We start from the raw sequence: 224,482 nt of genomic DNA, 5'->3' as shown, positions 1-224,482 counted from the left end.
ATGAATGATAAACGGCACTACAAGTCCCAGCATGGGAAAAATCATACCACTGGTACAGGAACCTGGCATTCAGGTCTAGAGTAGCGGTGCCTGCGGAAGGAGATCTAGGCTGGTGATCCCTTCAGATAGCACGATAGTAGAAAATCCACAGCACTCCAATTTGTGCAAAAAATACCCTTTTTAAAAAAAATTACATCAGCATCTTGTGATGTTTTGACTTAAACAAGTCTTTATTAAGCAATGCCACATTAAATCCATAAGGGTGCTAGTCTTTATTTTTTGCACAAATTGGAGAGTACTGCGGACTTTCTACTATTGTGTCGACTGTGTAATGGAGAAGTTTTCTACACTGTAAAGACTACATTAAAAAAAATGATTATTACTTGATGTACACTTCAAAAAATGTTTTTTGTTAGGAAATGTTGCCAATGTTCAACCTCTTCATCATTCCCATGATTAGGAGAATGGAGTATGTGTAGATTCTGTCACTTTTCCCTAATTTCCTATTATTATATTTATGTATAATAAAAAAAAAACTGAACTAACCATAAAATAATTTTTAACCTTGCTTGACCGAACAATGGCATGTCAGTTCTCTTAGCTTACCGGAGCAGGCAGAATCGGAAGCCCGCTGCGCTCAGCTGATCCTGGCATAGTACCCATGTGCTATGCATACCAAGAGTTAGTAATCGTCCAGGGAGTATGGGCAGGAGCAACAATGTGCGCTCCTGCCCGTACTTACAGTGCTGCTGCCCATTGATAAAATGTACTCCGTACAGCGGTGTACAGAAAACAGAGTTCTAAGCGCACAGTGAATGGTGCACTTTAGGTAGGAAAAAGTCAAAATAGAAAATGTATTATTAAAGTATATTAGAGAGAGTTTTATTTGGGAGAACATGTTAAAAGTTTTATATAAAGGTTTAGTTACTCTTTAACAAAAACACCATTACAAAAAAATATGTAGCTGGTGTTTTTTACAGCAAAAATCACCACTAAAAACTTATATGTGAAAGCAGCTTAAATGTGCAGAAGCCCCAGGATCTGGTGAACGTCCTGTGTAATGTTAGAGCACACAGGCTAGTGAGCTAAAGTGGCAGCGGCTGCTTTGGGGCCCATCCAGGAGGAGGACTAAAAGATTTTATTTTCGGGACCCCCTCAACAATATTATACAGTGACATTATATACAGTGACAGTCTAGGCCAGCCACAGGAGTGGGGGTTGCAGGGGGAAGGGCCCTGTTCAGATATTTGCTGTGGAGCCCGGGTCATTTCTAGTTACGCCACTGTAATGTCGATATATACCAGTATAGTACTGTAAAGCAAACATTCTGTGGGATTATCATGCAACATGAGAATATAGAGTTCCAGAAATGCTGAATATGAGAGGATAGATACCCAAATCATAAGATAAAAATAAGTCTGCTATCTATACTACCCTGAAGAGTGAGGGAGATGAGCGAACCAGATCGTCCGGCATCTGAACCAGGTTCGTTCCGGACAAATCCAGTAAAACCGCATGCAGCGTCCTTTTATTGCACATATCCAGAAAAAGCATTAGGGAAGAAGAAAAAGAATGCTCACATAATCCTGAGAGGAAGGGGGGGGGGGGGCTTGCCCTGATTATTGGCTCACAGGCTGACAGACAGCCTGGATGAGCAAATCAGTGCTGCAGCAGCTGTCAGCCAGGGAGTGAGGAGCTGAGGCTGGGTGTGCCTGACAGTACTTTTTAGATGTGATTACTGCCGTTATTATTTAATTTTTTAACAGAAATACAGGGGTTTTTTTTTGTTGAGGGAAATAAGCTCAAAACTGTGCAACACATGTTTTACCATCCAGAGGATAAATATAGCATAAATATCTCCAATACAATGCAATACAGTCTCCTTGTCATCATCATCATTCCCTTCTCCTGCTCAGACTCCTCCTTGTCCCCTGCTTCATCATGAGACATCTATAACGGAATGTTTGGCCAAAATAATTTGTTTTTCTGCTGCCACATTCCTAGAACAATCAAAAATCACAGAAAGAGATAAAAAAAAAACATCCTGCACGATGTAATAAATGAATATGCGGATGTGCATGGCAACATTTATAAAATAAAAATTACAGCGGGTGACGCTAGGGAGGCTTGTTCCCGTCGCAGCCTGCTATTGGCTTGTGCTAGTGCCCACCGCTGTTCCGCTCCCCTAGACGGGGCTCAACAAGACCTACCCCGCTAATTCTGTCCCGGCAGTCTGGAACTGCTTGCCCTCCACTGCCCACCAGCAGATTTGACCGTCGGCATCCCACGTGTCTACTGTAGGCTGTGGCCTGTGCTCCTCTGTCAGGTCTCCCAGGCCTGTCTCTAGGAAGCATTCATGTGCTCCCCGGCTCTGAAACGGCCAGCGCGTATATACCTTAGGGTACTTTCACACTTGCGGCAGGACGGATCCGACATGTTGTTCACTATGTCGGATCCGTCCTGCGGCTATTTCGCCGGACCGCCGCTCCGTCCCCATTGACTATAATGGGGGCGGTGCACGGCGAAAGGCCGCCGGACTAAAATTACTGCATGTCAGGCTTTTTAGTCCGGCGGCTTTCGCCGTGCTGCGCCAGAGCTCCGCCCCCATCCCCATTATAGTCAATGGGGATGGAGCGGCGGCACGGCGAAATAGCCGCAGGACGGATCCGACATGGTGAACAGCATGTCGGATCCGTCCTGCCGCAAGTGTGAAAGTAGCCTTAGTCTCCTCTAGCCAATGGCTAGTCACCTCAGGGCATTTAAGGCACCTTTAAACTAGACAACTTAAAGCTCAAGAAGAAGGTGCTTGAGCTTTAAGTTGTCTAGCTTGCTAGCTCCCTGTGAAGGTGTGCTGTTCTGTTTCCCTGTGTACCCACCTCTGCCCATTTATTGATTTTGACTGTCCGCTGCCTGTATACCGTAGTGACCCTTTGTTGCCTGACTTGACCTCAGACTAGTTTAAAAAATTCGCACTTACTCTATCTGCCCTGACCTTTGCCTGTTTTCTGACTATGAGTATTGCCTGATCCCTTCTTCCTTTGCACCAGTGTCTCTGACCCCTGTCGATTAGCAGCTTACTACACTGGGACTATTTCAAGAGGTAGAGGCCTGGTGGCTCTCCGGCTACAAAGGCCATATTCCTCTATAGGGGTTAAATGGTGAAAACCAGGAAACTGCCAGGATAACAATCCTTAGGACTAGCCATAAGTCAAATTGTTTGGTTGCCGCAGTGGTTCCACACCCACTGTCCATGACACTCTAAAGCAATACTAATATCACAGCTCTACACTGCGTGCAGAATTATTAGGCAAATGAGTATTTTGACCACATCATCCTCTTTATGCATGTTGTCTTACTCCAAGCTGTATAGGCTCGAAAGCCTACTACCAATTAAGCATATTAGGTGATGTGCATCTCTGTAATGAGAAGGGGTGTGGTCTAATGACATCAACACCCTATATTAGGTGTGCATAATTATTAGGCAACTTCCTTTCCTTTGGCAAAATGGGTCAAAAGAAGGACTTGACAAGCTCAGAAAAGTCAAAAATAGTGAGATATCTTGCAAAGGGATGCAGCACTCTTAAAATTGCAAAGCTTCTGAAGCGTGATCATCGAACAATCAAGCGTTTCATTCAAAATAGTCAACAGGGTCGCAAGAAGCGTGTGGAAAAACCAAGGCGCAAAATAACTGCCCATGAACTGAGAAAAGTCAAGCGTGCAGCTGCCAAGATGCCACTTGCCACCAGTTTGGCCATATTTCAGAGCTGCAACATCACTGGAGTGCCCAAAAGCACAAGGTGTGCAATACTCAGAGACATGGCCAAGGTAAGAAAGGCTGAAAGACGACCACCACTGAACAAGACACACAATCTGAAACATCAAGACTGGGCCAAGAAATATCTCAAGACTGATTTTTCTAAGGTTTTATGGACTGATGAAATGAGAGTGAGTCTTGATGGGCCAGATGGATGGGCCCGTGGCTGGATTGGTAAAGGGCAGAGAGCTCCAGTCCGACTCAGACGCCAGCAAGGTGGAGGTGGAGTACTGGTTTGGGCTGGTATCATCAAAGATGAGCTTGTGGGGCCTTTTCGGGTTGAGGATGGAGTCAAGCTCAACTCCCAGTCCTACTGCCAGTTTCTGGAAGACACCTTCTTCAAGCAGTGGTACAGGAAGAAGTCTGCATCCTTCAAGAAAAACATGATTTTCATGCAGGACAATGCTCCATCACACGCGTCCAAGTACTCCACAGCGTGGCTGGCAAGAAAGGGTATAAAAGAAGAAAATCTAATGACATGGCCTCCTTGTTCACCTGATCTGAACCCCATTGAGAACCTGTGGTCCATCATCAAATGTGAGATTTACAAGGAGGGAAAACAGTACACCTCTCTGAACAGTGTCTGGGAGGCTGTGGTTGCTGCTGCACGCAATGTTGATGGTGAACAGATCAAAACACTGACAGAATCCATGGATGGCAGGCTTTTGAGTGTCCTTGCAAAGAAAGGTGGCTATATTGGTCACTGATTTGTTTTTGTTTTGTTTTTGAATGTCAGAAATGTATATTTGTGAATGTTGAGATGTTATATTGGTTTCACTGGTAAAAATAAATAATTGAAATGGGTATATATTTGTTTTTTGTTAAGTTGCCTAATAATTATGCACAGTAATAGTCACCTGCACACACAGATATCCCCCTAAAATAGATAAAACTAAAAACAAACTAAAAACTACTTCCAAAAATATTCAGCTTTGATATTAATGAGTTTTTTGGGTTCATTGAGAACATGGTTGTTGTTCAATAATAAAATTAATCCTCAAAAATACAACTTGCCTAATAATTCTGCACTCCCTGTACCTGCAGTCCAAGAAAGAGCACTTAGAAGCGGCTCTCGTCTGCAGCCCTAACACAGTTAGTTTAAAATTAGTTTTTTTTTGTAATTATACATATTAAAGGGGTTGTCCAGTTTAAGGACAAAACTGGACAACCGTCAGGATTAGCCTGCAATAAAGAACTGGTAAGTACTTAAAGGGAACCTGTCATGTGGATATTTGATTATAATCTAACTAATTATATACAATCATTAACTACTAAAAAGTACCTTAGATGTATTCACTTACTGGTGTGACAGATGGTTACCTCATAATATACACACAAAGATGCTGCATGCTAATGAGCTGATTTGAGTCCAGTGTGATGTCATTGAGTCCAGCGTTTATTTAATTAACAGCTATAGCCACTCCCCTGCCCACCTGCTGCTGATTCATATGGAAAATAACTGTCAATCAGCAGCAGGTAGGCGGGAAGAGTCAGGAGCTCATGAATATTCAGGACTCATCATTATAAGCTAGAGCTTTTCAATACAAGATGTTGGCAGATTGACTGGGTCAATTAAAGAAAGTGACCCAGCATTTTGCTAAGAGAATCAGTCACTTATTTATGTTGCCCTTAGTTAGGACACCATAAAACTGGTGACAGGTTCCCTTTAACTGACAGATTCCATGCCACCACTTTGGTTCTCCCAGTGAGGTACTACTTACCTGGCTGCAGCAGTAAGATCACCAATTACTGACCTCAGTGGTGCTCCCGACAAGGCCAGCGATCAGCTGCAGCAGTCACATGCTGATGACATGATGTCACTCCAGCTGCGGGACAAACAGAGCACGGCTGGGAAAGCCAGAACGCCGACGTGGGATCTGTCAGGTAAGTACTTATCAGATCTTTACAGCAAGTGGATCCTGAGGGTTGTTTCCTCCAGAATCCGAACAAGCCCTTTATCCCTTAACGCGGGGTCTTTAAAGATGGCGCCCGCTGCAGAGCGCTGCAGGCGCCATAGTCGCGGGTGGCCGCCTGCTTCTTATAGCAGACACCCGTGGCTCATGTGCACTTCCGGTGATGCTCCGGCACCCCCGTGTGTCGATCGGAGGAGCTGGAGCTTGTGTGCAGCAGCCCCTGTCTTTGTGAATGACAGGAGGTTGCTGCATAGTATTTCCTATGGAGCCCTTGCCTGTAATAGGGCTCCATAGGAAAGTAGTAAAATCATCATAGATCTGAACTTTTCATTGATACCATTCTGGGGTGTGTATGACTTTTTGATCACTTATTAAATTTTTTTGTAGAAAATGAAGCGACCAAAAACGGCGAATCAGCCATTTGGATGCTTTTTTCCGTTTTGCTGTTTGCCGTATGGGGAATATATTTTTATACTATGGGCGTTTTCGCATTTTTGAAAATTTTTTTAGTTCACTTGAATGGGTCCGCAAATCCGGAGATGCGGAATCGTGCAGAATGGAACCCTACAGAAGCACTACGGAGTGCATCCGTGGGGTTTCGTCTCGTACTTCCGTTACGCAAAAAGATAGAACATGTTCTATCTTTTTGCAGATCACGGACCCATTAAAGTGAATGGGTCCGCGTTCCACTGGGGCTGCCCCACGGTTGGCGTTCTTGCATTGCGACCCGCAGCACGGCGACGGGGTGCACACATTCGTGTGCAAGAGGCCTTAATGATATAGTCCACCCCCTTTTTTTTTATTGGCATTTATATGTACACTTCAGTGCTAATGTATGTATCAATGGTTTACCATAGCACATACAGAAATTGAAATGATCTGTAAAATTTATTTTTTACACTTTTATTACATTTTTATGCTTATTTGTACAGTGATTTATTTGCATATGGATTGATCACGTGGTGAGTTTTTCTGGGCATATAAATTTTGCTTTTTGCACTGGGTGATTTTCAAAAATTTTATTCGGCTGCTTCACCAAATTTATCCATGAAATTCACTTTATTACAAATTAATTTGTGTTAAATCAGGTCTATCCCGGTCTGCAGTTAAACTTTAGGGAGAATGTATCTTGGTGTATCACTGTACATTGCAGCAACATGCATAGCTAGTCCTTTCTGGTAGCGAAACAGTTCCTGTCCATCAGAATAACAGGCAGGTCTCATATATGGATGTGTGCATCATCGTGCAGGCCACCAACAGTTCTAGCTAAACCAAAAGAAAAACATACAGCAGCCTTCAGTAAAGCAAAAAACTAAAAGCTGCACACCCTTGCAGGAGCTGTGTCCCAATGACTCTTTAGTGGAAAAAATAAGGACATGGAGGCAGCGCCAATAAAGTAGTGGATTAAAAAAGGTTCTTGTAATCCATGTTGTGGCAGTGCAGACACATGCCTTAGAATAACTTCTGTTAGCTGTAGAATGACTGTGTGTCAGTATTAGGCCTCTTGCACACGACCGTATGTCTTTTTCAGTATTTTGCGATCCGCAAAAAATACGGATGATGTCCGTGTGCATTCCGTTTTTTGCAAAACAGAACAGCTGGCCCCTGATAGAACAGTACTATCCTTGTCCGTTATGTGGACAATGTTCTATCTTTGAACGGAAATACGGAAACGGAAGGTATATGGAGTACCTTCCGTATTTTTTTGCGGATTCATTGAAATTAATGGTTCCATATACGGAACGCAAAAAACGGAACAGAAACGGGGAAAAAAAACCTTAGTGTGCAAGAGGCCTTAGGCTTAGTTCGCACTTCACTTATTTGGTCAGTTATCCTCATCAGTTATTGTCAGCCCAAAGCAGGTGCGGGTCAAAACCACAGAACAGGTGCAGATCTATTTATGATACCTGATCTGAGAGTAGGCTTGGCTCCTGAATTTGGCTCACAATAAGTGATGGAAATAACTTTTTTTAATTTAAAACTTTTTATTTAGGAAACAAAGTTAAAACAAATGCATAGTAAATCAATAGCATTATAATTCTTGTCCCTCATTTTTTCTCTATTCCCAACACCCACTCAGCCCAAACTTAACCTCCCTCTCTTGTGATGCGTCTCTAAAGAAGAAGAAAAAAAACTAAAGAAATGGATATGGAAGGTGGGGGGGGGGGACAATAGAAAAAGAGCTACCACTTCCAACCTCCCCATATCCTAGACCATTTTCGTTCAGAATTTCTTTGGTTATATAAAACATTCTCGTATCTCTTGACCTTATTAACCAAATATAGCCACTCATTGAGCTTTGGAGTATTTCGTGAGATCCAGACTCGAATAATCAACAGTCTGGATAGAAACATAATTCTAATCAAAAGAATCTTTTTGTACTTATGGCAGTTTACCTTAGCTAGTATCAAGCACTCAGGTGTAAACGGAATTACTACGCTCAGTTTTTGGGTGATAGAATTCTGAATTGAACCCCAGTAAACTTTAAGATCTGGACACAACCAAAGCATGTGCAAAAAATCCACCCGCTGTGGATCACACCATGGGCAATTCAAAGTTTCTCTTAAACCACATTTATTAAGCCAACTCAGCGTGATATACACTCTGTGTAAAATATTAAACTGTACCAATATGTGATTCGAATTATGCGATACTAATCTTAAATAAAAAAATATATTTCCCCATTCCTGTAACGTAACCATTGGACAATCAATTCCCCAAGCCCTCTGACCCGGGAGACAGCCTTATTAAATAGTGCCTTAACTAATAATTTATATGACCCCTTAATGCCTTTTGTCGTACATTTCGCCGGGCTGATCGGGCGGTGCAGGAGCTACGCCCGCCCGATCAGTCACTGATAGCCGGACCCCTGCTGTATGCGCGGCATTGGTGAAAACACAGATGCCGGCACATTAATCCTTGATGTGCTGTGGTCAGCTCTGACCGCGGCACGTGCGATGTCCTTGCGGGGATCGGAGTAGCCATCTGGTCCCCGCTCTGCTGTGAGCGGGACCTGATGGCTGGGAAGGCAGCCCGATGCCTTCCTTAGGCATCGTGGCTACCTTCCGTGACAGCCTGTGAGATCCAGCCCCCTGGATCTTACAGGCAAGCAGGCTGAAGTGTATTACATTCAGTAATACACTTACAGCCAATGCTTTACAATACAGAAGTATTGTAAAGCATTGTAAAGAGGATCAGACCCCCAAAAGTTGAAGTCCCAGAGTGGGACAAAGAATAAAGTGAAAAAATGACTAAAAAAAAGTAAAAAAAAAAAAAAAAAGTTTCAAGTAAAAAAAAAAAAAAAAAACGTCCTTTTCCCAAAATAAATAAAAATATAGGGAAGAAAAGTTGACATATTAGGTATCCCTCATCCTTATCGACCGGCTCTATAAAAAATATCACATGACCTAACCCCTCAGGTGAACACCGTAAAAAAATAAAAACTGTGCTAAAAAAAAAACTTTTTTTTTTGCAAGCAGCGTTTTGGTGTCCGCCTCCAGAGCGGAACGGAGGCAAACTGATGCATTCTGAACGGATCCTTATCCATTCAGAATGCATTAGGGCAGGGCTCCAGATGGCGACCAAAATGGTTGCCAATGCGACTTAGAATTTACAAATGGCGACAAGACTTTTTAGTCTTGTCGCCATTTGCGACTAGACCCGCCGCCGCAGCTCTGCAGTTGAATACAGCGGCGGGCACAGGAGATGATAGTTCTCTGCCCCGCCGCCGATGTTCTTCTCAGCAGCGCAGTGGAGAAGGAGTCTCCCTCCCCCTGTGCTGCTGCCGCCACCAATAAGAAGAGACGGGAGGAGGAGGAGGGGCTGTGGCCACTGCGCCACCAATGAAGATAACTGTCTGACTGTTTATCCATTATTGCTGCCATTTGTGTTTGCCCGCTGTCTCACCCTAAGCTACTTTACCTGCCGCGGCTCTATCAGAATCATCTGTGGAGTCACTCTGAATATACAGCTGCGGGGTTTCGCCCTAGGCGCTACACTAGTTATACTAGTCTACACCAGTGCTGCCTCTGTTCTGTTGCTGGATGTTGAACTGTCCTGTTTGAACATTGAATATTGAATACTGTCTTGTCACTTTTTTTTCTGAGCCCCGGACCTATGAGCCCCAGGTAGCTGCTTGGGTCCATTATCCTGTGAGTGTGCGAAGGCTGCTAAACAACATATGCGTGAGTAATGACTGCTGAATAACGTAGGCGGATTGCGCCGAAGACACCGGGAGAATCCCACCCTGAAGCTATCCGCTACCCAGGACACCAGGGACTCAAGAAATAAGGAGATCGAGGATATGTAAGACTCTCTGATTACTTTTTTGCGTTAAAGGATTTCTACGACACTTCATTTAGAAATATAGAGTTTTTTGGATAATAGTAAAGGGGAAGGAGGGGGGAGGAGAAAGGAAAAAAAAAGGCGACCAAAACTACCTAATAGAAAGTCGATCGGAACATCCTCTCCTAAAGGGGGCACTGTAAGGACACAATTAGATAAATATCTCAAATCCCCTCCTCCGTTAACTAAGACAAGGAGTAATCAGAAACAAACACCACAAATGGAGGAGTATGAAGGGAACGAAAACCCTATAAATAGGGCAGGAGAAAGCCGGGCATCAGAAGTAGATAGCCAGATGAGCAATATTGATTGCAAATTAGCGGGTATACTGGAGGCAGTCAGAACAACTAATCAATCTTTAAGCACCTTGACAACGACAGTAGCTGCAGTGCAGACCGACATCTCGGTAATCCAAAACGACTTAAATAAAATGAGGCAACGTGTCAGAGTACGTAACCCTGACTACAGAATTGCAAAAAGAATCCAGTCAGATTAAAAAAAGGATTGAAACAGTAGAAAGGGATAATAAGACACTAAAGGAAAAAATGGCAGATTTGGAGGACAGATCCCGGAGAGACAATCTTAAATTAGTGGGTTTCCCGGAAGGAGCAGAAAAAGATGACCCCACAGGTTTTGTTCAAAAATGGCTGTCAAATAATGTAACAACTGCAGAGGCAGCGGCAACACTCTGTCACTACCAGAGCTTTGAGACGTTCTCACAGCTCTGTTTTGTATACATTCCACCCCCCTTCACGACAACGGTACTAGGTAGATTGATGGATTATATCTCAGCGCGAGAGGAGTGCCTGGTGCTGGTGATGGGCGATTTCAACTCGGTCATGGATATTAAAAAAGATAGGATCTCTACTATAACCAATTATGATTCTTACCTTGGGTCAAGTACCCTACTATCCAGAATGTGTAAAGAAATGGCTTTGGTTGATATATGGCGAACGCTTTATGGAAATAAGCAAGTATATTCATGCTTTAGTAAGACATACAGATCCATGTCGCGAGTTGATCTGGCCCTCGCCAGCCCCGGGCTTGTGAATAGGGTTAAAAAAATGAATTATGAACGTCATGGTGTTTCCGATCACAGCTCGGTCATGGTAATATTAGATAGCTACACTAAACCAAACCCAAATAGGATTTTTAAACTTAATCCCCATTGGATGACATTAATAGGGGACGTGGATAAGATTAATGATGAAATAAAGCTCTTTTGGAGCAAGAACGTCAACTCAACACACATCCACATGGTCTGGGACTCGCTTAAGGCATACCTTCGGGGTATATATTCACATCGAATTAGGAAACAGAAAAACGTTTTCGCCCAAACCCAAAAAGAAATAGAAGGTTTACTCGGTCAGATAATGAACGAGATTATCTATGCAAATACCCCAGAAAAACAACTTCAACTTAAAAAAGTGCAAGCTGAATATAAACAATATCTATATAAAAAAGCTCAGACTAAAATGTTATTTTCAGGGTTGAGAACTTTTAGCGAGTCCGGTAAACCAAGTAGACTGTTATCTATGATAGTAAAAAATCAAAGGGGGAGCAATAATATAGCTGGAATCAGGACAGAGGCAGGAAACATTCTACGGGACCCTGATGATATCCTAAGGGAATTTACCCGATACTTTTCGACGCTATACCAAGCTGGGACTAAAAATCAGGGAGGAAAAATAGATCAATATCTCGACAATATTAAGATCCCTGAATTTGACCAACAAGACATTGACTGGTTGAATAGACCTATCCAACTGACCGAGCTCCAAAACACGTTGCACTCTATTAAAGGTAACACATCCCCAGGGGTGGATGGGTTTCCATTCGAACTATACCGAAAACATGGGGGAATCATTCTCCCCCTAATGTTGGAGGTACTAAACCATTCATGGATAAAAGGTTCCCTACCCCCCTCATGTATGGAAGCAACCATCACATTGATCCCCAAAAAACGGCAAGACCCGTTGTCGGTCACATCCTATCGCCCCGTCTCCCTGTTGAACACAGATTACAAAATTCTCGCTAAACTGTTAGCCAATAGATTAAAAACAGTTATCCATAAAGTCGTCCATGCAGACCAAACCGGGTTTATTCCCAAAAGGAATATACAGGATAACGTAAGGAGAGCTTTTTTGAATATCCAGATGGGGGATGGGGGGACTGCTCCATCCTGTCCTTGGACGGCGCTAAGGCCTTCGACAGGGTGGAGTGGCCCTTCCTTTGGAGAGTAATGTCTCGGGTTAAAATGGGTGAATACTTTTCCAGATGGGTCCGTATTCTGTATCAAAGCCCGGTATCCAGGGTCCGAATTAACAGTGAATATTCAGTTCCCTTCCCTGTGACCCGAGGAACACGCCAGGGATGCCCCCTCTCCCCCTTGCTCTTCTCGCTGTTCTTGGAGCCAATGGCATGTAAAATTAGAGCAGATAGGGAGATAGCCGGTTTTGGGTGCGAGGGAGAGGCGGACAAAATAAGTCTCTATGCGGACGACATGCTACTGTTCCTGGGGAGAGGATATATGAATTTGCCTAGGGTTATGGACAGCCTGGATGAATTTGGATCCCTATCGGGATATGAGATAAACTGGAAAAAATCAAAATTTCTCCCATTAAGACGTCCGGTCCCTCCCGAGCATAAATTTCAGGTTAGTATACTGACCCCAGTAGATTCCTTATTATATTTAGGTATTCAGATCGGGACCAAACTGGAGCATTATACGAAACTAAATATACTCCCAATAATAGATAGAGTTAAGGGAAAGATTAGAACATGGCTAAAACTCCCCTTATCACAAATCAACCGTATAGCACTTATAAAAATGTCGCTATTACCAATGTTATTATATATACTCAATGCCAGTCCAATAACGATAGAAGACAAATTCTTCAATAAGTTAGAGACCCTCTTTAATGAATTAATATGGGGGCGCAAACGGGTTAGAATTAAGATACAATATTTGTATAAAGAAGAGGGTGGAGTTTCTATCCCTTTTCTTAAAGGATATTATATAGCTGCCCAACTGAGATGGTGTGTGAGAAATCGAAAGAATAAATGCATTTGGCCTATCTTTGGAGAGTACTGTAGACCCTGGGAGGATCTTTTTCACATTCTTGAAGCCGGTATCATGGAGAAGAGAATAATAATGAATCCGTTCGGTAGAATGCTTGGGCACATTTGGAAACAAGTCAAATTTATGGTTGGAGTACACCAAGCAGTCCAGTATACCCCATTATGGGGGAATGTACACCTTCCACAAATTATGCAACTGGGTGACGTGGAACATTGGGAAAAATATGGGATATATCTAATTTCACAGGTTTTCCACAAAGGACAGATTAAACCCCTTAATGAAATCCTACCAGATAATACATTAGGGTTTATGGATAAATTTCGATATGAACAATTACGACACGCTATACAATACACGGAGAATAGGAGTTATTTAAATATTGTGCGTAACACTTTTTTAGATTCTTGTCAAGAAATGACTTTCAACACTTCTATATCACACATATATGCAAAGTTAAAAGATGAATATACTAAAACAATCACATTTAGAGGTGAGGTTAAATGGGAAAGGGAATTGCAAAAGGGGGAACCTATTTCGTGGAATATCGTTTATAGAAATATCAAAAGATCGACGGTCTCTCCCGCTCATGCATGGATTCTTTTGAAAATCATACACCATCTCTACTACTCCAGCATTATTGCATACCATCTACAAGGACAGGAAACAGAACTGTTATAAATGCGGTAAAGACAGAGGAGATTATAAACACTTGTTGTGGGAATGCCTAGGGATAAAGGACTAGGGATTAAAATATTCCGGAAACTACAGGATAGTTCCCCTATGGAATATGAAGCTTGTATTGAATATGTTATCCTGGGCACTCTCCCAGAGATAGACAAAAATAAAACTGAGCAGACACTTTGGTTTCGGGGCATCACCCTGGCCAAAATAATAATTGTTAAATACTGGGGCACCACGGAATATCCCAGTTATCACGAGTGGAGGGAGCGGATGAACAGGGTTAAGCAATATGAACACATCCTCGCCCAAACAGCGGGGAAGAAGGCAGCCTGGCTGCGGATATGGGGCAATTGGAAATAACAACACTAGGTGTAACGACAATGTAACGACAGTAGCTCCGTGGAAAAAAAAGGGGGTTGGAGGGGGGGACGGGGGTAAAAAATAAGAGGGAAATTTAATACTAGATGAGATGATGTATCACTGTTTTGTAATATTGAAATGGAAGATTGTACTTTTTCACACTCTGAAAATAAAAAGATTAAAATAAAAATAAAATAAAAAATGAAGATAACTGTTAGTACAAATACAGGAGGCGGGTGCTGGAATCAAATAGCCGGCACCCGACCTCTATGACAGGGTACTGCACCTGAGGGGTTAACTGCAGCGGATCGCAGCTTACTGTCATAGAGGTCGGGTGCAGCTTCTTTGATTCCGGTGTTCTGAGATATTTTCCTACCTCAGATATTTTCCTACCCGCGAACTGAGCATGCTCAGTACAAGTGAAGTCCCCACTCCCCACCCATTAGATTTTTCTACTGCTTCTGTTCCAGGTCTGCTGGATTCATTGTGTCTCCTGCTGCCACATGTAAGTTCCTACTGGTTTTAAATTGTTGAATGTGACAGCAGGAGACACAATGAATCCAGCAGACCTGGAACAGAAGCAGTAGGAAAATCTAATGGGTGGGGAGAATGGGTGGGAACTTTACATGTGGGTGGGGACTTCACTTGTACTGAGCATGCTCAGTTCGCGGGTAGGAAAATATCTCAGAATACCGGCACCCGCCTCCTGTATTAGTATTAACAGGTCAATTATCTTCATTGGTGGCGCAGTGCGCCCCCCCAGTATAATAAACATTGGTGGCTCAGTGCGCCCCCCCCCAACACCCCAGTATAATAAACATTGGTAGCACAGAGCGCCCCCCCAGTATTATAAACGTTGGTGGCTCAGTGCGCCCCCCCCAACACCCCAGTATAATAAACATTGGTGGCTCAGTGCGCCCCCCCAACACCCCAGTATTATAAACATTGGTGGCGCAGTGTGCCCCCCCAACATAATAAACATTGGTGGCGCAGTGGGCAGTGCCAATGAGGGTTAAAAAATTTTTTCAATATTAACTCACCTCCTCCAATTGATCGCGTAGCTGCTGGTCTCCTGTTCTTTCTTCAGGACCTGTGGTGACGTCACTGAGCTCCATCACATGGTCCATTACCATGGTGATGGATCATGTGATATATCATGTGATGAGCACAGTGATGTCACCATAGTTCCTTTGACAGGTCCTGAAGAAAGAACAGGAGACTGGATGCTATGCGATCAATTGGAGAAGGTGAGTTAATTTTTTTTAACCCTCATTGGCACTGCCCACTGCGCCACCAATGTTTATTATACTGGGGTGTTGGGGGGGCGCACTGCGCCACCAATGTTTATTATACTGGGGTGTTGGGGGGGTGCACTGCGCCACCAATGTTTATTATAATGTGGTGTTGGGGGGGGGGGCGCTGCGCCACCAATGTTTATTATACTGGGGTGTTGGGGGGGGGGGGAGGCGCACTGCGCCACCAATGTTTATTATACTGGGGTGTATATAATGTTTATTATATTGACCTTCTACTAAGCATTCTGTATTAAAGAATGCTATTATTTTTCCTAATAACCATGTTATAAGGGAAAATAATACAGTGAATAGACTTTCATCCTAGCAACCATGCGTGAAAATCGCACCGCATCCGCACTTGCTTGCGATTTTCACGCAGCCCCATTAACTTCTATAGGGCCTGCATTGCGTGAAAAACGCACAACATAGAGCATGCTGCGATTTTCACGCAACGCACAAGTGATGCGTGAAAATCACCTCTCATGTACACAGCCCCATAGAAGTGAATGGGTCCGGATTCAGCGCGGGTGCAATGCGTTCACCTCACGCATTGCACCCGCACAGAAATCTCGCCCATGTGAAAGGGGCCTAAGGGTGAATAGGACAAGGGTTCCAGCCCCTAAGGGGGCTAATAGTAAGTAAAAAAAAAACACAAACACTAAGGCTACTTTCCCACTTGCAGCAGTGTGATCCAGCAAGCAGTTCCGCCAATCTGGATGTGACTGAAAGCATTTGCAAGAACGAATCCATCTCTCCGCTTGTCATGCGGACAGACGGATCCGTCTTGTATCTTTTTACACATTTTTACCGAGGATGGATCCGGCACTAATACATTCCTATGGGGAAAAATGCATCTGCATCCTGAACGAATTACTCTCCATTCAGAATGCATGGGGATATACCTGATCAGTTCTCAAGCCCTGGCTGCCATAGTCGGCTCCCTGCTGCTGCGTGCACTATGCACAGGGCAGCAGGAAGAGTGTGAAGTCCTATTCACCCTAATAGAGCTCTATCAGGGTGAATAGGACAAGGAATTAAAAGAACCCGGTTCTAGCCCCTAAGGAGGCTAAAAGTTATTAAATAAAAAGTTTAACCCCCCCGAAATGTAGAATATATCGCATAACGCACATGCTTAAAATTATATCGCAATATAGATTTTAGGCCATATCGCCCACCCCTAGTTCACATCACTATTTATTTTTACGTTCTTCTGATCCTTCCCTTATTTGCTGCTTCGGAAGACAACACCTGGGGTCCAGCCGTATCCAGGAAGGAGCACCGTGACACTCACTTACACTAGAAGGGACATTGTAGGCCACCCTATACCACTCGCCCATTCCTACACCTGGGTACCAACACCATTTCTTGAAGGAACTCTGTCCCGTTGTTGCTTCACGGCAACTGGCATTACAAATATTTCTTAAAGGAACCCTTTGCCGCTGTCGGACATTGCACATCCCTCTGGTGTAGTTTTTGTCCCTATTTATCTTTTTTGAGCTGTACATAGTTTACTTGATCATTTCACGTCAACAATGATTACTTTTATTCCTGCACAAGACGTTTAAATTTCAGTAGAAGAGGACATATCACAGTATACAACACATGCCTTTCAAGGTGTATGTTTGTGCTAGTTTGTTACATCATTATTGCGACAGTATCATTTTATTATTTTAACGTATAGTAAATCTACCACATGTCTAGAATGAAAAGATTTATTGAGGGCTTTTCATACATCATCATTTAAAAAAAATTCTAATCCAAATGTCCTGATTTCACAAAGGTTCAATGCTCTCCCTCGTAGTTTAATGATCTTCTTCATAGCAGCAGTGAAGAAAAGATTCCAATGGAAGGCAATATACACGGCTTGTGAGTTATGAGTTGATCACTCCATTATAACCTGTTACAAAAACAAAATCAGCTATTTTATTGGCAGTTACTGAAATAATGTTACATTTATAGAATTAGAATTCAGAAAATTATTCATGGCAAACAATTTCTTCTGATTCAGATTTGGATATCTACGAGGAACACCACATAGGAAACATTTATTAATATGCTTTACAGAGCCCTTTGGAGTAATTCAATGATTCATTGATTAAAGGGGTTTTCTGAGTTTATGATATTGATGAGTTATCCTCTGTATAGGTCCTCAATATCTGATCCGTTGGAGTCTGACACCCAGCTCCCCATGATCATTTGTTGCCTGCAGCCTCTGTTGCCAGAAGTACAGCACAATGTAGTGTGTGACTATGTTTCTCCGTGCCACATTACTAACATTTTCATGCTCTTACTAATAGAATTATTTGAATTGCTTGAGGTGTAACTTGAAGTTCCTGGGCCCCAGTGAAAAATCAGTAATGTCCCCCCATTTTTCATGTGCTATACTAGTGTTTCTTATGTGGATAAGGAGCTTTTGAGCCTCCTCAGATACTAGGGCCTGGGTGCAACTGTACCTTCAAGCCCTATGTGCTGCTGAGCTGCAGTATCCCGGCAATGCTACTACAATTTGGAAGCAGTTGTTCTGATGCTGGAGGCTGCAGAGAACAGTAGGGGTGCTGGGTGTCTGAACCTCCGCTATCAATATTAGGAGCCCAGAAACTCCCTTTATGAAGACTAGTGCAAATCATGTTGGTTATTTTAGAAAAGTCTACCAGCTATTAAATGCTGGCAATGCACTTTTTAATGACTAAATGATTGAAAGCTATTCCTTCTGGCCCCCCATACACATGCACGTTCAGTTCAACCAAGTGTGCATGTGTTCTTAATAGGGAGCGGTGAGAAAGTTGCTGCCAGACTCCTCTGCCAAAGGTTAATGTTCCCTAGGAGCAAAAGGATCAGCATGTTAACATCTAACTGTGCAATCTTTCTCCAGTATCTGCCATCTGAGGAAAAATGAGAAATTTCCATACTTATTTGATGGACAGGTGGTCCCACCAAAATTTTGCAGGTTCCGCCGAGACACTAATGTTATGGCCAGTGTAAGGTATATCTGTTGTTTCAGAGGATTTTCAGAATAAGCTGCCGTGTGTGTACATGAGGATTAACACTACATCTGGCCATGAACTGATTTCTATCTAGCAGTTTCAACTCTGCAGTCTCTATCTCTAATTTCTTGAGGAGATAGTGGATGGAGACCAGCTTCTGCGATGTCTGCCCATACACAGGACATGGTGAAACAGGAGGTTCTGCTCCTTATCTCTCTGCATCACATCTTCTGAAGCAGCGATGGAGGACATTATACAGCTGTACTGACCAGTTTATTGTGAAACGAGACAGCAGCACTACCTCTGTGTCAGTCTCTCTGCCTATCTCCAGCAACCACTGCCTTCTTCTCCTCCTCTCACGCTCTCTAAAGACTTCTGTTCAGTCTGATCCTTTAGTGAGCAGTTATTCATCTTCAAACAATATATAATAATAAATGGCTTTTGTGCTCCTACACCGCAAATTAGACAGCGCTGCCGTAACACAGCAGTACCGTTCCTGCTGCCACTGATAGTCACTAACACAAATCAACCTACTTATACCGCGCTAGCTGTCTCTCTACTCTCCACCATCTCTGTTCCTGTTATTCGATAAGCAATCTCTCCAGCCATAGGTCAGTATCCCATCGCACACCTGTATTGCATATGAATCACTCCTACCTCTACTACGCTTTTGCTTGAATTCACAGGATGCAGGTGGCGTGCATCCTTATTACTCTGTACACTTGGATCTTATGCAGTGAAGCGTGTTCTTGACCGTAGTGTTCCCCGGCCAGCAGCACAGCTCCTTATACTTCGTATCCTCGTCAGAGCGCTCAGTGACATCACTGTTATTGGATGTATGGATACCTTTGCAGACCAAAAGACTGATCCTACGTGTTTCGGAAAGGATCGCTTTCCTTCATCTTAGCAACCATGTCCTAGTGGTCGTCTTTTATACACTGTCCTGCTGACCTCCAGGTGCATAGAGTCCTCCTACATTTAACTCCTTCCCTTCTTAATAAACTTCGTTCACTTATTCAAATGCAAAAAAAATCAACTGTTTAGCTCTGCTGGGATCAATGTATTTAAATAAAAAATCCACTTTGTCTCCGATCTCGACATCACATTGATATCTCCTTTCTACTTCACAAATGTAAGAGCCTTTAATCTGTCCCCTATGTAATGTTTTGATAATGGATGTCCATATGTCCATCATATTTTTTCTTAATATTAGACATGTGTTCCCTTATTCTTTTCTGTAGTGGTCTCTTCGTTCGTCCCACGCACATTTCATTGCAAGGGCATGTTAATATATATATTACTCCTTCTGTTTAATAGGTAATATACTGCTGAATTGATCCACTATACCTTCCATCACTGCTTTTCACTTCAAATACTGCATTTTTTTTGTTTGAGTTCTCCTCACCATGTACATAGTTTACACAGGGGAAAAAACTTTTTCTGGCCTTTTCATTATTCTGTTTATCTTTTATCATCCTTATTCTTGTTTAACTCCTTTTATGTTGCATTTATTTGTGAGGGCCACTTTATTCCCAATGTTCTGCACATTTTTATATATAAATTTGGTTTCTCTGGAATATATTTTCCAACAACCTTATCCTGCTTCAATATATCCCAGTATTTATTGACTATGGCTCTCATCACATTAGCTTGGCCGTTATATTGGGTTATAATGGCTGTAATAATAATCTCCTGCTCTTCATTTTTACTTTTTACCCTTCTCTTATTAATGGACACCAATTCCTTCCTTTGCATATTACTCGCTTCTTTTTTCATTTCTATTTTTTTTCTGTATTGCATCTGCCTCTATCTGGCAATCTTCCTTTTTACTACAGTTTCTTCTTATATGTATAAATTCACTTGAGTACATGCTGAAGCCATCTAGGGAGGTGACAGCTTGATATAAAGCTATTAGAATCTGTTGGTGTGTTATGTTTTTATACATCAATACATTGATCCCAGCAGGGCTGAACAGTCAGGCAGAGTTGTTTGCATTTGAATAAGTGCATGCAGTTTATTAGGAAAGGAAGGAGTTAAATGTAGGATCAGTGACGTGAGTGGGCCCCACAGCAAATTTTTGAATGTGCTTCCCCCCCTGCAATTTTTTCACAATCCCATCCTCCCATGAAACCCTCACACCTGAAGCTAGTCAAGATTGCTCTCTCAGACAAGGCCCGGCAGCGTCTCCGTCCATTTCCTACAGTGTCTCTGTATATAATGTCATTTTATAATACTGTTGAGGCGGGCCCCTTCTGAGTTCGGGCCCCAAAGCAGCCACTTCGTTTGCATCTCATATAGCTAAGCACCTGTGTAGGAGGACTCTATACACAAGAAGGTCATCAGGAGAGTGTATAAAAGAAGACCACCCGGACATTATGGTATTTCTGTTGAAGGTAAGCCATCCTTACTGAAACGTGCAGGATCAGTCTTTTGGTCTGCAAAGGTATCCATGCTCAACAACAGCGACGTCACTGAGTGCTGTGCACGAGTATAAGGAGCTGTGCGGCCAGGCGGAGCACGTTCCGTTCAAAAACACGCTTTACTGCATAAGATAGACAGCGCACAAAGTAATAAGGATGGTCCTGTGAATTCAAGCAAAAGTCAACCACAAACATGTAGAGATGGGAATGATTCATATGCAATAACAGGTGTGCGATGTGATACTGACCTATCACGTATGTGAGTGCTGGAGAGATTGCTTACTGGAACGGAGATGGCGGAGGGTAGTGAGACAGCTAGCGCGGTAGCAAGTTGATTATTTGTCTTCAATGAAAAAGGATTTGATAAGTAAACTGAACAACAGTGAAGCGGGTGGACGGAGCAGGAGAAGAGTCTGAGGAGAGAGAGGCTTTTTTCTTCGATAAGATACATTACAGGTTTTTAGCATCTCTTGGATTGTGAAAAAAAATGAAACTGGTTACTCTTCAAAGTAAATTTGTCATCAGAAAATAACCTATTGTTTAAATCAAGTGTTTATCTTAAAAAGAAGTATTTTGGGGCATTTCTAATGTCACTATTAAAAAAATAAAAATCCTGCAGCTTTCAAACTGCCCACTAAGCATAACAATACCCTGACACTTCCTGTTCTATGGAGATCACTTTTCAATGCTCATTTGATTTTCATTACAGGCAGGTTTACAATGTCAGATATCACCCATATATAGATAACACACAGGGGCGGATTGGCCATAGACCTGACAGGGAAATTTCCCGGTGGGCCGATGCCGCCAAAGCCCTCCTCACGGCCGGCCAGTAGAAGTTTTTGGGGATGTATTTTGTGCTGCTGCTGGCAGTATTTTGTGATGGACTATGGTATTTGGCTCTGTTGGGGTGGTATAATGTGCCACAATATGGTATTGCTGGCCTTCCATCAGTTTGGACCCACTTTTAGTATTTTTTCCAGGTCCACTTTAAGTTCCCAGTCCTCCCCTGATAACACAGGATGACACCATTCACAATAGGTGATGGACACAGCTTATCTACTCCTACTCCCTGTACAATGACCTCTGCACAGGTCATACAGCATGTCTATAAAACTGTTCCATAAGCATCAATGAACATTTCCTATCTATTGTGCCTGTGGTCCATGTGGCTGTTGTAAGGCATTTCTCTAAATGCTGTTAGTGGCAGCTTAAGCAAGATGACTGACCCATAATCATGTACAAGAAATAAAATTAAAAAGTCTCCAATTAGAAAATGTACGTGTTAGAAAAAAAAAAATTGTTAAAAATGCTGGTCTGGATCTGAAACATTGCATTATACAGTATATTATACCATCATCATGGAATATACTAATGTAGAATAGGAAGTCACAGCTAAGACAATACCCCGTCAAAGGGGAAATAGACATGAATGGTATGTATAAATTGTGTAATCACAGGGTACCACCTGCATTAAAACGTAGCCTTTATTCTATAATACACATATAATAACTAACTCCCATAACAAAACACACAAAGAAAATAAAAATAAAAACAAAAATCAACACTTTGTCTGGACGTGTATCTGGTGCTCCAGGAGACTATTGGTGGTTAGTTAACAGGCAGTATGGTTCCTGCAGAGCAGTCGATTTGTAGGCAGGATAGCTGGGTCTGACCGCGGTCCCCTAGATGATGACCTAATCTGAGCACAAAAAAAAACAAGAAAGATATACAGGGAGTGCAGAATTATTAGGCAAGTTGTATTTTTGAGGATTCATTTTATTATTGAACAACAATCATGTTCTCAATGAACCCAAAAAACTCATTAATATCAAAGCTGAATATTTTTGGAAGTAGTTCTTAGTTTGTTTTTAGTTTTAGCTATTTTAGGGGGATATCTGTGTGTGCAGGTGACTATTACTGTGCATAATTATTAGGCAACTTAACAAAAAACAAATATATACCCATTTCAATTATTTATTTTTACCAGTGAAACCAATATAACATCTCAACATTCACAAATATACATTTCTGACATTCAAAAACAAAACAAAAACAAATCAGTGACCAATATAGCCACCTTTCTTTGCAAGGACACTCAAAAGCCTGCCATCCATGGATTCTGTCAGTGTTTTGATCTGTTCACCATCAACATTGCGTGCAGCAGCAACCACAGCCTCCCAGACACTGTTCAGAGAGGTGTACTGTTTTCCCTCCTTGTAAATCTCACATTTGATGATGGACCACAGGTTCTCAATGGGGTTCAGATCAGGTGAACAAGGAGGCCATGTCATTAGATTTTCTTCTTTTATACCCTTTCTTGCCAGCCACGCTGTGGAGTACTTGGACGCGTGTGATAGAGCATTGTCCTGCATGAAAATCATGTTTTTCTTGAAGGATGCAGACTTCTTCCTGTACCACTGCTTGAAGAAGGTGTCTTCCAGAAACTGGCAGTAGGACTGGGAGTTGAGCTTGACTCCATCCTCAACCCGAAAAGGCCCCACAAGCTCATCTTTGATGATACCAGCCCAAACCAGTACTCCACCTTGCTGGCGTCTGAGTCGGACTGGAGCTCTCTGCCCTTTACTAATCCAGCCACGGGCCCATCCATCTGGCCCATCAAGACTCACTCTCATTTCATCAGTCCATAAAACCTTAGAAAAATCAGTCTTGAGATATTTCTTGGCCCAGTCTTGATGTTTCAGCTTGTGTGTCTTGTTCAGTGGTGGTCGTCTTTCAGCCTTTCTTACCTTGGCCATGTCTCTGAGTATTGCACACCTTGTGCTTTTGGGCACTCCAGTGATGTTGCAGCTCTGAAATATGGCCAAACTGGTGGCAAGTGGCATCTTGGCAGCTGCACGCTTGACTTTTCTCAGTTCATGGGCAGTTATTTTGCGCCTTGGTTTTTCCACACGCTTCTTGCGACCCTGTTGACTATTTTGAATGAAACGCTTGATTGTTCGATGATCACGCTTCAGAAGCTTTGCAATTTTAAGAGTGCTGCATCCCTCTGCAAGATATCTCACTATTTTTGACTTTTCTGAGCCTGTCAAGTCCTTCTTTTGACCCATTTTGCCAAAGGAAAGGAAGTTGCCTAATAATTATGCACACCTGATATAGGGTGTGGATGTCATTAGACCACACCCCTTCTCATTACAGAGATGCACATCACCTAATATGCTTAATTGGTAGTAGGCTTTCGAGCCTATACAGCTTGGAGTAAGACAACATGCATAAAGAGGATGATGTGGTCAAAATACTCATTTGCCTAATAATTCTGCACTCCCTGTATTCACAGATATATGCACCATATGTGTGTATACTAAATCCACTGTGTCGTAAAAATAAGAGAAAAAAGAGAGGTATTCTTATGATAACTTCACGGTTGCTGCTTGATGTTCGTATTAGTGCACTCCTGCAGCGCAGCCGTGTATTGCGATGCCAGTATGCAGTCTTGGTATAGATATATAATCCCAAAATGTACTCACATTGGATCCATTGGGGCACTGGCGCTGACCACCATTGGCCAAGCCGGACGATGGTGGGCTGTGGTCTATTTATCAGGACGCCAGCAACCACCACCTTCCAAGTCAGTCAGGATACGCAAGTACCATATTGATTACAATTGTCTCTGACATGGTGCACACTAATCAACTCGGCCGTACATAATTGGCAGGCACTACACAAGTGCTTAAATGGACATGGTGCAGTGTCCAAGTGTCTGTGGTTGAAAGGGGAGTATATGTATCCCCTAGGTCTATATAGGGCTTTGACCCTATCTATTGTTGTATTTTGGACTGTATTATCCAGAGTATTGATTGGTAGTGCATGGCTGTGATTATTGGCAGCCTGACACTGGTGACAATTTTACTGCAATGTCATCTATGATGAGGAAGATTGTATCCTATTCATATTAACACTGATGCCCATCAGGTTATTAAACTGATATATCCCCTGATGAGCCCAGGTCATTAAACACGTTACTACCCCTTTTTCTACACTTTTTCTGTCTATTTACGAGTAGTCTATTTTGGGGGGTGCCCTTGCACTTACCACAAGGGACCACCTTTTACTATCTTAAACTGATATATCCCCTGATGAGCCCAGGTCATTGGTACGGGCGAAAGGCGTAGGGATTATATATCTATATTTAGAGTACATCTTGGGATTATATATCTATACCAAGACTGCATACTGGCATCACAATACACGGCTGCACTGCAGGAGTGCACTAATACGAACATCAAGCAGCAACCGTGAAGTTATCATAAGAATACCTCTCTTTTTTCTCTTATTTTTACGACACAGTGGATTTAGTATACACACATATGGTGTATATATCTGTGAATATATCTTTATTGTTTTTTTTGTGCTCAGATTAGGTCATCATCTAGGGGACCGCGGTCAGACCCAGTCCAACTGTCATCAAACAGGGACAAACTAGGGTAAGACAGAAGGTTCCTGAACACTGGATCGCCCTTATCAGGGCGGCTATTCCGTTTTGTAGGCAGGGCTTAAATACCCTAGGGTCACACCTACTTACCCCTACTCTATAGCAGCTATCCTGCCTACAAATCGACTGCTCTGCAGGAACCATACTGCCTGTTAACTAACCACCAATAGTCTCCTGGAGCACCAGATACACGTCCAGACATAAAGTGTCGATTTTTGCTTTTCTTTTCTTTGTGTGTTTTGTTATGGGAGTTAGTTATTATAATGTAGAATAGGAGATAGCTCTAAAGTTTCTTGTTTCATAGCTGAAATCTTATCTGGAGGAAATTCTCATGTAAACATTCTTATTTCTAATAGGATAAAAAATAATTTGTGGCGGTGCTACCTGAAAGGTACGCAGGAGTGCTTTCTCCTGCCTGATTAACAGCAATGACTTGAAATGCACTGGTTGTGAATGGGACCTGACAGGAAAGTCCTGGTGTTGTGCAGATGATGCTTCCACTATCTATTGCCATCACCCGGTACTCATCTGCATATGGTGCCTCTTCCCATGAGATCAACATTTTTCCTTCCATGACTTCGAGTGGTTTCACTTTGGGACTGCAAGGAGCTAAAGCATAAAATGAACACAAGATGACTACAAGTAATGGATCCTTCACTGACATATACCATAAACAACATCTAGAATGTAGGGTGTTGATAAAAGGACATACAATTCTGTTGGTTTAGAAATCGAGACATTTAATAATTAGTAGTGTTGAGCAAATCGAAGTGTCCAAAGAGGATTTCAATCCAAATTTCAGAGAAAGTTCAATTTGCTGCGAAGCCGAATTTCCTCGTGTTTCGTGGTAACGAATCAAATTTACCTGAAATGTCAGTAACAAAAAAATCATACTCATCTCATCCGTTTGAGCTCAAAGAGCCTGCCGCTGCCATTTTGATTGAAGATCCCCCGCGAAATCTCGTGCACGGTGACATCATCACACGCCGCATGAGATCTTCAATCAAGATGGTGGAGGCGAGTGTGATATATTTATTTTTATTATAGACGTTCATATTTATTTGGATGCCACGATCGGTGATGAACTCAGCATCTGAGAAGTACAATGATGAGGAGCTGCGCAATCGCAGTCATTTCACCCACTACTTGCAAACAAATGCTCTTCGTGATAAAATAATTCATCACAAAGCAATTTTTTTCCCGTAAAATTCGGCCAAGCAGCCAAATCGAATTTTCAAGAGCTTTGCTCAGCTGTAATAATTAGTTTTTGGTTATTATTGAGATAATTATCATACAGCACATGCGATCATACAGTACATCTCCAGCCTATTCACAGATCATTGAGGCTGTTATCCCGTACATTTGGGGGCATTTTCATGTCTATTCTAGTGCACGGCTGTTTGCTGTATGCTGGATTACTAACATTTTTATACTCTTATTAATGGAATTCTTTGACTGACGCATTATTTGGGCCCCAATGCAAAGTGTATGAAATCTCCCCATTTTCATGTGCTATATCGGTGTTACTTATGTGAGCCTCCTCAGATACCAGGGCCTGGGTGCCACTGTGCCCTGTGCAAGTCCTATAGCTAGGACTCCTAATATAGTCTATGTTCTATGTCTTATATATGATTCAAGAAACGGGGGCACATCAGAATAGAGATAAGAGTGCCGGCACACGGTATAAAACACACTATGTAGTTCAAGAGAGAAAAGAATACTGAGATAATAGCCGCACATCTAAAAAAGTATCAAATTTATTATGGACAACAGACACAACAAGAAATAATTAAAAACATTGTATACAATGAATCTGGGCCATGTGCGCAAATCATATACACATGCCCTCCTGACTCACCACAACACCATGAACATTCCCCCACACATACAAATAGATAGAGAAGTAAAGTGCATGTAATCCATCAACAATAAAATTATTGGAGAGCTGTAATACTTATCATTAAGGATGACGTAGTGGGGGTATGCGTGGTGGTGGTCAGGAAACAATCCCAAAGCGTATCGCCCGGCTCTGCTGGCTTCCTCAGGGGTGCCTGTTCCTGAATGCCACAGTAGATCCTTATGTATGCACATAATAATTACAGCAGAATCTGACATGAGCCGTAAGAGAGCACTAGCCATAATTCACTGGTAACGGCCTGTATAGCGGCCGGAAATTATGCGCACCCATGTGCGCCGCCGAGCCGGCGCGTCCTGCGTTCCAAAACCCGGAAATAGCAGGGCGCGCATGCTCACAAGGCGCACACTGCGTGCCAAATGCCGGAATGGAAGAGGCCCCATGTGCGCCGCCGAACAGGCGCGCCCTGCGTTCCAATCCCCGGAAACAGCAGGGCGAGCATGCTCACAAGGCACACACTGCGTTCCAAATACCGGAAGTACTCCGGAACTGTTGGAATCAGCATAGGCGCATAAAAAGACAATAACAAAACAAAAATTGAATAATAAGAAAAGGGAAAGAGGGAAAAAGAGAGGAAATGAATAAATAAAAAAAGAGAAATTATAGGGGCCATTTTTTACAAACATGGAGCCCCTTTCCAATAATATTGTGACAGTCCACTGCTACATATCCATGCAATGGATGGATTTTTCATTAATTTCAGGTTAGATTTAGTAATATGGTGTTTTCTCTTCCTTTTTCTTCTTTCGTTTTTCTTCTTTTTCTCTTTTTTTATTTATTCATTTCCTCTCTTTTTCCCTCTTTCCCTTTTCTTATTATTCAATTTTTGTTTTGTTATTGTCTTTTTATTATAATTTTTTCCCCCTTACTTTGTTGCTATGTCACCTTGCCCGCGGGACCTCTTCCCTGTATGCACCTATGCTGATTCCAACAGTTCCGGAGTACTTCCGGTATTTTGCACGCAGTGTGTGCCTTGTGAGCATGCGCGCCCTGCTGTTTCCGGGGATTGGAGCGCAGGGCGCGCCTGCTCGGCGGCGCACATGGGGCCTCTTCCATTCCGGCATTTGGCACGCAGTGTGCGCCTTGTGAGCATGCGCGCCCTGCTATTTCCGGGTTTTGGAACGCGGGACGCGCCGGCTCGGCGGCGCACATGGGTGCGCATCATTTCCGGCTGCTATACAGGCCGTTACCAGTGAATTATGGCTAGTGCTCTCTTATGGCTCATGTCAAATTCTGCTGGGTTGCCCCTCTTCCGTTATCGTCTCCTCACCTTCTCCTCCCATGACCACCTACATGGAGGGTTGTCGCCCCCATGTCCCACTCTGCCGCCTAAAACACAGGTGATTTTGATTCCATTTGTAATTATTATGTGCATACATAAGGGTCTACTGTGGCATTCAGGAACAGGCACCCCTGAGGAAGCCAGCAGAGCCTGGCGATACGCGTTGGGCTTGTTTCCTGACAACCACCACGCATACCCCCACTACGTCATCCTTAATGATAAGTATTACAGCTCTCCAATAATTTTATTGTTGATGGATTACATGCACTTTACTTCTCTATCTATTTGTATGTGTGGGGGAATGTTCATGGTGTTGTGGTGAGTCAGGAGGGCATGTGTATATGATTTGCGCACATGGCCCAGATTCATTGTATACAATGTTTTTAATTATTTCTTGTTGTGTCTGTTGTCCATAATAAATTTGATACTTTTTTAGATGTGCGGCTATTATCTCGGTATTCTTTTCTCTCTTGAACTACATACTATGTCTTATATATGGCCTCAGAGCTTCTCACTGAATCAAGTATTGCAGAACAAATTGATGCCCATTAGCAACGACATATCTATTCCCTGTTCAAATGTCTTTTCGTTCATTTAGTCATATATTATATTAAAGAAGCTGTTCAGGAGTGTGATACTGATGGCCTGTCTCCATGATGGACCATGAATAACAGATTGCCTGACACACCTCTGCCGATCAGCTGCTACCTTTTAACTCCTGTGCCGGAAGTCCGTGCTGGAACTTCACAACTCCATATATTGTGTATGGAGCTGGTAACTGCAGCACTTCTGTAATTCACTTTAATAAAACGCTGTGGTGTCCAACCCCACTGCTCTGATATTCATGGACTATCCTGAAGATAGGCCATCAAAATCCTGGACAACACCTTCAAATAGGTTATCCAGTGATTGATAATGATGACCTATGCTCATTTTGAGATTGGTGGGGGTCCGAGTCCTGGCACCCCCGCCGATCAGCTGTTTCAGAGATCTGGGGAGTGCAGCCAGCTCCTCGCAGCTTTCCAAGCACAGCGCCATATATAGTATAGTGGCTGTGCTTAGTATTGAAGCTCAGCCCATTCACTTTAGTGGGGCCGAGCTGCAACTAGGCCATGTGACTGATGTATGGTGAAGTCACATGGCCTAGGAAGAGGCCGCAGCGCTCACGGAGCATCTGGCCTCTTCTAACAGCTGACCGGCAGGGGTTATAATTATTATTATTTATTTGAAAGCACCATTAATTCCATCAAGAGGGGGTTACAAATACATAATATAAAATACAATAAACTAAAAACTATGAACTATTATTGACTGTTACAGAGGGTGTTCCGGGTGTCGGACCCTCACCAATCTGATATTGATGACCTATCCTGAGCATAGGTCATTAATAATAATTACTGGATAACCCCTTTAAGAAAATGATCATATATCTGTTTATTCCACAAAGTGATAGACAAATATAACATGTAAGCTCATGTGTATCTTGCCATACAGACCTGTACGACCTGGTATGGGAATGCTTGGGTAACTGGGTCCTGCTTGGTTCCGAGCAGTTACTGTAACATTATAAATTGAGCTACATGGCACAGGGATGTAAAAATCCATGTATGATGTCCAGTAGGAATTCAAAACAAATGCAGATTCTAGATCGGTTCCAATTTGCCCCTGGATTGTGGCCATATAATCGGAGCCACAATTACTCCCATTCCAGGTTATCTCCACTTCCTGAGGTTTCACACTGCCATGGTAAATTAAAGTGTCCACTTCACTTGGAGGACAGGGCACTGTGGAAAAATAATCAGGAGAGAGGAAAATAAAAATGGACGCTTACGAATTACTACCATCAGTACTAAGTTAACCAATGTACAAATGCATTTAGCATAAAGGTAGATTAGATACTTTACCATAAGTAGACAATATATAGAATTGATCATTCAAATGTGAAGCTGTACCTTGTCTATAGCCAAAATGATCATAATTATTTGTTTTATGCCCTTACAGTCATGACCGTAAATGTTGGCACCCCTGATATTTTTCAAGAAAATGAAGTATTTCTCACAGAAAAGTATTGCAGTAACGCATGTTTTGCTATACATATGTTTATTCCCTTTGTGTGTATTGGAACAAAACCAAAAAAGGGAGGAAAAAAAGCAAATTGGACATAATGTCACACCAAACTCCAAAAATGGTCTGGACAAAATTATTGTCACCCTTTCAAAATTGTGGATAAATAAGATTGTTTCAAGCATACGATGCTCCTTTAAACTCACCTGGGGCAAGTAACAGGTGTGGGCAATATAAAAATCACACATGAAAGCAGATTAAAAGAAGAGAAGTTCACTTAGTGTGTGTCTGCGTGCGCCACACTAAGCATGGACAACAGAAAGAGGAGAAGAGAACTGTCTGAGGAATTGAGAACCAAAATTGTGGAAAAATATCAACAATCTCAAGGTTACAAGTCCATCTCCAGAGATCTAGATTTGCCTTTGTCCACAGTGCGCAACATTATCAAGAAGTTTGCAACCCATGGCACTGTAGCTAATCTCCCTGGGTGTGGACGGAAGAGAAAAATTGATGAAAAGTGTCAACGCAGGATAGTCCGGATGGTGGATAAGTAGCCCCAAACAAGTTCCAAAGATATCCAAGCTGTCCTGCAGGCTCAGGGAGCATCAGTGTCAGCGCGAACTATCCGTTCGACATTTAAATTAAATGAAACGCTATGGCAGGAGACCCAGGAGGACCCCACTGCTGACACAGACATAAAAAAGCAAGACTGCATTTTGCAAAAATGAACTTGAGTAAGCCAAAATCCTTCTGGGAAAACGTCTTGTAGACAGATGAGACCAAGATAGAGCTTTTTGGTAAAGCACATCATTCTGCTGTTTACGGAAAACGGAATGAGGCCTACAAAGAAAAGAACACAGTACCTACAGTAAAATATGGTGGAGGTTCATTGATGTTTTGGGGTTGTTTTGCTGCCTCTGGCACTGGGTGCCTTGAATGTGTGCAAGGCATCATGAAATCTGAGGATTACCAACAGATTTTGGGTCGCACTGTTATGCCCAGTGTCAGAGAGCTGGGTTTGCGTCCGAGATATTGGGTCTTCCAGCAGGACAATGACCCCAAACATATGTCAAAAAGCACCCGGAAATGGATGGCAACAAAGCGCTGGAGAGTTCTGAAGTGGCCAGCAATGAGTCCAGCTCTAAATCCCATTAAACACCTGTGGAGAGATCTTAAAATTGCTGTTGGGAAAAGGGGCCCTTCCAATAAGAGAGACCTGGAACAGTTTGCTAAGGAAGAGTGGTCCAAAATTCCGGGTGAGAGGTGTCAGAAGCTTATTGATGGTTATAGGAAGCGACTGATTTCAGTTATTTTTTCTAAAGGGTGTGCAACCAAATATTAAGTTAAGGGTGGCAATAATTTTGTCCAGCCCATTTTTGGAGTTTGGTGTGACATTATGTCCAATTTGCTTTTTTTCCCCTCCCTTTTTTGGTTTTGTCCCAATACACACAAAGGGAATAAACATGTGTATAGCAAAACATGTGTTTGTCACAGCCAGACAGCTGAGAAGCGCTCACAGGAGCTTCTCAGATCCTCCTCCTTGAATTTCTTTGTTTTGGTTTAGTTTCTCATCTCGTTAGTCTATCTCAGCTGTCATGCAGTTAGACTGATCGCTACCCTTTAAGTTCCTCCCCATAATGCAGTAGTGTGCGGCTGATACAACTTCCTGGAGTGTGTGTGCATGCTGTTCCCAGTTCCCTGTTCCCAGTCGTCATCCGTCTGCAAGATAAGTGCTGTTTATGTATTTATGATTTTGTCTTTTCTGGATCCAGGTGACCCTGACTCTCTCCGTGTCAGTGTAGGGAGCCGGTGGTCGTGTCCCTTCACTATAGTAGGGTCTTCAGGTAATAGATAGCCGAGGAACGTGGATATGCGGCCATCCACCTTTGGGGTGTTCGCATAGGCTGAGCAGTGAGGGAGAGCGGCAGGTCTATTGCAGGGGTCTCCCTTTGTTCCTTAGTTGTGGATCCAGAGAGACATTGTTTATATGGTATTGTCTTGTTTCCTGTACACCATCCGTGACATTATCAGCCGCCAAAACCGTCTCAAGCATGGATCCGGTTTCACTTTTGGCTGAACGCTTTCAGGGTCTTTCTTTGGAGGTAGCTGATCTCCGTAAGACTTTTTCTCAGTTTCAAGTGACCGGTTCAGCTTGCGTTCATGGAGTTTGTGCTGAGCCTAAGATCTCGCTCCCGGATACGTTCTCCGGGGGTAGTGAGAATTTTGTGCGTTTTAGAGAGGCTTGCAAACTCCATTTTCGCCTTCTTCCCCATTCTTCTGGTGATGAAGAACGGAGGGTGGGGATCATTATATCGCTGCTCAGGGGTAACGCTCAGTCCTGGGCCTTTTCGCTGCCGGAGGGGGCACGGCCCCTTCGTTCAGTGGATGAATTCTTTTTTGCCCTGGGTCAGATATATGATGATCCGGATCGTATTGCTCTGGCTGAGTCTAGACTACGTCTGTTATGCCAGGGTAAACAATCCGCAGAGATATACTGTTCAGAATTTCGGAGATGGGCAGCAGATACGGGTTGGAATGATGCTTCACTCCGAAGTCAATTTTGCTATGGTCTTTCAGAGGGATTGAAAGATGCATTTGCCTTTCATGAAAGACCTACCTCCTTGGATTCTGCTATGTCTCAGGCTGTTCGTATTGACAGGCGTCTTAGAGAGAGAGGAGAGATCTCTCCTTCCTGTCATACTCAGTCCCGGGACAGTGCAGCGGTCTCATTCTGTGCACAGGGGTCTCAGTCGCTGTCAGCCCCTTCTGAGCAGGAGTCCATGCAGCTGGGGTTGATTGCCTCTGACAATAGAAGATTCAGCCCGCAGGGGAGGGTTTGTTTTTGTTGTGGAGGTATAAATCATCTGGCAAATGTTTGTCCCTCTAGGAGATTCAGGCAGTTTTCTGGGAGTAATAAAGAGACAAAAAGGAAAAAATCTTTTAAAAATGTTCCGTCTGTTACTATTGGCAGGGTTGAGGCGGAAATTGAAGGTTTTCCGTTTGCTTGTAGTTCCCGTTTTGTCCTGCCTGCTAGGGTGGCGCTAGAGAGCAAGAGCATTTTTTGTGAGATTTTTGTGGATAGTGGAGCAGCTGTCAACCTCATTGATAATCAATTTGCAATAACTCATGGTTTCCAGGTATGCACTTTGGGAAAGGATATTCCTGTTTTTGCTATTGATTCAGCTCCACTTTCTCAGAAATCATTAAAGGGCATAGTTCACGATATCCGTTTAATTGTGAGTGATGCTCATGTTGAGGATGTGTCATGTTTCGTCCTTAGCGGTTTGCCTACTCCTCTAGTGTTGGGGCTACCCTGGCTCACTAAACATAACCCCACCATTGATTGGCAAGCGAGGCAAATAAATGGTTGGAGTAACTTTTGCAGAGAGAATTGCCTCATAACATCTGTTTCTGAGGTTTCTACTAAGACTGTACCACCTTTCCTCTCTGAATTTTTGGATGTCTTCTCTGAGAGTGGAGTTCAGGGTTTGCCTCCGCACAGGGAGTATGATTGCCCTATTAATCTCATCCCAGGCGCCAAGCTGCCTAAATCTCGTTTATACAATCTCTCCCAACCTGAGAGGGTCGCTATGCGGGCTTATATCTCTGAGAGTCTGAGAAAAGGACATATAAGACCCTCGAAGTCACCTGTTGCCGCTGGTTTTTTCTTTGTTAAGAAAAAAGATGGTTCTTTAAGACCTTGTCTGGATTTCAGGGAGCTGAACAGTATCACTATTCGTGATCCTTATCCGCTTCCTCTGATCCCAGACCTGTTTAACCAGGTTGTTGGGGCTAAAGTCTTTTCCAAATTAGACCTAAGAGGGGCATACAACCTGGTTAGGGTCAGAGAAGGAGACGAATGGAAGACGGCTTTCAATACCCCTGAGGGCCATTTTGAGAATTTGGTTATGCCTTTTGGTTTGATGAATGCCCCAGCCGTTTTTCAGCATTTCGTCAACAGCATTTTTTATCATTTAATGGGAAAATTTGTATTAGTGTATTTGGATGACATTTTGATTTTTTCTCCTGATTTCAAGACTCATAAGGAACACTTACGTCAGGTCTTGCTCATCCTGCGGGAGAATAAATTATACGCGAAACTGGAAAAATGTGTGTTTGCGGTTCCAGAAATCCAATTTCTGGGGTTTCTTGTCTCCGCTTCTGGTTTTCGCATGGACCCCGAGAAGGTCCGCGCTGTGCTTGAGTGGGAGCTTCCTGAGAATCAGAAGGCGCTGATGCGTTTTTTGGGCTTTGCCAATTATTACAGGAAATTTATTTTGAATTATTCCTCTGTTGTTAAACCACTCACTGATATGACCAGAAAGGGGGTAGATTTTTCTTCCTGGTCGGTAGAGGCGCGTAAGGCCTTTTCTAATATCAAGGAGAGTTTTGCTTCCGCTCCCATCCTAGTACAACCTGATATTTCGTTACCCTTCATAGTTGAGGTTGATGCTTCTGAGGTAGGGGTGGGTGCGGTCTTGTCTCAGGGTTCCTCTCCTGCCAAATGGCAACCGTGTGCCTTTTTCTCAAAGAAACTCTCCTCCGCAGAGAGAAATTATGATGTGGGAGATAGGGAATTGTTGGCCATCAAGTTGGCTTTTGAGGAATGGCGCCATTGGCTAGAGGGAGCCAGACACCCTATTACCGTGTTTACTGACCATAAAAATCTGGCCTACTTGGAGTGAGCCAAGCGTCTGAACCCGAGACAGGCCAGATGGTCTTTGTTCTTTTCAAGGTTTAATTTTGTTGTTACGTTCCGCCCTGGGGTTAAGAATGTGAAGGCAGATGCCCTGTCACGTTGTTTTCCGGGAGGTGGGAATTTTGAAGACCCGGGTCCCATTTTGGCTGAAGGTGTGGTGGTCTCTGCTCTTTTTCCTGAATTGGAGGCAGAGGTGCAGGCAGCCCAGTCAGAAGCTCCTGATCTTTGTCCTCCTGGGAGGTTGTTTGTGCCTCTCGCTTTGAGACACAAGATTTTTAAAAAACACCACGACACGGTCCTTGCTGGGCACCCGGGGGCAAGAGCCACACTGGATCTCATCGCTCGGAGATTCTGGTGGCCTGCGCTTCGTAAGTCGGTTGAGGGTTTTGTGGCAGCTTTCGAGACTTGCGCTCGTGCCAAGGTCCCTCATTCACGGCCATCAGGTCCTCTCCTTCCTTTGCCCATTCCTTCCCGTCCTTGGACACATCTGTCCATGGACTTCATAACGGACTTGCCTCGTTCCTCGGGGAAGTCTGTGATTCTGGTGGTGGTGGACCGTTTTAGCAAAATGGTGCATTTTATCCCTTTTCCTGGTTTGCCCAATGCTAAGACACTGGCGCAGGCATTTATTGACCACATTGTCAAATTGCATGGGATTCCTTCAGACATAGTCTCTGATAGGGGCACGCAGTTTGTTTCCAGATTCTGGAAGGCTTTCTGTTCTCGCTTGGGGGTTCGGTTGTCATTCTCTTCTGCTTTCCATCCGCAGTCGAATGGCCAGACAGAGCACGTCAATCAGAATCTGGAGACATATCTGCGCTGTTTTGTGGCGGAGAATCAGGAGGATTGGTGTTCTTTTTTGTCCCTTGCTGAGTTTGCTTTAAATAACCGTCGTCAGGAGTCCTCTGATAAGTCACCATTTTTTGGTGCATATGGGTTCCATCCGCAGTTTGGGACTCTCGGGAGAGGGCTCTTCTGGTTTGCCTGATGAGGACAGATTCTCCTCGTCTTTGTCATCTATTTGGCAAAAGATTCAGGATAATCTAAAGAGCATGAGTGGGAGATATAAGCGTGTGGCGGATAAGAGACGTGTGCCTGGTCCGGACCTGAATGTTGGTGATCTGGTGTGGTTGTCTACCAAGAATATCAAATTGAAGGTTCCCTCCTGGAAGTTGGGTCCTAGGTTTATTGGGCCTTACAAGATCCTGTCTGTCATCAATCCTGTTGCCTACCGTCTTGATCTTCCTCAGACTTGGAAGATCCATAATGTTTTTCATAAGTCCTTATTGAAACCTTATGTTCAACCTATTGTACCCTCGCCTTTGCCTCCTCCTCTGATTATGGTTGATGGAAATCTTGAATTTCAGGTCTCTAGGATTGTGGATTCTCGTCTTGTCCGCGGTTCCCTCCAGTACCTCGTTCATTGGGAGGGTTATGGTCCTGAGGAGAGGATGTGGGTCCCAGTGATGGACATTAAGGCCTCTCGTCTCATCAGGGCTTTCCATAGGTCCCATCCTGAGAAGGTGGGCCCTGAGTGTCCGGAGTCCACTCCTAGAGGGAGGGGTACTGTCACAGCCAGACAGCTGAGAAGCGCTCACAGGAGCTTCTCAGATCCTCCTCCTTGAATTTCTTTGTTTTGGTTTAGTTTCTCATCTTGTTAGTCTATCTCAGCTGTCATGCAGTTAGACTGATCGCTACCCTTTAAGTTCCTCCCCATAATGCAGTAGTGTGCGGCTGATACAACTTCCTGGAGTGTGTGTGCATGCTGTTCCCAGTTCCCTGTTCCCAGTCGTCATTCGTCTGCAAGATAAGTGCTGTTTATGTATTTATGATTTTGTCTTTTCTGGATCCAGGTGACCCTGACTCCCTCCGTGTCAGTGTAGGGAGCCGGTGGTCGTGTCCCTTCACTATAGTAGGGTCTTCAGGTAATAGATAGCCGAGGAACATGGATATGCGGCCATCCACCTTTGGGGTGTTCGCATAGGCTGAGCAGTGAGGGAGAGCGGCAGGTCTATTGCAGGGGTCTCCCTTTGTTCCTTAGTTGTGGATCCAGAGAGACATTGTTTATATGGTATTGTCTTGTTTCCTGTACACCATCCGTGACAGTGTTACTGCAATACTTTTCTGCAAGAAATACTTCATTTTCTTGAAAAATTTCAGGAGTGCCAACATTTACAGCCATGACTGTAAGGGCATAAAACAAATAATTATGATCATTTTAGCAAAAAACATGGACAGCACACTTTGTGCTATCCGCATCCATGTCTTTTTCTTCAGTCCAACAAAAAAAGATAGAACATGTCCTATTCTTGTCCGTCTTGCGGACAAGAATAGACATTGTTACAATGGGTCCGCAAAAAAACTGATGCAACATGGACATCACACAGACATTGTCCATATTTTTGGCAACTCCTCTATATTCTCAGCGCTAATAAACACTGGTAATATAGTGGAGGAGGTAAGTGTGCTGTGTTACTGTACACTTACTGTCATCACTAGGTAATGGCAGTCCCAATCCTCACTCTCTTCCCTGGCCTTACTAACTAAGACAGAAAGCAGGGAAGAGAACCAAACTAACAGAGCTGCCAGTGGTCTGTGACAGCAAAAAGTCAGATAGGCAGGGAGATGGACAGTGATATTAGGGCACAAGTACATGGTCAGGGACTGGGCAGTGACAAGAGGCAGCGGGGGGACTTTGTATGTTACACACAGGTGTCTTCAGTGCTCAGTAGAAGACTGAAGATGGACTCTCCTAATAATGCTGATTTAGAGCTTTGCTGAGAAGACTCTTTATGCAGCATCTTTTTCTAATAAAGTATATTAGAAAAATGTTTAACATCCCTGTCCCTGCACTATATTAAAAATAAAATGAAACAACAGTTACACTTTAAGATCTCCTGGCTTTATCTCATAACAACTAGAGGGACTTAGAGATATCACAGTATACCTAACAGTTCATAGACTGTGCCACTGGGACCCTCCCTGCCAACAACAGTCAGTGGCATCCCCTTCAGGTAACACAGTTATGGCACTAATTGGGACTCATCCATAAGATAAACTAAAGTAGGATTTTTAATGCAAATACTGCAATTAAAAAATATACTTAAAACTTACCTGCGCCAAAACCAATGGGCGTAGTATATGAACTGTTGCATTCTAGGAACTTTGCCAACACAGAGAAGGAATACGATGCTCCACAGGCTAGATCTGGGATGATACAGCTTGTATTTTCAGTGTCACAGATATACACCAAGTCTTCGTCATGTTTTACTATCGCATCATAGTTCAATGCACCTTTGCTTTCCTCCCAAGATAACATGGCGGAGTTGTTTTCACAGTTTATATGTACTGCAGCATTCTCTGGTAGACAAGGGGCTGTGACAAATATACATGTAAAATACATATACTATCATTAAAATCACTTCTTGTCAGAGCATTAAACCACAGACAATGGTTTTGTCACTAAGCAACACTATTCACAAACATCCCACACTGCATGTATAATACTACACTGCGTGTATAATACTACACGGCATGTATAATACTAGACTGCTTGTATAATACTAGACTGCTTGTATAATACTACACTGCGTGTATAATACTACACGGCATGTATAATACTACACTGCGTGTATAATACTACACGGCATGTATAATACTAGACTGCTTGTATAATACTAGACTGCTTGTATAATACTACACTGCGTGTATAATACTACACGGCATGTATAATACTACACGGCATGTATAATACTAGACTGCTTGTATAATACTACATTGCATGTATAATACTACACTCCTTGTATAATACTACACTGCATGTATAATACTAGACTGCTTGTATAATACTACATTGCATGTATAATACTACACTCCTTGTATAATACTACACTGCATGTATAATACTACACTGCTTGTATAATACTAGACTGCTTGTATAATACTACACTGCATGTATAATACTACACTCCTTGTATAATACTACACTGCATGTATAATACTACACGGCATGTATAATACTAGACTGCTTGTATAATACTACACTGCTTGTATAATACTACACTGCTTGTATAATACTACACTAAGTGTATAATACTACACGGCATGTATAATACTACACGGCATGTATAATACTACATTGCATGTATAATACTACACTCCTTGTATAATACTACACTGCATGTATAATACTAGACTGCTTGTATAATACTACATTGCATGTATAATACTACACTCCTTGTATAATACTACACTGCATGTATAATACTACACTGCATGTATAATACTACACTGCTTGTATAATACTACATTGCATGTATAATACTACACTGCATGTACAATACCACACTGCATGTACAATACCACACTGCATGTATAATACTACACTGAATGTATAATACTACATTGCTTGTATAATACCACACTGCATTCCTAATACTACACTGCTTGTATAATACTACACTGCGTGTATAATACTACACTGCATGTACAATACCACACTACATGTATAATACTACACTGCTTGTATAATACTAGACTGCGTGTATAATACTACATTGCTTGTATAATGCTACACTGCGTGTATAATACTACATTGCTTGTATAATACCACACTGCATGAATAATACCACACCGCATGCATAATACTACACCGCAAGTATAATACTACACTGCATGTATAATACTACACTGCTTGTAAAATACTAGACTGTGTGTACAATACTACACTGCATGTACAATACTACTCTGCTTGTATAATACCACACTGCATGCATAATACTACACTTTGTGTATAATACTACACTAAATGTATAATACTTCATTGCTTGTATAATACCACACTGCATGAATAATACTATACTGCATGTATAATACTACACTGCATGCATAATACTACACTGCATGTATAATACTACACTGCATGTACAATACTATACTACATGTATAATACTACACTGCTTGTATAATACTACATTGCTTGTATAATACCACACTGCATGGATAATACCACACTCTATGAATAATACCACACTGCATGCATAATACTACACTGCTTGTATAATACTACATTGCTTGTATAATACCACACTGCATGAATAATATCACACTGCATGCATAATACTACACTGCAGGTCTAATACTACGCTGCTTGTATAATAAAACAGTGGTAAAACATTTCTCACAACTTTATCTCTCCAAAGTAGTCCTAGAAGGACTGGAACAGACAGATCTGGATTGGATGGGTAAACTACTAAAACTCAAGTTAGACTACCACCAGGTTTTCCGAGACTTTTAGGCAAGGGCTACACTGTGACACTGCCCTTTTTGCACGGTATGCTAGGCCATGTGATGTCACATTCATCAGTCGTAAGGCCTAAGAGCACCACAGCCTCATTGAAGTGAATGGGACTTAGCTGTGATACCGGGCACAGCTGCGACACAATGGATGGCGCTGTGCTTGGTGAGCTGAGAGAAGGCCGCGGCACTACGCAAGCTTCGGTTCTTTCTCAAACAGCTGATCAGCAGGGTTCCCGGGTGCCAGACCCCCACCAATCAGATACAGAGGATAGGTCATCAATGTAAAAGTCTCAGAAAACTCCTTTAAAGGGAGTCTCTCACCAGTAAATTCACTGATAAACCAGACACAATACTTTGTAGGTCTAGTTCAGCTGCATGTAATGATACCTTTAACTTAGTGACCCATTGCTTCATTCTAAAGAAAAATAGCTTTTAATCCACATGCAAATGAGACATTAAGAGCACTGAGGGCGGGCCCAAGCCTTGCTCCTCCTCTCTTACCCCCCCCCCCCCCCAGTCTTGGCTGACAGGGACAGTTTTCTGCATAGTTATTTTGCCTTCTTGTCAATCAAGAAGGAGGAGCAAGAGTGTACAGAGTGGCTTGGGCCTCAGTGCACTTAACTGAGTACGGTATGCATCACTCCCTCCTTTTCTGTATTTTTAATACTATACCGATGGAGGTTCTAAGGCCCAGTGATTTCTTCCATGCAATGCCCTGGACAAGAGGTTCACACAGTTTACACATTAGAATACAATCATGGCGATATTGTGCTACTGTAGCACACCAGGAGTATTTTCGAGATACAACTCACACACCACAAGATTACGTATATTATTAGTAGGAGTATACTGATGTGTGGCGTAACCACCCCATGTTTGACCTGTGGCCAGGGGCGTAGCTATAGGGGGTTCCGGAGAAGCAGTCGCTACCTGTCCTAAGGGGGCCTAAAGAACCTTGTGCTGCACAAGAAGACACCGGTATTATAGAAAGTGCATGCTGGTCAAGTTACACCTCTGGCTGGAGGGAAGGGGTTAGGTCAAGAATTTGGCATGGGGGGTGCCATTTCAGTTTTTGTCTCAAGCAGCACAAAGGCTATGGTGCTTCCTGGCCACTGGCCATAAAGCACTGAGGGAAGGGGGGCCCAAGCTGACCTCTTGGACCAGGGCCCATGAGTCTTTAGCTATGCCTCTGCCTGTGGCCCATCACCAGGAGCGGTATTTTATGGTTGTTGCCATTCAAAGGTTCCTATTTCATCTCCATGGCTTATGGACACAATGCCAATCATTACTTGATAATTGTGCATTGATGTTCCTAATGCTCTCTGACTGATCACTAGGTTTACGTACGGTACAGCAGATTATTACTTCGTAGAGCTTACCTGTGATTAGAACTATGGAGGAGCTGGCATTACTTCGGCACCTCTGTCCTACAGCTTCCACTTTTACATCATAGAACATTCCACAGTTTAAGTCTGTTACCCAGCAGTTGGTATTGGTGCTATTACAATATGTCTCCGATCCTCCAGCCTCAGCGGCTGTTACGTTATACATAATTGCTCCCTCACTCGCTGACCATTCAATAGAAGCCATGGAAGTTGGACAAGGTGTGGTGTAGGTGACCAAGAGTGGAGCACATGGAGCTGGGAAACCAATGAATATCATTGAAATGGTTGAATAAGTCTCAATTATAGTTACATCAGCTTTTGTTATTGGATAGTAGTGTTTTTCATCTATTCCCTTTTAAATACAGTAACAGGGCAGAACCACGTCACACATTACAGCATACAGATTAATGCTTTGGGATTACTAATCTAATCCAATATCCACTGTACCTTAAAGGGAATGTCTCATCTGAAAATGACCTATTGCAGTTTTCTTTCCATGTTACTATCTATATTTAAATAATTGTTTAATCATTTATATAATTATATATATCATTTTCACACAAAATATGTTAAAAGGCATCTGTCAGCAGATTTGTACCTATGACACTGGCTGACCTGTCACATGTGCGCTTGGCAGCTGAAGGCATCTGTGTTGGTCCCATGTTCATATGTGCCCGCATTGCTGAGAAGAAGTATATTTTAATATATGTAAATGAGCATCTAGACGCAACGGAGGTGTCGCTATTACACCTAGAGGCTCAGCTCTCTCTGCAACTGCTGCTTCCTCTCCACTTTGATTGACAGGACAAGGCAGTGAAAACACCATCATGCCTGGCCCTGTCAAACAAAGTTCAGAGGGCGTGGCAGCTGCAGAGAGAGCAGAGCCTCTAAAAGTATCAGCAACACCCCCGTTGGGACCAACACAGATGCCTTCAGCTGCCAAGTGCACATGTAAAAGGTCAGCCAGTTTCATAGGTACAAATCTGCTGACAGATGCCTTTAAAGGGAACCTGTCAGGTTGAACATGGTGTCTGAGCTGCAGGCAGCATATTACAGGGCAGGAGGAGCTGAGCAGAATGGTATATAGTTTAATGGGAAAAGATTCAGTAATTCAGTATTTTACTGATTTAAATTCCTGCTCATTCTGGGCTTTGAAGTCATGGAGGCGGTCCTATCAGTGATTGATATTGACTGATAGCATTCCCTCCATGACTGTGTATGCAGAGATAGCTGTCAATCACTGATAGGACCACTTCCTGGAGTTCAGTCACTGATAAGACCGCCTCCTGGACTTCAGTCACTGATAAGACCGCCTCCTGGACTTTAGTCACTGATAGGACCGCCTCCTGGACTTTAGTCACTGATAGGACCGCCTCCTGGACTTCAGTCACTGATAAGACCGCCTCCTGGAGTTCAGTCACTGATAGGACCGCTTCCTGGACTTCAGTCACTGATAGGACCACCTCCTGGACTTTAGTCACTGATAGGACCGCCTCCTGGACTTCAGTCACTGATAGGACCGCCTCCTGGACTTCAGTCACTGATAGGACCGCCCTTTTGAACTTCAGTCACTGATAGGACCGCCTCCTGGACTTCAGTCACTGATAGGACTGCCTCCTGGACTTCAGTCACTGATAGGACCGCCTCCTGGACTTCAGTCACTGATAGGACCGCCTCCTGGACTTCAGTCACTGATAGGACTGCCTCCTGGACTTTAGTCACTGATAGGACCGCCTCCTGGACTTTAGTCACTGATAGGACCGCCTCTTGAACTTCAGTCACTGATAGGACCGCCTCCTGGACTTCAGTCACTGATAGGACTGACTACTTGACTTTAAAGCCCAGAATGAGCAGGTAATTAAATGTATAATTTACAAGTTTTACTGATTCTTTTCCCACAAAACTGTATATCAATCTGCTCAGCTCCTCCTGCTCTGTAACATGCTGCCTGCACCTTACATTGCATTTTCGTGGTGACAGATTCCCTTTAAGACTTCCTATCTTTTTTGAGAACAGCTGAATGGACCATAGGCACAATGGACAGGAGCTGACCCTATTGACTTCTATGGGAGGGTTTTTTGTAGGAATGCTCTGTGACCTGTGCAGAGGTCAGGAGGGAGCGGATAAGCTGTGATAGCACCTATTGCGAATGGTAGACCCTTTTCTTATCTATATAGAGGTGTTACTTGTCATCGTAATTCTACCTGTGATGATAATGGCTACTGAAAAGTTACCTGTACAAAATGGGAAATCATTACCTATTATTAGACCTAATGGCCATTGTAAAAATGGCAGGATTATATAATTATAATTTTTTAAATATAGTGACATTTAAAAAAATAAATAAAATAAAACCAAAAATAAAAGAAAAATATGTTTAATATAAAAATGTAATTTAAACAATAGGTCATTTTCTGCTGACGTTCCCTTTAAAGGGGGTCCCTTTAAGACAACTTATTCCCTATCCATAGTCATTATCATCTGATCTGTGGGGGTCCAACTGCTGGGGCCTCCTGCTGACCACGAGAACGAGGATCTGTGCTAACAATCAATTAAAGTGGCAGACAGGCATGTATGTTCTCCACTCCAACTCTATGGGACTGCGAGGTATAGCCAAGTACAAGTGCTACCAATGGCAGCCCCTAGAGCTGAATGGAGCTGTAGTGCGCCTATGTGACTGCTACGCCATTCAAACAAGGGAGCATGGATCACTATGTCTGTGATCATCAGGGGCCGCAGCCAGTCAGACTCCTACAGATCAGACACTTATGCCCTATCCTGAAGATAGGCGATAAGTTGTCTTACTTGGACAACCTTTTTAAACCCTTCTACCCCAGAGGTTTTTTTGCCTTTGCGTTTTAATTTTGCGCTCCCTGCCTTCCCAGAAGCATAATTTTTTATTTGCATAGAATGTAGTGGGAAATGGAAAAAAATTCCAAAAGTGGTAGAACTGGAAAAAAACAAAACACAATTTTGCCCCAGTTTTATGGCTTTTTTTTTTTTTACGGCATTCACTATGCGGTAAAACTGACTTGTGATCCTAATTCTCCAGGTCAGCATGAATCCGGTGATACTACATATGTATAGTTTTTCTTGTGTTTTGATACTGGGAAAAAAAAAAAAACTTGAAAAAATTTACTTTTTGATCGCTTTTTATTTCATTTTTTTTGTGGGAGGAGAAGAAAATATCAAATTGGACATTTTGACACGCTTTTTTAGTTTTTCCTTTTCCATATAGGATTAATACTTTTATATTTTGATAGTACGTGCGTTTTCGCACGCATGCTTATGCGATTTTTTTAACTTTTTTTTATCTCAATTGGGGAAATGTTGATTTGAATTTTTATATATTTTTAATTTTTAAAAACTTTATTTATTTATTTACACTTTTTTTTATAGTTCTCATAGGGAAATATAGCAAGCAATCATTACAGCAGGCACCCATAGCTAATGTCCACGACAGGTGGTAATGCCGACATGGACATTTAACCTCTTAGATGCCGTGGTCAAACCTGACCATGACATCGGAGTGCGATTATTACCAGAAGCGCGTTCTTCCGGTAATGCTTCAGCTCCCCGTGTGGTGATCGGAGGAGCCGGAGCTTGTGGGCAGCAGCCCCTGTCATAGGACCTATGTATGGGTTCAGAGCTGGATAACCCCTTTAAGTATATAGAGGAGAACTATTGTGTTTAGAATTTAAGTGTATTCTTTATGAAAGTTTTCCTGAGAGAGCCACATCCTGTGAATGGGAGTTTATGGAGAAATGTGTCAGTAGACTGCTGAAGTTTCCAGGAACATATAGAATTTTTACTTTCCTATAAATTTTACAAATACTTGTTTCATTTACAACTTGAGAACTTTATACCAAATAGATTTACAGGATACATACTGTGTATTGCTATTTACCTGTTCCCCATATCTAGAGATGAGTGAATCAAAGTTGACAAAGTGGAATTTGATCCGAACTTCAGAAAAAATTTGATTCGCACTGAATCTGAATTTCCTCACGCTTTGTGGTAATGAATCAAATTTTTTCCTAAAATGGCTGCTGCACGTGTTAGGACATGGAGCAAGGAACTCTGGGAATGAGGGATCACCCACAATGCCATGCATGCAGCCAATCAGCAGCCAGCCAGCCCTGTGATGTCACAGCCCTGTAAATACCCTCAGCCATCTTGGATTCAGCCATTTTCCAGTGTGCTTAGTGCAGGGAGAGACATCAGCAGGCGCCTGGGGCAGTGCTAGGAAAGCATAGAAGTGCAGGGAAAGAGCATTAGAACAGGGTTCAGTAGGGGAGGTTACAGCCTGGGTAATAGGAACAATCGTATTACGCCTTGCTGCACTGACTGGGGATCCAAATTGCCATTATACTGCTGATTTTAGGTTTGCACTAGATAATACCTCTGTAATTCCAGCAAGCCTTTCTTTTTATTGGTGTGCAAGTGCTGTGTGATAGTGATGAGCAGCATAGGCAATATTCGTTTTCGCGATATTTCTCTAATTTTTGGCCTAATATTTGCAATAAATTCTCCAGTCATTATTTTCTTGATTGCGAAAATCGGCAATGTAATATACGCGTATTGCGCACGCAATACAGGTATGGGTCACTTTTGCTACATTTTTCAAGCTGCTAGAAGTTTCCTGAAACTGGAGAAAATGCACAGTACAGTAATTCCTATCACACTACCTAACACCCTGCACTATATCACTATCTAACCTACACTGACTATCTCCCACTAACTATCTGTATTATATATACAGTATAGCAGCTAACTAACTAATGTAATGACATAGTAAAGCACAGAGCACAGCAATAACACTGCTGTCTCTCTCAGATCTGCAAAATACTGCATACAAGGGCTGCTGGGGAGATTCTTATATAGTAAGGGGGTAGGCAACTTTCCTATTGGTTGCTAGGGATGTTGCTAAGCTCAGGCAAAGATATTGCAGCCTTCTCATTGGCCCACAAGCAAGAAGCAGGAAGGTACTGATGAAAAGAAAATAATATTCGCAATTACGAAGATATAGCACTATATTCTACATCTTCGCGATATTTGCGACAAAAATTTGCAATTAAAATATTCGTTATCAACACTACTGTGTTTTAAACAGCCATTTTGGGGGTGTATTATTGGGGGAAAAAATGTATTATTTGCCATTCAGCGGTGCAGTTATATGTTCTAAAGCAGGGATGGCCAACCTGCGGCTCTCCAGCTGTTGCAAAACTACAACTCCCAGCATGTCCAGACAGCCTACAGCTATCAGCCTACAGCAGGGCATGGTGGGAATTGTAGTTTTACAACAGCTGGAGAGCCACAGGTTGGCCAGCCCTGTTCTAAAGCCTTTTTTGGAATGTATTAGTGGGGAGAAAAAAAGGGGCTTATTAGCGGTTGTGTGGTGAAGTGAGAAAATTGTATTAATTTCCTTTTTATTTATTTATAAGACGACTGAGGGGAGATCTAATTACTATGTATAAATATATCAGGGGTCAGTACAGAGATCTATCCCATCATCTATTTATCGCCAGGACTGTGACTGTGACGAGGGGACAACCTCTGCGTCTGGAGGAAAGAAGGTTTGTACACAAACATAGAAGAGGATTCTTTACGGTAAGAGCAGTGAGACTATGGAACTCTCTGCCTGAGGAGGTGGTGATGGTGAGTACAATAAAGGAATTCAAGAGGGGCCTGGATGTATTTCTGGAGTGTAATAATATTACAGGCTATGGCTACTAGAGAGGGGTCGTTGATCCAGGGAGTTATTCTGATTGCCTGATTGGAGTCGGGAAGGAATTTTTTATTCCCCTAAAATGAGGAAAATTGGCTTCTATCTCACAGGTTTTTTTTGCCTTCCTCTGGATCAACTTGCAGGATAACAGGCCGAACTGGATGGACAAATGTCTTTTTTCGGCCTTATGTACTATGTTACTATGTTATTTGATCTAACAGTTAGTGGCGTGCCCAGGGTGTTTGGCACCCGGGGCAGGTCTTTTCTCTGGCACCCCCCCTACCCAATACTTGACCATATACCTCTTACATCCAGGGACATCTCCTGTCATGTAGAACTTCTCTTATTTCAAAATTTTTCCATCAACCTCCCCATCCTGTTGTCCCCACAGTGTCATCGTGCTGCCACTCCCAATACTGTGCCCACTGTGCTCCCCAATGTCACAGGTACTATACTGCTGAAAAAATAGTGACCCTAATAGACATAATTAGGGTCATTTATCCAACTGGTGTAAAGTAGAACTGGATTTCCAAAAGAGCTGTCAAAAATGAAAGGTGGAATCTAATTGGCTGCTATGGGCAACTAAGCCAGTTCTACTTTACACCAGTTTGATAAATTACCCCAAATCTTCCTATAGTGTCTACAGCAGCTATAATGTCCCCTAGAGTGGCCCCAGTAATGATAACACCCTATATTGTGCTCCAGGTAATAATCCCTGTTTAGTGTCCCCAGAAATAATAGAATGGCCCCTACAGTGCCTCCCGAATAGCAACGTCCCCCACGCTGCCACCCACACAGTAATTTCCCTCACACCGCCCCCCACACAGTAGTGTCCTCCAGACTCCCACACAGTAGTGTCCACCACACAGTAGTGTCCCCCACACAGTAGTGTCCCCCACACTACCCCCCACACAGTAGTGCCCCCACACAATAGTATCCCCCACACTCCCCGCCACACAGTAGTGTCCCCCACACTGCCCCCTACAGTAGTGTCCCCCACACAGTAGTGTCCCCCACGCTACCCCCACACAGTAGTGTCCCCCACACTGCCCCCCACACAGTAGTGTCCCCCACATTGCCCATATAGTAATTTTCCCCCCACATAGTAATCCCTCCCATAATAATTTGCCCCCACACAGTACCCCACCATATCCCCCCCCCCCACGTCCTCCTGTGTGCACCCCCCTCATGTCCCCCAAAGTTGGCACATAAAAGAAAAAAAAAAGCTAAAAACTTACCTGCGCTTGCTCGCAGTCCCAGCACTGTGCTGCTAAGTCCCTGCACAGGCGCATGCAATGACGTCATAACGCGCGCCTGCGCCAGGATTTCACTACCGCATAGGCTTCAGGCCTACTAGGCCTGAAGCCTATGGCGGTGGGGCAGGGAACTATGCGCTCCGCTCCCTGCCCCGCAGCAGTATGTGGGTGTCAGCGCTTCAGCAATGTGAGAGCCGGCACCCTCTCCCCCCCCCCCCCCCCCCAGGCATGCCACTGCTAACAGTATGTCAGACAGAGAAGTGACAGGCCCTGCACAGGGGAGGGGCAGAGGCCTAAATGTTTCTGGTGCAGGCAAAGGTCGCAGCAGAGTAAGAGGGGGTGGCAGCAGGAGTCGCAGCGAGAGGTCGTGTCTTGACTAGCAACCCAGCAGTTCTTGAATGGTTGACTCGGTCATCCATTTCATCCCAAGTGACATCATACACCTCCAGCCAAGAGTCGGTGGGTTCGTCAGACACAACCCTTAGTTGGCATGGCCCGGGAGCAGGCCCAGTGCCCTCACCTGTCCTCAACCTGCCTCTGTCCTTTTCTGTTTCCTCAGCCAGAGATGTATAATATGCTGTGGGCTCAGCTCCACTCTATGCAGTGAGGACGAGCTACTAGAAGACAGTCAGCAGCTACTGGAGGAGACATCCGCCGCTTCCTCCGGTAGGTGGGCAAGTAGTGATGAGGAGAATGGCGTGGGAGCTGGTGTTGCTAGCGGTCAGGCTCCGGACCCAGAGACTGTTGAGGAGGACATCTGTGACATGCAGACAGTACTCGATGATGATGGCAGCTTGCGCGTGAGGCAGCAGCGGAGCCAGCAAGTCGGTAGTGTGGCCGGGAGTCATCAGGGTGGCAGCAGTGGGAGGTCAGGAGCCAAACGTGCCAGGGGAAGACCACCCACTTCGCAGGAGCCTACCTACCAGGAAAGTAGTGGTGCAGGGGTTCACAAAGGCAGCGGCGGTAGCAGTCAGTCAGTGTGGCGTGTTGGGGGTAAAATCACCTACTCGGCTGTGTGGCAGTTTCTTGTTAAGCCGCCAGAGGATGTGAACATGGCCAGTTGCCGAATCTGTGGGCAGAAGGTGAAGCGTGGCCTGGGTGCCAATGTTGGCACCACAGCCCTGCATCAACATATGTAGCGTCACCATAAAGTGGCCTGGGAGAACAGTGGCTCCAATGTGGTGGTCCAGCCTGCCGCAGCAACCACTGCATCACCCAGTGGCACGCACTTGATTTAAGGCAGTCAAGGCGCCAGCACCTCAGCCGAAGGGAGCTGTCCTTCTCATCATCTACTGGTCCTGATGCTCCTGCTTCTCGCCCTCCTACTCCTCGTCAATCATTCCATCAGCAATCGATCACCGAAGCGATTGCCAAGAGTAAACAGTATGCGTGCACTCATCCAACGGTGCAGAAGCTGAACGTGCTCCTGGCCAAGTTGCTGGTGCTGCAGTCCCTCCCTTTACAAGTGGTGGACTCTGCACCTTTCATAGAACTGATGGGTTGTGCCGAGCCGAGGTGGATAGTCTCAAGCCATCATTTCTTTGCCAAAAAGGCAGTACTAGCCCTGCACAAATATGTAGAACAGAAGGTGGGCCAGTCCTTGAGCCTGTCTGTGTCTGCCAGAGTGCATGGCAGCTCCAAGGTGTGGAGCTGTAAATAAGGTCAAGGACAATATATGTCCTTTACGGCCCACTGGGTAAATGTATGTCACGCTGTTCTACACCTCGTTTGCCTGTGCGGACGGAGTCACACAGGGGAGGAACTGCTCCGTGTCCTTCATCAAGAAAACAAATCCTGGCTTTCTCTGCGACAACTCAAAATCGGAACCATGGTAATCGACAATGGAACAAACATGGTGTCGGCGCTGCATCAAAGAGGGCTGAGACATGCGCCCTGCATGACACACGTGTTCAATCTGGTTGTCGAGCAGTTCTTGAAGTCTTCCACCCATCTGTAAGACATCCTAAAAATGGCCAGGAAACTTTGCATGCACTTCAGCCACTCGTACACGCCAAGCACACTCTCCTTCAGCTGCAGCGACAGAACGGCATCCCCCAACATAGGCTGATATGCAACGTTTCCACCATTTGGAATTCCACCGTCCCTATGTTGGACCGACTATACAAACAGAGAAAGGCAATAAATGATTTCTTGATGAGCCAAGCGGACAGGAGTACTCCCCTGTGTAACTTTGATGACAGCCAGTGGCAACTCATGCGTGACACCTGCCGTTTGCTCAGGCCCTTTGAGGATGCCACGTTATTTGTCAGTTGCCAGGACTACGGGATGGACAACGTCATTCCACTGCTTCATATCCTGGAACAGATGCTGGTAAATCTGTCTGGTTAGGGGACTGGAGACATAACGTAATGGGTGGTTTTTCTACACAGGTGACAGGAGAGGAGGAGCAGGAGCAGCCGGATGAGCAAGAGGAAGACAAGGAAGATAACCCAGGCACACCGTGGGAGTATGCAGTGGAGATGGAGGCAGGGAGTCCCTCCGAGTCACTTGCGCAAATGGCCCGCTGCATGCTCACTTGCTTGGGTAGTGACAGCCGAATTGTCACCATTCGGCAGGGGCATGACTTCTGGCTCTCCACCTTGTTGGACCCTCGCTAACGGTCCAAAATGGTGGCCTTTTTTTACACCCTCTGAGAGGGAGGACAAACTGAACTACTATAGAGACATCCTAATGTAGTCAGTTGGCCGCTGCCTATCTGCTCCATCGTCCATCCTCTCACAGATCTGACCGGGGGGCCCTCTCAGTCCACTGCCATGGCTGCTGTGGCAGGGGGGAGGGGGTAGGAGCAGTACCAGCTCCATCAGAAGTAGCTTAAGTCTATGATGAGCAGCTTCCTTAACTCGCCTAGTGACACTACTCACCAGCAACAGCAGCTAGACCTGGAGCAGAACCTGAACCAGCAGGTGGTGACATACTTGGACAGCGCCCTGCCACCCCACATTGAATATCCGCTGGACTACTGGGCAGCCAAACTGGATTTGTGGCCGCAACTGGCCGAGTTTGCCCTGGAAAAGCTGTCCTGACCGGCCAGTAGTGTGGCATCAGAGTTAGTGCAGCGGGGGGCCATAGTTACCCCAAGGAGAACTCGCCTGGTCACCCAAAATGTGGAGACTGACCTTTGTCAAGATGAATCAGGCATGGATCAGCTAGGATTTCCACAAACCAATGCCTGATGCATCAGATTAGATCATCCATGCTGCCTCACCCAAACCTTGACAAAACAGACCGGTTTCTTCTGGCTACCTGCCTCAGCTACTATTCTGATGCTGCCACCTGCCTGATGCCACACATCTGATGCCAAGTGCTCCTTCTTACACCCACCATCATCAGCGGGTACTGTTATTGCCACCCAACTCCCCACTCTGTCCCTGGGTCACTCTGTGGTCTCCTGATGCTGCTGCCACCTCACCACTCAGGTCTCCTCATGCTGCTGCCACCTCTACACTCTGTCATTGTGCCACTCTGTGGCCTCCTCATGCTGCTGCCACCTCCACACTGTCACCTTGCCAGTCTGTGGTCTCCTCCTGCTGCTGCCACCTCTACACTATGTCACTTTGCCAGTGTGTGGTCTCCTCATGCTTATGCCACTTCCACACTCTGTCTTTGTGCCACTCTGTGGCCTTCTCATGCTGCTACTGCTGCCACCTCCACACTATGTCACCTTGCCAGTCTGTGACCTCCTCATGCTGCTGCTGCCACCCCCATACTGTCATTGTGCCACTCTGTGGTCTCCTAAGGCTGCTGCCACCTCCACACTATGTCACTTTGCCACTCTGTGGTCTCCTCATGCTGCTAAAAAATCAACACTATGTCACTGGGCCACTCTGTACCATCTCCCCCTATGTCAACTTGCCACTCTGTGGTCTCCTCATGCTGCTGCTACATCAACACAATGTCACTGGACCACTCTGTGGCCTCCTCATGCTGCTTCTGCCACTTCCACACTATGTCACCTTGCCATTCTGTGGTCTCCTCATGCTCCTGCTAACTCAACACTATGTTACTGGGCCACTCTGTGGCTTCCTTATGCTGCTGCTGCTACCCCCTCCACACTATGTCACCTTGCCACTCTGTGGTCTCCTCATGCTGCTGCTGCTGTCACCTCCCCACTATGTCACTGGGCCACTCTGTGGTCTCCTCATGCTGCTGCCACCACCTCAACACTATGTAAATGGACCACTCTGTGTCTCCTCATACTGCTGCTGCTGCCACCTCCCCACTATGTCACTGGGACACTCTGTGGTCTCCTCATGCTGCTGCTACCTGAACACTATGTCACTGGGCCACTCTGTGGACTTCTCAAGCTGTTCTCCCAGCCTTCCCACGCCATGACTGGGACACTATTTTGCCTTTTTGGCCTGGTTGACATCATCATTTATTTGACCCTTCTTCTGATCTGTCAGAAGGAAGGAAAAATTAGACGCACAACAGATCCTGTCTGTGTAGTAGATTTGAGGCCTGTATGGTCCCATCAGAATTGGCTTATGATTTGGTAGCCAAAAGCAGGAGGGGGTACAAAACACAGAAGACATGCAAATATTCCATTCACGTGTCATCTCTGTTTTGGATCCACTCCTGTTTTTTTTGGGCTTTAACAATACTGATGGATTACTGACCAAATGCTGACCGAGTGAATGCGGATGCTCAACAAACAGGATCCATTTTTTGGGGGGTTATTGTTCTGATGGATCATAGGAAGGGCAAAATAATCAGTGACGTCAACACAAACTTACTGCTGACACCCTCTCCACTCTGTCAGGGGGGCTCTACTTGTATAAGAGTTTAATAGAACAGGTTCTGTAGAGATCTATGTGGAATCAGCTGACGACGATGTAAAAGGAGTGCGCTCTTTCACACTACAGTAGGATCTTGGGCCTCTGCACAGTTCTTTATACCTGGCGCTAATATCGACCTGTAAGGCTGAGTTCACACTTGAGTTATTTGGCCAGTTTTAGCCCGGTGACTGCCCTAATAAGTGAAGTGTGCAGTGATTCTAAGAGCGACGCCTGTTATCTGTGTGTCATACTGACTCACAGTATTATTTCACTACCACAGTAGACTCCCTATGCGTGTTACTGCAAGGCACAGTGTTCTACACCACTATACAGGCTCTCTGTAGCCAGGAAACAGCTGTTTTTTAACGCGATTCACTGTGAATAAATTCGGATCAAATTGAATCTTTTCGGACAATTCGGCGAACCGGCTGAATCAAATTTTGGAGAAATTCGCTCATCTCTACCCATATCACATACATAGGTGTTAATATCATTAAAGAAAATATAATGTTATATCTAATAAATATATATAATTTCATATAATAATCCTTCGAATAAAGACACTTATGGTATTCCTCCATGCACCTCGGTCTTTTGGATCACATCAGCACCTCTTTTCACCCCAACCACCACAGATACTATCTTGTGACAAGTGAATGAACGTCTTTTCTTCATTTAAAAAAATGAACAGCTTTAAATACACCAAGTTGATTTTTGACAAAAAACAGTGTAGAAAACTATTCCATACCTGATTTTTCATAAATGGTAAGACTCTTTGACCTGTTACATGTCCTACCAATTGCCACAACAGAAAACCCATAAGTCTGACCACAATCTAGTACATGTGAGCTAAAGGAGGTACTAGTTGTAGTATATGAAGATACTGCCCCGTTGATGTTTCTGATCATTACAGTATAAACCTGGGCTCCATCGCTCCTCTCCCAGAACATGGATGCGATTTGGCTGCTGCAGTCAAGATCAACGTTCAAACCTTGAGGCTGACATGGAGCTGGGAAAAAGCAAATTGTTAAAATATCGACAAACAATATGACCACAGTATGTCCACAGTAGATCTTCTAAATAATTGTTTTTACATAGTGACAGGATTTAATCTGCACCATGCTTATAGATTTACAGTTCAGTGGATTGGAAATACAATGACTAGTGTTGATCAAGCACCAAAGTGCTCGGGTGCTCGAGTAGAACACCTCGGAATGCTCGGGTGCTCTACCGTGCACCCGAGCACAATGAAAGTCAATGGGAGAACCCGAGCATTAAACCAGGCACCCCCTGCTCTGAAAGAGGGGAGGGTGTCTGGTTCACAGGAAAACGTCAGAAATTGATGGAAACACCACTGAAATGGTTCAGGAACAGCATGGGGAGGATGTCTGGATGCATCTTGGACTCCCAGGTTGCTGTTGGGAACGATGTTGTCCGAGTAGTACACCACTTTTACAGACTGACAATAATATGTACAAAACCGAAGATAAAATTTTAGAGGAAAAATTGTTAGGAAACATTCTTTCCTGTATATTTACTTGTATATAAAGTGCAAGTGCTGCCAAAAATTATAAGCAACATGTATATCACATAAAGGAGGGCCTCATTCACATTGTGGTACAATTGTTCAGGTAGTGGGACTCCTACACTCATAAAGTGAAAGGGCTGCCAAAAATTACAAGAAACCGGCACTCCAATACACCCTTTATTACACATAAAGGAGGGCGTCATACACACCCTTGAAAAACTATGATTGATGGCATGCTGGTGACCCTCTAAAACATTATGAGCAAGGGCCTGCTGGTGACCCTCTAAAACATTAGGGGCGAGGGTCTGCTGCTGATCTGACCTTCTAAAACATTAGGGGTGAGGGTCTGCTGCTGAGCTGACCATCTAAAAAATTAGGGGAGAGGGTCTGCTGCTGAGCTGACCATCTTAAAAATTAGGGGTGAGGGTCTGCTGCTGAGTTGACCATCTAAAAGAATTAGGGGTGACGGTCTGCTGCTGATCTGACCTTCTAAAACATTAGGGGTGAGGGCCTGCTGCTGATCTGACCATGGAAAAAATTATGGGCGAGGGCCTGCTGCTGAGCTGACCATCTAAAACATTAGGGGTGAGGGTCTGCTGCTGAGCTGACTCTCTAAAACATTAGGGGCGAGTGCCTTCTGCTGAGCTGACCATCGAAAAATTTATGGGCGAGGGCCTGCTGTAGAGCTGACCATCGAAAAAATTATGGTTGAGGGCCTGCTGCTGAGCTGACACTCTAAGGCCTAGTTCACACGAACGTATGGCTTTTATAGTTTTTTGCGGTCCGTTTTTTACGGATCCGTTGTTCCGTTTTTTAGTTCTGTTGTGTTTCCGTTTCTGTTCCGTTTTTCTGTTCCGTTTTTCCGTATGGCATATACAGTATACAGTAATTACCTAGAAAAAATTGGGCTGGGCATAACATTTTCAATAGATGGTTCAGCAAAAACGGAACAGATACGGAAGACATACGGATGCATTTCCGTATGTGTTCCTTTTTTTTGCGGACCCATTGACTTTAATGGAGCCACGGAACGTGATTTGCGGCCAAATATAGGACATGCTCTATCTTTCAACGGAACGGAAATACGGAAACGGAATGCATACGGAACACATTCAGTTTTTTTTGCGGAACCATTGAAATGAATGGTTCCGTATACGGACCGTATATGGAACACAAAAAAACGGCCCGTACACCCACAAAAAAGCGTTTGTGTGAACTAGGCCTAAAACATTAGGAGCAAGGGCAGCCTAATAAGCATGTTGATATGATGGAGGAGGAGAACGAGGACGAGAAAAGAAAGATTGAACCATATACCCTTTTTTGTGGTGGAAGGGGCGCATGGGAATACAGTGTATTCAATACACCATAAAAGCCACATTTAAAGTTCCTTTATGTTCAGCCGCTTTCCTTTGGTGGAGTAGAGAAGTCAGGGGCAATCCAGGCCTTGTTCATTTTGATAAGAGTCAACCGATCAGCATTTTCAGTTGACAGGCGGATGCGCTTTTCAGTTATTAGGCCCCCAGCAGCACTAAATACACTCTCTGACAAAACGCTGGCAGCAGGGCAGGCCAGCACCTCCAAGATGTAAAGCGCCAGTTCGTGCCATGTGTCCAGCTTGAACACCCAATACAGAGGGATCATTGAGGACGCAGACACAGTCTGCTAAGTACTCCTACACCATCTTCCAAAAATGTTCCCTCCTTGTGACAGTAGGCCATGCATCAGGGTGAGGGGGCTGACGGGGTCTCATGAAACTGTCCCAGGCCTTGGAAAGTGTTGCCCTGCCTCTGTTGGAACTGCTGTGTGTTCCCCTCGTCTCCCCTCCTCGGTTGCCCAAGGAACTATGTACTCTGCCGCCAATGTTGTCAGCAGGAAATTTTGGGAGCAATTTTTCCACAAGGACCTTCTGGTAATGCACCATTTTGCTAGTCCTCTTCACTACAGGAATGAAAGATGAGAAGTTCTCTTTGTAGTGAGGGTCAAGAAGGGTGAACAACCATTAATCTGTGTTTGCCAAAATGCATACAACGCGAGGGTCACGGGAAAAAGGCACCATAACATAAAGTCAGCCATGTGTGTCAGAGTCCCATCAGACAAGATTTTGCTGTTCTCATCAGGAGGATGACTCTCAATATCCTCATCCTCCTCTTCTGCCCATCCACACTGAACCGATGGAATAAACCTGCTATGGGTACTACACTCTGTAGCAGAGGCAACTGTCTCCTGCTCCTCCTCATCCAATTCTCACTGAGAAGATGAAATGAGGGTGGTCTGGCTATCACCCTGTGTACTGTCTTCCCCCATTTCCACCTCTCCCATATGCAAACCGTCCGCCTTCATTGTGAGCAGCGAGCGTGTCAGTAGACACAGAAGCGGGATGGTTACGCTGATAATAGCAGCATCGCCGCTCATCATCTGTGTTGATTCCTCAAAGTTGCGTAAAACCTCACAGAGGTCAGACTGCCATGCCCACTCGTCGCTTGTGAAGAGCGGCAGCTGACTGGAAAGGCGACGACCACGTTGCAGCTGGTATTCCACTACTGCCCTCTACTGCTCACAAAGCCTGGCCAACATGTGGAGCTGGCAATTGCAAGTGCTGCTGCAGCGCTGCCAGACCGGCGGCAGCTGTAGATGACTTTCGGAAATGGCCACACATGCGGCGCACCTTCACCAGTAGCTCAGGCAAATTGGGGTAGGTTTTGAGAAACACCTGAACCACTAAGTTGAACGCGTGGGCTAGGCATGGTATGTGTGTGAGCTTGCCAAGCTCCAAAGCTGCCACCAAGTTACGGCCATTATCAGACACAACCATAACAGGGTTGATGTTCCTGGAGGGATACACCAAATGGAAAAGGATTTAGGAAAACTAGAGGAATGGTCAAAAATCTGGCAACTAAAATTTAATGTTGATAAGTGCAAGATAATGCATCTGGGGCGTAAAAACCCAAGAGCAGAATATAAAATCAGTGATACAGTCCTAACCTCAGTATCTGAGAAAAGGGATTTAGGGGTCATTATTTCAGAAGACTTAAAGGTAGGCAGACAATGTCATAGAGCAGCAGGAAATGCTAGCAGAATGCTTGGGTGTATAGGGAGAGGCATTACCAGTAGAAAGAGGGAGGTGCTCATGCCGCTCTACAGAGCACTAGTGAGACCTCATTTGGAGTATTGTGCGCAGTACTGGAGACCATATCTCCAGAAGGATATTGATACTTTGAGAGAGTTCAGAGAGGAGCTACTAAACTAGTACATGGATTGCAGGATAAAACTTACCAGGAAAGATTAAAGGACCTTAACATGTATAGCTTGGAAGAAAGACGAGACAGAGGGGATATGATAGAAACTTTTAAATACATAAAGGGAATCAACAAGGTAAAAGAGGAGAGTATATTTAAAAGAAGAAAAACTGCTACAAGAGGACATAGTTTTAAATTAGAGGGGCAAGAGGTTTAAAAGTAATATCAGTAAGTATTACTTTACTGAGAGAGTAGTGGATGCATGGAATAGCCTTCCTGCAGAAGTGGTAGCTGCAAATACAGTGAAGGAGTTTAAGCATGCATGGGATAGGCATAAGGCCATCCTTCATATAAGATAGGGCCAGGGGCTATTCATAGTATTCAGTATATTGGGCAGACTAGATGGGCTTAATTGTTCTTATCTGCCGACGTTTCTATGTTTCTATAATCTACTGCAATCCAACTGACCACCTGGTCGCACTGGTGTGACGTCGAGAGTGGTGTCCTGCGCCGCCCTGCAAACTGGGACATGAATGGTATCGTGGATGAGTGTGTTTCTTGTGCTCTGGCAGCAGGCAAAGTTTCACCGCGCCCAGGGCCACGGCCTCTGCGTGCACCATCAGCAGCACAGCCACTTCCCCGTCCCTTACTGCTCGCCTTCCGCATATTAAAGGGTATATATGCTTGCAAGTATGTCACACGTACAGTAGAGCAGGTTTTGTAAGTGTATGCGCAAAAATAATTTGACTGAATATCACCAATATTTGATCAATATTTGAACTTTGAATCTGCGAAAATGCTTGTACATGCCCTCATCATCTCCCGCCTAGACTACTGCAACACTCTCCTCTGTGGCTTTATGCGGTACGCCAGACCTGCAGGGTAATGCGATTGTGAGGTCACGGTCAATGGCAAGCGAGGGTCACTCACAGCTATATATGGAAACCCCTGGGCAGGCATACAGCAGTGAAGGAGAGGCTGGCACAAAAGTCCTCTGGGGCACACTCTGTGTTTAGGGACCAGGCCTGGTGTTGGATGAGGTGCCCTGGATGTTGCAGGTGTTTTATGTGCCTGGGGCAAGGTCCCTTTAAAGTTTGTGACGCCAGTGCCAATTGGACGGTGGCACACCATATAATGATAGGTGGAATAATTGAGGAATCAGTAAGTAAACCAAACGTCTTTTTACTGGAAATTCACGGTGCAAGTTTTATACATACAGTTCAATTTATAGATGGTTATAATGCAGATCCACAGACAATTCTTTCACAAACAGGTAGACTTCAGATGACGGCAGGAAATAAACAGGCAAGATACTTGGAGGAACACAATGGTGATTGCTTACAGTGCAACCCTGCTTTATCCCCTTCAGCTATTCTAGCTGGCTGGATGCCAAGGCCCGGATGCCCAAATGCTGGCTTTTATCCTTGGTATATCGTTCCTTTCTCCAATATAGGTACTTGCTGTATTCTATATAACTCTGTCCATCATGGTACTTATCTGACCTGGTGTTGACTGGAATAGACGGGAGGATAACTGCTGGTTCTCCCCAGGAGGTGCCATCCTGCTACTGGGGAGTCTTCAGAGCTAACCTAGGCTCTCTTTATCCTCAGGTAGGCTAGGATCCCTCTACTAGCCCCCTGGTTACAACTAACAGCCTGGGCTGTCCAGCTGCATGTCAGGGGGAGGCTCTAGCTTGTCCTCCTCACTGGTCTCAGCAGACCCCTGACCTTGAACTCTCTGCACTCGAACTCACTCTCTCCTGTCTGGGCCTGAATACTTATACTAAGGCAACTCTAGCTCCCTCTAGCGTCTAGGATGACTAACTACAGAGACTAGGCCTGATACCACATAATACAGGGAAAACATTACATATAAAACAATACTTTACAATTTACATAATATCTGCACAATTCGAAATGACACTCCTGTCCCTAGTGAAGAGAAGTCACGCACACCCCAATTGACCCTCGTGTAGTGCCCACGCTTAGTCCGTGAGGCCACTACACTTCCATCTAGCACTCTCGCACCCCTCCAATCTATCCTCAACTCTGCTGCCCGAATAATACACCTCTCACCCTATTACTCCTCTGCCTCTCCCCTCTGCCAATCCCTTCACTGGCTCCCCATTGCCCAGCGAATTCACTTCAAAGTACTAACAAATACATACAAGGCCGTCCATAACCTGTCCCCTCCCTACATCTCTGATCTACTTTCCCGATACATCCCCACACGCACTCTCCGATCCTCACAAGACCTCCTTCTCTCCTCTCCTCTTATTGCCTCTTCCGACAATCGACTCCAAGATTTCTCCCGTGCATCCCCCATACTCTGGAACTCGCTACCCCAGCATATCAGACTCTCACCTACAGTGGAATCCTTCAAAAGAAACCTGAAAACCTACCTTTTTAAACAAGCCTACAACCCGTGACCCTGCTGCCTCTATACCGCCATGACCAACTTCACCCGCACTTACTGTGTCCTTCTCCCATACCATGTAGATTGTAAGCCCTCACGGGCAGGGCCCTCTCTCCTTCTTTACCAGTTTGTAACTTGACTTGTTTATGATTAGTGCAATTGTCTGTATTATGTATGTATACCTCTTCTCATATGTACAGGGCTATGGAATGAATGGCGCTTTAATAATAATATTTAGTAGCAGCCAACAAATATTTATTAGCAGCCAACAAACGTCCGGGGAGGAGACTCGAGCATTGCTCTCGAGCACACGCGGTATTCGGCATGCTCGATCAACACTAACAATGACAGCAGGACTGTAATGATGGTTGTAATACTGCAGGCAGCATGTTATAGAGCAGGATGAGCAGACTGATATATAGTTTTCTGGAAAAGATTCAGTAAAACTTGTAATTTATACATTTATATCTCTACTTTTTCTGACTTCATTGTTCACAGGTCCGGTGTTATCAGTGATTGTTAGCATTCTATATGTAAAGCTGGATTTACACATGCCAACTGAGCGGCTGATTGTCAGGAAGGACAAGTCAGCTGCTCGTTCAGCGAAGGAGACTGCTTGCATTTAATCTCCTTCACTGTATGAGGATGAGGATGAGGGATCGCTATTGCGTTTCGCTCGTTCATTGGCTGATCGGTGGCACATTTCCATGGCCAGATTGTCGGGAACGAACGCTCGCAGGAATATTTGTTCCCGATAATCTCCTCGATTCTTGGGCCATGTACATGCACCTTAACTGTGTCTACAGAGATAGCTGTCAGTTACTGATAGCTGTACATGGGAGGTGTTATCAGTGAATGATAGTATTCTCTGTGTAAGTGTGTATATAGAGATAGCTGTCAGTCACCCATAGCTGTACACAGGGGAGGTGTTAACAGTGATTGATAGTAATCTATATGTAAGTGTGTATATAGGGATGGATGTCAGTCACTGATAGTTGTACACAGGGAAGTGTTATTAGTGATTGAAAGCATTCTCTGCGTAAGTATGTATGCAGAGATAACTGTCAGTCACTGCTGCACACAAGAGTGGTGTTATCAGTGATTGATAGTATGGTCTGTGTAAGTGTGTATACAGAGATAGCTGTCAGTCACTGATAGCTGCACACGAGAGAGGTGTTATCAGTGATTGATAGTATTCTCTGTGTAACTGTGTATACATAGATATCTGTCAGTCACTGCTAAGATGTCCCCTGTGTACAACTGAGCTCAGAAAGAGCAAGTTTTACTGAATCTTTTCCCAGAAACCTATATATGAATCTGCTCAGCTACTCCTGCTCTATAACATGCTGCCTACAGATTGTACTGTATTTCGTGTTGACAGGTTCTATTTAAATAATCTTAAATAATTACACTATAATTAATATAACCAGTAATTAATATAATCAGAGTATTATTTATTCTAGTCATATCTTATATACAGTGAACAAACAGATAGATTTTACATATAATACAGGTAAATGATTTGGGTAAGGGTCCATTCAGACATCCGTAGTGCATTGCGGATCCGCAATACACCCGGCCGGCACCCCCATAGAAATGGACAAGAATAGGACATGTTCTATTTTTTTCTGGAGCACGGACCGGAAGATCGGGGGTGCGCTCGGGAAATGCGGATGCGGAGAGCACATAGTGTGCTCTTTGCATCCATTCCGTCCCCATAGAGAATGAATGAGTCCGCACCCGTTCCGCACAATTGCTAAACGGATGCGGACCACAATTGCGGATGTCTGAATGGAGCCATAAGGTGTAAAATATTAAAGAGGACCATTTATCAGAATAAAGTATCTAAACTGACTATACAGACGTCTAGAGCGGCGCCCAGGGACCCCCCTGCACTTACTGTTATCCCCGGGCGCCGCTCCGTTCTCCGGTTATAGCCTCCGGTATGTTCATAGTTAGGCTCCACCCAGGGGAACCTGCCGGTGTCTCTTTCTTCTATGCTGTAGCACTGGCCAATCGCAGCGCTCAGCTCATAGCCAGGCCAGCGCTACAGCATAGGAGAATGAGACCGTGGCAGGTTCCCCTGGGTGGAGCCTAACTATGAAGATACCGGAGGATATAACCGGAGAACGGAGCGGCGCCCGGGGATAACAGTAAGTGCAGGGGGATCCCTGGGCGCCGCTCTACACGTCTGTATAGTCAGTTTAGATACTTTATTCTGATGAAAGGTCTTCTTTAAATATCTTCCAATCCAACCACTTGCTACAGTTATTGCACTGGAAATTCCTGTGTGTCAAATGGGTATTATTATAGTCCCATCTTTAAGGAAACACTAGACTGGGTTTACACAAAAATACTTTCACCACAGCTGGACTGGCATTGTGGTCATTCATTATCTGTGTGATCTGAACCAATTCCAAGCAATGATTTTCTATGTGACAACAATATTTGCTACATATGTAGCAAAATGAATAAAAAGTTACTATTTTAGGCAACATATGACCTTTGGGTCTCACAATCAATAGAGGTTATGAATGAGAGACCTACCTCTACTGTGCATTAAAATACAAATGAATACACATTATTTATTTACCTGTTTCAAATGTGCTCACAGTGGAAAGTATGGTTTCACACTTGTCATTTACAGCCGTTACTGAAACATTGTAGGTTTGTCCACATTGCAACCCCAAGTTTGAGAGAGCTGTAGTAGTAGCATTGTAACTTGAGGTTGTCCCATTTCCAGAGAGTGAGGCCAGGTAGTAGATGGCTCCTTTACTCTCTGTCCATGATATTAAGGCATTGTTATTTTCGCATTGCACATCTACAGTAATATCCTTGGGTTGACAGGGAGCTGCATTAAAAAAATAATAATCATGATTTTTATTATATATATTGCTCACAGGACCGTAAACATAAAAAAGTTCTACTAAGGCCTCTTTCACACTGCAGTTTTTTTTTTCGTTTTGCGGGCCGTTTTTTGCGTTCCGTATACGGTCCGTATACGGACCCATTCATTTCAATGGTTCCACAACAAAAACGAAATCTACTCTGTATGCATTCCGTTTCCATATTTCCGTTTTTCCGTTCCGTTGAAAGATAGAACATGTCCTATTATTGCCCGCAAATCACGTTCCGTGGCTCCATTCAAGTCAATGGGTCCGCAAAAAAACGGAACACATACGGAAATGCATCCGTATGTCTTCCGTATCCATTCCGTTTTTGCGGAACCATCTATTGAAAATGTTATGCCCAGACCAATTTTTTCTATGTAATTACTGTATACTGTATATGCCATATGGAAAAACGGAACCGAAACGAAAACACAACAGAAACAAAAAAACGGAACAACGGATCTGTGAAAAACGGACCGCAAAACACTGAAATAGCCATACGGTCGTGTGAAAGAGGCCTAACTCTCACTAATCCTCACCAATGTCATTCCAACACTGCTCTGGTCACCACTGCTCTCTACTACCTGGTCCTGGCCTGACAGGCCGGAAATGCTAGGAAAAGTCCATTGAGCCAATCACTAGAGCAGCGCCAATCGATGAAGGTGAGTTTGATTTTTTTTAACCCCCTGTGACCCATGTATAAAAAATGGATACCGCTGGACAACCCCTTTAGCCAGCCACAAAATTGAGAAATGCCAGAATATCTAGAGCATAGGCCAGTGATGGCAAACCTTTTACAGACTAAGTGCCCAAAGTGTAACCCAAAACCCACATATTTATCGCAAAGTGCCAACACGGCAATTTAACCTGAATACCAGTATAGTATATCTTCCATGTACTTTATCATTTAGCTATAATAACCTGCCTACATTCAATGCACTGCCTGCGCTGTTCATAGCATGTCCTGCACTGATGAATGGCAGAAAAATTCTAAGGCATATTGGTACACCATAGACTTTTTCCAGGCTGTAGGTGCCCACAGAGAGGGCTCTGAGTGCCGCCTCTGGCACCCGTAGCATAGATTTGCCACCACTAGTATAGGCTGATAAGTAACTGTCGGAAAGTTAACATTTGTGTAATTACCATGCATTCGGTGTGATAATGATTAAATTTACATTAGTAATTAAAGAAACAGTCTCCTCATTTCCCACTAGGAACCAAGCTGGAGGAAAATTATATTTTATTTCTACATGTCATACATGGAAACAGAGAACTTGGTGTTATGCAGGAGCAGTAGTCTGTACTCTGGTATACTCTGGAAGTAATCAGTACTCTGGAATAGACAAATCCTACCACAGGAACCACTGTTGGGCTATGAAGTTTCTAATCATACTGTGAGTATTAGATTAGTTCCTTGTTTTTTTGCACTGGAACAGTCGATCAACTCCCAACTTTAACCTTACTGAGCTGACCTCTGGATTTATCAGTAGACAATCACGTTTTAGGTGGAACTATGAAATTAACCATTACACCACACCTATTGAAATCTAAGGGCTCCCATGTAATGCAGAGAGCACAAGTTCCTACTGAACTTCCTATCGTACCAGCTACTCTCTGCTCTCACTAACAGAAAGGGATCCCTACAGTATATAAAAAGGGGTTATCCAAAAAGGAAATGTGTCCTAAAAATTAGAATCAGAAGCCTAATCTGTTAAAGCGGTTTTCTTGGAGTTCCATATTGATGACCTATCCTGAGTACAGAACTCCCAGAAAAGTTCTTTAAGTGTGTTTCATCTCATAGAATTTTCCCTCATAAGAGGACTATATAAATCCGTATCAGTAACGTATATGTTACATATAGTACATTACATGCATTTTGTGGTTGTGTTTTCCATTCTTATTTTAACTGTTCTAATTCTTTCCAATGTGAAACCACATAAAAGCTTCTGGTATGTAGCAGAACAACACAAACGTTCCTGCACCGTGGACAAATGTCTACAGTCTTCCATTGCTACAGTAAAGGGGTTTTCCGAGACATTTATGCTAATGGCCTATCCTCTGAATAGGTCATCAGTATCTAATCATTGGGGGTCCAGGATCCCTACCGATCAGCTGTTTAAGAAGGCACTAAGAAGGTCATTGGTATAAAAGTCCAAAAATATTTTGGTGACTTGTTTTCAACTCTATTTTAGAGTTTGGATTTGGGTGTCAAAACAGGCAAATCTCAGAAAAGTCACAGGCTACTCGTAGCCCTATGCAACTCACATTGTCGTCTATGACGGCAAAGTCGTGGCAAAACAGTGTTGGACTTTTCGTGTCACATCGCAGTCACAGCAGGACGTGTGTCACATCACAACCTTATCGGCAATCATTAAATGTGAAGTGGCAATCCTCCTGTTGATCAGCACATGTTGCCCTGTAGGCCTGGCCTTACTGTACCATGCCAAGTAAATAGAGGGCTGCTCTAGGCTCCATCCTATCTTCCAGAAATACAGACACGACCTTTACTAGGTTGTAAAAAAGATTTTAAAAATGTTTTATGTCATATGTACTGACCTGTCACGGATTTCTGTACTGCACTGTTTATTGACTGGCACTTTCGGTTAGAGGAATACACATGAAAGCTGTACTCCAATCCGCACTCCAGGCCAGAGATCCGACAAGAGGTAGAAAAACCAGAACACGAAAGCTCATTTCCAGAGGGATCAGTGGCGACTGCAGTGTGGTAGGTTGGGTGATAGTTGTTTTCATCCCAGTAAACCAGAGCTTCGTAACTGACACAGTCAATGGTCACCTCCACCACGTCAGGAGTACATGGAGCTGCATGTGAACCAAAAACATTACTTATGGTACTTAAAGGTAATAGCAGTAGTTTGAATTCTGTTTGGTTCTATAATATTAATTTGGAAATTAAACCTTATTTTGCTGATAAAATACTGATGGGACCGAACCAGAGCCCATGGTGGCACTTACTGAGTCTACAACATGAACAGTCAGGTTGGCATGCATTGATAGTGTCCTCCTGTGAGCACATAGTCAGTCCCTAAAACCATTTCCATACCCCATTCTTAACCTTCAGTGTATCTCTGAGCTGATGTGCAGACACATTAAAGAGGCTGTTCTTCAATTAAAGGGACCCTGTCACCATGAAAACGCAACCCAGAGCATAGAGCAGGAGAAGCTGAGAAGATTGATGTATACATTTGTGAGAAAAGTATAACTTGCATTTTATTGGTGTAAATATTTGCTCATTTTGAACTAAAGAGTCACATGGGCGGTCCTACTCAGTGACTGACAGCCTTCCCCATATGACTGTGCATACAACTGTCAGCCACTAGGACCGCCCACATGACTCCTTAGCTCAGAATGAGCAAAGAATTATTTGAATAAAATACAAGTTATAATGAATGCTTTCCCACAAAACTCTATATCAATCTGCTCAGCTTCTCCTGCTCAGTAACATACGGCCTGCAGATTGCACTGCATTTTCCTCATGGAGACAGTTCCCTGCAATGTAAATCTGCAGGGATGTTACAGCCAGGGACAGTTTGACAACTCTGGAGTGCCTTTTTCGGAACAAGCACCTCTGCCATAGGTTGTATTGCAAGTTAAGAAAAAAAAATGGCAAGACCGAATAAACTGATTTTATGCTCACTGTCATCTACTTACCTCTAGTGCAGGGCTGTACCAACCTGTGGCTCTCCAGCTGTTGTAAAACTACAATTCCCACCATGCCCTGCTGTAGGCTGATAGCTGTAGGCTGTCTGGGCATGCTGGGAGTTGTAGTTTTGCAACAGCTAGAGGGCCGCAGGTTGGCTATCCCTGCTCTAGTGGATACATTTGCACAGTTTGATAGCTTTTTCAGAAATTGGGGGACCCTTTTCAGTGAAAATGTAAAATCTGTCTGTAAATTACTGTTCTGTGGATTTGATAATGATGATACCAGTCAGCCTGAATCCTGTTCTGTTTCGTTGGGAACTTAGAGGCAATCTAGCACTTGTTTGATAAAAGTGATTCTTTATATCCAAATCAATAAAATCCAGTTGTACACAGTTCACAGTAGAAAAGTCCTGTACGCATATGCGTTTTGAACTGGGTGGTTTTTAACCATACCCTGTGTTAAGCCCCATGCACACAACCGTATTTTTGGTCCGCATCCGATCTGTATTTTTTGCAGATCAGATGTGGACCCATTCATTTCAATGGGGCTGCAAATAATGCGGACACCATGTGTTGTCCACATCCGTATGTCTGTTCCGCCATCCCACAAAAAAAGATAGAACATAACCTATTCTTTTCCATTTTCCGTACAAAAATAGGCGTTTTAACATAGGGTGGAACATGTGGAACTGGAATTATGTTCGTGTGCCTGGAGCTTAAGTATGTAAAAACAGACTCCACTATGAAAGCTTGGATATTTTCATTTTCTTTTTTTAAGGAAGCAATAAGATAAGGTAACATGTGTTGTGTCATCTCATACATTAGGGGCATGTCCTAGTGATGTTTGATAGGTGAGGGTCCCACCTCTGAGACCCACACCTCTCTCTAAAATGTAGGAGACCGCAGAGAGAAAAAGAGCGGACCACGCATGCGCATCCGCCCTCCATTCATTTCTATGAGACTGCAGAAAGTAGCCGAGCATTCCACTCAGCTATTTTCAGCACTCCCATAGAAATGAAGGGAGGACAGCCAAGCATGCTGTTTTAGAGATAGGTGCGGGTCCCAGAGATCAGCACCTATCAGACATTGGGGCATATCCTAGTGATATGCCACCAATGTATGAGATGGACCAACCCCTTTAAGCCAATCAGTTGCAGTTCAGATGGTATCTTAAGCGCCACCTGTTTCAAAAGTTGCATAGTTGGCAGCGTCACTGCTGCAGTATGTGTTCCAGGTGGTAACTGACACGGCATACATATATCCACAGTGAACTCCTTCAATAGCGCACATAGTTGTGGTTGTGTTACACAACAGAGTATGTCCATTATTCCCTTCAGCGACCACAATGTAGGATTCTGCCCCTTTGCTAGGAGACCAGGTAATACTTAGGAGGTCCGGTGAAGAGCAGTTCATGCTGATTTCAATGTTGGTGGGCAGGCATGGTGCTGTTAATGAAATAAAAACATTGTAGAAGCAATTAAAGTATCTAAAATATCTAACTTTATATATTATTTAAAGAGCTTTTCCAGAACTTTGATGTTAATAACATATTCTTAGGATAGGCCATCAGATTGGTAGGCAACCACCACTGGCACTGGACAGAGCTGGAAGCAGAAAGCTGCGTCCATTGTGTTTTGGCTGTGCTGGGGTACTGCAGCTCCGGTCTCTTTCGAGTGAATGGGTGCTGAGCTGCAGTTCACCCGGCATCGGAAACTACACAGTGGGTGGAGTTTTCCGTCCACTGTAAAGTTCCCAATACCGGTGGCTTCCGAAAACAGCTGATCAGTAGGGGTGTGTATCCTGAGGATAGAAGTCATCAATATCTAAGTCCTGGAAAACTCTTTTAAACATTGTTGTCATACTTGTTGTTTTTGGCAGTTGCATATTGGCCACATTTGATACGGGGTTGGTCAGGCGGAGGTTGGTACACAGGCACACCAGCAGATTATAGCACACCTTTGCAGGACCTAGCAAGCTAGTAAACCTATTGCTCAGACAGTGAGCGAGAAAAATAGCACAGCATATATAGCAGTGCTGATTAACATATTAGAAGCAGCTGCACACAGAACCAAAGAAGGTTTAACCCTTGAAGTACTGCAGAATGAGGTGAGGTTCAATCATGAGACACAGGACACAGGTGCCTGTGTCCACTGCCAGAGTGCTGGAACTGCAACAGACACAGGGAGAGTGAAGCCGCTTCCATACCCCCCCAGGAGTAGCAGGGCAAAGGTGACCATAGGCCACTAAGGTAAAAAGATATTGTAACAATGCCAAGTTTGCTTAGAAAATTACAGTATTTGTTCTATTTTGCCACACCTAACATAATGGTCTTTTTCCAACATAAGTGCTCCCCAAATTATAAATAGGAAAGTGAAAGGATGGACTGTATACATCCTATGCCCACCTGCAGTAAAAAAAAAGTTATAGTTGAGGCTAAAATTCCACCTCACCCCCATTGCTTGCCAAATGTATATGTTTTGTGATGTTGCTGATAAGGCATGAAAAAATGCAATTTGTTTTACAAAATTACCTGTTCCAACTGTTGTTGCATTTGTTGTGATGCTGTGGCAGATGCCATCATATGCTGTGACAGTGACATTGTAAAGCTGTCCACACTTTAGGTTTGATACTGAGCATGAGGTGGTTGATGAAACACAAGAAACCTCACTTCCATCGGGCCCGTGAAATACTGCTGTATATGACACTGCCCCAGCGCTTGGCTCCCAGAGAACCGATGCTCCGTTTATACCGCAATCTGGTGTCGCTGTAATGTGCATCGGGCTGCATGGGGCTGTAAGATTCAAGTAAAAACAGTTAACCTAATCATCCTAGACAAATGAAGTTATATAATTACATGATCACTTACTATAAGGCTGGTTTCACACGGGCGTTGCGGAAAAAGATGTGGGTGCGTTGCGGGAAAATGCGCAATTTTTCCACGCGAGTGCAAAACATTGCAATGCGTTTTGCACGCGCGTGAGAAAAATCGGCATGTTTGGTACCCAAACCCGAACTTCTTCACAGAAGTTCGGGTTTGGGTTAGGTGTTGTGTAGATTGTATTATTTTCCCTTATAACATGGTTATAAGGGAAAATAATAGCATTCTTAATACAGAATGCATAGTACAATAGGGCTGGAGGGGTTAAAAAAAATATGTAAAAAAAATTAACTCACCTTAATCCACTTGTTCGCGCAGCCCGGCTTCTCTTCTGTCTTCTTCTTTGAGGAATAGGACCTTTGATGACGTCACTGCGCTCATCACATGGTCCATCACATGATCTATCACCTTGGTGATGGATCATGTGACGGACCATGTGATGAGCGCAGTGACATCATCAAAGGTCCTATTCCTGTGCACAGCAAAGATGAAGACAGAAAAGAAGCCGTCCTGCGCGAACAAGTGAATTAAGGTGAGTTAAATTATATATTTTTTTTTTAACCCCTCCAGCCCTATTGTACTATGCATTCTGCATTAAGAATGCTATTATTTTCCCTTATAACCATGTTATAAGGGAAAATAATAATGATCGGGTCTCCATCCCAATCGTCTCCTAGCAACCGTGCGTGAAAATCGCACCGCATCCGCACTTGCTTGCAGATGCTTGCGATTTTCACGCAGCCCCATTCACTTCCATTGAATTCACTTTCACGCAACGCACAAGTGATGCGTGATAATCACCGCTCATCTGCACAGCCCCATAGAAATTAATGGGTCCGGTTTCAGTGCGGGTGCAATGCGTTCACCTCACGCATTGCACCCGCGCGGAAATCTCGCCCGTGTGAAAGGGGCCTAAGGGTTCTGACTACCTGGCATACATGGTACAAGGCTATAGAAGGCATGTGAACATAGAAGGTCAACATGTGGGGGTGTAATATAACCTCATCTGCCCGTTCTCAGATCCTCTAAGCAGCCTACTTGAAAAACTCAGAGGTGCTTATATTAAATGCTTCAGTTTCAAGAAGCACATACCTCCCGCTAAGGCTCTGTTCATATCTATAGTCAATGAGTTGTCAAAGGTTTTCAATACAAGGAGATATTTTTTTTTATAACGGAAGACAACGGTAGACATATGTAACTATACTCCTCAGCATTGAAATTGCAATACTAAAAAGAAAAATCTATGGAATTTTCGAAATTACATGGTTTATAGACATGTTACTGATATGCAAATGATATGTTACTGACACGCAAAATATTCAAAACATCTCACTTTATTCAGTATCAGGTATGAGTGCCACATGCAGAAATACACGCACTTACATGTCTTGCTATGCTATTAGTAAGGCTATTGATGGTTGAGGTATGTTCTACTATACTGAATGCACTTAGGTACGCAAATCATCAAGATCTGCTGCTGGCAGCTCCCTCTGCAATTGCTGAGGAATAATGTCCTAGATGTGCTTGATGGGATACAAATCCAGAGATTCTCCAGGCCATGGTAGCACATTTAGGTAAAGCAGGCTGTTTACAGTAGCACAAGCAACATGCAGCCTGGAACACTTTGGAGAAATGGCCGTACCACTGGTTTCACAACCAAATCAATGTAACACTGAACTGTTAGTGTATCTGAAATGAAGACTAGAGGGTCTGGCTACCTACCGTACATTATGCCACCTCACACCATAATCCTCGTGCAATGTCCTGTTGTGAAGGACTCTTTATTCACGTGGTCTCCAGACCAATCTTAGGCTATCATTGCGTCTGTGACAAATGTGGGACTGTTACAGCTGTGGATGTGGAACCACTGTGCCAAGTACCAGGAGTGGTTGGCTTCTGACCCACGGGGGTCAGAGACACCAATGTGAGATACCAGAGGTTAATACAACACAGGTTGTCAGGAATAGGCAATCAGAGCAGGCGGCTCAGGGTCAAAACAGTGAACTAGAAGAGGTCGGTACACAGGAGGATAAACGATTAAAGCTCTTTTACAGCAAGTTAGCAGATCCAAGCAAAACCTGTTGAGCAGGTAAGGGGTGAAACCAAGAGCCCACCATATACAGGAGAGTTGATGAGCTCATTTTTCAACACCTGAACAGCAGCACACAGCGCTGAAAAGGAAGTGAGATACCCTGAATACACTGCGTGCAGAATTATTAGGCAAATGAGTATTTTGACCACATCATCCTCTTTATGCATGTTGTCTTACTCCAAGCTGTATAGGCTCGAAAGCCTACTACCAATTAAGCATATTAGGTGATGTGCATCTCTGTAATGAGAAGGGGTGTGGTCTAATGACATCAACACCCTATATTAGGTGTGCATAATTATTAGGCAACTTCCTTTCCTTTGGCAAAATGGGTCAAAAGAAGGACTTGACAGGCTCAGAAAAGTCAAAAATAGTGAGATATCTTGCAGAGGGATGCAGCACTCTTAAAATTGCAAAGCTTCTGAAGCGTGATCATCGAACAATCAAGCGTTTCATTCAAAATAGTCAACAGGGTCGCAAGAAGCGTGTGGAAAAACCAAGGCGCAAAATAACTGCCCATGAACTGAGAAAAGTCAAGCGTGCAGCTGCCAAGATGCCACTTGCCACCAGTTTGGCCATATTTCAGAGCTGCAACATCACTGGAGTGCCCAAAAGCACAAGGTGTGCAATACTCAGAGACATGGCCAAGGTAAGAAAGGCTGAAAGACGACCACCACTGAACAAGACACACAAGCTGAAACGTCAAGACTGGGCCAAGAAATATCTCAAGACTGATTTTTCTAAGGTTTTATGGACTGATGAAATGAGAGTGAGCCATGATGGGCTAGATGGATGGGCCCGTGGCTGGATTGGTAAAGGGCAGAGAGCTCCAGTCCGACTCAGACGCCAGCAAGGTGGAGGTGGAGTACTGGTTTGGGCTGGTGGGGCCTTTTCGGGTTGAGGATGGAGTCAAGCTCAACTCCCAGTCCTACTGCCAGTTTCTGGAAGACACCTTCTTCAAGCAGTGGTACAGGAAGAAGTCTGCATCCTTCAAGAAAAACATGATTTTCATGCAGGACAATGCTCCATCACACGCGTCCAAGTACTCCACAGCGTGGCTGGCAAGAAAGGGTATAAAAGAAGAAAATCTAATGACATGGCCTCCTTGTTCACCTGATCTGAACCCCATTGAGAACCTGTGGTCCATCATCAAATGTGAGATTTACAAGGAGGGAAAACAGTACACCTCTCTGAACAGTGTCTGGGAGGCTGTGGTTGCTGCTGCACGCAATGTTGATGGTGAACAGATCAAAACACTGACAGAATCCATGGATGGCAGGCTTTTGAGTGTCCTTGCAAAGAAAGGTGGCTATATTGGTCACTGATTTGTTTTTGTTTTGTTTTTGAATGTCAGAAATGTATATTTGTGAATGTTGAGATGTTATATTGGTTTTACTGGTAAAAATAAATAATTGAAATGGGTATATATTTGTTTTTTGTTAAGTTGCCTAATAATTATGCACAGTAATAGTCACCTGCACACACAGATATCCCCCTAAAATAGCTAAAACTAAAAACAAACTAAAAACTACTTCCAAAAATATTCAGCTTTGATATTAATGAGTTTTTTGGGTTCATTGAGAACATGGTTGTTGTTCAATAATAAAATTAATCCTCAAAAATACAACTTGCCTAATAATTCTGCACTCCCTGTACTAGTCCTAATTCACACACGTGCAGCTGACGCCCGTGCAGAATGTACCATAGCGGCATAAGCTGCCATTGTAACAGGGACATATCTCTAAATAGGATAGACCTGCTTTGCCTTCTGATGTTTTGTTTAGCTACTGTTTGCCGCCCTAGGCTTGGGATGTGACGTCCAATTTCACTTGCAGTACAAAATAGATTACTATGTGCCATTCTTCTAATCAGACGATCCGTCGGTGCAGAGGTTCATCTCTGTGTACTTTTTTCTGTCATTCCAACCACTGAGAAATACAAGGTCGAACAGTGCTGACATCTCAACAAACATCTCTGCGACAAAGGGTGATAACTGTCATGTCGACAAACAGAAGGCATCAATCATCCCATGTGACTTGATTTGACTTTAAAGGTTTCATGTAGCTAAAAAAGCTTGCGTTCAATCTGGCTTTTATGCCCGTACCACATGCCACGGATTAGAGCTAGGTGCTTGAAAATTTGATAACCCGCAGATTTTAGTGGCACCTGCAAGTTCTTCAATAACCTTACGGTTTGTCCTTGGTGTTACAACTTCAATGTTGCGTTGTGTATACAGGCTTATATTTGTATACTTCTGATTTGTATGTCTGACGGTACAGGCACAGATCAAACTTGCATGCCAAACATATGCCCTAAACACAGTATTAATAAATCTTAAAGAGGACCTTTCACCGATCCTGACATTGTGAACTAAGTATCATGACATATACAGCGGCACCCAGGGATCTCACTGCACTTACTATTATCCCTGGGCGCTGCTCCGTTCTCCCGTTATGTCCTCCGGTATCTTCGGGGACTTGGTTCTGCTGGGCGTCTCTTTCTCCTCGGCTGTAGCGCTGGCCAATTGCAGCGCAGAGCTCACAGCCTGGGAGAAAAAAAACTCCCCGGCTGTGAGCTCTGCGCTGCGATTGGCCAGCGCTACAGCCTAGGAGAAGGAGACGCCCAGCAGAACAAGGGCAGACTCTGCCTACTATAACCAAGTCCCCTAAGTCTCCGCCTACTATAACCAAGTCCCCGTACATACCGGAGGACATAACGGGAGAACTGAGCGGCGCCCAGGAATAATAGTAAGTGCAGTGAGATCCCTGGGCGCCGCTGTATATGTCATGATACTTAGTTCACAATGTCAGGATCGGTGAAAGGTCCTCTTTAAAAGGGGTATTCCAGAGGTTAGTGAAGCGCTACAACTTCTTTTCTACAGTACAATACGTGAATTTAGTGGCACTGTATGGGGTAATGCAGTGAAAGCCTGCATGAATCTGTAATTGATATGTAATTGATATGAATCTGTAATTGATATGTCCAAATTCACAAAGGTAGAGTAAAGCATGTTCCTATAAGGGCTAATGCACACAAACCTATTTTTGGTCTGATCCATATTTTTCGCAGGTCAGATGCGGACCCGTTTACTTCAATGGTGCCGCAAAAGATCCGAACAGCACACCGTGTGCTGTCGGCATCCGTATGTCCGCTCCGCGGCCCCGTAAAAAACTACAAAATATCCTATTCTTGTCCACATTACAGACAAGGATAGGACTGTTCTATTATGGGCCAGACGTTCCATTCCACAAAATGCAGAACACACACGGCCAGTATCTTTGTTTTGCGGATCCGCAATTAGCGGACATGTGCATGAGCCCTACAACTGTTGTTAGATCAGGCCTGACCAGATTGTCATCACAAGTATTGACCATGGAGGGGAGCACTTGTAACCTGGAACCACTGGTAAGAATACAGTATGTTTTTTCCTCATACTAAAATGATAATTTTCAACCCATATTTCTGCAGTATCGTCTTTCTTCACCGCACACTTACCAGATTTGACTTCTATTTCTGCACTCGGTGCACTCTTACATTCATCGTGCATGGCCAGAACTGTCAAGCTGTATACCTCCCCACATTGAAGTGGGGACAGCAGGCACTTGTTGTCTGATACGTCTGCAATGGTAACGTCCCCCTGTCCTCCCACAGCTGTGGCAGAATAGCCGGTGGCTCCATGACTGACATCCCAAAGCACATTAAGTTCATTTTCCTGGCACATTATTGTAGCGTTTATAGTCCGAGGAACACATGGCACTAGAATCAAATAAATGACAGTGACATTAAACACTAATGTCTTCTACTAGCCTTCTGTAACACTTATGAGATTGTGTCAAATTACAGGTACAGTCCATTTATCAGAGCTGTCCCTAGTCATGAGCCTTGCACTTGTGCACCATCACATGGCCATAAACAGATTTGAATCCACTGGAAGTAAATATAGAACATTTTCACTGAATGACAGCAAACAGAAACCACTATGAATTCATATGAAAAGTACAGTACATTGGAAAACTACATAGTAACATTATCCCAAAAATATTTGGGCTGAATACCACAAAATGCCACTTTAAGTCTGCAGCACCCATAGCACTTCCTTTAAAGGTGTTGTACCATCTGACACACTGGTGGTATGTCTCTAGGATATGCCACCAATGTCAGATAGGTACAGGATCAAGCATTTCTAGAATGGGGCCAGCTTTTTCTGGAACTGCCATAGACCCCAATGTATATATTGGTATTGATTTAGGGCTTGTGTCCAATGGTTATTCATCAGGGTACCAGTGATGTCACTGTGCTTGAATGTTTTTGGCACTCTCATAGAAGTGAATGGAGGGTGGCCATGCATGCATGGTGCGCCCTTATTCACTTTGCGGGGCCTGTTATAGAGGTGGGACCCGCACCTATCTGACATGGGTGGCATATCCTAGCAATATACCACCAATGTGTGAGATGGATCGACCCCTAACAAAGTGGGAGCACAGCTTAGAAGCTACCCCAACTCAGGGACAGTGTGTACCCAGCAACCCCCTTTAATGATGTCTATGACCAGTGCTAGGAGAGAACTGGAAGCTGAACCATCATTGTTTAGTAACCTATTAAACGCAGGACATCACTGGAGCTCTGAGGAATAACCACAGGACACCAGCCCTAAATCAATATATACAGTATACATTAATGTCTTCACTGCCCTAAACCAGCAGAGATATACAGTACAGACCAAAAGTTTGGACACACCTTCTTATTCAAAGAGTTTTCTTTATTTTCATGACTATGAAAATTGTAGATTCACACTGAAGGCATCAAATCTATGAATTAACACATGTGGAATTATATACATAACAAACAAGTGTGAAACAACTGAAAATATGTCATATTCTAGGTTCTTCAAAGTAGCCACCTTTTGCTTTGATTACTGCTTTGCACACTCTTGGCATTCTCTTGATGAGCTTCAAGAGGTAGTCCCCTGAAATGGTTTTTACTTCACAGGTGTGCCCTGTCAGGGTTAATAAGTGGGATTTCTTGCCTTATAAATGGGGTTGGGACCATCAGTGGCGTTGAGGAGAAGGTGGATACACAGCTGATAGTCCTACTGAATAGACTGTTAGAATTTGTATTATGGCAAGAAAAAAGCAGCTAAGTAAAGAAAAACGAGTGGCCATCATTACTTTAAGAAATGAAGGTCAGTCAGCCGAAAAATTGGGAAAACTTTGAAAGTAAGGGCTATTTGACCATGAAGGAGAGTGATGGGGTGCTGCGCCAGATGACCTGGCCTCCACAGTCACCGGACCTGAACCCAATCGAGATGGTTTGGGGTGAGCTGGACCGCAGAGTGAAGGCAAAAGGGCCAACAAGTGCTAAGCATCTCTGGGAACTCCTTCAAGGCTGTTGGAAGACCATTTCAGGGGACTACCTCTTGAAGCTCATCAAGAGAATGCCAAGAGTGTGCAAAGCAGTAATCAAAGCAAAAGGTGGCTACTTTGAAGAACCTAGAATATGACATATTTTCAGTTGTTTCACACTTGTTTGTTATGTATATAATTCCACATGTGTTAATTCATAGTTTTGATGCCTTCATAGTCATGAAAATAAAGAAAACTCTTTGAATGAGAAGGTGTGTCCAAACTTTTGGTCTGTACTGTACATTAACCCCTTTACTGCTCCAGACCACCAAGGATACAGACATTAACCCATTCACTGCACTAGACCACAAGGGATGCAAACATTAATCCCTTTACTGGCTTGGTCGACAAGGGATGCAGACAATGACCATTACTGCCCTATACATGCATGTGTTATAAGGTTTTCAAGGTTCTGTTCATAATGGAAGCCACTATATTGTGCCAAAAGCAACGGATAGACCCCAGTAACACAAATTGTGTTTGTCAGGATTCCTTTATGGTTTCTGATGTTTAAACAGCAAGAATAACATTGGATGAAGCACTATTCCTGCCCTCATATCTGATGGAATAGCCAAAAAGGGGCTCCAAATACAACCTACATTGCAAATGTGAGCAAACCTCAATACCATGTACGTGGATGCTAATGTATGTGGCACTATATATTTGTCTGTTGCATGAGTAATTATAGGGGTGCTGTTCAATTATTTTATGCTGTTTATCCAGTTTAGAGGAAGCAGTGGCAAAGTCCCCAACCGCCCCATTCACCAGTTACAGTACTAAGGTTTTGACGTAACATTGAGTAGGATATCATTCTAAACACTATGGGCAAAGGGAGCATTCCAGATGTGTTGGTGTTCAGAGGGGAGGACACCCATTATACAGTATATACTACCAACATAATGTATGTTTTACCTAGGGTGGTCTAGGAGTTAGTGATAGTACTCGCCCTAGTGGTCTAGAGGGGTTCATGAAATGGTCAACAATATTCTGTATGCTTTAAAGGGGTTGTCTGCTTTCCTATATTGATGATGATGACCTATCCTCAGGATAGGTCATCAATATCAGATTGACAGGTTTTCGACTCCCGGCCTCCGCCGATCAGCTTTTAAAGAGAACACAGTGCTCGTGTGAGCGCTGTCTCCTCTTCACTGGTTACCTGCTCTCCGTTGACATTGCAGCAGCTAGCAGTGTGATTACAACTCCTCCGTTCCATTCACTTTTGGGACGGAATGTAACTACAACGCCTCCTTCCTATTCAAGTGAAAGGGACGTCATAGTTGTAATTACACTCACCGCTCAATGTCGACAGTGAGCAGGTAAACAGTGAAGAGAACACAGAGCTCACAGGAGCACTGCGTTCTTTTCATACAGCTGATCGAAAGGGGTGCCAGGAGTCACGCCCCCACCAATCTAATATTGATGACTTATCCTGAGGATAGTTCATCAATAAAGGACACCGGACAACCCCTTTAAGATGGTGAAGTGGTTAGAGTTAATTTCATACAGATATATCCAAATTTAGATGCTGATTAATTTCATATAGTATCTGTATATGGGTCATACAGATATACAGGTTGCAGCCAAGTTGTTAAATGAATAAAAGTTCCCAATATTGATGGCTAGTGTTGAGCGAAGTGAAGCATTCGAAGTGGAATTCGGTCCGAAGTCTAGGAAAACTCCAATTCACAACAAATCTGAATTTCCACGCTCTTCGTGCTAACAAATCAGATTTTCCTAAAATGTCGCTGCACGTCTTACAAAGCAAAACTAAATGTAGAGGAGACAAGCCCTGGAAAGCCAGATCATCCATTATGCTGTGCAGCCAGCCAATCCCCGGTAGCCATCCACTGTGATGTCACAGCCCTATAAAACCCTCATCCCTCCCGGTCTCCGCCATTGTCCTGTGAGCTGAGCATACGGAGAGACGTGGCAAGTGCTCATGCGCTAGGGACAGTGTTGCTGAACACGATTAATAGAAGAATTCAATAGCAATTAGATGGAAACCTTTATTATTCCAGTGCCAGTGTGCCACCCAATACCATCCAGCCTGCGCCCCTTAGGGGGGCCAGGTCTTAATAATTACCATCCTCATCTTTTGCTGGTTTTACTTCTTACAAATCATCCTTCAAAGTCTCAATGTTCTTGAAAAGTCAGCAAGATGCAGAAAGAGGAGGAGCTGGATGTTCCTGATGACATAGTCTCATCAATATTAGATGATGTGGAAAAGGAGGAAAAGCAGGTGTCAGAGGAAGGGCTCCCACCTGTAGGGCAGGAGAGTGCTGGGGTTGGAGAAACAGGTATGCCAGCATATTGTTCCCCCACCTAACCAGCCACATCCCATACCAGCAACAGCCCCTGTTTAAAGGTGCCACACAGCCATTAACAATGAAGACCGACTATACAGTGCAGCAGTGCAGCTGGGGGCCAATTGGCCACGCAGTTCTTGACCGAAGCATGGCCGCGACCTGCCCTAGCACGGCTTTTCCGTGTGGCGATACCCTAGGGCAGAGTGGCCTGGGTATACCTGATTTATAGCGACTTGTGACAAATTAATTTGTAATGAATCAAATTTCTTGGGGAACTTTGGCAAAGCTGCCAAATCAACTTTTTCAAAACCTAGCTTATTTCTATTGAGGACCTATCCTCAGGATAAGTCATCAATATCAGATCGGCAAGGGCCCGACTGCCGGCACACCCACCAATAAGTGAACGGAGAACTGCTTCCCATTGAAGCAAATAGGGATGGAGGAGTTGCAGTTATACCTGCTCGCTGTGCGTTGTCTTCAAACAGCTGAACAGCGGTGGTGCCAGGAGTCAATCCCCCGCCTATCTCAAATTGATGACCTATCCTGAGGATATGCATGGATATCTTGCTGGATTTACTAACAGATTTTCAGCCTCACTTTGAACATTACGTTATACATCATCCGGCACACTTACCTGTCTTAAATGTTGTTTTTGTACTGTTCTGCCCCGTGCACGTTCCATCTTCAGCCCAAACAGTTACTGTGTAATTCTGTCCACATTCTAGTTCGGGGGTCTCACAGACAGTGCCAGTTGTGCTGCAAGTCACAGTATTGACTCCTTCCACTACAGCTGTAAATGACCTGGCATTGCGGCTGACTTCCCATTGTATAAAACCAGAATTATTATCACATGACGCATAGGCTTCTAAAATCTGGGGAGGGCAAGGAACTAGAGAAAGGGGAAAAAAATGAAAAATAAAAACATTGTATGCAATTGGAAAACTTTTTTTTATCATTTAAGACTTACCTGTCTTGATTTGAATAGAATTATTCCCATTGCTGAAGCAACTTGCAGATTTACTACTCAGGATGATGTCATACTCCATGTCACATAATAGGTTGTCGAATTCATAGTAGGTATTTGTGGTTGTCATAGAGGTCTCATTCTGTCCTGCACGAGCTGTGACTGTGTATGTGGTTGCTCCAGGAGTCTCATCCCATGACAGAGATACAGAATACATCTCACAAGTCACAGAGCTCACAAGATTAGCAGGAACACAAGGAGCTGAAATGAAATAAAAGTAATTCAACACATTTAAGCTGATAAACAATTACCCTGGAATTCTGGGTAATTCCATAAATCCATCCTCCATGTCGAGAAAATTAGTGCTGAGTGCGGCCAGAAAATATGCAAGTATGCAAACACTTTGAGAGAGCAGAAGGGGCTGCTATACATACCCAGGGGTGGGATTCAAATTTTTAACAACAGGTCCCCTACTCAACAGTGGATACGCGTTGTCACGACACATGTTTACATATAGATACACCATATATATGAAACACACATACACAAAAATACACTATATATACACTACACACACATACTACCCAATTTTTAAAAAGCTTAAGGAGCTAACCTATGGAATGGAAGCGTTCATCTCCAGCTGCCGCTGTAATTTTAACAAATGAATCTGGAGAACTTGAGGGAACTGGCTGAATCCCATGCCTGTACATACCTAACTTTCCACCAAATATTTCTGGGGCCTTTTACATGGGCTGATGCACAGGCAATTATCGGGAACTACTAAACATTCCCAATAATTAGCTGACAGGTGATCCTCTGTATGGGGAAGGGAATGCTCATTACCAATAACTTCCCCAATCCTCCACCATTAAAAGGACCTTAAGCTATTGTACTTTCAAGTAATCTGATCAATTGTTATGAGCATCTGCTTTCATTTAATATATCATTTCCAATGTGTGTTTTTGGCCATTTTTTTTTTTCTGACATTCAAAGAAAATTACAGGACGGCAGGACAGGGTGAAAAAGAAAAAAAAAACTCACCTCTTTCTAGTGTCTGCTAGGACCAGAAGTGGTGACTTGCTGTATAAACACGACCGCTGTCAGCCAATCAGTGGCCTCTGAGGCCATTAATTTCCTGGCGGTGGTCACGTGCATGTTTATAGCATGCTCCAGTCAGACAACAACAGCGTTTTTTTTTGTTCTTTTACATATCTGTAAATTTTTTGGGATATTGGACAGTACCTTGAAATTGCATGTCTATGTAGGGGATTTGAGTCTATGCAGGACATTTATGAAAGCTTTGTGGCACTATTCTGGTGGAAAAAAGTCGCAAATGAAGTTGCACGCCATATTTGTCCCATAATTTGTGACTTTTTAAGCTCTGAAGTGCTGAGAAAAGGGCCAGGGCGTAGTGAAGCCTTCCGGATTTACTATAACTTATGCCAGGAACTGGTGTAAGTTATAGCTCATGTCTGCACCAGCTCCTATCTGGCATAGACAGAGTTCCAGAGATGCACCTCATCTGACAAAATAGGAACATTTTACTTCAGTGCCGGGAAATCAAGACTGGGGTATGGGAACACCACTCTTGATAAATGTTCCCCTATATGTCAGAAAACTGAGCTCCGACCACTATAAAATATATTAAGAAATTATTCAGCATACTATTTTGGACCTAAAACCCACATGATGAGAACAGGGGAGAATACTGGGGCAGATGAACTAATCCTATAGAAGCCATAAATTTTGACCAGCTGTCTAGACCTTCACCAGATTTATCACAGGAGCACAGGCTGGATGACACATATACCTTCACCAGATTTATCACAGGAGCAAAGCTGGATGATACATATACCTTTACCAGATTTATCACAGGGGCACAGTCTGGATGACACATATACCTTCACCAGATTTATCACATGGGCTCAGGCTGGATGACACATATAACATCGCCAGATTTGTCACAGGAGCACAGGCTGAATGATACATATAACATCACCAAATTTATCACAGGGGCTCAGGCTGGATGACACATATACCATCACCAGATTTATCACAGGAGCACAGGCTGGATGACACATATACCTTTACCAGATTTATCACAGGAGCACAGGCTTGATGACACATATACCTTCACCAGATTTATCACAGGAGCACAGGCTGGATGATACATATACCTTTACCAGATTTATCACAGGGGCACAGGCTGGATGACACATATACCTTCACCAGATTTATCACAGGAGCACAGGCTGAATGATACATATAACATCACCAGATTTATCACAGGAGCACAGGCTGGATGACACATATACCTTCACCAGATTTATCACAGGAGCACAGGCTGAATGATACATATAACATCACCAGATTTATCACAGGAGCACAGGCTGGATGACACATATACCTTCACCAGATTTATCACAGGGGCTCAGGCTGAATGACACATATACCTTCACCAGATTTATCACAGGGGCTCAGGCTGGATGACACATATACCATCACTAGATTTATCACAGGAGTACAGGCTGGATGACACATATACCTTTACCAGATTTATCACAGGAGCACAGGCTGGATGATAAATTTGGTGCAGGGATGGATACTTTTCGCTGACTCTATGCCAACTATTGGTCGGCTAAGGTTGAGAAAGAATTTTACACATATCAGGCAAAGCTACACTCCTTTACCTGTAAGTCGCTCCCTCTTGTTGGGTTAGGCACATATTATTTTTCTAAACCTAGATGCGCCTAATTGCTCCACATTTTGACAGTGTTTACACCAGAATTTATGAGCTCTGATATTAGTAAATGTGGGCCATTGACTTCATTGTTCAATGCTGGACAATTTACTTATAATCAAGATGAATGCAGATAAAACAACCGCAAACACATTGAACCAGGTCACAAAGATATTTCTGTAACTTCGTTTTTGTGCATTTTGTTGTTTAGTTCACATCAAAACAAAGTAAAAATGTTCAGAGTGCTAACATACTAAACCTCATGGACTACTACATGCAAAGATGACAGCAGATCTCTAGCAACAGATCCAGATGTAATAATCACATAGCTACCTGTAACAATGGTGACCGAAGGACTTTTGTCACTGCCACACTGGTCATTATATGCCGCAGTTGTCACAGTGTAGGTCTCGCCACACTTGATGCCACTAATGTCACACCTCAGAGCTGTAGTATTACACGTCAGTGTCTTCCCACTTTGATCTATTATTCTGCCAGTGTAATATTTGGCTCCGGAGGCAGCGCTCCACAACAGAGTGATAAAGTCAGAGGCACATGTAGGCTCGGCGTCCAGTCTCTCAGGCACACAGGGACCTAGGCATGGTACAGGTGTATTGAGCATTATAGCAGAGGACACTATAAACAGCAGCATCAAGATTCATAATATCTTTTTATTGTCACCATTGCTTCCTCTAAAGCCTGATAACAAGCTATGATCTGCTTTACAGCTGTCCATAGCCCATGTTACATTTGCAGACTATAGACTGCCATAAGCAGTGGTCTGTAGCTCACTGCTATTAAAGGTCTTCTCCAGGAATTATGAAAATACTTGAATATCACTTTATTATAAATATATTCTCAAATACCTGTCATTGGTTTCAATGGCTCGTTTTGTCTAAGGAGCAATCATTAGGAGAAATAAAATGGCCGCCATCCTATCAGTACACACAAAACCCGTCATAATCACTCAGGAGGACAAGTTATTACAGAACACTGAGCTAAAGAGCTGCCTCATACTTCTCTTTGCTCTACTGGTCAGGGAATATGATCCTGAACACAGCTGATAAGATCCTCAGCTGAATCTCTGTGGGAATGGAGTTCATGAGAAGACATGAAGTACAGAGAAGAGGAGGGGATGTGGCTAATGAGCAGCAGCGCTTGTATGCAGTCTCCATTACCACAGCCGCACATTACCACAGTCTGTCCTGTCCGTATTTTCATTTTCTTAATTCCCGGAGAACCCCTTTAATTCATTATTTATAGGAGGTATCGTTTACATTATATTATAATGGTGAATTGTCACCTTTCCACTCCATTTACACATTTAATGTCACACGTAGTTTCTGTGGCATCGTTTAATGCAGTTTGAGACAAAGCCATTTGTGGATCCAGCTCTGGCTTTGACTCTAAAAAAATAAATTTATCAAAAACTGCCACAAAAAGCAGAGTGTGACTCCACCCTCATGGCCAGGCCATGTTGAGCCTTCATGACCAAAAATATGTTTGCAGTTTTTTGCATGTACAGGTCGCATAGCTAGAACTTTAAATAAGTGATTAACATGTTTCTTTTGTAACTTTTTTCCTCATCACCTAGGTATTGCTTTTTTAAATAAAAATTGGATACTTAATTTGGCATTTTCAAATGCAATATTTTTTAATTGCAGAAAAAAAACTTGAAATAGAAACTTTATTTTGTACTTTCAACATCCTCTGTTTTTTTTTATTATTATTACATACCATAGTTAAGGTTATTATGTCAGGAGCATGGTTCTTTTTATGACTGATTATGATTTATTTTTTTCACTTTACTTCATATTTTTTTATAATGTGTTCCCTAAAAGGTCAGAAAAGTCATAAAGTCTAGTAACCTGGGTTAGCATTAAAAACCCAAGTTGCAAGAGAAAACAGAAATTGTTAATTCAGGACTGTGGCGGGTCTAGTTAGGTGGCAGGGTTACATGACCGGACACTAGAAGATCAAAGAGCAAAGAGATTTCTTTTCCAGGGGAAATCTAATGAAGCCATAGAAGTAGACATACCTGTATGGAATTCGACAGCTGGACTCTCAGTTTTACATTGTTCCCCATATGAGGTGACGACTACTTGGTAGGTTCGCCCACAATCCAGGTTCTCAATGTCACATGTTGTGCCTTCTGTGGTACACGAATGTGCTTTTCCGTCATCTCCACTGACCATAGCAGTAGAGTTCAGGGCTCCTGGGGTCTGATCCCAAGACACTTTTGTTGTATTTGACTCGCACATAACTGTTGTTTTTACATTTTGTGGAACACAAGGGGCTGGAAAAATAAACAAAGAAGCAGGTATGATACATAAGATTCACTTTAATATTGCAATGAAAGTAACTGTAGTGAAGACATACTGAAGCCAGAGATGGTTGATAGCAGAGACATGTGGCTGAGGAGTAATTTACAGTAACTGGTCTGTACACCATATTTACTAACATATTAGTAAATGCTAAAGCATGTAATATGTGAACTGCAACTTGTCTTTACCAGATACGTGTGTACTAGAGCTGCTGCACAGTTCTTTCTCCACCAATTCCAATTCTATAATTTTTACACAATACCATTTGCTTTGGGATGTTGGGTGACAATAGGATGTCAATACTTTGTGGGATGTACTGCACAGCCACCTGATTTTATAGTATGGGCATGACCTGTAGGCTATACCAACCATGCGACTAGCACCAAAATGTAAAGGTACGGCTACACAGTGACTCTGGTCAATCAGAAGCGCTGATCCCATAGAAATGAATGGGATTGCAGCACGAGTACCAAAAAATCCAGTATTGCTGTATTTCTTGCAACTCGCTCTGCAATCCAATTTATTTCTATGGCATCACTGCTACCCTGAAATTCTGGCCACGACAGTTACGGCTAAAAATATATATTTTTTTCATTTGGTCTTTATTAAAAATATTCAACAATTTTTGTTTTACAACCTTCACTTAAAGTGAATCTGCTTTTTCTGACAGCTCCTTGTGTAGCCCTTATCTCTGAATTCACAACCCTTATCTGTGACAGCTCATAAACTCTCATTTAAGCCATACTGATAAGGGTCTAGCTATAATGAGTGTTTATGAGCTGTCAGGAGTACAGAGATAAGGGTTAGCAGTGTGAGCTCTAAGAGCAGTTCTCTGATGGGATTCACTGGGAAGAGAGAGCCTGCCAGTCTACAAATACAACGAAACAGAAAGCTGTATAGGAAATGCTGTTGAAAATAGTTAATAAAGACGGATAAAAAAAAAAAATAGCCCAAAATGAGTAGCATGCAATTATAATTCCCCAATGGTGTTCATAGCCTTTAATAATGTTCCTCATTGTGTTATTTAAGTTTTTGCTACAGCCACTGCCACATTACTGAACAGTACAGGTCCACATAGCCGTCTGTATAATCAGCCATTATTGTAAGGAGGCGCTGATTAATGGTTACTGGTAGGAGCAGGTAGTGGCACTAAAACCTCTAGTAAATCACAATATTACCTGTGTAAAAATCCAAAGTACTAGTTATGCTGTTGCAATGTGAATTTGATGCTGTGAGGGCCACACTGTACACATGTCCACACTGGAGGTCACTGATGTCACAAGTTGCGTTGCTTGAGTTGCACATTCCACTCCAGCCGTTTGTCCCCATCACAAGAACAGAATATGTTGTTGCTCCCTGTGCAGGATCCCACAGTAAAGTTGCTGAACTTTTTCCGCAATGTAGTGCCGCCCTTAGGTTAGAAGGAATGCAAGGAGCTAAGACAGAAAACAAAATTACTGAGCATCTGAAGTGTAGAGTGAGCGTCCCCATACAATTGGAAGAAACCGTTTTAATATCCGTTTTTTAGAAAGACATTTGTGAAAAAACGGCCATGAAAAACTGACAGTTTAACCGTTTTAATGGCCTTGTTTTTACTGTCGTGTGAATGTACCCTAAGAAAGTCAGGGGAGAGAAGGGTGTAAGTACAGCTCTACTTGGGCTTTATAGTCCGGTCTAAAGCTACAGCTAAGAAGACACAAAAGTTATTGCCATGTATTGGTATATGTCATCTCTGCATCTTGATATTAAGGGTCGCATTCACTGACGAATACAATTACAATACAAAACGGCCTGAAATCAAATGAGGATTTCACAGCAAAAATGTGTCAAAATTCACTGCAGATTTTTTGGCCTTATGTCATTTTTTTGTCAACGCTTTTCTTCCCCTTTTCTCAGCATCACTGCACCCTGGCAGGATGTTTACATGCAGAACTTCCTGTTCTCCTCAGCTTCCTGCTTAGTTTTCTAACCAAACCCAGCATGCTTTGTTCTGCAATATTTTACTAGGCTTGCTCCGTGCAACTAACATGACCTGGGGAGATGTAGGGGGCATGACTATTGCAGAGTGAACAGTGTGGCAGGTGGAGCAAGAGCTGTGAAATATTACAGAGCAAAGCTTGCTGGGTCTGGTTGGAAAACCCAACAGGAAGCAGAAGTTCTGCATGTAAACTTTCTACCCAGGTGAAATGAAGTAGAAAGCAAAGGTATTAAAGTGCTGACATGAAAATAAAGTATATGGGGCAAAAATATGCAGTTTAAGGTACTCTGGGTGGATAAAAATTCATTATAAAACCAGAGAACTCCTTTAATGTCCCTGTATTGCAGTAGACAGGTGCCTACACATGTGAGATCATTCTCTGTTATAGTCTATGAGATATAGGGAAATGTTCAGTTGTGTCCATATCTCCCGTTCACTTTTTTTCACCATGAAACTAATAATTTTGTGTATGAGACTTTGAGATCTAAAGATGATCTGCATTACTGCACTGCTAATATATATGTTCTGCTGCCCTGCCGCATGTTGTGCTGTGCAATGTGCGTATACTGCTCACTGCTACATACTATAGTGTGCAGAACACAGATGGAAGATGAAAGTCAGGGTCACATTTAAACCTCTGGCCCACTGCCCACCACTGTTCTAAATTAATGGGGGAGATTTATCAAACTGGTGTAAATTAGAACTGACTTAGTTGCCCATAGAAACCAATCAGATTCCACCTTTTATTTTTCACAGCTCCTTTGGAAAATGAAAGGTGGAATCTGATTGGTTGCCATGGGCAACTAGGCCAGTTCTACTTTACACCAGTTTGATAAATATCCCCCAATGTTTCTAAAACTGTGGACCTCAGGCAGAGGCGGATTGGCCATAGACCCTACAGGGAAATGTCCCAGTGGGCCGATGCCCAGGGGGTCACGCAAGCACTCCTGATGGCCGCAGGCCAGGTACATAATAATCTGATGCTCAACTGCCGCAGTTGCCCTTCTGAACTGAACTGTATTACCATCCTCATGACGGTGATACAGTTAAATACTGTGGTGGCAGTATTTTGTGCTGCACTAAGGTATTGCAGGTCCTGTCTACTTCTGTTGTCCCTGCCTAATTTAGTCCCATCTACAACATGGGGCCACTTTTAAGTTTTTTCCAGGGCCACTTTAAGTTCCTAATCCGCCCCTAAACTCAGGGGTAATTTTGGTCTTCCTTTTATGCTTAGATTATTGCTACACTAGATTTAAGAGACTAATGACATTAAAGAATATGTTTCATTTTGTTCCAGCCTTGACCAGTAGTGAGGTCCAAGTATAGCCATGTCCTGGCTGGTGAGGCCCCAGTGGCAAGAGGTTGAAGATCCTTGCTGCATATAATAGTTACTGCTATAGTATGTGCATATTTCTCATTTTTGTTGTTATTACCTGTCGTAAATGTTTTCTCTTCTAGGCTGATATTAGCCAGATGATGATTGAATAATGTGACAGTCACAGTATACGCCTCTCCACACTGAAGTCCTCCGATGCTGCAGGTGGTGTTTGTTGTGTTGCACATATAATTCATCCCATCTGATGATATTACATTGACTTTATATTCTGTAACGTATGAAGATGCAAGCCACTGCAGCATAACCTGGTTAGAGTCACAGGCTGTAAATATGGACATATTTTGTGGGGCACAAGGACCTTAGAAGAGAGAACATGTTACTTTCGTGACTAGATATTATGTTATTTATATCATATATCATCATCTAGCCCAGGGATGCTCAATCTGCGGCCCTCTAGCTGTTGTAAAACTACAACTCCCACTATGCCCTCCTGTAGGACGATAGCTGTAGGCTGTCCAGGCATGCTGGGAATTGTAGTTTTGCAACAGCTGGAGGGCCGCAGGTTGAAATACAGTTTGCCAGAAAACAGTGGAGCGTAAAGTATCTTACATGTTTCCAGTACAGGAATGCTGTTGTCTACACTGTTACAGACGTTGTTCTGAGCCATCACTGCTACAGTATATTCTCCACCGCACGGGACATTTCTCATCCAGCATGATGTGGTAGGACTGCTACAGTTGTACCTTTCTCCTTCTGATCCGATCAATGAGGAAAAGTAGTTTAATGCTCCTGGAGAATGGCTCCAGGAAACCAGCGCTGAGTTATCAATGCAGTTCAGGGCTGTGTTCACATTCATGGGAGTACAAGGTGCTGTGGATTTCATGATAAAAAATAGTGCATATACTTAATATTACAAAACATAAAAACTCTCCAAAGAATACCCCCCAATCTCCACCTGAATGTGGGACCAGACATGTCAGAAGTCAGGGTTCTCACAATAGCTGGGGCTCTCAGATATTTATGGCATACCTGTGGATGGTCCATAAATGTCTATGTGTATAAAGACCACTCTAATGAAAGAGGCCAAAAGGAGATGGGGAACCTGTCACCATGAAAATGCAGGCAGCATGTTATAGAGCAGGAGGAGCTGAGCAGATTGATATGGTTTTATGGGAAAAGATTTAGTAAAACCTGTGATTTACTCAACTAAATCTGTCATTATTCTGAGCTGAGGAGTCATATGGGCTTCTCTAGTTAGTGACTGACAGACTATCCTGTGTGAGTGCATACAGATAGCTGTCAGTCACAGCTTAGGACCACCCACAGGACTCCTTGACTCAGAATAGCTGTCAGTCACAGCTTAGGAACACCCACAGGACTCCTTGACTCAGAATAGCTGTCAGTCACAGCTTAGGACCACCCACAGGACTCCTTGACTCAGAATAGCTGTCAGTCACAGCTTAGGACCACCCACAGGACTCCTTGACTCAGAATAGCTGTCAGTCACAGCTTAGGACCACCCACAGGACTCCTTGACTCAGAATGAGCAGAACTTTAGATGAAGAGAAGTTATACTAAATCTTTTCCCATAAAACTATATACCAGTCTGTTCAGCTCCACCTGATCTATAAAACGTTGCCTACAGATTGCACTGAGTTTTCATTCAGACAGGTTCCCTTTAAAGGGGTTGTCCGGGTTCAGAGCTGAACCCGGACATACCCTTATTTTCACCCCGGCAGCACCCATGAGGTTGGCATCGGAGCATCTTATGCTCCGATGCGCTCCCTTGCCCTGTGCTAGATCTCTTGTTTATCATAATACACTGTGTTCGGTGACGTCACCGGCTCTGATGGGCGGGCTTTAGCGCTGCCCTAGCCGTTTTACTGGCTAGGCAAGCTCTAAAGCCCACCCATTAGTGCCGGTGACATCACCGGGGTTCCTGGCAGCCCCATGGAGAGCCCCGGTAAGTCACCGGATCTCCAAAAAATGCCTTTGCCCTGCGCAATTTAGCACAGGGCAAAGGAGAGCATCGGAGCATGAACTGCTCCGATGCTCAAGTCAGGGGGGCTGCCGGGCTGAAAATTGAGGTATGTCTGGGTTCAGCTCTGAACCCCGACAACCCCTTTAAGCTAAGTAAGCTAAAATAACCACGTGGTACCAGAGAGGTATACAGAACAGCACAAATAATTAAAAGATATGATATGAATAGGCCAGAGCTGCACAAGACTACTCTAGGTTTCAATAGGTTTCATTCATTCATTAGGAACAGGAAACCAAAGTTATAGTTGGCAGAATGCTTGAAAAAGATCCCCTTGTTTCGAAGACCTCAATAATTTATGCGCCACATAGTTGGTGGGGTCAAAATTTGGTGTGAACTGTTGGAATACATGGATCCATCCTGCCTCATGTCAGAATGGGTGGCGTCATCAAATAATGTGGGTAACGTTTATTAGGCACACAGTCTCTACCAGTTTATTTCTGCTGACCATATTCTGTACATCAGATTATGGCCACAATGCACCCATCTTCTAATGGTTACGTCCAGGAGAATGACACAAGCACAAAGCATATGTTATCTCCTGCACTGAGAGAATGAATCTACACCACAAAGAATTCAGGCTATTCTGAATGCAGATTGTCCCCAGTACTACGAATGTGGACCCAATATAGTGGTTATTAAACGGCCTGAATGATACAGCTGATAAGACGGTGTACAGTCTATGTCCCATCATTTTCTATTTACCAGTCTGGGCCTTTACATATGTGCTCATGGGTCCAGTACAGCGGCTGTTGGTAGCTGACACCACCGCCATGAAATCAGTTCCGCATGGCAGGTTATAGAAGGTGCAGTTTGCTTGTTCAGATATACCAGTCATGTTCCCGGTTGGTGTGGTTAGAAGGGAGGTGAAGCTGTCAGCACCATTACTCTGCCTCCAAGAAATGACTAAAGCATTTGTACCACAGTCCGTCTCTGCGTGGACATGTTCTGGTGGACAGGGAGCTAGAAAGTGACACAATTAATAAATGGTTAATGACATGCAAGTATTTATTAATGTATTGTACGTTCAATAACCTCACCCCATACAGTGCCAGAAATTACCTGTGATCAACTCCACTACCGTGCTGCTTGCCCCTTGACACTGGTCATTATATGCGGTTATACTGACAGTATATGTGACACCACAGCTCAGACCAGTGATATTACAGTAAGTAGACGTGGTATGATAGGTATGCATCTCGCCATCCAAGGTGCGCAGTGCCGCAGTATAATTCGTAGATCCGGGAGTGCTGTCCCATGATACAGCAGCACCGTTTGTCTGGCAGTCAATATCGACTGAGACGCTCTGAGGCACACAGGGTTCTGGAGACATTAAAAAGAGTAATCATTACTGATTTTTCTAAAAACCATAATATATCAATGTCAACATTATCAACAAAAAGGTAATACAGCACATACATGACTAAATAGGCCTATAGTGTGTCCTTATTTCCCCAAACAGTATGAGACAACACGAGGGGAGGTTATTTTATTATGACACATTTGGATTCTCAGTCATTTTGGTGCATATTATAGATATGAGAGAGATTTAGTAATACTGTTGAATTTTGCATCAGAATATTTTGCCTCCGCTATTTTGGCAATTTTTGCCGAATTTACGAATAGTCTGTACTTTGTTAAATGTATCATAAATGAAAGTTAAAGGTAGTTATGTTTTTAACCACTTCCCATCTGGGCCATTTGCCCCCTTCCTGACCAGGCCTAATTTAGCAAATCTGACATGTGTCACTTTATGTGGTAACAGCTTTGAAACACTTTTACTTATCCAAGCGATTCAGAGACTGTTTTCTCGTGACACATTGTACTTCATGATAGTCATAAATTTGAGTCAATATATTTCACCTTTATTTTTGAAAAAATCCCAAATTTACCCAAAAGTTTGAAAAATTCGCAATTTTCAAAATTTCAATTTCTCTGCTTTTAAAACAGAAAGTGATACCTCATAAAATATTTATTACTTAACATTCCCCATATGTCTACTTTATGTTGGCATAATTTTGGAAATGTCATTTTATTTTTTTAGGAAGTTAGAAGGCTTAGAAGTTTAGAAGCAATTCTTCAAATTCTTAAGAAAATTGCCAAAACCCACTTTTTAAGGACCAGGTCAGGTCTGAAGTCACTTTGTGGGGCCTACATAGTGGATACCCCCATAAATGACCCCATTGTAGAAATGACACCCCTTAAGTTACTTAAAACCGATTTTACAAACTTTGTTAACCCTTTAGGCGTTCCACAAGAATTAAAGGAAAATGGAGATCAAATTTTTAAATTTCACTTTTTTGGTAGATTTTCCATTGTAATCTAATTTTTTCTTTAACACATCGATGGTTAACAGCCAAACAAAACTCAATATTTATTACCCAGATTCTGGGGTTTACAGAAACACCCCACATGTGGTCATAAACTGCTGTATGGGCACACGGCAGGGCGCAGAAGAAAAGGAACTCCACATGGTTTTTAGATGCCATGTCCCATTTGAAGCCCCCCTGATGCACCCTTACAGTAGAAACTCCCAAGAAGTGACCCCATTTTGGAAACTAGGGGATAAGGTGCCAGTTTTATTGGTACTATTTTTGGGTACATATGATTTTTTGATCATTCATTATAACACTTTATGAGGCAAGGTGACCAAAAAATTGGTTGTTTTAGCACAGTTTTTATTTATTTATTTTTACAGCGTTCACCTGAGGGGTTCAGTCAAGTAACATTTTTATAGAGCAGATTGTTACGGACGTGGCGATACCTAATATGTATACTTTTTCTTATTTACTTAAGTTTTACACAATAATAGAATTTTTTAAACAAAAAAATTATGTTTTAATGTGTCCATGTTCTGAGAGCTATAGTTTTTTTATTTTTTGAGAGACTTTCTTATGTAGGGACTCATTTTTTGCGGGATGCGGTGATGGTTTTATTAGTACCATTTTGTGGGACATACGCCTTTTTGATCACTTGGTGTTGCACTTTTTGTGATTTAAGGTGACAAAAATTGCTTGTTTTGCTACCATTTTTATATTTTCTTTACAGTGTTCACCCGTGGGGATAGGTCATGTGATATTTTTATAGAGCTGGTTGTTACGGACGCGGCAATACCTAATATGTATACTTTTTTTTTTTTATTTCACTTTAGCACAATAATAGCATTTTTTAAACCAAAAAAATGATGTTTTAGTTTCTCCATGTTCTGGATCAATCATGTGATATATTTATAGAGCTGACCGTCACGGACGCGGCAATACCAAATATGTCTATTTTATTTTATTTTTTCTATTTTTAACATTTTTTTTTATTCCTTACATGGGGAATTTTATTTTTACATGTGAAACCTTTTTTTTTTTTTTTTTTTTTAACACTTTATTTTTTATTAAATTTTTTACACTTTTTGTCCCCTATAAGGTCATACAAGACCTCTGGGGGACATTTACTTCACTTTTTTTTACTATTGATTTCTCCTGTAACTGGGGCTGACATAGTCCCAGTTACAGGAGAAAAGCAACCCCCAGAGAGGCTGTACAGCACAATCCAGCGCTGTACAGCCTCAGAGCAGGGCTGATCGAGGTCTCTGAAAGACCTCACACAGCTCCTGCACTCTCCGGTCCCGGTGATCACATGACCGCCGGGCCGGAACATTAAGGGCATAGCGCTTCCTGCTCTGTATACAGCGATTTAGAAGTCAGGGACACCTGGGCATTGTCCCTGCCTTCTCTAAGGGTTGCCCTGCTGTCACTGACAGCAGGCAACCCGATCAGCAGCTGCACGATTAGCGTGCAGCTGCAGTTTCTGAATGGACGTTCAGGAACATCCATTCAGAAATATAGAACCACCTCCCGGACATTTTTAGTCTATGGGTGGACGGGAGGTGGTTAAAGAAGCACTCCCACAATTTTTTTTATTCTCGGGCCTGGTAGAAAAGGTACATGATGTAATTTGTAGTGAAGGCGAACTTCTTACTGGTGATAGTATTTGTGAGTTATAACCTTCCTTCTGGTCCTTATCTGTGTCATGTAACCAACACTCTGACTCTTCAACTGACACAGAGTCATATGTGTGGACAGGAAGTCAGTTTCTCTGTTCAATACTATGCGACTGATATTGAGGCTGTCATAGGAATGAACAGAGAAATTGACTTCCTGTCCACACATAAGGTTCTGTGTCAGTTTAAGAGTCAGAGTGTTGGTCACATGACACAGCTGAGGACCAAAAGGGAGGTTATAACTCACAACTACAGTCACCAGTAAGACAATTTACATCATGAAGCTTTCTAACGGGCCATATAATAAAAAAATTTGTGCCCAAGATTGTGAAGATCTGTCTTTTTTAAGGCTAAGGCAGTCTGTAAGGAAGATGCAATACAATATACCACAGGATGCCTACTTGCAACACAATGCAAGACAGGGCTTTAGAATGTTACTTTTGAGACCATCTTGGAGTTGAGAAGATGTGACAAAATCTCTGCGGCAAAGGAAAGTGCAAAGTAGAACTAGATAAAATATTGACTTGCAGACAGTTGTTTCTAGTATATTGCAAATGTGTATAAATACCGCTGCAGAAACTTAAAATATTCAGCACACTGGCACAGATATACTAATGTGTCTGTGACAAAAGAGAGGTGCAAATTGGCACAACTTGGTGCATCTAGGATTTCTACACTTTTATAGAAAATGCTTAACAAGTGGAGGGGCATAGTCAAACGGGTCAGAGATTCACCTGAAAGGGGTCTGGGCCTAGGATGTGCCATTTTGTGCCAAAATTGCACCACAATACAAGCATAAAAATTGGTCTCAAAGTAAGCCAAGCAATAGTTAGAGTCAGAGAAAAGTGTCTATCCCTGCACCAGATTTATCATCCAGCCTGAGACACTGTGATGAATCTTGTACAAGCTAGGAAGGGCCATACCACGGCTGCAAGCATGAGGGGAGGCCGTCATTACTGAGGTTTGGAGGCATTGGACCAGGATATAAGGAAGGGGCAATGAGAGGAGAGGTTAGTGTTTTGCTGGGGGTTGAGTAGAGGGGTTAAAATGGAGGCAGAAAGAGCGGGAAGGCAGCCATTTTCTAAGAACCTCCACACTGTGCTAATCAGGCAGCATGACTAAGTATATCCCATCTTTAGGATTAGTAAATCTGGGCCATTGAGCGTTTTCCACAAATTCTGGTTCAAATAAAGTAAGGGTCTAGGTCCATATATATTAATATATCCCCCCCTCCCCCCAGTGAATGCTTAGGGAATACATTTTAAATACCATATTCTTATGTCCAATAGTAAGTAGTTTAGGTTTAGTCTAAGGTAATAGGTCTATATTTAGGGGGCAGTTGATATCTTCAATGTACTAATACTCCATGTTTTCAGCCGCACAATGGGGAGATGCAGCTGCTGTGCCGGCGTGAGAAGCAAGGCGGGTGCCAGGGGGCAGGGTAAGTACAACCTCCGAGGGGCCCGGGCATATGGGGTGCATTAATGGTCTTGGATAACCTCTTTAAGAACATCCTCCCTTCGCACGTTGCAGTGAATGCCAAACATTTTCATAGGACACCCCCTTTAAAAGCTATGTACACCTCCAGGGGGCATTTTTTATGATTGCATTTACTAGATTTGGGTTAAAAATCATTTCTTCAACTGGTCTTTATTAAATATGTTCAGTTGTTTCTGAGATACAAGGGTTAAAAATCCACCGCTCATGTGTAGCTCCTATCTCTGATCTCCTGAAAGGTATTTGGAAATATATTTATAATAAAGTAATGATTAAAGGTTATGTACACCTTTGGGGAAAATTTTATTTATGATTGCATTTTAGGGGCTGAAAATAATTTTTTCAATTGGTCTTTATTAAAAAATATTGAGCCGTTCTGTCACAACGGGTTAACTGTTTTTCTAGCTGTGTGCATCCTACTTTTACTTTTACTTTGTGCAACTGAATAAATTATTTTAGCCTAAAATGAGTAAAATGCAAACATTAAAAAAAATTGACCCAAAGATGTTCATAGCCTTTAAGGTGAATTCACATATGCCAGATTTGTTGCTGAAACTCTCATGACTGAAACGTTCTTTTGTTTACTGAATGGGGTTGTTTCTGCAGCATGTGTTTGGGCTTCGGCACCTCTAATTGACATTTCTGCAACGAATCTGCTTTGTGTGAATTCACAAAAAAAGAGAAAAAAGTTACCTGTGTGAGTCAGTTCTGGAGAGATGGTTCTGCTGCTGCACTCTGTCCCAAAGGAATCCACCATCACAGAGTAGACTTGTCCACACTGTAAATCGCTAACAATACAGTTTGTGTCCTCTGTGCTGCAGTTAGCCACATCCCACTTCTGTGTGTGGACGGAGGCTGTATAATTCATTCCCCCAAGAGCTGCATCCCAGGACACCACTGCATGTTCTGCACCACACTGATAATGGAATTCTATATTACTTGCAAAACATGGCGCTGTGGAAGGACAGAAAACGCCATACAAAGTTAATATTTTTAAGTCTGGTCTTTTCTCAATAACAGCAATAAATCCGCGGCATATCTGGAAATCCACAGCAGCAAAATACATGCTAAATGGTGCAGATTTAGTTGTGGAATTCATAATATAAATCCTGCGGGTTTGTCGCAGATTTCAAACTCTCTGCATTGCAAAGGCTGAAATCTGTTTTGAAAATCCGCAACATACATTTGCTGTGGATGTAAAATGTTATCCACTTTGATGGTGCCAGGGGTATATACAGATCTTACAGGGCCCCACAGCAACACTCAGTATGGGACCCCCTTACCCACCCAGTTTCCAAGTACATGTGCGACAATCACTCCCAGGCAATACAGAAGGCAAAGTCAGATCGGCCAATCTTCTGCAGGAAAATCTCTCATATTTATGGTCATCTTTAGGGCTTCCACCGGCCGTTCTGTAAGTGATTGATCCTATAACTGCAGGTTTTCCTGCTTCAGACTATGTCTTAGAACTGAACTCTATCATCTAATTACTTGACCCAATGAAAGTTATCTATTTCATAGGAAGTCCACAGCAGCAAATCTCCTATGATGTTTCTGATCTAAATAATACAATGTAGATGGTGTATACTCAAAGGGGAACATGTGGTATTGCAGCCTATATATTTCACTTATTTCTATGGTGCTAATGTGTAAGGAACCCGGTTATATCTTCACTACATCTAATTTATTTAGTTTCAAACACGGTTCTGAGTCTGATCATGTTTTTAGAAACTCATACTCCCTTAGATGACATCAGCAGCCAGAGATCTAAAATATATCTTTGTAAGATATACTTTTACTGTATTTATATTTATGGATACCTGTGTGGTTTTCCCCCAGGAGATCCGGTTATCTACAAACCAAAAATATACCAATACGTTAGTTTGGAATTCAGTTTGTGTGCCCAAGTGGGGACAAGGACCAAAGTAAGGGGTGATAATCGCTATATGGTGATGTGAAATATGTTGATACTATATTAAATTAATAAAATAAATATTTTACACTATGTGAAGGTTATTTTTATATAATGTGATCTGTATTGATTAATCAACATAGCTGCTCATTAATATTTGAGTTCTATCTGGGGGATCCTCTAGCGGGGTCATATCGCTGCACTACAGTAGTCTTATGGAAATGCAATTTAAAAAACAGCCTCTCTGATTGTATGATAAGTGGCGTAAAGATATAACCGACTTGACGGAAGACCAGTGGCACACAGTGCTAGAAGTGTTTACTGATATAGCGGAGGGTGAAGCACACAGAATGTCACAGTTGCTATTGTTGCATGGAGTTTATCGGACACCTGCCCTCCTAAGGAAAATGGGATACAGATTAGACGACTTGTGTCCAAGGTGTGGGACACCCAATGCTACGCTGATACACCTTATGTGGAACTGCCCTAGGCTGAGGAGGTACTGGGGGGGAGTGACGGATGTACTACAAAAGGTGTTTGAGACACACATAGTAATCACCGCCAGGTTGTGTGTACTTAGATGTGTTGAAACTTTATCATTACCTGCTGAACATAACTTAGCAATTATTCGCATATTGTATCAGGCAAGGAAGGTGATAGCATATCATTGGGTAGATCCTGATCCTCCTAAGGTTAGGGAACTAGTAAATAAGGTTCACACCCTGTTGCAAATGGAGAGATTTGTATACCAAAAGAGGAACAACCTCAAAAAGTTTGAGAAGATTTGGGGCAGATGGAGGCAACATTATAATATTGTAGATTAACATTGAGATTTTAGGTTGATCTGAGTGGGAGGTGGTGACTGAACTGCCCCGGTCTTACTAGCTGTTGAGGGGCTGATGTGCTACATGAGATTTATTGATTTATTACTTTACCTTGTAATATGCTATCATATGAGTCGAACAGAAGATTTGATATATGTACTACACCAATGGGAACTGTGTATCTGGGTAATAGCGGATTGGAGTTAATACTGCTTTTCATGTTCGGATTTTTATTTTCAGAGACTATTGGAGATTTTCTCCTTTGATGTAGGACATTTGGGGCCAGGGGTGGGGAGGATGTTTGTTCTCTTTATTTCTTTAAAATTGCTCAATAAAAACAATCTGATTAAAAAATATATATATTACCTCTTCCAACCTGAATATGTATTTAAACAGCTTTCTCTTCTCAGCTTTCTCATGCTTACTGATTGACCTGTTAAAGGATAGGTTATCAGTATCTGATCGGTGGGGGTCCGACACCTGGTACCCTCGCCAATTAGCTGTTTAAGGAGGCCACAGTGCTGTAGTGAGCACCGCGGCCTCCTCACAGCTTATCCTGGTTTCACATCACCGCTTCTTTTCCCATTCTTCTGATCCGTCAGATAGGTCATCAGTATAAAACACTTTAAGTAAAATCTCTTTAAGTGACCTTCTAAGCAAAACAGAACATTGTTGGTTGAAGCCCTCACAGAAGCTCCATCTTTTAGACTTTAGAGACAGGCACGCATGTTGCATTCTTATGCTACTAAATACTATAGTAATCCTATATACTATTATATTAATTTTAACTGGTTAAAAGTTTAACTGGACACTTAAAAGGCACCATTTAATTGAAGTTCCTCATAACTATAAAGACCCGTCTGTTGTGCATGGCCCTGACATGAATCATAAACAAGACTCATTGTCCCAACAATGCACCATGTAGTGTATACTGTAGGTATTGAGAATGACATTACTAAAAAAAAAGCGTATTCCATTATATAAACCAAAGACAAGTAGAACAGCTGGCATCTTACAAACTACTGTTCTGTAAAAAAACGACGTACCTGAGTGAAATGTAATGGCCGAGCTTACTGTACTGCTGCATATCTTTCCAGCTGCAAGAATAGTTGCCTCATATACAAGACCACATGGTAGTTGTGTAAAGTTGCATGAAGAGTTGATTGTATTGCAGTAATACTGCTCCATCTGAGGCCCAGTGACCACTACAGTGTATTTCTCAGCTCCAACTACAGTTGTCCAAGACATGGTTGTCCAATGAGTTTCACAGTCAACCAGAGCTTGTAGTTCAGGTGGCACACATGGCACTAAATGAAAAGGCTTGCTATTAACATCATTATAATAGACATTTTTCATTTGTAATATTACTTAATAAAATGAACAGATTCTTACATATTCAGTTATTTGAATTCCTATGAAACCTTACCTGGATAAGTTTTCTTGTGAATTGTATCAATGTAGAATGCATGTCTTATTTAAGGGGTTCTCTGGGATTTTCATATTGATGCTATCCTCAGGACTCCTGACGATCAGCTGTTTGAGGGGGCCACAATGCTGTCCATTTGATAGAGGGTGTGCTTGTTATCGCAGCTTAACCCATTCACTTAAGCTGCGCCTAGGCCACGTGACCAATGAACATGACTTCACATGGGCTAGGAAGAGGCGTAAGCACTCAAGGAATGCCGTGGCCTCTTCATACAGCTGATCAGCAGGGGTTCAGGCTGTCAGACATCTGACGATCTAATATTGACGACCTAACTTAAGAAAAGGCCATCAATATGAAAATCCTTGGAAACCCCTTTAAGATCAGGAAGCATGTGAAAAATGTAACAGTATTTAATTAGAACATTGTAAGCTCGGTCTCCACATACTTATCTGTACTTACGAAGAAACCATGGCCACTTGTGGCAAACCAATGGGATATTGCCCCGTGGCACATTACCAGCCAACTAGCCAAGTGGAGACAAATTAGTCAAGTTACTCAAGTTGTATGTGCGGTGGTTAAGTCTAATCACCTGTGTAGAGCTCAAGTAGAGCGCTGGGTGTACTCTGACATTCACTGCTAAATGCTGTCACCATCACATAGTAGCTCTGTCCACATGCCAAGCCAGTGATTTCACAGACGGTATCTGTACTATTACATACAATATCCTCTTCACCAAGTAATATCAAACTGGAAACATATCTCACAGCTCCAGGGGTTTCATCCCAGCTCAGAAGAGTTGAAGAGCTGAAACAACTGATGTTAGAGACCACATTCTGAGGTTGGCATGGACCTGTAATAATGGATATCCATTAGATAGTAAATGTATTATCCATGCCAAAAGTCATCATTAAAAACAGATGTCATTAGGTGTTACCGGTTGTAAGTGTAACCAGGGCAGATGCCAGACCACTGCATTGCTTGCTGATGGCAGTCACTGTCACACGGTACGTCTGACCACATCTCAAATCCTTAATTGTGCATTCAGTGTCTTCCGTTTGACAAGAATATATGTCTTCTCCTGGACCAGAAACATTGGCAATATAACTGATGGCACCAGATGTTTGACTCCAAGACAGGATAGCAGAATTGTTGTAGCAATTGAGTTGGGGTGCTTCCTGGATTGGGACACAGGGAGCTGGAAAAGGTAACAATATTATAATAAACTGGTAGGTCCTCTTGTAAAAGTGTACAAGACTGCCATATAGTTTCCTCAAAAGACTGCAAAAATAAATGCACTACTAAATTATACTAAGTGGTTTTAAGGTTACCATAAAGAGGTTTTCTGGGATTACTATGTTTTACTGGATATGCTCATGTAGTTACTTACCTCATGAACATCTTAACCATTTTTTCAATTTGGGCCTGACCCATTTTCACCATGTAAAGAAATCCCTCTGATTTGGTTACATTTTGTATGTAGCACTTCCTGTTACTGTATCCAACCAAACCCATGATGCACTTCTCCTTTCTCTACCACTGGTCCAGACCTGCCCCTAACAACACCCAGCTAGTTTATAGCTCCTCCCACCCAGCTACCTTCATACATGGTTATTTCAAAGGATGTTGATGCAAACTGGAAAACCTAGGAAAGATCTCAGTAGACCCTAGTAAATAGGGGCATGAGCAATTGCTAAGTTTCACCCTTTTTAAAAGACCATTAAACACAGAAAAATAACAAAACAATCTCCTTGCTCTTCTTCTCTTCGCCTGCTCCTTTCCTTGGTTCTATTTTGTCTCATATTACAGCTAAGACTGAGAAATAAATAGTCATTATCTGCCTGTGCCCCCAGGGAACAGGCATGCCCCTCTCCTCCTCCTCACAGTCCTGTAAGAAGCTGTAAGACAAGTGGCTGGAGAAGGAGCCTTCCTGCTGTGTACTTTTTGCAGCAGAACAAACAGATCATTAAGCCCCACACCCTTGAACAAGCAACAAGCTCTACCCCTCAGTCAGCCTCCATTTGAACATGGAACAGATCAGCACCAGATTAACCCCTTTCTTCTATACTGGATTTCTTCAAGACTGTTTAGATCAGGATCATGCGGAAACTTCTGCAGAATGACAAACAGGGGGACTAACTATATTTGTTTACTTTTACCATTCATTTCTAGGGTTAGTTCTCCTTTAAAGATGACCTCTCACCACTCCTGACGTGTGTTTTAGTAGCTACCTGCATTCCCCTTGCAATAAGAATTCTGGAGCATCTTTTCTTATAACTATAACATTCCTCTATTATTCCTACTATAAACGTTTGAGAAAATTGCCAACTGGGCCTTACCATTCCTCTGGTCAAAGAGGCATCCACAGTTTGCCATTGGCAGCACTGACTGGCTAGTGTGAGACTGAGAAGGGAGACACCCCCAACTGAAAAATACCCAGTTGAAAATTTACGCAAAGAATTGTGCTAAGAATAGGTGCTCTAGAATTGTTATTACATGCGAAATACAATTATTTATTAAAACAGACATGTCAAGAGTAGTGACAGGTCCTCTTTAAAACCATTTCTGCCTCATATACAGTCAAGTATCTATATGTAGTGGACTGTTACCGCTTTCTGCACCCTAACATAACTGTACATCAGCAGTGCACAAGGCATGTATGGAGTCAGCTCACAAGCTGAGCCCACTCTATATGTAGTCGATGCCAGCAATGTGGTACAGCTGACACACAGCCACAATGACCCAGATCGGCGTTATCCCATTTGACTTCTCAGATGCTGCAGTCTACAGTGACCGTGGCATCTGAGGGGTTAGACAGATGGAGAGAACTCCCTCTCTGCCCTCCGATCAAAGCCCCATGGGGAAATTGAGGGGTTCCGATCAATTACTATAGGGCCTTGTGAAGGCTTCCAGATCTGCCATAGTAAGGTGCCTGTTAAGCACTACCTTCGGCACCAGCAAGTCTTCATAGGATGTCTGTCAAAACTCATAGGGGGAGGTTTTTGTGCCAGTCTTTATATCCCTTGTGCTACCATTACGGCAAGCCACAGGCTTTGTCTGGCGGTCAGTGCGCCTAAACTGAAATCTATGGCAGTCAGAGCTGCTATAGATTTCTGTCTTCATTTACACCAGAAAACTGGCATGAAGGGAGATAAATGTGCTGTTTTTTGGTGTGTTTTTTGTCACCTTGCTAAAAAAAAAAGAATTAAAAGTGATCAAAACGTCTTGTATACCCCAAAATGGTACCAATATAAACTACAGGTCGTGCCATGAAAAACCCTCACACAGCTCTGCATATGGAAATATAAAAAGTTAGGGGTGGCAGAATATAACAATGCAATTTTTTTTTTAACATAATAGAAACTGTATAAATTCAGTATTGCTGCAATTACACCAACCTGCAGAATAAGATCTCCATGCCTTTTTTTTAGCACACAGAAAATGGCATAAAAACAGACTAAAAAAACCATGGCGGAATTTTCAGTTTCAGTTTCACACAACAAAGATTTTTTTTCTTTGGTAAATTAAATGGGGCCATTACAAAATAAGCCCTCATATATCTATAGGAATTTATAATAAGGATATGACTCTTGGAAAGCCGGGAAGAAAAAAACATTGCAAATAAATGAAAGTTGGCCCGGTCCTGAAGGTTAATCTTTGAGGTTTTAGCTGCAGGGGTGTGATAGTTTGTTCCCATACAGATTTGTTGTTTGCTGGCATCACATCCCTGTTTACACATAGTGGTGTCTGCTAGCAAACAATGGGGGTCAATTATTAAGACCGGCATTTTAGACGCCGGTCCTAATAACGCCTATAACTGGCAGTGGATCCACTGAAGTTATGAAGAGGCGCCGGCCCCTACATAACTTCAACGGATCCTCCGCCTCTTCTAAATGTAAGACAGCTTCCTAGCTGGCTTGCATTTAGACCATTTTCTACCCCTAAAACCTTTTTGACGCCCACTTCATGCCCACTTTTTTAGACCTGGCGTGAGCGGGGAAAAGTCGCAGATTGCAGTGCAACTAACTGCTGTGCCGCAATCTGCACCAGAAATACGCTTAATATGGGATCATTCTGGATAATTTCTGATTCATTTTCAAGTTTCATACCACTGAGGATGGAACATTTGTGTTCCGAAACGCGTCTGGTGACGGTTTGCATAAAGACAGTGTGGATGGTGATTTACAAGCTAACAACACGAGGATAAACCTTCAGCTAAGAGTTGGCGTCTCGAGAAATCCAGAGCGCATGCGCTTGAAGAGGCTCAGCGAGAAACAGCAGAGCCGAAAGCTGCTAAAGCTCAGTGAAGACTAACATTGCGAGACATCGCGCTGACAGACCGAAGGAAAGACAAGTCTAAACTGACTGAACACAGTCGTGAGTAACTTAAGGCCTCTTTCACACGGGCGTTGCGGAAAAATGTGCGGGTGCGTTGCGGGAACACCCGCGATTTTTCCGCGCGAGTGCAAAACATTGTAATGCGTTTTGCATTCGCGTGAGAAAAATCGTGCGTGTTTGGTACCCAAACCCGAACTTCTTCACAGAAGTTCGGGCTTGGGATCGGTGTTCTGTAAATAGTATTATTTTCCCTTATAACATGGTTATAAGGGAAAATAATAGCATTCTGAATACAGAATGCATAGTAAAATAGCACTGGAGGGGTTAAAAAAAAAATATAAAAAAATTTAACTCACCTTAATCCACTTGCTCGCGTAGCCGGCATCTCCTTGTGTCTCCTTTGATGAAAGACCTGTGGTGAGCATTAACTATAGTTCAAGGACCTGGGATGACGTCACTCCGGTCATCACATGGTACGTCACATGATCTTTTACCATGGTGAATCACCATGGTAAAAGATCATGTGACGTACCATGTGATGACCGGAGTGACGTCATCACAGGTCCTTCATCAAAGGAGACACAAGGAGATGCCGGGCTGCGCGAGCAAGTGGAGTAAGGTGAGTTAAATAATTTTTTATTTTTTTTTAACCCCTCCAGTGCTATTTTACTTTGCATTCTGTATTCAGAATGCTATTTTTTTCCCTTATAACCATGTTATAAGGGAAAATAATAATGATCGGGTCTCCATCCCGATCGTCTCCTAGCAACCGTGCGTGAAAATCGCACCGCATCCGCACTTGCTTGCGGATGCTTGCGATTTTCACACAACCCCATTCACTTCTATGGGGCCTGCGTTGCGTGAAAAACGCAGAATATAGAACATGCTGCGATTTTCACGCAACGCATAAGTGATGCGTGAAAATCACCGCTCATGTGAACAGCCCCATAGAAATGAATGGGTCCGGATTCAGTGCGGGTGCAATGCGTTCACCTCCCGCATTGCACCCGCGCGGAAAACTCGCCCGTGTGAAAGGGGCCTAAGTGTGCTATTCACAAGTGTGAATCTTAAAACTAACATCATAATAACATACCATAAGTATATGCAAATGGCTACAATGTGTGCAAATATGGACTGACCGAGCGCTGTACCAACACGTTAACCATCAGCGAACATTGTAATCGAAATAAGCACAAGGATACTTTGCAACTAACATGAATTAAGCTCGATCCTTACTGACATATTAACCATCAGTCAGCGGCTTAGTTGCGGTCAGCACGCGGATATAGTGCGATAGACTGTGGCCAAGCCAAATGTTTCATTAACACACTGATCCGTGGATATAAGGAAAATAAATATAACGATTTGCTTGTAGTCTATTATCCATCAAGATTACTATTTGACACATGCCCCAATTAACATATGCATAACCGTTTTTTTTTTTTGGTGTATTTTTCATTTTTCTAATGCGAGAGCTCTGCATTTAAGGGACCAGGATCATCTAATAAATGTATTAAGTTTTGCATTAATTTTAGCAAAAGTTTTTATGTACTGTATGAATTATTGATCAACTGAAAGTCATATGCTAATTATTGACAGCTAGCTAGTTTATCTCAGTTTATTTAGAGATATATCACATTTTTTTAAATATATGTATGAATCATTGAATAAATAAAAACGCATGCAAACTGCTGAGAGCCAGCCATATTTATTGTTACCGTACATAGGTATTTGTTGAACTGAGGGGTGGTCAGTGGGCCAGGTTCCAGATTAGCTGGTGAGCATCCTCAAGTTGGTCAATTTTGGGTTAAATTCTGGATAATAAATGACCCCCAATGATGTTATATGCCACACAAAAGATATGATCACCGATGATTGGGTGACTGCCAGCACTATTTACACACACCAATTATTAGGAAGGAGCATTCCTACTAGCGCTCATTCACGAGAATTTCCCCACTTCTCAGCCTATGTAAAATGGATTTAGATTTATCTAATGAAATCATTTGTAAAAGCTTAGCTATCCCCAAGTATGCACAGAGAGCATAGATTACATAATAAACCTCTTTATATGAACTCTAAAACAAGGATATTACACCAAATCCAATCATTTCGTTTTCCTGTACAGTATTTTATTAGAGAACAATATGAAATAAAATAAATGTCACGTGATTTCCTTAATAGTTAGCAATGGCTACAGAGTACTAAACGTCTGAGAACTTACCAGTTGTTAATTCAGCAGATAAACTTGGCTCGCTACTGCTTGCTTCCTTGTTTGCTGTTACAGTAACCAGGTATACCGTTCCACATATCAGGTCAGTGAAGCTACAATACGTATTTGTGGAGTTACAGATAGATTTTTCGCCATTTGTCCCAACAGCTTCAGCTTGGTATCTGTCAGCACCTGAACTTATGTTCCATGAAACTGTCACTAAATTACTTGCGCAGTGGAGCTCTGTTAACACTTTCTGAGGAGGGCAGGGGGCTTAAGAGAAAAAAAGAATATAATAAGAATAATATATCTATAGAACATTATGGAAATATTACAGCTAATTCCTTATAGGAAATCATCAGGTCAACAAGTACATCAAAAGTCTAACTTGTTTATGTATTGTCAGGGGCGTAGCTAGAAAGGCATGGGCCCCATAGCAAAAAAAATTTATGGCCCCCCCCCCCAGCCCCTACATATCTAGCGGGCCTCCCACCACCTCTTCCAGAGCTCCCACCCAAACACCCATCCTAGATCTCCCACCGCCATGAGCAGTTTCACACTTGCAAGTAGTTAACACTTGCGGCAGGACGGATCCGACAGGCTGAACAGCCTGACGGATCCGTCCTGCAGCAAGTGTAAAACTACCCTTAGTCTGTCATATAAGGGCATTGGCATATACTTCTGCTGTGGGCCACAGCAGAAGTATATGCCAATCATCCACCAGCAAGGCAGCTGGCACTGGGATCTCCATGTTATTGGTCAGTTAATACATCAGGGACCCCCTGGCATAGCTAAGTGCAAACTGGGTGATCCATAGGCAGGACTGAGTGGCTGCCCTCATTCACCAGCCCGTCCCTAATGCCAGTCAATACCCCCTTAGGAAATCTCTCATCAGATGTGAGAGCAGCAGCGATCGATCAGCCAGGATTAATGTGCATAGTGGGAGGCCTCCCTTAGGCAAGTGACAAACTGCCCCCCTCATTATTAGGCAAGTGACAAACTCAGCTCTGCTACATCTACAATGAGCAACTACAACAAATGTAATGCCAAACTGCAGTTCCTCTATGTGATGCCTTGGATAGCTTCCACTGGACCCATGGAACTGCAGTTTGGCATTACATTTGTTGTAGTTGCTCATTGTAGATGTAGCAGAGCTGGGTTTGTCGTTTGCCTAAGATTGAGGAGGGGGGGGGAGCAGTTTGTCACTTGCCTAAGGCCAGGCCAGGGTAAGGGGGGCCTCCCACCCAGGTTGTGCACATTAATCCTGGCTGATCGATCGCTTCTGGCCTGCTGCTGTGCTGCCTGCAGTCACATCTGATGAGAGTAGTAGTACTGACTGATATTTGTTTCCTAAAGGAGGGGGACGGGACGGGTATTGACTGGTCTGGTCTGGGGCTGCTGGGCTTAAGTTATCACTATCTATGTCACCGCCACCGCACCGGCGCTCCCACCAGGCGGGTTAGGGCCCCCGGACTCACTCACAGACACTTAGACTGATCTGGACCGGACCACCAGGACCCCGGTCCGGTCGGATGGTTCGTCCAGCCACTCTCACCTCAGCAGACAGGAGTCAGGCAGCAGCGCAGTCGCACTCGTCGCAGGCTCAGGATAAGAGGAGGGGAGCTCTCAGCCAGGAGAGGAGACAGAGTCAGTCAGATCAGACAGTGAGTCACTCGCACAGTCACTGGCAGCCAGCACCGCTGCACACAGCTTCCTCTTTCATCTTCCGACCTCAACTGAAGCCGCTCCCCCTCCCTCCTCACTCCTCCCCACTCCTCCCTTAGCCTGCCCTGCACAGTTCAAGGCACGCACGGCCTCGCCTCTGATTTCACACATTTATCAGCTGCAGGCTGCGTTCTCCTAGCTTGAGGGGGCCCCGTGGTCCCCCCTGACTTAGGGGCCCGGTCGCAATTGCGACCGCTGCGACCCCTATAGCTACGCCACTGTGTATTGTGTTATGTTTTTTACTTATTTTTTGTGAAGGGGCTATATCTCCTCTATAATGTCCTACTTTTGCCAGTGGAATCCAGCACAAAATAAAGTTAAAAACACTATTTAGTTTCAATGCATTCAGAAAGTCTTTTCACTTTTTTCACATTTTATGTTGTGGCCTTGTGTTAAAATGAAATAAAAAAATCTAGTTTTCCTCATCAATCTGCACTTAATACACTATAATGACAAAGTGAAAACAGAATGTTCGAAATCTTTGCTAATTTATTGAAAAGGACACTTTACTCAGGACTTAGTTGAAGCCCCTTTGGCAGTGATTACAGCCTCCACTCTTATGATGTCACAAGGTTTGCACACTTGGATTTGGGGATTTTCTGCCATTCTTCTGTGCAGATCAGGCTCTGTCAGGTTGGATGGGGACTGTCGGTGGACAGACATTTTCATTTCTCTCCACAGATTTTCGATTAGGGTTAAGTCAGGGCTCTGACTGGACCCTAAAGGTCATTCACAGAGTTCTTCTTAAGCCACGTCTGTGTTGTTTTAGCTGTGTGCTTAGGGTCACTGTCTCGTTGGACGATAAACTTTTGGCCCAGTCTGAGGTCCAGAGCACACAGGATCAGGTTCTCATGAAGAATATGTCTGTACTTTGATCCATTGAGCTTTCCTTCTACCCTGACCATCCTCTCTGCCCTAGCCACTGAAGAACACCCCCAAAGCATAATGCTGCCACCACTATGTTTCACTGTAGGGATAGTATTGGGCAGTGCCTGGTTTCCTCCAGACATGATTAGTATTGAGGCTAAAAAGTGCAATCTTGGTTTTATCAGACCACAGAATCTTGTTTCTCACACTCTGAGAATTCTTTAGGTTTTTTTTTGCAAACTTCATGTGGGCTTTCATGTATCTTTTACTGACAAGAAGTTTACTTTTGGCAGCTCTGCCATAAGGCCCAGATTGGTGGAATGCTGCAGTGACGGTTGACTAGTGTTGATCACGAATATTCTAATCGCTAATTTTTATAGCGAATATCGGCACTTTGAGAATTCGCAAAGATGTAGAATATAGTGCTATATATTTGTAATTGCGAATATTCTAGATTTTTTTTTCATCAGTAACCTCCCTTCTTGTTTGTGGGCCAATGAGAAGGCTGCAATGTCTTTGTCAGAGCTTATCAACATCCCTAGGAACCAATAGGAAAGTTGCCTACCCCCTTACTATATAAGAACCTCCCCAGCATCCATTTTCTGCTGTTTTGTTTTTTTCAGTTCTGAGAGAGAGAGCAGTGACATTGCTGCGCTCTGTGTTTTCATCTGGATCCTTTTCCTTATCCAATTACATTAGATAGTTAGTTAGCTCATATATATAATACAGATAGTTAGTGGGAGATAGTCAGTGTAGGTTAGATAGAGATATAGTGTAGCTGATAGGTTCCAGTGCAGGGTGTTAGGTAGTGTGATAGGAATTACTGTTTCTCTGCTGTCCATACATACATGCTAAAGACATAGTGCTGTGATGTCACAACAATACTTAGTGCACCAATCAGTAATATCTACTCAGACCTAATAAATGTGAAGTTGCATTTATTGCGCAAAAAATATGCGCATCATTGATGCTGATTTGCGCAATCGCGAAAATAATGACTGGAGATCACGAATTCTAGAATCCGCGAATTTATGAAATTGACTATTGCCTATGACGCTCATCACTACGGTTGACCTTCTGGAAGTTTCTCCTGTCTGCACACAGGATGTTTGGAGCTCAGCCAGAGTGACCATTGGGTTCTTGGTCACCTCTCTTATCAAGGCCCTTCTCCCCCAATTATTAGTTTGGTTGGGTAGCCTTCTCCAGATCTGTGCCTCCACACAATCCCGTCTCTGAATCCTACATGCAGTTGTTTTCTTCTCATGGCTTGGTTTTTGCTCTGATATGCATTGTCAGCTGTGAGACCTTATGTAGACACTTGTGTGTCTTTCCAAATCATGTCCAATCTTCTGCATTTACCACAGATGTTCCCCTGCTTACCACTGCGGTCCCGGGCGCCGTGTTCAGCGGCTGGTGCTTCCCATTCACCGCTGCAGTCCTGGGCTCTGTCTGTGTGGGTGCTGTTGTTCTGGGATCCGCTCAACAGTTTGCTCTCAGCCCTGGCCACAGCATGCTTGCTGCTTGTTTCCTGCAGCACTTCCTTAAGGGCCAGCACGTGTCACTTCCTGGGCTTTATAGGTTAGGTCATGTGACCTCGCTGACCTATCCTAGCCCTTCTGTGCATATATAAGTGGCTCAGCCCTCCTCCCAGATGCCTCAGTGTCAAGGTCCTTATGTTCTGCTAAGGTTCCTGTTTTCCGGTAGTGTTCCTGTGTTCCTGACTCGTATCTGTATTCCTGGACTCTGCTATCTGTTAGATCCCTATCTGCTTGCCTTGACTCTCCTGTTGCCGACCCGAATTGCCTGACCTGTGCCGCCTGCCATGACCTTTTGCCTGTCTGACTACGCCTCTGCCTCTTCCTTCGGTCCTGCACCTCTGGTACCTTTCTTAGGTACCTCCTGGTCTACCTGGACCAGCTGCCTCGTGTGCCTATTCTCCTCAAGAGATAGTGACCTGGTTTTCCCCACGGGAAAGTCTATCCCCACCATCAGAGGTACTGTGAAGATCCAGGAGTTCACTTAGACAATGCCCTTAGAGGAGGTAGGACACGTGGCACAGTGGGTTCACACCTGCTGGTTGGTGACAGTACACTGAGGCCATGGACCCCAGCCACTGCTACCCACCGGTAAATCCGAATTTGTGTGACGCTGGTGTGCAACTCCCTCTGCCTTCCCGCTATGGTGGAGATCCAAAAACCTGTAGTGGATTCCTGAACCAGTGCCTGATCCACTTTAAGTTGCATGGGCAGAAGTTTCCCACTGAGCGGTCCAAGGTTCCCTTCATTGTGTCCCTGCTGTCTGATGAGGCCCTTGCTTGGGAAAATCCTATTTGGGAATATGGAGGTCCAGAGACCAATAATCTACAGTCTTTCCTGGCTACCTTCTGGCTGGTCTTTGAAGAGCCCAGCCACATGTCCTCCGGAGCATCAGCTCTGCTGCATCTACGGCAGGGTTCCTCGTCTGTGGGTCAGTACGCCATCCAGTTTCGTACCCTTGCTGCCGAACTTGCATGGAACAATGAGGCTCCACTGGTGGTTTTCTGGGAGGGCCTTTCTGACCGGATTATGAATGAATTAGTTGGTCGCGACCGTCCGTCTACTCTGAATGACCTGATCACCTTGGCTACAAGGATAGATATGCGTTTCAGGGAACATTTCAAGGAGGTCGCATGCACCAGAAGACCACCTCGTTTGGCTCCATCCTTCCAGAGGCCGGTTCTTCCTCTAGTGTCCACCACATCTGAAGAGCCCATGCAAATAGAGCGCCTTCGATTGTCTGACCAGGAACGTTTACGCCGTAAATCAGAGAACCTGTGTCTGTATTGTGGAGGCAAGGCCCACTTTGTGCGTAATTGTCCACAGAAGCTGGGAAACGCCAATGTCTAGGATCAGTTGGAGAGGTGGTCCTAGACACGGAGAAGTCCTCTCCTTTCAGTTCCGGTGACTCTCTCTCACAAGGGAGTCACACTGTCTGTGCCTGCATTCTTGGACTCTGGGTTATCCGGAAATCTACTACACCAGCCGATGCTGGGTTCTTCTTTGTGCAGAAAAAACATGGATCCTTACAGCCCTGTATCGACTATCGAGGTCTAAATAAGGTCACAGTCAAGAATTTATACCCTCTTTCGCTAATCTCCGAACTCTTTGACAGGATCCGGGGAGCTAAGGTCTTCACAAAACTCGACCGGCTCGGCGCATACAACCTTATCCGCTTTCGAAAGGGCGATGAGTTGAAGACTGCTTTCAATACTCGTGATGGACACTAGGAGTATCTTGTCATGCCCTTCGGTCTGTGCAATTCTCCCACAGTATTCTGGGAGTTGGTAAATGATATCTTCCGGGACCTACTCTATGTCTGCGTGATAGTGTGCCTAGACAATATACTGATCTATTCTCCAGATTTGACCACTCACCGGAAGCATGTACGTTTGGTTTACAGCGGAAGAGAAGAGAATCGACTTTATGCCAAACTCGAGAAACGCATCTTTGAAAAATCTTCCGTACCGTTCCTCGTAAACTGTCCACGGGACGCATATTCCGCTTGCATGTCTACCTTGCCATATTGTTTCCGATCGTGGAGTCCAGTTTACCTCTAAGCTCTGGAGAGCTCTTTGCTGGCTGCTCGAAATTGAGCTGGACTTCTCTTCCGGTTATCATCCTCAGACCAATGGGCAAGTAGAGCAGGTCAATCAAATATTAGAGAACTATCTCCTGAATTTTGTTTCAACCCAACACAACAACTGGGTACAATTACTACCTTGGGATGAATTCTCCTATAACAACCACTCTAGTGAGTCTACTGGATCCTCTTCGTTCTTTTTCGTTTATGGAAAACATCCATGTACTCCTCTCTCTAATCCTACTTCTTCTGGGGTACCAGATTCCTCTTGTAGGGACTTTTTGAAGATTTGGCGTGACACCAAGGACTGCATTAACAAAGCGGTGACCCGCATGAAAGCGAATGCCAGAGAAGAGAATAAGAAAACTTCCTCAGTTCTCTGGAGATAAGGTATGGCTCTCTTCTAAAAACATCCTCTTAAGGGTTCCCAGTTTCAAGTTTGCTCCTAGGTTCCTCGGACCCTTTGAAGTTTTGAGGAGGATCTACGAAGTGACATATAAGTTACGTCTGCCTCTCTCTCTGCGTATTCCTAATGCCTTCCACATGTCCTTGCTAAAACCAGTAGTCCTTAATTGCTTCTCGATGGCTCCTTCTACTCCAACTCCGGTATCTGAAGATTCTGACGAGATATTTGAGGTCAAAGACATCCTGGACATCAAGAAGCGTGGTAAGAAGACCTACTATCTTGTGGACTGGGAGGGCTTTGGTCCTGAGGAGAGGTCTTGGGAACCAGAGAAAAACATTCATTAAAAAGTTTCTGTCTCGTCATGGACTCAAGAAGAGGGGGAGTAAGGGGGGGTACTGTAACAGCGGCTGCTGTGCGCCGCTGTTCCACTGCTTACCGCCGCGGTCCTGGGCTCCATGTTTAGCGGTGATCTGCAGCCGGTGCTTCCCTTTCACCGCTGCAGTCCTGGGCTCTGTCTGTGTGGGTGCTGTTGTTCTGGGATCCGCTGCACAGATTGCTCTTAGCCCTGGCCACAGCATGCTTGCTGCTTGTTTCCTGCAGCACTTCCTTAAGGGCCGGCACATGTCACATACTGGGCTTTATGGCTTGGGTCATGTGACCTTACTGACCTATCCTAGCCATCCTGTGCATATATAAGTGGCTCAGCCCCCTTCCCATATGCCTCAGTGTCAAGGTCCTTGTGTCCTGCTAAGGTTCCTGTTTTCTGCTATTTTTCCTGTGTTCCTGACTTGTATCTGTATTTCTGGACTCTGCTACCAGTTATATCCCTATCTGCTTGCCTTGACTCTCCTGTTGCCGACCCGGATTGCCTGACCTGTACCTGTGCCACCTGCCCTGACCTTTTGCCTGTCTGACTACGCCTCTGCCTCATCTTTCGGTCCTGCACCTCTGGTACCTTTCTTAGGTACCTCCTGTTACCTCGTGTGCCTATCCTCCTCAAGAGGTAGCGACCTGGTGTTCCCCTCGGGAAAGTCTATCCCCACCATCAGGGGTACTGTGAAGATCCAAAGGTTCACTTAGACAACGCCCTTAGAGGTGGTAGGACACGTGGCACAGTGGGTTCACACCTGCTGGTTCGTGACACAGATGAACTCCAATCAACGTGTAAAAACATCTCAAAGATGATTAAGAGAAATTCCCCCCCGAGCTAAATTTCAAGTGTCATAGCAAAGGGACTGAATACTTATGTTCAAGTGAAATTTTAGTTTTTCCATTTGAATACATTTGCAAAAATTTCTAATATTCTATTTTGACTTTCTCATTATGAGGTATTGAGTGCAGGTTAATGAGGGAAAACTTTATATTTTTTTATTTATTTTAGCACAAAGATGCAACATAAGGCTACTTTCACACCTGCGTTAGGTGCGGATCCATCTGGTATCTGGATAGACGGATCCGCACCTATAATGCAAACGCTTGTATCTGTTTGCATTACCATGAACAAAAAAAATAATAATGCAAACTGATCCGTTTTGACTTACATTGAAAGTCAATGGGAGGCGAATCTGTTTTCAATTGCACCATATTGTGTCAGTGAAAACGGATCCGTCCCCATTGACTTACATTGTAAGTCAGGACGGATCCGTTTGGCTCCGCATCGTCAGGCGGACATCAAAACGCTGCAAGAAGCGTTCAGGTGTCCGCATCCAGAGCGGAATGGAGGCTGAACGGAGGCAAACTGATGCATTCTGAACGGATCCTTATCCATTCAGAATGCACTGGGGCTAAACTGATCCGTTTTGGACCGCTTGTGAGAGCCCTGAAACGGATCTCCCAAGCGGACCCAGAAACGCCAGTGTGAAAGTAGCCTAACAAAATGATAAAAAGGTCAAAGGGTGTGAAGACCTTCCGAATGCATTGTACATGATATGAAGCATTGTTGGCACGTAGACACACCTATGCCTTTAGAGCAAAGTGCTTCATATTTTCTCTAAGAACATTTTGCTGAAAAACATACAAATCTCTACCAATCAACAATGCTTTTTGTCATGTAACAAAATAGTGTTTAAACTTTATCCGGTGCTGGGTTCAACTGCTGAACATAGTACTGTATATGGTACTTACCTGACTACCAATGTGTCTGTGCATACTCTATTGACCATCCCAATGCCTTTACATGTGCCCAAGAAATCCCTGCTTGAGAAATGACTGCATTTACCTTTTCCTACTGTACTTAAGCATGTTAAAAGGGGTTGATAAAGACAACCCCTTTAATAATAATACACAGGAATGTCAGTAAAATGTAGATTTCACATTAAAGCATATCCTAAGTTATTCACATAAATTCCCATTAGGATACTGTGTAAAATTCAGTGTCAAATCTAGATTTTTTGTAAGTACTCTACACTGTTTGGTAGCTTCAGTCACTTCCAGACTGTTCTCTCCATTTATTTCAATATGGGGTAAAGTAGAAAGAAACTTGAAATACTGTAGTCTTTGTCTGTGAAGGTTCTCATTTATCCTGGTCATGGTATATCTGTAAAGAATAAATCAAGGCAACTGGACTTACTGTAGATTTCTTGAAAATGTTTCACTCGTTCTTCCAACGAGCTTTCTCAATTCTGAGATTTGAGAAAGCTCGTTGGAAGAATGAGTGAAGCGTTTTCAAGAAATCTACAGTAAGTCCAGTTGCCTTGATTTATTCTTTACAGATATACTGTAGTCTCTGGCTTCCTACCTCCTAATGTCCGCTGCAGAAGCAGATATATAGATAAATGAAACTCAAATGACTCAAACAGGGAATTCAAAGCTGTTTGTGTGTCTGCAGAGGAAAAGTCTTTTGATTACAGCAGCCTCAGCAGTTGTTCAGGAAAGCAGTCTCCGCAGTATCAGATGGGTTTCAGGAAAGGAGTGTGCTAACACAGGGAGGAGAGAAGTGAGGCTTGGCACTAGACTACCAGAAGACTACTAGAAGTGGCAAGACTAGTAGACTTCCCATCTGTTCCATGGCAGACGATTATAACTTTTAGTGAAATATGAAGAAGGAGAAATCTGCAGTGCAAACGGCTGAACTGAGCTGAAAGGACAGGCTTCACAAAAGCATTGTACATGACGCTCTAAGAGTAAAGTGAATATTTTATATATCACTGGATTATTTGAAAAATAATCCATCCTTATTTTGACAATCAATCAAATGAAATGTATTTCATACATTGTAAACTATAATATTTCTAATGTCACAAATAACTTCTCTAGCTCTTTTACCTTTTTTATTTAAATATATTTGAAGATGATATATATTTGGGGGGAGGGTAATATTTATTTCATATACAGTATATTGTACGGTAATTCAGTCCCCCTAGAGTAGCCCTCTAGGACTGAGTTACAAGTGTTCCTGTGTTTATTTTCATGGAGCACATTTGAAGATAATAATCTTCAATGGTATGGCATGAAATTCACAACAGAAACCGATAAAAATTTAATTAAAGGGTTTTCTAGGACTCCAATATTGATGGCCTCTACTCGTGATAGGTCAGCAATATCAGGTTGGTGTAGTCCAACTCCTGGCACTTCCACCAGATGCTTGAAGAGTTTGTGATACTCTGGTGAGTGCTATAGCGTCCTCAAAGCTTACCAAGCACAGTGCTGTATATTGTGCATCATATATGTCGCCAATTAGCGTGATATCACTTACCAAAGAAAAGGCAGAAGCACTGAGTCAAGGTGAGGTGCCAGGAGTTAGACCTCCACCAATCAGATATTGATGACCTATCTTGTGGATAGGTCATCAATATTGGACTTTCAGAAACCCATTTATATTAAGATGACACAGTAGCTGATGAAGATTAAAATAGTCTCAATTAGGTGATACTTTGTGATGTTGAAACTACAGGGTGGGCCATTTATATGGATACACCTTAATAAAATGGGAATGGTTGGTGATATTAACTTCCTGCTTGTGGCACATTAGTATATGTGAGGGGGGAAACTTTTCAAGATGGGTGGTGACCATGGCGGCCATTTTGAAGTCGGCCATTTTGAATCCAACTTTTGTTTTTTCAATAGGAAGAGAGTCATGTGACACATCAAACTTATTGGGAATTTCACAAGAAAAACAATAGTGTGCTTGGTTTTAACGTAACTTTATTCTTTCATGAGTTATTTACAAGTTTCTGACCACTTATAAAATGTGTTCAATGTGCTGCCCATTGTGTTGGATTGTCAATGCAACCCTCTTCTCCCACTCTTCACACACTGATAGCAACACCGCAGGAGAAATGCTAGCACAGGCTTCCAGTATCCGTAGTTTCAGGTGCTGCACATCTCGTATCATCTGAAGGCAATCGTCTATGCTGTGCCACAAACAGGAAGTTAATATCACCAACCATTCCCATTTTATTGAGGTGTATCCATATAAATGGCCCACCCTGTATAGAGCCACAGTCTGGTGCTATGCCGTGACCAAAATATGCACAAATATTAGTTTAGCAAATGGAAAACTCCAATTTTTACTGGAGTTTCCCGTATAAATGTAAACAATTAGGACCATACATTCTAGGTAATATTCATATCACCAATAAATGGTAACAATACATTAATGTGTCTTCCTCACCTGTTTGAAACGTATAGCTTTCACTGACTTTACTGCATTGGGCTCCAGTAGCTATCACTGACATATAGTACTGATGACCACACGGGAGATTTTTCATTTCACATGACGTATGGGGTGTTTGACACGTGTATTTTTCTCCAATAGTGTCTGTTACCTCTATGGTGTAATTCACTGCACCTTGTGCATCTTTCCAGGTCAGAACAACCAAATCAGAGGTAATATCAGCCTGTAAATTCACTGGAGAGCATGGAACTAAAAGATGGACAAATTCACAATGTATTATTCCAGATTGTTATGCAACAAAACTGCAATATGAATGCATTGAAAATTCATAATGTGGTCTGAAAACATTACTTTCTTGCAAACCATCAATGGCATCAACTTTTCATGCAAGATTTCATGCAAGAATTTTAGTTTGATCATCCTACTCCTTTAGGTTGTGTGATACAGTGAAAGGTTTGTCCTGGGAAACAGGTATTTTCCTCCCAGCATGTGCTGCTGGGTTGATTTACAGATAGGTGAGGTCAAATACCGGACCGGATTTTAAATGCTGTTCCGGGTTTTGGCAGCACCTGGCTGTCCTTGAATAGGCAGCTAGGCTCAGAAGCCATGTCTCTGTGTTGAGATCTGGGAGCCTTGTGTCTGGGTGAAGGCTTGCTACCTGTTTGGCGTGAAAACAGGTTGGTGCTGCTATCAGCAAGGACTCTTTGAGGCAGAATTGCCGCATGCTGTGAATTACCACCAACACCGCAAGGTGTTTTTGTTTGAATATGACTGCTTGTTTTGTCACTTGCCTAAAGTGTGAATAAAACACTGAACTGTTTGATCCAAAGAACTTGTTGTTGCCTCTATACTGCGTCCGCTAATCCTGTCTACCAGAGCAAGTCCCCACATTTGTTTTATCAAAATATGTTAAAAATGCCTAAAACACAAAAAAGGGCAACCACATAAAAACTTTTACTCTGATATACTTTCTTTTATCTGTTTGATAATTAAAATCTAAAGGGCAAAAACATATTAAAAAATATCAAGTGTTCTCTATATTTCTCGCTTCACCCTCTATTGTTTGCATTTGAATAGGAAAAAACATGCAATGTTCAGACTGAACTGATAGTCCCTGTTTGAAAATTTTGTGGTTTCACGGGGTTGTCCAAGATATTATTATTGATGGTCTATCCTAACTATAGACCATGAATATCTGATAAATGGGGGTCCAACAACCCACACACCTACCTGTTATGAAGTAGCTATGGCGATGGAAGTATATGCTGAAACTACACAGTTCCATCCATTGTGTAGTTCAGGGATGGCCAACCTGAGGCTCCCCAGCTGTTGCAAAACTACGACTCCCAGCATGCCCAGACTGCCTACAGCTATCAGCCTACAGCAGTGCATGGTGGGAATTGTAGTTTTACAACAGCTGGAGAGCCACAGGTTGTCCATCCCTGGTGTAGTGGATGGAGCTGGTTACTGCAGCGCTGCTCCAATTCTTTCTAATGGGAGCAGCCCTGCAGTAACCAACTCTGTTCACTACATAACTGATGGAGCTGTCTAGTTCCGGCACCTACTTCTGCCGCCAGAGCTACATTGAAACAGCTGCCAATCAGTTACTGATAGCCTGTTATGAGGACCTATATAAAAATCCTGGACAGCCCCTTTAAGGAGGTGTTCAGTTACAGTGCATTGAGTAATGTGATACACTTTATTTTAATGTATATGCATACGTTTATATTGGGTTGCACTGTATTATAATTCGTTTTCTTCGGTGATCAGAAGAATAGTTTTGAACAAAGTACAACCCCAATTCCAAAAACGTTGAGACACTGTGTAAAATGTAAATGAAAGTAAATAAAAGATGAATGCAATGATTTTCAAATATCATAGACCCATATTTTATTCATAATAGATCATAGAACACATATCAGATGTTGAAAGTGAGAAATTTTATATTTTCATGAAAAATTACATCATTTAGAACTTGATGGCAGCTGTGCATCTCAAAAAAGTTGGGACAAGGGCAATAAAAGACTAGAAAAGTAAGTGGAACTAATAAAAGAAAAACAGCTGGAGGAGCAATTTACAACTAAGTCATATGACTGGGCAAAGAAAGAGTATGTAAGAGAGGCTGAGTCAGAAGCAAAGACGGGCAGAGGTTCACCAATCTGCGAGAAACCGTGACAAAAGATTGTGGAACAATTTAAGAAATATGTTCCTCAACATAAAACTGCGAAGACTTTAAATATCTCACCATCTACAGAACATAATATCATCAAAGGATTCAGAGAATCTGGAGAAATCCATGTGGACAAAAGACAAGGCTGACGGTCAATATTGGTTGCTCGGTATCTAAGGATCCTGAGGTGGCACTGCATTAAAAACAGGCATGATTCTGTACTGGAAATAACTGTATGGTAATGCCCCTGAGTAAGGGTACTTTGGAGTCTGGACATTTGTGGAAATTTGAACATATTGCAAAGCCATCAACCCCCTACTTTATTGCACTTTCAAGGGTTAACTTGCACTATGATTTATTCCATTGTTCATTGTTTATACTTTTGACAGTGAACTTTTGACCGTCTGTTTAGCTCTGTCAGATGGTTGTGCATGTATGGAAACTGCTGACATTCCCATTGACTTGTATTTAGCAGTGAGAGCCCCTAGTTGTCTTCAGATAGGGACTAAAGTAAAGTAGAAGAGACTCTGCCGGGCAGCACAAGTGACCAGAAGACACTGAGACTGGGATATTCTGCCTTAAAAATGAGCCACATACTCTGGGCCACCAGCCCTTTGGCCAGGGTACCAGCCTTCTGAGAGAGAGAGGGACAGCTAGCTCAGGCTTTTCCTTAGCACTGGACCTTCTGCTAGAGAGGAGACTGGAAAAGCCAGCTCAGTGCCTTGCCGGTATTGTTTTGCATGTGAGTTCCGCAAGTAACACTGCTTACTGCAAACCCTGACTCTCTGGACTTATTTCCCATTAGGGTGTACCATGCCTTATCATCCTCTTAGAAAGCAGCAACATGTGATTACAACTCAACAGTGTCCAGGGGATCCAGCATAGTGTTGGGGCCCCTCAAACCCAGTCACTAAACATGCAATCTACAAATGCAAGTTTTAAGCTGTATCATGCAAAGAAGAAGCCATAAATCGATATAATCCAGAAACTCATATGAATCAAAAATGTATATTCTTTTTGGAAACCATGGACGCTGTGTCCTGCAAAAGAGAGGGACCATGCAGCTTGTTATCAGTGCACAGTTCAAAAGCCTGCATTTCTGATGGCATGGTATTGCATTAGTGCCTATGGCTTGGGCAACTTACACATCTGGAAAGACACCATCAATGCTCAACAGTACCTATCCTGACCTATCCAGACAGCGTATCTTTCAGGGAACACCTTGTTTATTTCAACAAGACAATGCTAAACCACATACTGCATCCATCACAACGGCATGGCTTTGCAGAAGAAGAGTCCTTGACCTTTCACCAATAGAAGACATTTGCCGCATCACTGAATGAAAAATCCAGCAATAAAGACCAAGGACTGTTGAGCAGCTAGAATCCCACATCAGACAAGAACGGGGCAACATTCTTCTCCCAAAACTCCAGCAAAGGGTCTCCTCACTTCCCAGATGTTGACAGACTGATGTTAAAAGAGGGGATGCTCCTCAGTGGTAAAATGTCTCACTTTCACCATCTCATATGTGTTCTATGATCTACTGTGAATAAATATGGGTCTATAAGATTTATAAATCATGGCATTCTGTTTTTATTTACATTTATTTACATTTTGCACAGCGACCTAACTTTTTTGGAATTGGGTTTATAATATAATACTGAAATATAGGAAAATAATGATGTATTCTTACCTGTTAGAAGCTTGGTGACATTACTTTCCTTACTGCTGCAAAGCTCGTTGTGTGCCTTGACTGCTATAGTGTAGATTTCCCCACATAGCAAATCCTGTACCTGACAAGTGGTGTCCTCACTGCTGCAGCTGTGCCCTCCATGTGAGCTGGTCATTAATAATGTATAGTTAAAGGCTCCAGGTGAATCAGCCCAAGATACCTGTACTGAATTATCTGCACAGCTCAGGGAAGGATGTACATCCTCCGGTACACAAGGGGCTGTAGATTAGAGTTGACATCATGACAAATTATTTATTAAAGGCATTGGTTTTGGCATTAACTCTAATAATATTTCTTGTACCTTTAAAGGACCTAAAAGGATTAACAGAGCCTCATAATCTGTGCAGATTTTCTAGCACCACCTAGAAATTATTATATATTATATATTGTGGACCTACAGATCAGATCTAGTGCAAATAGTTTTTCAGAGTTATGTTACCACAAAAGCCACACCATGATTAAACCCTCCTGGACCACCAGTGGTAAGGCTATTTATAAGACCCTAAGGCAGTGATGGCTGACCTTCGGTACTCCAGCTGTGGTGAAACTACCACTCCCAGCATGCTCCATTCATTTCTGTTGAGTTCTGAGAACAGCCAAGCAAGTGTGCATCTTGGGAGTCGTAGTTTTACCACAGCTGGAGTGCCGGAGGTTAGACATCATGGGCCTAAGGTAACAGATTTTGGGTTCCTTCTTTAGATGACTAGACCAAGTGCTATCCATTCATTAAAATGTTGGCTCTATAATATTAAATTAAAACCTGTTAAATAGATTATTATTATTATAAATATGAGGTTTGTAGAAGTAACATAAAAGGTTTGTGACTCTGAAGGCACAGAGCTGTCATGAAGCTCTCATCTTTTTCATTTTCATCTAGAACAATGACACAGTACAGTAATATTCATCGTTCTGTATTAAACTATTTTTGAATGGTATTGAATGTAACTTTCCATAATTTTAATATCAATTGTATCAAAAAATGCACAAAACAGCTTGAGATCTGGTTGGACTCCACTGCCTTACCAGAATGGATCTTGACATTTTTACTTCTTGGCCCATTACAGTATTTGTTCGTGGCATACACGGATGCAGTGTGTTCCAGTCCACAAGGCAGGCTAAGAAAGGTGCAATTCGCTTCTGTAGATTTGCATGTTCTATTGACACCATCAGATCCCATCAAGATAGAGGTGAAATTTTCAGCATCAGCTATCGGATTCCAAGACAGAACCAATGATCTGGTATCACAGTGCATGTCTGTCACAACATGGTCAGGAGCACAAGGAGCTTGAAAAGCAAGATATGGAATTGATAAAAATGATGCAAATATAAACCATCAGACTCGTTCAGACATCTTCCATATGTTATTATTGACCTAACTACAACTTGCCTTCTGGTCAGCATATAGTATTAGCAGAACCTCATATCTAAACAGATGTACCATTATGGCCAAATCTTAGAACCCTTAGTACAAAAAAAAATCAAACCTCATTCCATAACTAACCTTGCAGACCAAAAGTCCCCCTTCAGCCTAAGCATTACCTACCCAGCACAGCATAAGCCTAATCTTCTGCCATTATGTGTAGGATAGTAGGATGGCTGGGGAGTAGATTGGAGGTCAGTCAGTAGTTTATTACTGCAGAATGTTCAGTACACAACATTACAGTAATGGGGTAAGTGTCTCCTACCAGCACTGACTACATCTGCCTTCCCATCTTAACACCTCTCCAAGACAGTCAAGTTACTATGGGGAAAGGGGGCGGTTAACCCTTTCTACTCCGTGGTTTTTTGTTTTTGCGTTTTTGTTTTGCGCTCCCTGCCTTCCCAGAGCCATAACTTTTTTATTTGTTTGTTCACATAGCCACATGAGGGCTTGTTTTTTGCAGGACAAGTTGTACTTTCCAATGCCACCATTTAATATTGCATATGATGTAGTGGGAAGCGGGGAAAAAAGTTCCAAATAGGGTGGCGTTTGATGTGGGATAAAACCTACCAGTTACTTTTGTTCTACAGGTCAGTATGAATTCGGCGATACCTTATATGTATAGTTTTTCTTGCATTTTGATAGTGATAAAATAATAAAAAAGTGGGAAAAAAATCTGTTTTATATTTTGACCCCTATAACTTTTTTGTAATTATGTGTACGGAGCTGTATGGGGGTGCATTTTTTGTGGGAGCAATGTAAACTTTTTATTGGTGTGTATGACTTTTTGATCTCTTTTTATAAAAATTTTAGTAGAAAATGAAGCAACCAAAAACGGCAAATCGGCCATTTTTACGCTTTTTTCTGTTCTGCTGTTTACCGTATGGGGAATATATTTTTAGATTTTCGCACATCGCGACACCCATGATGTGTATTTTTTTTTTTTGTGATTTGAATTTTTATTTTTTTATTTTTTAAAACTTCATTTATTTATTTATTTTACACTTTTTTATAGTTCCCATAGTTAACTATAACAAGCAATCATTAGATTGCTATTCTCATAGACCCTAATGCACTAGCACTGGAGTCTATAAGAAAATTGCTACTTTCCTATAGAGCCCTATTACAGGCAAGGACTCCATAGGAAATACTATGCAGCAGCCTCCTGTCATTCACAAAGACGATCAGTTCATTCACAAAGACAGGGGCTGCTGCACACAAGCTCCGGCTCCTCCGATCGCCGCACGGGAGCATCCCCAGGATTGACCACGGCATCTGAGGGGTTAAATGGCCGCAATCGGCATTACTGCTGGTTGCGGACATTAGCTGCGGGCGTCCGCTATAAGAAACAGCAGGCCACTCGCGGCTATGGCACACACTCTGCTCTGGAGCGGGCGCCATCTTTAAAGACTAGTACGGCGCTGGTCAAGAAAGGGTTAATCTGATCAATGATGCATGATACTGACACTCTTAATGTGGGCCACCCTAATGGCCCTGTTAAAGCCACAGAAAAAACTGTGAGGGTACTAGAACAGGTGCACACATTTCATTAGTAGAGTTTTGGGTGTAACGTGATCTACTTTTATTTTTATTCTGTCAACTCTCCATATTATTGCAGTAGACCTCCACATCTCCAAGGTCTAATGCACTGCAGTCTAAAGTGACTGTTACTGTTTATGACTCAGGAGCCAGTTATACGGTTCTTGGCCTGTCTTCAAGTTTCAGTATGTCTATGACACCTCTGGTGTCCATAGTGCTTAATAGTATTTGCTGCTTCTAATAGGGAGCCACATACAAGGTGTTTAAGGGACACTACCTGGGGTACCCTAGTTTATACTGTACTTTCCAAAAACTACAGAAAGACTCGAATAGTGATATTGTTTGTACCTGTGACAAGTTGGGTGACAATGCTGCTTTCACCTTCGCATCTTACATTGGACGGTGTGATAACTAAGGGATACGTGAGTCCACAGTTTAGATGATCAAGGTCACAGGTAGTTGATGTGGTTTCACATGTAAGTCCATCTACTTCTGGTCCAATAATAGATGCTAAATAATTATCAGCCCCAGGTGTCCTGCTCCAGGACAGAACTGCATGGTTGGTCTGGCAGTCAATGACTGTAGTGACATTCTGAGGCTTGCAGGGTGCTGGTAAAGAAAATACTGCAAGTTAATTTATAGGCATATTTTCCAAAATAACTATGTAAAAATATGTATAAAACATTCATATTCTGTTTTACAACATACAGTGCTGCTTGAAAGTATGTGACATACTACAAAAGATTTTAACACCAGTTATAAAGAGTTATAAATGAGTCCAAAATATTAGACTTGGTCATTTATTTATTGAGGGAAATAATCTAATATCACATGTCCGTGAGTGGCAAAAGTATATGAACCTTTGCTTTCAGTATCTGGTGTGATCCCCTTGTGCAGCGATAATTGTAACTAAATGTTTCCAGTAATTGTTGATTAGTTCTGCGCCTAAAACAGGCGTGGAAAATGATGAATGAGACGGGCCTGCAGACCCATTCCTTTCCCCGGCCACGTCACGCCCACTTTTTTAGACCTGGCATGAATGGGGAAAAGTCGCAGATTGCGTTGCAAATAACCTTTGCACTGCAATCTGCACCAGAAACAAGCCTAATATAGGTGTATCATAGGTGTACCTTATCATATTGAGAATTATAGGGGCAATTTACTAAATGATATATGCCAGTTTCTGGCGTATATATCTGTCACAGATTGCGGCGCAATGTTTATTTACAACTTTTTCCTTCTTTATAATCATATATTGTATTGTCTTTGAATAAACCAATAATAGGTTTTAGGTTTCTAAGAAAAGAAAAATAGCTATTCTCAATATACTGTAGTAAGGCCTTTTATTGTTAGTATATTATTACATATTATTTATTATAGTATATCCTTTTACTATTGGTTAAATGAGAGATAAAAAAACATTTATGTAAGCTCCTGGAACTTAAATTTAGGATTTCTACATGCATGGCAGACCACTTACCCCTAAGCTATAGGATTACCACATAGAGATGTTTGTTTTTTCTATGATTATAAGCTAACAGCTATTACTGGTGTTCTTATATGTTTTTATTTTTTATTTTCCTTGTGAATAAGCAGTGATATGTAGATTAGCTTTCTGAGCAGATTTCAGGGTGGTGAAGCTATAGTACATAGAGTATATGATATGTACATACTAGGACACAACTCTACTCTCAACATGTCTAGCCTTGTCAATCAAGAGGAGGGGGGAGTGCGCAGAGCACAGGGGGTGTTACAAAACAGTACTCAAATGATTCAGCCCCACCTCCTGGTGCTCCAACGTGCTCCTTTGAAATATGAATAAAAAGCTAATATCTTTGCAGCTGTTTAGCATACAGACAAAAGAAACCTATAGTTTTAATCAGGATAATGAGCTCTATCAGGCAGCATGCCTTGTTTAATATGGTTGATGCTGGTAACAAAGGCACTTTAAATAAAACATATCATCCACTCACACCTGATTGTCATCTATTTGATTGAAAATACCTAACTCTAGTTCCACCTTCAAATTATCTGCTCATCCTAAAGGTTCACATACTTTTGCCACTGGAAAAGAAGTCATCAGGGCCACTTCCATCGTCTGCACTGGCTCCTCAGGGGCTCAATGCGGATACCATATAGTTTCAACAGAAAAAAAGATAGTGTGTCTCATTGGATACTTTATTAAAGAGGCACCATACAGAGGCACACAGAGATATCGGGACACCATGTGTGCAGTATGCCTACATGGATTGCATTTACATTTCTATAAACAGTAATCAATCACCTCTCTAGAAAAAGGATGTAGCTATGAGATCATTGTATACATAGCAACATGATTTTTGCAGCAGGAACATTAGGATAATACAAAACTTCCTATAACTTGCCTTTTCACAGAATACCACCTGTCTTACAACAGTCCATGTTCTGTTTCCTATACACAGACTATATTTGTCATATAAAGTAGGTCTGATGATGGCTTTGTTGGGCAAGATTGGATAAAATGTAAATTTATCCCAGTAGCCGTGCTCTGATTATCCTAAAGCTCAAGAAGGTAATTGGATTCATTCTGATAGGATTATACTAGAGGATGACTAGAGAATGCAGCTAAAGAAACATATGCAAGAATGGAAATTGTAGAATAGAATAGAATAAGGGTCGGTGGAGTCTATCTTATATATGTGATCTAAGATTTTAAGGTATGGTGATGAAATTACCTGTAAAAACATAATCTGTGGCGTTGACTCTGCTGCTACAACTTGGCCCAGACGTCTCCACCATTACTGCATATTTCTGACCACATATTAAGCCATAAATTGTACATCTGGAATCGGATGTGTTGCATATGCTTTTCCCTCCTTCCTCAGTGCTGAGCATAGCTGTATATGTGACTTCTCCTGGGGCTGCCTCCCAAGTGATGTCTGCGTAGTCACTGCCACAGATGTGCTGTGCGCCAATGTTGCTTGCTGCGCAAGAAGCTGAAATAATGTGACAGCAATTATTTCCATACTCATGCAAAGCTTATGCCATGATTGATGTAAAAAATGAAAATCAGACATCATATAGTACATGATAGTAACTTTTTCAAAAACTAGAATGACATTCACTGCTCCAACTGATTACCTTTAGCCTGGCAGCTCAGGGAGTGTGTCCTTTCTACTGTAGCTCTCTCCCTGTAACTCCCACAGCTTCTAACAAAAGATATGGCTGGTGGCAGCTGAAGATTTAAACTGCGCATGTTCAACCAGCTCAGTGAGATGGACAAAAAATAAGGAAAAGAACAAACAACAGGTGGCGCTATACAGATAGATTTTATTGGATAGCTCACTGGCTATACAAAATTTTTAATTACATGCAATTACAAAAATATTCAGATCCAGGTGCTGTTTTGAAAAATGTAGTATATGTAGAATACACACATGGACAAAATTGTTGGTACCATTCTTTTAAAGTGTAACTGCCATTCTATTTTTATTTATGTAATGTGTAGGGGCAGTAATACTGACCTTTTTTGTAATACACTTTAATTACTGAAATCATACATTTCTATTAGAAAAATAGCTCTAAAGTGGCCCATTTTGAGTCTTAGCAACACTCCTCTGTCTTCTGTTTACATAACAGTGGAGACACTGACTGTGTTATGTAAACAGAAGACAGAGGAGCGTTGCTAAGGCTCAAAATGGGCCACTTTAGGGCTATTTTTCTAATAGAAATGTATGATTTCAGTAATTAAAGTATATTACAAAAAAGGTCAGCGCCACTGCCCCTATACATTGCACAAATAAAAAATAGAATGGCAGTAAAAGTAAAAGAAAGAAAAACCCACAATGGTCACTTGAATGGCAACTTGAAACTCACAAAAGTAATGATACATAAAAATTTACTGAAAATCAACTACCGGTAATAAAAATCAGACACTGCTTGCTGAATTGATGTTCAACAGAATAATTTATACAACAAACTAATGAAACTGACCTGGATAAAACTCTTAAAGGGGTTCTGCAATTTGTTTAAACGAATGATCTATCCTCTGGATAGATCATCAGCATCTGATCGACGGGGGTCCGACACCCAGGACCCCCGCCAAAGAGCTGTTTGAGAAGGCAGCGGTGCTCCAGGAGCGCCGCCGCCTTCTCAATGTTTACCGCAGGCCCAGTAATGTCACGACTAGTATCAATGGCCTGGGTGGGGATAAGCTCCATTCAAGTGAACAGAGCTTAGCTTCGCCCAGGCTAGTTGATACTAGTCGTGACGTCAATGGGCCTGTTGTAAACATTGAGAAGGCCTCACAACCTTTCGAGGCAATTACTGCAATCAAGCAATTTCTGTTACTCTCAATGAGACTTCTGCACCTGTCCCTGGTTTTGACCCACTCCTCTTCCCAAAACTGCTCCAGCTGTCTCAGGTTTGAAGGGTGCCTTCTCCAGACTGCATGTTTCAGCTTCGCCCACAGATGTTCAATAGGATTTTAGATCAGGACTCATAGAAGGCCACTTTAGAATAGTCTTATGCATTGCTCTTAGCAACTCTTGGATGTTTTTAGCTATGTGTTTTGGGTCATTATCCTGTTGGAGGACCTATGACCTGCGACTGATAGCAAGCTTTCTGATACTGGGTAGCCCATTTCGCTCCAGAATCCCTTGAATGTCTTGAAATTTCATTGTACCCTGCACAGAATCAAGACACTCTGTGGCAGATTCAGCAAAACATAACCAAGCCTCCATGTTTCACAGTAGGTACAATGTTCTTTTCTTTGTATGCTTCATTTTAGCGTCTATGAATATAAAGCTGATGTGACTTGCCAAAAAGCTCCAGTTTTGTCTCATCTGTCCAAAGGACATTCCCCCAGAAGCTTTGTGGCATTTTGGCAAATTCCTTCTCGGTCGTCCTTCATTAAAGGGGTATATTGGTAGGAACAAGTTATTCCCTATCCACAGGATAGGAGATAACTATCAGATCAGTGGGGGTCCTATTGCTGGGACCCCCACCAATCAGGAGAACGGGGGCCCAATACCCCCTGCAGGTCCATTGCTGCTCCCCTAAAATGACCAGAGCGGTCAGTCGCACATTTGCGCGGCCACTCCATTCATTTTTATGAGAGTTCTGGAGATAGCCGAGTACAAAAATGAATGGAGTGGCCGCACACATGTGCGACTGGCCGATCCGGTCATTTCAGTGGAGAAGTAAGAGGCCTGCAGGAGGTACGAGGCCCCCATTCCCGTGATCGGTGGGGGTCCCAGAGGTAGGTCCCCCCGATCTGATAGTTTTCCCCTATCCTGTGGATAATATATGCAACTATAATAACGGGAACATGAAGCTACTTGGAGATGGTCTTATAGCCTTTAACATGTTTGTCTATAATTTTATTTCTTTTTTCTTTCTTTTTTTTTTATTGAAGATAATTGTTACAATTGAAAAATACATAGACAATCATTTGAAATATTTTGCAGTAATAAAGTGGAACAAAAAGAATAGAAAAGTCAAATAAAATAAAATGTGGTAGTTCTTACTACCTAAAAGTACAAAGTAGGGAATCGACAATTGCTGGTCCAGGTAATCAAATTAAATGTTGCAAAGGAGATATTGCAATGCAGAACAGTCTAACCATAGTTATTATCACACACTTCTAATGATGAATTGGAGTATATATTGATTCTTCTCAAAAGGAGATTGAGTTATATTTACATGATAACCATGCATCCTATTTATTTTTGAAAGCCGCAATGTTATCCAGTGAAGAAGCAATCATGGACTCATCCCAGCAATTATTGTTCACTCCTTGTATTACTCTAGCCATTGATGGTATGGCTGGAGTTCTCCAGTTACGGGCAATTAGTTCTTTCTCTACAGTAAGCACATGGAGAATAATAGTTTTGTGGAATAAAGAAAATTGTCCGGAATTGATGTTCAATAATGGGGTCTCAAGAATTATTGGAAAACCACATATAAATGATAAAAGTCCCCCAATCCTTTTCCAGAACCTCAAAATACATGGGCATTTTCACCATATATGTAAAAAGGATCCAATTTCCCGACATCTGCAGCATGTACTGGGAACGTCACTAAACAAAGACATTCTTGCAGGCACCATAAACCATTGATATAGTAGTTTCCTAGATATTTTTTTCCTAGATATATTCCCTTATTTATGGTTGAGATGGAAGTAAGCCAGCTGCCCATTGGAGATTTTGGTGTTCCAGCGGCCAGATTATCTTAGCTAAAGCATGTCTGTAAATATGTAAAAGTATCTGAGGGTGATAGTGAAAATTGGTTCTTTAAACTCTCAAAGCTGGTAGGTCGGTTATCTGAGATTAGATCTGATAATTTACATATGCCTTTTGATCTCCAATTAGACAAATCGGTGTTCGGTATAATGGATTCAAGCAATTCAATACCTTCATCCAGAAAGTTCATGGAAAACAGTTTCTGTTTAATAACTAATGTCCACCAGGAATCCATGATTGTTTCTATAGTCGGATGAGAGCTAATAAGTGGTATATGGAATAGTGTGGCAGCCTCTTATTTCGCAGATATACCTATTCTGTCTAGACTGTATGTTTCAATGTCAACCCTGTGTTTAGCTGTATCTCGAAGCCAGAGAGGTTTTATTTGATCTAATATGACAGCTCTATAATAGTAGCTAATAGAAAGACATCCCATACCCCCCATCTTAACTTCCCTATAAAGTATATCCGCTCTAACCCTTGGGGTTTTATTGTTCCAAATAAATCTCATTAATAAAGATTGGGTCTTTGTTAGAAAGGCGTTAGATAAGCGAATCGGGACGTTTCTAAACATATATAATATTTTGGGAATTATTAACATTTTGACAGCTGCTATGTTTCCAAACCAAGAGACTTCACCAGTTCTAAAACTAGTCAGTTCCTTCTCAATTTCACCAAGAAGGGGTAGGTAGTTGGTCTCGAATAGCTTAGAGACAGGGTATGTGAGTTTTATGCCTAAATATGAAAGAGCAGAAGTTTCCCATCCAAAAGAGTATCCAGATTTTAGTTGTGATACTGTCTTAGATGGAAGACCCATTTTCAGGATAGATGGTTTGGATTGATTCACTTTATAATATGAAACCTTAGTAAAGTTGGTGAGTACCTTGATAATAGCTGGGAGAGACTCTGCAGGGTTATTGCATATGAGAATAATGTCATCCGCAAACAATCCTATACGGAGCTCAGTTTTGCCTACTTGTATACCATGTAGAGAGGGGTCAGCTCTTATTGTTTCAGCTAGGGGTTCAATCATAAGGACTAAAATCATGGTGGATAAGGGGCAACCCTGTCTTGTACCGTTTGTAAATGTGAAACTTTGAAATAAAAAACCTGAAGAAAAAACTGATGCAGATGGGCTGGAATAGAGTGCCATCACAGCAGAAAGAAAGGGGCCATTAATTCCAAATTTACAAAGCACCTCTTTCAAATAACCCCAGTGGACTCTATCGAACACTTTCTCCGCATCCAAGGATAGAAGCAAAGAAGTTGTTCCAATCTGCTCCACAAGTAAATTAGATCTACAAATCTTCTGGTGCCATCAATTGTTTGTCTATGTTTTATAAAGCCCACCTGATCTTTGTTTATTATTCTTGGGAGGATGTTAAGCAATCTATTAGCCAATATTTTGGAGTAGATCTTCAGATCTCCATTTAGTAGGGATATTGGATGGAAATTTTCGGCTTTATTTTGTGTTTTCCCTGGCTTGGGGAGAGTGAAAATTAAAGCATGAAGTATTTCCCTCGGTATGTTGCCCATGTCCATTATATTGTTAAACACTAATAATAAATGAGGAATAAGGTGGTTAATTTTTTTTATAAAACTTGTTTGAGACCAGATTTATTTAATTTAGGTTTATGAATAACTGATCCAATTTCTTTCATTGAGAGAGATGATAAACTCAAAGCACTCAGAAAAGCTTGTATAGCTTTTTTATCTGGTTGAGGGGTCTGAGAATCATGCCTTAGGTTATATGAATCTGAATAGTACTCCGCAAAGGCATTGGTTATGCCCTGAGGATTAAGTAGTTTGCTCCCTTTTTTATCATAATGATAAGGGATTTTAGCTTTTGCCATTTTGTTTTTAAATTTACCGGCTAACAAGCGTCCCGCTTTATTACCCTGTCCATAAAAGAGCACCCTGTTCCTCCTATACAAATATTCATAATGATCATGGTACAATCTGTATAGCTGGGTTCGTAGGTCTTTGAGTTCCCCTATCTGCTGAGCACTTTAATGCTTTTTAAAAGCGCCTCTATTTTTTTTCCTTTTTGTTTTTTCTTCATAGCTGCCAATTGTATACATTTGCCTCTTATCACTGCTTTATAGGCACACCAGATAGTAAGAATAGATGTATCCTCATGGTGGTTAAAGGTAAAGAACTCAGATGCTCTTTTTCCATTCTCACGCATGTTTACCTATCAGATAATAAGGAGTTGTTAATTCTCCATGGAGAAAATAAGTTGAATTGCTCCTCTATTGATATGGATATTGGTGCAAGATCCGACCAGGTAATGCTTCCTATAGTAGATTTAGATACTCTCTACAACAGTCTCTTGTTAATGATTGCCATATCTATTCTGGAATATACCTTATGAGGGTGATAAAAAATAAATAAACGAGTAATCTCTTTCTGATGCATGTAAGATTCTCTATGTGTCATAGAGATCTTCTTTATGGAGAATATTATATAAATCTGTGTTTTTTTTGTTAGATTTAAATGGGAATGTATCTAATGTGGGAATTAATACGTTATTGAAGTTTCCAATGAGAATCAAAGCTCCAATTCCCTCTCTCCTGAGAATACCCAAGAGACGCCTGAAAAACCTACTCTGCTTTTTATTTGGTGCATACAGTAATACAATGCAATATGGTAGATTATGCAGTTTAACATAATGTAACGCCCATTATTATCATTGAAAATAGAGAATGCTACTGAGTCTCTTATAGCTATTAATACGCCTCTTCTTTTTACATGAGTTAGGTGTAGTATATATATGCAGGAAATTTCTATTCTTGCGCCTATTGGAGTCCTTCTGGTGCAAATGGGTTTCTTGTGCACACATCACATCACACTTAAGTGATTTGGCCTCTTTCCACAAGAAGGACCTTTTAATTGGGCTATTCAGGCCATTAACATTCAATGACGCTATCGTTACTACCATGTTTAATGATACCAAAGGTTGGCATTAGTGTATCTTCTAAACTAAGGAATAAACTTACATATCTCCCATACATTCTGTTGAAAAGCGAAAAAAAGTGTGCTGGACCAGTTGTAACTAAGAAAAACAATATGCAAATAGGTCCTAAACCATTGACCTGTTTAAAACTTAAAAAATATGTGTTGCCACCCAGGGACCTCACCTAGCCTGAGGTGAGAGAGAAGAGTAAACATTATGTGGTGCACAGAAAGAGAACAAAAGCTGTGTTAGACAACTTAGCTAGCAGTCAAAAGGACGTTTCATTCGGGTGGATCATATCCTATAATTCCAATTTCCCCCATCTTGATCTTTAACTCTTCAACCAGGTGAATGTTTCGGTGACTTAGAGGATCCAATGACTGTCCACTCTTGCTTTAAGGTTGGTGTTTTCTTGCTTGGCAGTGGTGACTTTTCCATCGTTCAGGGAATTTGGAACCAATTCGCCACCAGTTTGGAAGCTGCTTGAGGGGAGTGTAGAGTATGAGATGATCCATTCCTGTATATTATCAGTTTGACTGGGTAACCCCATCTGTACTGGATACCTTTTTCTCTCAGAATTTTCGTTACTGCAGAGAATTCTCGCCTTCTATTAGGAGAAGCAACCGACAGGTCTTCAAACAAAGAAATGTCAGCATATTTTTCTGGTAAATCAGTAGCATTTCTGGCTGCAGCCATTATTTTTTTCTTTGAATTGGTAAAATTGCAGGCCAAAACATCTCTAGGTCAGAGTCAGTTAGCAGGATGACAAAAAAGTCGATTAATTTAATTTAACTCCATGCAGATGTTGCTTCTTTGCAGGCTCTGTCTTTTTCTGCCTCCCTTTCACCATCTCTGCAGGGATGTTTAGCCAGCTGAGTAAGAGTCAAATAGCTAAGTTAGCCATCTTTTCTCTCTGCTTTGAGAAGCTAGTGTGTGCTTTGAGACGCGAGTAGGCTAGTGACGGGGAAGATTCTCACACAGTCGTCCTGCTTGGCTTTCCCCCCCCCCCCCCCCCCCCCCCCCCCCCCAATTTTCTTTCTAATCTCCTAGGACAACTCTCTCCTTAGCTTTCTTTAGTCCATGTTCAGGGTAGTGCACACCATAATACCAAAAAGCTTAGTGACTACTTTTCACCATTTAAATAGGCAGACTGACTAATTACAAGTTTGAAGACACCTGTCCCAATGGTCAAATTTTTTTAATCTTTTCTAGGGATGCCATCATTTTTGTCCAGGCCAGTTTCATTAGTTTGTTTTATAAATGATTCTCTTGAACCACAATTCAAATGCAAAGTATGATTAAGTTGATATCCAGTAAATTTTATTTAGTTATTTATTATTTTTATTAATTTATTCAAGCTATTTCACTGACCATTGTGGATTCTTCTTTCTTTAACAGAAGGGTGCCAACAATTTTGTCCAAGTGTGTATGTTTCATGACAAAAGAAGAAGGAAAAAGTCTGGTACCGTGTTAGCCAATAGAAAACTAGTTTAGTGCTCTCATTAAGAGAAACACAATAGGAGTATTGCAGGTTTGATACCTTTTAATGGCTAATAAAAATGATGAACTGTGTGTTATTATTTGGCCCCTCATCGGTCCACCGTGCACCTCACGTGTTGCCCCTGCGACTGGCTGGCTGCAGAAGGACACAGTAGATGAGGGTGAAGTTGGTCATAGCGGTATAGAGGCAGCAGGGTCACTGGTTGTAGGCTTGTCTAAAGAGGTGGGTTTTCAGGTTTCTTTTGTAGGTGAGAGTCTGATATGTTGGGGTAGCGAGTTCCAGAGTGTGGGGGATGCATGGGAGTAATCTTGGAGGCGATTGTGGGAAGAGGTGATAAGAGGAGAGGAGAGAGAGAAGGAAATCTTGTGAGGATCGGAGATTGCTTGTGGGGATGTATCGGGGAAGTATCTCAGAGATGTAGGGAGGGGACACATTGTGGATGGCCTTGTATGTATTTGTTATTTTTTTTAACTGAATTCGCTGGGCAATGGGCAGTAAAGGGATTGGCAGAGAGGAGAGGCAGAGGAGTAACAGGGTGAGAGGTGTATTAGTCGGGCAGCAGAGTTGAAGATAGATTGGAGGGGTGCGAGAGTGCTAGATGGAAGGCCACAGAGGAGAATGTTGTAGTAGTCTAGGCAGGAGATGATGAGGGCATGTACAAGCATTTTCACAGATTCAAAGTTAAGGAAAGCGCGAATGCAGGAGATGTTTTTGAGTTGGAGGCGGCAGGTGGTGGAAAGGGCTTGGATGTGCGGTCGGAAGGAGAAGGCAGAATCCAAGGTCACTTCAAGGCAGCGGACTTGGTTGACCGGGAAGAGTGTGCAGCCATTCTTTCTTCCTTTATTCTTGTAGTATGCCTGATGAAGAGACTGGTGATGTCTCGAAAGCTTGCTATGTAACATCATTACTTCTATTTTTGTTAGCCATTAAAAGGTATCAAACCTGCAATACTCTGATTTTGTTTCTCTTAATGAGAGCACTAAACTTGTTTCATGACACAATTCCTTAAAATACCCAATTATCTTAAACAATACCTGTTCACAAAGTCTTTATTGTATGCCAGCAATGTATACAGCAAGGCACTCATCTTAAAGGATCACTAACCTTTCAGAGACATATGAAAAATTGACATTGGTGAGGATGTGAGCGCTAAGACTCAACGATTCCTGGAATGAGAGGAGTGAAGTGTGCCCTCTCCCCACTGCATGATAGAAGTTTATGAGTCTGTCTCGATTCCCTCCTCAGCAGGAGAAGTGAGAACGGGATATGTGTGCAGTGCTGTACGTCTCTGTCATGCCCTGCTCAGACTATGTACGGAGATCTGCCAGATTAGCAGCACGTGTCTAGTCATTTGTTTTGTTTTGGAGTCGTGCTAGATCCGCCTCCCTTCAGGTGCACTGTGTGGGGTCGTTGGATTAAATTACTCCCCTCCCAGTGTTCCGTGCAGGTTATAGCTTCTGTCAGGCTGTGGAAGCAAGGAGTGAAGGATTGGCTTTTCCTGCTCAGATAAGATAAGTTGGTTTCTTATTTCTTTGGTTTGCTGTCTAGGCTGTTTGAGTGTCGTCTGTCCCCTTCTGGTTCTGAGGGAGCAGGCTGCCCTTTTTTCCCCTTTCACCATCTCAGGGATTCTAGGGTATTCTCAACCCAGGCACAAGGACTCATTATTCCCACCTTCAGGGTCTGAATGTGGGGAAAGCAGAATAGGGAGAGCAGTTAGGGATTTGCCAGAAGGTGACCTTATCCCCAGCTTCTCGCCTAGAAATATTGTTTGTTTAGTTATCTGTGTATCTTATATCCTGTCCGCCGTGACAGTATCTCTTCTCGTTCTAGGGATCGTTGGGGGTCTCAGCACTCAGACCACCATTAATATAAACCTTTGATATGTCCCTTATGACATATCAAAAGTTTTGTGATAAGTTATTAACCCTTTAAAATAGGAAGGGAAGCACTTATTGGCTGTCATGTTTCAGTCCAAACATTGGTATTGAATGATTTATAGCCTCAGAAACCTTTAGGTTATGAGTAAAGACCTGTTAGCGGCAGCGCAGGCAAGATAGCCATCCCCAAAATTATGTACAGAAAATAAAATAACAAAAATAAAGAAAATGGAAAAACTGCTAGAAAACAAACTGTATTGTTTCGGGGAGGCCTTATACAAAAAATGCACCTGTGAAAAAATAATTGTCATATACTGTACATGCGCAAAGTCAAGACTCGGAAATTGTGCATTCAGGGAAAAACATTAAAAATTGTTACTGGAATTGTATTGCAGATCTTCATTTTAATACAAACCTGTGTAAAACGTAACAGCTGTACTGAAATTACTTCTGCAGCTCCTTCCCACTGCAACGATGGAAGCATCAAATTTTAGACCACAGGAGAGTTGTTTGTAGCTGCAGGAAGAGTTGCTGGTTTGGCAATAATGCTGATCTCCCTGAGGTCCAGTAGCGACTGCTGTATAATTCATTGCTCCTGCTGTCTCAGCCCATGATAGAGTTACTACAGTGGACTCGCAATTTATATTAGCTTGAACTTGACTTGGCACACAAGGAACTGCACAATAGGAAGTATATTATTACATTTATTTAAATAAAAATGTTGTGTACATAAAATACCTGAATTTCCCAAAACTTGCTACTACCTGGCATTAGTAAGATCAGCTCTTGTAGCCCTTCATCCCCCAAAGTAACAACCAAAAGAAAACCTCCCGCCACACTAATATGAACATTTCTTTCATGTGCATCCATTGGTTTGTTACTATCAGGATTTGAACCCAGAATCCCCTGTGTCCTATATATATAGATTGTGGGGATTCGCTTTGGTAGTTGGGATAAGCGGGTGCAGTACAGAGGCAAAGTACAAGTTCATAATTCAAATGTCCGTGTTTATTCACACATAAGGTCAAACCAAAAAACACTCTTTGCAAGGTTGGTGTTTGTTCACACCAAGTAGAAAGTTTGTGCATAACAAAAAAAACTTCACCTTGTCGGCAGTTCTGCCTCCAGCAGTAAATTGCAGGCTTTAGGTGGCCTGCTCTCCCAATACACAGGTCTCAACTTTTCAGCCTAGCACAGGGCTCCGTTCCCACACCAGCGATTGTCAGAGCTCCTCTGTCAGAGTGAAGTAATCACTCCCAGCTGACACTGCTGGCTGGGTTTTTTATAGGCCAGTCAAGACCCGGCCTGGAACATGGGGAGTAGTCACCCACCCATCACTTTGACTACTCCCAGTAAGATCTGTCCCGGATCAGCTATAGAGCCATACTAAAATAGCAAAGTGTAAGTCAGCATTAGCTGCCGCTAACACCTGAAAATACTGTCTCTTACTTCACCGAGGCCAGGAACCTCGGTGACATATTCCTTCGGACACTTGCACCTTCCTATAATATATATATATATATATACACACACACAGGTTCTTGAAAGTATGTGAGTTTTGGAATTTTCTGTATTTCTGCATTTGTTCATTTATTTATTGAGGGAAATGATCCAACATCACATCACTGCTTGCCATCATTGATAGAACAATGAATTCTGAATTAAACCAGCAAATTTGAAAGAAAAATGTCAAGACACCTGTCCATGAGCTGACTCCCAAAAGACATTGGGTCATACAGCAAGACAACTACCCTAGGTACACAAGTTGTTCTACCAAAGAATGGTTAAAGGAGAATAAAGTTAAAGTTTTGGAATGGCCAAGTCAAAGTCCTGACCTTAATCCAACAGAAATTTTGTGGAAAGACTTAAAGCGAGAAGTTCATGGGAGGAAACCCACCAACATAACATAGTGGAAGCTGTTTTATATGGAGGAACAGGCTAAAATTCCTCCAAGCTGATGTGCAGAATTAATCAACTTCTGCACAATAGGGTCACAAGAGATACTGAAAGCAAAGGTTCCCATACTTTTGCCACTCACAGACACGATATTGGATCTTTTTCCTCTATAAATAAATGACCAAGTCTAATATTTTTGACTAATGTGATTTGTATTTTTTATCTACTTTTAGAAGTTATGTGAAAATCTAATGTTGAATTATTGATAATACTGAAGGTTCCCAAACTTTCAAGCACTACTGTATATATGCTGTATATAAAAGATAATCACAGTTGGAATCGCTGCATCCACAGCGACCCAATCTATTAAAATACCCCATGATTTACCTGCGCTGTGAACAGGCAATCCTATAATTGAAGGGGATTTTTTTGCCACCTCGTCTTCCCCAAAAAAAATTAAAAAGAAGTGATCTAAATGTATACCAAAATCGTAAAAACTATAGCTTGCCACAAAAAAAATATGAGAGCTCCACTGGCAGAAATATAACTAATAACTAATGCTCAGTGAGCACTGCAAAAAGCAAAACCCTAAAAACATTAGCAGAATTGCATTGTTTTTTGACACTGTCATCCCCAAATATTTTTGGAATTTACCTGATGTAACTTAAATTAATGCCATTAAAATACAACTTGCACGGCATAAAAAAAAGCCCTCATATGGCTATATCAATGGGGGAAAAAATAACAAAGAGGTATAGCTTTTAAAATAAAGAGATAAAAAAAACACTGGAACTTAAAGGGAACCTGTCATGTGGATTTTTGATTATAATCTAACTAATTATATACAATCATTAACTACTAAAAAGTGCCTTAGATGTATTCACTTACTGGTGTGACAGATGGTTATCTCATAATATACACACAAAGATGCCACATGCCGCATGCTAATGAGCTGATTTGAGTCCGGCGTGATGTCATTGAGTCCAGCGTATATTTAATTCAGAGCTATAGCCACTCCCCTGCCCACCTGCTGCTGATTCATATGGAAACAAACTGTCATTCAGCAGCAGGTAGGTGGGGAGAGTCAGGAGCTCATGAATATTCAGGACTCATCATTATCAGCTGGAGCTTTTCAATACAAGATGTTGGCAGATTGACTGGGTCAATTAAAGAAAGTGACCCAGCATTGTGCTAAGAGAATCAATCACTTATTTATGTTGCCCTTAGTTAGGACACCATAAAACTGGTGACAGGTTCCTTTTAAGTGCCAAACTAGTTTAATATCTAAACAAATCCCAAAAATACACTCAGCACTGTCATGTACTAAAAGGTCACACTGCTGGATGAAAAGGGTGTTTTCAAAAACTACAACAAATTGCATTATAAGATTACCAATGTCCTCAACACAGTCAATAGTAACTAGTAAATGCCTCTACAGTATTTCTTGGTGCTTTGTTCCCAATGCCAACTGTACAGTAAGGTTATTTTGTATGTTCTGTCACTTTTTGATTGTTCTTGTGCAAATATAATTTGATACCTATTACTACAGTGCAAAATACAATACATCTGTACATGGATGTTGCAGTAAATATGGAGTAAAAAATCAATACTTATAAACATCAACATAAGTTATGCTACTCTCGTCCAAGGAGACCAAACCTGAAGAAATCATCACTTCCATAAGGACTACAGTAGAATAACTATGCAGTATTTCAGTCACATTGACCTGTTAAAGGTCCTCGATAAAGATCTCAGTAACTGATATTCTAAACTGAGCTCGTTTGGATTAGCCTTCATTTCTTAATCTGAGATAACTAAATCCACTAGAGCACATTAGCTTTATAAAACCATTGCCACCAGGCAGATGGGTACATACTGTGGTGCTCATTTGACAGCTACTCTTTCATGACCATCATGAACCTGATCCAAAGGGGAATGTAGGCACTGAGAATGCACTTTGTGAAGCAATAAAAGACCACTCTGAAATGTGCAGTTTGATCACACAGCACAATGCTACAGATGTCGCAACGTTTGAGGGAGCGTGCAATTGGCATGCTGACTGCAGGAATGTCTACCAGAGCTGTTGCCCGTACAATGAATGTTCATTTCTCTACCATAAGTCATCTCCAAAGGCGTTTCAGAGAATTTGGCAGTACATCCAACCGGCCTCACAACCACTGACCACGTGTAACCACACCAGCCCAGGACCTTCACATCCAGCATGTTCACCTCCATGATCGTCTGAGACCAGCCACCCGGAGAGCTGCAGCAACAATCGGTTTGCATAACCAAAGAATTTCTGCACAAACTGTCAGAAACCATCTCAGGGAAGCTCATCTGCATGCTCGTCGTCCTCATCGGGGTATGGACCTGACTGCAGTTCATCGTCGTAACCGACTTGAGTGGGCGAATGCTCACATTCGATGGCATCTGGCATGTTGGATAGGCGTTCTGTTCACGGATGAGTCCCGGTTTTCACTGTTCAGTGCAGATGGCAGATAGTGTGTGCGGCGTCGTGTGGGTGAGCGGTTTGCTGACGTCAACGTTGTGGATCGAGTGGCCCATGGTGGTGGTGTGGTTATGGTTTGGGCAGGCGTATGTTATGAACAACGAACACAGGTGCATTTTATTGATGGCATTTTGAATGCACAGAGATAATGTCATGAGATCCTGAGGCCCATTGTTGTGCCATTCATCCACGACCATCACCTCATGTTGCAGCATGATAATGCACGGCCCCATATTGCAAGGATCTGTACACAATTCCTGGAAGCTGGAAACATCCCAGTTCTTGCATGGCCAGCATACTCACCGGACATGTCACCCATTGAGCATGTTTGGGATGCTCTGGATCGGCGTATACGACAGCGTGTTCCAGTTCCTGCCAATATTCTGCAACTTTGTATAGCTATTGAAGAGGAGTGGACCAACATTCCACAGGCCACAATCAGCAACCTGATCAACTCTATGCGATGGAGATCTGTTCCACTGTGTGAGGCCAATGGTGGACTGGTTTTCTGCCCCCCCCCCTTCCCTCCCCCAGTAAGGCAAAACTGTGCACATTTCAGAGTGGACTTTTATTGTGGGCAGTCTAAGGCACACCTGTGCAATATTCATGCTGTCTAATCAGCACCTTGATATGACACACCTGTGAGGTGGGATGGATTATCTCAGCAAAGGAGAAGTGCTCACTAACACAGATTTAGACAGATTTGTGAACATTATTTGAGAGTAATCGGTCTTTTGTGTATGTAGAAAATGTTTCAGATCTTTGAGTTCAGCTCATGCAAAATGGGAGCAAAACCGAAAGTGTTGCGTTTATATTTTTGCTCGGTGTAACTAAGTGGCACCAGTTAGAGTAAATCTGGTGCAAACCTCTAAAGTCATCAACCATATCTGGCATGAGTATTTATTTAAATATTTTTCAACCAATATCAATGAAAATAAAGCTAATGAAGTCAGTGAGCATCCATCTTACCTGTATACAAGGCAGTTGGTGAGCTGGGTATACTCTTGCACTGATCATTCACTGCTGTCACCATCACGTCATAGGTCTGACCACATGGCAGCTCATGGATCTCACAGCCAAGGTCAGTATTGTTACATATAAGATACTGGTTTTCTGGGGTCCTCAGCATTGAATAATAACTCTGAGCTCCAAGGGACTCGTCCCAGCTCAACGTGACCACTGAACTGGAGCAGTCTACATCTGAAACCACATTATGAGGCTGGCAGGGAGCTGAAATTACATAGCAAGTAATAAAGCCTTGACCATGGGAAATATTGACAATGGTATGCTGACATGTCAGGGGAATGCATATGACAAAATGACATCACTTGTAGATGAACGCAAGCAACTTACCAGACATGAGTTTAATTGGGATGGCAGCTGGCCCGCTACATTGAGTATTGATGGCAGTAACTGTCACATTGTACGTTTGTCCACACTTTAGCTGATTGATAATGCAGTTTGTATCTGTTGTATGACAGGAGAACATCTCGCCTACTGAACTAGTCACATTGGCGATGTAACTCATGGCGCCAGGAGTCTGATGCCAAGACAAGGAAACTGAGTTGTTGGAACAGTTGAACTGTGGTATCTCCTGTACTGGGACACAAGGAGCTGAAAACCCATAATTATTATAGTATGTCTGTTATTATATATGCTGTTCACATACCTGCCATATACTATATTCTGTATTTACACTGGCATCATACTGTACTTTATATATAAATTTGATTCTATTATTGTAATGTATATAGGGACTGAGGCTGACTTCATTACTTTAGTTCAGGGTTATTTATCAGGCATACCCATGGGGCCTCTCATACAGAACCTTTGGTCACTTACAGTACATTTCCAAATTGTAATACTAAATGCACTCACCGGTGAGCAGTTCTATGGGCAGGCTTGCTTTACTGTAGCTATTCTTATTGGCTGCAAAGACAGTTATTAGGTATTTCTGTCCACACTTTAACCCCACGATGTCGCAGATTGTGGTAGTGGAATGGCAAACATAATCTCCAACATCTGGAACAGTTGCCAAAGCGGTGTAGTTTTCTGCTCCCGCGCTGAGGTCCCATACAATGGTTGCAACATTTGTCACACAATCCACCGTTGCAGTCACATTTTGTGGAGTACAAGGAGCTGAGGGCCAAGCACACAGATATTAAGAAAATATATATACAACAAAAGATGAAAGAAAAAAGATGATGGGAACTTAAAAAGGCTGTTGGAAATGATCTACCGCCATTCAGAGGATCTATCATTTGGATTCAGTCAGGTTGCCATAGACATATATAGAAATCTTACACGTAAGGGCAAAGAACCCTTAGAGGGCTTTTCTGATACTTAGAGACTGTAGGTCGTCAATATCAGATTGGCAGGGTTACAACACTGGAAACTATAAAGTGGACAAAAGATTCATCCACTATGTGGTTTCCAGCACCCGCATACTGCAGCTTAGCTCCCTTTCACTTGAATGGGAGTTGAGCTGCGGTATCCAGCCACGGCCACTACACAGTGGATGAAGCCTTCTGCCGTATAATTTTCCACACCAGCGGCTTCCCGAAACAGCTGATCGGTGGGGGTGTGGGGTGTCGGACTCCCACCTATCTGATATTGATAACCTATCCAGAGTCCCAGAAAACCCCTTTAAGGAGGCATCCAAAAATGAAATTACCAGACGGCTATACTTAGTATTTTCCTTCTAGTATTGTAAGACTCCAGTCAAATTTCTGGATGATTAAATACCAGATTAAATGAACTTACTTTAAATTTCTGTAAGTAAAGGTAATTTATTCTTGAAAAATAAGAGTATTTTTGTTGTTTACCATCATAAGGAAACATAGAGGAATGGAAATAAAGATTTGTATGTGTATGTTTGAAGCATCTCCTCATCTACAACTAGTGTTGCCACATGGCCAGTATTCCACAGGCATAGATGGTATTTTGCTCAGGTTGCCAGTACCGGTCATTTGTCTGCGCTGCTTGGGAGTCCCTGCTCTGACTCCATATGATGATGATGATGTACAGGGAGTGCAGAATTATTAGGCAAGTTGCATTTTTGAGGATTAATTTTATTATTGAACAACAACCATGTTCTCAATGAACCCAGAAAACTCATTAATATCAAAGCTGAATATTTTTGGAAGTAGTTTTTAGTTTGTTTTTAGTTTTAGCTATTTTAGGGGGATATCTGTGTGTGCTGGTGACTATTACTGTGCATAATTATTAGGCAACTTAACAAAAAACAAATATATACCCATTTCAATTATTTATTTTTACCAGTGAAACCAATATAACATCTCAACATTCACAAATATACATTTCTGACATTCAAAAACAAAACAAAAACAAATCAGTGACCAATATAGCCACCTTTCTTTGCAAGGACACTCAAAAGCCTGCCATCCATGGATTCTGTCAGTGTTTTGATCTGTTCACCATCAACATTGCGTGGAGCAGCAACCACAGCCTCCCAGACACTGTTCAGAGAGGTGTACTGTTTTCCCTCCTTGTAAATCTCACATTTGATGATGGACCACAGGTTCTCAATGGGGTTCAGATCAGGTGAACAAGGAGGCCATGTCATTAGATTTTCTTCTTTTATACCCTTTCTTGCCAGCCACGCTGTGGAGTACTTGGACGCGTGTGATGGAGCATTGTCCTGCATGAAAATCATGTTTTTCTTGAAGGATGCAGACTTCTTCCTGTACCACTGCTTGAAGAAGGTGTCTTCCAGAAACTGGCAGTAGGACTGGGAGTTGAGCTTGACTCCATCCTCAACCCGAAAAGGCCCCACAAGCTCATCTTTGATGATACCAGCCCAAACCAGTACTCCACCTCCACCTTGCTGGCGTCTGAGTCGGACTGGAGCTCTCTGCCCTTTACCAATCCAGCCACGGGCCCATCCATCTGGCCCATCAAGACTCACTCTCATTTCATCAGTCCATAAAACCTTAGAAAAATCAGTCTTGACGTTTCAGCTTGTGTGTCTTGTTCAGTGGTGGTCGTCTTTCAGCCTTTCTTACCTTGGCCATGTCTCTGAGTATTGCACACCTTGTGCTTTTGGGCACTCCAGTGATGTTGCAGCTCTGAAATATGGCCAAACTGGTGGCAAGTGGCATCTTGGCAGCTGCACGCTTGACTTTTCTCAGTTCATGGGCAGTTATTTTGCGCCTTGGTTTTTCCACACGCTTCTTGCGACCCTGTTGACTATTTTGAATGAAACGCTTGATTGTTCGATGATCACGCTTCAGAAGCTTTGCAATTTTAAGAGTGCTGCATCCCTCTGCAAGATATCTCACTATTTTTGACTTTTCTGAGCCTGTCAAGTCCTTCTTTTGACCCATTTTGCCAAAGGAAAGGAAGTTGCCTAATAATTATGCACACCTAATATAGGGTGTTGATGTCATTAGACCACACCCCTTCTCATTACAGAGATGCACATCACCTAATATACTTAATTGGTAGTAGGCTTTCGAGCCTATACAGCTTGGAGTAAGACAACATGCATAAAGAGGATGATGTGGTCAAAATACTCATTTGCCTAATAATTCTGCACGCAGTGTATAGTCTTATGTACACGCAGTCTTACCCTTAGGGCCTGGATGCGCTTAGCTGGCTGATTCAACAAGGGAGGAAAAAGAAGAAGGCCTGACATTTGACCATGGTCCGCAAAGGCCTAGAGGATAAGGCACCTATTCCAGAGACCAATTTCCTAGCACTTATCAAAATAGAGAATCAAGAAAAAGGGAGGGAAGGTAGAGGGATCTCAAGGTTCAGAGGGTTCGGGCGAGATATAGAGAATGTGAAGAGAACAAAATTAATAAATGTGAGGAAAAAGTATCTTTAAAAAAGGAGGGACATTACCAACCGTGAATTTATACAGTAGACTAAGATTTAGAAAAAAAACAAAATTATATGAACCAAAAATAAGTGTTATATAGGAAGATCTGTTTGAAAAGTAAGGTTTTCAGTGCACGTCTGAATGAGAGAAGACTGAGAATCAATCATTTTCATTGGTTTGATTATCTTCTCAGAAATGTTTTGCATATTACTAACAAACCATTGTTATTCATATATGGCTTAGGAGTCCCAGCTCTGTGTCCGTATATGCAGTGGAGGGGGGTATTCCCAAGCATTGTCTGGGAGGTTTTTTTTCCGATATGTAACAAGACATTTTATATTTTTTTATTTATTGTGCTTATTGTAATTTATTTTGTACATTTTTTTCAGTTGCTATATAGCATTGATTCTTATAGTTCAGTGGTTAGAGTCTTTGCCTTCAATGTAAAAGGTCGGTTTGCAACTCGTCAGAGACAACTTTACAATAGAGACTTAACGAATGTTAAATACAGAGGGGTGTCCCCAACAGGATAAAAAAATAGATTTTTTTAGATTCCAGTACATTGTATATGTGAATACATAATACATAGGAAAAATACTGTATGCCCCTGGAATTCACTATGTCGTTATGGACTGATATGAATGATTAGTACAGTATATTATAGTCTCACCTGTTTGGAGGGATTGTGTGTAACTGGTGTTACTGCTGCAGTACTGGCCATTCGCTGTCACAGCCATACTATACTGGGAGCCGCACTTGAGGTCTGTCACCATGCAGCTCGTGTTTGTAGTGTGACATTCGTACTTGTCGCCATCGAATCCTGTTATGACAGTTGTGTAACTTATAGCTCCAAATGAGCCCAACCAGGATACATTCACAGCTTCAGCGCTAATCAGAGGTGTCATGTTAGTTGGGGTGCAAGGTGCTGGAACACAAGTAAAAGCAATGCATCAGTCTGTATAATGAGAACACATTGTATACTAAGCAGTTGTGCTTACACCTCTTCATATTGTTCGAGTGAAATTGTATTTTATGTGCTTAGATACCACTGTCTGTGCAGTGATCCCACGAGGAGCCGGAGTGGTGGAAGAAAGTGGTAGTGGCTCTCGCTGTCACAGTCAATCACAGTGGCTGTCCCCACACCATTACTCCCTAGGGCCATCCAGTGAAAGAAGGGGGCACCCTTTCTTCCCTTTAGGGCACACCCTGATTCTGGGACTCCAGCCTCATGGCAGCTGGAGTGCCTTCAGTGTTAGGTTTTTGCATGGGTGCAATGGACAGCGTATGGTGTAGGAGTCAGAAAACCAGGCCAGTGGTAGAAGAACAAACATTTCTCTTTACTGTAGTGCAAAATGAGAGTTGTAGAACATCTAACTATAGTAGACACAGCACTAACTGTACACATTGCAAATTCTCTCCCAGATAGAGATGTATGGATTTACACAAGGATGGGAGTAATGGCCCTCTTGGTACACTATCTTGCTGAAGTCTCTCTGAGTAGAATCTATGGCAGGCAACTGCACTTTAGCTAATATGCCTGTAATGTGAACTGCTGTGTACACATTCAATGATACTATTGGCCCAGGTCGTTCCTTAACCACTTCCCATCTGGGCCCTTTGCCCCCTTCCTGACCAGGCCAAATTTTGCAAAACTGACATATCTCACTTTATGTGGTAATAACTTTGGAACGCCTTTATTTATCCAAGTCATTCAGAGATTGTTTTCTCGTGACACATTGTACTTCATGATAGTCATAAATTTGAGTCAAAATATTTCACCTTTATTTATGAAAAAATCCCAAATTTACCCAAAAATTTGAAAAATTCTCAATTTTCTACATTTCAATTTCTCTGCTTTTAAAACAGAAAGTGATACCTCATAAAATATTTATTACTTAACATTCCCCATATGTCTACTTTATGTTGGCATCATTTTGGAAATGTCATTTTATTTTTTTAGGACGTTAGAAGGCTTAGAAGTTTAGAAGCAATTCTTCAAATTTTTAAGAAAATTGCCAAAACCCACTTTTTAAGGACCAGTTCAGGTATGAAGTCACTTTGTGGGGCCTACATAGTGGATACCCCCATAAATGACCCCATTGTAGAAACTACACCACTCAAGGTATTCAAAACCGATTTTACAAACTTTGTTAACCCTTTAGGCGTTCCACAAGAATTAAAGGAAAATGGAGATCAAATTTTTAAATTTCACTTTTTTGGCAGATTTTCCATTTTAATCAATTTTTTTCTTTAACACATCGATGGTTAACAGCCAAACAAAACTCAATATTTATTACCCAGATTCTGCCGTTTACAGAAACACCCCACATGTGGTCATAAACTGCTGTATGGGCACACGGCAGGGCGCAGAAGAAAAGGAACTCCACATGGTTTTTAGATGCCATGTCCCATTTGAAGCCCCCTGATGCACCCTTACAGTAGAAACTCCCAAGAAGTGACCCTATTTTGGAAACTAGGGGATAAGGTGCCAGTTTTATTAGTACTATTTTTGGGTACATATGATTTTTTGATCATTCATTATAACACTTTATGGGGCAAGGTGACCAAAAAATTGGTTGTTTTAGCACAGTTTCTATTTATTTATTTTTACAGCGTTCACCTGAGGGGTTCAGTCAAGTGACATTTTTATAAAGCAGATTGTTACGGACGTGGCGATACCTAATATGTATACTTTTTCTCATTTATTAAAGTTTTACACAATAATAGCATTTTTGAATCCAAAAAATTATGTTTTAATGTGTCCATGTTCTGAGAGCTATAGTTTTTTTATTTTTTGAGAGATTTTCTTATGTAGGGGCTCATTTTTTGCGGGATGAGGTGACGGTTTTATTGGTACCATTTTGTGGGACATACGCGTTTTTGATCACTTGGTGTTGCACCTTTTGTGATGCAAGGTGCCAAAAATTGCTTGTTTTGACACAGTTTTTTTTTTTTTTACGGTGTTCACCCGAGGGGTTAGGTCATGTGATATTTTTATAGAGCTGGTTTTTACGGACGCGGCAATACCTAATATGTATACTTTTTTTTATTTGTTTCACTTTAACACAATAATAGCATTTTTGAAACCAAAGAAATTATGTTTTAGTGTCTCCATGTTCTAAGAGCTATAGTTTTTTTATTTTTTGAGAGATTTTCTTATGTAGGGGCTCATTTTTTGCGGGATGAGGTGACGGTTTTATTGGTACTATTTTGTGGGACATATGCGTTTTTGATCACTTGTGTGATGCACTTTTGTGATGCAAGGTGATGCAAGGTGACAAAAATTGCTTGTTTTGACATAGTTTTTTTTTTTTTTTTTTTTACGGTGTTCACCCGAGGGGTTAGGTCATGTGATATTTTTATAGAGCTGGTTTTTACGGACGCGGCAATACTAAATATGTCTATTTTATTTTATTTTTTCTATTTTTAATTTTTTTTTTTATTCCTTACTTGGGAATTTTTTTTTTTTACATGTGAAACTTGTAATAGGCGATATAAACACAATAGTACTAGACATTAAGACAGTTACAATAACGGTTGCTAGAACAGTAGTGCATAAACATTAGTAGGAACAGTCTATATTAAATGGAAAGGGAACTTGACCACACTGACTGGTGGCTGAGGCTGATGGCTGTGGATGGTGGCGGTGGCGGTGGCTGAGACTGGTGGCTCATGTCTGAGACTGGCAGCTGTGGCTGAGACTGGTGTCTGTGGCTGGTGGCCGAGACTGGTGGCTGTGGCTGAGACTAGTGGCCGAGACTGGTGGCTGTGGCTGAGATTGCTGGGTGTGGCTTGTGGCTGAGACTGCTGGCACTGAGTGCTGGCTGTGGCTGAGACTGCTGACTGCGGCTGGTGGCTGACACTGCTGGCACTGACTGGTGGCTGTGGCTGAGACTGCGGCTGGTGGCTGAGACTGCTGGCACTGAGTGCTGGCTGTGGCTGAGACTGTGTCTGGTGGCTGAGACTGCTGGCACTGACTGGTGGCTGAGACTGCTGGCTGTGGCTGAGACTGCTGGCACTGACTGGTGGCTGTGGCGGAGACTGCTGGCTGCAGCTTGTGGCTGAGGCTGCTGGCACTGAGTGCTGGCTGTAGCTAAGACTGCTGGCAATGACTGGTGGCTGTGGCTGAGACTGCTGGCACTGACTGGTGGCTGTGGCTGAGACTGCTGGCATTGAGTGTTGGCTGTGGCTGAGACTGCTGCCACTGATTGTTGGCTGTAGCTGAGACTGCTGCCACTGATTGTTGGCTGTAGCTGAGACTGCTGGCACTGACTGGTGGCACTGACTGATGGTTGAGATGGCTGGCACTGACTGGTGGCTGACACTGCTGGCACTGTGACTGGTGGCTGTGGCTGTACGACTGACTGACTGCTGGTGCTGAGACTGCTGATAGCGACTGGTAGGTCAGACTGCTGACAGGGGCTCCTCTCTATATAGCTGATAGTGCTGTGACTAACAAACAGAAATGGCAGCTGGGACTGACGGTGTGGGTGGTGCAGGCGGCATGTGGAGCGCCGTGTCCTGATTGGTCGGCACGCTGGTCTGAGAAGTGTGGAGGGCGTGTTATTATTAAGGTTATTCTTGCAGTATAAAAATCTTTTGCTAGAGGTAGTTGTGCATTGTGTGTGTGTTTGTGTATATATATTACTCTTTTTATGAGGCAAGGTAACCAAAAAAAAAGCTGTTCTGGCACAGTTTATTATTATTTGTTTTTTTACAATGTTCACCTGACAGAGTAGATAATGTGATATTTTTATAGAGCAAGTCGTAACGATGCGGCGATACCTAATAAGTCTATTTTTTTAATTTTATTTTGGATTTACACAATAAACAATTTTTTTTTTTAAATCATGTTTTTGTGTTTCCAGTTTCTGAAAGCCATATTTCTTTTATTTTTTGGGATTGTCTTAGGTACAGTCTCATTTTTTGCTGGAAGAGATGATGGTTTTGGGGCACATAGGAATTTTTGATCGCTTGGTATAACACTTTTTGCGATGTAAGGTAATAAAAAATTGCTTTTTTTGGCACATTTTTTATTTTATTTTTTTACGGCATTCACCAGATGGGTTGGATCACATACTATTTTTATAGAGCAGGTTGTTACGGACACAGCGATGCCTAATATGTCCATTTTTAAAATATTTTATTTTACACAATAAAAGCATTTATTTATTTTTTAGCATGTTTTAGTGTTTCCATTTTCTGAAAGTCATATTTTTTTTTTTTGGGGCGATTGTTTTAGTTGGGTTCTCATTTCTTGCGGGATGAGATGACGGTTTGATTGATACCATTATGGGGCACATATGACTTTTTTATTGCTTGATATTACACTTTTAGTGATGTAAGGTGATAAAAAATTGATTTTTTTGGCACATTTTTTATTTTTATTTTTTATGGTGTTCACCACATGGGTTGGATCACATGCTATTTTTAACCCTTCAACCATTGGGCCGCTGCCAGGGCAAAGCAGCGGCCCGATGGTTAGCCCCTTCCAGACAGCGGTCCCTAAGGACCGCGGGATGGAAGGGCTTAAACAGTTATGGAGAGCTGTGTATGTAGCGCTGTGTCCTGATTGGACGCCGCAAATGCCCAGTGCAAAACTGGTGACACACCACGGACACAGCGCACTGACACAGGAATTTTAATCAGATATAATTAGATATATATTAGGATATAACTTTATCCTCGGGCCAACCATTATTAAGGCATTGCCATCAGAACCTCCTGGTATATGCCACTCTCACTCACCGGTTAGCAGTTCTACTGGCAGGCTGCCTATACTGTTGCTGTACTTATTAGCTGCCGAGACAGTAACTTCATGCTTCTGACCACACGTTAACCCTATGATGTCACAGGATGTTGTAGTAGAATAGCAAGCATAATGTCCCCCATCTGGGGTAATGACCAGAGCGGTATAATTGTCTGCTCCCAAGCTCTTGTTCCATGCTACAGTTGCAATATTAGTCACGCAGTCCACTCCAGCGGTCACATTCTGTGGAGTACATGGCGCTGTAGAAAGAGCATACAGGTTAGTGTGTGGGATAGTCAATGACACAGTATAGCCACTAGTGACTGAATGAGGCCTCATTCGAACAAACGCATTTTCAGTCTGCGTCCAATCCATGGATCGCACATGGGCCCATTCATTTCTGCGTGGCTGCAATATAGAACATATCCTATTCTCTCCTATCGCAAAATGGATCTGGCTGTGTGAAGTCTAATACAAGTTTTTACTATTAGAAAATAACACATCAGTGTAAAGATTGTATGAGAGGTTCTTCATAACACAAGAAGAAACATTTAACACTATGATGATAAATATTATTATAATTATTATTATTACTAGAATTATTTGCAACAATAAAAGATACATTTTCATTCTAAATACAGTGAACTTGGGGTATAAGGACGAAGAATTCTCACTGGTCACAAAGAGAAAGCTCCACACAAGTTCTGGAGTGGAAATAACAGCCGCTATACTGTAACAGTGAACACAGAGAGTACAAATCTCCCAGTGTACACTTAGATAATGCAATAAAACACCATGTCATTGCTGATGGACAATGCTCTCCACTTCGCAGCATGATGCAACATGAACATTTCAGTTATAGGATCAAGACATCAAAACTCTTACCCGTCTGAAAGGTTTCAATGTAACTTGTGTTACTGCTGCAGTACTGGCCATGGGCTGTCACAGCCATACTATACTGGGAGCCGCACATGAGTTCTGCCACCAAGCAACTTGTATTTGAAGCGTGACAATAATGTTTGACTCCATCATTTCCTGTTATGACACTGGTATAATTGACAGCTCCAGCTGAATTGGACCAGGACACATCCACAAGGTGTGTATCAACCTGGGATTCCAAGTTTGTAGGAACGCAGGGTACTGAGAACAGGGCAAAAAAAGAAAATGTTACTGACTTTGTGAAATTATAGTTTGGATCTCAAACAAAAGAGCAAAATGCAACATCTGTGGATATAGTAACTGTGGCGAAACCAACCTCGCCACTGGGTTTTGGAGAGGACTGGCTGCTGGCCTCTTGCCCCTGGATTATGGGACATATACTAACTTTTAAACCCCTGAACCTATTCAAGTGAATTTTGGATAGGTTTGTCACAAAGTTATACTGTTTGAATTAATGTAAGTTATATGTATGGCCAATGTAAACTCACAAAGTTGTAACAATTTATAATAAGTGTACACGTCAGCTTGGGAGGAATATGCGGGTGTGTTTCTATTGTGCCATTGTCCCATGTGTATTTAAAATGGTGATGTCTGTTCTGTTGTCCTCACATGTGTATTGGCGATCTCCCTTTGTCCTCAGAGATAATTGGATTGCTCTTCAGGTTGTCTGGACAGAGAGGAGGAAACCATGATGCATTGTGGGGATATGTTGTCCTATGTCACAGTCTTCATTCTGGTCCTCTGGGGGCGTGAACGATTGGTTGCTGTTGTATCATTGTATGTGTTGTAAATTACTGATTGGTTGTATTTCAAACCCCTGTGGGCAGTACTATGTTTGTGGTTTATGAATAAAAGAGGCTGTACGTGAAGTACAGTCAGACCACTGTTTGACCCCCAACACGGAGCCTTGTCTCGTTATTGGGGGGATTCACTGTATGCTGTTAGAAGACCGATTGCCAGGATTGTATGCTTTTCCTGTTCGTCTGCTAGCAGCTATTCGTGAGGTTCCAGTTTGGAGTGCTACTTTGTATCCAGTTCGGGACATTGGTGTTCTGCAGTAGCTGTGCCTGTCTCTCAGAAAGGGGCTTATCGCCTAAACGGATTTTAACCCCTTGTCTGCGGAAACGGTCTGTTACATTGGTGGCAAGCAGCGGGATCCTTCCTACAGCCAGAAGGACAGCTACAGGAGACACCATTTCTGTGGATTCTACAATTTAAGGACAACGCATGTCCCAGTACAGCGTCCCTGACAGCAGCAGGATGGAACCAGCAGTGTTATACGAGGAGGAGGACCTGGATGGCCGGGATGCATTAAGGAAAGGCATCTGGTACCAGGCCCTGGATAATCTACAATACCAGCGGGGTGAGAGTCTCCCCAGTGAAGAGCAGCGGTTGCAGAAGCAAGTGGCCCTGCGGATGCTCTTCCTGGGAGAGCAGCCCCTGGAGGAATGGGTAAAGGAACTAGAGCACCGGGTATGGCAGGAGCTATGGCTGGAGGATGCCTACCAGGCGCTTTGGTGGTATATGGCACAGTATATACCCTGGACAGCCGAACATGACAAGCCAGAGGGAGAGCCGTTTTATGGTCCTGGCTTGTTATGGGAGTCCTTTGCAGAGCCTGACTTCGGGAGCCCTGCACAGTCCAGACTTCAGGACATTTTTTATGAGAGGGAGGCTAGGCATGAGTGGGATGACCCTCATGAAGTAGAGCAAGACCTGGCTCACCTAGCAACCCTGGAGTGGGAACTGGAGCAGGACTACCGAGATCTCTTCCACTCCATTGAGAAGGCTCAGCAGGACGGTAAGGTGACAGACCCAGATCCAGACCCATTCAGCTGGGCAGATATTGTAGAGTGTTACTGGGAAGGACCCCAGGTGGCCGGTAGAGATGGGACCAAGGTCTCTCCACCGGTCCTGCAGGGAATTGGGAGCCCAGTCTCCATTCCCCAGCGGCAGTGTGAAGTGCAGGGAGAGGAGAGCAGCGTCCTCCCTCCCCAGCGGCAGGCTGAGTTACAGGGGGCAGAGATAGTTGTTCCTGCCCCCCAGCAGCAGAGTGATATGCCGGGAAGGCAGTGTGAAATGCAGGGGGAGGAGAGCAGCGTCCTCCCTCCCCAGCGGCAGACTGAGTTACAGGGGACAGAGGTAGTTGTTCCTGCCCCCCAGCAGCAGATTGATATGCCGGGAAGGCAGTGTGAAATGCAGGGAGAGGAGAGCAGCGTCCCCCCTCCCCAGCGGCAGGCGGAGTTACAGGGGGCAGAGACAGTCGGTCCTGTCCCCCAGCGGCAGAGTGTCCAGCAGGGAATAGAGAGCCCAGTCTCCTTTCCCCAGCAGCAGGACACTGTATTGGGAGCGGAGACGGTCGGTCGCCCTCCCCAGCGGCTGGAAGTATGTATGGGAGAGGAGCTCGTTACCCCCTCTCCCCAGCGGCAGCTTAACGCACCATGGGGAGACAGTAAGCCCCACAACAGTGCAGATGGGACCGTGGTCTCTGCACTTACAGCACAGGGGGTAGAGACAGTCGGTCTCCCCCTCCAACAACCAGGCTCCAACCAGGCTTCTTCTGTGGTAGCGCTGGCACCAGGGCAGAGTACCGCTGATCCCTGCCCACAAAGCAACCTCCACTCCAAGCCAGGGAGCAACACAGAGACCGGGGGTACCAGCTTCCAACATAACCTTGGTGGACTCACTGGACAGAGACAGGCTACCAAATGCAACAGGTCCAGTATTTGGTTGTGGGTGGGCTGCCAGACTAACTCAGGTACCGACCGGCGTGAGGTCAGGTATCTGGTTAGTCTTCCCTGGGGGGGGGGGAGATGTGTGGCGAAACCAACCTCGCCACTGGGTTTTGGAGAGGACTGGCTGCTGGCCTCTTGCCCCTGGATTATGGGCCATATACTAACTTTTAAACCCCTGAACCTATTCAAGTGAATTTTGGATAGGTTTGTCACAAAGTTATACTGTTTGAATTAATGTAAGTTATATGTATGGCCAATGTAAACTCACAAAGTTGTAACAATTTATAATAAGTGTAACTTTTCAGCTTGGGAGGAATATGCGGGTGTGTTTCTATTGTGCCATTGTCCCATTGTGTATTTAAAATGGTGATGTCTGTTCTGTTGTCCTCACATGTGTATTGGCGATCTCCCTTTGTCCTCAGAGATAATTGGATTGCTCTTCAGGTTGTCTGGACAGAGAGGAGGAAACCATGATGCATTGTGGGGATATGTTGTCCTATGTCACAGTCTTCATTCTGGTCCTCTGGGGGCGTGAACGATTGGTTGCTGTTGTATCATTGTATGTGTTGTAAATTACTGATTGGTTATATTTCAAACCCCTGTGGGCAGTACTATGTTTGTGGTTTATGAATAAAAGAGGCTGTACGTGAAGTACAGTCAGACCACTGTTTGACCCTCAACACGGAGCCTTGTCTCGTTATTGGGGGGATTCACTGTATGCTGTTAGAAGACCGATTGCCAGGATTGTATGCTTTTCCTGTTCGTCTGCTAGCAGCTATTCGTGAGGTTCCAGTTTGGAGTGCTACTTTGTATCCAGTTCGGGACATTGGTGTTCTGCAGTAGCTGTGCCTGTCTCTCAGAAAGGGGCTTATCGCCTAAACGGATTTTAACCCCTTGTCTGCGGAAACGTGCCGTAACAGTAACCATTTACACAAGATTGCTTACTAGCTGGTTATGTTCTTCTAATAATAACCTTCCAAAAACCAAGGGGGTTGTATCCTGAAACCCTGCCTTGGGCACCACCACAGCTTGTCCTGCCCTTGTCTTTGGACAAGAGATGCTCATTATAGGTATGCTTGCCCATGGATAGACAACTCCCCAGTGTGTTTCTGTAATTGAATTTGTTTCTGTGGGAGTACAAAATGCAATATACAATGTATAGTAGTAATTTTGTGTATGATTTGATGACTGCTGTTTTTTTTCCCTATATCCGACTTTTTCCACTTCTTTGTGTTTGGCTGTAGTGTCCTCTTCAGGGACTCTTTTGTACCATTGCCCATTAGCATCACGTAAGAGAAACAGTGGCTGTAGTTGTGGCACTCTTTAGCCTAGCAGAACATTGTTACTATAATGGCAACAGCATATAGCCAGCCCAGTGTGTGCCCTGACACCAGTGCCATGAGGTGGGGAGCAGAGGAAATCTCCTGCTTATATACAGGGGATGACAGAGACTCGGAGCATAATAATAATGTTGAACTGCAAAAGTTCAAAGTGTCTCTTGAAATCGGCTCACCAAGTTCTATTGTCTTCAGCTCATGCAAACACAAGTCTTTCCTCCACCTTTTTCCACTTCTGAGTCCTAGTTGAACAATCACCATCACTCCTCCTTCTCCGCAGTGAAGACAGCTCTTTTGTCAAAAGTCGGAGGGCCCATAGACAAGAGTAAATGAAAACGACAACAGCACAATGGGTAGAATCCTTGATAAAATCAATATCTGCTCATGTATTATACAAGATACACATCTTGTCCATTTGCACATAAAAACATAAAGGTCAATCCGACCACAAACAGTACCCGACGAGTTTTGTTTTGCAGCTTCTTCAGGGGAATACCCTTGGTGATCCTACATCAGTTATGGATGGATATCTGGCTTGGCTGTTTTCCCTTGTCATGTCCCAAGGCTTGTTAAAAAGTCTGATTATGACTCATATGGAGCCACTTCCACAAGGTGGCGCTACAGAGATGATTCTCTTTTCTTAGGAGAAACCTCTTTGCATATTGTCTTCCCATGAAGCATTGCCAATACCCTGGAATACTTCCAGTAGGTCTCCACTCAGGGCTGGTCTTCTTAAGGAGAGACAGTTCTTCCCATGAAGCATTGCCAATACCCTGGAATACTTCCAGTAGGTCTCCACTCAGGGCTGGTCTTCTTAAGGAGAGACAGTTCTCTGCCTAAACTGCATCAAAGACTTCGCACTCAGCCAACCATTATCCTACTCCTTACTGATGAGGGACAAGCACCCCAAAACAGCTGACTACTAAAATCTTTTTCTAAAGTGCAATTCCTCCTGATTCTATACATCTGCTTTTCGTGATGTTGCTGATCTGAGGAGTAAAATGGCAATTATACAATAGTCAATATAGTATGTCCGTATGTTTTTTTAAAATGTCTCAATACAAAAAGAGTTGATCTCACATTGTACATATCTTGGGAGTATAATAAAGGAGCAGATATTGATTTTATCTTAGATTCTACCCATTGTGCTCTTCTGTCTTCCTTTCCATCTGCCCTTGTCTATGGTTCCTCCAACCTTTGCAAGAAGTGTTGCCTGGATGGTGACTGGGGAGAAGGTGGAGTGAGAGCAAGCATTGAACTAAGACACCAAAATGTAACGAGGCAGAGGAAGGATTTGTTTTTGCATGAGCTGAAGACCCTGGACCTTAGTGAGCCGATTACAAGAGACACTTTGAACTTTTGCAATTGAACATTAGTATTATGCTCCGAGGTTTATATTGAGATTGGATTTATCGACAGCTGTAATTGGACACGATTTACCTCATTGAAGCATTTTAGGGATTCTGCAGCTCCATACATATCAAATTTTATTAATTATTGATGAGATAGACTGCAGAGCAATGCTCAGAGGAGCGCTGGTCAACAGGAGGGAGGGGGAGAGCTGTAAAATGTAGAGAATGGGCGGAAGGGTGTTGCCTTCAGCAAGCACCACATGGATTGACTAGCAAAATTGCTGTAGCGAGGTATGTGAGCCATCTGACGTCTGTGAGTGGTGGGCAGATAATACGTTCACATAGGTACTGTGAAGCTGCTTTAAGTGAAAAGCAAAGAAGCAAATAAATATGAACATAAGTAAGCAAATCTACAAGTCAGAACATTCTCACATTCTTCTCAGCTCCTATTACCCTCTATCGATTTCTATCCCGGCAAAAGATAAGTACCCCCACCTCGGGGTCACAGTCAAGAACAGACGTTCACTCAAGGGGATAGGGTCATGCTATGTAGCCAGTAAAAGTGTAGTAAACCAGTCTCTTCATCCTCGAATCAATGTAACAAGCCTAGTTCTCAAGATGGAGAATGCATAGACAGAAAACAGACTGACAATGATGAACAATTTCATTTTTACACTTATCACAAACAGAATATCCAACCTCAGAGAAGCATTAGAGTACCCATTTACCACAACTGTCACAGGACCAGAAGTCATAGTGGACCTCTTTAGCATTTACAAAGTTTCTCAACTTTTGATGTAAATTTTAACTGTAGACATAAACGGTCAAATGGAGTTCAATGAGTGACAGGTGAGGATACATCATTGTTTAGCAACTAACACACTTTCTAAATGGGAAACATTTGGAGCTGGTCACCATCCCCTATTTTTCTACACACAATATTTTTCATGTTGCATTGTTTCCGAGAACTAGCCACACACGGCTTTTCATTGTAGCACTTATTTTTAGATTTTCCCAACGTAGAAGTTCTGTCTAGAAATGTAATTGATGTGGTTGCTGGTACCTGCTTCCACTGAAAATGGATCGGAAGGGGTCTGGCAGGTGTTACCCACTGCTGTGACTGTTGCTCTGTAAACTTCTCCACACTTAACGTCTTCGATCACACAAGATCCTGTTGTGGAGTGGCACATCATTGGGGTCACACCATCACGGCTTTGCATTTCAGCCACATAGGTATCTACATCGTTTCCAGAACTGTTTGTCCAGGATATCTGAATGCTACCATTAACACATATACTTTTAGCAGACACATCTGTTGGTTTGCAAGGAGCTGTAAATCAAAAATAGAAAAATTATCTTCAGCTAAGGATATTGAGGTTATGGAACTGATTAGATGCACGTCTTTTGATCCTTCCACCAAATAGGTAGTTCACAATCATGAGTGATTGCAATGAACTTTCATTTATTCTTGTGGATATGACATATACGTCTGATCAACTGGGGTCCCACTGCCTGAATCTCCATCAACATACCATAAATAGGGTTGCTTGCCCCCCTCCCCCCTTCTATTAGAAACTGATCACTCCATTATAATCTTTGAAAGATACAAGGCTCGCCAATACTCTGTTTTAAAATCTTGAGGGAAGTCTTTCAGGCTAAGAAGACTTAAAGCTTAGAAATAGATAATAGCTTTGTAATACGGCATCTGATAGAAGATGCTATCTCTGTGTGCTTCTGTATAAAATCAGAGGCACCCAGAAATACAGTATGGCACCATAGCAGGCTATGACTTCCATGTCACGGTCCATACAACACAGTATCTTACAGGCAGTACTCCTGAGTTCTAATCCACCCAAGGTCATCATCTGCATGTAGTTTCTGAGGAATTCCTCCCCTGCTCCAAAAACGTGTCATGAGTCAAATAATTTGTAAAACAATTTTAGAAAAAATGTAGAAACCAGAAGGAAAGAGCAATACCTGAATATAATGGTGCACTCTGATTGGAAGAAGAGACGCACTGACCATTATCGGCATCAACAGAAACAGAGTACCATTGCCCACAGGTAACATTGTTGATTTCACAATAATTTTCTCCGGTGGTGCAGTTATAATGGTCGGAGCCACCCCATGCGGTAGCTGTGAATGTTAGATTTCCAGTGTCCTCGCTCCAGGTGACAAACATCGAATTTTTATTGCAAATGACATTAGTACCGACAATCTGAGGAGCGCAGGGAACTGCAAGCACAGGCGGGTCATTTTATTACTATGAATTTGCTTATTGTTTGAAGCAATATGAAGAAGAAGAAGGCAATGACTATGTTGTGGCACCTTAAGTATATATCAAAGATACTGTCATTTGCAACACAAATGAATTAATGGCACCGTCTAGATCTTACACGCAGTAATACATTACAGTAAAATATTAAAAGGGGTTGTCTCACTTCAGCAAATGGCATTTATCATTATGATTGCCCATATTGCTTCCTTTACTGGCTTGATTCATTTTCCATCATATTATACACTGGAGTATTCAGGGGTTACGACCACCCTGCATTCGTGCTTGTACTCTATAGCAAAAATCGTTGGCCTCTCTGATGGACAGGACCGTAGGAGCGCACATAGCCATGCTCCTGTCCCAGACTCTTCATGTCTACGCTGCAGCCGTGGCCATAACCCCTTGGATATGAGCAGTGTATTATGTGATGGAATAATGAATCCATCCAGTAAAGGAAGCAACATGGATAATAACAATACATTAGTAAGTGGCTTATATTAATTTTATCTACATGATAAATGCCATTTGCTGAAGTGACAAAACCCCTTTAACTAAATGTTCAAGAATTTATTGACAGTATTACAAGATGGAATAAATCTGCTGTCTATGCTGTGATATAATAAAATCCATGTTTTCCAAGGAGAAAACCCACATTCAAAGCGACACAGGTCTATACCATGACAGATCCTCTATAACTAACAGAAATCCTCCAGACAAAAATGAATGGGGTATTTTGGCTATAACAAGTTATCCCTTATCCATGTTGGGGGTCCTACTGCTGGGATCCCAGTGATCACAAAATGTGGCCCCATACCCTGTGGAGCCCCACTGAAATGGACAGAGCAGCTGGTTGGAAATACTCCCCACCAATCTGATGGTTATCCCCTACTCTGTGGATGCAACTTCTTTGTGCGTACAAAAAAGTGACATTTCTTCTCAAAGAATGAGGCTTTCTCAAGAAGAAACTACACAGGAAAAAAATGAATTTTTGTAAAAAAAAGAAAAAAAAGAAAACTGCAGCATCAAGTGAATGGTTCCACTTCACAGATCAAGGGGGTTGTCTCATGAAGATATAGCTTTCTTTTTTCATTAGGTTATATAAAAATGTCCTGCTTGGGCCTCCTCTATGCGCTGGCCTGGCCTGTCCAGACATACTTTTCCCTAGAGATAATAGGCTTTCTGTAGCTGGACTGATCACCATGTAAGTTGCAATTTACAGGGGTTGCCCAAGTAAAAAATAAATAAATAAATAAATAAAAGGCAGAAGGGTTGTTAAAACGATAAAGAAAAGGTTATATTGACCACTCCAAACCTCTTCCACTCCGCCGCTGGTTTTGGCTGCTGCAATGACGTGCCGCTATACTGATCAAAAGTGCTGCAGTAATCACTGAGCTCAGCGGAGTATGACATAAGACCACTGAGGCCTGGGACTGGGAATATGAGGATATGTTCACATAGTAAAAATCAGGAGCAGAATCTTTGGTGGCAAATTTGTAATTTGGTGGCTTTTTTAGTGGAATTTTTAATAGTGGAGTATTTTAGAAGAGTTTCTGGTTAAGGTTTTTCTGCTTCCCCACTGACATCTATGAAATCCACAAGCCTGCCCCTAAGACGTTAAATGTCCCTTCTCAAGAGTTCTAAATCAGCTACTGAATAAAATCCTATTTGTACAGGATGTGCACATGGTCAAGGTTTTTACACTGAAGCCAATGGCAATCTTTTGAATTCAGCTGCTGAATCAGTGTTTCTGTGTCTTAGTAAATATTTGTATTGCACTTGAAATCATTCTGGAGCATCTATTCTTATAACTCAGTGTTGTGCCATCCCTCTTTTATTCCTACTAAAAGTGTAGGAATAAATGTACAGCTGGGTGCTACCAGTTGGGAGTGTGCTCAATCTTAAAGTTGTCCAATAAGTGCCCCCAAATAGTAACACCCGAGAGAACCTTTACTCAAACTCCTAGCAGAAGCAATAGATGTTTGGCATAACATAGAGTTGATATTACATGGGGAGTGCAAGTACAGTAGTTACTAAAACAGACATGTCAAGACTCTGGAGAGGTAAGGCTGCATAGATTTGTGCAGCAGAGATTGATGACAGCCTTCTGAAGGCTGAAGTCACCAATGCCCACCGCACAAATCTGTGCTTATAATGCAATATCATTAATGAGATTCAAGAGCAGTGATGGAGAACCTTTTACAGGCCGAGTGCCCAGCCCAAAACCACTTATTTATCGCAAAGTGCCAACACAGCAATTTAATATGAATACTACAGTCCAGTATAGTATGTCTTCCATGTACTTTATCATTGAGCTATAATATCCTGCCTACATTCAGTGCGCTGCCTGTGCTGTTCATGGTGCAACCTGCGCTGATGGCTGGCAGGACAAGTCTAAGGCATATTGGTACACCATAGACTTTCTCCAGGGTGTGGGTGCCCACAGAGAGGGCTCTGAGTACCGCCTCTGGCACCCGTGCCATAGGTTCGCCACCACTGTTCTAGACCCTTGAGGATGCAATCTAAATGCAGAAACACAAAGGATCAATAGATACTAGCAGCCAGAGCATAGGGTAAGGCTAGGTCTTGTATGCTGTCAGGGGTGGTAAGTTCCCTGTACCTATACGTATCATTGCTTCTAGGTATGAATGCTCACCTGCTTTGACCTCCATGGCTGGACTGTAGGGGCTCATGCACTGGTAGTTGTTGGCAGTGACATATACCGTGTAGGTCTGACTGCATGGTAAGTCATACAAATAACAGCTTAGAAGGAAGGATTCACAGGAATATTCGGAGCCATCGCTTGCTTTTACACGTGCAATGTACTGAACTGCCCCTTCACTGTTGTCCCATTGAATGAGCGTTGATCGGGTTTTGCAGTCAGTCATGGCTGAAATGGCTTTAGGTGCACATGGAACTGTAAGGCAGACAGATAAATAAGAACGATGCCATACATTGTATGGGTTTTGATTAAGATCGTACATTTAGCTTTTGTTTGTTTTTATAGCTGAACAAAAATCATTACATTTTAATTCTTAAATCATCCTCATTGTAAAATATATAAGAATAGCACAACCTCGGTACTACAGCCTGAGGTGCACCACATTATGCTGCCAACTGGAAACCAGACAATGCATTGCCACCAGTATAAATAACTGCAAATCAGGTGCATTAAAGGGAACCTGTCATCAGAATTGACCTATGGCGCTTTTTACATGTTCCTGGTATTGTTCAGAATTAAATGTACTGCATTAATGTTAGAAATCATCTTTGATTTCCTACTATGAGCGCTGCTGGTTCTAAGAGAAGTGGGTCCTGTTCACATAAAGTTCAGAAATATAGTCAGAACCGCCGTGCTCTCATTCAGCAAAGACAGGTTCAACCGATCAAAAGTACGTAGAACCTTTTTTTGAACCAATCACTGGTTCAACAAATGCGGCCTTCACAACAGTCTTTTTACAAAGCACTCCTCTCATTTCATAAAATTACTCAAATACACATCATATAAAAGACGCATCCATAAATAGTATTCCCCAAATAAAACATATATCCATAAATACACATACATAAAAATCATAAAAGTCTACAAACATGTTCCAGCTATTTAAATATCTCAGCCAATCGCTTTTTACTACTATCCCAATAACTCAATGGGTCTGCGATCACATGTAGTATATCTACCAATCAGCTATTACTCTCATCCATCCATTCTTAACCACTTAAGGACCACAGGTTTACAGTATACCCCCCTAGTGACCAGGCCCTTTTTTACAAATCGGCACTCCACAACTTTAACGGTTTATTGCTCGGTCATGCAACTTACCACCCAAATGAATTTTACCTCCTTTTCTTCTCACTAATAGAGCTTTCATTTGCTGGTATTTCATTGCTGCTGACATTTTTACTTTTTTTGTTATTAATCGAAATTTACTGATTTTATTGCAAAAAATTGACATTTTTCACTTTCAGTTGTAAAATTTTTCAAAAAAAACGACATCCATATATAAATTTTTCTCTAAATTTATTGTTCTACATGTCTTTGATAAAAAAAAAATGTTTGGGTAAAAGAAAAATGGTTTGGGTAAAAGCTATAGAGTTTACAAACTATGGTACAAAAATGCTTTTTGAAGCAGCTCTGACTTTCTGAGCACCTGTCATGTTTCCTGAGGTTCTACAATGCCCAGACAGTAGAAAAACCCCACAAATGACCCCATTTCGGAAAGTAGACACCCTAAGGTATTCGCTGATGGGCATAGTGAGTTCATAGAACTTTTTATTTTTTGTCACAAGTTAGCGGAAAATGATGATTTTTTTTTCCTTACAAAGTCTCATATTCCACTAACTTGTGACAAAAAATAAAAACTTCCATGAACTCACTATGCCCATCACGAAATACCTTGGGGTGTCTTCTTTCCAAAATGGGGTCACTTGTGGCTTAGTTATACTGCCCTGGCAATTTAGGGGCCCTAATGTGTGGGAAGTAGTTTGAAATCAAAATGTGTAAAAAATGACCTGTGAAATCCTAAAGGTGCTCTTTGGAATGTGGGCCCCTTTGCCCACCTAGGCTGCAAAAAAGTATCACACATCTGGTATCGCCGTACTCAGGAGAAGTTGGGCAATCTGTTTTGGGGTGTCATTTTACATATACTCATGCTGGGTGAGATAAATATCTCGGTCAAATGCCAACTTTGTATAAAAAAAATGGGAAAAGTTATCTTTTGCCGAGATATTTATCTCACCCAGCATGGGTATATGAAAAATGACACCCCGAAACACATTGCCCAACTTCTCCTGAGTACGGCGATACCAGATGTGTGACACTTTTTTGCAGCCTAGGTGGGCAAATGAGCCTACATTCCAAAGAGCACCTTTAGGATTTCACAGGTCATTTTTTACACATTTTGATTTCAAACTACTTCGCACACATTAGGGCCCCTAAATTGCCAGGGCAGTATAACTACCCCACAAGTGACCCCATTTTGGAAAGAAGACACTCTAAGGTATTTCGTGATGGGCATAGTGAGTTCATGGAAGTTTTTATTTTTTGTCACAAGTTAGTGGAATATGAGACTTTGTAAGAAAAAAATAAATAAATAAAATCATTATTTTCCACTAACTTGTGACAAAAAATTAAAAATTCTAGGAACTTGCCATGCCCCTCACGGAATACCTTGGGGTGTCTTCTTTCCAAAATGGGGTCACTTGTGGGGTAGTTATACTGCCCTGGCAATTTAGGGGCCCTAATGTGTGGGAAGTAGTTTGAAATCAAAATGTGTAAAAAATGACCTGTGAAATCCTAAAGGTGCTCTTTGGAATGTGGGCCCCTTTGCCCACCTAGGCTGCAAAAAAGTGTCACACATTTGGTATCGCCGTACTCAGGAGAAGTTGGGCAATGTGTTTTGGGGTGTCATTTTACATACACCCATGCTGGGTGAGAGAAATATCTCGGCAAATGACAACTTTTCCCATTTTTTTATACAAAGTTGGCATTTGACCAAGATATTTATCTCACCCAGCATGGGTAAATGTAAAATGACACCCCAAAACTCATTGCCCAACTTCTCCTGAGTACGGCAATACCAGATGTGTGACACTTTTTTGCAGCCTAGATGCGCAAAGGTGCCCTAATTCCTTTTAGGAGGGCATTTTTAGACATTTGGATCCCAGACTTCTTCTCACGCTTTAGGGCCCCTAAAATGCCAGGGCAGTATAAATACCCCACATGTGACCCCATTTTGGAAAGAAGACACCCCAAGGTATTCAATGAGGGGCATGGCGAGTTCATACAATTTTTTCTTTTTTGGCACAAGTTAGCGGAAATAATTTTATTTCTATTTTTTCTCACAAAGTCTCCCTTTCCGCTAACTTGGGACAAAAATTTCAATCTTTCATGGACTCAATATGCCCCTCACGGAATACCTTGGGGTGTCTTCTTTCCGAAATGGGGTCACATGTGGGGTATTTATACTGCTCTGGCATTTTAGGGGCCCTAAAGCGTGAGAAGAAGTCTGGAATATAAATTTCTGAAAAATTTAACGCATTTGGATTCCGTGAGGGGTATGGTGAGTTCATGTGAGATTTTATTTTTTGACACAAGTTAGTGGAATATGAGACTTTGTAAGAAAAAAAAAAAAAAAAACTATTTCCGCTAACTTGGGCGAAAAAAATGTCTGAATGGAGCCTTACAGGGGGGTGATCAATGACAGGGGGGTGATCAGGGAGTGTATATGGGGTGATCACCCCCCTGTCATTGATCACCCCCCTGTCATTGATCACCCTTCTAAAAAAGGCTCCATTCCGACGTCCATATGTTTTTTACGGATCCACGGATACATGGATCGGATCCGCAAAACACATACGGACATCTGAATGGAGCCTTACAGGGGGGTGATCAATGACAGGGGGGTGATCAATGACAGGGGGGTGATCAGGGAGTCTATATGGGGTGATCACCCCACTGTAAGGCTCCATTCAGACATCCGTATGTGTTTTGCGGATCCGATCCATGTATCCGTGGATACGTAAAAAACATATGGCCGTCTGAATGGAGCCTTACAGGTGGGTGATCAATGACAGGTGGGTGATCAATGACAGGGGGGTGATCAGGGAGTCTATATGGGGTGAGACCCCCCCTGTCATTGATCACCCCCCTGTAAGGCTCCATTCAGACGTCCGTATGTGTTTTGCGGATCCGATCCATGTATCCGTGGAGCCGTAAAAAACATACGGACGTCTGAATGGAGCCTTACAGGGGGTGATCAATGACAGGGGGGTGATCAATGACAGGGGGGTGATCAGGGAGTCTATATGTGGTGATCAGGGGTTAATAAGGGGTTAATAAGTGACAGGGGGGGTGTAGTGTAGTGGTGTTTGGTGCTACTTATTACTGAGCTGCCTGTGTCCTCTGGTGGTCGATCCAAGCAAAAGGGACCACCAGAGGACCAGGTAGCAGGTATATTAGACGCTGTTAACAAAACAGCGTCTAATAAACCTGTTAGGGGTTAAAAAAATCGCATCTACAGCCTGCCAGCGAACGATCGCCGCTGGCAGGCTGTAGATCCACTCGCTCACCTTCCGATCCTGTGAACGCGCACGCCTGTGTGCGCGCGTTCACAGGAAATCTTGGCTCACGCGAGATGACGCCTATTGGCGTTAGTGTGACCTGGCAGCGCCGCAGCAATCACGCCTTTCAGCGTTAGCGAGACGGGAGGTGGTTAAGATACCCATGGTCAGATGTTACAAAATCTCCAATCATCTTCTACCCCGACTTATTCTCAATGAATGAAAATCACGTGTTCTCAGACCACCAATAAGGAGTCTTCAGAAAAGCCCCCAGTGTGAAAGATCAACTTGGACACAATTGTTTATTGGAAAACAATGAGAAGGAGAAAAAACATGCATTCACATGGTGTGGTTTTTGCTTGCCTTGCAAAAATCGCTTAACTAAGAATATAAAATCAAAAAGTGGTGAAGTCATGTCAACAAGTAATGGGTCAAAACATAAGATTGAAGAGGAACTTATGTGTGAACATTCGGGGGTTGTATACATGCTGGAGTGTCCAGGCGGACTCCAGTATGTGGGACGGACAATGAGAAAGTTGAAAACAAGGGTGCAGAAGCATATTTGTAACATTAAAAATGGTTTAGAGATGCATCGTATCTCTGCACACTACAGAAAGGTTCAAATCCAGAGGGTCTCATTTTCATTGGGCTGGAGCACGTAAAGAATAAGTGGCGAGGAGAAGATCCAGTAGCAAAGATAAATCGAAAAGAGGTAGAATGGATATGCTGGTTGGGCACTTTGCAACCATGTGGGTCAGATGTGAAATCAAACCTTGCATAGTTGAAAGAGAGATGTTGAGAAAGGAACACAATCTATTAGTAGGAGATACCAACAAGATTAGTAGTGGAGTGAATAGTAGGTGTAATAGCGGCTGCTGTACGCCGCTGTTCCCCCACTTATCGCCGAGGTCCCGGACGCCGCACTCAGCGGTGACCTGTGGTCGGTACTTCCCATTTCACCGCTGCAGTCCTGGGCTCTGTGTCTGTAGGTGAGGATTCCACTCCACAGCTTCCACTCAGTCCTGGACACAGCATGAGGTTGGCTGGTTTCATGTTACACTGCTCTAAGGGTGGGGCGCATCACTCCCTGGGCTGTGTGGGTTAGGTCAGGTGACCTCGCTGACCAACTCTGGCTCTCCTGCAGGTAGTTAAGTGGCTCAGCCCTCTTCCCAGATACCTCAGTGTCAAGGACCTTGAGTTTGCTGGTTCCTGATACTCTCGTGTGCTCCTGCTTTATACTTTGTTCCTGGACTTATCGTCTGATCCCTGCCTGCTTGCCTTGTCTCTCCTGTTTCTGACCCAGATTGTCTGACCTGTACCTGTGGCGCCTGCCCTGACCTTTTGCCTGTCTGACTACGCCTCTGCCTCATCCTTCGGTACTGCACTGTTGCTCCTGGTAACGACCCCGCCTGCCTGACTACGCGTGTACTTCTGGTACCTACCAAGGTATCTACTCGTCTGCCTGGACCAGTTGTCACTGACTCAGGGATTGCTCTGGAGTAGCCCCTGGCAACTACCCTAACGGCTCAAGTCTATCCTCACCATCTGAGGCTCTAGTGAAAACCAGGTAGTTGCTTAGACACACCCCTTCAGAGAATAGCCAGTCAGTGGCACAGTGGGTTTACACCAGCTAATCCGTGACAGTAGGGGAATGAAGAGGACATAGAAGACTCGGAGTAATTTCCCACTCTCATAAACCTCCCCCTCCTTCTCACAGACCTCCCCTTCGCATTCTTACGTCAGCGCCTAACCGGGTGAAATCTCGGTCAGACATAGAAGTCCTCCTGGGCTTCCATGATGCTTACATGAGCAGTGAGCGGAGGTGTAAGCTCTTGCGTCCCAGCGATCAGCTGACATCAGTCCCGGAAAGTTCTACACATGCGCAGTGAGAGCTTGAATCCAACGTGTATACCCTTCCACTCAATGCGCATATCAGGATCACAGTGGCACATGGAAATCTAATGTGCCAGGAGCCATCGTAAGAAGAAGGGGGAGGTCTGGAAGAATAATATGGGCAGGATAGTCGGGGATGACTCTGAGACTTGCCTCATCCAGCACAACATCCCAATGACTCCAGGAGCGACCAGTTCATGACGTCAGGTACAGTTTAAAAAATTATTTTTAACATAAACACATTACTTGTATCCCTGATTATATCCGAATGGTACAGTCTTAATATGGCGTTCTGCGGTATACAGTGGATATAAAAAGTCTACACACCCCTGTTAAAATTTCAGGTTTCTGTGCTGTAAAAAAATGAGACAAAGATAAATGATTTCAGAACTTTTTCCACCTTTATTGTGACCTATAAACTGTATCACTTAATTGAAAAAAAAAACTGAAATCTTTTAGGTGGAGGGAAGAAAACATAAACAACTAAAGTAATGTGGTTGCATAGGTGTGCACACCCTCTTATATAACTAGGGATGTAGCTGTGTTCAGAATTAAGCAATCACATTCAAAATCTTGTTAAATAGGAGTCAGCATACACCTGCCATCATTTGAAGTGCCTCTGATTAACCCCAAATAAAGTTCAGCTGCTCTAGTTGGTCTTTCCTGAAATTTTCTTAGTCGCATCCCACAGCAAAAGCCATGGTCCACAGAGAGCTTCCAAAGCATCAGAGGGATCTCATTGTTAAAAGGTAACAGCCAGGAGAAGGGTACAAAAGAATTTCCAAGGCACTAGATATACCATGGAACACAGTGAAGACACCTGGATGTAATGGAGGCCATTTTGGCACCGAAAATGACGGAAATTCAGGCGGATCCAGCATGTAAGTGGAACCCACACTTTCTGAATTTTATGATTGCCGCTATGGCACATAACAGGTATATTTAGTGTTAGGAACCCGTCTAACTAGAGATTGCCTTGACGTTCGGCAGGCGGGCTCAAATAATTTTGTACAAAATGATTTGCTAAGTATCTCTAACTTATTAGTTCAGCATTTGCTATTAGGATGCAATTTTGTACTTTATTTGATTTGCAGTGAGCTGTTGCATTGCTTATTTTGTTTAACAGTCTTGTTCTCAGCCATAGCAACGTGCCCCTGCGCATTGGGATGTGCTGACTGACCCCCTTTTCTTTACACAGTGAAGACAGTCATCATCAAGTGGAGAAAATATGGCACAACAGTGACATTACCAAGAACTCCTAAATTGATGAAAAGGCAAGAATAAAACTGGTCTGGGAGGCTACCAAGAGGCCTACAGCAACATTAAAGGAGCTGCAGGAATATCTGGCAAGTACTGGCTGTGTAGTACATGTGACAACAAGCAAGACGAAAGCCTTTTCTTACGAAGAAAAACATCCAAGCCATGCTTCATTTTGCAAAATATCTGAAGTCTCTCAAAAGCATGTGGGAAAAGGTGTTATGTTCTGATGAAACCAAGGTTGAACTTTTTGGCCAAAATTCCAAAACATATGTTTAGCCCAAAAACAACACTGCGCATCAGCAAAAGAACACCATACCCACAGTGAAGCATGGTGGTGGCAGCATCATGCTTTGGGGCTGTTTTTCTTCAGCTGGAACTGGGGCCTCAGTTAAGCTAGAGGGAATTATGTACAGTTCCAAATACCAGTCAATATAGGCACAAAACCTTCAGGCTTCTGCTAGAAAGCTGAACATGAAGAGGAACTTCATCTTTCAGCATGACAACGACCCAAAGCATACATCCAAATCAACAAAGGAATGGCTTCACCAAAAGAAGATTAAAGTTTTGGAATGGCCCAGACAGAGCCCAGACCTGAATTCGATTGAAAATCTGTGGGGTGATCTGAAGAGGGCTGTGCACAGGAGATGCCCTCGCAATCTGACAGATTTGGAGTCTTTTTGCAAAGAGTGGGCAAATCTTGCCAAGTCACAATGTGCCATGCTGATAGACTCATACCCAAAAAGACTGAGTGCTGTAATAAAATCAAAAGGTGCTTCAACAAAGTATTAGTTTAAGGGTGCGCAGACTTATGCAACCATATTATTTTATATTTATATTTTTTCTTCCCTCTACCTAAAAGATTTCAGTTTGTTTTTTAATTGAGTTGTACAGTTTATAGGTCACATTAAAGCTGGAAAAAGTTCTGAAATGATTTATCTTTGTCTCATTTTTTTACATCACAGAAACCTGATATTTTAACAGGGGTGTGTAGACTTTTTATATCCACTGTATACGTTTTATACATTATACTATTATATATATTGTGTGTGTTTATGTGGCATGTAAGAAGGTTTGTACACAAACATAGAAAAGGATTCTTTACGGTAAGAGCAGTGAGACTATGGAACTCTCTGCCTGAGGAGGTGGTGATGGTGAGTACAATAAAGGAATTCAAGAGGGGCCTGGATGTATTTCTGGAGCGTAATAATATTACAGGCTATAGCTACTAGAGAGGGGTCGTTGATCCAGGGAGTTATTCTGATTGCCTGATTGGAGTCGGGAAAGAATTTTTAATCCCCCAAAGTGAGGAAAATTGGCTTCTACCTCACAGGTTTTTTTTGCCTTCCTCTGGATCAACTTGCAGGATAACAGGCCGAACTGGATGGACAAATGTCTTTTTTCGGCCTTATGTACTATGTTATGTACTATGTTACTTTCTCCAAATATTTCACACTTTGTCACCTACTACCAAAGTCTGTCTTCTTTTCCAGTTTTGAAATACCTGTTACAAACGTCTCCGGAGTACTACTCATACTGGGACACTCCTCATCATAGGCAGTCACAGACAAGGACAGACTTTCACCGCACTGCAGTCCTTCGATCTGACAGCTGGTAGTCACTGAGGAACAGTTGTAGGAAATGCCACTGCTTCCTAAGGCTGATGCTCTGTAGACCACAGCCCCAACTGATGGACTCCAAGACACCACTAATGTATTGTCTTGACATTGAACAATGGCTTCAACATTTTGTGGGTCACAAGGTGCTTGAATAGTAAAGAAATAATGTATGAGCAAAATTCACACAATGTTTTAATATATTATATCTACTGCATTCCTTGCTTCATGTTTCTCACCTGTTCTTACTTTAACTCCTTGGCTCCTAGAACCATTTACATTACCGCTTACAGCAAATATACTCATCTCATACTCTGTCCCACACATCAAGTTCATAAAGAAGCAGTAGGTATCCCTGTTCACACATTCCTCTTTGCTTCCATCTGGAGCGAAAGCATTGGCAATGTATTTAGTGGCACTAGTTACAGGGTTCCAGTATAGGAGGACGGTATTTATCTGGCATTCACGGATGATTGTCACATTCTGTGGAGCACACGGAGCTGTAATTCACAAAATAGACAGACAGAAGGGTAGACTGTTATATAAGGAATCCGTACAGAATAGGTTTTTGGTATTCCAAAAATGATGAGTGCACTTGTAGTCAATTCACCTACAAACTGCTATAAAATAAGATGATCAGGTATAAGGAGTGCACGTGCTAACCCTCTAATCTTCTGACATTTGTTCCCTGTCATGTTTATTCATATTCAGCAGCACAGCTGGATGACCATCTCCGACCAAGCATTGTGGCTGCCAGATTTTGTCTCAACTGAGTATCCCCTCCCCCACGCCACTGTCGTCAAACCCTGCAGTAAAACCAGTGGTTAAGTTGCCGTGGCCCATAGCCACAGTTCCCACCTCTAATACTCGCTGTCTAAACTTTTCCCTCAGTAACACTCCCTATTATTCACTTACAATGCTCACTTGACCATCTGGTGCTGACAACTACCTGACCTGCACCATTTCAGCCTTTAGACCCCTCACCTACCCTCACTAAATCCTACTACTTTCCCCTCACATACTGCAAATAAAAAGATCTATGGTCACAGAAGTAGATTAGGAACTTGATACAAAAGTGAGGCTACCACTGGAGAGGTATCTGTAGATGCTAGACAGACCACATATATGACAGTAACACTGCTTACCCGACTGTATCGGTTGCCCTATCTTAGAATGAAGTCATCCCAGCAAATATACTAGTTCTATCATCTTTCAATCAACTGATACCTGTTGGGCCTTGCTGGAGAATTATAGTATGATGCAGCAGCCCAGAACTGGGGGTATCTGCAAATGTTTTATTGTGTTGTATTATGTATTGTTATGTTGTGTTATTTTCATGTTTTGGCTATTCATTCCATGATTGGCAATGTTTGGCAGGAATTGGGCTAACCACCCTATTCTTCTCCTTTTCATAGGAGTGGGCTGGTTCTACTTCCTGCCAGGAAGGTGAGTTCCAGTTCAAATAGTGAAGAGAGAGGAAGTACCTGCCAGAGCTCCTACTTCTAGGAACCCATTCTGATGTCAGACCATCACTCCAGGGAGATCATCTGAATCAAGAAATTTCAGCTTTACAGACACTGCTGCGAGGTATGGGGCTATGGCTTGTATTAAAAAAAAATATATATATATATATATATATTTTTTTTTTTTTTCATACAATATATAATAATATAATGTAGAATTTATATTGGCATATATGGGATTTAGTATAAACATTTTAAATATATTTTTAACATCCTTGCTTTTTTGTGATCATTCTCACTGTATGTTGGGTAGAGGAAAGACATCTATTACCTGGAAACTATCTTAGAGAGGATCTGTCAGCAATCCTGACATGCCTATTTTAGTAACATAGGACATCCCCCATGCAATGACAATTCTGGAGCATCTATTCTTCTGACTCTATATTCTGACATTCCTCTATTAGTCTACTGTGAAGTTTTTGAATGAATTGTAAATAGTCTGAAATGGAGGTCCAACCAGTTGTGGGTGTGTCCCTGCACAGTGTGTAACTGCCAGGACTGACTAGATACATCCCAGACTGGTAACACACAGATGGACCTTTATTGTAGACCTTTGGCTGTTCATTAATAAACATCTAGTGGGAAAAGTAGACAAATGGCACAACACAGAGTTTTGAGAATAGATGCTCCAGAATTATTATTACATGGAAAGTGCAAGTAATTACTAAAACAGACATTTCAGGAGAGGGGGCAGGTTCTCACTAAGGCTGAATGACTAGCCTTCTGAAGGCCGTCATCAATGCCTGTCACACAGATCTATCGTGTACATCATTCTAGACCCCTGAGGATGCAATCTAAATACAGAAAGTAGTCACTAGCTGTGTCAGATCAAGTATAGGGCAAGGCTAGGTCTTGTATTGTTCTGTCTTCATACACGTTCACACAGTGTGCAGTCTGATATTCAGTATAAACCATTCCTGTCTTCCAAATAAGAGGACTGTTTTCTGTAGTCCAACTTGTTTATTGGTCAACAGGATTGTAAATTGGTAAAACTACAAGAATACAAATGGCTTGTATAAGGCATAACATGAATCAGCAGAAGCATAGAACAGCATGTATTATAACATTACATTAACACTGGGCATACAGTATGTCCAAAATGGCTGCCTATACATAGATTGCATGGCTAGCTAACAGAAATAACTGAGTTACACTTATACCTAACTAAACAGCTCTGCATAACATACCGTCCCTGAAACAAGCTAGATCTCACTCACCAGATATACTTGCGCAAAGATGGTGGAGTTTAAGAAGGATAACTGCATGGAATCTTTATTAACAAAAAAAACAAGGTGCAATATATTTTTACCACCGCTAGATGGTGCTGTTACCTAACTAATAACTACAGGAATACAGAAATCGCAGCAGAATGAATTAGAAATGAAATAGACATGAACTGAAATGAATCTCCCTCTGCTGGAGGCAGAACATGTATCCTTTGAGAAATTCTTCTAAACAAGATAGCCTTGATCAGTAACTTGTAGGTCTGAATACACAGAACAGTTGTGTGATCTCAAGAATAACAATAGGCAGGGCTGTCTTTAACGCGAGGCAAAAGGGGCAACTGCCTCTTGAGCCCCGCTGGCCACTGGAGGACCTTTCATGGGTCCATACTTTATTAACTAAGTAGCAGGACATGTAGGGCATACATGGGGGATGTCCCTGCACTTACTATTATTTCTGGGCGCCGCTCCGTTGCGCTGCTGTGGACCCCGTTACATTCTCCCGCGCTGTATGCTAAGTAACAGCATCGGAACACCAGGGAGGAGACATCAGCTTTTCTCTGTGGGCGTTCCTTCTCCCTGGCTGTAGCGCTGTCCAATCGCAGTGCAGAACGTCACAGCCAGGAAGAATGTGAGGTTTTTTTTTCTCCCTTCGTTCTGTGCTGCGAATGGACACCGCTACAGCCAAGGAGAAGGAACGCCCAGGGAGAAAAGCTGATGTCTCCTCCCTGGTGTTCCGATGCTGTTACTTAGCATACAGCACGGGAGAATGTAACGGGGTCCACAGTGGCGCAACGGAGCGGCGCCCAGAAATATTAGTAAGTGCAGGGACATCCCCCATGTATGCCCTACATGTCCTGCTACTTAGTTAATAAAGTATGGACCCATGAATGCGGCAGCGGCACTTGTGTTCTCCCTCTTGCCCAGGGTCCAATCAATATTAAAGACGGCCCTGACAATAGGTAGCAATTAAGATATGCATAGAAAGAATGCATAAAGCTAACACAGAGGTGTGAAATATTTTGTGAGAATTGAAACATATTTCTTTCAAGTTAAAGACGTTTTCTGAGACTTTTTATCTGATGATCTGTATCTGATCGGTGGGGATCTTACACCTGGGACCCCTGTCGATTAGATGTTTGAGAAGGCACCAGCGATTGTGTAAGTACTGCAGCCTTCCCACAGCTTTCCCTAGACCAGTGACGTCACGTTCATCAGTCACGTGGCCTAGGCACAGCTCTGAGCTGCGATACCAAGCAAAGCCACTGTACAGTGTATGGGGGTGTGCTTGGCCGATGCCTTCTCCAACAGCTGATCGGCAGGGGTCCTGGGTGTTGGACCCCCCCCCCCCCTATCCTCACCCAGGATAGGTCATCAGTTAAAAAGTCTCAGAAAATGATTTAATTGATTAAATAAAAGCTTGAACGGTATAGAGCTTCATTAGATTTGCTGTGTGTCTCAGTCTATCTACAGATAAAGTGCCTACAGGTTACATAGCACAAAAACAAATAATAACCAAAACAATGTGGTGGGCAACATCTACTCCCCTCAAAAAAGCCAACCAAACCATAAACCAAGCAAACCCACATGGAAAAAAGATGAGTCTCAAATGGCTCAAAGAGTAATAATAATCTTTATTAAATACACATATACTAATACTCTTATACTAAACCTGATTCCATATTGCTATCTTATGATAGTTAAGTGGTGTATAGTCACTGCATTCCCCTCTGTATTGAGAACATTATTACACTGTTCCTCAGGTGTATACCGCACTTCTACTTTGATGTATTTCATCTGTATTTTTTATCATGTTGTATATATGTATTTAATAAAGATTATTCTTACTTTTTGAACCATTTGAGACTCATCTTTTTTTCACGGAGGTTATCTACAGATAAATCAAAACCCCAAATGTATACTTAGCTTGGGCGAGTGCCCATTGTTAGTTAACCTTAGAGATTGTCCCACTAAACATATTGTACATTTTTCAAACCAGCACCTGGATCTGAATACTTCTGTAATTGCACATAATTAAAAAATTTGTATAGCCACTGAGTTTTTCAATGAAATCTATCTCTATAATGCCACCTGCTGTTTGCTCTTTTTCTAATTTCTCTGTCCACCTTACTGAGGTGGACGCACATTCTCAATTCCATCCTTCAATTGCCACCAGCTGCCTCAGAAAGGGCATGCCCCCTGAGATGGGGCATGCCATCCTGAGCTGTGAGTTTGAAATAAATCTAGCAGATCAATTAAAACAAATCCTTTGTATGAAGCTACAGCTGCAAGTGGCAATTTCCATCCCAAGACAAGCAGGGCACCAGGAAAAAGAGTCAAGGGGCATGCTCCTGATGCCTGGGCCTAGAGACACCAGTGCTCAATACATTATTTTAATGAAATCAAGGTTTAATGCAGTCAACATAATAACCAGTGAAATTACCTGTTTCTAGAGTCAACGTTTCACTGCTATTGCTGGTGCAACCATTACTGACAGCTCTGACGGTCACATTGTATGTCTGTTCACACAGAAGGTTCTGTAGGTTACAACTGGTGGAGGTGGATGTACATGATGCCTCATGCCCCTCTTTTGATTTTGCAGAAGCCATATATGAAGTAGCTCCATTACGTAATGTCCAGGATAATAATGCAGTCCCCATGTTGCTGTTGTACTGAATAGTCACAACTTGAGGAGATTCCAGCCCTGGTTAACAACAGATAAAATATTTCTTTATTTTTTGCTAATGTAACAAAAGATCAAAAAAGTCAAATTCTCTCAAATAATGCACTGATTAGCTCATGGTAGTACAAATGGTGCTTATTTTAATTATCCAACTCCTTGAGCATTGTCTGCATTGTGCTGTTTTCTTGTTATTTTTCCTAGAAATTTATGAATAAATTGACAACTGGGTGTTACCATTCCCCCGGTAAAAGGGGTGTCTACACAATCTGGTCTGTAAAAAATACATTTGTATTGTGTTAGCCAAATATGTGTATAAATATGTGACTGTTCAGATACTGCATTATATACCATGCCCAATGAAGAGACCTGAGTAGTTTCGAAAGCTTGCAATTTTGTCTTCATCTTTTCGGTTAGCCATTAATATACCGTAACTACTATATAATCTAATTTTTTATACAGTCTGAGAATTGAAACATATTTATTCAAAGTTAAATGATGAAATAATGGCTAGACCAGAATGGAATCTTCAAGAGATGTGCTTTGTGTGTCTGTCAACCCCATCAGAACCCATAATGTAATATATGGCTTGGGCTTGTACCCTCCGTTAGTTAATCTGAATAATGAGGATGTGTTTACAGTGAAGATGATCCTAAAGTAAAGCCTTATGAGCGCCACAATGCCCCATGATAAATTAATTGCCCTCAATGCCATCCACAATTATCCCTATGCTGCCATTATGCCTCATGCCAGCCACACTTTCAACCTCTCTTGCTTATGCAAGATGGCTCAGTGGTTAGCATTGGTGCCTTGCAGCGTTAGGGTTTGTTAATAAGATATTGATGATGAGTTAATTCATTGATGATTTATTTTTAGGATGATTTATTGTTAATTAACTTTAAGCTAATCTTTAATAAAGATGGCCGTGGCCTTATTTATTCCACCCATTAAGGTGTCCACGTGTATTTTGTATTGATTAAGCTATTGGATATTTGGTTATAGGGTTTGGGTATGATTTATAATCCCATGCTTTTTTCAATGATGGTTGCTAGGAGATGTTGTTTGTAAATCTTCAGGTTTTTTTATCACGCGTGTAAAAAAACACATCAAAATGCATTGCACCCGTGCGGAAATTATTAATATAATTTATGTATGATCAGTTATGTATGATCAGTAAGAAGAACAATTTTCTTATATGCAGAGATATGTGAATTTTTGATAATTTGACATTCAGAGATCTCAATCCCAAAAATAAACGCATTCCAGACCAGGTTTTCACACACACCTTGCCCACTATAAAGGTGGGGCATGAACAGGGGGATGTCAACCACTGATGAAGGGGTCACTGCTCTAAAACCCCGAAACGCATCTGGTATTAACCCCCCTACTTGGAAGAAGGACATTGCCAGACTGAGGAGGCTTGGATATTATCGTATGAATATTGGATTGCCAAAGAAGGAAACTACCACTACACGAAAGACATCTGGTTTCAAACACAAGACTACGTGTATCCAGCAGTTCGTTTGGCGCTAAATTCAAACTTGATCAAACAGCCCTTGAGACCGGAACCTTAACCTTCATAAGAAAGCGGACCGAGTCGAGGGCCTACAGTCCAGCTAAAAGACCTCCTGGCAAGACTGTGCATACTCCATTTAAAACTAAGCGATCGCTTTCCAGCCAAATACAGCGGGACGCCGCTGTCTGTATGAGCAGGTGGAAGGTCGTCTTATATATTATCGACTTCCATCTGTGTTTCGAATTTTGGTCACTAAATGAATGTGTGTTGAGAACTGGTCATGAGCTGGCACTTATTCTGAATATTCGGTAGAGATCGATAATTCCCATTTGTGACTTCTTCTCATTTCCAGCAATTTTTATTGAATATTTTTATTATCGAATATTTTACATTGAAGAACTTTTATCAAATATTACCATCGAACATTATTATTGAATATTTATGATCGACTACCTTTCATGATCATTATTGCTTTTAGGATCGGAGACCTCACATTATTGCCTTTTAGATTTTATTTGATTATTGGGATCTGTATATGCATGTACAGTACAGACCAAAAGTTTGGACACACCTTCTCATTCAAAGAGTTTTCTTTATTTTCATGACTATGAAGGCATCAAAACTATGAATTAACACATGTGGAATTATATACATATCAAACAAGTGTGAAACAACTGAAAATATGTCATATTCTAGGTTCTTCAAAGTAGCCAACTTTTGCTTTGATTACTGCTTTGCACACTCTTGGCATTCTCTTGATGAGCTTCAAGAGGTAGTCCCCTGAAATGGTCTTCCAACAGTCTTGAAGGAGTTCCCAGAGATGCTTAGCACTTGATGGCCCTTTTGCCTTCACTCTGCTGTCCAGCTCACCCCAAACCATCTCGATTGGGTTCAGGTCCGGTGACTGTGGAGGCCAGGTCATCTGGCGCAGCACCCCATCACTCTCCTTCATGGTCAAATAGCCCTTACTTTCAAAGTTTTCCCAATTTTTCGGCTGACTGACTGACCTTCATTTCTTAAAGTAATGATGGCCACTCGTTTTTCTTTACTTAGCTGCTTTTTTCTTGCCATAATACAAATTCTAACAGTCTATTCAGTAGGACTATCAGCTGTGTATCCACCTGACTTCTCCTCAACGCCACTGATGGTCCCAACCAGGGCCGGATTAACGTAGGGGCTGATGGAGCTGCAGCTCCAGGCCCCTACCATAAAATAGGCCCATCTGCCAGCCAAAAGGCCGTCGGGAGGGTTAATAGTCCTCTGTTGTACACAGCGCAGCGTCACATAGCACACAGTCAATGCAGAGACGCTCACCTCATGCTGGCAGCAGGGAGCCTGAGGGCGGGACTCGGGAGGAGCGTAATATGATCCTAGAGTGGAAGCTGCTTCTGCCAGCCCCTCCCCTCCCCGCCCACCAACCAATCAGAGCTGAGGCAAGGCAAGCACTTCACAGGTCCTGTAAGGGAACTGCACAGTGTAAAGTGTAGTTCCCAGGTTAGAACAGTGCATCTGCCAGGACCTGTGATGACATCATCTTCAGCATCACAGGTCCTGCAGAATCTAGCAAAGGAACTGCACCAAAAATGGTGTAGTTCCTAGGTTTCAAAGGTACATCTGCCAGGACCTGTGATGACATCATCACAGGTCCTTCAACCCCTAACAGCAAGTATTTGAAGTTCACAATCAGCTCTGCATTGATCCATACAGACTGGAATGGAGTGGTAAGAGGAGGTCCTCCACTTTTCATCATTTACCCCCCCTCCATGCCCTGTTTTTACTCATTGCTCACTCATGTATAATACTTCAGACAGGTACAGTGACCACAACCTCATGTACTTCACACACACAGTGACTATAATGTATAACTGACCACATATTTCTATAAACACTGCATCTACAGTATTATACCTTGTATGCCTCACATCTATATATATATATATATATATATATGCACACACACACACACACACTCTGCATATATTAAACAGTATTATAGATGCAATATGTACAGATATATAATATATATTGCAGTGTACTGATATGTGAGGTACAAGGTATAATATATGCAGTGTGTATAGATATATTGTAGATACAGCAGTGTACTGATATGTTAGGTACGAGGTATAATAGATGGTGTGTACAGGTATATTGTATATACAGCATTGGATTGATATGTGAGGTACGAGCTGTAATTTATACCTCATATATCAGTACACTGCTGTATATACTATATACCTGAACACACTGCATATATTATACCTCGTACCTCACATATCAGTACACTGCTGTATACACTATACATCTGTACACACTGTATCTATTATACCTCGTTTGTGTGCCAGGCCTGTTTTGTAATCCCAATCCGGCCCTGATGGCATAAATTATAAAACAGCAGCGAACATAGTTCATGGAACAAAGAGAGAGGCCTGGAATGGGTAGTGGGAGGGGCTATAAAAGGGCAATGGGGGCCCAATTTAGATTCTTGCTATGGGGCCCAGTGATTTCTATGTACGCCTTTGACAGGAGCAGAGAGATAAGAGAAGTGACAGATGACACAGAGTTTAGATTACAGGTTGAATTAACCCTTTAGGATCAAATTGGCTTCTCAGGAGATATATATGTTAAAGGCATCTCATTCAGTAGCTATATAACTAAGGGTGGGTTCACATCTCCTTTATGGATTCCGTTAAGTGGGGACTGTGGGGACTATTTTATTATCAGCCAGTGACTGTGTTACTGTAATACTGTTATCAATTCAGCACATAGTTTTCCCTGTGTGTGCATTCACATTTCACTTCACTTGGTTCGTTGTACTACTGTCAGTGTCAGACTGTTGTCACTGTGGGTAACAATGCACAACAGACAACAATGCACACCACAGTGACAGCTCCTGACTCCTGTCCTGAGTACTCCTGTCCGGTGTCAGCCTCAGCTTCCCTTCACTATCACTATAATCAATCACTCTTCCTGATCCTGACTCACTCATTAGAGAGCTGAAGAGCCGACTGAGTCAGCAGCAGCAAGTGAATCGAATGGATAGCATCTGCGCATGCGCACCGGCACCTAGAGTCTTCAGTTCACTTGCGAGTCAGCTCAGCAGTCAGTGACTCACCAAGTGAACCGAAGATCCGATTCATGAATCGGTTCATTTGAATGAGCTGATTCAAATGAACCGATTCATCTGAAAGATCCGAACTTCCTATCACTACTGAGGTCATATCCGGCGGGCCGCGGCATTACAGGAACAGCACCAGCTGCTCTGACGTCCTGCCGCCGGATATACGTCACAGGATATCCGGCGGCAGGACGTCAGAGCAGCTGGTGCGGTTCCTGTAATGCCGGCCCGCCGGATATGACCTCAGTGCGCCCGCGGTTATCCCTCCTGCACGCTGCGCTGTGTACAACCTACTCAGCAGTTTCGACCAGCACACGGCCCACAGCGCTCAGCCACACCAGCCCGTGAGACAGCAGGAGCTTCTGGAGCAGGGCAGGTATCAGATAAACTCATCCAGTTGGAAGGGAGGGCAATCATAGTGCTGTTCTGATTTATGGACACAGCTCTCAGCATGCTTAGCCAGCCTTCTATCTGGCTGTTTCTGAGCCTGTGGACTGTGACTCTCAAGAAGCACAGCCAGATAGAAGGCTGGCTAAGCATGCTGAGAGCTGTGTCCATAAATCATAACAGCACTATGGAAATTACTGACTGGCTAAGCATGCTGAGAGCTCAGTCTAAATAACATAACACATTAAAGAAATTACTGTTTCTAGCTGCTAGTCCACAGCAGCTAGAAACAGTAATTTCTTTAAAGGGATTCTGTCACCAGGTTTGACCCCTGTCAGCTAAAAATATGCTGATGTTCAGGGCGTCTTCACGATTCCTAATGTGGGCTTATAAATGTCATCTGTGGGCTTATTTAGCTAAAAAACAGCTTTTACTAACCTGTCAGTCAAACAAATAAGGTGCCCAAAGGAATGTTAATGGGTGCAAGATGCCCGCCGCACCCACCGCCGTTCGTGCCCAGCGCCGCCTTTCCGGACTTCTGCACCGCCTCCTAATCCTCTGTGCCGCCTCTCGCTCTCCCTCCCTCCCCCCTCCTTCTGCTGTAAGATCTCGCGCTTGCGCACAGGGCTCTGCCTGATGCGCCCGTGCAGACTTCTCCATTTGGCTTCTTACAGCGAAGTGCGCATGCGCCGGCACTTCGCTCAACCCCTGTATGCGCAAGATCTTACAGCAGGAGGAGGGGGGAGGGAGGGAGAGCGAGAGGCGGCACAGAGGATTAGGAGGCGGCGCAGAAGTCCGGAAAGGCGGCGCTGGGCACGAACGGCGGCGGGTGCGGCCGACACCTTGCATTCATTAACATCCCCTTGGGCACCTTATTTGTTTGACTGACAGGTTAGTAAAAGCTGTTTTTTAGCTAAATAAGCCCACAGATGACATTTATAAGCCCACATTAGGAATCGTGAAGACGCCCTGAACATCAGCATATTTTTAGCTGACAGGGGTGAAACCTGGTGACAGAATCCCTTTAATGTGTTATGTTATTTAGACACAGCTCTCAGCATGCTTAGCCAGCCTTCTATCTGACTGGCTAAGCATGCTGAGTGCTGTGTCCATAAATCATAACACAGCTCTATGAAAATTACTGTTTCTAGCTGCTGTTGTCCACAGTCCACAGCAGCTAGAAAACAGTAATCTTCATAGTCATGTTAAATGATCACTATAGTGTCAGGAAAACAAAGCGGTTTTCCTGACACTATAGTGCCCTGAGGGTGCCCCACCCTCAGGATCCCCCTCCCGTGGTCCCCCTCCATGTTGCCAAGATAGAAGCCAAATGAAGGGGTAGTTGCAGGAACAAAATACTTTAATGGTATCGATAAAATATATATGTAATTAAGACACTGAGTGCAGTTCCATAAAAAGGCCCAGCAAAATCCTCAGCACCAGGCCCATGATGCTCTTAATCCGGCCCTGGTCCCAACCCCATTTATAAGGCAAGAAATCCCACTTATTAAACCTGACAGGGCACACCTGTGAAGTGAAAATCATTTCAGGGGACTACCTCTTGAAGCTCATCAAGAGAATGCCAAGAGTGTGCAAAGCAGTAATCAAAGCAAAAGGTGGCTACTTTGAAGAACCTAGAATATGACATATTTTCAGTTGTTTCACACTTGTTTGTTATGTATATAATTCCACATGTGTTAATTCATAGTTTTGATGCCTTCAGTGTGAATCTACAATTTTCATAGTCATGAAAATAAAGAAAACTCTTTGAATGAGAAGGTGTGTCCAAACTTTTGGTCTGTACTGTATGTTTTTATTGTTTTAGGTTTTATGACATTACCAAGTTAAATATTACTACCAACTATTGCTGCATTCTATTGCCATATTTGTGATATTCTATTGTTAATTTATCTTATTCAATAAAGATCCCTTTACTAATAGAGAGTGCCCCACTACTATCTATTTATTGTACTTACCTTTTGTCAGACTGGGTGTTGTCTGTCAGTGGGAGCACCTCTGCAAGATTACCCCTCATTCTAGTGCGACATTTTCCTGTATTAATTAACATCTACTTATGCAGTTATATCTAGTCAATAAAGCTCTTGGTATTTTCCAATAATTGAAGATCGCTGAGAATACCTAGTTTAAAGGGGTTCTGCAGTTTGTTTAAACTGATGATCTATCCTCTGGATAGATCATCAGCATCTGATCGGTGGGGGTCCGACACCCAGGACCCCCGCCGTTTAGCTGTTTGAGAAGGCAGCGGCGCTCCAGGAGCGCAGCGGCCTTCTCACTGTTTACCGCTGGCCCATGACGTCATGACTAGTATTAACTGGCCTGGGCGGGGCTAAGCTGCTAGAAGTTTCAAGCTGCTAGACGTTTCCTGAGACTGGAGAAAATAGTTGGCACGGCAGAACATTACAATAGTTTTATATGCAGATATATTCGCGATTGCGAAATCGGCACTAATGATGCAAATCTTTTGGCGCAATACGTGCAACTTCACATTTTAACAGGTCTGACTACATATTAGTGATTGTGCACTAAGTATTGTTGTGAACTTGTGACATCACAGCACTATGTATGTATGTATGTATGTATGTATGTGTGGACAGCATTATCTATCAGCTACACTACACTGTGTGCAGAATTATTAGGCAAATTAGTATTTTGACCACATCATCCTCTTTATGCATGTTGTCTTACTCCAAGCTGTATAGGCTCGAAAGCCTACTACCAATTAAGCATATTAGGTGATGTGCATCTCTGTAATGAGAAGGGGTGTGGTCTAATGACATCAACACCCTATATCAGGTGTGCATAATTATTAGGCAACTTCCTTTCCTTTGGCAAAATGGGTCAAAAGAAGGACTTGACAGGCTCAGAAAAGTCAAAAATAGTGAGATATCTTGCAGAGGGATGCAGCACTCTTAAAATTGCAAAGCTTCTGAAGCGTGATCATCGAACAATCAAGCGTTTTATTCAAAATAGTCAACAGGGTCGCAAGAAGCGTGTGGAAAAACCAAGGCGCAAAATAACTGCCCATGAACTGAGAAAAGTCAAGCGTGCAGCTGCCAAGATGCCACTTGCCACCAGTTTGGCCATATTTCAGAGCTGCAACATCACTGGAGTGCCCAAAAGCACAAGGTGTGCAATACTCAGAGACATGGCCAAGGTAAGAAAGGCTGAAAGACGACCACCACTGAACAAGACACACAAGCTGAAACGTCAAGACTGGGCCAAGAAATATCTCAAGACTGATTTTTCTAAGGTTTTATGGACTGATGAAATGAGAGTGAGTCTTGATGGGCCAGATGGATGGGCCCGTGGCTGGATTGGTAAAGGGCAGAGAGCTCCAGTCCGACTCAGGCGCCAGCAAGGTGGAGGTGGAGTACTGGTTTGGGCTGGTATCATCAAAGATGAGCTTGTGGGGCCTTTTCGGGTTGAGGATGGAGTCAAGCTCAACTCCCAGTCCTACTGCCAGTTTCTGGAAGACACCTTCTTCAAGCAGTGGTACAGGAAGAAGTCTGCATCCTTCAAGAAAAACATGATTTTCATGCAGGACAATGCTCCATCACACGCGTCCAAGTACTCCACAGCGTGGCTGGCAAGAAAGGGTATAAAAGAAGAAAATCTATCGACATGGCCTCCTTGTTCACCTGATCTGAACCCCATTGAGAACCTGTGGTCCATCATCAAATGTGAGATTTACAAGGAGGGAAAACAGTACACCTCTCTGAACAGTGTCTGGGAGGCTGTGGTTGCTGCTGCACGCAATGTTGATGGTGAACAGATCAAAACACTGACAGAATCCATGGATGGCAGGCTTTTGAGTGTCCTTGCAAAGAAAGGTGGCTATATTGGTCACTGATTTGTTTTTGTTTTGTTTTTGAATGTCAGAAATGTATATTTGTGAATGTTGAGATGTTATATTGGTTTCACTGGTAAAAATAAATAATTGAAATGGGTATATATTTGTTTTTTGTTAAGTTGCCTAATAATTATGCACAGTAATAGTCACCTGCACACACAGATATCCCCCTAAAATAGCTAAAACTAAAAACAAACTAAAAACTACTTCCAAAAATATTCAGCTTTGATATTAATGCGTTTTTTGGGTTCATTGAGAACATGGTTGTTGTTCAATAATAAAATTAATCCTCAAAAATACAACTTGCCTAATAATTCTGCACTCCCTGTATATGACTATCTAACCTACACTGACTATCTCCCACTAACTATCTGTATTATATATACAGTATAGCAGCTAACTATCTAATGTAATGACACTGTAAAGCAGAGAGCACAGCAATAACACTGCTGTCTCAGATCTGCAAAATACTGCATACAAGGGCTGCTGGGGAGTTTCTGATATAATAAGGGGTAGGCAACTTTCCTATTGGTTGCTAGGGATGTTGCTAAGCTCAGACAAAGATATTGCAGCCTTCTCATAGGCCCAAAAGCAAGAAGGGAGGTTACTGTTGAAAAGAAAAATCTAGAATATTCAAAATTACGAATATATATCGCTATATTCTAAATATTCACGAATTCTCGAAGTGCCGATATTCGCGATTAATATTCGTAATTCGAATATTCGCGCCCAACACTATTCATGAGCTCCTGGCTCTCCCCGCCCAACTGCTGCTGATTCATATGGGGAAAAAAACTGTCAATCAGAGGCAGGTGGGTGGGGAGAGCCGTGAGCTCATGAATATGAGGACTCATTGGCATGTGCTCGAGCTGTTAGAACCTAGCAGCAGAAAAATGCGGACACAGTGGGGGACATTTACTAAGCATGTTGCACCAGAATTATGGCTTAAAATGCGCCAAAAATAAAGTTTTTTTTTATTTGCGGCAAATATATCAACTGGCATAAAGATGCAACTTTTTGTCAAAAAGTCACATTCATGAAAAGAAAAATCAACTCGGCGTTGGGAACAAGCTAAACAACAGTGTTTTGTCAGTAAATTGTCATTCAACAAAAACAAACCAATAACGACTCTGAGACAAAAGTCGCAATTTACCACTGAAAATGTCACAAATATGTTTCAAAAGTCTCAAGTGCGGTCTGGCAGGGTTGGCTGGAATGGATCATTTTGGTTTAAAAAATCGCTGTTTAGTGCTATTGGCGTTAAAATGTTGCAAATAGAGAGAAATAGGCGGATAATCAAGTTTATGTTTAAGAAAGTAACAATTCCAATTAATGAAGAATATAATTATTTACTAAAATAGACAAATCAGAAGAGGTGACAACTCCTCTGTACGTGGGGGTTGCCCTAAAAATATTTTCTGTACACCATTATTGGTACTACAGCATTAGAATAAGCCAGGCTATGATGTGTAGTAGACATACTGTGGGCGTATAAGGCTACTTTTACATCTGTGCTATCCCTTTCCGCTATTGAGATCCGTCATAGGATCTCAATAGCAGGGTAAAACGCTTCCCTTTTGTCCCCCTTCATTGTCAATGGGGACAAAACTGAACTGAACAAAACGGAATCCACCAGAATGCATTCCGTTCCGTTTGGTTGCGTTCCCATCGCGGACAGAATAAAACTGCAGACGGATCCCAATGCACAATCCAAGTCAATGGGGACAGATCCGTTTTCTCTGACACAATCGAAAATGGATCCGTCCCCCATTGACTTTCAATGGAGTTCATGACGGATCCGTCTTGGCTGTTAAAGATAATACAATCGGATCCGTTCATAACGGATGCAGACGGCTGTATTATAGTGACGGAAGCGTTTTTGCTGATCCATGACGAATCCAGCAAAAACACTGGTGTGAAGGTAGCCTAACATGTAATATCAGAGGAGAACTGATATAGTATGCTGCATAATCTTTATATTTCTTTTTTATATTATTACAACATGAAAAGCTACGGTACTTACTTGTAGTTTCCTGCAACACCTGTTTCTCTTCCCCAGCTGTGTAAAACCAGTTATAAGATGTAACACCGAAAATATATTTAGTGCATGGAAGGAGATTATCCACCAAGACTGTGGTGGAAGTGGTTTTCCTGAGAAAGGCCAAGTTAGAGGTTGCTCCATCTTCATAAACAAAGATCCCATACAGTAGTGCCTTCTCAACATTTGACCAAGATAAGGTTACAGACAAACTCGAAAATGAAGTCACAGTGATATCCATTGGTGGTGGAGTTACTAAAAAATACATATATCGGATTAAACATGCTAGAAAAAATAGACTGGTGACAAAGCTAGTGTCAGCTAACATACATAGACTGAATCTTACTGCTAGGTACCAGATACCATGCACTTGTGAACTATACCAGCAGCAACACTATTAGTATTACACACTATGTAGTAGTATTAAACAAGAAGGGTTTCAACCTCATACATAGTTATTTCTCTTGGCACAATGCAAGCAGTCTTTAAAACTGTTACTGTACAGTAATTTGCTGTAGAAAAAATAACAAACGAATCCACTATATTATAAATGTGACTGAAGAGAAGCTTGGAAATAACCTGGAGAATTGTGAATTTGGCCCTGAAAGTAATAACCTGGGATTAGTGCAAGATTAATAAAGCAGTATTTTAGGGTACTTTCACACTAGCGTTTTTCTTTTCCGGCATAGACTTCCGTCACAGGGGCTCTATACCGGAAAAGAACTGATCAGGCATATCCCCATGCATTCTGAATGGAGAGAAATCCGTTCAGGATGCATCAGGATGTCTTCAGTTCAGTCATTTTGACTGATCAGGCAAAAGATAAAACCGCAGCATGCTACGGTTTTATCTCCGGCGAAAAAAAACTGAAGACTTGTCTGAATGCCGGATCCGGCATTTTTTCCCATAGGAATGTATTAGTGCTGGATCCGGCATTTAAAATACCGGAATGCCGGACTAGTCCTTCCGGTCTGCGCATGCGCAGACCGAAAAAAAGGTGAAAAAACTAAATGCCGGATGACACCGGAAAGACGGATCCGGCATTTCAATGCATTTTTTGGACTGATCAGGCATTTTTAAGACTGATCATGATCCTGATCAGTCTTACTAATGCCATCAGTTGGCATATGTTTTGCCGAATCCGGCAGGCAGTTCCGGCGACGGAACTGCTTGCCGGATCTCTCTGCCGCAAGTGTGAAAGTAGCCTTAGCACAATTACTCATTTTCTAGGTGGATCATATCTATATACTAAATAATTGTGCCTAAAGATAAAATAGTCTTTTCTTACCTGTCTATGGTACGTGTGATTCTGACGCGCTATATACTACCTCTATGACTCAACCTGTCTACAGCATACAAACATTTTTGTGTTCGCTCAGTGACAGAATTTATTATTAGCAAGTCATGTAATTATACTATAAATGACATTTGAATTTGGAACAGAAGGATACTTACAGGTGAGGACAGTGATACGCTTGCTTGCTGCACTGGGTCCAGCAGAATTAAAAGCGTATAAGGTGAGACTGTAGAGGGATGATGGCTGAAGTCCAGAAATGCTGCAGTTCAAGGTACTGAAGGTCCGGTTAATAGTTTCAGTACCAAGCGTCAGCATCAGAAAGTAGTAATCTACACCAAACTGAGAGGACCACCCGGCTGTGATCTGGGTGCTGGATATGCCGTTGGATGTTGTAATCTGTGGAGTTGCAGGTACTTAGAATGGAAGAAAACACATAGTTTAATCAATGAACGGGAAAACTATTTTCTAAGCAAATGCAATGTTAAAAATCAAGCTAGAAAGACATAGAAACTGTATTCTGGAGATACAATTCTCAACTTCTTTACTTAAAAAAAATACTAAAAAGGCCACGTTAAAATCACAGTTTTGTTTTCCGTTCTTCTGATCCATCAGAAGAACAGGGAAAAAAAAAAAACTTTATTCTGAGCATCCATTGTGCTCAATTTACAGTTCCATCGGACATCACGCACAAAGGACTTTTTCTCCTTTCAAAAATAACGGATCTCTGATGGAACTGACACAAATGGATGCAAAATGAGTAGAAGAACGGAAAACAAAATGTGAAGGAAGCCTTAGACATTTACAAGTCATTTTAGTGTACACATTAATATCTGACCTCTCAGCTGAGATATGATCGTTGGTAAAATAAAGGCTTGGAGCCTGAGGCTGCACATCTGCTAGGTTAGGCTATATATACATGTATTTGCGTTTATGGCTTCCGTTTAACCTATAAGCTATGACATATGCATTTAAAACTTTTTTTTTTTAACTATATGTATTTAATGTATATAATCTTTTATTGGATACTGCTGTATAGATAGCGCAGTCTACTACCCTGTTCCATACTGGTTTTAAAGTGGTATACTAATGTACACCAACCAGGACACTCTTTTGGCCTCTGGCTAATGTAAGCCTATGGATACGCTAAACATCTGGACATCTCTTCATGATGGGAACAGGACCTTATAACATACTTTATTGCTATGAAATCCTTCAGGGGGAGTAAAAAGTTACGATATTGACACACAAACACTTAGGGCCTATTACAGCTTCCCATAGCCTCTGAAATAATAAAATCATTGCATTCTCGATCAGATGCTAAATGTACAGAGGTATCCTCCTCAGAATAAGTCATCAATATCGGATTGGTGGGGGTCGACTCCCGCCGATCACCTGTTTGAAGAGGACGCTGCACTTGGAGGAGCTCCGAACAGCGGCATACATTGTATAGTGGCTGTGCTCGGCATTGCAGTTCAGCCCTATTCACTTAAATGGAACTAAGCTGACCAGTGTACCATGATGTCACTGGCCTAGGAAGAGGCCTAGGTGCTCAAAGAGCATTGCGGCCTCTTTGAACAGCTGATCAGCATGGTTGTCAAGAGTTGGATTGCCACCAGATATTGATGACCTGAGGATAGGCCACATCAATATCAAATTCCCGCATAACCCCTTTAGTTTCAAAAACCATTTATTTGGAATTTTTGCATAATAAAAAGGAAAGCAATTACATGAATAAATTCACATAACAGGTGACATATTACAAATACGTCTCTTGGGAATATACATGGAGCATAGTACAATAAGCAATGCATGTTATGGCAGTAAAAGTAAGAATATATCAATCTAACAGACATAAGCTTAGATCATAGGGAAATACTATATCTAACGTCCGGAGAGTGAGGAGAAGCCAACCAGGGATCCCATACCCTCTCAAAAGCGGCATACATATCGGTGCGGATAGCCGACAGCTTTTCAAATATTAATATTTTATTGACCCTATCTACGACAGCTGGGAAGGATAATGAGTCAGAGCGCCATTTAAAGGCAATGTGAATCCTCGCTGCCAGAAGAATAAATTGGGCAAGCTTGAATTTGGCGTAAGGAAGCTTGTGAGGTTTGTCACCCAATAGCCAGAAAGGCACTGTCTTGGGGCAGTTACAGTCTAAGACTGAGGAAATCAAATGAATCACCCTATCCCAGAATCTCTTTACTATATGGCATGACCACCATGTGTGAATCATAGAACCCACCTCACTACAACCTCTAAAACATAATGGAGAGACTTCTGGGTATATACTGTGCAGGCGTGCAGGGACCATGTAAGTCCTATGAAGCACTTTTATGGAGGTCTCGGCTAATGTGATTTGCCATGAACCTTTCGTGAGAGCAATGGAGCAATCTGACCATTTGGAGGGTGATAGTTCCCTACTCATATCTACTTCCCAAGCTCTCATGTAAGGCATTTTGTGATCAGGAGGAACCAAGTTGAGTGCCCCATATATTCTGGATAGTAACCCCTGTCTTTATAGCGAGAAGTTTATTGTACGTTCAAATGGCGTAAGCTCTACAGGTCGTTCAGATGAAAGAATCGCCCTAAAAAAGGAAAAAATCTGGTTCATGGTGAGGTATTCCCTAACGGGAGGGGAGAATATTTCCTTAAAATCTGTAATGGAAATCAGTTTGCCTTTAGACAGGAACTTAAGCAATGAGCACAAATTATTGCTCACCCACCAATCCATATGGCAGGATTGAATGCCCGGTAGGAAAGCAGGGTTACCCACAAGGTATTCTAGTGGTGAGGGCTTATTCTGCAGAGCGAACTTAAATCCGACCGACCTCCACAGCAATATCGAGTAATATGACAATATGGAGGCGTTGCGTAAAGCCTGAGGGACGGGAGAGGTTGACCATATCAGTGCCTTCCAAGTGAAGGGTTTAAAACTGTTCAGCTCCATCCCAATCCAAAGAGGATGCATGTTCGGATCAAGATATGTCAAAAACATCTGGGCCAATCTCGCTACTCTATAATATTTCACAAAGTCAGGTACGGATAAGCCCCCCTGGGATCTGTGTCTACATATTGTTACTCTAGATATGCGGTGACGCTTGTTTGCCCAAATAAACCTCAGCACATCTCTCTGCAAGGATCTCAGATCCCCTATAGGGACTGGTATTGGTAGGGTCCTAAATAAATATAGGAGCCTAGGGAGAGCCACCATCTTAATAATGTTTATTCTACCTATCCAAGATGTCTGTAAAGTCTGCCACGACGTTAAATCCTGACGGATCTTACGGTAAATAGGTAAGTAATTTAATTTGTAAACTAATTCCAGGCTGTTCGGCATCTGGACCCCTAAATAAGAGACGTGCTGAGGTCTGTACTGGAAGGGGAAACTGTTCAGCAATGCTGATTTAGTGGAGGCTGGTGTGTTGCATAAGAGTAATTCATAATTTGGTATGGTTGATCGCCAGACCTGAGGCTTTGGTGAAAGTGTCCAGGAGCTTCAGAAGAGAGGGAAAAGAAATAATGGGGTTAGTGATAGTTAATAACAGATCGTCCGCAAACAGGCTCAACTTGCTATCTGATCCCCAAATTCCACAACCTGTGATATCAGGGTGGGCCCTAATATGAGTAGCCCTGCATAACCCCTTTAATTGAGCAATGTATTGTCAAAAATTTCCAATAGCTTTGGCAACACTTTATCTTTTGGAAATATAAAAATAAAGGTTACACGTTGTTTTGGCCCATGTTAATGAGAGTTTATCAAAGGGAATGTGTAAGAAAATTACCTATTGTTTAAATCACATTTTTATGTTATTTTTATTTTATTTTTTGTTGTTGTTTTTTTACATTTTTCCATGTCATTATCTATGTTTTAAAAAACAGTGTCTATAATCCTCCAGACTTCACACTGGCCACTAGTTCTAAAACATGTCAAGTCTTCCTGTCTTTTGAGAGCAGCTACATGGGCCATAGACACAATGGACAGGAGGGGACCCCATTGACTTCTATGAGAGAGTTTTCTAAGCATGCTCTGTGACCTGTGCAGAGGTCAGGAGGGAGCGGATAAGCTGTGATATCAAATATTGTGAATGGTGGATTCTGTGTTATCTATACAGAGGTGTTAGGCTAGTTTCACACTGCCGTTACAGCCTTCCGGCAGCCTGTTTTGGCATAGAATGCTGGGAATCAGCCAGACAAAAAACTGTATTTGTCCGGCCTATTCTCAGCATAAATGCCAGATTGCGGTCAGATCTCCTCCGGACCCTATTACAGTTAACAGCGTCCAGCAATGCCTGACAGATCTGTAAACACAAGTGTGAAGCTAGTCTTTGTAATTCTGCCTATGGTGATAATGATAATGGCTACTGAAAAGCTACCTGTACAGGACAGGAAATCATGACCTATTATTAGACCTAGTGGCCAGTGTGAAAATGGCAGGATTATATCACCAAAAATGTTAAAACAATATGTTTAACATAAAAACGTGATTTAAATAATAGGTAATTTTCTGATGACAAATTCCCTTTAAATTCAATGAGTTATGAAAACTATACATCCCTTCGTTGCAGAATCAGGATTAGATCTAATGGTGAACCATGTTGTCTTAGGCAGACATCTTGTGTTCTCACCTCAGAAAGGAGTTTATTAAAGAGTTAAAGGGAAGAAATAGCTTGTTTAGTGAATAATCCTGATGTACTTAGGTCATGATATAATGGTTACCCTTAGAAAATGGATGATATTTGCATCAGTGATGGAGGGTTTGGCCAGGAGACGTACTTGTCTATTAAAACTAAAGAAGGCCATTGAAATGTTTATGCTCATGTTCGATTGGGGAAAGTGATAAATTAAGGTGCCCGTTTTAATTTTATGGCCCATATGTCTCTTTGGAGAGAAGAATAGAAATAGGTACTAAAATCTGCGAGTATTTATGATAGACCCAAGGGAACAAATTATGTCCGCATGAAGTGTTCATGATAAGAAACCTTTGTGCAATTAGAAGCTGTTGTAGGTGTAACTTATTTATATCAGTGGTTAAGTGTAATAATGATGAAATCTGTGTGAAACAAATTAATGTCTATGGACTGCAGTACACTGTGGAAAACGTGAATTATTATACAAATTATTCCTTTGTTCTCAGGGTTCAAAAGACCGTGTCTGGAGACTTAAACCAAGCCACTGCTGCTTCACACTTCCATCTACCTCTTAGGCTAGTTTCACACTAGCGGCAAGGAACTCCGGCAGGCTGTACCGGCGAGTAAAGTAGTGCACGTGTGACCCCGGACTACCGTTCCGGCCCCATTGACATGTCGTAGTTGTATTCCAGCCACCTCTCGGCATGTAGTCCGGGGGAACGCATGCACTAGCGGCAGCATGGATCCGACAGGCGAGAGTTCCTTGTCGCTAGTGTGAAAGTACCGTCAGGCCATAATCTGCCTGACTTTTAGATTTCTCAATGCTGTCTTGCTGCTCTTGTCTCTGAATAAACAAAAGAATCTTCTCAAGAAGAAGTTACTTCAAGAAGTTTTGTGTTGTTGCGACCGGTTTCCAACACCAGGTGCATTGTCTTGGGTGGATTCAAATAAACAAATTCATTGGTGTCCCCAAGTACAGTGTTAAAAGAAAGTTTAAACAGTTTTTTAAATATGCATGCAAGGGCAATTTTGATTTCGGAGGGTCTTTCCACATGTTCTAGAGATATGAAGATTGTATTGGTGAGGGTCCATGAGCTTGCAGATTTTTTAAGCCATAAGCAAAAGGGGCACAGGGCTTGGGACAGCAATAATATAGTTTATTTTTTTATAACTTTTCACTTAATATTGGTATTTTATTGTGTTTGCAATTCCTTGATCTACTGTATTAGCATATATACTTTATGTCAGTAATAAAGAAATTGGCCACTTGTGTTTGTCATCGCCATTAGCCTACTCATTGCTGGCAATGGTCTAATGGACCCTGCGGTGAGATAATAGAACTCCAATGATATACTGCCAGAAATGCTTAAAGTGGTTTTCCCAACCTACAAACTTATTGCTAAACACAGGATTAGTATCTAATGGGTGGGGTCTAATCACTAAGACCCCCATTAATCATTGTGAAAAAAACCCAATAATTGACTTTTTGTGCAAGCACAAAGTAATGGTCTCCCATAATGAAATGTATACTCACTTGTCTGTGACTGCACCGAGGCTGTTGCAAGCACTGCTCCATTAGATTGATATGATCTCAGTGTTATATTATAAAAGGTCCCTGCACGTAGACCTTGGATGACCCTGGATCGGGTAGAAGTGCTGACCATGACAGTGATGGGAGCGATGGTTGCATTGTTCACAACACGAAGATCAAGCATAAAGAAGGACACCAAAGTAGAGCTGGAGGTCCATGAAATCAGAAGTTCAGCAGAGGTTGGACTTTTAACATTAGTGATCTGCAGATCTTTATGGAATAAAATGTTTATTTCACACACATGCCACCATGAATACATATATTGTACAGTATGTAGTCAGAAATATAAAGCCGATACATATACTAGCTATAACTATATGAATACTGTACTTGTCGTTTTAGCCCAAATGATAAGTCCTGGTTAAGCCAGGTTAAGGAAATATGATATTCAAAGTGTGCCATAATTGCATAGCAAAATTTACCATAATGAACTAATGTTATATCTTAATAAATATCTTTAAAACTAAAATGGGAAAATACAAGTAAGATGAATATCAATAAATGCACTGTATTACCTTGTCCAGATGAAAACTAAAAAAGAAAAATACAGAATTTATTAGAAAAAAAAATTACCATTGGCCCAATATAATGTTATGAAACATGTACAGTACGTTGGACATTTCCCATTCAGTGACTGATTATGTATTGGTATCATATTATAAAAATGCATTAATTCAGTTGTCCAGTTTACAAAAGCAGTTCATTTTCAAATAATGTATTTGTGAATCGTGACCCTTTGGGGGGAGGGCACCATCATCTATTAGCAAGTGGACTGAGCAGCTAGAAAGCTTTCCCTCTGGAAACAATGTGTAATGCTTCCTTTAACCTGTAGTGGTGCTGTTGGAGAACTGAATACCTGGAGCTGGCTTCCTCCAAAAAATTACAGCTGATCACTGAAAGTCTTTATAGTCATGCAACCCGTATACACCCCTTTAAAGAATAATTTTTGCAGCCATTTTGATTGCTAAAAAATTGAAATGATTTTTATTGAGTTATTCTTAGGACAAGTGATAAATATCTTACAGGTGGGGTCCAACTCCCAGGTTTCCTGACAATGAGCTGTTGGAAGCCTGTGATGGTGATTGGTCACATAGCGTTTTTGTGTAGCTCAGTCCCCTTTAAATGAACAATGTTTGAACAGCTGATTGGTGCTGGTACCAGGAGTTGGACTCCCACCAATCAGATATTGAGGACCTATCCTGAGAATAGTCCATCAATATGTAAATCTTGGAAACCCCCTTTTTATGTGATTTTTCAATAAAGTTTTAATTTTAGCATGATTTTAAAGTAAAAAAAAAAGTCTTTAAAGTAGAAAGAAATCTATACATTAAAGGGAACTTGTCACCATGAAAATGCTACGTAATCTGCATGTGATAAAGCAGGAGGAGCTGAGCAGATTGATATATAGTTTTGTGGGAAAAGATTCTGTATAACCTGTATTTCATTCATTTACATTTCTACACAATCTGGGTTTTGAAGTCAAGGAAGCGATCCTGTTACAGACTGACAGCTATCTCTGTATGTACAAGTAAAAAATATATATAAAAAGCTACATGCCAAAATAAGCTGCACACTATGAATAATTACATACAAATATCCTTGTAGACTGTAAGCCCTCGTGGGCAGGGTCCTTTCTCCTTCTGTATCAGTTTGCAACTCGTCTTGTTCATGCTTATTGCTATTGTTTTATATTATGTATGTGCACCATTTTTTATATGTATAGCGCCATGGAATTAATGGCGCTTTAATAAATAGCAATAATGATAGTAATCATAAATATTTAGCTTTACTGGACAAAGAATTTTTAAAAACAGTTAGGGTGGGTTCACATCTGCGTTCTGGATTCCGTTATGGTTTTCCGTTATAACATGGTTATAACAGAAAATAACGGAATCTGTAAAACGGAAGTCAAAACGGAAGCCTTTAAGAGGCATTCCATTTTGATCCGTCTTAATAGAAGTCTATGGGAATCATAACGGATCCGTCTGATTCCCGTTATGCAAGACGGAAAACAAAGTCCTGTCCACAGGACTTTTTTCTCCGTTCTGTATAACGGAAATGGGACGGATCCGTTATGATTCCCATAGACTTCTATTAAGACGGAGTGCCTTTTAAAGGCTTCCGTTTTGCATTCCGTCATAATACAAGTCTATGGACAGCAGAATGGATCCGTCCTTCCTTCTCATGGATTCCGTTATTTTCCATTATAACCATGTTATAACGGAAAGCCATAACGGGATCCAGAACTCAGATGTGAACGCACCCTTACAGATACAAAACACAGAGGGACATTTATCAAGACTGGCGTTCCCATACACCAGTCGTGATCTCCTTGCGCCTATTAATATGCCAGATGCCTCTTAATAAATTAGTCGCATCTCTGCCCCACCAGAAGCTTAAAAAGTCACATATGGCATGCGCCATAATTAGCATTTTTTTTAGACCACTATTGTGGCGTAAAGACATTAGTAAATGCTCCTCACGGGGTGTCCTAATACAAAATTTGAACCAGGGAACCACCCACCACAGCGCTAGCCTAAATAGGGAACACAATATAAATAGTATGAGGCAGGGGCAGACTGGGAACTTGAAGTTGCCCTGGAAAAAAACTAAAAGTGGCCCCCATATTGTAGGCGGGTCCAATCAGACAGAAGGTGGGGCAACACAAGTAGGAAGAGCCAACACAAGTAGGCACAGACAACAGAAGTAGGCAGGGCAAAGTACCGCCCCAGCAGAACCAAATAGCACAGTGCAGCACAACATACTGCCTCAGCAGAAGCAAATTCCACAGCGCTGCACAAAATACTGCTGCCTTTACCACAGTATTCCACTGTATCATCGTCCTGAGGACAGTGATGCAGTTGAGCCAGGTGCATAAGTACCTGATGCTCCCAGTATTAAATAATGCTTAGAGCATCAGATCATTATGTACCCGGCTGGCGGCCGTGAAGAGGGCTCGGGCAGCCACCTGGGCATCAGCACACAGGGAAATTTCCCTGTAAGCTCTATGGTCAGTCCGCCCCTGATATGAGGTCACAATTCATCCAATGTATGAATATATTAAGTCAATGCACCAAAAAGAAATGCATGAAAAATCTAAGTGATGTAAAGCAAAGAATTTGCAAAGAAAAATACGCTTTACAAATATGTGAATAAATAATTATCCAAAACGAGAATAACGTGACATCACCTAAGACAAGGTGCAAATGTGCAAGTAGCAGAGTATACCAAGTGAACAAATATAAATATTCGTACAACCTCCATAAAATATAAAGTGATCAGAAGCGCTGTGGGAAAGAACCCCCCACATATCGCTGCCCCTTACATGCATCCTTAGCCAGACAATAAACATATGATTACAGAAATCTGTATAACTTACTTGATTAATCAATAACTACCTCCTCAAAACCACACAAACAATCAAAGATATTTGATTATCCAACTACATCACATACATCTCTGATTGTGCTGTTTTTGGGCCATGGTTATTTGTTATATTTGTCAGTATTGCATTGTATTATTTACATCGTAACATTACTTCTCATCAAATAGATGATGTTGAGTGCAGTGCCGGTGGTTATGTTCTTTTAGCTGCTAACATCAACATTATATACTTATCGCTATTATATTTATTTGGATACTAGTGATTACATTTGCAAGTTAGATTAGGACTGTAGTTTATACTATATCGATTATCGGCATTATGATTTTTATGTTGTTGCCTCTGATAGAAAGCACTTGAGATCTTATTGCATGCCCATTCTTCTTGTGTTTTATTGTATATTGCACATCTTGGTGTGTGCCTCTCTACAATTGGTATGCACTGAGGATTCATAGATCTACTGTGCATGCATTATTACATTCCCATTGCTGGAACTCCCCTCTGCCAAAGATACGCCAAATGTGGAGATCTCCTTCCAACATGTTTGGAGGTCTCTTTCTGTAAAGAGATGCCTCCATTATTGATTGATCATGTATGTTAGGCCTCATGCACGCGACTGTAGTTTCGTTCCTCATCCGATCCGCATTTTTGGTAGATCAGATGTGGACCCATTCATTTAAAATGGGGCCACAAAAGATGCGGACAGCGCACCATGTGCTGTCCACATCTATATGTCCGTTCCGTGGCCCTGCAAAAAAAGTAGAACATATCCGATTCTTGTCTGTTTTGCAGATAAGAATAGACATTTCTAACAAAGGGGAGGACGTGCAGATCTGCAAAGTGCGGAACACACACGTCCGGTATTCGTGTTTTTGGGATCCGCCATTTGCGAACTGTAAAAAACTATATGGTCGTGTGCATGAGGCCTTATACAGATATCTGTTTGTAATTGGCTATAAAATAGACAGAATTGTCTTTTATTTTCACACCTCAGGAAGCTGCATGTGAGGGGCAGCGATATGCGTGGGGTTCTTTCCCACAAAGCTTTATCTTTATTTATGGAGGTCGTACTAGTATTTATATTTATTCACTTGGTATACTCTGCTACTTGCACATTTGCAATTTGTCTTATGTGATGTCACATTATTTTAATTATTTATTCCCATTTTTGTAAAGCGTATTTTTTTTTTGCTTTACATCACATTTTGATGTTTCATGCATTTGTTTTTGGGGCATTGACTTGATATATTCATACACTGGATGAATTATTTTTTTAATATTGTATGTCTTATTTAGGCTAGCACTATGGTGAGTGGTTTCCTGGTTCATATCTTGTATTTTGAATATGGTTTTTAATTGTTTTCAAAAATTCTTTATCCAATAAGTCTACATTCATACGACCGTGTGACGGCTGTTTTTAGAACAAATTGAAGTCAATAGGACTATTCACATGACCACATTTTTAATGGCCAGCGAATAACAGCCATCAAAAAATAGAATTCTATTGTGTTCTATTTTTGTCCGTTTTCACGGTTGAACTCAAGACAGTAGTTCCCCATCTAACAGACATCAAAATAGGTTGTACTAGTGCAAAATGACTTTTTAGGGGTTAAAAAAAATTACTCACCTCATCCACTTGCACGTGCAGAGGCAGTCGCTCCTCTCTTGATTCTGAAGGACCTGCCAAAGGACCTGTGCTCAAGAGTGATGACATCACCATGCAATCACGCTGAAGGCATGTGTGGTGACGTCATCATGCTTTAGCGCAGGTCTTTTAATAGCTCCTTCAGCATTAAGAGAGGAGAGACTTCCTCTGCGCATGCAAGTGGATGAGGTGAGTATTTTTTTTTTGGGGGCGGCTAAAAAAACACTAAAACACAAAAACAACAGCTGAGGGCCCCTGTGGCGGACATTGGGGGCCACTATGGGGGACATTATTGCTGCTGGGGACAGTATGGGGGACATAATTATTGCTAGGGGACAGTATGGGGGACATAACTATTGCTGGGGGACACTATGGGCGACATTATTACTACTGGGGGACACTATGGGTGACATTATGTATAAAGATGGGCGAATTTCAGGAAAAATTTGATTCGCCTAGAAGGCGAATTTTCTCAGCGAATCAATTTATCCTGAAATAGTATAAAAAACTAAAAAACCTCCTCCATTTGCTCGCGACGGGCCGCCAGCCGGCATGATGACGTAATCTCGCGCTTCGCAGGATTTCGGCCGAGATCTTCAAGCAATATGTAGGCGGCTGGCCCGTCGCGAGCAGATGGAGGCTGTAAGTTTGATTTAATTTTTTTTATTGTTAATTTTACACTCAGATGCCTCGATCATGTATGAACGCGGCATCTGAGGGGTACAATGACAGGGGAGACAGTATCACAGCTCCCTGTCATTGCACCCGCTACTTTAAAAAAATGTGCTTCGTGATGAACTAATTCGTCGCAAAGCGAATTTTTTTGTGAAATTTGGCGAATCAACCGGATCAAACTTTTAAGAAATTCGCTCATCTCTAATTATGTATACTGCAGTGGTTGGGATTTTATAAAAAAAAAGCCAATGAAATTAATCAGTTTAATGGCCATGAAAAACAGATGCAAATCTGCCGTTTAACCACTTAAGGACCACAGGTTTATACCCCCCTAAAGACCAGGCCCTTTTTTACAAATCGGCACTCCACAACTTTAGCGGTTTATTTCTCGGTCATGCAACTTACCACCCAAATGAATTTTACCTCCTTTTCTTCTCACTAATAGAGCTTTCATTTGGTGGTATTTCATTGCTGCTGACATTTTTACTTTTTTTGTTATTAATCGAAATTTAACGATTTTTTTGCAAACACTTTCAGTTGTAAAATTTTGCAAAAAAAACGACATCCATATATAAATTTTGCTCTAAATTTATTGTTCTACATGTCTTTGATAAAAAAAAAATGTTTGGGTAAAAAAAAAAAATGGTTTGGGTAAAAGTTATAGCGTTTACAAACTATGGTACAAAAATGTGAATTTCCGCTTTTTGAAGCAGCTCTGACTTTCTGAGCACCTGTCATGTTTCCTGAGGTTCTACAATGGCCAGACAGTACAAACACCCCCCAAATGACCCCATTTCGGAAAGTAGACACCCTAAGGTATTCGCTGATGGGCATAGTGAGTTCATAGAACTTTTTATTTTTTGTCACAAGTTAGTGGAAAATGATGATTTTTTTTTTAATTTTTTTTTTCTTACAAAGTCTCATATTCCACTAACTTGTGACAAAAAATAAAAACTTCTATGAACTCACTATGCCCATCAGCGAATACCTTGGGGTGTCTTCTTTCCAAAATGGGGTCACTTGTGGGGTAGTTATACTGCACTGGCATTCTAGGGGCCCAAATGTGTGGTAAGTAGTTTGAAATCAAAATGTGTAAAAAATGACCGGTGAAATCCGAAAGGTGCTCTTTGGAATGTGGGCCCCTTTGCCCACCTAGGCTGCAAAAAAGTGCCACACATGTGGTATCACCGTACTCAGGAGAAGTTGGGAAATGTGTTTTGGGGTGTCATTTTACATATACCCATGCTGGGTGAGATAAATATCTTGGTCAAATGCCAACTTTGTATAAAAAAATGGGAAAAGTTGTCTTTTGCCAAGATATTTCTCTCACCCAGCATGGGTATATGTAAAATGACACCCCAAAACACATTCCCCAACTTCTCCTTCTCCTGGTGGGCAAAGGGGCCCATATTCCAAAGAGCACCTTTCGGATTTCACCGGTCATTTTTTACACATTTTGATTTCAAACTTATTACCACACATTTGGGCCCCTAGAATGCCAGGGCAGTATAACTACCCCACAAGTGACCCCATTTTGGAAAGAAGACACCCCCAGGTATTTCGTGATGGGCATAGTGAGTTCATGGAAGTTTTTATTTTTTGTCACAAGTTAGTGGAATATGAGACTTTGTACGGAAAAAATAAATCATCATTTTCCGCTAACTTGTGACAAAAAATATAAAATTCTAGGAACTCGCCATGCCCCTCACGGAATACCTTGGGGTGTCTTCTTTCCAAAATGGGGTCACTTGTGGGGTAGTTATACTGCCCTGGCATTTTCCAGGGGCCCTAATGTGTGGTAAGTAGGTAAATGACCTGTGAAATCCAAAAGGTGCTCTTTGGAATGTGGGCCCCTTTGCCCACCTAGGCTGCAAAAAAATGCCACACATGTGGTATCGCCGTACTCAGGAGAAGTTGGGGAATGTGTTTTGGGGTGTCATTTTACATATACCCATGCTGGGTGAGATAAATATCTTGGTCAAATGCCAACTTTGTATAAAAAAAAATGGGAAAAGTTGTCTTTTGCCAAGATATTTCTCTCACCCAGCATGGGTATATGTAAAATGACACCCCAAAACACATTGCCCAACTTCTCCTGAGTACGGAGATACCACATGTGTGACACTTTTTTGCAGCCTAGGTGCGCAAAGGGGCCCACATTCCAAAGAGCACCTTTCGGATTTCACCGGCCATTTTTTACAGATTTTGATTTCAAACCACTTCTCACGCATTCGGCCCCTAAAATGCCAGGGCAGTATAACTACCCCACAAGTGACCCCATTTTGGAAAGAAGACACCCCAAGGTATTTTGTGATGGGCATAGTGAGTTCATGGAAGTTTTTATTTTTTGTCACAAGTTAGTGGAATATGAGACTTTGTACGGAAAAAATAAATCATCATTTTCCGCTAACTTGTGACAAAAAATATAAAATTCTAGGAACTCGCCATGCCCCTCACGGAATACCTTGGGGTGTCTTCTTTCTAAAATGGGGTCACTTGTGGGGTAGTTATACTGCCCTGGCATTTTTCAGGGGCCCTAATGTGTGGTAAGTAGGTAAATGACCTGTGAAATCCTAAAGGTGCTCTTTGGAATGTGGGCCCCTTTGCCCACCTAGGCTGCAAAAAAGTGTCACACATGTGGTATCGCCGTATTCAGGAGAAGTTGGGCAATGTGTTTTGGGGTGTCTTTTTACATATACTCATTCTGGGTGAGAGAAATATCTCGGCAAAAGACAACTTTTCCCATTTTTTTATACAAAGTTGGCATTTGACCAAGATATTTATCTCACCCAGCATGGGTATATGTAAAATGACACCCCAAAACACATTGCCCAACTTCTCCTGAGTACGGCGATACCAGATGTGTGACACTTTTTTGCAGCCTAGATGCGCAAAGGGGCCCACATTCCTTTTATGAGGGCATTTTTAGACATTTGGATCCCAGACTTCTTCTCACGCTTTAGGGCCCCTAAAATGCCAGGGCAGTATAAATACCCCACATGTGACCCCATTTTGGAAAGAAGACACCCCAAGGTATTCAATGAGGGGCATGGCGAGTTCATAGAATTTTCTTTTTTTTGGCACAAGTTAGCGGAAATTGATTTTATTTATTTTTTTCTCACAAAGTCTCCCTTTCCGCTAACTTGGGACAAAAATTTCAATCTTTCATGGACTCAATATGCCCCTCACGGAATACCTGGGGGTGTCTTCTTTCCGAAATGGGGTCACATGTGGGGTATTTATACTGCCCTGGCATTCTAGGGGCCCTAAAGCGTGAGAAGAAGTCTGGAATATAAATGTCTAAAAATTTTTACGCATTTGGATTCCGTGAGGGGTAGGGTGACTTCATGTGAGATTTTATTTTTTGACACAAGTTAGTTGAATATGAGACTTTGTAAGAAAAAAAAAAAAATTTCCGCTAACTTGGGCCAAAAAAATGTCTGAATGGAGCCTTACAGAGGGGTGATCAATGACAGGGGGGTGATCAATGACAGGGGGGTGATCAGGGAGTCTATATGGGGTGATCACCCCCCTGTCATTGATCACCCCTCTATAAGGCTCCATTCAGATGTCCGTATGTGTTTTGCGGATCCGATCCATGTATCCGTGGATCCGTAAAAATCATACGGACATCTGAATGCAGCCTGACAGGGGGGGTGATCAATGACAGGGGGGGTGATCAATGACAGGGGGGTGATCAGGGAGTCTATATGGGGTGATCACCCCCCCTGGAAGGCTCCAGGGAGACGCCTGTATGTGTTTTGCGGATCCGATCCATCTATCAGTGGATCCGTAAAAATCATGCGGACGTCTGAATGGAGCTTTACAGGGGGGTGATCAATGACAGGGGGGTAATCAATGACAGGGGGGTGATCAGGGAGTCTATATGGGGTGATCACCACAGTCATTGATCACGCCCCTGTAAGGCTCCATTCAGACGTCCATATGCGTTTTGCGGATCCGATCCATCTATCAGTGGATCCGTAAAAATCATGCGGACATCTGAATGGAGCTTTACAGGGGGGTGATCAATGACAGGGGGGTGATCAGGGAGTCTATATGGGGTGATCAACACAGTCATTGATCACGCCCCTGTAAGGCTCCATTCAGACGTCCGTATGCGTTTTGCGGATCCGATCCATCTATCAGTGCATCCGTAAAAATCATGCGGACATCTGAATGGAGCTTTACAGGGGGGTGATCAATGACAGGGGGGTAATCAATGACAGGGGGGTGATCAGGGAGTCTATATGGGGTGATCACCACAGTCATTGATCACGCCCCTGTAAGGCTCCATTCAGACGTCCGTATGCGTTTTGCGGATCTGATCCATCTATCAGTGGATCCGTAAAAATCATGCGGACATCTGAATGGAGCTTTACAGGGGGGTGATCAATGACGGGGGTAATCAATGACAGGGGGGTGATCAGGGAGTCTATATGGGGTGATCACCACAGTCATTGATCACACCCCTGTAAGGCTCCATTCAGACGTCCGTTTGCGTTTTGCGGATCCGATCTATCTATCAGTGGATCCGTAAAAATCATGCGGACATCTGAATGGAGCTTTACAGGGGGGTGGTCAATGACAGGGGGTGATCAATGACAGGGGGTGATCAGGGAGTCTATATGGGGTGATCAGGGGTGATCAAGGGTGAATAAGGGGTTAATAAGTGACAGGGGGGGGGTGGTGTAGTGTAGTGGTGCTTGGTGCAACATATTACTGAGCTACCTGTGTCCTCTGGTGGTCGATCCAAACAAAGGGGACCACCAGAGGACCAGGTAGCAGGTATATTAGACGCTGTTATCAAAACAGCGTCTAATATACCTGTTAGGGGTTAAAAAAATCACATCTCCAGCCTGCCAGCGAACGATCGCCGCTGGCAGGCTGGAGATCCACTCTTTTACCTTCCGTTCCTGTGAGTGCGCGCGTTCACAGGAAATCTCGGCTCACGCTAGATAACGCCAATCGGCGTTAGCGTAGCCTGGGGGAGCCACCGCGATGACGCCTTTCGGCGTTACAGTAGCGGCAAGTGGTTAAGAAGGACAGGTCGACAGAAAATGGATGCAAAAATGGTAGAAAAATGGACAGGATAGTGTGTCCGTTTTTCATGGTCATTTTTTTTTCAATGTTGTGTGAATATAAGTGAGGGACATGAACATGTGGAGTCAATATGGGTAGAAATACATGGAGGCAAAAACATAGTGCAAAAATATTCATTGTACAAAACAGGATAGTCAATAAACAGGATCCTTAACATAAAGATCCTGTTGATTCCGATTGTAACATTTGGTGGCAAGTTATCCAAATCTAACATACCAAGCAAGCAAAACCTAGGATCCAGTTTATAATTAGCGCTATAAATTTTGTTTAATAAATTGATTATATCTGTCCAATAGCCCTGTAGCGCACTGCAATTCCACAGCAAATGGAGCAATCCGGCCCCTTCTTCCCCACATTTCGGACACATGGAGTCAGATCTATATCCCACCTTCCATAAGAAGATTGGAGTTCTATATACCCTGTGTATCATATAGAGTTGAGACAGTCTAGCCGCTTCTCTAGGGGTTAGAGTAGGAATCTGTGCAAGGACTTCTTCCCATTGGCTGTCTGAATGGGGCCCACATCCCTCTCCCACTTCAACTTAACTTTGAGCGGATATTTTTTCAGCTGTTCATATAGTAAAGTATTATAAGCATCCGAAATAGCTCCTTTTACAGGACCTGATTCTATCAGTTTTTTAAGCATGAGATGTGATACAAATTGTAGGGGACGTACTTTATCCTGCGAACTGATAGCGTGCCTTAACTGAAAGTATTTATAGAAATGGGTAGACACTAGGCCATATTCAGTGCAAAGTTGTGCAAATTGTTTTAGGATACCTTGTAAATGTAGTTGATCTAAATTCCATAGTCCTTTACGTTCCCAATCAGAAAATCCCTGCAGTTTGGACAATTCTATTAAATGAGGGTTATTCCAAACAGGAGACAGATCCAATAGTTCCTGAACACCTAGAATTTCCCTAACTTTTCCCCAGACCCTCCTCATTAATCCTACTACTGGGAGGGGTTTAAAAGAGTCAGGTAAATCTTTCTCCATAATCGAAATAGGCTGGCAGACCCCAGATGCCCACTTCACCAATTCTCCACATCTTCCCATCTCTCTCAGGGACCCCCAGCCCTTAACGTGTTGCAACTGAGCTGCTAAGAACTATATAAAGGGGTTAGGTAACGCCAATCCCCCCGCTTCTTTACCACGCTGTAATGTTTCATATCGGATTCTACTATTTTTATTTTTTCAGAACAAGGATCTAAATATTCTCTGTAACTTATAATAATAATGCATGGGAATCCATACTGGTGAGTTATGCAGTATGTAGAGCAATTGCGGCATCCATATCATCTTCAGAAGATTACCTCTACCTATCATTGACAATGGAAGCTTAAGCCAGGTGACCGCTTTCTGTTTAAATCTATCCATTAGTGGTACTAGGTTATTCGCTACATAAGATCGGAGCTGTACTGAAATAGTGACTCCAAGATATTTAAAGGAGGAGACCACTTTCAGGTTAACATGATCTAAGCAAAGAGATTCCGGAAGAGGGGACAGCGGAAGAATAACTGACTTATTCCAATTGATTAATAAACCAGACTGTTTTCCAAAGTCTGAGATTAACGATATAATGGGATCTATTGATGATGTCAGATCACCCACATATAATAACATATCATAGATTCCATCTTTCAGTTTTCAAAGGAGCTGTGAAAAATGAAAGGTGGAATCTGACTGGTTGCTTTGGACAACTAAGCTAGTTCTACTTTACACCAGTTTGATAAATTTCCCCCTACATCTGTACAATATACACTAAATCTGCCACAAATAACTCATCACATGACAACTAATATCAAATAATTACTGCAGAGTCCGGGGCTGGGAGGATTGTCATTTTTACAATTATATAAATTATTTCAATGTTCATTTTTGTGCTACAGATTTTCATGTGCAGTAATATTTTATTTTATTTAATTTGTACGTTATACAGAAGAATGAACTATTGGACAATCTGCAGTAACAACAAATGCAGAAAGGACCATGTAAATATCCATATTGAAGAAAATTAATTTGTAAGTACATTACAAAGCGACTCTGTAATATTTATTATGACATCTTGATTCTCATCTTTGTAGGAATTTATAAGCATAAAAAGTGCTATAAATAGTCAATACCATTTCAAGTAAAATAAATTATATCACACATCTCCTTTTAGTGAATTTTCACGAATCTGTGATTAAAATAATAATCTTATTATTCTGCAAACTAAACATATGTTTCTTACACTCGATCTTGAAATATTGCCTTGGATAGACATGAATACAGATATCTCTCTACTTATCCCCTACCATCCATTATAACAACCTTTACAAATACTGACATCAACATACCTGAAAGAAAGCAGAAAGCAGAACCCAAGAACATAAAATCCGCAAGCTAGTCATTTCTTCTATTCTTCAAGTATTACTCGAGGGTTCTCTACATTAGTAGTAGTTTTTGCAACCGAAGGAACTGCTTTGGAAATGTTTATTGGTTGATATGGGACAATCCTAAATGACAAGACACTGTAGAAAGATATTGGGTGGAGGGCACTCTCCCTCCCAGTAATGAAAATCTATCTGACTTTTTGTTCGCAGAGGTGGTACAACTTTCATTGTGTGCTCGGATATTGTAATGCAATATATAAGATTATCAACTGTCATACACAAAAGGGCTTTGAAGAACAGGGCAGAACTATATAAGTGTAAGTACAAGAGGGCAGAGGTTAGAGAAGAAGGCCAGGTTCCCACCAGTGGTAAACATGCAAGTGAGATGAAAACATTTTGTTTCAGGATGTTGAGGGGTCTAATACTTACTGGGGAATGATGAGAATGACAAAGGGGGTTGCAGCATGTGCGGCATGATCTGATGTTTCCAATTATACCTATTGTGCATGAACTTCATTATTCCAGTCAGCATAGTGGCTCAGTGGTTAGCATTGGTGCCTTGCAGCACTGTTGTTCTACGTTCAAATTTGACTTAAAGTATTTATTTAAATATTCAGCCGTTCTGTTACAAAGGGTTAACTGTTAACTTTCACTTTGTTCTGGTCATCTAATAAACCTTATCTCTAAATTACTAATAGGTCATAAACACTTATTTAATCTGCATTCTTATCAGTAAGATAAGAATTGAGCCATAATGAGTGTTTAGGAGGTCACAGATAAGGAGCCGTCAGCTGAGCTAACTGACAGGAAACAGTACAAATACAGAGCCTGCTAGTAGAGAATCTGAAGGCTGTACAGAGAAAAGGGCTCAAAATTTTTAATGAATACCAATTGAAAAAAAATGTTTTTAGCTCAAAATGCAATAATAAAAAAAAGCCTTTAAGGGCAATAACTGCATAGATTCTGTATGTTCTCCATGTTAGTGATGAGTGAATTTCTGGAAAATCTATTTGGGACTGAATTGGGCATTCAGAATGATTTGGGCCAGAATCAAAAGTCCTACAATTGCCATGAAACACTGTAGATAGCCTTATGGTTCTTTCTTCGTTTTACTTAAAAAATTCTCCAAAATCAAATCATTCTGTTCTTATAAAATCTAAATTTTCTGAAAAATTAAGCATGAATTTTGATTCTATAGAATCAATTCAATCATCTCTACTCCCCGTGTTTGTGTGGATTACCCTGGGTACTCCAGCTTCCTCCCACATACCAAAGGCATACGGATAAGGGCAGTGGCATTGCTATAGGGGGTTGCAGTGGTCACTGTTGCGACCGGGCCTCTAAACCAGTGAGGCCCACAGGCCCCCCCTTGCCAGTGGCTCACTGACAATTATCATATTTTTTGCTTTATAAGATGGAGTGCCATCATGGAAGCGCTCACTAGTCTGTAGGAGACAGGGGGAGTGAAGCACTGTCTACAATTTCCTCTCCCTGCTTCATCTTCTTCAGGTGCCCCACTGCACAGGCGCTGTACAGGCAGTCAGGTGGCATTTCAGCATGAGCCCAGAGAAGATCAGAGAGCGAAGAATGCAGGAAAGACTGCTGGACCTGGAGAGGAGCATTGGAGCAGGAGAGGTAACTAATATTTTTTTTTTTTTAAGGTCTTATCTGAGATCTGATACTGGAGGGTATGACATGGAGGTCTAATGAGGATCTAATCTGGGGTCTAATATGGGGGTTTCACATGGAGGTCTAACAGTGGTCTGATCTGAGGTCTGATATGGGGGCCTCACATGGAGGTCTAAAGGGGGTCTGATCTGAGGGGGTCTGACAAGTAGGTCTAATGGGGATCTGATATGGGGTCTAATGTGAAGTTCTGATGGGGTCTCATCTGAGGATCTGATATGGGGGTCTGATTTGAGGATTTGATATGGGGATCTGATCTGAGCTGTGATATGGGGGTCTATCTGAGGATCTGATGGGAGAGTCTGATTTGAAGTCTGATATGGGGGTCTAAATTGAGTTCTAATATGGGGTCTCATCTGAGGTGTGATATGGGGGTCTGATCTAAGGATCTGATATAAGGGTCTGATCTGAAAAGTAAGGGGCTTTTTTTGTACTGGCACACAATATAAATTGGTATTATTTGCACTGGTGCAAATTATAAGGGAGTATTTTTTGTACTGTGCACATTAGAAGGGAGTATTTTTTGTGCTGGTACACATTATAAGGGGTTATTTTTGTATTGGCACATATTAGAGGGCATTTTTCTACTGGCACACATTATAAAGAGAAGTACTCGGGGGAGGGGGGGGGGACATGTTTACCAGTATGGGCACTATTATTACTATTGGGGGCACTGTTAACACTGTGAGATTATTTCTATGGTGGGACTTTGGGGAGCACTATTACTGTGTGTGGAACCCTGGCACAGTATCAGCTTAGCACAATTATTTTTCAGGGACATTATTTTTGCACTATTAGTGTCAGGGACATTATTTTCTGGCCACAGTTATTTATTAGGGTACTGTGTGGCAATACATATTGAGGGGGGTACTATCTGAGTGGTACTAGTATTTTCAGGGGAACTGTTTCTGCAGGATAGTATTGGGGAGCACAGCAGGCACAGTATTGGGGGTGGCAGGATGGGGTGTTCAAAAAGTGGGAGGATGATGGAAAAGTAGGAAATCAAGATGTCTGTCAAACTCTGCAGAGACAGGAGAAAGCTGGAAGAAATCTTCATGGTGGTCTGTCTGAATGGAGAAGATGAGAAAAAGAGAACATCTATATCAGAGGCTGGACGTCAGAGGTATGTGGAGCTGCATGTTTTGTAGCACTGTATGTAATGTTTTCCAAGTATGTCTTTAACAGTAGGGCTGGAGGAAAGGGGTTAGGTTGAGAATTTGGCATGAAGGGAGGGCTGTTATTAAAATTTTTGCCTCAGGCAGCAGAAAGACTAGGTATTCCCCTGCTCCTTGCCACAAAGCACTGAGGGAAAGGGGGCCCAAGCTGAACTCTTGCACCAGGGCCCATGAGCCCCTGGATAGGGACACTAGATTGTGAGCTCCATTGGAGACAACAAGTAATGATAATGTCTGTAAAGTGCTGCAAAATATGTTGGTGCTATATGAGCAAGAGAAATAAATAAGTACATTCTGTGACAATAGTAGTACGTGAAATATATAGCTATATGTAACTTTTCCCTTTCATATGTTTAATGATCTTATTCTCTTTTATGAAATAAAGTAATGTGTTTCTTTATATAACACAGGCTAGCAGACATGGCCAAAACCTTTTACATCATTACTTGTATTCATTGATGCCTATGCCTTACACTCAAATGTCAAATATAGTGAAATGGAACTCTCGCATTTGGATATAAGGGCATATATGGCATAACAAATCCATTTTATGTTTTATAAATAGTTGGAGCATAAAAGTGAATCTCCAACTCTTCATATATATTATACTAGGACAATGACCGCAATCTATATATAGAAATATCCAAGCTGTTATTGATGATTATTGATGATTGATATGGGCATAGGAGCCACTGATTGGAGAGGAGAGTGTCCTTCACCCCTCACCCCATCCCTGTATTTGAGCAGCCAGAACCGCTTCCATCTCTCCTGTATACGACCTATATCACGCTATACATTCATGTACATCGCTTTGATGTGGGCGCTGACTGTGGGTGTAGCAGGAGTCTATATATACAAACTAAAAAGACTAGCGTGGTATTAGCAGGAGGTGCTCAAACCCACATGCAGTCGTGCATATATATAGGGGAGCAAATCCTGCACTTGTGGCCCGTTGCTAATGGCGATCCCCAGCAAAAATGCATACAGTGGAGGATGCCCGCGGCGAACCACAAGTACCACAATAGACATCCTACACAAGGTAGCAATTGTGTGGATGTTATAATCAATATAACAATATAACAAATTAATAGCAAAGACAGGTGCACTCTGCGGTCTTACTAAACCCTCAAACTGATTTTAAAATTGAGAGATTAGTCAACATATCCTACGGTGTAGAACATGTCTAAGCCCGGGCACCACGCCAAGGTTTCTCAAGTAGCCCGGCAGGAGCCACTGTCCACTACTGTCCACTACATTGGTGAGTGCAGGGCACTGTGGAGTGAGTTTGAACGACACAGCTTCCATCTACTCCCCCCCTGGGTACTGCCCACATCAGGCTGTACAGCGCTTTGATGTGGCTGCTGACTGTGAGTGTAGCAGGAGCCGTTCTCTGCTTCACTAGTGCATAGGTGGCGGGGCATCATTTTCCCTCAACCCCAGCTGCTTAGTATGGGTCACAGTGTCCTCTACAGTATAAACAGGTGTCAAGTCCCCTCTGTTGGCCCACATACAGTATATAAATGCCTTAGTGTGCCATGTGCTCATCCAACCACATGGTGGCAGTATTTCAACACAGAACATGCTGAGGCATATATATTACATTATGTTATATTAAAGAATTGCATAAGTAACAATTTCTTAATTCAAATATTATGGGAATCACTCTATTTTCAAGATAGAAAAATGAGTTCCTAAACAAATGTAAGTTAAAGTGCGATCCCAGATAGACCCCATGATGTTGAGATCAGAGCCTTGTGGGAGGCATATCATCACTTTCGGGACTCTTTATTCTTCTCTTATTTACATTGGCCTTATGTTTAGGGTTGTTGTCCTGCTACAGATACCGCCTTGATGATACTTCAGGATGGATAAGTTACAGTCTGTGTTTCTCAGTATTGAGGACACCTTAACCCCTTAGTGACCAAGCCTGTTTGGGCCTTTATGACCAAGTGTTTTTCTTCCTTTTTTCATGGTCTCGTTCCAAGAGCTATAACTTTTGTATTTTTTCGTCTATATAGCTTTATGTTGTAGTTTTTAATGGCGCCATTTTGGGGTACACATAACTTTCTGATTAACTTTTATTAATTCTTTCTGGGAGGGAGATGGGGAAAAATAGCAATACTGCCACTGCGTTTTTACATTATAAATTTTATGGCGTTCATTTTTCGGTACAAATAACATACTATCTTTATTCTCTGGGTCAGTACAATTACAGTGATACTAAATACTTATAATTTTGTTTACGTTTTACTACTTTTTTTGCAATAAAACCCCTTTTATTACCAAAAAAATGATTTTGCATTGCCACTTCACAAGACCCATGACTTTTATTTTATTTTTTTATATGGAATTGTGTGAGGGCTTGATTTTTGAAAGACGACTTGTATTTTTCATTGGTATGATTTTGGAGTAAATGCCGCTTTTTGATCGCTTGTTATTACGTTTTTTTCGGTGGAAACTAAGAATAAATTCAAAATTCTGTCCCCATTTTTGGGGTGCTGATGGGAGACACAGGGAGACCGCTCCCTCTGTCACCACTTTACATGCAGCGGGCGCCATTGCGCCCGGCATGTAAAGGGTTAAACAGACCGGATCGGCACTCCTGCTGGTCCGGGCTGTTAGAGCAGGGACCCTGCTCTCATGTGAGAGCCAGGTCCGCGCTGCCCGCTGCACTGGGCCGCCGTAAAAACCGCCGTAAAAACACGTATGGGTGGTCACTAAGGGGTTAATTCCTGACCAGAAATCCAACTTCATTTGCTGAGATGCAGCCCCAAACTTCCATGGAACATCTACCATGCTTCACTGTTGCATGAAGACTGTAATGATTAGTAGATGTTGAACCACTGCATCACCCAAATGGTTTGACTTTGGATTAAAGCTAATGGTATTATCATGGCAGTCCCCTTGTATTCACCCTTTAACCCCTATTCAGGGATTTGGATTATGCTGCAGGGGAGCCACTATGCCGCTACCTCCTAGAGTAGTCACAATGTGGTTGATAGCTGACCTACCGGGGGTCAGAGACACTGGTGTGGGGCACAGAGAAATCAGGCAAAACTAGTAGTCAGTAGCAGGTTGAGGTCAGGGCAGGCAGTCCATCAAAATCCATGAAACAAATCCTACAGGGCAGGCAACTCATGGTCAGTAAAGTGATCAGGCATGGGTCAGGTCAGGCGGCAGATTGTCAGAATCCAGGAATCAAGCAGAAGTCGGTACACAGGCAGACAAGCAGATTATAGCACCTTTACAGGATCTAGCAAGCTAGTAAACCGCTCAGGCAGTGAGTGAGACAAACAGCCCAGCATACCGTATATGGCAGATTTAATTAACACATTAGAAACCGCTGCACACAGAATACTGCAATAGTGGAGAATGAGAAGATCAAAGAAGAATACAGTACATTGTCCAGGGAAAGGGACCTGCGACAGACACAAGGAAAGTGGAGCGGCACCTGGGCATACCTGAAGTAGCAGGACAGTGGCAGGCACAGACAGCCGACATAACACAGACACTCAGTCTTTTACCGCTCTCCAGTCCTTCAGCAAACAAACTGTCTTCTGTTACAACCAAATACAGTCCTGATCAAAAGTTTAAGACCACTTGAAAAATTGCAAAAAATCATATTTAGCATGGCTGGATCTTAACAAGGTTCCAAGTAGAGCTTCAACATGCAACAAGAAGAGATGGGAGTGAGACAAAACATTTTTTGAGCATTCAATTTAATGAAAACAACGAATAAACGGAAACAGACTGTTTTTCAGCTGATCAAAAGTTTAGGACCACACCTCCAAAAAAAAACTAAACCCCCCCAAAACAGAAATCCAAATTCCAAACATGAACTCAGTAATGAGTAGCTCCGCCGTTATTGTTTATCACTTCCAAAATTCGTTTCGGCATGCTTGATGCAAGCGTTTCCATGAGGTGAGTGGGAACATTTCTCCAAGTGGTGAAGACGGCGGCACGAAGGCCATCTACTGTCTGGAACTGTTGTCCATTTTTGTAAACTTCCCTTGCCATCCATCCCCAAAGGTTCTCAATTGGATTTAGATGAGGGGAACACGCAGGATGAGCAAAAGAGTGATGTTATTCTCCTGGAAGAAGTCCCTTGTCCTGCGGGCATTGTGTACTGTAGCGTTGTACTGTTGAAAAACCCAGTCTTTACCACACAGACGAGGGCCCTCAGTCATGAGGAAAGCTCTCTGCAACATCTGGACATAGCCAGCGGCCGTTTGACGCCCCTGCACTTCCTGAAGCTCCATTGTTCCACTGAAGGAAAAAGCACCCCAGACCATTATGGCGCTCCTCCACTGTGGCGCGTAGAAAACATCTCAGGTGGGATCTGCTTGTTATGCCAGTAACGTTGGAGACCATCAGGACCATCAAGGTGAAATTTTTTCTCATCAGAGAATAAAACTTTCTTCCACCTTTGAATGTCCCATGTTTGGTGCTCTCTTGTAAAGTGCAAACGAGCAGTTCTGTGGCGTTCAAGGAGACGAGGTCTTTGAAGACTTTTTTTGGTTTTGAAGCCCTTCAGTGTCAGGTACCGTCTGATGATTATGGGGCTGCAGTCAGCACCAGTAAGGGCCTTAATTTGGGTCGAGGATCGTCCAGTGCCTTGACGGACAGCCAATTGGATCCTCCGGCTCAGTGCTGATGACATTTTTTTGGGTCTTCCACTTGACTTTTTTGTTCCATAACCCTCAGGATCATTTAAGAAATTCCAAATGACTGTATTACTGCGTCCCACCTCAGCAGCGATGGCTCGCAGTGAGAGACCCTGATTATGCAGTTCAACAACCCGACCACGTTCAACAACCCGACCACGTTCTTTGCACAGATTTGGCCTTTTAAAGGCATGTGGTCCTAAAATTTTGATCAGCTGAAAAACAGCCTGTTTCAGTTTAATTGTTATTTTCAATTAATTGAATGCTCATAAAATGTTTTGTCTCACTCTCATTTCTTCTTGTTGCATGTTGAAGCTCTACTTAGAACCTTGTTAAGATCCAACAATGTAAAATATGATTTTTTGCCATTTTTCAAGTGGTCTTAAACTTTTGATCAGGACTGTATTTAATATTTTGACTCATCAGGCCAGAGCAACGGCTGCCATATTTCTGCACCCCAGTTCCTACGTTTTTTATTGCGGGCAGCAAGGTGGCATGGAGTTTTTTATGTTATCCCTGTGTTTGTGTGGATTTCCTCCAGGTACTTCAGTTTCTTTCCACACTTCAAACACATACGGATAGGGACCTTAGATTGTGAGCTTTGATTGATGATAATGTCTGTAAAGCGCTATGGAATATAATAGCGCTATATAAGTGACCCAAGGCCAAGTGACTTAAATAAGGTCATTAAAGAGGACCTTTCACCGATTATTACACTATGAACTAACTATACAGACATGTAGAGCGGCGCCCGGGGATCTCACTGCACTTACTATTATCCCTGGGCGCCGCTCCGTTCTCCTGCTATGTCCTCCGGTATCTCCGTTCACTAAGTTATGGTAGGTGGAGTCTGTCCTTGTTCTTCTGTAGCGCTGGCCAATCGCATTGCAGAGCTCACAGCCTGAAAATAACCTCCCAGGCTGTGAGCTCTGTGCTGCGATTGGCCAGTGCTAGAGCAGAACAAGGGCAGACTCCGCCTACCATAACTTAGTGACTGAAATCTCTGCCTACTATAATTTAGTGACCGGAGATACCGGAGGACATAGCAGGAGAACGGAGCGGCGCCCGGGGATAATAGTAAGTGCAGTGAGATCCCCGGGCGCCGCTCTACATGTCTGTATAGTTAGTTCATAGTGTAATAATCGGTGAAAGGTCCTCTTTAAGCTGTATAGATCAAGGTGACAGGCTGGAAAAGCAGATATACAAGTGCAGGCAAGCTGCATGCTCAGAAGCAGGAATTCCTAAAACTGCTGCTGGAAACAAATCCAGCACTAATCCTGTTAGTATTTAGCTAGATAGTGGAGGTGATTGGTACGAGTAATAAGGGTACAATGAGCGGCGAACGCAAGTTTACGCAAATGTTCGCGAACCGGTCGAACCGCCATAGACTTCAATAGACAGGCGAATTTTAAAACCCACAGGGACTCTTTCTGGCCACAATAGTGATGGAAAAGTTTTTTCAAGGGGACTAACACCTGGACTGTGGCATGCCGGAGGGGGATCCATGGCAAAACTCCCATGGAAAATTACGTAGTTGATGCAAAGTGTAGTAAGTTAAATTCGCAATGAAATTAATATAACCTGCATTAATCGCATTGCGAATTCAACTTAGAGCTAAGTTCCTAATGGTTGTATTGCTAGAATTGACGAATATAGCACTATATTCTCAATCTTCGTTATATTCTAGCAATACAACCATTAGGAACCCAGCTCTAAGTTGAATTCGCAATGCGATTAATATAACCTGTATTAATCGCATTGCGATTACAACTTAGTCAAATTTGTGACACTGCAGCTTCAGAATGAATCTAAGATGGATGCTGTCCTTGCTTTTTGATAGGAGGTGGAAGGGTCTGGGAGGGAGGGTATGCTGATTGGCTGGAATGTGTCTGCTGACTGTGAGGTACAGGGTCAACGTTTTCTCAATGATGATGTATAGGGGGCAGACCGAACATCGCATATGTTCGCCCGCCGCGGCGAACGCGAACAAGCCATGTTCGCCGGGAACTATTCGCCGGCGAATAGTTCGGGACATCTCTACATCTGAAGCCAAATGTTGCAGATTAGTTGAGGTTAGAGCTGAGAGAGAAAAAAAGTTGCCTAGTCTGTGCATCCTGGAAGCTCCCAAGGCCTGTAAAAGAAACAGGCCTATAACCAAGACCAGCCAGCCTGCCACCTGTAACAGCGTGGGAGAGACGGTGCGCAATACTGTGTCCTGGGAGGGCATACCACAACTGAGAAGAATGCGTGAAGTAATAGTGAATAAGAAGACACAGCAAACTGGGAGCACCTGTTGGAAACTGCAAAGATTGTGCAGTACAGCTTCATGTGGAGAAAGAACTGTGGTGATAACTGTAGTTTTAAGCATTTTCATTACTGCCACTCCGAGGAGGTCAGAGCCAAAGTCTCAAAGTCCAGGAAGCTAGGTGCAAAGCAAGTCAGACGGAGAGTGAGTTGTTGCCTATTAAAAGGACAGTGTTATATTTAGCTGTTGCCATTTAACCCCTTAAGGACTTAGGACGTACCAGTACGCCCTATTTTCCGAGTCCTTAAGGACTCAGGACGTACCGGTACGTCCTAACTTTAAATCGCGATTGCGGCGCGGTGGGGGTTAATCACAACATGATGTCAGCTGAAATCATTCAGCAGGCATCCTGTCACAACGCCGGGGGGGGTCCCGTGACCCCCCCGTGTCGGCGATTGCCGCAAACAGCAGGTCAATTCAGACCTGCGGTTTGCGGCTTTTACCTTATCCAGCGGGCGGCGGGGCCATCGGGTCCCCATGCGGCTGTAGGGGGGACCCGATGGCATGGAAGGCAGCGCGATGTCTAAGGAAGGCATCGCGCTGCCTTCCGGTGATGAGCCTGTGAGATCCAGCCCCCTGGATCTCACAGGCCGGAAGCTGTATGAGTAATACACACAGTATTACTCATACAGCCAATGCATTCCAATACAGAAGTATTGGAATGCATTGTAAAAGGGATTAGACCCCCAAAAGTTGAAGTCCCAAAGTGGGACAAAAAATGAAGTGAAAAAAAAGTTGAAAAAATAAAGTTTTCCCCCAAAAAAATTTAAAGTTAAATAGTAAAAATAAACAAAAACGTCATTTTCCCCAAATAAAGTAAAAAAAAAAAGGGAAAAAATAGGGAAAAAAAAAGTATACATATTAGGTATCGCCGCGTTCGTATCGACCGGCTCTATAAACATATCACATGACCTAACCTCTCAGATGAACACTGTAAAAAATAAAAACTGTGCTAAATAAACAATTTTTTGTCACCTTACATCACAAAACGTACAACAGCAAGCGATCAAAAAGGCGTTTGCCCACCAAAATAGTACCAATCTAACCGTCACCTCATCCCGCAAAAAATGAGCCCCTACCTGAGACAATCGCCCAAAAAAAAAAAAACTATGGCTCAGAATATGGAGACACTAAAACATAATTTTTTTTGTTTCAAAAATGATATTATTGTGTAAAACTTACATAAATAAAAAAAAGTATACATATTAGGTATCGCCGCGTCCGTATCGACCGGCTCTATAAAAATATCACATGAACTAACCCCTCAGATGAACACCGTAAAAAAAAAATGTGCTAAATAAAAAAAAATTGTCACCTTGCATCACAAAAAGTGTAATAGCAAGCGATCAAAAAGTCATATGCACCCCAAAATAGTGCAAATAAAACCGTCATCTCATCCCGCAAAAATCATACCCTACCCAAAGTAATCGCCCAAAAACTGAAAAAAATATGGCTCTCAGACTATGGAAACACTAAAACATGATTTTTTTTGTTTCAAAAAAGAAATCATTGTGTAAAACTTACATAAATAAAAAAAATTGCATACATATTAGGTATCACCACATCCGTGACAACCTGGTCTATAAAAATATCACATGATCTAACCTGTCAGATGAATGTTGTAAATAACAAAAAATAAAAACGGTGCCAAAACAGCTATTTCTTGTTACCTTGCCTCACAAAAAGTGTAATATAGAGCAACCAAAAATCATATGTACCCTAAACTAATACCAACAAAACTGCCACCCTATCCCGTAGTTTCTAAAATGGGGTCACTTTTTTGGAGTTTCTACTCTAGGGGTGCATCAGGGGGGCTTCAAATGGGACATGGTGTAAAAAAAAACAGTCTAGCAAAATCTACCTTCCAAAAACCGTATGGCATTTCTTTCCTTCTGTGCCCTGCCGTGTGCCCGTACAGCGGTTTACGACCACATGTGGGGTGTTTCTGTAAACTACAGAATCAGGGCCATAAATATTGAGTTTGGTTTGGCTGTTACCCCTTGCTTTGTAACTGGAAAAAAATTATTAAAATGGAAAATCTGCCAAAAAAGTGACATTTTGAAATTGTATCTCTATTTTCTATTAATTCTTGTGGAACACCTAAAGGGTTAACAACAATTTGTAATTTTTTTATAAATTAAAATGTTTTTTTTTTACTCCATTTTACGAGTGTCATGAAGTACAATATGTGACGAAAAAACAATCTCAGAATGGCCTGGATAAGTCAAAGCGTTTTAAAATTATCAGCACTTAAAATAACACTGTTCAGATTTGCAAAAAATGGCCAAGTCCTTAAGGTGAAATAGGGCTGAGTCCTTAAGGGGTTAAAGAGACAGTGTACCTGATTAACCTATTGCCTATAATGAAGCATGTGCCCTCACAGACAGACTGCCACCACTAAGCCTCTTACCTGTCAAAAACTGTTTTTACCATTACACTTGATGCCTCACGTTACAAGGTGTCTGCCTGATTCCTTCTGCCACCCTGGAGCCATGCATACTATTCAGAGACAAAAAGATCCTCCTGTTTTTCAGATATAGGGCACAAAATGTCCTGTCCTCCCCTACACATTTATAGAGTTACCTGAAAAAACTGCACTTAAGGGAGCTCACTGCATACAAGTATACAGCTCTTACTGTACTTTATGGATGGTTGCAGGGGCGTAGCTAAAAGCTCATGGGCCCTGGTGCAAGAGTTCAGCTTGGGCCCCCGTCCCTCAGTGCTTGTTGGCCAGGGGCAGGGGAGCACATATCCTTCCTGCTGCCTGAGGCAAACATTGAGAGGGCACCCCCTCATGCCAAATTCTTAACCTAACCCCTTCCCTCCAGCCAGAGGTGTAAATTGACCAGTATGCACTTTGTATAATGCCAGTGTCTTATATGGCACAAGGGTCTTTGGGCCCCTCAGGCTCCTGGGCCCGGTAGCGACTGCTACCTCTGCACCCCCTATAGCTACGCCCCTGGATGGGTGTCTGATTCTCCCAAACAGTACTGTTCCTGCACCTGATTAGACCCTATCAGCCTCTGGACCATATAAAAGTAGCTGTTATGGTTGTGTGGTGATGTGTACAGTATAAGTGCTGGGAGGCATGTATATCCCACCCAGATACCTCAGCTGGGTGAGATAACTGAAATACAGAAAGCTGCAGTGGTTTCAGCAAAGTGTAGTTTGCTGAGACAGTTTTGTCTAGATGTTGTTCTGGGCTGGATTTCATGTGGACTGGGGGATAGGTTTGGTAGTGGGATCTGCCAGTCCACACCATTCCACTACATGTATTGTCTGTTGCCGGAGGTGATCGCAGGTGAGGCCTGCTGCTGTAATCAAGAAGGGATAATACAACCCTCTGTGTATGACTTGGAGGGAGAAAGGTTGAGGAAGCCTGAGAGGCTCTGTGTTGTCTCAGCCAGGATGGCTGAGGGGCCATGAGGATTTGTAAAGCCTGAAGTTTGGGGGGCCCAGAGACGCCCGCGGAAAGAGGGTCGCACGATCAGAGTCAGGAGGATGTCACGGCGGGGAGTGGGGGAAACCCCCCACCGTGCGGTGTCAGAGGGTAAAGGGGATCAGCCTGGCCAAAAGGAGTAGTAAGGGAGCAGGTCACCTCCTACCGCGTCCCTAATCCTCTCCCTGACTCCTCACCGTATGAGCGGACCCCGATGGTAGGACGACTCATACTCAGGATACCTAAAGACCCTAAGTCGCCCTGGTAATCCCTCACATAGGAGCAGGGGAGAGACG

General features: G+C 42.5%; 2 protein-coding genes across 3 annotated transcripts; both read right to left on the bottom strand.

The window, feature by feature from the left end:
- Positions 1-17,142: 17,142 nt before the first annotated feature.
- On the bottom strand, positions 17,143-76,381 carry LOC120978784 (fibronectin type III domain-containing protein 7-like). Of its 2 annotated transcripts, XM_040407130.1 has the most exons (12): positions 76,308-76,381; positions 75,962-76,222; positions 70,030-70,290; positions 68,681-68,944; positions 66,396-66,659; positions 63,542-63,799; positions 54,518-54,778; positions 41,984-42,244; positions 38,421-38,681; positions 30,040-30,327; positions 25,731-25,955; positions 17,143-17,386 (listed from the first exon to the last, which is right to left on the bottom strand). In XM_040407130.1, exons 1-12 carry the CDS (start codon positions 76,318-76,320, stop codon positions 17,361-17,363), a joined length of 2,643 nt encoding a protein of 880 aa, XP_040263064.1. In that variant the 5' UTR covers positions 76,321-76,381; the 3' UTR covers positions 17,143-17,360. The 2 variants fall into 2 exon arrangements, with proteins under 2 accessions (XP_040263064.1, XP_040263065.1); XM_040407131.1 differs by lacking the exon at positions 63,542-63,799.
- A 1,970-nt stretch (positions 76,382-78,351) lies between these two features.
- LOC120979803 (mucin-3A-like) lies at positions 78,352-199,407 on the bottom strand. Its single transcript, XM_040408760.1, has 35 exons — positions 199,329-199,407; positions 197,681-197,947; positions 191,670-191,924; positions 190,200-190,469; positions 179,051-179,311; positions 174,101-174,361; positions 173,714-174,010; positions 164,690-164,950; positions 161,739-161,996; positions 160,825-161,091; positions 154,284-154,538; positions 153,398-153,658; positions 148,320-148,574; positions 144,685-144,945; positions 144,160-144,420; positions 143,776-144,036; positions 138,817-139,077; positions 128,561-128,821; positions 126,195-126,455; positions 123,911-124,171; positions 122,849-123,106; positions 118,983-119,234; positions 107,767-108,027; positions 102,142-102,402; positions 101,797-102,057; positions 100,828-101,088; positions 97,739-97,999; positions 92,617-92,877; positions 92,260-92,517; positions 90,126-90,386; positions 89,614-89,874; positions 85,917-86,174; positions 81,142-81,399; positions 80,809-81,063; positions 78,352-78,371 (listed from the first exon to the last, which is right to left on the bottom strand). The coding sequence occupies exons 1-35, from the start codon at positions 199,405-199,407 to the stop codon at positions 78,352-78,354; spliced, it is 8,721 nt and encodes a 2,906-aa protein (XP_040264694.1).
- Positions 199,408-224,482: the final 25,075 nt, after the last annotated feature.

The sequence above is a fragment of the Bufo bufo genome, chromosome 9 (assembly GCF_905171765.1).
Source record: "Bufo bufo chromosome 9, aBufBuf1.1, whole genome shotgun sequence".
NCBI classification, from domain to species: Eukaryota; Metazoa; Chordata; class Amphibia; order Anura; family Bufonidae; genus Bufo; species Bufo bufo.
This window is presented reverse-complemented; position numbering and strand designations above follow the sequence as displayed.

Coding starts and splice junctions, on each gene's coding strand:
- LOC120978784 (XM_040407130.1), bottom strand. Junction 66,660..68,680: donor CTATGCAACTTTTGAAACAG/GTGGCGCTTAAG, acceptor GTTCACATGCAG/CTCCATGTACTCCTGACGTG. Junction 63,800..66,395: donor AGTACAGAAATCCGTGACAG/GTCAGTACATAT, acceptor TTTTTAATGCAG/CTCCCTGTCAACCCAAGGAT.
- LOC120979803 (XM_040408760.1), bottom strand. CDS start 199,407: ATGAACAAGACGAGTTGCAAACTGATACAGAAGGAGAAAGGACCCTGC. Junction 153,659..154,283: donor CATTGAAACCTTTCAGACGG/GTAAGAGTTTTG, acceptor CTCTTTCTACAG/CGCCATGTACTCCACAGAAT. Junction 90,387..92,259: donor ATATGTAAAGGCCCAGACTG/GTAAATAGAAAA, acceptor TGAAATCCACAG/CACCTTGTACTCCCATGAAT.